Below are 288,358 nucleotides of genomic sequence, written 5' to 3'. Positions count from 1 at the left end.
AACACTTTAAAAGAGGTCTTTTACAGTGGATTTGTTCAATGTAATATGTCATTTGATTTCTTGACTGCTGCTTCTATGGGTGTTGACTGTGGATCCAAGTAAAATGAAATTCTTGACAATGAGGAAGGTCCACTGCCACCAGCAGTGAGCAGTCCCCCAATTTGAGATGACTTCAGGGAAGGACTAACCAGTGAGCAATGTATGCGTGGGCCTACAGCAAGCAAGGTACACATGGGCTTACACGGACCAAGGGACACACAGGCTTATAGTGAGCAAGGTACACACGTGCTTACAGTGAGCAAGGTACACATGGGCTTACTTGTGTTTACTTACTAATCTGTAGTGCACAATTTCACATCCTGATGTGGTGAAATCCATGTGAAATTTAGCATTAAAGATTAGTAACTAAACACAAGTAAGCCCATGCATACCTCGCTTACTGGGTCATCCGTCCTTGGGTGGCTTTTGGGGAAGTACTGCCTTCCAGGATATCCAAGTTTCAATTTGAGCTAGAAAGTGGAAAAAAAGAAGACAGTCCAAGAAAAGCTTGGAGATAAAAGAGATTTTGAGTATGACTTTCTTGGCATTCCAGAGGGCCCAGGGGGAAGAGGAAGTCAAAAGGAGGTGGGCAAACCTGTGGGGGATTAGGGTCAGAGTGTTGACTCGACAGTTATAGGCATCTTGTGGTAATTCAGTGGATTGCCACTGAAGGTCTGCCAGGTGGACCTTAAAACAGCTGAGGTCTTCTTAACACTTATTAGGAAACCAACCTAAAAAAATCCAAACCTGTTGCCATCGAGTCGATTCCGACTCATAGTGACCCTACAGGACAGAGTAGAACTGCCCCATAGAGTTTCCAAGGAGCAGCTGGTAGATTTGAACTGCCAACCTTCTGGTTAGCAGCCGTAGGTTTCAACCACTGGGCCACCAGATTTTCCTACTTGGGAACAGCACTCCAAAAATATCTGGCTTATTTTTCTTCTGAAGGAGTATGTTTTTTGATCAGCGTCATTCTGAATGGCAAACACTATTTACCAGCAGCTAACGTTGGTCTAAACACTCACTGAAGAGTATTTATTATTTGGACTTTACCTCCTGGAAGCACACAAGTGGCAGGAAGCAGGGTGTCGGGGTGGGGGGGAGATTTTGTTCACCGACGCATTGGTTTTTAACCTCAGGAGTTAAAAGAGCGTGTATCTCTGTTCCAGAGTACTGGCTTGGACAGCTGGAATTGTGGTGACAAGGAACGTATGCTAATACTTTTTCTTTTAACCAGAGCAAGGTAATCTGAGCCAACTAAAAAGCATTCTCTCCTCCCTGCTCACAACACTGAGGAATGTCAGAGGCCCTCAGGAGCCAGGATGCTTTCGGCAAAGTGGCCTGGGAAGCAGAAGGCTGTCTGTTGGTTTCACAGCTCTAAGCCTCTGAAAGGTCCATGTCTCCTTTCAGACTTTATCACTTAGACTCCAGACACAGAGACAAAATCACACTTGCATATGGTTAAGGCATCGAATCATCGCCATCAGTAGCAAAACTTGTCTCCGTTTTACGACGCAGGTACTGTAGTAAAGGATTTCAGACCAGAAAACAGTAGCTCTGGGCCTCTCTTCTGCTTCACTATCCTCCTTCAGGGGCCCTGGTGGCGCAGTGGTTAAGAGCTCGGCTGCTAACCGAAAGATTGACAGTTCAAATCCACCAGCTGCTCCTTGGATGCCCTTTGGGGCAGTTCTACTCTGTTGTATAGGGTCGCTATGAGTTGAAAGCCACTCAGTGGGCATTGTGTTGTTGTTCTTATTCTCCTTCAAATCTTGTCTGTCAGATGTTATTTAATACATCCAGGGTCTCTCTGGCTTATTTTAGGATGCGCCTTGTTTCATTTTGTTTTGTTTTTCCAAGCAAAGTTAAAATTGCATCTGCACATTTAGGTTCTTTTCCATTCTAATTTCATAGTTGCCAACCACCTCAGGGTAATGGTTTAATACAAACCTTGATGGGTATTATGGGTTGAATTGTGTCCCCCAAAAATATGTCTTGTAAATCTTAACCCTGTGGATGTAATTCCATTGGGAATAGGGTTTTCTTTGTTATGTTAATGAGCCATAGCAATGTTGGGTGTGTTTTAAACTAACCCCTTTTGAGATACAAGAAGAGCAGATGACGCAGAGAAGCAAGCAGACACGAGGAGAACACTAATGGAGGCAGGCTAGTTTACAAGGCCAGGAACTCTAAGGGCAGCTAGCTGAGACAAGGATTTCCCATCCATCTGCACCTCCCCCTACCACCACTCCAGACTCAACAGAGAGCCTTCCCCTAGTGCCGAACCTCTAGCCTCCTAAACTATGAGAAAATAAGTTGCTGTTTTCTAAAGGCACCCATTTGTGATTTCTGTTAAAGCAGCACTAAGAAACTAAGACACTGAGTATGATACTTGTGTATGTATTAAAAAAACAAACCTGTTGCCACTGAGTTGATCCTGATTCACAGCGAACCTATAGGACAGAGTAGAACTGTCCCATAGGGTTTCCAAGGAGTGCCTGGTGGATTTGAACTGTTGACCCTTTGGTTAGCAGCCGAGCTCTTAACCACTGCACCACGAGGGCTCCACTTAGTATATAGGTAACATATTAGTTGTTTATTATGAGCTAAACACATGTGTTATCTTATTTAAACATAACAATTTTATGAGGTAAGTAATAATACTGTCCCCATTTTAAGTTAAAACCACTGAAACACTGCAAACATGAGAAAACTTATAACCTCAGGATCGTATGATGAGTAAGTAGCAGAGCCAGGATTTGAACTTGAGTAATCAGATTCCAGAGTCCCTGGGTGGTGGTGCAAACAGTTAATGAGCTCAGCTGCTAAATGAAAGGTTAGAATCTACCCAAAGGAGCCTTGGAAGAAAGGTCTGGCAATCTACTTCCCAAAAAACTAGCCACTGAAAACCCTATGGAGCACAGTTCTACTCTGACACTAATGAGGTTGCCATGAGTCACAGTTGATCTGATGGCAATTGGTTTAGTTGGATTTCCAGAGCACACACATTCTTAGCTATGACGATATACTGCCTGGTACCGGTTTGGGTCCTACAGAATGAAGTTAATATGACAACTGACTGAAAGGAGTTCAAAGTCCAGGGTAGAATTAGATATTTCATGGTAACAGTATCTTCCTATCCCTTGACTCCAAAGTACACACTCACACACAAGAGTTTGAGTCGGTACCATAATAAATTAAACTAGCAATCTGCATTGATTTTTAAAGCATGCTTGTAGACTGAGAGGAACTCTTCTTGGCAAATAAATTCACAAGTTTCATGGAAAAAAGATTAGCATTACAAAAATAACTTTCCAAAAAAAAAAAAAAATTTTCCAAAGCCTTTTCCCATCTTAAAAGAGTAAGTAGCATCAGAAAACTCTGATAACCCGAAGTTGTGCATCAGTACAAGAGGCGGAAGGTATACGTTATAACTCATCCCACTTTGAAGTTAAGTTATTCTCGAAAAATGAATATTTCCATTTAAACTTCAATCTTTACGATCTAGAAAAGCAACTTTCATTTATTTATGGAATCAAAGTGGTCATAACTATCTTGGCAAAGGTCCGCTTTCCATTATAAGTAAACCCAAAAAATCCATTGCCATCTAGTCGATTTTGACCCATAGCAACCCTATAGGACAGAGTAGAACTGCCCCATATGGGTTTCAAGGAGCAGCTGGTGAATTCAAACTGCCAACCTTTTGGTTGGCAACGATAGCACTTAACCACTACGTTACCATGGTTTCCCCATTATAAGTATCATCCTTAAAAGGTATCATTATTTTCACAGAATAGATCATGTATGACATTGCTGCCCTGGCGGCTGCTCATGGGGCCTGAAAGGCCTGCATACAGGTGAGAGTACTATCCACTAAGCCACTGTCTTTGACATTCACACCTTATACCTTGAAGAAGAGGACACGTTTCTTCATTTTGCTTTGTTTGTTTTCTCACTGGAGGGGTCATTAACAATGTATGTGGATAGGTGTGTGGGTGAGAAGGTGCAGAGTTTTGTTTTGTGTAAAAAGGATTAGTAAAAGAAAAAGGAGAAAAATAACAGTAATACAATCTAGAATGCTATGTATCTAGACTCTACATTAAAATTATAAAGGATGTTTGTGTTAGTTTGTTTAAATGAGGGTAGAGAAAAAGAGACATAAAAGAAAAGAAAATCAATTCCTACCTTACCACGTATCTAGATTCTATATTAAATCTGGAAAAGGTGTTTTACTAGATCACATTATAATTTAGGTATTTGCCTCTTCAGGTCAAAACATGTTGCTTTCAGGACCTCAATAAACATAGTCGTCATCCCACAAATGTTATTTGATTCTTGATGTTCCTGAGAGTTAATGAAAGAGCTTCGAAAACTTCAAAGAATCAGTTTTTATCTATCTCTTCCCTTCCCCACACACAGTGGACAAATTTCTTAACTGAGGCAATTTAGATAATACAGCAACATGGCAAGGCCTTATAACCTTGAAGACACAGGAAGTAGTAAGTATAAAGGAAGAAATTGATGAAGTACAAAGCCATGACTTTGACAGATAAATTATTACATATATGAGACCACTCATGTCCTTGTGTGCAGCAGGGGAATTACTTCTCCGTCCCCATTTCCTACCCATGAGGCAACCTACCTAAGACAAAAGTCTGTCTTCTATTAGAGATAGTTGGTGGTGCATTTGAAAATAAAATTTTCACTGTTTTCAACTAAGACAACATGCGAACAAAAAGTCTTCCCAGAAGTCCATAATTTTCCTCTGCGTGACTTGCTTGAGGAAGCATCTGGATTTTGTGAACTGTAAGCCTCCAGAACGCCTTCATCAGGGCCAGGCCTCAATTATTTGAAGCCATAATGAAAAGTCAATCTAGCAGTAACATTTACTTGGTGACATGATTTTTTTATCAGAAGCTTTCCTAATTCTCCACTTAAAAAAAAAAACAAAAGTAAAAACGACAGGCATACCACTGGCCCTCCACAAGGATGCGAGAACTGTTAACTTCGTTCAGAAAAGAGAGAAGAACCAGGTTCCACAGCCAAGGTAGAATACCAAACACACAAGGTGACAATAACAACAACCATAAAGACAAAAATGAACAAAGCGTTTCCACCCAGGTTTGTTATCTGACCCATAGCAAGAGTCATTAGCTAAGAGCACAGAACAAACCTGTCCAGCGAAAGCAGAGGAAGAAGATATGATTTCAGGATTATCGTACTGGATTAAAACCAAAAGATTTTTAGAAAATGTACTCCTGGCACTGAATTTCTGTGTAATGTTAAGATCGCCACCACTTCAGTTACTTTTATATTATTTTCTTTACTTGGGAATAATTACTCCATTCTTCATGTGCATAGACGGCACTGTGAACAACCCCCCACAAGCCCAACCACCCCATCATATGCATAGATGGCACTGTGAACAACCCCCCACAAGCCTAACCACCCCAGACTAACCATGCTGATGACATTACAGGAGCCCACCCAAACCTCATAAGCAATTTACTTCTTCAGGCTGGTATGTTGCAGCTAGAGGATAAAGTATTGGCTTAATAGAGATAAAAGGTAGCACATACTGTTGGTCCAATTAACTCCATGTTCAAATCTTTTGAACCGCTTCACTGGAGATAATGATGATAAATACTTAGCACTTAGACTGTCTTGCTTTTTCCCACAGGTTCACAATCCCAGAAGTACTGCAGGATGGTTCCAGGAAGGTGTGACAATTCTACCATGGAACCCAAACTACTACATGGCAGTGTCAATGGAAAGCAGTGGGTCATGTGACCGCTTCCCTTTCTGGACCTTTATCTCCCACTTACTTCCTTATGGAAACCCTGGTGGCACAGTAGTTAAGAGCTACAGCCGCTAACCATAAAGTTCAGTAGTTCAAATCCACCAGGCGCTCCTTGGAAACCCTATGGGGCAGTTCTACTCTGTCCTATAGGGTCACTATGAGTCAGAATTGACTTGAAGGCGGTGGGTTTTTTTTTGGGGGGGGGGGGTACTTCCTTATAGACCCAAGAGGCAAAAAATAAAATAAAATAAATTGAGCTTCTACGAATTACAAATGACAGGACACTTTTTGCACATGATATACTATGCGGACTATCAAAAGACACAGGAGAGGAGATTCGGCGCCTTATTTCATCTATGGAAGCACAGCACATGGCTTAGAGCAAGGCTTTTTTAACTCTCTGAGGGGCAGGACCATATTTCTCTCAATCCATCATGGGCTGATATGTGGTACTACAGTCCATGACTCATATTCAGCTCATGTCACATGCAATTCCACACTACTTTGACAATACCTAAACCAGCCCATGCTTTATGCAATGAAACAAGACCACAGATCACACATTTACTCTCAATTTCTGTACTTATCTTGTCACAGACCAACGGTAAACAGTTCACAGACAGGCATCGGTTTAGAGTACAGAATCAACTGATTGCCCCACCTGAGTGTCCTCCGTTACTTACTAATGTGTGTGAAAGGAGCCCTGGCAGCCAGGGGCACATTATCCAATAGGCAAGGTAAGCACAGTGCTCACCTTGCTTACCAGATCATCTGTAGTGAACAATTTCACATTTTTTCACCACATCAAAGATTCTGCTTCTAGGTATGGCTGGCATTCATCTGTCACCCAACCCTACAGCACGTTCCTACAGAATCAAAGCCTCTTTTCAAATTTATAATCCCTGACGGGGTGGATGATCCAGTAAGCAAGGTATGCACAGGCTTACTCGTGCTTACTTACTAATCTGTAGTACACAATTTTGGTGAAACCTATGTGAAATTTTGCACTTCAGATTAGTACGTAAGCACAAGTAAACCCGTGCGTACCTTGCTTACTGGTTAATCTGCCCCCGGGTAAGCACGGTAAGCACTGTGCTTACCTTGCCTATTGGATAACCCATCCCTGCTGGTGGTGCAATGTTTAGGCACTCAGCTGCTAACGGAAAGGTCAGTAGGTTGAACCCACCAGCTGGTCCACAGGAGAAAAGACCCAGTGATCTGTTTCCATAAAGATTTCAGCCTAGAAAACCAAATGGGGCAGTTCTACTCTGTCCTACAGGGTTGCTATGATTTGAATTGATGCAACCACCCAGACAGCAAAAATGTGTGAACTTGGGCAACTTAATTTCTCTATGCCTCAGTTTTCTCGTCTGTAAAATAGTGACAAAAAACTCTTAACTCATAGGGTTGCTATGAGGTTTGAATGAGTTAACATAAGCAAAACGACTACACCCGTTAAAGCAATACTTAGCACAGAGTAACCACTATGTGTCAGATCCTATTTTTATTATGCCAGTAGCTTCCCAGCATTCTTTACTCTCTAGCCTCTTTGAAAGGCTCTGAGAGATATGGAAACCACTCTTCATTGTGGGTCTCTTGCTCATCACATTCCTTCCCTTTGGTCTCCTTTCAGGCCCTCATGCTTTTTTGCTCATTCCTTCTACCAGAAAAGCCCTCCTCAAGGTCTTTGCGAAACTAACTCATATTTCTTCAAGGCTCAGACAAAAGGCCACCTCTTCAAAATGTCCCTCTTTGACAACACTAACTAAATTCAGTCGCCCCTTTCATCATCTACTCCTGATCCTTGAGTACTTCCTTTATAACTCTGGTGAGAATTAGAAATCATTTTTTTACACATTGTCTATCTCTGTGGGTATCAAGACAGGACTTACGGTCTTCATTATTAAATCCCATATCCAGCGCAATAGCTGGCATATAGCAAATATTCAATAAATACTGTTGAATCAATTAAATAGATTTCTGTATTACTCTAAAATAAAGTTTGCTGATTTTCTTTTGACCTTTTTCCTTCTCATCTCCTTCATAAATTAATTTTCTGATTTAATCATTCATCCAACATTTAGTGGGTGACAAGCACATACCAGTACTTTTAGGTGGAAGGAGATGTAATGATACACCGGGTCACTACTTTCAAGAATCTGAGAGTAAAACAAGAACAAATAACCCTTATAAAATGTGATATGTGTTATATTATCTCTGTGAGTGTCTGAGTGTGTGTGTGTTACTGTGTGTGTGTGTGTGTATGTGTGTGACGCAGTGGAAAACAGAGAATTGCAAAAAGAATTTTATCATGGTGGATTCAAAGAAGGCTATACATCTGAGTTTGACCTTGAAAGAAAGTCTCTAGGTAGACAAGAGAAAGACGATACTCTGAGGGTAAGAGAGTTAAACCAGCAAGCCTGTTGCAAAGAAATTATAAAATAAAATGAGGAATCTTATCCCAAATCCCAATTAAGCTTATTTGGAAAATGAAGTATGTGTATTCCTATAGAAACACCTTTTTCTTTTAATTCTGATGCCATACCGAATGGTAAACAATGATCAGACCAGAAAGAAGTCATTTTAAGAGTCTCGATAAGATTCTGTCTTAGCAAAGACAATCTGCAACCAATTCAGATCTGCAACTAAGAGAATGTTTATCAGGACAAAACTTATCTCGTGTTAAAAATAGTCATCTGAACATATCTATTTGCATGTGTATTATCTTTACTTGTAACAGCTAATACCACTTGCTTAGCCAGTAAAGTATGGATAATACTTTACAGCTGTAGGTTGATACACTTTTCAAAACTTATCTCATCCACATTATCTCATTTCATCCTCACAATACCTCAGTGAGATAAACACAGGTATTTTTATCTGCATTTCACAGAGAAGACAGCTGATAGAGAAATGTTAAGGGACTCATTCAAGGCTGAAAAGCTAGTTAGCAACAGATTAGAGATCGACATCAGTAGTTTTCCACTATAGCACCTGGCCTTCTCCGGCAACCAACGTCCAATGAGAAGAATCAGAGCTGTTGAATGTTGAAGTCACGATATTTGGAATGGGTTCAGTATACAGCTGCTAAATAAAAATGCAGGTGACAGAAGATTCATTTTCCTTCTGATAACACCCTTGCTAAAAAACCAGACTTTAAATAACATAGGTTCCTAAATTGAAGACTACTATCACTTTTGAGAGCTAAGGTGGGCCTGTCCCAAGCTGTGGTATTTTCAATCACCTCATATGCATGCAAAAGCTGGACAATGAATAAGGAGGACTGAAGAAGAATCGATGCCTTTGAATTACGGTGTTGGCAAAGAATAATAAATATACCACGGACTGCCAGAAGAACGAATAGTTCTGTCTTCGAAAAAGTACAACCAGAGTGCTCCTAGGAAGCAGGGATGGTGAGACTTGAGACTTGATCTCTCTCTTGTACTTTGGAAGTGTTATCAGGAGGGGAGTGGAGAATCACTAGGAAAGTGAACACAGGTGAGTTGTGTAGGCAAAAGGGAACAAAGGGAAGATGACTTCGATAGGGAGGTAGAAGGCAAAACAACTCTTAGTTTTGCGTGGGGCAGCGGTGTTCAGCCTTGGCTTCCTAATAGTGTCACTAGGAAGCCTTTAGAAATCTCAGCCCAGACCAATTAAATCAGAACTTCTGGGGGGTGGAACCCAGTCTTCAGTAGTTTATAAAGCTCCCCAAATGATTCCAAAGTTCATGTATGTCTGACCACCACTGGTGCATTGAGGTCCTCTGGTTTGGGTAGGGCTCTCTTGCTGTAGCCAGGAGTTCATCATTACTGATAAAAATGGAGCCACTTAAAAGAAGCCCAGGAGGACTGATAAAGAGGCTGATCTTAGCAAACAGTATTAGGTTGAACAGATCGTGTCTTTTTAACTGCTCCTGGGAAACCTTTGGAATCACCGCCCTGCCACTACTTTATGTGGGTAGGCGTAGGGTCAATTGACATGGTGAGTGGAAGGCTGATTTCAAACTACCAGCAGCACAGAGTATAGAGATGGGGAGAACTGTACAGCAGCACACCATTACCCAGTATTTTTACCACGCAGATACAATACATGAAAATAAACCTCAAGAACAAGTGGTAAAATGCAGTAAAGGCATTATGAAGTGATAAATTTTGGATATTTATTACATTTGTCTTTTTAATGTAATTTATTTAATTGTAAGTTTTCATAATGAAATTTTAAATAATGACTGTTTAATTCCTGGAAATTAAAAAAAAAAAAGTCTCTAGCAAGCTGGTATGAGCTATCTGTACCACTGATACGTTCTTCAATTTAATAGATGTATTTTCATTATTAATCAACTCACATTTATGAAAAGGCTGTTTTATCTAGGTTTTGAATGACTCACAAAATTTTGGTATGTTGTTCTTTCTGACCTCTGCCATTTTGGATTGCTTGTTACACTCAGGATGTAGGAAAGTCAAAATAATCATAGTCCCCTGGCTCATACAATTTTCCTTTCCTGCAAGCCCATGGTGTCCCCAGCCCCTTAACCAACCACTCTCCCTCAGCTAACATGCACAGCTTCCTGGGTTTCTCTGCCTGCCTGCATTGTGTCTGATGCTGACCACTCAACCACAAGCAAAATTCTTAAAGCTTCCACACTCTGTAGGCAACATACAAACACACCATTTGATTTGCATCATTGCGCCTACAGCTCCTAACATTCCACTGTCATCTTTAATGCTAAAAAGGCTTTGATTACTTCTGAGAACACTACCCACCCCTACCCTACCCTTTGTAAACAGCAAAGCCTAGAATTTCATTTCCTGCAAACAGGCACTCAGAAACCAGCTAGATGAATATCAAAAGTGCATTCCTCTAAATGACAAGACGCCTTCCAAACAGATCCCTCAAGGCTCAATTACTTGCCACTTCTTTGCTTGGTTTCATATGTTAGCACTCCTTCTCAGTCTCCAGCACAAATCATAAGGACCTTAACCACTGATAACAGTCTGCAAACAAGGAAAGTGATCATTACCATTTCTTCAACCAACACCCAGGGTTTCCTTCCCACAAGGTCTTGGGGCCAAGTCTGACTCTTGTTTCCCCTTTACATCTCTGAGTTAATTGCTTCAATTTGTTCCATTTCCATTCACTTTCTTTTTATAAATTACAATTATTCATCACATATGTGCAGCCAGGAGGTTAGGGAGAATACCCAGCTGGTATTATCGAGAAGCCAGGCTTTCTTTTAAGGAAAGAAAAAATCCTCGGCGTGACCCAGTATTGTCCCCTCCCCTTTTTTTTTTTTTTTTGCCCAGTTTCATAAGCTGACTTCACCCAGAGTAATAGTTATGAGGATTCACTGGATTGCACATGACCAGTAGGTTCTGGAGGAAACCAACAGACGGAATTCAAGACCAACACAGAGGCACCATGACGTCACCCATGCAAAAAAAAAAAAAAAACCTTTGCCATTAAGTCCATCCCAACACACAGCAACCCTAAAGGACAGAGTAGAACTGCCCCATAATGTTTCCAAGGAGTAACTGGTAGATTCGAACTGCAGAGCTTTTAGTCAGCAGTCAAGCTCTTAACCACTGTGCCACCAGGGCTCCCCTTATAGGTGCTCTGATATGAGCAACCCATATGCTAATCCATAATATAAATCCCAAGCACTCCCTTTTATGGAATTAAAAATTCAGATAAAAGCTATGATGCGAGGAAGTGTGGGCCAGTGTTTTCAAATTTTTCCTGCTAGATCTCAAATTTTGTATCTAGGTTTGTTAAAGCATAAACATGAAATAAAAAAAGCTAGCACACTTTTTTAGCACACCTGAGCAGACGCTATATTCTAGGCACTGTTCTAAGGACTTCGTGTGCATTTTTCTCACTGAAACGTCCCAATTAAGCTATGAGTTAGGTTGTATTATCGTTTCCATTTTATAGGTGGGTAAACTTGAAAACAAACCTATTTTCTTTTCTGCAATGACAATTCCACATGGAGATGACACCTCAATTAATTGTATCTTTTTTCCCACCTCAGAACAAAGGTTTGCTTGGTCTTCCAGAGTCAGTTATTATTAAAGGAACTACAGTAAAATTAAGAGTGAGAAACAGAAAAGCAATATTTGGGCAATACTATAATTTAAAAAAAAAGTGGATTTTTTTTTTTTTTTTAATTGCTTCTCAGCTAAGAAACACATTGGGATTTTGGGCTCCAAACAAAGCTAGTTTTTTTTGTTGTTGTTTTCTTAGAGTAGTTTCTAACAGAAATTTCTGAAATATTCCTGTTTGATTATTCACTAGATAATAGTTGGGTCCATCAGAAGAGGAAATAATGAGACTTTAGCTAGCTTATCTCATTACAAACTAGATAAAATCAAGAATTACTAAGTTGTTTTTTGTTTTGTTTTGTTTTTAAACAACATACTTAATTCCTTTCTCTCCAAATGAAAGCAACGTTTTGGTAAACTCTTCTAATTTAACTCTTTGGTACATTTATATATGCAAAAAAAGAAAAAAAATTTTCTTTTTATGCATATATATGCATAAATGCATACTTACCAGTAATTACTGAAAGCTTAAATGTGCTTATGGCTTTTTCGCCCTTACTGAGTGATCTTTAGCTATGTTTATTATTCTGTGATCTAGAATAATTATCTTTGACTTTCTAGCACCTAATAGGCCACTGCTAAAAGAAAAAACAGTTAAATGAATCATTAAATTAATGGATAGAGGAATCTTTTCAAAGGAGATAAAGGTATGGAGTAATAATTCCCAAACAAAATCTCTTTCTACATGGAATTGTTTGAAACTCTGTCTCGTTCTCCAAGTGCTGGTTTAGTCAGGTTTGCGGGTTTATCTTTCACTCTCTTCAGGGTATCATCTCCCCCTTCATTCTGGAGCCTTTCTAAATGATTCAGGTCAAACGCGTACCTTCCTTGATCCAGCCATGACAAGTGTATCTGTGCCATTGTCCGCCTCCCTCTACCATTATTCACACAAACACACATTCATACACACTCTCGCATCCTCTCACCCACATTCACAGAAACAAATAATAACATCACTTTCATGTTTAATTATAATTATTTGTGCAGTTCCCTGAAAGCATGACACACATTTGCTCACTCAGTAAGGCATGTGTTTGTGCTCCCAACATTACTTTGCAGACAGATATGTAGATCCGATCTGGGAGAATATGCTTGCCTGGCCCATCAAGTACACAATTCTGTTTTATCCACACCAGGGATCGCTCCAATTAATTGGAAAAACCAATCAAATGTCCCTGTTTCCGTTTCAAAGATGAACTATGTAAACTTATAATCTTGTACCAGACTATCTCCTCCATGCCCCACTATCCAAAAAAGCCTACCAAACCTAGACTACTAAGTATGTTGAAAGGATTCTTAGGTTGGTTGACAAGAACACAGGTGTGAGTGAACAGATATGTCAGAGACAGTACTTCATGTACAAAATCTCCAGCATTTTCACAAGGAAATATAAGGATACAGCATCCTGGTAATGTTGACGAGGCTCACTGCTGGAGCTCTGAGCTAACAAAGGTAGCATAAAAACAAAACATGAAAATGGCATCAGCAATCATGATATTGACATTTTTATACCTCTCTTTTAAAATGTCAGCTCCTCCTGACAGCTGGATTCAGCCACTGGAGGTAAGAAATGTTTCTATTTGTGAATCCTTCTAGCCACTGCCACGTAGGAGGACTTCAAACAGCCCTCAGTAAACAGCATTCTCATCACTCCAGCCCAGACTGAATTCTAATCAAGGTCTTTTAAATGCCATTGAACAAATCTATATACTATGGATTGTTTCTTGTATGCCTCTGGCCAAATGCTATGCACTGGGTCGTTTATTATTTTCAGAAAACCAAAACAATCCACACTAATAGTATAAATTATAGCACATCTAGAAGCAGAGGCCAGGCATTCCTGGTGATTTAATAATAGAACTGAAAAAAGCTTTTAATTATTCCTCCTCTGGTGATTTATTAGACACTCTGAAGTGAGGAGTCACATGAGTGGAAGAGCAGGTTTACATCACTATTAACCAACAGAAAGGATCTGGGCTGAATATGCCTTAAAAGTCAAGCACTAAAATCTGAGGAACATGTATATTGAGTCCAAAAGAGAGCAAAAATACAGAAATTTAAAGTCCAACAAATCATCAAAAGCAATATATTCACCAGGAGACAGGAACGCCAAACAGGTTGTCTAACATGAAGATGGATGGCCAACGTGAAGATGGATGGCCAACGTGAAGATGGATGCCCAACGTGAAGAGCACTTTCTGAAAAATTGTTCACATAATGTTAATTTAAGACACCAGAGGCATGGTCAGTTATGACTATTCTCCAGACAGGTCCACCGACTTAACTAGACCCAAGTTAAACCAAAATTATGTCTAATCTACATTAATCTACATGTCTTCTCATGAGAGAAATCATCAGGAAGGGGAGAGAAGAACTCATAGACGACTTGGCTGTTTGCATTCTTGAAGGCTGTGGACATGTCAATTAGAGAGACTCATGAGAACCACCTCTCATAAGGCCTGTCCGTCCATCATCCCTGAATGTATGAAAGGAAAACCACAAAGGCATTTCTCTAAGCTATTTGTTAGAGAAACATAATTTTAGGCTTCAAGAAAACAACACCTGTAAAAAAAAAAAAGCCTATGACTACACTGTACCTTCAGATTAATTAAGTGAGAACCTTGGAGGTTTAGAATTAAAATTTCAGACAGAGCTGCTGTTTTACTGAGAAAAACTGATCTCTGCAATTCAGGGTTGGGACTGGAGAATGTGACCTAAATGGCTACCTTTAAACATCTTGACTGTCACCATTTTGAGACCTCTTTACCAGATAGAAAGAATTTCATCTACATTCATTTCCGGGTCTACTTCTCCATTCCTCGCCAGTTCCCTACACTTCTTTTTTCTTTCTTGCCATTCATCTCTGAAATCTGAAACACTTTTTCCACCAGTTACCCCTATATTCCCTCCTTCCTTGATGCTACCCAACCGTCATCAAGACAAGCAGAATGGAAGCTTCAACAGTTCCCTTGATTAACCCAACTTTATTTTCTTAATTTCTCTCTTCCCCATTCTCAACGTGTGTGTGTGTGTATGTGTGTGTGCATGCATGTGTGTGTGTGCATGCATGTGTGTGTGTTCTTTTTTCAAGCGTTGTGAACAGTAGTTTAAGAGTTTTACATCTAAACTACTGGAAACATTCATAAGATTAAAAAAAAAACAGTAAAAATTGGGAATATCACAGATTTAAGAAATCTAAAAACAGTTCTTAGAAGTATTTCCCTTTGTTCTATTTAAATTTAAAATGAAGGTTTCTTTTTTTTTCCTCTCCTTTTTTTTTAACAGTCCCTCCTGAACTCCCATTTTCCAGTACTAACAGGAAAGATAGCTCAGATTGAAACCTTTAGAATGCGTAAATTCATTCCACAAATGTTTACTGAGCACCTATTAAGTGCCAGGCAATGTATGAAGCACTGGAGATAGAGTGATGGCAAATTTGCTCCCCAGCCCTAACTCCAGTAAACACAGATCAACCTGCTGCGCTTGTAGCCTTCCACATCTCAGTGACGACAGTTCCATCATTCTGGGTGATCAGGTCATGCACCAATAGGATTTGCTTAGTACACATAGTGGTATTAGCTTTGCCCCAAGCAGGGGTACACAGACCTCAGTAGTCTTTTTCACGAAATGATACAATGTTAGACTAGTTTCTAACTTCTAATATCCTGCTAGTTCAGGCTAAAAGACAACTATTTTGAAAGAAAATCAAATAAATTGATGGTCACATAAGTACCCGAAATCCATATACAAAGAGACATTTTGCAATTCTCTGACTAACGCAGGGTTTAAACAACCTGTTATAGTTTCAGTGAGTTCCATGTGCAAAGTGGTCTCTGTGCCTAACAGAAAGATACAGCAATGATTCTCTAGCCATCAAAATGGAAATCTTGATCGTTCTTTTATGACCATTTGAACCTTCTGTCCTCAGTATTTCCTTTTCTTTATTGGCTTAGAACAGAGGAGGAAAGCATAATAAAATAAAGAGCACTATTGTCCTTCCTGATTAGCAATAATCTGCTTGGAGAGAAAGTACATTGCTGTCTTTATTTTTTCTCATTACATGAAAATATATGATTAAGTATGAGAGAATGTTCTGTTTGCCCCTTTTTAAAAATTAAGTTTATCTTTTCTTCGAAGATCTTCTACGTTCTTTCCGGGGAAAAATGAAAAATATAGGAAGTCAGAAAAAAAGAATGAGCGATTATATTTCCATCAGCAAATACAGCCATGTTTCTAAAAAAGGGTCTATCCTTTGAGTTTTTTATGTTTTTTTTGTTTGTTGATAAATAACATTTATGATGTTTTGCTGATTATAAAGGTCATACATGTCGATACAGACATTCTGGAAAATACAGAACTCTATAAAAGAAAATGAATCATCTATGATTCCACCATCACTACTACTATGTTGGCACACTCCTGCTCAGCATCATCTTCAATGTTCTCTGTCTTGTTTTCTCTCTCTCTTTGTCACAGACATATCCCAATCATTTTTTGGTCTTTAAATATTCTTCTAACACATAAGTTTTAGTAGCAATATGATATCTTGTCACAGATATATAAACTAAATGTTTGCAGATTATTAGAAATAGATAAAACAATTTTTCTGTTATAACGAATGCTGAGGAGTCCTTGTGGCACAGTGGCTAAAGCACTCAGGTACAAAATGAAAGGTCAGTGGTTCGAACCCACCAGCTGCTCTGTAGGAGAGTGATGTGACCATCAGTTTCCATAAAGATTATGGCCTCGGAAACCCTATCGGGCAGTTCTACTCTGTCCTGTAGGGTCACTGTGAGTCAGAATTGACTAGATGGCAATGGATTTGGTTTAGACTTTTGGTAATTAATGCTGGGATGAACAGCAATTTTTCTTAAAATTTACATTTCTAAATGTGTTAATGAAATAGAATACCACATCAAATTTTAAAAGCAAGTTGAAGACCACCTAAAATCTATCTATAAATAATTTTTCACAGAGAATATATACAAATTTGTAGTCTTTTTTTTTTTTTACCTTTTGATTTCATTTATTTCTTAAAATATCCTCATGTATAGTATTTCCCCCATTTTAGAAATCTGTGTTACCAATCTATAATTATTTTGATTACTTGACAAAGGATCAAAATGTTTTTCTAGTAGGAACTGACTTTCATTTTCAAAGTTGTAGATATAGAAACAATGGCAAAGAAGTCATCAAAAAGTGGCATAGCCCATGGGGCCTGGGGACCATAGTCTTGGAGGACATCTAGGTCAATTGGCATAACATAGTTCATAAAGAAAATGTTCTACATTCCACCACGATGGGTAGCATCTGGGGTCTTAAAAGCTTGTGAGTGACCATCTAAGATACATCTATTGGTTCCGTTCCATCTCGAGCAAAGGAGGATGAAGAAAACCGAAGATACAAGGAAAACATTAGCCCAAAGGACTTAAGGGCCACATGAACCAGAGCCTCCACCAACCCAAGAACAGAACTAGATGGTGCCTGGCTACCACCAACGACCACACTGACAAGGATCACAACAGAGAGTCCCAGACAGAGCAGGAGAAAAATGTAGAACAAAATTCAAATTCACATAAAAAGACCAGACTTACTGGTCTGACAGAGGCTACAGGAAACCCTAAAACTATTGCCCCCAGACACTCCGCTAGCCCAGAACTGAAACCATTCCCAAAGCCCATTTTTCCGACAAAGATTAGACCAGCCTATAAAACAAAAAAGAACACACGTGAGAAATGTGTTTCTTAGTTCGATCAAATACACAAGACTAAACCAGCAGGTCTTGTTCAAAAGCAGGACAAGAAGGCAGGAAGGCACAAGAACTGGATGAATAGGCACAGGGAACCTGTGGGGTTGCAACCAATATCACAAAACAATGCGTGCATAAAATTTTGAGTGAGAAATTAAAAACAAACATGAAGCAAAAAAAAAAAAAACAACAGTGGCCTAGCCTAGCCACAGCAAGAAGCATAAAAGAATGCAGAGAGATGAACCTAACTTTACTTGCTTCAAAGCAGTGCTTTGTTCTTGGGGTGTTTAAGGGACTTTTGGCCCCAGGGATTTCACATCCCCTCTAGTTCTTAATACAGTTGAGCGCAGAAGCACTGATTTGAAGGCACCCTTCATCAGTATCCTGAGTTTATATTTCTCAAATAGATCAACATAGACCTATGTGATTGGGCAGTGCTTGCATGGTACTGATAATAGAATTGTTAACTAACTAATCCTGTTTTTAAATGATTCTTATTTTAAAGAATATAAACCTGACATCCGTTACATTTCTACAAAGAGTAGTTTCTTCATCTGTCCCAAATTTACGTGCATACTACACCATGGAATATTCTTAAAACTGAAAGTGAGTTGGATCTTATTTCACATCCTCTTTTATAATCTGTGATTTTTTTTTTTTTTGCGCTGAAGCCAAATGTGAGGTTCCAACACAGTTGTCGGTAAACTGGTGAGAACCATGCCCAGTTCACAAGACAATGTCCAAGAACTGAAGAAAAACCTATGGAAATGAAGGGTTCAGGAGGTTTAGATACGAAGTATGGGGAACAAACAAGTGGGAAAGTTCACAGCTAAGTTTTTGCTCCATTCAGAAACAGAGGAAATAAAGTAGACAAAGTTGCGTCTATTTAAAGGCAATAAACATACCAACACAGGGAAGGACAGGAATGGCACAGAGAATGGGGTGTAGGTATAAGAAAGAAAGTATATCTCTTTGAAGATTATAGGCTAGGAGGGGAGAACAAAAAGATTCAATCCCCAAAATACTACGTCTTTTTATTTCATGTTTATTGCACTTAGGTGTAATATTTTCCCTACAACTTTAGCCTAGAATTATTTTCGAAAATTCAGATGTAAATTACTGTTTATAAGAAAGCATTGTTTTCTTTCTTCCCTTTGATATGGAGGGAAGGAATGACCCATCCTGACAGTATCTGGATTCTGAGAAAATGATCTATGGCACTAAATTCCGTACTTTGAATGCCAATTTCTTAAATTGTCAAAAAGAATATATATGATACATACCTCCCTGAAATCTTTTTGATATTCTTATTTTTTTAAAGGCAAAGCTTAAGGTTACATTTACATGTTATTGCTTTCTAAAGCCTTCCTCACAAATATTGCTCCCCTTAGGGGAATTTCCATTAGGCAGGCCCAAGGCCTTTTCCAAAATTTCTGTTTGAAAATTTTAACTTAGTGTGATAATTTCCAGACATATAAATAGGTGCTATTCGATGATCTTGATATTAACGGAAGTCGGGGTCAGATGCTAATACAAAATATCAAACATGATTTTATGTGATCTTCCTTTTCCCTCCTTCTTGCAAAGTCTATTTTCCTTAATTAGGTCTCATCTTTTCACTGAGCTCCTAGAAATGTAGAAAAAGGAGGACTGCATAGAGCCATCGGAATCCAAAGTCCACAAATTACCTTAGGCATCAGTGACCCCATGAACTCATTATACTGGTAAAACTTTGGAAGAAAGAATAGGTCAACAGTCCCAATACTTCAAGTTACAGGAAAATGGAATAAAGCATAAAAAGAATAGGCACCTGAAGCTTAAAAAGCCTGTGTACAGAGAAGTTTAATTTATTATTCTAATGACTGTCTCAGCATGACACTCTCCCTAGGAGATACGCGTCTATGCATCTTCTCAGGCGGCAGAGATTGGGCTATTCCTGAAGGACTCTCGTGGCTGTTTCCAAAGCATCTCTAGACGGAAAAATATAAAGGACGTGAAAAAGACTCAAGACTGATACTATCTGCAGTGTTTTGCTGCTAGCTGCCTTCACCAATGCTCGTAAGAGATGAAGCCAATCTGGGCCACCAAGCTCAAATCCAAATATTTTGGTTGTTTTCGCTAAATAGTTATTCATCTTTTGCTCCTGAAGCATAAGGAACTGTAGATAAGAAGCACTGTGTTTAGTGAAAAGTCTCTGTAATGCTCTGTCTTCTATAATTGGGATTGACAACAAATACCAGCAGGTCCCTAAAAATGTGCCTTTCTTATTTGATTTCACCCTTCCCCTAATCTTAATTCCTCTCATTAGGTTACTGCTAATGTTTCCACACAATGGTAAATGTTTGTGGACATGTATCCATAAATCTACTCATTTACATAATGTAAGTGTCCTAAGTGACTTGTTCTGCAGGCTTTGTTAGGTTATAGTGGGTCTGAGATTTTTTGATGTCAGTGTCTGTAGCTCTACCACGTATAACCCGGTCCCTCCTCCTCTCCCCGCCTCTCCTGAACATTTAGGTGATTTCCAACATGTCTGCAAGGGAAATTCTTGTACAGTCATCATTTTGGACATGTGCACATAATTCCCCGAAGTGGAAGTACTGAGCCGAGGATATATGAAATTTCAATTTTGATGGATGGTTCCAAATAGTTCTCTAAAACGTTTTTAAATTTAGACTTAGCCAACTATGACAGTAACCTTTTCTACCTATCCTTGACCACACTGGATGATAGATATTTTATATTTTTATCAATTGAATGGCAAAAAATAAAAGTTCTCACTGCTGTTTTTAATTTGAACTTAAGTTAATTTTTGTAGTAAAGTGTAAGTGTTTTCATGACATAATGCATCCTCCATCATTCTTTTTCCAGTCTGATGTTTCATAAAGCCCTGAGTTAGAGAACCTCTACAGGTATTGCAGGTATTGCATTCTATAGTAATCAGGGCTTGATGAATTCTTCTTGATTACTGCAGTAAAGATGATGCTGCCCAAAGTAGGTAAATTCAAGGAAGGAATATTTTGTTCCTATTTTTTTTTTTTTTTTTCCTGCTGCTATTCATAAAGTTTTCACTGGCTGATTCTTTTCAGAAGTAGACTGCCAGGTCCTTCTTTCTAGTCTGTCTTAGTTTGGAAGCTGAGCTGAAACTTGTCCTCCATGGGTGACCCTGCTGGTATCTGAATACCAGTGACATAGCTTCTAGCATCACAGCAACACACAAGCCCCCACAGTACAACAAGCTGACAGACACATGTCTTATTTCAGTTCAAATGTTATATATATAAAATATACTGTGCCCCATTCCTTCTCAATTATATAAGTATGTCTTCTCCAAGATTATAATAAGGTATTCCCAAGATTTAGGCCAGGTCTTGAGGAAGGCCAGCTTTAACCAAAACATCTTAGAGGCAAGGACATAAATCAGATTTGGACGCTAAAGGCACTTTCAGATGTTAAAGACAGACTTGTATCTAGGTAAGGCCAGCCTTGAAGACAGATGAGAGGGAGGGGGAGTCCCCACGTGGTCTGAAGTGTCAAAAGCAAGGGAACCACTTATTTACTTCTTTTCAGAAAATAGACTTGCTAAAAAATGTTGAGGATGGAATGTCATTCCAAATGGGACTCTATCCAAAGGGCTAAAGAACTGCAATACATTGAAGCTGCCTCTTGCCTGGGAATCAATTCTAAAACCAGATCAAGCTCAAGTATAGTAGATATTACATTTAAAGATACCTTAACCCATTTTTGCAGTACTCTATACATGGTTCAATCCAGAGGAGAAGCTACACAAGTTCAAAGTGTTACCTTACCCACTACTTTTCTCCTTTCTCAACTGGATATTTATATGCCACCACTCATGTATAAGACCTTACAAAGAATCTGCCTTTTTTTTTTTTTTTATAAATTCCCTAACCAAGTAACAGCCAACATTTCTGGAACACAATACCTCACTTGGTCCTCCCAGTAGCTTGATGCAATAGCGCTATTATTAACTCCATAGGGACTCTGTGGTCAGAAAAGAGGTATTAGGTCTCTGAGCACATGCACACATTCAGTGACAAATATGCATATCTTTTCCAGTGATTATTCACTAAATAAACTTCCAACCAACCAATCACAGAAATATATAAAAATTACCAACTTGGAAAAAGGTGACTCATTTAACAATTACAGTGGCCATGATATTTTCATATGAAAACTCAAAAACAATGGTCTGGACAATCTTGAATACTTATTTAAGAAAATGAAAATCACTAAGATCACATATTGGCTAGTCTTGACAAGTGAAAGGTTAACCAAACTCTCTGAAATTACGATACTAGTATTCCTCCGGTGAGTCTGTTGACTCAATAAATTGCCTTAAGAAAACATTCTCTTGCGCGATTACAATGATCTAATTACTGTACATCTGGGTGCTACCAAATCCACCACCAGGACAATAAAACAGAGTGAAAGTATTTTCCCATCACCACTTTACTGAGAGGGCTGTAAAACCACACCACACAGTAGTCATTCAACAGAAAGAGACAACGCAACCGAGGTGAGAAAAACTAATCACGTGAGACCTGCTTTTCAGGAATAATCGGGAAACACCCTTAAATGTCTGCGTTCAACAGACATTTTGCTTTGTGAATTCAACACGGGTTGTGCTTTGACAGCACTTCTTCTCTAAATGATGTATTTATGATGTAGCCAACTAGTAGGCCTTACAAACTTTACTAAAAAGAATGATGGTCCTGTAATTACCAAAATTCTAGAACAAGTGAAAATTAAGTTATGGTGATAGAAATCAGATCAATGGTTGCTTAGAACTGAAAGTAGTGAGTATTACCTGGAAGGGGAAATGTGGGAAACATCTGGATAAAACTGTTGTATATCTTAACTGGGTGGTGGTTGCATGGACGCAGACCTTCATCAAAAGTTATTAAACTGTACACTTAAGATTTGTGCTTCCTTTTGTAATTTTTCTTCAAAAGTTATTCCCATTATGATTTCTTTCGGGGGGAAAAATGGAATCATCAGACACTGAATGTTTTCTCTTTGATTTCAAAAACAAAGGAGCACATTTTGGAATCACTGGTATTTGGGACAACTCAATGTTGTTGTAACACTAAGTACGGTTTTTCTGGAATGTAACGAACATACAACCATGTTTCCTAATTAACAAGTGTCATAGAAGATGATGGGATTTTCTACCTTTTTTCCCCCACTGCTCAGATTTTCAGAGTTACCCTATTTGGCTAAAAGATGCTCCAAGGTAATAAAAATGGCCACTTCTCATAAAACTGGCCACTTGTCATAAAAATTCTAAAGTGTCTTGATGACAAATGTAAATGAGGCAACAGGCTAGATGAGGCATATGTTAGAGAACGATGGGGTTCTTTCTCTGCATTACTTTTTCTTAATCAGGCCTCATCTTTTCAAAGTTTATTACAAAGGCTGTTTGTCAGTGAGCCATGGGAAAATGGGAATCGTGAAGAAAACTTTTACTTTAATTCCATTAACAAAGAAAACAAGTTATGCATTCCCTATTACATGCACTGCGATGACACTGGGAATAGATACGCCAGCAAGATCGGCATGGCCCCTGATTCAGAGAACATGCCATCCAGCAGAGGTACTCACGTCATTAGGGTGAATCTAACAGAGCATGAAAAATGGATGAGACAGTGAGATAGTGCTATAGTGGTTAAAAGTGTGGGTTTTAGAACCAAATTACCTGGTTCCAGGCCTGGTTTACACTTATTAATTGTGTGACCCTGGAGAGTTTCTTCAGTGCCTTGCACCTCAATTTCCCATGTGAAAAGAGGATACAGGATCGATAAATAGTATCTATCTCATAAAGTTCCGTAAGGATTAAGTAAGTTAATACATGAAAGCTCTTAGAACGCAGCCTGGCAGAGCGAGTGCTTAAATAAGTCCTGGGGAGACACCTGGCCTACATGGGAAGGCACCATGGAAGAACTCTGGCATTGCTCAAATAAGCACTACCTGGGCAAGAGGACTTCCTCTTGGTCAGCATCCAGTATGCTAGGTACACGCCCCTTATGTTGCAAATGAATCCATCATGTTTGCAGAGCCTGCTTCTTTTAAGTATCATACATTTCTTCTTGTTTTAACTTCATGGAAGTCTCTGAAAACGTGCCTTACTACATACTTTGCTGATGGATGGGTGGGTGGATGGATGGATGGATGGATGGGTGGATGGGTGGATGGGTGGATGGGTGGATGGGTGGATGGGTGGATGGGTGGATGGGTGGACGGGTAGAATGATTAGATACATGATAGATGATAGATAGATAGATAGATGTAGATAGATAGACAGACAGATGATACTACTGTGTGTGCAAGGATATGATTGATAGTTCTATTTCACATCACATATGAACAAGAGCTTATCATGGAATGAATATTTATGATTATCAAATATTTGTAGAAGTTCACATACAAACATATATAAACACATACATACATACCTTACATACACACATATGTATGTGTGGTATGTATGTGTGTGTGTGCGTGGAAAGAGAGAATGCAAATGTTCAAATATATAGGCATTTCTAATTTTAGTTTGGATAAAAACATGAAGTAGAAAAATAAAACTTATAATAATAAATTGAAAGAAAGGTTTTAAGGAGTATTTCACTAGAACACTAAAAGCAACCAAATAATAAAATTAGAAACCAAAAACAAACAAATGAAAAGCCCTCTGACTTTTACTGTGACTGCAAGAACTTCTGGCAAAGCATCCAGACCTAATACTAATCAGTGTCAACTGACGTGATTTCAAAACATGTAGAGTCCACAGATGTAGAAAGAGCCTACTTCTAAAGGGCTCTTGGTTTATACCTAAAATAACTCTACATATGTTTAGCAACAAGATTTTCTTAGGAAAAAGTACTTAAGTATTAAAATATGAGCGCTGATCTCTTTTTCTGGTTTATAATTCCGTCTTACGGAAGTCCATACATTCGGTGGTAGAAACTTCCAAGCAATAATTAATTATGTTGTTTAAAAACATTATTGGCTGTTTTCAGTTTCTTAAGTTATGAATATTGGAATCCTGTTAGTAAAATCATCAAGTGAAAAATACATATCTCTATTTGATTTGCTACACAGAAATTGCATGATGAATAATTAAAACATTCCCACCAGGACTTCTGGTTTCAGATGGCAGAATGAAGGATGATCTCGAAATCTTCCTTCCCACAAACCTAATTAGAAGTAAGTAAAAGAACAGCAAAAACACCCAGCTGCAATCAAGCAAAGAAAGGAGCTGGAGGCCGTTTCAAAAAAATTAATGTTCCTGTGAATCTCTACTCCTTAATTTATGTCAAAATGGCAGAGTTCAAGTCCAATATTGATATTAAAATAACCCGTGATAATAGAAATACCTATTTTTAAAGCCAACATCATGGTTAATGATGAAACAGAAGAGGCATTCCCATTCTCATAAATTTTATACAACTCTGGAGGTGCTACAAAATGCAGTAAGAGACAGAAAATAGCCATAAAAATAAGATAGCAGGAGACATAAACATCATTGATCTTATATGATATGATTATGTGATTACGTCTGAGAAAAACCCAGGAATATCTAATTACAAACATACTCCACGCGCTAACATAATTCTATAAAGAAGTGATATACAAAATTATCATTAAAATGTAAAAAAATATATAAAGCAAGAGATCAACCAATTTTCAACATCAAGCAAAAAGTCTAAAATGCTAGGTATAAATATAAAATAAATACACATGACTTATGCGGCACAGGCACATATGTAATATTCTACTACACACGGATTGGAAACCCTGGTGGCGTAGTGGTTAAGTGTTACGGCTGCTAACCAAAGGGCTGGCAGTTCAAATCCACCAGGCACTCCTTGGAAACTCTATGGGGCAGTTCTACTCTGTCCTATAGGGTCACTATGAGTCAGCATCAACTTGACGGCACTGGGTTTGGTTTGTTTTTTTTTTTAACATGGATTATTTTAGTAAATTAATAGGTATACCAAGCATTAGAATAGGAAGACAATGATAGTATAAATAGGACAGATTGTTCAAAATTCATTCATAAGTACAATGTAGTCCTAATTAATACACCCACAAAATACAATGTTTATGTTTTTCTCAAAAAATGGACATAAGGACTTGCAGAAAATATTTCCAAGTGAAGATTAAAAAAGAGATTCTAGCTTTAACAAACCCTGTATCTAATTATAAAATTGTAATTATTAAAACTCTTTTTGTGGGAGAATTGATGCACAGTGAATGGAACAAAATAGAAGAATTCAGAAATATACCCAATATACAGGAAATTAAAACCTAGTTAAAACTGAATTTCAAATCAGTATTTTAAGAAGAATTACAAAATAATGTTGAGGTTATAGGTCCACCTGATTTAATTTTTTTAATTGCATATTATTTTAAAATCATACATATATGTATATATAAATTTATACATGTTATGTATATATACAAGAGCATGTGTATACATGTGTGTTTCCTTACATCAAAATGCAAAAAATTCTAGAAGAAAATATGGTCGAATTTATTCATAATCTTTGAGTAAGAGAGCTGTTTTAAGTAGGGCTCAAATCCTAAAAGTCTCAGAAGGAAAAAACAAGTTAGGTTTGACAAGGCAAATATTTAAAACTTCTACATGGTAAAAATGTCATAACTGAAATCAAAATGCAGAAAAGAAATTGGGGAATTACATAAAATTCTATGTTAGATATAGAGCTGATGCCTGTAACTTGCAAAGAATTTAAGCAAGTTAATAAAAAGACAAAGAGTCCAAAATAAAAGTCTGTAAAGGACAATCCGAGAAGATACACAAATTACAAATAAGCATATTTTAACGTCTTTCATAATGAAAGAAATGTGTAGCAAAACAATGAGACTGCATATTTCACAGATTGCAGTGAAAAAAATTTAGAAATTCAAAGATCATAACACTAGAGATGCTATGGTAAAACCCAGACTCAATTATACTAGTTAGGTTATAAATTTATGCGTCCTTTCTTAGAATCAGCCTGTAAATCTCTATCGATAATCTTTCTGCTATAGTAAGGAATATACCCTCAGTGTAACAATGAGGTAGAGCTGAAAGAGAAAAAAGCAAGGTGAAGAACTGAGAGAAGGAAGGAAGAAACCAAGTAAGCAAGCTGGTATATGCGTATCTGAAATGATATATTTATAAGCATGATATGTATGTATGAACCGGCAGGAACTATTAATAGATAGGCTTGGAAAGAAGGAACAGGACACAAGATAGATGATGTTCACTTTCCCTTTCATACTTTTCCATATAATTAAAAGTTTTTTATCATGCACATGGACTGTTGTTAGTTTTTATGTCAGAAGACTATCTGGGTAGTGGTTTACAGACTATTTTTTGTTTGTTTGTTTATTATATGTATCCCTATTTATTAAAAAGAAAACACGTTATTGATGCTATGTTTTAAATTATTTCTCCACATTATTAATCACCATGCCAGAGAAACTAAGTCACCCCAAATACACAATGTTGATTAAAGTCCATACTAAACCATCACCATAAGCTCTCTTTTAGGAAGGGAGAATCTTAATTCTAATGATTTTCACTGCCTCTGTACTATGTACTGCAGCACCTTGCACAGATAAGATATTCTGTACAAGTTGGTCAAATGAAGAACTATTAAGATTAAATTGAGTTTTCACTCCACACACAGCAAGTTGGTTGTATTTTACCTAAAGAATTTCATGTTCCATGTCCATGAATCCAGACCAAGAATTACTTGTAAATAAATCGGTAATCTATAAAAGAACTAATTCTACCTTAACTGATCACTCAATTTGTAAAAACAAAGCAAATAACCAACCCAACCAAAACCCACTGTTGTCGAATCCATTCCGACTCATAGCGGCCCCATAGGACAGAGTAGAATGCCCCATAGGGCTTCTAAGGAACACCTGGGGAATTCGAACTGCTGACCTTTTTGTTAGCAGCCATAGCTCTTAACCACTATGCCACCAGGGTTTCCAAATAACCAACAGTGTTAACTAAAGCAACAGTCATCCTTTAATTTTCAGTCATTCTTTTATAAAGACAATTTAAGAAAATCCATTACTTACAAAAATGTCCCAAATGAAAAGCTAAAACTGTAGGAATAAACAGGAATTCATTGAATAGATTCATAAAGAGACACAGAAATAAGAAGAAATTGAAAAGTTTATTAGAATTTAAATCATATATTTTTTTTACTTTATGTTAAATTGGATTTTTAACTGAGGCACTAAGATTAAATAGATAGCAGATACCAAAGAAAGGTGTAAGTCATGCCACACAATAGAGTTTGCATAATGTCAGAATAGGATGACACAGAACTGCCTAGGTGGCCTTAAACCTACATTGATCATTTAAAAAATGGTGGGAGCCACAAGAACAGAGATGGATAGAGAATTTATGAAAAAAATCTGTTAGGGGATCTTGTTCTTGGCTTCCCACTCAACTCAAGTCTAGAGAGAGGAGCTTCCAACAGGCCTTCAAAAGTTAATGTGTTTCCCCGAAATTAATACGGTATAATGTTCTGTGATCAGTTCCTCCAATTCAGGACTTGAGGGGCCCTGGTGGGATAGCGGTTAAGTGTTTGGCTGCTAACCTAAAGGTCAGCAGTTCGATCCACCAGCTGCTACTGGGAAACCTATGCGGAGTTCTACTGTGTCCCATAGGGTTGCTATGAGTTGGAATCAACTTGATAACAACGGGTCATGCAGTGCTTACAGAGGACAAAGTGAGCAGCTGATGAGTTGCTTTGGAGACAAAGTAAAATGATGTCACTGTATTGGGAACAGACCACTCTCTAGGAGTATGTTAAGGACAAAGATATGTGAAAAAGATGTTGGTTACAAAGCAGACAGAGAGCGTGAGAGAAACATAAGCTCTAGGCTGAAGCTTTTGTGTTTCCTGTCCGGGAGAACCACTGGGAAATTAATGAGACTCTTACAAAGATAACTTGCAGAGTGGACTTTCAGGAAGAATGAGACAGCTGGAGAAAATGTTATCAGCCATGTCATAGACATGCCTTCAAACATTTGCAGTGGCAGTCCCTGAAGAGCCTAAGAAAGTTCTCAGGAAAGAAGTTAGGACAGAGTATGGAAAGCCATCTGTCATGAATTGAATTATGTCCCCCCAAAAATGTGTGTATCAACTTGGTTAGGCCACGTTCTCAGTATTGTGTGGTGGTCCTCCATTTTATGTTGGGAGGATCAGGGAGGGTGGGGTTGTACCACCACCCTTACTCAGGTCACCTCCCTGAACCAATGTAAAGGGAGTTTCCCTGGGGTGTGTCCTGCACCACCTTTTCTCTCTCAAGAGATAATAGGAAAAGGAAGCAAGGAGAGAGTTGGGGACCTCATACCACCAAGAACCAGTGCCAGGAGTAGAGCGTGTCCTTTGGACCTGAGGTTCCTGCCCTAAGATGCCCTTAGACCAAGGGAAGACTGATGACAATGACCTTTCTTCAGAGCCAACAGAGAGCCTTCCCTTGGGGCCAGCACCCTGAATTTGGACTTCCAGCCTACTGGACTGTAAGAGAATAAACTTCTCTCTATTAAAGCCATCCACTTGTGGTATTTCTGTTATAGCAGCACTAGATGACTAAGACACCATCTTACACAGTGTAGTCAAGTAGGAACTTCCCTGTGTTCTTCAGCTCTCCCCTTCCTCCCTCTCTTTGATACTAGGGAATAAGTGGAGGGGTCAGAAATGAGAGGCTTCAGGCTAAGGATAAGAAGCCCTGATAGCCCAATGGTTAAGTACTCGGCTGCTAACCGAAAGGTCAGTGGTTCAAACCCACCAGCTGCTCCACAGGAGAAAAGAACTGGAGACCTGCTCCCATAAAAATTACAGCCTAGGAAACCCTATAGAGCAGTTCTACTCTGTGCTATAGGGTCAATCTCAGTCAGAATTGACTTGATGGCACACATCAACAACAAGGCTAAGTGGGGAAGAGAACTGCTGGGGGGGATTGACAGAAGCAACACCGTGCCCCCCTCGCTCCTTTCAAGAGTCCATTCTGCAGCAGACCAGAACTGAAAGAAGAGACACCATTTAATGTTAAACCACACTTTTATTGAAGATGGATTATTGGATGCAAACTGCACATTCTAATTTCTGAATTGAGATTCTATTTGCTACTTAAAGTTGATCATGGATCCTTGGAACCACTCTCAATTAACGAGGAAATCAGGGCTCAGAGGTTTAAGTTTTGTTTGTTTGTTTGTTTTATTATTTTTTGCCACTGCTGCCCAACTACTTAGTGAAAAGCTGAGATTATAAACCGCATTTCCGTCAGTGTACTGTACCCCTTTTTAAAAAACATAGAGTGATTTGATTTTTTTTTTTTTTAAGAAGTAGAATCAAGAATGAAAAGTTCCCATGGCCTTAGGTCCACCACAAATATGTGGCGCTATAATAAAGCCTGTGGATGAACTACATAAATTAACTTTCATTTTCTGGAGACAGTAAATGCAGTGTTTTGTTTGACTGTGTGCATCACGAACAATGTAGCATTTCATAGCATTCCTTTTATGCATAACCCCGCTTGCATATTATTAATATTTCCTGACTAGATTAAAAATCTTGGGAAGGATTTTGCCTGAAATGTTTTAGTTCAATAACCCCTTTGGGGAATTATTTTCAACCTTAATGAACTTAATTGACAAGGCAGCCAGGAGACTTGAGATGAGAGCAAAGCAGAATTCTGAGAAGAAAATAAGGTTCCCAACTTTATTTATGAAGAGACCCTAAAAGTGTATTGCCAGGAAGCACTGGCTTATAAAAACTCGTACGTTGTCTTTCCCTTCGTTGTCACTTTGTGTGTATTGTAAACCTTATTCAGTGCTGTTGTGTTCTTTCCCAAACTGTTTGGAATTGGTTATTATAATCACCAACCTACACTTTTTTTAAGGCCAGTATCATCTTGCATACTTCAGTGTTTTACATTGCTAGACATTTTTAGTGCACAAGGAACAGTTTGCATTCTCTCGTCCTCAAGAGTGGCTGTCGCAACAGGTTTTGTTTGGAAAAATAAACTGAATGTTTAATTAGGTCCCCACCCTGTATTTCTCTCAAAGTAAACCAAACTAGAGTTTTATTTCTATCCTCGCTCCTTTAGGACCTTGGTTCATGAACTTCAAGGGTAAAATCGTTGTCATAACCTGGGGAACTCAGCGGGATCCACATAACTTACTACTTCTGTGATCCGTCAAAACGCCCTTCTTTCCAAGAAGGCCATTTTCCTCCCATCATAAACACATACACACACACACACAAAAACACAGGCCTGCACACACACGGACACGTACACACACACTATAGATAATAACTTTATCAAGAATACATAAAACAGGCTATAGTTTAACAGGACTATGAGTGCATTTCATTTTTAAAAATAAATTAAAACAGAGAGATCCCTATGCCACCCTTACCCCCATCAATTTTAGTCTATATCCTTTATGCAATGAATGGAACCTATTTTTTAAATACCTTTAAAAATTATAGACCTAGAAAGGCACTTACTTACCCATAACTGTGGGTTACCTGAAAAACACTGACTTGCATTAAACTTGAAAGTGCTAGACAGTTAATTTGACTCTCTCTTAAAATTCTCTTAAGCAGTTTCAGTTATTATTTTAAGAAGAAAATGAAATAAATTGCAGGAATTAGAATGGGGTTTACGGCATCCACATTTTCGTCTCTCTCATCAGTCTCCAGAGCCTTCAGATTTTGCTCCTCAGCACCAAAGGAATTCCCAACATTCTTGGTGAAACTCCTCTTTCATTTAGCCAAAGGCACTAACTGAAATTCCCATCAGCAGACTTTACAGAACACAAAAAGAAGGAAAGCAGGAAGTCTGACAAGAACGTCTTTTTCATATTGCTTTTAGTTAGAAAGTTCCAGTCAACTGCTCTTGCGATGTTATATTTGTAAGTCAAAGGAGTTCTTTTATATTTTTCTTTGTGCACTATCTGCGCTAATACCACAATATGTAATTAGCTTTTACAGGAGCTAAGAGAATTTTAAAGTAAGTTGTGTATGCACAGAGGCCAGGAACTATGCCCTTCTAGTGTTCATTAGGAAACCTTCATGGCATAGTGGTTAAGAGCTATGGCTGCTAACCAAAAGGTCAGCAGTTCGAATCCACCAGGCGCTCCTTGGAAACCCTATGGGGCTGTTCTACTCTATCCTATATAGGGTCACTATAAGTCAGAATAGACTCAACAGCAAACGGTAATGTTCATTAATAATCTACCAACTTATTATTTCCTGATAATTCACGGGTTCTGAACCTCTAAGACTTGGTTAACTGCCTTCACTGGAATTCACAGGATATCAGAAATCATCAACAAAATAGCATGAACTGGAAGCAAACTATACATTGCTATCATTTTTGCAATACTCAAAAGCATTGTTTCGGCTGCCCCGGCACATGCAAAAAATACTGAGCAACTATTACGCGTGTCTGCTGGCGTTGTTCTGTGGGGCAGTTCTACTCTTTCCTATAGGGTCACTATGAGTTGGAATCAACTCGATGGCACTGGGTTTGGGTTTTTTTTTTTGGTTTTTGCTGGCGTTGCTGTATATTTGCATCGTCCCTACAGCAGCAGCAAGCAGGTAAATAAGTAGTTCTCTTAACTGAGAATTAATATATCAGCATCGGCCAACCCTGAGTGTGTGCAAATATTCTCTTTGTTTATTACAGCACTGTGCTAATCCGTTCCTTGAGCGTGACTGTATCCTCTAATCCCAATCAGCAACCCTGCAGAAAGGCCTGGGGTAAGAGATCCAGTGACTCACTGAGAAACCATTCATACCAAGTCAGCTTGGTACTTTTTAACTTTGCAGTATCCTTTCAATAAAAGAAGCATGACATTGTTTTAAGGTGTATCTTCACTTTTCCCATCACTATATCAAAAAGGTGGCTACTCCTAGCCACATGGACAATTTGGGGTATGATCAAGCTATTTTTCTAATCAGTTTGAAACAGTCCCTGACTCTGAATTAATCATTTTAATTGTGCTGTCAACATCTTTGTCAGGACTTCAATCAAACTTGTTTCCTTAACAGTCTCCTCTGGCCATAGACTATTAGCTGGGCCTTAACATATCAGATCCATGAATAAGCCTATTAACATGCTGTCTTAGTTATCTAGTGCTGCTAGAACAGAAATACCACCAGTGGATGGCTTTAACAAACAGAAGTTTATTCTTTCACAGTTTAGGAAGTTAGAAGCCCAAATTCAGGGTGCCAGCTCCCAGGGAAGGCTTTCTCTCTCTGTAAGCTCTGAGAGAAAGTCCTTGTCATCACTCTTTCCCTGGTTTAGGAGCTTCTCTGCACCAGGAACCCAGGTCCAAAGGATGCGTGTGTTCCTGGCTCTTCTTGCTTAGTGGTATGAAGTCCTTCTCCTCTCTGCTGGCTACTCTGTTTTGTATCTCAAATGAGATTGACTCAAGATACAACCTAATCTTGTAGCCTGTATTCTGCCTCATTAACATAGCTGTTTTTTATCCTGCCTCATTAACGTCATATAGGTTAGGATTTACAACTCATAAGATAATCACATCAGATCACAAAATGGTGGACAACCACACAATACTTGAATCATAGCCTAGAAAAGCTGACACATTTTGGGGGGCACAATTCAATGAATAACACATGCATCTTCATAGAGGCTTCTAGTAAGTTGCAGTAGAGCACAGTGTGCTTTACTTTGAATGAAAAAACCACATGCAACTCAAGTCAAAGGTACGGATGGGAGGAACCATCTCCAATGAAAGGACTTCTTACGGAGAAAGGCATTTTGTGTCTTTCAGAGGAATCCCCATGAAAGCAACAGGGAAAAACAAAATTTTGTGGAAGAATAGCTGAAAGCAAGAAAGAATGAGAGGAAAAAAAAAAACCATTACTTTTTCTTTTCCAAAATTGTTAGAATGTAGGTCTTCCTGTTACTAACTATTCCTCAGTCAAGAAAATTTAAATCTATAGCCTTTCTGTGACAGAAGTTGCTGTGGCCATGAGTTTTCAAGAAACAATTTATTCATTCTTGATCTTTCGGTTCCCTTCACAAGAACAATTTTAGACCAGTACATAAGGTAGAATTCGTTGAAAAAGGAATGCAAATGGCTGCCCTTTAGCTTATGAGATCATTTAAAATTATACAAGAAGTGTAGATGAATGAGGAGAATTTCGTCAATAGCTCACTTCCACTATAATTTAACAAGATGTCCTTGAAGGAAAATAGTGTAGCAGTCATTCCACTTCAGGGTCTTTAACAAGACAAATATGGCTGTCATCATTTAGTTGGCTAAATGGTGTCTGCAGGATGGTTGGAATTTGACATTTCATAACTACGAACGGTACAGCCTTTTGTGAAAAGACATCTTGTTGAGGCTGAAGTTCCCACAGGGAAATCCGCAGGTGCTGTACTAGGAGCTGGAGATGACAGTCACTGGGGGTATCTGTATTCTCTTTTTTATGGAGAATTTCCTTATGGAGAAATTACACCATCATCTATTTTATTAATTTCCTCTGTGATAAAATGTTGGAAAATTTAAAGGATCCTTTTCGGAAAGACAGACAAAGAAATAAGAACATGAAAACTATTGGTTTAAACCACTCCCAGAAAAGCAACAGCGAGCATCTCAATTCCCTACCCTCTGGTTTCCCGGCCACACACTGGTGAGCACGCACAACAGAGAAAAGTTACCTGTCTAATGGGTAGCCTTGTTGCACATAACAGCTAATTGATTTTGAACTGCATTTAAGACATTAGCCTCAACAAAGGGAATACCATTTATAGACACAAGACTCTTCATGAAACTAAAAATAGTAGCGATGATGGGGAACTTGCTCTCTCCCAGCAATTCCCAAAAGAAGATTCAGAACTGGAGAAGGGAAGCAGAACCAAGGACAATTTCAATTTGCCATTGTTTAGTTAAGGGAAATAGAAGTTTTTAGGAGACGATAGGAACCAACCTGTCACTATCGTGTACTAAAATTCTATAGAAAACTTTGGATTGTCACAGTATTCAAAAATTTTCAGCATTCCATGGTGTCTAGCACAGACCTGTCCCTATAGCATCCCTACAAAAATAATGGATAAATATTATAAGAAAAAGGCTTTCCTTTACAACTGAGAGGGCTTAGTGCCTTTGTTTTAATGGAAGGGAGGAAGGGAGCAAGGAAGGAAAGTAGGGAGGGAGAAAGGAAGGAAAGAAAGAAGGAAGGAAGGAAAGGAGGGAGGAAGGAAAGAAGAAAAGGAGGCAGGGAGGGAAGGAGGGAGGAAGGAAGGAAGAAAAGGAGGCAGGGAGGGAAGGAGGGAGGGAAGGAAGGAGGGAGGGAGGAAGGAAGGCAGGCAGGCAGGCAGGCAGGCAGGAAGGCAGGGTGGAAGGCAGGGTGGAAGGCAGGGTGGAAGGAAGGAAGGAAGGAAGGAAGGAAGGAAGGAAGGAAGGAAGGAAGGCAGGCAGGCAGGCAGGCAGGCAGGCAGGCAGGCAGGCAGGCAGGAAGGCAGGGTGGAAGGCAGGGTGGAAGGAAGGAAGGAAGGAAGGAAGGAAGGAAGGAAGGAAGGAAGGAAGGAAGGAAGGAAGGAAGGCAGGCAGGCAGGCAGGCAGGCAGGCAGGCAGGCAGGCAGGGTGGAAGGCAGGGTGGAAGGAAGGAAGGAAGGAAGGAAGGAAGGAAGGAAGGAAGGAAGGAAGGAAGGAAGGCAGGCAGGCAGGCAGGCAGGCAGGCAGGCAGGCAGGCAGGCAGGCAGGCAGGCAGGCAGGAAGGCAGGGTGGAAGGCAGGGTGGAAGGAAGGAAGGAAGGAAGGAAGGAAGGAAGGAAGGAAGGAAGGAAGGAAGGCAGGCAGGCAGGCAGGCAGGCAGGCAGGCAGGCAGGCAGGCAGGGTGGAAGGCAGGGTGGAAGGAAGGAAGGAAGGAAGGAAGGAAGGAAGGAAGGAAGGAAGGAAGGAAGGCAGGCAGGCAGGCAGGCAGGCAGGCAGGCAGGCAGGCAGGCAGGCAGGCAGGCAGGGCAGGCAGGAAGGGTGGAAGGAAGGCAGGCAGGCAGGCAGGCAGGGCAGGCAGGCAGGGCAGGCAGGCAGGCAGGCAGGGCAGGCAGGGCAGGCAGGCAGGCAGGCAGGCAGGGCAGGCAGGGCAGGCAGGGCAGGCAGGCAGGCAGGGCAGGCAGGCAGGCAGGCAGGCAGGAAGGCAGGCAGGAAGGCAGGAAGGAAGGCAGGCAGGCAGGGCAGGCAGGAAGGGTGGAAGGAAGGAAGGCAGGCAGGCAGGCAGGGCAGGCAGGCAGGCAGGCAGGCAGGCAGGGCAGGCAGGCAGGCAGGCAGGCAGGCAGGGCAGGCAGGGCAGGCAGGCAGACAGGCAGGCAGGCAGGCAGGGCAGGCAGGCAGGCAGGCAGGAAGGAAGGCAGGAAGGGTGGATTTCCACTGTCTGGGGTCAGTATAACCAGCCAACCAGTTGCTACTGAGTTGATTACAATTCACGGCAACCTCATGTGTGTCAGAGTAGAATTGTGCTTCACAGGGTTTCCAATGGCTGATTTTTTAGACGCAGATCACCGGGCCTTTCTTCCAAGGTGCCTCTGGGTGAACTCAAACCTCCAATCATTTGGTTAGCAAACAAGCTTATTAACCATTCACACCCCCGAGGGATTCCAGGCTGAATACAAGCAATAGTTGATACTTACGGAAGGCAATCTAGGTTCAGATTTCAGCTTTGCCACCTAACTGTAGACCTCTGGCAAGAACCGTAACACCACATCCCCTCCATCTGGTAATCGACGAAACAGGAACTCACTACTTTTGTCTGCAGTGCTGTTCTGAGGCGGTCATCACTGTGGTAAAGAACAAGCACAGCGGGACAAGCGGACCTGTGTAAACCCCACTGCACCATGTCGTATAGCACCGTGAGGAAGGGAAGAGGTAGCCTCAGTTCAAATCCTGGCTCCACCACTTATGAGCAGTGACCTCAGGGTCAAAGACAGCAGGGAAATTAAATTTATGCCACTGAGTCATTGTTTTTTAGGTGTTTTTGAGGGGCAGTGAGTCAGAACCAGCTTCCCTGTTGCTTCAGTTCACCAACATTCCTACCAAGAACTAGGTGGCATTCCTGCGGGCAACATTTCATCTGCCTTTGAAGTTAGAAGAACTGCTCTGTGGTTTGATACTACATACAAAAGAAAAGGTCTCTCATAAATAAATGGAAAATAGTAACCAGCCACTTAAACTAAAAAAAACCCAAAACCCAGTGCCGTCGAGTCGATTCCAACTCATAGAAACTATGAGATATTAATTAGATAACCAAAAAAAAAAAAAAATGCAAATTCATTGCTGTCAAGCCAATTCCAACTCATAGCAACCCTACAGGACAGAGTAGAACTGTCCCATAGGGTTCTCAAGGACTGGCTGGTGGATTTGAACTGCTGACCTTTTGGTTAGTAACTGAGCTCTTAACCCCTGTGGCACCAAAAAATTACAAGGATATGTAAAATAACTTTTCAAGGGGAAAAAGTTTATTTTGAAAGTTTCTAAAATTATTCATTAGGATTAAAATATTTAATTTTAAACCACATTGTTCTTCTTTGTCTATTAAGGCGGTTTATTTAGCTTTAGCAACATTATCAGTGTTGGTAGGACTAGACTTCAGTAGAAAATACATGGTTTTCTCAGGGAATTGGTTATGTCTTCAGGGAAAAGGAAGCCTTAATACAGCATCACTTCTGTGCACATTTATTTGTTATAAACCTTTCCCCAAAAGTAGTTCAATCAACCCAGAAATCATAACTTCCACTGGATTCATGGATTTTCTTAGGTTGTTTTAACATATCTTACTTGATTAGATGAAAAACATGGATATAAACATATTACCAAATCTAGTTTTATATAATATATATATACATGCACATAGACATATATACATATATATATATATATAGACACACACACACACATATATATAGACACAAACTCTGCACCATTTCAGAAATCATTCTTCTACTGAGTAGCAACTCTGTAAGAAACCAGTTGCACTGAAATTCTTTCCTAATAGGGCAAATTTTAAATGGCTTAAACCTATATAATATGCAATATTTGTCTGATTAGAATTTCAGTCTCCACTTTAACATGAGCCAGTAAATCCATTTTTTTTTTTTTTTCCATCGGTAAATTACTCCTATAAAAATTCTTGTCTGGACCTTCAACACTGCCTTTATTTTACACACTCAGAATTATAGAATTTTACAGGGAGAAGGGGCTGGGGGAATCCTCTCCAATTTGTCCTCGACTGTATGGACTATTTCCATAAGTTTGCAAAATTGTATGACTAAGTCACGATTTGCAGATTTTTAACTTACACTTACTTGACTACATTGTTGTTGTTGTTAGGTGCCACTGAGTTGGTTCCCACTCATAACGACCCTGTAAGACAGAGTAGAACTGCCCCTAGGGTTTCTAAGGAGCAGCTGGTGGATCTGAACTGCTGACCTTTTGGCTAGCAGCTGAGCTCTCAACCACTGGGCCACTAGGGCACCCCTGATCATATAGTTGGTCAAAATAGGCACAGAATATAAGGTGAAAGATGATCCTATATTTGGAAACCATGGAAATAGAATCTTCACTCACTTGATGGTATCCCAGGCACACAGCTAATTGACCTGTTGTGATTCTGTGATTGAAGAGCTAAGTTAGCTGTTTATTGTTCTGTGATACTCAGGGATGTATTTCAAAGCTGCTTTTTATTTTCAGTGATTCTTAACTTTCAAATACCTTATACAAATAAAAATAAGACAGAGGTATGGATAATGGAAAACAATGGGGAAGGCACTAGTAAACAAATTTTCAGCGTATTCCAAATTCAGAAAAGCACCCAGCTAAAATATGTATTCGAACCAATAAGAAATTCCCCGTTTTCTATCCATTTAAAATAAACTTATAAATTGGACTTTCTGACTGGTTAGTTCTTCAGTACACCTATGAGTGGTAGAGAGAACTAGGTCTCAAGTCCCTATGGGTGATCCACTACTTTAGTTTGGTGAGGAAGCCAAGTATCTATTTTCTGTTCATATTTGAAGTACCCATTCTTAAAATAACTCAGAATTCATCACAGTTTCTTCTCAATTTCTTTCACATTATTATTGAGAAAATTCCTCTCCCTATCGTGCCAGGAATTACTTTCTTACTTTCAGAAATCTCTGGCGTCACCAGCTACCCCAGTTGTGTCCCCAGGGATGTGATCTTACCAACACATGATGTTTTGTGAAGATTAAACAAGAGGCGTGAGGTTACACAGACAAGAGAAAATGTGCCTCTCTGGTTCTAATTCAATTAAAGAAGATCCAATTAGCAGTGTATGGCGCGGACCCTAAAATGAAGAGCTCAGTTCTACGTTCTCAGAATGAAAATGATGATGGTTTGCATGCCTGGTTGGAGGGTAATTGTTCTTTTAGATGGCAGGAGAAGGAAAATGATAGTAATTCTTCATGTGAATCAGGCAAAGCCTCTCATAAAGGATCATAAATGGTTGACAATAAGTGCATGCTGTTAGCTAAGAGCCGTAACATGACGAGAAGCCAGGTGGAGATGGCATTGGTCTAGGGGTAAGCGCCCAGCACTGGGGATCACTACTGCAATCATCTGTATCTGCTCTGCTAGTAAAGAGCTCAGCAAGCTGAGGCAAGCCACCTTACCTCCTTGAGCTTGCTGGTCAAATTAAACATTTGTTACCTGGCTGACTTCATGTAATAGAATAGGGGGAAAGAGAGATAAGGGAATAAAAATACACAGAAAAATTTTAAAATGTTTTGCTCATGACTGTAGGGGAGTACAAGGAAAGCATGCTTTTTGGAATTAATACAGATCCACGTTCAAAACTCTTAATGCCTGACAATGAATAACTTACTTAATATCCCTGGGTCTCTTTCTTCCTCTGAAAAGACGGTGATAACACCTACTTCATAAAGCTGCTGAGAATTACATCAGGAAACATATATATAATATTTTCATTCTTTAACATTTCTTAATATTATGCAACTATCATTATAAATTAATTGAATGTATTATATATGAAAGATTTCACAGCTTATTTCTTTACTTTATATATATATATATATATATATATATGTATAACAATGGAGCCCTGGTCGCACAGTAGTTAAGAGCTTGGCTGCTAACCAAAAGGTCGTCAGTTCAAATCCACCACCTGCTCCTTGGAAACTCTATGGGGCAGTTCACTATAAGCAGGTGTGAGTCGGAACCAACTTTGTGGCACATAACAATAACAATATATAACAGCATTTTATATATATGTAGGGAATTATTTTCATCTAACAAGTCAAAAGGATTGTTGACAGTGGTTAGCTATTCTTATTCACTGGAAAGGTTACATAGAGATCATGCCAAGGATATTTCACAGGTTGAAAACCAAAAAAAAAACAAAAAAAGTAAGAGTATCATTAAAAATTATTCAAATAAAGATAACCTTTTATCAATTCTAAAAAGGATTTATTTTATTCCACAATAAAAAAAAAATGTATTTTCTTAAAAGAGGAAATACAATGGGAATGGGTGATAGAAAACATGAAGTACATTTTATATGCTATCATTTCTGATAAACCACTGCAACACTGACATTGAGTATCTTGTAAATCCAAAAAAAAAAATAAATAAAACACAAAGCAAATAGAGTAAACTGAGGTATTTAACACCTTCCATAAACAGAACTGAATTTAGGTGAGTTTATGACAAGGTCAACTTTGCTTTTGATACAATGAGATCAAGCAACAGGCATTCTCTCTCCCCAGGGCACTTGATTTTTGAGCAGAAGGAGCTTGGGACTCACACTGTAAAGCATATGATGAAGAGGTACATGCCTAAGATTTTATGACATGTTCAACTTTCATTTTTTTTGGCTACTTGAGAAGGTTTTCCTCTGTTCTCAAAACAACTCTAGAGAGAATTTTTAAAATACGATGTCAGAATAAAACTTTACAAAATTGCACTCTGTCATTAGGTAGCACTCCAATGGTGATGCACGTTGGGCAGAAATGGGAGAAAACATCCTGAAAAAGCAATAAGGGAAGACAAAGCCAGCTTTGTTGACATGAGACCTGTGTACCCTGCTCCATACTTAGAAAGACATCACTCCTGGTTTAATACTCTGCGGTTACTATCTTGAAATTCTTGATAATTTTTAAAGAAGGGGTCTCAAATTTTATTTGAGGGTAGACATACCAAAAACAAACAAACAACAAAAAAAACCCAGCTACTGTCAGACATGATTCCCATGCACGGTGATCCTGTACGCGTCAAAGTAGAACTGTGTTCCACAGGATTTTCAAGGCTGTAAACGGGAAACACTGGTGGCATAGTGGTTAGGTACTGCAGCTGCTAACCAAAAGGTCAGCAGTTTGAATCCGCCAGGCGCAAGGTCCTTGGAAACTCTATGGGGCAGTTCTACTCTGCACTACAGGGTTGCTATGAGTCGGAATTGACTTGATGGCAGCGAGTTTGGTTTTTGGTTCGTAACCCTTCAGAAGCAAATTTCCAAGTCTTTCCTTTAAGGTGCTGCTGGATGGGTTCGAATTGCCAGCCTTTTGGTTAGTAGCTGAGTGCTTAACAATTTGTGCCAACTAGGGACTCCTAGAAGACATACGAATCTCTCCCTACATGACTTTGTCACTTGGAAAATACTACTTCGAGAGAATAAAATTTGTCAGTACAGACGTCAGCAAAAATTCAAGGCACGTGTATGTCAAAGGCCTCACCACTTTTTCCCTTGATGGTCATTCTCTTTGGTCCAAAGGACACTTCTGCTATCAGTTTCTTCCTACCTTACATCCAACAAAACGTGCCCTCATTCTACCCCATTATCAGACATCAGAACTCTGTACAATCTTGTATTTTTAAGTCAACTAGTTTCTGTGTTCACAAGGCATTTCAACTTCATGTCTTCCTTGAATCTCCTCCAAGTTTTCCTCTCTATTAAAAGAATTTCTGGTGTCTGCAATTTGTCAGGAACATATTATTTTAGATGTAGTTCTTGCTAGAACACTTGAGATTGTATTTGTTTGGCAACTGCTGACTTAATACAATTGGCCCCCTTACCATAGAGATGTGACTTTCCTTACAACGGCGTTCTGATCTTCTTTTTTTTAAAGTGATGAGGTCTATCCACTCCACAGTGCTGGTAGAGTGAAATATCAAGCTGTCGTGAAGTGTGTCTATCCCCTTGCTTAATAATCATGATTAATGACTTCTCTGCAATACTCTGCAACCATTTTTGGACAACAAAAGATCAGAAAGTCTCCATCTAGAAGGAACAGCAGCCACTTCCTAGAGTTCCCAGCAGTAGGTGAAGCACTGACAGAGACAACAACTGATTTCTTATCAGGCATACGCCAAAGCCCTTGCCCTCAAGATTCTTTTCATTTGCAAATGCCATTAATCTTGGTCTTTCTGCAGCCAGACAAGGATAATGAAGTGAATTTAGTGTCAGAGAAAAGGGAATTTAGGGCTAGAGCTTGAGGAATGAGGCTTTTCTACTTATTTCCAGAAGAATTATGGCGTGAACCCTGGAGAAGGCAGGCTTCCCCAGCTAAGGCATCCCGTTCCACTGCCCTGACCAGGAGAGACCATGGGCAGGGGTAAGAGGGCAACCCAAGAGACAGGAACGTTAAGTCTTCCAGCATTCTGTGGCTGACCTCTCAGTGGGGTCAGCCAACAAAGATGCCAATTAGTAGCAAGTGAGGAATGAGACAAACAGGAAAGGCAATCATTTGGAATTAGCCAAGAAAACACCCGCCAAGAATCTCATCAAAATTGATGATGCTGGGTCACTCACCCATAAAGGGGTGATGGAATTGGTTGTAAACCATATTACAAGGCTAGAATAATGGCTGATATCGTGAGTACTAAATAACTATTTATTTAAAAGGCATTAATTATGCAAAAACAAAACAAACAAAAACTCAAGCATTTATGTAATAAGAAAGGGAAGGAAGGAGAAATGGGGAGGGGAGAGGAAGGCAAGAAACCTAGACCAGTATACAGGCAGCCCCTGACTTACAAAGGAGTCGTTGGAACGGAACCCTGTTGTAAGTCAGGGATAAGTGTAATAGAAATCAACGGGTAAGTAGTTTTTAAACATTAGCTTGCATCAGAATTATCTGGAGAGCTTTTAAATCACAGACTGCTGAGCCCAAATCCCGGAGATTCTGATTCCATAAATCTGAGAAGGAGTTGGTTAGGTTGCATTTCTAACTCCTAGGTGATGTGGATGATGTTGCTGGCTCAGGGATCTAAACCTTTACAGAAGAGATTCTATTCTGTAGCTTACAAAGAACTTATTGTCGGGTGGAAGGCAAGCAATGACCCTTTTTTGTGTGTGCCTCAGCTGACATCAATCTGTAAAGTATGGAACCATTTTATTTGCCTTTATATAACTCACAGATGAAGTATAAAAAATACATTCTAAGCCTCATTTATGATATTTAAGATGCTGGGATTGATATTTTACAGCTTGCAAATAAAACAAATGCAAATCAAACATAAAATGGATGTGGAGCTTGTCCAGAGGAGCTTAAGGAAGGCTGATGATAGGGGGAGGAAAGAACACGGACCAGGGTGTAGGTTTTGTCCCCAGTTCCCTGCACCTTTAACTGGCTTTGGTTCTTGGGTCTGTCACTTGATACTGCTGAGCCTCAGTTTTCTCATCTCTAAAATGAGGAGGCCAGAATAGAAGACCTAAATCCCTCCTGGGTGACTTATTCTAATCCAGGTTGTCAGAGGATAAATGGAGCTGATTGGTTGTTTTTCAAACCACTTCCTCTCTTCTGAAACACAATTATGGGATACTGTCTTGTACCATAAACGTGATTTAGGAAGACCAATTTGCCAAACACCTCCCTTAACTCCACGTCCAGGGACACTTAGCACTGGTAGAGACAACTAGTGTTGTGAGGTTGTTTCCTATTTATGTCTTAGGTTTATAAGATGGTTTGCCCATTACTCTGGCCCTCAGCTCTCATATAACATTAGAACACACATGCAAATCTGAAACACAATTTTCCCTTCTACTTTCCTAAACCTTATGGATCACTTGAGCCACACAGTTACCACTTCTTGAGTCGATTCCGAATTGTAGCAACCCTATAGAACAGAATAGAACTGTTTCCACAGGATTTCCAAGGAGCGACTGGTGGATTCGAATTGCTAACCTTTTGGTTAGCAGCTGATCTCTTAAACACTGTGCCACCAGGGCTCCATTTCTCTAATAGGAGAAGTAGTTTTGATTGTTGGGAGAATTTTTAATATTTCACTTCAGGTATTCCTAGGATAATATGTTGATTTACTACAAATTAAACCTGTGATAGCTACGTATCCATTAATTTATAAACATCTTTATAAATGTCAACCAACTTGAAACTGGAGAATTTCTCTTCATCGTCTCCACAAAATAACAAAAAGGATAAGCTTCGGGGGTTAAGAACAACAAAGTTACTATATTCATTGTTGATCCAGGGTCAGTTTTATCATTTTAAACACATTACAATGAAGTTACATTGACAGAAAACCAAAAACCCAAACCATTGCTGTCAATTCTGACTCACAGCAACCCTAAAGGACAGAGTAGAACTGCCCCAAGGGGTTTCCAAGGAGCAGTTGGTAGATTCAAACTGCCCAACTTTTGGTTAGCAGCCAAACACTTGATCACTGCACCACCAGGGCTCCTATAATGATAGAGAACTTTTCAAAGCACAGCTTCAGGTTTTATAAAGCCTTATCCTTTAAAACATCAACTAGTATTAAAAGGCTAGGAAAAGGAAGAAAGTGTACAGAATTTGAGCATAATATTTTTAAATTATTTAAACATAGATTTGACCAAAAAGATCAATAAATTGCCATTTCTTCCTCTCAAAGGGGGAAATGATGGCAAAGGAAGAAAAGAACTGCCCCATAGGGTTTCCAATGAGCAGCTGCAGGATTCACACTGCTGACCTTTTGGTTAGCAGCCATAACACTGAACCACTGTACCACCAGGGCTCCCAGTCAATTACAGGAGTAATTATTGTCCTTAGAAGGACCCAGCTTTCCTAGAAGGTAATCCTTTGGTTCACTACTCTTCACTGCCATCCAGGATTGTTTGTGGATCAGGCTGTGTATCCACCTTAACTTCAGCTGGTGTTTTCCTTTGGATTAAACTACGGGAGAAAAGTCATTTTTAGCACGTGTCAGTAGACCTTTATTGAACGTTTCGCTTTGGATGGTTGTATTACGTGAAGGGTGGCTTGTGATAAGAGTAGTGACTTACTAACCAGCACGACTGCTGTATTGTATTTTGGATCAGAAAGTCATCCTTGAGCAAAGTACGCTGTACATGCATAGGAGAGTACAAAGGCTCTTAAGCCTGTGAAAATTAACGGACTGTCTCAAACTGTGGTTACCACACAAAACACAAAGAAAATGTCAAAATATTTTTTTCTTACTTGTTTGAGGACTATTTTTAGATGAGTTTTGAATAGAGAACAAATATTTGTGAAAGACGCCAAATTCATTCCAGATGGAGACATCTCTACGAAGTTAGGAGACGCGAAACCAGAGTTTTCTTTTGTTACAAAAAAAAAAAACAAAAACGGAAAGGCTGAACAGCTGAGAAATTAAGGTTTGCCAAATCCTGGTCTGTGGGCTCCATGAATATGTTTTCCTCCTTTTTTAATACAATTAGAACAGAGCTCCATTCAAAAGCGAAACTGAATTAAAACAAAATCAAAGGGATCAAGGGAGGGAGAGAAGAATACAAAGGAAGAGAGGAAGGGAAAAAAGACAGAAGAGGGAGGGAGAAAGGGAGGAAGGAATGAGGGAGGGGGAGGAAGGCAGGAGAAGACAGAGAGAGAAAGTGGGGTAGGGAGAGGAAGGTAGGGAGCAAGAGAGGCAAAAAGGGAGGAAGGAAAGCAGAGAAGGAAAGAGGGGAGAGAGGGAGAAACTTCACAAATACACTTTTTGGTCTCTTCCCTCTTCCTCCTTTGTTGAAGCCCTCCCACAGTTAAAACACCTCCCTGTTGAGCCCAGAGTTGGGTGGCTGTGTGTCTTTGGAATGCTCACACTTCAGACCTGACAGACGTTGTGCAGTGGGCAGTCCCAGAGTTACGAGTTTCTCCCACATACCAAATACATTAAGTAGCAGTGGAGTGCTTGGAAGGACTCTGGCACAGGGCCACTCTGTAACAGGAACTTGCTTGGCAAAGACCAGCTTTAAGCACATTTGCTGTATGCTTATTTGTAGCCATCTCTTTCCCTTTTAACCTGAAGAAACTAACATGGCAGGGCCAGTTCTCTGAGGATGTCCACCACTGGGCAAAACATGAATGCCAGACCATCTGGAATTTGCTCCATGGGCTCTGTCCACACTTCTGCTCGATGATTCTCCCATTGCTCGTGTCAACATGCATTACATTGGCCCGTACTGCATGCAATTCTCCTCTGAGCTGAGACTCTCTCTACCACACTGCAAGGAGGTACACATTGCCTGCTGTGTCACGAACCTGGCAAAATTCAATACGTTACGCTTTTGTAGGAAGAATAAAAACACCTACCACCCTGACAGTGTAATACAATCGTAGCAGTTAACCATTTAAAAAATGCCAAACATAACTGAGAAGCAGGCTTCATTTTACAGGATGTTAAGAACAAAAAAGGCAGGCCTGGAGTCGGAGGATAATGTCTACTATTAAAACATAAGTGATGAACGTTACAGAAAGAGTATTTGTCATCAAATAACGCTTCCATTGTAAAACAATTCCAACCTGTGCCTGAAAGATTCCAAATGCTGGTACGGCATTCAATTTGATACTGGAGTTTTATCATATTATTTCATGCAAAGAAGAATTATACACTCAATCTGTCTGACAGCTTTGCATAATAAGAACAGTTTCTGCATGACAAATATGGCGAGCTTATTAAGTTACCAATACACTGCCAAACTATATTGTCTCAAGGAGAGCAGACCCAAAATATTTTCAAATGATTTTTTAAAGGGCACTGCAGGAAAGCCTGGACAACCACATGCTCTAACTTTACTAAAAGCCACAGTCGCAGAATATTTACCTTCTATCTAATTAGAACAAAACATCAATGAGCTTCAGTTAGCCGGTATTTAGTCTGTCTCTGACTTTTATTTTTTGAGGGAGTTGAATATATTAGTTTTTGATGTCTCATCTGCTGTCTCACAATTGCAAAGCAACTATTATTAAACTGAATGGAAAAACAGAGCACCGTTTGTTTCTTAAAAAACATGGAGGCATATGAGTCTTTACAAACATTCTTGTGTGAAGGGAAAAACCAAACTATTAAATAACACAAGACCACTTGAATAAAGTACTTATCAACAACAAAAAGACCAAAAAAAAGAAAAGTTTTAAAAAAAGGGCAAAGGACTTGAATTGATACTTCACCACAGGAGATATATGAATAGGCAAGAAGGACATGAAAAGATGCCCAAAGTCCTTAGTCGTTAGGGGAATGCAAATCAAAACCACAATGAGCTGCCATTTCACCCTGATTGGGTGACTATTATCAGAAAAGGAAAAAAAACAAAAACTAGAACTAACAAGTATAGGCAAAGATACTAAGATAAGGAAACACTCACCCATTCGTGGAATTAAAAAATGGTGCAACCACTATGGAAAACAGTGTGGCAGTTCCTCAAAAAATTACATACAGAATTAGCACATGATGCAACAATTCCACTCCTAGGTATATACCCAAAAGAACTGAAAGCAGGGATTCAGATATTTGCATACCCATGTCCGTTGAAACACCACTATTCACAACAGCCAAAACATGGAAACAGCTTAAATGTCCATCGGTAGATAAATGGGTGAACAAAGCGTGGCATATACAGACAATGGAATATTATTCAGCCACAAAGAGAAAAGAAGTTCTCATATATGCTATGACATGGGTGAACACTGAAAACATAAGGCTGAGTGAAAAAGTTCAGCCACAAAAGGACAAATATTGTGTGACCTCACTTATCTGAAATACCCAGCATAGGCAAATACATAAAGACCAAAGTTCCTTAGTGGTTACCAGGGGCGAATGAGAGGGGGAAACAAAGAGGTATTGCTTAAGGGGTATTGCATTTCTGTTAAGGGTGATAAAAAAAATTTGGAAATGGACAGTGTTGATGGTTGTATAACATGGTGAATGTAATCGATGTCACTGAATTGTACACGTAAAAGTGGCTGAATTGATAAATGTTTTGTTATATATATTTCATGACAATAAAAATTTTTTAATATATAGTTCATAACATTAGGAATAAGAAGTAATTCAAACAGACCGGCTTCTTAATTCTTCATATTCTTGAAGATATCTTTACTCTCAATCTTGGAATAAACTAGAAACACTAAGTTATATTGGTATTGTAAATTCTATGGTTGTCAGCTACCTTCAGTTCAGCTCCCAACTCATGGTGACGCCACGCATAACAGAACATACTGCCACCCGGTCCCGCATCACCCCCATGACTGAATGCAGATTGTACCATTGTATTCCATAGGGTTTTCGTTGGCTGATTTTTGAAAGTAGGTCACCAGGCCTTTCTCCTGAGTCCATCTAAGTTTGGAAGCTACTCTAAACCCTGTTCAGCATCATAACAACATTGACAGGTGGGTAGTGGCTGTACATGACATGCACTGGCTGGGAATCAAACCCAGGTTTCTCACATGGAAGGCAAGAATTCTACCACTGAACCAGCACTTCCCCTAGCATTGCAAATAGGAATTGAGAAAAGCTTGGATAATGACCAGGTATAATAAAAACCAAAGGATAACACCACAACTATGGCTATATTATTAATATTATTATTAGCACCACTCTTTATAAAGCACGTAAGTGTCAGCTATTATGCTAAGCATCTTAAACATATTCGCTATTATATTCATTCTCACATCAACCCTCTAAGCAGAGTCCCATTGTACAAATGAGGAAAATCGAACTTAGAATTACACAACTTGCCTAAAAGTTGATGGGGTTAGATTCAAAGCCAGATCGCTCTCATTGCAGAAGCACTGAGCCCTTAACCATTCTGTTTGACTGTATTTCCTTGTTCTACTGTATCAAGGGGGGAAGTTTTCACACATAAACGAAAACTAAATAGGGTTGTCAGACTATCTTATAAAGAGCTGTCAGTTAGTTACATTAAAGACTATACTCCAGTCATACCAAAACACCAAAGACAACTCTGCCTTTCTCTGTTTATGCAACAACTATGCAAAGGAGACAGTTTACTCCCATGCATCAGGCTCTGTTGAATATTTCAAGACTCACCCACCATGATTACAAGGGGAAATTGTCAACTGAAGACAGAGGCTATTGCCAGATTGCCTTAAGTGTAGTTACATTATAAATTTAAAAGTTAAATTGTCCAATCGATTGAAAGTAGTTCTGTTTGATTTTCCCCCCACAACATGGTCTGGGGTTAAAGAAGGAGAATGGGTTTATGTAATAGATTTATTTATTTTTAATATATACTTTTTTTATGTGGTCCCCTGATTTCTTTAAGGCACTTTCCCAGGATGGAATATTACCAGTATTGACACGCCATAATAGCACCACTGTCTCTAATTAGGCAGAAAATCTCCAGAGAGCCCTGGATGTCAATGATCTCACCACTGGTGATAAGAATGCTGGGAAAATCATCTACCAGCTACTGGTATGCCATGAAAGATGCAGACAACTAATTTGAGGATGGACTAATTTATAGTTTCAGATTTTGCCAGAACCTTCTTCTCCAATTTCTTTCTGATATACGAGTGGCATATACATACATTGCAATACTTAGACTATACACTCATGTTGTTGTTATTGTTGTTGTTGTGTGTCGTTGAGTCAAATTCGAGTCATAGTGACCCTATCGGACAGGGTAGAACCTCCCCATAGGGTTTCCTGGTAAAGTGGTTACGAGATAGGGGTGCTAACCGAAAGGTCAGCAGTTGAATCCACCAGCTGCTCCTTGGAAACCCTATGGGGCAGGTCTACTCTGTCCTGTAGGGTCTCTATGAGTCAGAATTGACTTGACAGCAATGGGTTTGGTTTTGGCTTAATCTTTATGGGAGCAGATTGCCAGGTATTTTCTTCCTTGGAGTCTCTGGTAAGGTTCCAACCACTGACCTTTTAATTAGCAGCCCAGCAACTGACCATTGTGTCACCAGGACCCCTAGGTACTCACATATGTATACAAATCTAAGAAGATACCAACTGAATGGAAAAAAAAAAAAAAATTACAAGGTTACTGAGTAACAGGTTAGGTTTTCATGTCATTGAAATTTTTCAATATTTAAAAAAAAATAGCAGAGAAAATAATAACCAGCCAAATCATACACTAGTCTACAACAACGGTATGAAGTCATCCTAGAACAGTTTCATTATTTAATTATGCTTCGAATTCTCATTCCAAAGTCAGTCTGCTAATGATTGTAAGAACATGCAACATAAATACAATTTCCTTGTTTATTTTTCAATGTTATCAACTATGCATTTGGGGCAGGACTTAGGAAAACAGCTTCTTGTGCTCACAAGTAATGTGGACTTGCTGCCAAGTTCATCTGATCCTTATTTTTATTGATTCAAAATCAATTTGAAAAATAGTTTTGGGGCACCAACTGTGTTCAAGGCACTGTTAAAAAGAGAGCACATACCTTGGTGCTTCAAGTCGTTACTTAAAGAGTTTAAAAAGGAAGGAGGCATTGATAGCACAGTGAATGTGTTGTTCTAAATTTCAGTAGTAGCTTCTAGAACATTCATGACCAGGCAAGTTACCCTTAGTGTCCCCAGGCTAATATGACATTACCTTCAGGTCAACTTTCATTCTTGGAAAGAAATTTATTTCTAACATACAGTATATGCTTCCCAGTTAATATGACTAAAAAATTTGCTAGGGAGAGCAAGAATGAAAGGAAGAAAGAGAGAGACTCCTGGAACAGACCCACAGGAAAGAGCAAAGCAGGTGAGAAAATGCTCGTGGCTGGTCTCTATTGTTTTGCCCCCAAATATGTATGTATTTCTTCTTTCATACCTTGCCATTGGTCTTTGGTTATCATGATAATCTGTTTTTCCTTTGTCATGCTAATGAAGTCATACCAGTGTAGGGTAGATCTCAAACCTAATTACTTCTGAGACATAAAAAGTCCAGAATAGACACACATAAGGGAAGACAGAAGTCATGTATCTTCTACAAACCAAAGAACGCCAAGAGGGTCTAACGATAAGAAAGGAATCTACATGGCTTAGACCCTGATTTGGATTTTCAGCCTCCAGGACTGTGATAAAATAAATTTTTGTTTTTTAAGCCCACCCATTTGTGGTTTTTGTGTTACAGCAGTCCTAGGTAACTAAGATACAGGGCTGGTCCTAAACGAAAGCAAGGGAGCTGAGCTTTTATAAACACCAGGAGCTGAACTCCTGGCACCTCTGCTCTTGAGCAGTCCTGGGGTAGTCCTCCAAAGAAGTTCACAAGTGCTGGCCAGCAGAAGCAAAAAATAGAGAAGCTGTGAAGATGGAAGTACAGGAATGATATGAGGGTTGCAAGGAGATAATGGGTAGAGCACCAACAACGCATGGTGCACAGACTGATGAAAAACCGAAGACGATGTTTTTATCTACTCACCATCAGTTCTTTTCCTGGGACAGTGCCTGGACCACACCCTCCTAGGGCAGGTGCCAGACAATGCCCTTTTCCCCAACATCAGCACAAACATCCCAGGACAGCCCCTAAATCATTGCATTAATCTAACGGTGCACTTAGAACACACAGGAAGGAAAGAACACCACTGGCTGTGAAATTCATGTATCTGCAAAGTAATTTCATCCCAGTGGCACAAGCCATTCAATCCTCACCCTGGTGCTGCAGATTTAATAGCTTAATTTTCTATAGACTGACAACGTCCATCCTAACAAGTCCCTTGCAGAATGCCTCAGGACAAGGCTGCACGACACATCATATGGCGCTGTGTGGTTACATAATTATTCCCCCCTCTAGAAGGATTTCACAAGGTGGGCAGGGAGGAATGAGTTAGCAGGGGAAACTTAAGCACGACTTCAATATTTAGAGAACATAAGGTGTTATTATAGAATTAATAAGCAAGGCTAGCTCAGCAATAGGGAAGGCCGCCAAGGGAGGCCGTGGAGTTGCTATCGCTGGAGATAATGAAGGCTGAGAATAGATACCCACCCAGAATGGATTTTATGGACAGTGAAAATCTATCCCACTATTCTGGAAAAGGGGATGAGCTATGTGTTTTGCTGTAGGTCTCTTCCAGCTCAAATGATTTCATAAATTAGACAAAGCAGTTCAGTTTAATATTACTCATTAAATATTATTTATTCCAAACTATATCAGCACAGGACTGGTTGGATGCAGTAGCTCTTGAGTGACAAATATAACTGGAATTATAAACCAAGGTTAAAAAAAAAATGGAATTATAAACCAAGGTTAGCATCTATAAACAAACACCCACTCTGAAAACAGGGCAATGGGAATCCAGGAAGACAGATTTTTGTAGTGTGCAGAAATAGAGACCAAAATACCCTAGAGTAGTATATTTGAAACTCAGGTATGAGAGCAGTGGCACATGTTTGGGTTTGTGCTTTGTCCAAACACTCTCTGATATCTATGGTGTGGAAACATAGAGCTCCAAAGACCTAGGCTATTCTGGCAATAGAGCCCAGTGACTGTCATAGAATATGATGTTAATTTCACAAAGATTTGAAAAATGGCATAGGACAATTTTTTTCTAGAAGTTGGGGGAATGTATAAAATTGGAAAGCATGCTGTGAATGTGACAAGGGGTTCAAATTTTCCAGACTGAGCATGGCCTCTTGAGACAAGAAATAAAACTGCAAAATTACATTAGTCAAAAACCAACTCATCACTCAGATGCTGCATCTGTGGTTGCTTATATTTTATACCTAGCTCAGTGCATGGCACACTGAGACACTTATTTTTCAGACAGTGGTAAGTTTATCTAGTTAATGCTTCATAGTGGCCTATGGAGAAGGCACAGAATAAAAGATTGCTCTAAACTTTATCCAGTTTTCTATGATGCTATTCTGTGATTCAACCCTTAATAGATTATTTTCTTTGATTTCATCCTGGGCCTTTTAATGAATCCTCTCTTGGGGGAACCAATTCTATGGCTTTTGTTGTGTATCCATTGGACACATGCTAACTCTAGAACCTACTGGGATTTTTAAATTTTGGATTCTGATCTTCGAACAAGGAGCACAGGGGGCGTAGTGGTTAAGTGCTTGGCTGTGAACCAAAAGGTCCGCAATTCAAACTACCAGCCACTCTACAGGACAAAGACGTGGCAGTTTGCTTCCCTAAAGATTTACAGCCTTGGAAACCTAATGGGGCAGTTCTCTGTGCAGTTCTCTCATAGGGTCGCTATGAGTCTGAATTGACTTGACTGCAGTGGGTTTGGTGTTTTTTGGATCTTCGAACACCATAATCAATTACTGGAACCTCTCAACCACCTGCCTTTCCAAATTTTAATTACATCATGAGCTCTGGAGAGTTCTATATACATTTTAAAGTCCATATGCTTACCCTTATAACTGGTTTTGAAAATGTGGATGAGGCTATGTACTGAAACCAAAAAAGTTATCTTCAGAAAAGCTGGAGAACTTTTCACTGAATTACAGAAGAAAAAAGACATAATACGCTGTGGAATTAAAAAAAAAAAAACCCTTAGGCTACCTTATGTTATCTATATACTGACACTGAAAACTCACCGTAAATGTACTATTTAGAATAAAGAAACGATACTATTCGAATTTCATAAAATTGCAAAAATAATGAAATCATAACTATGTACACATTTGATAGGGATTTCCTAAACGATAAACTATAGCCAAAAATGAATAATTTTAGATCCAGACAGCCATTAGTTTATTCAAAAATGTTTACTCAGGGCCTATTACATGCAAAACATTATATTAGGAACTGCCAATACAATGGTGAGTTTAACACTGTTCTCACCTTTTGGGGGCTTTTGAGCTAGTTGGGAAGAAAGACTAATAAAATAATCATGTAAATAAATGTACAGTTGCAATTGTGACAAGTGCTAGAAAGTAAGCAGTGCTCTGAGTACCCCAACCTAGGAGGCAAGGCTTTCATGAGAGGTGCTGACCCAACCTAGGATGTGAGGCTTTCAGGAGGGGCATTGACCCAACTTAGGTGGTGAGGCTGTCATGATGGGCGTTGACCCAACTAGGAGGTGAGGCTTTCATGAGGGGTGTTGACCCAACCTAGGAGATGAGGCTTTTGTGAGGGGCGTTGACCCAACCTAGGAGGTGAGGCTTTTGTGAGGGGCGTTGACCCAAACTAGGAGGTAAGGCTTTTGTGAGGGGCGTTGACCCAACCTAGGAGGTGAGGCTTTCATGAAGGGCATTGACCCAACCTAGAAGGTGAGGCTTTTGTGAGGGGCGTTGACCCAACCTAGGAGGTAAGGCTTTTGTGAGGGGCGTTGACCCAACCTAGGAGGTGAGGCTTTCATGAGGGGTGTTGACCCAACCTAGGAGGTGAGGCTTTCATGAGGGCCATTAGCCCAACCTAGGGGGTGAGGGTTTCATGAGAACGAGAGACCTGAATTGAAATTAGAAGGATAAACAGAAGTTAATTAAGTGAAGAAAGGAGGGAACACTTTCTAGATCATTAAAATACTAAGCAACTCACCTGGAGGTTGGGGGAAAGGACTTTCAAATTCCAGAGTTCTTAAGTCATCTAACTACTGCAGTGAACCTGTGGAATGTGACAAAACAACTGTACTTCTGGGTGGTGGGGACAGGAGGATTTAAAAGATATTGGATAATACTGTTACAGATTGAATTTTGTCTTCCCAAAGATACACTGAAATCCTAACCTCTGCACCTGTGAATGTGACCATGCTTGGGGAAATAGGGTTTCCAGACATCATCTTTCCAGATATCATCAGTTACATTAACAAGGTCAAATGGCAGTAGAGTGGGTCCTTTTGAGTGGTGTCTTATAATAGGGGAGAACAGACGCAGTCACACACAGAGGTAAGACAGAAGTCCGGTGAAAATGCAGCTGCCAGCCAAGGAATGCCAATAAACGCCCAGGGCTACCAGAATCTAGGAAGAGGCATGGAACAGCCCCTCTCTCAAAGCCCTCTGAAGGAATCAACAAGGCTCATAACCTGATTTCTTTCAACTGTTAGCCTTGGGTAACATGGCTCATAACCTGATTTCTTTCAACTGTTAGCCTTGGGTAACATGGCTCATAACCTGATTTCTTTCAACTGTTAGCCTTGGGTAACATGGCTCATAACCTGATTTCTTTCAACTGTTAGCCTTCGGTGAGGAAATAAATAGCTTTTCTTTAAAGCCATCCATTTTGTGGTATTTTGCTATGGCAGCCACAGAAAACTAAGACAAATACTAAATATCTTTTTTAAATTTTTTTTTTAACTCTGCAAGGTTTAAAATGTTATTTCCGCTTATTCACGTTCACAAAAATATATATATATATATAATTTTTAACAGTCACCACCTGCCTTTAGCTATGTAGTGCTGCTATAACAGAAATACCACAAGTGGGTGGCTTTCACAAACAGAAATTTATTTTCTAACTATTTAGGAGTCCAGAAGTTTGAATTCAGGGTACTGACTCTGTGAGAAGGCTTTCTCTCTCTTGTGGCTCTTTTCAGCTTCTGTTCCTCAGTTCCTTGGCATCCATGTGGCCTGGCATCTATCTTCTCTTATCTCTGTTTGCTTCTCTGTGCCTAATCTGCTAGTTTTATATCTTGAAGGTGATTGGCTTAGAACACACCCTACACTGATATGGCCTTATTAACATATAAAGAAAGCCCTATTCCAAATGGGATTATATCTGTAAGTATACCTGTAACCTGTTGCTGTCAAGTCAATTTCAACTCATAGTGACCCTAAAGGACAGAGTAGAACTGCCCCATAGGGTTTCCAAGGAGCACCTGGTGGATTCGAACTGCCGACCTTTTGGTTAGCAGCTGTAGCTCTTAACCAGTACGCCACCAGGGTTTCCTCCACAAGGGGAGTTACAGGGGCTAGAATTTACAATTCATATTTTGGGGGGACACAATTCAATCCATGACACCATTGAACCATTCTCAATGTCCTTCCATTTCAACATTTCCTTCATAACCACTATTATATACTCCTTGTCTGAATACAAAATTTGCTTTTTTTCTTTTTTTTTAAATGTAATGAACAATGAGCAAAAAATGTTATAGTCCACTTAAACCATTTCAATGTGCTACATTGTTTAAATGGAGGTACATTCTGAAAATAGTTGAAGGGCAATGTACTCCACAGTACCATTAGCAAGATATACTAATGTTCTAATAGACTAGACCAGAGTTGGTCCCATCTAAGTGAACGCACTGCTAAATGGATGCCATTTTCTTCCTTTGGTCATAAAAAAAAAAAAAAAAAAAGGTAATAATAATTTATTGATAAAAGAAAAGAGAAAAAATCCAATCACTCAGATTCAGGACCCAGGATTGCTTTTTTTCATACTCTAAAACTTGTGTCCAACTCATAGTGGCCCTCTGGGACAGAGTAGAACCACCCCATAGGGTTCCCAAAGAGCAGCTGGTGGATTCAAACTGCCAACCTTTTGGTTAGCAGCCGAGCTCTTAACCACTGCACCACCAGGGCTCCTCCACTAGCGTTAACACTCCAAAATGATAAACAATATCTTTGGCACTGATTTTCATTAAGTAAAAAGGTATGAAGTTATGTATAAAGGCTAACTTTTATGCGAAGCTACAAAATGGGGAGCCTTATTCTTTGATAACATAAAAACATGATGACTTAAAGACCCCTTTGTGATAAGAGTAACTCCAACCCTTAAAGCCACCTAGTAATGTATCCTTGAAATCAAAAGGACTCCATATCATTGAAGAATTTACATTCCAAGATGAGGATTCACTCTACAGTGATAAAGTAATAATTATCAACAAAGGTACAAGTCCAATTTAGACAGGCTAGGCTACTAGGCTGTTATTCTTCCAGATTCTCACCAAAAGCCAAACCCATTGCCATTGAGCTGATTCCAACTCACAGTGACCCTGTAGGACAGAGTAGAACTGCCCCATAGGGTTTCCAAGAAGTGGCTGGTGGATTTGAACTGCTGACCCTTTAGTTAGCAGCCAAGATCTTAACCACTGTACCACCAGGGCTATAGTGATAATATAATGAAGTTACAAGAGAAGAAGGAGGGAAAGAAGTAGGAAAAGTAAACCTTTCTCTCCTCCACACAGAATTTTCAGATCTAATTCTAGGGAGAATATTCAGTTCTGTCCACGGCACAGAGGTAGCCTGAACTTCTACAAGGACATATGAACACAGAACTTCAAGGCACAAGGAAGCGGCAAGCTTTATTAAGGAATGGTTAACAAAAATGACTTAACACAATTACTACCAGCATATGCCTTAAACATCATCACAATAAACATAAACAGGAAGCAGAGAAGATAATCAAAGAGAACCTGGTAGAATACACGCAAAATTAAATCTTGTCCTCATGGCAAATAATGAAGAAACCAGAGAGTTTGCTTTCAACTTTCAACTGAATTGTTCTAAATTTTAAGGCATTTTTTTTCTCTCTCAAGACCTTCCTTAACATGAGCCCCACACCTTTAAAAACAAATAGGTATATATATACTTAAATGCACTCATATATAAAAAGGAGTCCATTAGTAAGATCGAAACATTATTCAATCCACCAATATTTACTAAGCACAAAACTATATACCAAACCCTGAGCTAAGCACAGGTGATACAAGAGTGAACAAGACCTTCATCTCTGATGTCAAGTACTCACTAGTTAGTAGGGAAGACACTGTATAAGCAAGTATCTAGAATACACCATAATAAATACATTTAAAATAGGAGTATATGTATGGAACTATGGAGACATAAATGAGACAGAAATTAATATTGAATGTTTGAGGGTCAGAGAATGCTACAGAGAGAAGGCTTGTTTATGTGGAGCTTCAAATGATTAAGAAGACATCTGAAAGATACAGAAAGTGGAGAAGGTCCTTCTTGGTATATACAAAGTGATTAGCAAAGCCAGGGAGATCTATTAGGGAATACACTTTGGGGAGAAAACAGGCATAGAATATCTATGCAAAGAACCCGCAGCTGGAGCTTCAGGCTGGGGCTGAATTGTATACCTTGCCCCAAGGAGTTTAGTCCACATTTATTGTGTAAACAGTAAAGACATACGGGGTACATTCAGACAGGAGTGACATGGTCCAAGCTGTATTGCAGAAAGATAACATTGGTGGCAATGAAGAGGTTAGATCAGCAATGAAAACCTGGAACTCAGAGTGACCTCTCAGGAGAAGAACTCTGTAAATCCCAGTGGTAGAAAATGAGGGTTTCATCTATGGCTATGTGCAAAGTTAATACAGCTTGGAAGAAAAGATGATTCAAGAGTAGAAGGAAATGGCACACTCCACAGTGCTCCCCAGGGGGTACAGAAAAAGGAATGAAATAAGGCTCCAGGGTTTCTATAGCACAGAAGAGGAATGAAGTAAAATTCAAGGGCGTTATAGCTCAAGCAGCCAGGTGATGGAATTTTGATGCCTTAAATAAGATAACGAAAGATTAAGTTGTATAAAATTACAGACATTCAGTAGCTTTTTGTCTATATAAATGACAATTTCACATGGTTCAAACCATAGACAACTACATACTAAGACTGAACCCATGAATTTAAACAAATATACCATTTATTTATATATTTGTTTGTTTATTCGTTTGTTCATTTATTCTTTTATTTAGCACTTAATGGTTCAGTAGTTTTCTTTCAACAGAATCTTACTCTGGTTGGGGGGTTTTACATTACCGTATTTGTTTGTAATAGATATTACATTAACATGCTTTAAAAATCTGATAAATACAAAAATATGTAACAGTGGAAACTCTCGTCCCACTATTCCTCAGCCCGTTGTCCCCTGATACCCATGGATAGTCTATTGTGTTTCCTATACAATTTTTTTTTCTGTATTTACAAATTTTTTTTTGTGCATTTACCAGCCCCAATTAAATCCAAAAATAGAATCTTATCCCCACCCTTTTCTTTCACAAAAAGAAGCGTATAATACCAATTATTCTGTACTTTTTTTTTTTTTACATGGGAAAACATCTTGAAGATATTTCCAAATCAATACATAGAGTGCTTCCTGATTCTTTTCTAAAGTTGCATACCCCTTAACCAAACCCATTGCCATTTAGTCAATTCAGACTCATAGTGACCCTATAGGACAGAGTAGAACTGTCCAGTAGGGTTTCCAAGAAGCAGCTGGTGGATTCGAACTGCTGACCAAGCTCTTAACCACTGTGCCACCAAAGTTCCACTGGCTCACCAGGGCTCCATTGTGTTATATGGGCCTGCTATAATAGGGTCGCTATGAGTTGGAATCGACTCGACGGCACTGGGTTTGGGTTATAGTTTATTCAACTTGTCCCCTGTTGGTAGCCATTTGGGTTGTCCCCTATCTTTTCTTATCACAAACAACACAGCAATTACCATCTACTTATGCCCTTTGATCTGTATGTAAATAGATTTGTAGGATAAATCCCCACAAGTTGGGATCTATTTTTCATAACAACAAAAATAAATAAAAGGAGAACAAAGATAATGTCAAAGACAGAGGTAAACACAGTCAGGGAGAAAACAAAAGAAATAATGAGAGAGAGGGAAGGAGGGAGGGAGGAAGGAAGTCAGGAGGAAAGAAAGAAAAGAAGGAAGGAATACTAGCAAAGGAAGAGAAAAAGGGGTAGGAGAACAGGGGAAAAAAGGAGAGAAGAAAAGATTTCAAAGAGAGGAAAGTTCTTGTCTTTTACGCAATATGAGGAGGGAGGTGGCTAAACTGTATGGGGGGTGGGAGGCTTCATGGAAAGGCACATGGGACCATCATGGGGCTGTAGAATGCTGAGAGGGCATAGCAAGGAAGTGACTCTTCCTGCCCAAGCAACCCTATCCACTATGGCAGCACAGAAAAATTAAATTCCAAGGCCAAAACACAGCACACAGAGGCAGCCATTTCAGAACTGATGACCCACGCAGGGCCATCCAGACTGAGGCCACGTATCTGGAAAAAGAGCCAGCTACATATAAATACCGGGCTCTTGAGGAAGACGTTAATAGTATTAGCCAAAGCTGAGCATAAGATACAAGCAGTTATGAGGCCCTAACTATAAGAAGGAGCCCTGTTGGTGCAATGGTTAAGCACTCAGCTGTTAACCAAAAGGTTGGCCGTTAAAACCTACCAGCAGCTCCATAGGAGAAAAGACCTGGCAATTTGCTCCCATAAAGATTTCTGCCTGTACTATGAGTTAGAATCTGGTCACTATGAATCAGAATCAACTCACTAGCCACACCAACAACTACAAGAAGTTCACAAAAGCATTGCAAACAGAAAGGGACAAAGAAGGAAAGAAGAACCTAGAGATCAGACCCAGACGCAGTGTCTCTCCTGAGCCACACTGACTGACAGTTCCAACTGGGTCCCTCATGATGAAAATGAAAGGTTGATGTCAGTGCTCATGACTTGCTTTATAGAATTTCACTTAAGCTTATTGCACAGTAAAACCTACATTATTCCCATTCCAGTGAGCTCCTTTGTCCTCTTCAAATATTTCAGGGTTAAAAATAAAAGCAAACAAACAAAAAATACTCTGGGCATTGTTAAAAATAGTGATTTAGCTTCCAGTATTTTCTTTTTTCTTGTGCACACAGAGCAGGAAAACCCAAGAAAACAGGCTCCGTTTCAGAACTCTGTTTGAACAAGGGTAATATCCAACTGGGTTCGCTATTTTACTCACTTCATTAGCAGTTTCCAAAAATCCCTGAAACAACATAATGCCTTAAAAAGCTTATTTTTTACCTGAAATGGTTGCTATGCATGCTTAGATGGAAATCATGGGGGAAATGATAAGAAAGGGTATGGATGAGGCTAAAAGGTATTAAATAGTTGATTTTTTTTAAATTTCATGTAGAACACTATTTAAGTGTATTATACATACACTTAAATATAGAATCATTATGAATCCAAATCGGCTGAGCCCACAACATACATATGTATATATGTGTGTGTGTATACACACACACACATATATAACATATATACATGCACAAATCTTGCATCTAAATTATCAGAAGAGGTACACATTTAAGAAGAAAAGGGAGGAAGAAACGAACCAAAGCAAAACAGCCATGTTATATGCGACCTCTGATTTCTGTCTCTCAGTCTGTGCCCGAGTTAAGCATGTTTGTAGGCCATGTAAAAATCAGAAAAACATACATAAAACAGAAGCGCTGAATCTCAGCTCTTTCCAATTTCCAGTTACCCCAACCACAAGTTTGCCAGATTATTAAAGGAAAACATTGCTCTGATCACACAGATTAGAGCTAATTGACGGCTCTGTTTTTACTGTGGTCGCTGTAAATAATTCCACAGTTATCACAAATTCCAATGTGTTTGCATGCCTATCATAAAAAAAGCAACTCTGTTAAAAAGCAAATGAAAGTACATTGCTATCTTTATTTAGAAAAAGAATTTATGTATAAGTTATATGTGTATTATCTTGACAATCACTGAGATATGTAAAAGTTTTGATATCAGGGCAGGACCTTCATGAGTGGTGTTCTGAGTCTCTGTCTTGCTTGACTTGCCCTGGGCATGAATAGCACCAACTTCTGTCAGATTCTGATAGATGAAGCTAGAAATCTCTGGTCTCCACGGCATGCTTGCTGGCACAGTGGTTAAGCTTTCTGCTGCTAACCAAAACGTTGGCAGTTCAAATCCACCAGCTGCTCCTTGAAAACCCTATAGGACGGTTCTACTTGTCCCTTGTCCCGTAGGACAGATATGAGTCGTAACTGACTCACAGCAAGAGGTTTGGTTGTTTTATAGCAATGCCAAGTCCAGTTCTTGGCACACGGTATGCCCTTAAATAACAATTATTAGACGAATGAATGACTTCTACAAGAAACATCAAAAACAATCTTCAAACAACAGGCTGCTCCGGAGTACTAAATAGCCCCACAAATTTTCCATAGTATTCATTTTTATTCATTCAACGTGCAAAGGGCACTACCCTATTTAACTTAAGTAGATAAAGAGATTGTAGCAATCATTTATAAACCCTTCATGTCTTGGAATTTCAGTACCTTCAAAAGACCATGAAAATAAACTCCAAGGAACCATCTGCAAATCCTTTGCTTATAGTGGGGTTTACTTATATGACATGTTTGCTGAAATAGGAAGACTAGTTGCGGGACTGTGACCATTTTTACCCCACAAATAAACATCATTAGCCTGACGACTGACTTGATCTAGATAGGTAGTTTAAGAGAACTGAAATCAAGAATGAAACCCTGGTGGCATAGTGGTTAAGAGCATGGCTGTTAACCAAAAGGTCAACAGCTCGAGTTCACCAGGTGCTCCTTGGAAACCCTATGGGGCAGTTCTACTCTGTCCTATAGGGTCGCTCTGAGTTGACTATGAGTCAGAATTGACTTGAACGCAATAGGTTTGGTTTTTTTGGTTGAAGTCAAGAACAGCAAGACTAAGATTATCTATTATGAAATGCACACCCTATATTCACCAGACCTATCTGAATATTAAAGGACAAACTTTTTAATAATATCTATAGAATACGGAGACTTATATTAGATGATATAGGTTCCAGAATATTACTGTATTTTGAAGCATCAAAAATGATTATAATTATAATTCATATATTTATATGTGTATACATACAAATTCTAAGATATATACGTATATAAACAATTTTTAATATATATATATTACACACATATATACAATTTCTGGGTAAATTAAAAGCAAAGAAACAGGTAACATTTTCACTAGATTATAAACCCTTTAATTTATCATATCCCTAGTGTCACACATGATGTTTGGCTCATGGTTGATATACAGAAAATGTTGACTGACTCACAGAAAGGAGGTAGGAAAGGAATGAAAGGGAAGGTAGGGAGGAAAGGAAGAAAAGAAGGTGAAGAGGCACTCTTCGCAGAGGGAAAGTCCTGTAGAAAGTTCTACAAAACATTAACCGCTGTGCCTGGCAAAATCCCTACTAATTCTTTCTTTTCTTCTAAATAATATTTTATTGTGTTTTCGGTGAAGTTTATACAGCAAATTAACATTATGACAATTTCTACACAAATTGTTCAGTGACATGAGTTACATTTTTCACAATGTGTCAACAGTCTCCTTAATTGCATTCTGGTTGTTCCATTTCCTGTATTCTGGTTTCCCTGCCCCCTTATCTTCTCATCTTTCCTTTGGAGTAATTGTTGACCTTTTGTTCTCATATAAATGGTTTTTTCTTTTTTTATCGTGCTCTGAACTCTTGGGTAGTATACTTTATTTTGTGTGCCAACCTGTTATTTCGCTAAAAGGTGACCCCAGGGAATAGTTTTGTTTCAAGGTTTAAAGGGTATCTCAGGATGATAGCTGCAGGAGTCCTCTAGTCTCTACTGGTTCAGTAAGTCTGGACTTTTTAAGAACGTGAGTTCTGTTCCACATTTTTCTCCCATCCTATCATAGTCCATCTATTGTAGCCCTAATCAGAAAGGTCAATAGGGATAGCCGGGAACCATCTAGTTCTGGTCTCAGGGTAGATGAGGCTGTGGCTCGTGTAGGCTATTAACCCTGCAGATAAGTTTCTTCTCTGAGACTTGGTTTCCTTCTTCCTCTTTTGCTTCTAATTAGTACATAAGAATAGTTGTATCTTAGATGGCTGCTTGCAAGCTTATAAGACCCCAGATGCTACTCACTCACTTCACTAGGATGTAAAACATGAACTTTGTGATGCCAATTGACTGAGTTGTACTGTTAATTATTTTTCCACTCATCAAGTTCCTAGATATTCTTCTCATTAAAGCCACTAATGGAATCCATTATAATATCTAATTTTGAAATATCAATAAGTAAAATAATACATTAAACATGTTTTTCCTCTTAAAAGGAAACAATTTAGAATCACTTAGTGTTTACTTAAGGAGTCTTGGCCACAATGGTTAAGAGCTCAGCTGGTAACCAGAAAAGGTTGGCAGTTGGAACTCACCCAGCACCTCTGTGGGAGAAAGACCTGGTGATCTGCTCCTATAAAGATTTACAGCCTAGAAAACCCTGCAGGGGAAGTTCTTTGCCACATGGGGTCGCTATGAGTCACAATCAACTTGATGGCACCTAATAACACAACTATTTACTGAATGAGCATGCACAGCAGTTAAAGGAACAGAAGTGAGTGTGCCCATGAGTCAGACACTCAGTAGGTGTAGCCCTCCGCTAAGTATCTCTAGCCAGCCTAGTGGCTTTGAGCATTACAAGTGTATGGAGTGCTTTCATTATTAGTCATGGTAGCTGACCGTGTCTATAACGGAGCTCTGGTTAAATGGCAGGAGGCATAAGGAACATCGGTGCTGACATACGATTTGCATTCATCTTACAAAGTACATCAAGATGAACCTAGTATTTGATAATCAACAGTAGAAGAAAAAATGTACGGCAATACATTTCTAATTTGGGTCTTCACTCATGGGGATAAAAATCTATACACACCAGCAATACGTAACAGGTGGAGAAAGCTCACAACCTGAAATTTGTCCCTTATCTCGTCATTTAGAAACAACTTATGAAAATAATAGAACTTAGCTCACAAAATACATTTCAATCTAGTATATATATATATATACACACACACACGTATATATATACACAGAAGATATTTATATATACAGGATATATTTATATATACACACATATACAGGATATATATAGACATATATATACATACATAATACATTTATATACATATATATATATACACATATACACAAGCCCTGTTGGTACAGTGGTTAAGAGCTCAGCTGCTATCCAGAAGGTCAGCAGTTCGAATTCACTAGCCACTCGTTGGAAACCCTATGGGGTAGTTCTGCTCTGTCCTATAGGGTCGCTATGAGTCAGAATCAAAACAGTGACCACAAGTAAATATGGTCAAATTATTGTATTTTCTTACAAACTTAACTTTGAGTAAATTAAAGGTGCATCATTTGTGAAATGAGAAATGGTAAAAATCTGTCACGTTACCTCGCTTTATTTTATATCTGGTAATAATGTCAAAATGATTTTTTTTTTTTTTTAATTCCTAAGGAATTTTCTAGGATTATATATTTCAATGAAATGGGTTACTACATCATAAAAGCTTTGATAAAACACTTATCTGGTACAAAACCATCAATGCAAGGCAATTTTTTGGAAGCTATTTAGATGTGAAAGAAGCCCTGGTGTCGCAGTGGTTGACATGTTTGGCTGCTAACCTAAACGTCGGTGGTTTGAACCCACCAGCTGCTCCACAGGAGAAAGATGTGGCGGTTGGCTTCTGTCAAGATTTACAGCCTTGGAAACTCTATGGGGCAGTTCTACTCTGTTCTATGGTGTCAATATGAGTCAGAATGGAGTTTACGGCAGTGGGTTTGGTTTGTAGTTTAGGGTGTAAATGAAATAAATAGCTGCAGGGATTTCATCTTCTTATTCCTGCCCATGACATGAGTAGGAGAGCCAAGAGTCATTTGGTACCTTCACAGAGTAAATACATGTTAACTCAATTTATTCCTCAAAGCACACTGGTTTTGCAGGACAGAGGAACAAAGCTCCCAAAATTTAGAACCACAAAGCACTGGAGTCATGGTTGAAATTCTGTCCTCTCTGGCTTCAAAGTCTATTCTTTGTGATATGTCACATTACATTTATTACCTTTTGTTGAGGAGTATTTTTATCTGGTATTTCAGTACCTCCTAATAGCCTTTTACTTTAAAAATAAAATTAGTTTTTTATTTCAACTCCTAGTTCATAACTAAAAATAATATCCTTTCTTCAGTGCATGTTTGATGACTTCAGTGTGCCTGAATAGCAAATCTACAATGTTACTAATAAATATCCACTGACCTCGAGTTAATTCCAACTAACAATGACCCTATAAGACAGAGTAGAACTGCCTCATAGGGTTTCCAAGGAACGGCTAGTGGATTCAAACTACTGACTTTTTGGTTAGTAGCTGAGCTCTTAACCACTGTGCCACCAGGGCCCCTACTAATAAATGCCTAACACAAAACAGAAAATATGCCTGCTAGTAAATTAGTCTTTTAAAAATGTTTTTCTGTCAGTGAATAAAATTCTCTTTGATCAACAATCTCCAAGTGATGTGGCATGTTTGTAAATTTTTCTCTGTGACGCCATAGAAGATAATTTAGTTTATTAAATAATGAACGGCTCCTCTCATCTTTGGAGAGATTATTTTCGTGAAATTCCTTCAGAATATTCTCAAAGATTTTGATAAAAATGATAGCTAAGAGTTAAAACAAGAAGAGGTATTCTGAACCTTGCAGAGAACTCTGAATTTACAAAGGCGCTCCAATTTTGTACAGCCTTCTGTTCCTTCCCATCTATAGCTCAACCATGGTCTAACCTGAGGGTGAAATTAACTCCTTGTTACCTAAAAATAACCCAGCAGCTTGTACAAAGGTGATCTAGATAGCCTATTTAATGAATACCTCACTGGGAAAACAAAAGCCATACCCATCTAGACGGAATGAGTCAGATGCCTCCTTTTACAGAGCAAAGACTGAAGCCCAGAGAGGTCAACTGATTTGAGCCCAACCTCAAAGATTGTTGCAGGGTACACCACCAGGCTTAAAACCTAGGGCTCCAGAATCTCAAAACTCATTCTTTCTTCTGTGCCACAGTGTGCCTGCCAAAATATCTGTGCAAGAGGTTCAAGAGGGCACGGTGTTCTGGGAAGAGGGTGCTCACTGACTATATCCCCAACAGCTTTGACATTTGCTGACATGGCCAACATAAATAAGAACAGATGCAGGCCATGGCTTGATCAGTGGTCTACATATTTGCAAGAAGACTTGGGAAGGCAAGAGCAAAGAATGGTGTATGGAAAACAACCAACCACATTTCAAAAACTAGATTTCCTATACACTCCACAAAGTTATTTACTTTCCTTATCTGAAAGATGGAGAAGAGAACAATATCAATAGATATGTTGTTGTTGTTGTCATTGTGTGCTGTGGAGTCACTGCCGACTCATAGCAATTTAACATGACAGTAAAACTGCCACATAGGGTTTATTACAGGAACAGATCGCTAGGTCTTTTCTCCTGCAGAGCTGCTGGTGGTCTGGAACCACTGACCTTTTGGTTAGTAGCTGAGTGCTTAACCATTGTACCACCAAGGCTCCTTTTCAAAAGACATAGTGACGAATAAGATAAGAATCATCTAAATGGTCTGGCATAGTGCCTGGCCCACAGCAGGTACTTGGCAAGTCGTATCACCCTATATGTCCCCCATGAAGGTATCTCTTCCCCCTATTCATATACAGGAAAGCTCATGTAAATAAAGAGAAAATAGCACACAAGAAATAGGCAGGCTAAGCAGGCTCCCAGAGCGTAAGAGGGGAAATACAACTCAAAGAGGATACAGAATTTTTATATATTCTCTTAGTAGCTGGTTTGTGAATTCCACTTAAGGAGAAGAGGCCTGTCTTTACCAGAAAATACCTAGGATTTGAATTTCAGACCCCAAGCCCATGGACATGCCCTGGGCTTGTGGTCTATGACATGGAGCTGGCCTGATGTCAGCATGCTACATAGCATGCGCAAAATGAATCCCGCCTTTAACCTATATCACCTTGTTCTAAGAATGGAGTCACTTTCACTAGCTTAACATCTCAACCTTTTGGAGTGTGGCTTCTGGCTTTATCCTTAGCCTCAACCTCTACCACCTACCCATTGTACAAGGCACACTGAAGTATTTGTCATTACTCAAACATCTGGTGCTGTTTTTCTTTCTCCTTGATGTTTTACAGGCTACAGTGATGCCTCGTTTCTTCTGTAACTAGTAGTCCTATTGTTCTTCAAAATTCAGTTGAAATATAAGTTCCTCCAGGTTATTCCCTGAATCTGATCTTCATGTTTCCCCCCACCATAATGTTTCCCTCATAGACTGTTCATGCTTCTATTGTAATACTGATAAAAATGATAATATAATCATTGATTTGCATATTTATGACTGTGGTAAGCCTCTCAAAGTTTAGGATGTTGTCTCATTCAACTTTGTATCTCCATCACGAAGCATGATACCCAGCCCACAGTTTGCACTCGACAAATGATGAATGTGTGAATGAATTAATAAAATCTCCAAAGAAAGGAAACAGTCCAGGATTTCCTACACCGGATGCGACTTTGGGCAAATCGCAGGCTCTATCTGACCTTCCAGAAGTGATCACTCAGAGCAAATTGTTAATCAGTGTTAGGGGACAACGTGCTTCATGGGAATGGGCTCTTGTTTTGATGAGTAAAAGTAATTTGGACCTTGCACTTTGAAGGCTTTAGAGAAGTGAGATCTGGGCCAGCTGCCACTTGAGAAAGTCTCTTCACTTTAGACATTGCATCTCATTCTTCCTGTTATTGTTTACAGTGCCCAGGGTAGGCCTTCTGCACGTTGTGAGTGATCACCTATCTAGACTTGCAACCAAGACCCAAGAGACCTCAGTCCTTACATTTCTAGTTCACATGATACTTGAGAGCCTTGTTCATAAACCTAAAAAATTAGCCAAATTAACATAGTGTTCTTTTAAGATGGACAGCTGAAAAATCCAAGCTTTCCTTGGAAGTAGGGTGAAGGAACCAAATTGTTATTAATGTCATAAATGCCTGGTTTGTCCATTTGCATAGACACAAACAGAAGAAGAAACAGGAAATTAACATTGAAGACTTGCAGGACAACAGAAGAGTGTTTAGCGTGATCCCAAAAGAGATAATTTGATTTTTCCAATTATGATCTTGTATGTCCCTACAAATCAGAACAGGAAAAGGAATTCTTGAAAAAAAAAATTAAGATGAAATAAGATATTGCATTCATAACTGGAATTCAACTATAAAAAGGTTAAAGCTGTCCTGTAAACTCCAGATAAAAGGCTCATAACTCATTTCCACTGGAGGGTAATAAGACGAGTTGTTCTTTCCATGAGCGGATGGAACAAGTATAGTCTTGTAAGGAGAAAACTAAGGGTAAATAAAAAAACTACTCCCACTACCTCTGGAAGGTGAACTACGCAGTTTAGATGATATATTACTATATATTTTTTCTTTTTATGCTTAGAAACGAGAAGTATTTCTTCTCAAATATTTAGTACTTAAAAATAGGCAATCCCTTTCGTATTTTACAATCTCTAACATTTGTTATTTATGCCTAGGTCTCTTTATTTTTATCTCTTTCTCTGTCACATTCTCACTCCTTCTGCATTACAGGTATTCATTGATTCTTGTCTTTTTCTATCCACTTAATAATAGCATATATGTATTTGCATCTGTGACTTCTGAATGGATGCAAATTCTTTACACATTCCTTAGCTCATCACATTAAGGACGGAATATGTAAGACTTTCATTCTTCAGACAATGTAAAGCTTTTAGGTTCCTGTAAAGCCTAAAACCAGAGAGACATACTGAAAAAAACTCAATGTGTTCTCCTAAAGAACACCCCAATCAGGACACGTAATGAACTATAAGGGGAAAAAGATAAAATAATCTCATTCAAAATACTGTTTGCTTTGTAATTGTATCATTGTTTAGATCTATCATAGCTTAGTTCACCTAAACTAAAAACAAATTAGCAACCCACATATATCATTCTAGACAGGAATAAATGCCATAGAATTCAATTTGGATAGGTTTTCTTTTAGATCTATCATATTTTGATTTGGCATGTTTTTCAAATATTAGACAGAATTTCTGTTTTGTTTCATTTTTTTCTGAACTCCTTTTATCCCTAAAAACATTTGACAAAGAGTGAATCTCAAAGAATAAACTAAATCTAGCACGTGAGCAAGGGAGCAACTTAAGCACAAAATTATACACCAAATTAGAATCTTAGATCTAAGTTCACAATAGCTATTAAATAATGCGGATCTGTGGTCAGAAAAATACAGCTTGTGAGTAGGCCAACTGTTTTTGTAAATCAAATTTTATTGGAACCCCCACTCGGTTAGGCCTTGTTTATGGCTCTTTCACATTTCAAGAGCAGACTGGGGTACAGTAGAGAATGTATGCACAGCAAGCCCAAAATATTCATTACCTGGCCTTTCACAGAAAAATTCGCTGACCCCTGGTGAAGAGGATATCAAAAAACCAAACCAAACCCATTGCCATTGAGTGGATGCTGATTATAGATCCGTGTAGAACTGCCCCAAAGGGTTTCCAAGGAGTGGCTGCTGGATTCAAACTCCCCACCTTTTGGTTAGCAGCCATGCTCTTAACCACTGCACCATCAGGGCTCCAAAAAGTGCTAAAACAGAAGTTCAGGCTAAATGACAAAATAATTCATAGAAAGACTACTTCCTGTTTACCAGGAAGATGCCATTTAGATGAGCCCTGAATGATGGGTGAGGGTTTTGACCAACAGAATCATTCAGAGTAGTAATCCCAGTGAAGAAAAGAGTCAGATCAAAGGTATACAAGCAAGATACATTGAAATATTTAGAAAATATCAGTTGGTACGGTTTGGTTGGGTAATGGGCTGTAGGAAGTAGATGGCAGTGACTGTGACATGTCTGGTGTCTTGCTGATTCACACCAGGACAGCCATGCTGGTTGTTTATGGTTGGTGTCTGTGGCCATGACACTTCTTCTGACCAGCTGTAACCAGTTCTCAAATATTCTGGATAGCATCTCTGGTGGTATAGGACTAGGCAACACTTTGCTCTGTTATACATAAGGTTGCCTTGAGTGGGAGCCAACTTGATGGCAACTAACGACAACAACAAAGTACATATCAACACTGATGAGGGGCAGCCAAGAGAGCATTTGGAGGAAAATGTACAGCCTTAATCAATTTATTATAAAACATGAAATAAAAGAAATAGCATTCATCTTAAGAAGCTAGAAAAAGAAAAACAATAAGCCTATGTGTTCCCATACATTGTTTATGGGAAGGCAATTGGTAGAGCTTTAGCAGTGATGGTGGCAAATGGCACGTTTAGGCTGATCTATAAAATTTTAAATGTTCTTTTGACTAAGCAATTCTACTTCTACAATTTGATTCCAATGGACATGCTTTTATTCATGTACCAAAAGGTAGAAACAAAATCGAAAACAATTTTAGTGTTCACTAAGAGGGACATCTTTAAATGCATAACAGAACACCCTGACTAAAATATTATGCAGCTGACAATAATAATTATATACATACATATCCTCTGACAACAAAGGGTATCCATAATTTGGTGGGAAAAATAAGTTGTTTAGTAATACCTATAGCCTAATCATAATTTTCTTAATATTTACGTAAAAGTGTAAGTGAATGTGTGCATGTACATAAATCAATAAGTCCGCGTATGTATGTGGGGAAGAGGGTTAGGAATGGAATGAGGATAAGGCTTAGAAGGATACACTAAACCATTAACGGCAGTTAAACTTCACATAGTGAATTTGGAGTGAGAAGCACTTTCATATTTTATTCTATTTATTTCTTATTTTATACTATTCAGCCAGCATATTATTCGCTAGTTAAATATGTAAATAACACTGCAAAGAACATCTCTGAACATCAATGGGGTATTAGATAAAATCTTATGACCATTTTTAGGGTTTTCATGTACACTGCCGCAAAGCTTTTCAATAGTCCAAATAGTGTCTAGTTTATATGTTTTCTTTTACGAGTTACGTTTTAAACAGAGGTAGAAGAAAGGGATGTGCGTTAAACCAGGGATGGCCATGCTCCTAGGCCTAAAAGCTTTAGGCTGTGAACATTTGAGCTCTGTATTTCTAGCTGTAGACATTTTAAATGTTTTCCAGTCATGAATTTCCCAAAGCCAAATTCAAATAGAAGATCCAATGCTCTTTTGGCATGTTTGCTACTGATGTCATATGCCAGCTCTGGCATCACCTTACCAATCAAAGACACATGCCTTTTGGTGGCACTTTAGGAAAGAGCAACTCTGATTCAGGAAGGCACAGTTTTAGTTACATGAAGTTAGATTTAAAATAAGTCCTCCAGATCATGAAACCCACTAAGAGATAAAACATTAATTCAAAGTCAAGGCCCCCTGACAAATCAATTCCCCGGTGTCAGTTCCCCAGCAGGCCCTGTACAAATCACATCTGGTTCCCTCCACCCCCACACACCTGAGGGCTGCGGAGGGGATCATCAGGCAGGCTTAGAATGCAATGCAAAATGCAGGGTACCTGCAAGTAACCCTGGGGCAGGGCTATGGCCTTCTGGCTCTTAACAACAACTTTATCTCCCAGATGTCTTTCCATAAAGCTCGATCTACACTGTAGGAGGAGAAAGCATGGATTCTGAAGCCACACTGATTGAATATGAATCTAAACCTGCTGCCTTCTAGCTGTGCGAACTTGGAAAAGTTACTTAAACCTTCTGTGCCTCAGTTTCCTCATCTGTAAAATGAGGATACTAATAAGATAATAAACTCTGCCATATCTTTAGAAAAGATATTCAATCTGTATGCTGAGCAAATAGTCTGAGAAGCTAGACTATATATATATATACGTATATATATATACGTATATATATATATGTATATATATATATATAGGATTGGAGGGAGACTCATTAACAACCTACACTTTGCAGATGACACAACCTTGCTTGCTGAAAGTGAAGAGGACTTGATAAAGATCAAAGACTACAGTCTTCAGTACAGATTACACTTCAACATAAAGAAAACAAAAATCCTCACAACTGGACCAATAAGCAAACACCATGATAAACGGAGAAAAGATTGAAGTTGTCAGGGATTTCATCTTACTTAGATCCACAACGAACACCCATGGAAGCAGCAGTCAAGAAATCAAACGACGCATTGCATTGGGCGAATCTGCTGCAAAAGACCTCTTTAAAGTGTTAAAAAGCAAAGACGCCACCTTGAAGACTAAGGTGTGCCTGACACAAGCCACAGTGTTTTCAATCGCCTCATATGCATGCGAAAGCTGGACAAGGAATAAGGAAGACGAAAGGAGAATTGACGGCTTTGAATTATGGTATTGGCGAAGAATACGGAATATACCACATACTGCCAGAAGAACAAACAAATCTGTCTGCCAGAATGCTCCTTAGAAGCAAGGATGGCAAGACTACATCTCACATACTTTGGACAGGTTATCAGGAGGGATCAGTCCCTGGAGAAGGACATCATGCTTGGTAAAGTAGAAGGTCAGTGAAGTCAGTGAAAAAGAAGAAGACCTTCAACAAGATGGATTGACATAGCGGTTGTAACAACGGGCTCAAGCATAAAAACGATTCTGAGATGGCACAGGACTGGCCAGTGTTTCATTCTGTTGTACACAGGGTCGCTACGAGTCAGAACTGAATCGACAGCACCCAACAACAACATCCACAAATGGGATTTAAATATTCGATCCCATAAAATGTAAGAATGCATTAATGTGGGGGCAATGAAATGACCACAGTTAGCTAGCTGGCTGAGAATTCACGGGATCCTGAAACCAATTGTCAAAATTTCTAAGGTACAGTGTCATGGTATTTTACCACAAGTGTGCTATGTGGGATGAATTAATACGCAAAATACGTAAATAAACCAAACCCAACCCACTGTTATTGAATCCATTATGATTCATGGCAACCTCGTGTGTTAAGGAGTGGATCTGCTCCACAGGGTTTTCTTGGCTATCATCTATACAGGAGTAGAATGACAGATCTTTCTTCTGTAGCACCACTGGGTGGATTCAAATCACCAACCTTTCAGTTAGTTGTTGAGAGCAAACCGTTTGTAATACCTAGTGATCCTAGAATACAGCTCGTTATAGAGTCGATGGTATATACAATGTAAGTTGTGGATGATACAAATGCTTAAGCTCTCAGCTGCTAACCGAAAGGTTGGCGACTTGAACCCACCTGGTGGCTCCATGCGAGGAAGACCTGGTGATCAGCAAACCTGGTAAAAATTAGTCAAGAAAACCCTATGGGGCAGTTCTACTCTGTCACATGGGGTTGCGATGAGTTGAAATCAGTTCCGTGCCACGTAACAGCAATATTATTATTATGACTGCTTCCATCACTACCATCGCAGCCATACTTCCGCTACCCCTACATCATGAAGAAGACGAAAACAAAGGAAAATAATTTGCCAGTGAAAAAGCAGTAAGAGGATAACAAGTAACAGCAAGGAGATTTCCACATATTGTTGAAGGGTAATCTCTCTAAGTCTACTGACTACCTCTTCGCTCATCCTGTACTTCCCTTTTGCCGAAACTGTCAACAAATAAACTCTGGGAGGGAACATGGCCAAGACTTGAGGCTGGCATTCAAGAGACACTCTGCAAAAGAGATTGGACGTCTGTCAAGCAGGGTGCCCATCTACAAACCCATCACCTGCTTGGCACATGCTGCTTGTTCTGGAGACCTGAGCTGTCCTTCCAGTGGGCTTCACACCATTTTCACAAAGCATGGCCAACCTGAAGTTTATGTACCATAAGCTACAGAATAGTATTCCTACGAGGAAGTTTTAGGATTCCTGTGGGCAAAAAGTACTGCTTTGTGGCAAGTGAATTTGAAAGATGGCGGCGATTCCCATAATCCTTATTAATGCCTCAACATTTAACTTGACAGTGTTGCAAGTAAATCATGTCACCACTGCCACCAGTAATCTGTACCTCAACCTTCCCTGTTCAAGGCAGGAGTTCCAGACTGGAATCTGGAAGAGCTGGCCATGCAGAGCATTCACACCCATGGTCATGGAAATGTGTCTTGGCAAATAGAGCTGCTGTGGAGTTAACTTCCTTTCTCTACTGGAGGCAAGAGTTTTCATAATACAATGGCACAAAGAGAAAGCCATCAGGGCTGCGGGCAGTGGGGCTTTTACGTGTTTCCTACCTCTTTCTTGTCACACATTAAACAAAAACAGATGTTTCAACAAAGAAATGAAACCAGAGTCACACTGCATTTGATTTGTGGGACCACCCTTACTTGAAATGCCAGCTCATCGTTCCAAGGTTTGAAAAATGATGTGCGTAACAAGTGAGATAAGAAAGGTGAACATTCCTTCAAAAAAGGAATTAATTATATGATCCATGGACTGCACAAAACACCTTCCAGCTTGGCACTGAGAAATGCAGCGACTTTGTCCTTAGGGGTTAGAGCAAGGGCGACCTCTATCATCCCTAGCCATGCCTCTGTCTTGAAAGGATGGGGTACATGAGAATGGCGCTGTGGGTGCAGTGAGGTTAAAGGGGAAAGCAGACCTGGACCTATAAGAGCAAGAAGAGGAGAGCAAGCAGACCAAAGGCCGGGAATCTTGGGATTACATAGAGCGTCCATGTTTCCAGGGAAATAGTGATTTGGCTAAAGGCCAACAGAGGGAATCACAGCGCATGCACATTTAATTTATGGGAGTTCAACTCTATGTATGTAAATATTCTAGTTGAGGGGAAAGAAAAAGAGAAGGGAGTGGAAGGGAAAAACAAGTGCAAAGAGAGAATGTAGGAGAGAGACAGAGATGAAAGGGGCAGAGACAGACAGACACTGAGACACAGTGAAAGAGACAGAAATAGAGATACAGACATACACACACATACAGAGAGACATAGTTTGGCAGAAAGAGTGGGAATGAGAAGGAATTCATGGTTTAAATGTCTGGTCACTTACAACTGCCATCATGATTTTTAACAGAGAGTACGCTCAGGACCTGAAAGAGGAATTTTTCTTCCCTTGGTCAGTCTTGGTTCCCTTATGACTATATAAGCAAATTTCTTGCCAAGTGAAAAGTAGTTCATTAAAAAAAAAAAAGAACATATAGTCTTCAAAAGTATAGCCCCTAAATACAAGCTGATTACATTAGAAAAAAATTATGAACCAAAATAACTAGCTGTATTGAATTTTTAAGGAGCCCTGGTAGTACAGTGGTTAAGTACTCAGCTGCTAACCAGAAGGACAGCAGTTCAAACCCACGAGGCAGAAAGATGAGTCTGCTTCCTTAAAGATTTATAGCCTTGGAAACCCTATGGGGGAAGTCCTACTCTGTCCTACAGGGTCACTATGAGTTGGAATCAACTTGATGGCAGTGGGTTTGGTTTTTGTTTTTTCAGTGTTGAATTTTAAATTCCCAATAATTGCCTTATAACTTAGAATGTAACCTCAGTGTTAGAATATAACCATAAATTATGTGACAAAAAAGTTTGGGAAATGGTGGGGTCATCAAATTTGAACATGTTTCTTAACTTCAGGAGAGGCCTGGTGACGCGGTGGTTGAGTAATACGGCTGCAAACCAAAAGGTCAGCAGTTCGAATCCACCAGCCACTCCTTAGAAACCCGACGGAGCAGCTCCATTCTGTCCTACAGGGTCACTGTGGGTCAGAATCGACTCAATGGCAACGAGTTTGATTTTTGGTTTTTCTTACCTTCAGACCTTCTCAGAACCTCTAATATACCAGTGGGCTTTGGGACATTTCACAATAGAGATGGACTACTCAGCATTTCCCAAACTTACTTTCTTTTTCCACCACTTTCTTTTTCACAGTACATGTCATAGGTCAAGTGCATTGTGAGACACACTCTGGGAATTTTTGATCCAATTCAAGCCCTCTCATTTGCAACTAGGGAAGCTGAGGCCCATCTAGCGGCACATACCTGGCAATCAAATGCTGCAAAATAGTGAATGGCAAGTGACTTAATGATTGACATGGACAGGCTCTGATTCTTTCCGATTCTTTCACCTCTAGATCACTAAAACAGCCAGTTCCCCTATTCTTGCCTTCTATTAGCCAGGTATACATAGACCATAATCAAGCAAATTTTCCTAAATGCAGATTTCATCACATTGTACCCATGCTTATTAATCTATAGCAACTTCAAATTTTCTACAACAGTAAATCCCAAATGTTTCCCAAGTATCTGAATTAATCCTCCACCCAGGAACATATGCCATATTTCCTCTTTGGATTCACAACCACTGGCGTAATATTAACTTCCTTTGGTGGTTTCCTATTGTGATAGGAAGACGATATCATGTAGAATATCAAGCACTTATGCCCCCATCCAGCCTGGCAGTCATTGCCCATCATGCTCAGATCTCATTCCAATTTCCTCCCCTCCTGTGTCCTTCCATCCTTGGGGCCTGCCTATGGGGCATGAAGCAGCCTGTGGAGACCCTTATCACATTCTTTAAACCCAGGCTGATGAGAGCCGGCCATTTCAGTTCAGAAGACTACAGAACGATATTCTCCTGCCAGGCTCTATAGAGGTAATAAAAGAAGCTAACAAACAAACCCACCTCGAATCTGTTTGCACATAAAAGATAATGTCTGGCTTTGCTTATTAGTTCTGTTTATCAACCAGTCCCATGCTCTGCAGCACTATTCACCTACAGAGTCAGAGGCGTGGTTTGAGAACAGCTTCAGGTTATTAAAATAACAACGTTAAGGAAACCCTTAACTCCCAGACCCACCAGTCACCCGTAAATATGCAGTGATATGCAGAAGGCATGAGAGCAGATGCAGAGAGCCATTTTGTAAATAGATTGGATTATTTAATAACATTACCTTACTGTGTAGGAAGGATTGCTTTAAAAAAAAAAAAAAAAAAAACTCTCTGAAATAGTTTCTTTGCTTCTTAATTGTCGTTTCTTTCTAGAGATCTTTTAGGAATGTTAACGTTAAATTTGTAAGTTTGAGGTGGCACGTGAAACCTTTTTTAAAGGTTTTTCTCAAAGTTTTGAAGAGCTGTTCGGCAGGATCGCGGATTATTTCTTTAACCTCTAACCTGACTTGCTGCCTTCAACCTCTCTCTTTGGCTAATCCATCCTAACTGATCCTGGAATAACTACCCCGAATCTTTGTCCATTATCATCCCATCTTAGAAAAAGGTTACCTACCATTATCTTCCAGAGAAAACTTATCAGTATGACCATGGCATGCAAGGTATTCCCTACTCCTGACCAAACTTCCTTTCTGTGTTTTATCATTCTGTTTTCCACCACTGTCCTATATCCCTCTCAAGGCATACCTTTCCAACTCCAGACCAAAAAAACCAAACCCAGTGCCATCAAGTCGATTCCGACTCATAGCGACCGTATAGGACAGAGTAGAACTGCCCCATAGAGTTTCCAAGGAGCGCCTGGTGGATTTGAACTGCTGACCCTTTGGTTAGCAGCCATAGCACTTAACCACTACGCCACCAGGGTTTTCTTCCAACTCCAGACCGCTTCATATAATCATACACAATTCTACACGTTCTTTAAAATCCATCTCAAGTGGCACAACCTTCATGAAGTTTCCACCATTGATTCCAGATGGATGTAATCTCTCAGCTCTGTTTCTGTACCTCCTATGAGACTAAATGTATCCTGTGTCATCCATCAGGAATGCATGTTCCTGTCTTAAATCTTTTCCTAAATTACATACTGGTGTCTTATTTAGCAATTTAAGGAGCCCTGGTGGCGAAACAAGTAAGCTCTCGGCTGCTAACCGAAAAATTGGAGGTTTGAACCCACCAAGCAGCTCCGTGGGAGAAAGACTTGGTGATCTGCTCCCATAAAGGGGAAAGTCCTAGGGGGCAGTTCTATTCTGTCACATGATGTTGCTATGAGTCAAAAATTGACTCGATGGCACCTAGCAACAGCAATAATGTAGTAATTTACCTCCCTTATTAATTCAGCGTTGGCTGGGACATGGTAGATGCTGAACAAATATTCGTAGAATGAAACTGTCCCTAAGTGAAGTGATACAAGTGAAGCAGCCACATCGCTAATGTAAACACTTCAAATCTCTATGACGAGCCAGTAACTCTAGGACCAGTTTTAACTCAGCATTTTTCAGTTTTAAGTATGCTTTCCAACTGTCAAGGCTATACCTTCCTGCAACTTGGAGGAAAAAAAAAAGCTTTTATACTACTTTACAGGTTTATATAATGCTAACGCACAAAAACTTGGGTTTTTCTCTATATTCTGTTGTTAGCTGCTGTCAGGCTGATTCTGACTTGTGGGACCCCCATGTGTGCAAAGCAGAACTTCTCCATAGGGTTTTCAAGGCTGTGATCTTTCAGAAGCAGATTGCCAGGCCTGTCTTCCGAGGCACCTCTTGGTGGGTTCCAACTGCCAGTCTTTCAGCTAGTAGTTGAGCACTTAACCATTGCACCACCCAGAGACTTCTTTCTCTGTATATAGGCTTAATTTTTTTTAAGAAGTGAAGAATCTAGTATATTTTTAGTTCATTTAACTCAAAAGCAAAGTGAGAGTTTTAAGTTTCTTGATTTATATAATTTACATTTTTATTCATTGATTGATTTAACAAAATATATTTAAAATGTAAAATCAAATATCTTATATCAAATCAACCAAAAGATGATTTATATGCAGTAAGCCCATTGCCATTGAGTCCATTCTGACTCATAGCGACCCCTCAGGACAGAGTAAAACTGCCCCCATAGAGTTTCCAAGGAGCAGCTGGTGGATTTGAACTGTCAACCTTTTGGTTAGCAGCCATAGCTCTTAACCACTGTGCCACCAGGGCTCCACAACAGCTATACAGTCAATAAAAATAGCTCTTGTTATTACTATTGCTAGCTACTGTTGAGTCAGCTCCCGACTCATGGCAACTCCATGCATGACAAAGTAAAACACTGCCCAGTCCTGCACGATTCCCATGATTGGTTACACACTGAACCATTGTGATCCATAGGGTTTCCATTGGCTGAATTTCGGGAGTAGATTGCCAGGTCTTTTTTCCTAGTTCATCTTAGTCTGGAAGCTCCACTGAAGCCTGTTCAGTATCATACCAACATGGCGGCCTCCACTGACAGATGGGTAGTGGTGGCATATGAGTTGCATTGGCTGAGAATCAAACCTGGGTCTCAAACATGGAAGGTGAGAATTCTACCACTGAACCACACTGCCCTCAGCTCTCATTCTGCAACCCTCAAATCATGGATGACTAAATAATTCATAAAGATTTTCATTTTCCCCATTGCTAAAATGAAACAACCTTTGGATTATTGTAGGAGCTCAGTAGTGCAGTGGTTAAAGTGCTCCGCTGTTAACCAAAAGATCGGCAGTTTGTACCCCCCAGCCGCTCTGCAGGAGAAAGATGTGGTAGTCTGCTTCCATAAGATTTACAGCCTTGGAAACCCTTTGGAGAAGTTCTACTCTGTCCTATAGGGTCACTATGAGTTGGAACGAACTCAACAGCAGTTGTAATATTATTCCACTTCCACAGGTTGCACGCCCTTCTTTATTTTCTCTTGAAATCCCACCACTCAGGATTGGCCACTTCCTACTGCTGAGTGCTCTAAATGAGGTTTCTCATCTGTCCTTCTCAGGTTTCAGCTTTGCACTGAAGGACATCCTGGTCCCGATGAAACACAAACAGGGCACTGCAATGAGTCCCCCCAACCCCTCCGGGTTTCCGTATTCCTTCCCAGCACAATCATGACCTCCAGAAAACCCCTCTCCAACAGAGACCACCACTTCCAGCCAGGCTAGCATGGGAAGGGCGCAGGATACGCTTTATAAATAGAGAATCACACGCCTACTCATGGCAACGCCAGCTGTAAATGAGTTACTCAAAATAGGACTAACACACATAATTGCTTATAAGCTATACAACAATATTTACATTACAGAAAGCCTGACCTCCCCCAAGCTTTCATTTACAATTTCTTTAGATAAAGCGCAATGGCATTGGTTACCTCTATAACCAGGTGTGGAAGCACCAATGCAGGTAGAGATGTTTGGTAAGAAGGGAGTGAACCCAGAGGGCAGGCTTTGTTCTAAGGCTGCCCGGGTTTGATGAATGTCATGGAAAGAGTGGCAGCGCAACTAGCAGCTATTTTAAACCAGGTCAACAAATTTAGCAGTGAACATATTTTTTTTTTTTTTTAAGCTTAAAGTTTCCTCTGAGGTGTGTCTTTTTTTTTCCTTCACTTAACAGATTAAATTAACAATGTGACTTTTTAAAGTTCAGCCAAGGATGCAAAGCCCTAGGCTGTGTGCTCTGAGGGCCACTCAATGAACAAGACTCCATGAAGGACAAGGGAAAGACAGGGCAGGACACAGTTTCATTTTCACCTCTGACATTATGTATCAGAGGAGGTAGGATGTGAGCAAGACAAGGAAGATGGGGCTGGAGCAGGAAGACCTGAAGAGGACTCCAAACAAAGGAGACAGCACGTGGAAAGCAAGCATACACTCCCTCACATAGAGGCTCAGCTTGGTCAACTGAAGGGAGTCTTCCGGGAAGGGCAACTCGGCATTCCTTGGAAGCAGCACAGGCTTCTTCCCCGTATTTACACGTATATCAGACAGCTCTTGTTCTGGCAGTAACGCAGGAAGAACAGAGGGAAGTGAGAGAAAATCTGGGGCTCTGCTGAACTTCCCCATTATACTAAATGGCAATTTGTCTTATTATTGTGCAACATTTATTAAACACTTACTCTGAACGAGTTAAGATTCCATGGTTGCAAGTGACAGTAACTGATTTTGGTCAACCAAAGAAACAAAAATCTGACTGATTAAAAATGAAAAAAAAAATCAAACCCATTGTCATTGAGTCGATTCGACTCATAGCGACCCTATAGGACAAAGCAGAACTGTCGCACAGGGTTTCCAAAGGGTGCCTGGTAGATTTGAACTTCAGACTTTTTGATCAGCAGCTGAACTCTTAGCCACTAAGCCACCAGGGTTTCCTGACTAACTACAGCAAAGGGAAATCTGAAGAACTAAGGCCCTGGAAACAAAGGAATCAGAGATACTCTGTGTAGCAAAGCTTAAGATGCTAATAGACAGTTTTTGGGTTTTTTTTTTTTTTTTTTTAACAAGATGTTAAAAATCAAGGAAGGAAGGGACAAGAAAAGTAGATGAATGGACACAAAGAACCCAGAGTAGAAAGGGAAAGGGGGAGAATACTGACACATTGCAGGGACTGCAACCAAAGTCACAAAAACAATTTGTGCATAAATTTTTGAATGAGAAATTAATTTGCACTGCAAACTTTCACCCAAAACAAGAAAATTTACAAAAACGGTAAAAATCAAGATACACCTTCTTAGGAAAGACCATGTGCTTTTTCTAGATCGGATGGAGTCCACCTCGTGTCCAGGTGCCCCAGCCCTTCATGGTGGTGGTATCAGGTGCTGTCGAGTTGATGCTGACTCATAGCGACCCTATGCACAATGGAAGAAAACACTGCCAGGGCCTGTGCCATCCTCACAATTGTTGCTATGCTTGAGCCCATTGTTGCAGCCACTGTGTCACTCCATCTTATAGAGGATCTTCCTCTTTTTTGATGACCCTGTACTTTACCAAGCATGATGGCCTTCTCCAGGGACTGATCCCTCCTGATAACCAAAGTATGTTAGACGTAGTCTCGTCATCCTTGCATCCAAGGAGCATTCTGGTTATACTTCTTCCAAGACAGATTTGTTTGTTCTTTTAACAGTCCATGGTATATTCAATATTATTTGCCAACACCACAATTCAAAGGCATCAATTCTTCTTCTTCTCTGGTCTTCCTTATTCATTGTCCAGCTTTTGCATGATGTGAGGCGACTAAAAACCTCATGTCTTGGGTCAGGTCCATCTTAGTCCTCAAGATGACGTCTTTGCTTTTCAACACTTTAAAGAGGTCTTTTGCAGTAGATTTGCCCAATGCAATGTGTCATTTGATTTCTGAACTGCTGCTTTCATAGGTGTTGATTGTGGATCCAAGTAAGATGAAATCCTTGACAACCTCAATCTTTTCTCCATTCATCATGATGTTACTTACTGGTCCAGTTGTGAGGATTTTTGTTTTCTTTATGTTGAGGTGTGATTCATACTGAAGGCTGTGGTCTTTGAGCTTCATCAGTAAGTGCTTGAAGTCCTCTTCACTTTCAGCAAGCAAGATTGTGTCATCTGCATAATGCAGGTTGTTTATGAGTCTTCTTCCAGTCCTGATGCTCTGTTCTTCTTCATACAGTTCAGCTTCTCATATTATTTGCTCAGCATACAGACTGAATAGGTATGGTGAAAGGACACAACCCTGACACACACCTTTCCTGGCTTTAAACCATGCAGTATCTTCTTGTTCTGTTCCGATCACTGCCTCTTGATCCGTGTACAGATTCCTCATGAGAACAATTAAGTGTTCTGGAATTTCCATTCTTTGCAATGTAATCCATAATTTGTTACGGTCCACACAGTCGAATGTCTTTGTATAGGCAATAAAACACAGATAATCATCTTTCTGGTATTGTCTGCTTTCAGCCAGGATCCATCCTACATCAGTAATGATATCCTACATCAGCAATGATATCTCTGGTTCCGTGTCCTCTTCTAAACCCGGCTTGAATTTCTGGCAGTTCCCTGTTGATACACTGCTGCAGCCACTTTTGAATGATCTTCAGCAAAATTTTGCTTGCATGTGATATTAATGATATTGTTTGATAATTTCCATATTTGGTTGGATCACCTCTCTTGGGAATAGGCATAACTATAGATCTCTTCCAGTCGGTTGGCCAGGTAGCTGTCTTCTGAATTTCTTGGCATAGATGAGTGGGCACTTCCAGCGCTGCATCTGTTTGTTGAAACTTCTCACTTGGTATTCTGTCAGTTCCCGGAGCCTTGTTTTTTGCCAATGCCTTCAGTACAGCTTGGACTTCCTCCTTCAGTACCATTGCTTCCTGATCATGTGCTACCTCTTGAAATGACTGAACATCAACCAATTGTTTTTGGTATAATGACTCTGTGTATTCCTTCCATCTTCTTTTGATGCTTCCTGTGTCATTTAATATTTTCCCTGTAGAACCCTTCAGTATTGCAGCTTGAGGCTTGAATTTTGTCTTTAGTTTGGCCCTTTATAAGTAATTGAATTAAACCATATTCAACGGGTGATTAGCTCCCCAATAAGAAAACTGGGGTGCAATTATGCAAACATGGGAGAGTGGATGCTAGACAAGCAAAATCAGATGTCCACACCATGCAATTTTCCGAACAGAGGTTTTCTAAAGGTCTACAGGAAGAGAAAGAAAAAGCCTTGTCAAACAACAAATGGGCCTGGCAGTGCGCACATGCACACACATGGCCATTGATTCTTCATATGTGTGCACATGAGCGGTTTCAGAAAAACTGATGAATGGTCCTTGGTCTGTTGAAGTTCATCTTCTTTTTGATTGCCTCTCCCTGTGGGGCCCACGGAGTTTAGTGGAACCCAAACTCTGGATCTCTACAATTTACTATTTTGATAACCTCCTTTAGAGGTTTCCAAAATGAAGAGCAAACTTTTCCTAAACAATTTTCTCTGGGAAAGTCACTACGCTTAAAGAGGATGTGGGTAATTCACTACAGGCGTCACCAATCCAATTATGGCAGAGTGAAAATCTGGAAACATCTCTAAGAATCAAAGACAGACAAGTTGTTTGATTTCATGATCAGGCAAACTGGTGATGCTGCCTAGAGCACTTTGAGGATCCTGAACCAGTGCCAGGCACAGATGTCAAGTATCATGTCTCTCTGGCTAGGAGTGGCGGGTGGGTGAAATTGGCCGATGTTTCTGAGGTAGATAAAACACCAAAACCAAATCCTTGGCCCTCAAGTTGATTCAGACTCATAACGATCCTAAAGGTCAGAGTAGAACTGTCCCATCAGGTTTCCAAGGTGCACCTGGTAGATTGGAACTGCCAACCTTTTGTTTCCCAGCTCTAGCTCTTAATCACTATGCCACCAGGATTTCCAAGGTACATAGGCTCTTTTTTTTTTTTTTTTTAAATCAAAGACAAAGTACTATCCTGGTATACCACCTGGCACAGGGGCTAGGAGAACAAAGCCAAATACAGATGCAAACCTGAGGGGCAGCTGGCTACTCACTCAACAAATATGGCTCAATGGTTAAGCACTTGGTTGCTAACCAAAAGGTCAGTGGTTCAAAGCCATCAGCATCTCCATGGAAGAAAAGACTTGGTGATCTGCTCCCATAAAGATTTCAGCCTAGGAAACCCTATAGGGCAGTTATATTCTGTCATATCAGGTGGCTATGAGTTGGAATCAACTGGACAGCACACACCAAGAAAGCTATGTGCCAGCCATTCTTCTGAGCTCTGGAGATACAGCAGAGAGCATGATGGACCGGATCCTTGCTCTCATAGAGTTCACATTTTAATTGAGAGAACAGAAAGTAAGTAAATAAGAAAACAAGTAATGAGAAAGGTTCCATGCATGGCGAAGAATCAAACCATCAAAATAGGGCCAAGCAATGGAGTTTGACTGGGGGCTTCTTTTAAACTGGGTAGCACCAAAGGCATTTAAGCTGGGATGTGGAAAATAAGAATCTAGTGCTGGTGGCACAGTGGTTAAGAGCTATGGCTGGTAACCAAAAGGTCAGCAGTTCAAATCCACCAGCTGCTCCTTGGAAACCCTATGGGGCAGTTCTACTGTGTTCTTCGTGGTCGCAGTGAGTCAGAATCAACTCAACGGCAATGGGTTGTTTGGTACATCGAGTTAAGGTTGGGTGGGCTGAGGAGACCTAAGCAGCAGGGACAGCTCTTGCCAAGGTTCTGGATGAAGCTGAAAAATCCTTGGCATGTTTGAGCAACAGAAAGACAGGCCATTGTGGCTGGAGTAGTAGAGGATGAGAGGCAGGGTGGTAGGAGATGAGGTGATAAGTTGGGCAGGGGCCAGGAAGGTGGCTGGTAATAGTGGTTTCTAAAGGACAAACACAGATAATGTTTCATGAAGTAGTCATTATGGATATACATTAGGATGCTAGAGAAGCCAAGAAGATAAAAAAGATGGATGGTGAAGTCAATAAAGAGCCATAATCTGGGAATTAGGATGAGTGCTGAGGGAAGGCTCAGGCCACTGGGCTGTGGCAGGGACTAGATTTCAATTACAAGGAGGAGGATGGATATGAACAATGCTGGGGAACCAGGACCCCACCATGAAACAGAGCACAAGGCATAAACAGGACAGACATATCAGGTGAAATAACTACATAACGAGTAGGGGGACCAAGGAAAAAGAACAGTTGTACCAAGACTCAGGGGCAGTATGGCTACCTAAAGGTGGCCTGTGGGGAATACAGGCATTGTCGGTATTCATGTTTGGGTTATCAGATTCCATACTGGAGCAGGTAATTTATTTCTGGGACCTTCCAAGTAGTGGAGAGAACTATAATAGCCTCTCACGTCAATCAAGATTGGGCAGGCCTAAGGTGACAGCTATCTGATACCAGTGGATCCAACTGTGAAAAGCTGGAGAAGGCAGAGGCAGGGCTGAGAAGGGCTGAGTCCAGATGTGTTCTCTCAGTGCTTTTAAATCCATCTCTGCTCAGAGTTTTACCACCTATCCCAAGTAAGAGTTTAATTTGAATATATTCATTCCATACGTGTAACTACCACTATGTAAGTACCTATCAATGTCACGTCCCAGGTAAATTACAGGCATTATTCCTAACCTCTGTAACGACTCTTTCAGAGAAGAACAAGCTGAAACCCCAAACAGGTAGCAAATGAACAAAATCAAGTTTTCACGATCACTTTCTTCCATTAGAACAGATCACACAGAAAAGCAAATAAATATTAAGTTTTCACTCTGAAAAGAAAAAGTTTCCCTATTCCCCTTAATTAATGGACATTTGAAGGTGTGGTTTGTTTTTATTCATGCACTAAGGGTACAATCCTTCCAGCCTTAGACTTGGTGCTCTGATATTTATTTTTCCCTCTGATATGCCCTTAAGAAGGTATTCATATCAACCAGCTTTGTACTTCGCACATTTTATCAAGTCATGTCATCCTGTGCTACAAAGGTTAAAAAGGGAGATTCAATGAAAGAAAAGTTTGCTTTTCATGGGAAACCGTACAGACAGGTGTTAAGCTATGCAATTCTTAAATGAAGCCAAGAAAAGGGCCTAGGGGCTAAGGTTTGATGGATTCTCACTCTATCATTAGCACCTGTACCCTGCGCTAAGCACCACACTTCAGACTAAGATCTCACAATAGTGAAGCACTCCACAACACTGTGGAATATTTCTCATCAGTGAACCTAGCTTTGGAATCATGTCAATTGCTAAATGGGAGAAATAATTAGACTCCAATGGAAGGTGATGGCCTCAACTGCACAATGAAAGGGCTGGCCTTGATTACTTCAAAGTTCCTTTCAGTTTTAGAAAATGCTCTGGCGTCCTGCTTCTGAGTGAATGGACTAATGAACAGCAGCAGGTAAAGTGCTCAGAAAAACAGATGAGTCTCTGTGGTAGCTTGGCCGTTGGCTGTCTAGAGGACTCACCAAGTGGCTATCTTAGTGTATTTATGGTGGTCCATGGTTTGTTCTCTCAGTCTTACAGATTCAGGAGTTGGACGTTTCAGCACACACTGAGATGAGCAGAATCCTGGAGATGGACTCCCTCTAAATCAGTTCACACAAGACTAATATATAAACCAGAAGGCCCATTTATCAATGCACAACAGGAGATACCCCTTTATGACCTGCATAGTCACATTTTGTAGAAATAACAGCATATGAAGGCTGCTGACAAATTGCAATTACAAGACATTGAAATGGACAGGTTGCAGCCTAATGAAGCATCCTGGCGGAGAAGCCCTTTCTATCGGATCTCAGGATTCAGAGCCCCTCTCCCTTGGACACGGCAGCACACTTCTACGCAATGTAGCCTTTCTGGATTTGCCAGTCCCTTCTGTGACATATTCCTTCTTCAGATGTCTTAAAAAAATCACTGATTAACTATGTAGATATTCAAATGAGCCTGGAATAAATATTGTTTTTCATCACGCACTAATAAAATCATTTAAAGTCTTAGAAGACAAAGTGATTTCTTGTTTTTCCCAGATCCAGAGGACAAATCAGTGTGATCCCTTTGACATCTCTTTCCAATCATATTAGGAAAGTCAGAAGGCAAGCCATAACAATTTTAATGATTTAAATTACAGGCCAATTATAATCTGCATAAATGGCTATATCCACCAGTTGCCATCGAATTAATTCTGACTAATGGTGACCCCATGTGTGTCAGAGTAGAACTGTGCTCTACCAGATTTTCAATGGCTGATTTTTTTTTTTAAGTAGATTGCTAGGCTTTTCTTCATATGGCCCTTTGGGTGGAATTAAACCTCCAACCTTTTGGTTATCAACCTAGCAAGTTAACCCATTTATATCACCAAGGGACCCCAAATGGCTACATGTTGTTGTTGTTGTTAGGTGCCATCGAGTCAGTTCTAACTCATAGCCACCCTATGTACAACAGAATGAAACACTGCCTGGTCCTGTGCCATCGGACTATATACTAAAAACCCATTGCCATCAAGTCAATTCCAATTCATAGCAACCCTATAGGATAGATTAGAACTGCCCCATAAAGTTTCCGAGGAATGGCTGGCGGATTTGAACCGCTGACCTTTTGGTAATCAGCCAAGCTCTTAACCACTCCGCCACCAGGGCTCCGGCTATATACTAGTACACACAAATAATCAAAAAGTGCCACCATCAATAAATTTCAACGGCGTACTTGGTGATGCAATTGGATGTGTCTTTGCGAAAAGAGGCTAATTGAAAATGAAAGTGGGCTTTTAAATCACATTTCCCAGACCAGGGCAGTTCAAGCTGTGGTTTGAAGCTCAGCAGTAAAGCATCACTTAGCAGATTATGAGAAGTGTAAATGCTCAGGCCCCACCCCGGACCTACAGAGTAGGAGCTCTTAGGAGGAAAGAAGCATAAATCCACATTTTAATAAGCTCTCCAGAAGATTCTTCTGTGTGCCAAAATTTGGGAACCAGCGCCCTAAAATACAACTCAAGAAAGAAATCTCGCATGAAACACCTAATAGGTCATGCAAACAAACCAACCAAACATTCAGATAAGCACACAAAAAATGAAACATATATAACTGTATTACTCTATTTTTTTTTTTTTTCAAAAATAGGTAGATACACAAAAGAATCATTGGAGCAAAATAGGAAGGGAATGGCAGGGACAATTTCATGTCAGGATAAAATTTAAAGCTGGAAAGGAATATTTCAGACTTTAGCCTGGGTTAAAAAAAAAAAATTTTTTTTTTTTTTTTTTTGGGTTAAGTTTCTGTTAAAGGAGCCCTGGTGGTACAAAGGTTAAGTGTTCGACTCCTAACCAAAAGGTCGGCAGTTTGAACCCACCAGCCACTCCATGAGAGAAAGATGTGGCAGTCTGCTTCCGTAAAGATTACAGACTTGGAAACCCTACAGAGCAGTTCTACTCTGTCCTATAGGGTTGCTATGTGTCGGAATTGACTTAATGGCAACGGGTTTAGTGTTGATTTTGGAAACCTTCTGCTAGAAAAGTTTTCTAAACTCTCTGAGGTTTATCACTTCAATACTCTTGCTATATAGTAATTCTCATGTTAACATTTCAAAGAGCCTGTCCATACTGAGGACAATCTTCTTAAACCATAACTAAAGAAACAGGTCACAGAACGGAAGGAGAATAAAGTTCTCTTCTCACAGTTCTCAGCTAATCTAATCCCCCTCTAGAATTATTGCTATAGCCACACTCGTTTGCTCATTCACACTCATTACTTCTAATGCGGCCCCACGTAGATGACACCTTCATCTCTATTGTCGGCACTGGGTTCAGACCACGGTTCAGCCCTCTTTGTCAACTTGCCTATGGCACATCCTCCTCTGGGAGTCCCAGTTTCACCTCAAAGTTAACGTTTAAACCTGGATCCTTTTTTTCTTTTCTTCAGCTAAGCTGTAAGGACCGTTTCCCTCATTTTACCATTATCTGTCACACTGATCTTTCTCTGGTCCCCTATTTTGTGCTTTCCTTTCTATGCAGATTTAGGTTTAGCCCGAATTACTAAACCACTTCCTAAATGACCTTTCTGCTCCACTCCATCTTGCAAAATATTAATAATCAATTTGAAGCACTCCTTTCTCACGTATGTTACCCCATTTTACTCAAATAACGTGCACCTTCTTATGTTTGTTTGCCAACCACACTCTCCCCACCCCATGAGGTATTTCTGTAAGTGTGCTCTACTGATTTTTTTCCAGCAACATATTTTTTAAAAAATTGGCATAGGAGCACTTATATAAACACCTCACGGCAGAAGGGCACAGTTGGCAAACAAACACAGAAAACGTGTGTTATGAGAGTAAAAATACGGTACTTCTATTTGAACTAAACAAGCTGCAATGGTTTCCTTCTACTAAATGCATCAAGATCTTGCTTGACCACCTATTAATTTGTTATTATTATTTTTTTAGAAATAACTTGTTTTTCACATGTTAATTGTAACAGTCATCAATTCATACTCGAACAAATTTTTAAAAGCCCTGTAACTACAAAAGCTCAAACAAAAACCTTCCATATGTCTTCCTAGGAACATATACACACAGACACAAGCACGTATATGTATACACATATACATATACATACACAGACAGATTTGGGTTAATATAACAGTTCTCTACTTTTTTTAACCTAACAATAAGGCGTTTTCTGCACTCAGTATACCCACATCCATTAATTGCAATGCTGTAATATAACAGTTTGTATAGGCATAGAATCATTTCTTTAATCTACTCCCTACTGATGGACATTTAGATTGCTCCCAATCTTTCCTAATAAAAAAAGTGCTGCAAGAAGCATTTTTGTGGACATATCCTCTAACCACTCAGCAGAAATTTCTAGAATAGGACTTGCTGTGTTACAGAATATACACATTTTTAAGCCCTGATACGTTTGTTCAGATTTGGATTCAAAATCCACCTACCCAGTAATATTCCCCTGAGTATAAGCAGTGTGCTGGAGTGGCTGTCTTCCAGTATCTCAACCAACCCTGATTTTTAGAAAATGTTTAACTCTTCAAAAGCGTCACAGGAGAAAATAATATCTCGTTGTTTTTGTTATCATTTCTTTATTAGAGACTCGTACTTTTAAGTCTTTTTTAACTATTTCTATTTCTTCATAAATTGTTGTACGTTTTATTCTTGGGTTCCCGCCCCCTTTACTTTTTCCTACTGAGTTGTAGGGGCTTATTGCATATCTAAGACGTCAAATAGTTGAGCCCTGGTGGTGCAGTGCTTAAGAGCTCAGTTGCTAACCAAAAGGTCAGCAGTTCAAAGCCACCAGCCGTTCCTTGAAAATCCTATGGGAGAGGACTGCTCTGTCCTATAGGATCCCTATGAGTTGGAATTGACTCAACAGTAATGAGTTTGGTTTTTTTTGTTGCAAACCTCTTTTATAAGTTTGTTTCTTTGCTTTTTCTTTTCATTATGGTGGCTTTCTCATACATAGTTATAAAGTTTTTCGTCAAAATATAAGATTTTTACATAAATAATAAAGAATTTTAAATCTGTAATTCTTCTCATTTGTGGTTTATGCCTTTGGAATGATGCTTATAAAACCACTCCCTGCATGAAGCTTAAACAAATATTCACCTTTTTACTGTTTTTACCTTTCAAGCCCTTTCTGTAATTGCTGAGCTCTGGCTGTTCAGTCTAGTCTCTCTTCAATTGATTCTCTGTTCTAGCTAAGCATGTTCCCTCATTGTCCTCCATTCCGACCTCATGTCTGCGTTGTGTTCGTATTCTTGTTCCAGCAGAATACCCTTCCTTACTTGACTTAACCAATCTTCCAAATACCCAAATCCTCCCCCACTTTAAGGCCAATTCCAGACTGTTCTTCCTCCTGGCGCTTCTTGTGCACATAGCCCAGCAGGAATACCCTTACTTCCTTGACTTAACCAGTGTTCCAAATATCCAAATCCTTCCCCCACTTTGAGGCCAACTGAACACTGTCCTTCCTTCTGACTCTTCTTGTCCGCATAGCCCTCACCCTTTCTCTTGACTTTAATCAATATCACAAACCAAAACAAAAACCAAACCCAGTTTCGTCGAGCCAACTCCGACTCATAGAGACCCTAGAGGACAGAGTAGAACTGCCCTATAGAGTTTCCAAGGAGCACCTGGCAGATTCAAACTGCCGACCCTTTGGTTAGCAGCTGTAGCACTTAACCACTACACCACCAGGGTTTCCATCAACATCACACAATCCAGAATTTAATTACTGTTCTTAGTTCCATGTACCATCTCAGACCCCTCAAATAAACTATCAGCTTTTGAAGGGCAAGAGTCCTGTTATAACCTTTTTCTGTGTCCCTGAAAACACCCCATAGAGGGCTGATCCAAAGGAAGAACTCCATAAACATGTACTGATTGGTATGTTTTCTTCCACTTTCTAAAATATAATAATAAATGTAGAATCATAACTATGGAATACAAAATGAACGGACACTCTACTAGGCTGAAAGATACTATAATTCAATATTGCACAAACACAGAATAAGCTTATTTATCGTGTGTTTTTTTTTTTTTGTGTGTGTGTGTGTGTGTGTGTGTGTGTGCATGTTTCCAGGCCAAACACATACAAAGGTGTAGAAGAAGGCAGTTGCACTCAGACACCCATTTTTTGTTAAGCCAACGTTGACTTGGGAGTAAGCATGTGAGTAAGCTGGAAGAAAACAAATGCTTTATAGGAAAAAATGCCAAATTACCTTGAGGAGAATTTCACCATAGCATTTTTTCCTAGCTTTACATGAGTACTGTAGGAATTGGAAGCGAAATATTATTTGGAATTAAAAGGAATAAATCAAACTATAGAGGAAGCACAGAGAAGTGTGGTACAGGTTTCACTAAACTTTCTTGATGTTAGGTGCCATCAAGTTAATTTTTGGCTCATTGCTACCCATGTTAACAGAGTAGAACTGCCCTGTAGGGTTTTCTAGGCTGTAATCTTTATGGGAGCAGATTGCCTGGTCTTTTCTCCTGTGGAGCTGCCAATCTTTCAGTGAGCAATAGAGGAGCTTAGCAGTTGCTTCACTAGGGCTCTTTTAAACTTTCCTAAAGCTTATAAAATCAATTAAAGGGTGTCTAGAGAGTGACACCATCCATTCTTCATTCAGGAGATATTGACTAGCATGGATGATGTCCAAGCTGATGCTGTAGATCTGAGAGCACTATGAACATGAAGCACACAAGGATTTTCTTCCCTGGGAGCTAATAGGATAGATACACTGAAGAGAGGAAATGGTTAACAGACAAAAAAAAAATCTACTGGTAAGAATCATTAAAGTAAGAACAATATTCATGTAGACACATCATTCAGTCAAATAACATTTTTAAAGCACTTACTCTGTGCCAGGGAAACCCTGGTGGCATAGTGGTTAAGAGTTTGGCTGCTAACCAAAAGGTTGGCAGTTGGAATCTACCAGGCGCTCCTTGGAAATCATATGGGACAGTTTTACCCTATCCCATACAGTTGTTATGAATTAAAATCGACTCAACAGCAATGGGTTTGGTATGTGCCAGGGTTAGAGGATCATAAAACCCACTGCCGTCGAGTCAATTCTGACTCATAGCGACCCTATAGGACAGAGTAGAACTGCCCCACAGGGTTTCCAAGGAGCACCTGGCAGATTTGAACTGCCAACCTCTTGGTTAACAGCCATAGCGCTTAACCACTACACTACCAGGGGATCATACAGCTTGTAGAAATTTAAGATGGCCCTTGGATTATGACCATGAAGAGCTTGGTGAGGGGAGCAAGGGTAGCTGGAGGAAGATTAACAAAAGGGTAAAATTAAAGTTTAGCAACGCTAAATGTGAGAAAGTTTGGAGGACATGTGAAAGCTCAATGCTAAGCTGGAAAAACTGAAACAAAATCAATTCCTCCATTCCCCAATGAATGGTCTAGAGAACCTTCTAGTTAAAACCCAGTAACACACCCACCGACAACAATTTTAAATATTGAGATTAAGCTCTAAATAAGCAAGAGCTGACATTCTATAAGCTGGCTGCAAAAAAACAAACAAACAAAAAAAAACACCCATTTTCCTCTCTAATTTAGTTACTTTCAGGGACAAAAGGAATCCTGAGAACTTAGATGAGGAAAGTATAACGACTGTGAAATATAGCGACATAAAACCCAGGCAACGTCCCAATATATTCATCCCAGACTGCAAGGTGACTTTTCTATGGAGCTCTGAGACAGACTTTCTTTGCTTTTCAAAAGCAAACAACAATTTAAAAAAAAATTCATGTAGAAAATATGAGAAATATTGAAAGCAAATCTCTCTGTGTGATTTCTGCGTAGCTGATTGCAGAGATGGATGCTAGGGAAACACAATGGAAGTGTAAAGAAACACTTCCAATGAACGGCATTGATCTGAGCCATCATAAGGATTCGTGCTCCATTATATTCGTATATCAAGTCAATTCTCGGGCCCTTCAGTCACCCTCTCCTTACTGTTATCACTAATAACAATCTCTTGGAGTTAATGGTTCTTATTTATATTTTATCACCTTCATAATATGTTAATACATTGGCATTCTTTGCAGAACCTTGAAGCATATTACTACTAGTCCAATATTGATCCTCACGACATTCTTATCAAATAGCTAAATATTCTGGTGATGGGAAGAAATGGCAGGAAGCTGAAATATACAAAGGTAAGGGGACCCAGGGGAAATGATATTGAAGTGAATTTTAGAATCAAGAAATCAAGTCTCTTGGTGCCCAGTTACCACCACATAGCAACTGCTCTGACGGGGATCACAATAGAGGGTCCCAGACCCACCACCCAGCAAACCCAGTTCTCTGGAGAAAAATGTAGAACAAAATACTAACTCATTAAAAAAAAAACAGACCAGACAAAGACTGGAGAAACCCCAAGAGTATGGCCCCCAGGCTTCCTTTTAACTCAGTACTGATGTCACTCCTGAGGTTCACCCTTCAGCCAAAGATTAGACAGGCCCATAAAACAAAATGAGACCAAAGGGGCACACCAGTCCAGGGGCAAGGACAAGAAGGCAGGAGGTGACAGGAAAACTGGTAATGGGGAACCCACGGTTGAGAAAGGGACAGTCTTGACATGTTGTGGGGTTGGCAACCAGTGTCACAAAATAATAGGTGTATTAATTGTTTAATGAGAAACTAATTAGCTCTGTAACTTCATCTAAAGTACAAAAAAAGAAAAAAATCGAATCTCCCTGAGCCATTTTTAGCATACTGGGAATCCTTTCATCTGAGCAAACTGCTGTTTTCATTTCTGCTTATTTAATTTCTTTCTCAGACTTTATTAAAATGTTTCTATTTGTACAAAATGTACACGTACTAAATATACGTGAAGTAAAAGCTGGCCATTTGAAACCACACAGAGGCTCCTAGGAAGACAGGCCTGGCGATCTACTTCCAAAAGGTCACAGCCTTGAGAACCCTACAGGGCTGTTCAACTGCACACATGGGGTCACCATGAGTCGGCAACAATTCTTTGGCAACTGACAACAGCAACAAATGTTACTGGTGTTTAAGCATGAGTAAAAGATGGTTATAGGCTCCCAGTTGTAAAAAGACAAAAATGCATATTTGTCTCCGTAGTATGTTGAACTAAACTCCCTGCCTCCACTTCATATACATCAAAGGAAAAAGAAATCAGTTTTCCATATTCTTTCTTAGGAAAACTTCATGAGTTTACAAAGAAGTACATAAGACTTGGCCGTTCAACTTTGGTAGGTGGGGTTAAGTTCTGTGTAATGTACATATGTGAAGTGAATTAAGTGTTTAGAAACACATGCGCTTGGTCTAAATTTACTCAGGAAGAAAAACAATTGCTGTTTTATGATCTACTGACTTCTAGGAAGATTTTAGGTAGTAAATACATCGATATAATATCCATGTAGTGTCTCCAGTAGGTAAACTTTCATTTGATTCTTTTCATTGCCATGTTCTGATCTTAATTAAAACTGATATTGAATGTGACAAAACAGGACAAGGAAAAAAAAAAAAGAAGAAATAAAATCAGATTTAGCTTAGGTTCACATGATTTATCAGAGTCAGTTTTTCCAGCTCAGTTGCTTTACTATGACATTTTCCCCTATGGTCAAGTAGCACCAAACAAGTTCAACAGATGGAGGCTATCACAAAGTACAGTTGTGCAGTATTTGTAAGATACTAACGCAAAAAGGAAAATTCCCATGTCCAAGCCTTTGGAAAAAAACATTTGCTCTAGGACAAAAATGTTTCAGTGGAACTCTAGTCTATCAGGAAGGTTTGGGCTCCTTTAAGTTGTCTCTGCCCATTGCTGCCCTTTCAACTTGGTAGCAAGCTGTCAAACTAAGGACATTGACTTGGAACATAGGAGCAGCCCACCTGAAATGGCTGAAATACAATGAAATGGTAGCATTGCTGGCCCCAAGCACCTGTTGGGATCCATGATGTTGTCACAAAGGAAATGAGGCATTCCTGCTTCTGCAAAGATGACGGTGCCCTTTCAGCATGAAACAGGAAGTTGACCTTCTCACCAAAAAAGCAGACCATAGCCCTCATCACCAAAACACTAAGGGGCAAGCCAATCATGCAGGACACAGAATCTTCAGGTTAGGACACCCAGCAGAGATGTCATTCCTTGTGAAATAAGAAACTCATCCAGGCATTTTTCAGTTGTTAAAAGAAGCAAACCTGCTTAGAAGGTCATTGATTCCACTTTCAGTATTTAAAGGAGTACCTCGAATATATATTATAGCATGACTCCCAGTGGCAAAACATTGTCAATAAAAATGTGGGTCCACCCATGGGGAACACTTGAATAAAATGTGGTACAAGCATACTAGGAACAATCACCTTGACAACACCAACAACAACAACAAAAATATCTCCAATGTCCTGGTGAGAATGCACAAAGTATCTATTTTATTTTATTTTTTAAAGTAGTACAATAATGTATTCAGTATGACGTCATATATCATCAGTATGATTGTATATTTGTAGAAGTATAGAGAAAGCTGTGGATAGACACACATCCAGCAATTAATACTGGCTATTTCAGCAAGTTCTTGACAGAATGGTGTGGTACGGTGTGTTAAGGGATTATCAGCCTTTTCATTATATATCTTGAATTTTTTCACTAGATTCAATGGGTATGAATTACTTTGTAAGAGAAAAAATTACTACATGTTGAGGAATCATGTACAGTGTATTTTCTACAAAATGCAATGAGAACCACAATGCAAAAGGAGAACATGATAGAGAGATGAAAAAAAAAATTGCAGAACAAACATAAGAGAGTCAGTATGACTTGGAAAAATCAAGAGACGTCCAAACCAAAAATACAGTTTGTTCTCTTAACCACAACTGAGTTACTGTTTTCAAATATTCCTTAGTGAGTAAGGCTTTGAAGTGTCTATCAGAATTCCATCTTATATCATCTATCATTACTTTAGACATGTTTTGGTCCCCGCTTACTTAATTGTATAGGGAAACTGTATTGTATAGGGGAACTTAGTTAACAGTATTGGGAATCTCTTTCTAAATCGTGGATTCTGTCATCCTCATATGATCCTTGAAACTGTCTTCTCAAAATTCTGACTTAAAAAACCCATTTGGGCACTGTTCTGGATAGGTATCTGGCATGGGTGGATGACATATGACTATTATACTCAAGATCCTTTGTCCTGAATAAGCAAAATAGACAAGAAGGTTCTTCTAACACTTCACTCACCTCCTACCTCTTTAAGCTAAGTTGACTTTTTGATGTGTCCCACTCTGCCAACCCATGAAAAGAAGCCACATACAGAAGCTGATATTCTTGGCAATTGCTCAGGAATTGCCTCTCCAACCCCTCCAAACCACTACCAGTTAGTGCTTCCCTACTGCTCACGCTCATTCCCAAGTTCCAAACATGGCTACTTAGGCTGTTTTAGAATCCATTTCTGCCCCTCCCTGAGTTGGCATGTGTCCCAACTCCCTCTCCAACACCTGGGAATGCAGCATTGTGGTGGTTTCTTTCTTTTTTTTTTTTTTCTCTCTCTCTTCTATTGCAGTTACTTAGATCACCTTCTGTTGTCATATTGAGTCCCATTACATGGGGATGTAACCCAACTCTAGTCAAAGCCCAAGGGTACCTAAATTAGTGGTCTACAATATGTTGCAGAGCGGAAAGGAGAGTTGAGGGATAGGGTTGAGGAAAATGGTTGGGGACAGGCAGCACGGGTCTGGATATGTAAAGAAAGATACTTCACTATTTCTGGGACACAGGCCTTCCTTTTGACGTAAAGCATCATAGAAGTGAAGAGGACACCAGGCAACTCTGGTTTTGAACAATCACTGCCTTCAACAACAGAGTAATACAAGAGACACATGAACGAGAGATATTCATTCTGAAAACTTATTACATGCTCATTTATGTCAGGTGCTATACTAGATAATGCAGGGACATGCAAAGATGACGACCACTTGGTCCAAGTCCTAACTCTAACACATATATGATCCTGAAGAGTAAAGGCATGTTCAAAAAACCTAAAAACAAATTCATAACTAAGAGAAAAAAGAAGTTGAAACCCAATCCCACTCTGCCTTGGAAAGGAATGGAAAAAACAAAAGACAATGGTTACACATAAGACAGGAGGAGACTGAGAAACTAGAAAGGAGGAAGCAGAAGTTTAGGATCAGAGGGCAAGGAAGCAAAATAGGAAAATCCATAGTAAAAAACTTGAAGATAAGAGTAAGGGGGTGCAAAGAAAAGGGCAAGGATAATAGAAGCTATGTAATACAGGAATAGAAGAACTTGATTCCCAGGAAGGACAACCTGGGACAAGCAGGGAGATGTAGAAAACACAATGTAAAAGCAAGGTTCCTGTAGACGGCCACCTTCAATAGAGTAAGGATGGAACAGTGAGTAAAATGAACTTGGCAGAAAAGATGGACTATGAATAATAAAAGCTCTCCTTTCTTGGACCCCTGTTGACTAGAACTTCTCAACAACCATGTGGGAATCTAGATACTCTTCCATCAGGCTCCATCCTTCTGATATGCTTGTGCTGAGAGCTCACAGATTGTAAGCATCATTGCACACAGATCCTCAATACACCTGCCCTTCGGGTCCCCAAGTGCCTTAGTGGTCCCAAATACAACAGCTCTCTGGTTAACAGTTTGCATTGTGTGATTCTCATGCCCATATGCATTTGCAGGTTTCTTAATTAATATAGTTCTTGTTGTTGTCATTTTCCCCTATTAAGACCAGATCCTTTCCGCACGGAATACCACCAGCATCAAGCACAATTTTTTTTTTTTTGAGCATATAAGGATTTTATGTATGAAAAATTTCCATGTTACATGTTACATTTGATTCCAAAGGTGCTTTCTGAAAAACAGTCCTGTTTCCAATCAAAGCTGTCAGTAAAGCTTTTATCCAGATCCTTCCTAAGACCTATTGATAGTAAGTCAAAACAACAAAGCAAGTTCTGAAAGTTACCGAATTCTGCAATATGTGCAAAACCAAAACAAAGCATCAAGTTGTCAGAATAAGCATTTTTTTTTTCAGAAGACATCAGAAGTCTCAACTACATGACCCCTATATATCAAGCCCTGTATTCAGTTTAAAGTTCTTCCCCAGTAGTTTTTGGTTTTTTCTGTTTGTAAACTACTTTTTCCTTGCCAGTCAAATCTTATCCTTGCGTTTGGAAAGGAAAATAGTGATCTTCCAAAAAATTTTCAAAGCAGATCAAATGTGGTACCCATAGCCTTTCTAGTTTCTGTTTCTTCTTTTATCCTTCTTGGTGCTTCTTACACATCGTTGATTAAAGTTGTAGACCTGGATCTTTTCATTGTTTTTCTACCATGCTAGTGACAGCCTCATCAGTAAAAGCTTTGAGGATCATTAGATTCACCACAGTATAAACAACTATTATGAAATTATTTTGGGAAAATTAGAATCAATCAATAAGATTCTGAAAAATGCTACCAAGAATAACACGCGAAAGAAAGGATACCCTAGAAACTATTGCCCTGAGATAATCTTTAAACCCAAAATATCCCCTGAAGTCTTCTTAAAACCAAACAATAGTTTAGCTTAACTAGTAAAGAATGTCTGCCTTGAGCATTATACTCTTTTAAAATCTATCTATATGGGGAACCTCAGGAGGCAATGAGTTCCCGTTAATGGAGGAGAAGCAACTCAGAGAAGGAGGGTGTGCATGGTTGTACAACTCAAAGAACGTAATCAATGACACTGCATTGTACATGTAGAAACAGATGAACTGGTGTATGTGCTGCTGCGTATATTCTCAACAACAACAAAAGCATAATTTTTTTTTAAAGTATATCTTTTACTTGCATAATACGCTGTAAGTATACCTCAGATCAATGGAAGGTACTACTCTTGAAAAAAGGTGAAAAATATTAGTCACCTACATTTTGGTGAGAGTGAACCATTTACCTACCAACTAGAAGCAAAAAAAAAAAAACTTAGACCTGGAAAGGGCAGATAAACTTCTCAAGACCATTCCATGTTTCTCTGTGATGATTTAGTCTCAAAGAAAATCAGAACAATTGGAATAACCCTTAAAATTTCTGGGAATGTGTGCATGTGTGATGTGTGAGAGATGGACCGATCAAAGCTGATTCATTGAATCTGCAGATGAAATTCGGTGAGATCTAAAAAGAGGGCTGGGGAGAAAAATTGAGTAATTTAGACAAAGAATCAAAGCCTAGAGTGATTAAAGGAGAACGCTTTCTCCAGGATTTGGGGAGGGAGTGAATTTTCAGGTCTAAAAGCTTTCATGGATCTGGAAAGAGAAAATCCTTTTTCCTGATTAATATGGGAAGATATGGCCATACTCTGAACCTGGGACTCTGATTTTCTTGTAATACTGGGATAAAGAATGAAAATGAAGGAAGCCATCATGCTTGGCTTAGGGCTGGAGAGGCAGCTTCTTCAGAGTGCTCAACCCCTAGTGACAGCAATGGCAGGTATGGTAGGAAGTGTGTATACTTGTAGAGACTTGTGCTCTGTAAAAGGCACTTGAATGCTCTAAGGCTGAGAGGAACTTCTGGGTAAAAAGAGAGGTTAACCTAGGTGAATAACCATGGAAACTTGGGTAAAGAAGGTGGCGGCAGATTTAGTACACGTAAAAATATCCATGACTTTATTCTGAGATGAAAGAATTTAGAAAGGTTATGCTATATAGTAAATATTGTGGTATTGATTTGCTTCTTGCCTGGATCCCTGAACTGGTGGCCCAGGGAAACACCTGTTATATTTAAGCCCTTTCTCTAGTAAACAATTCCACCAATTGTGCAATAAAATAATTCTGTGAACCTGGCACCCAGATCTGGAGCTCCCAGTGGCTCTCTCTGCCAAAGGTCAATCCAATGTGTCTGCTTTTGGGATTATTTTAGCCAACGAATGCTAATGACATTTTCTGATATACTGTGTTCTTCTATCTCGTGTTCCTCCCTGGAAATTTGGGATTACAGAAATGCAACAATTTCTTGAATACAAAAAGGCGACAATAACGGGAGGTGTAGCCAGCATTTGAGGGATCCACCAAAGTACCGGAGAGATAAGAAACTTTGAAAACTCCCAAGTTAAAACTAATAAACATTTCTTTGCCAACCTACAAAATGGAACATGGTCAACTTCATCAATTGTCCTACTTTGTCTTCTAATAATCTCTTCATACCTCAAAAAGATTTGTAGACTAGATTTTTTTCATTTTGTAAGAACAGCCCATATTCAAGATAATCTACTCACACTCAGAGAGTTCCAGCTGCAAAATTATAAAAGCTCTCTTAGTAATTTATTGCAAAGAAGTTATATTTTATGTGGGATATGGGCACGCTTTACTGTGTTTGTTGGGATGTGGGATGAGCCCTCCAAAATTAAGAGGACCTAGGAAAAACATGAAGGTTTTAAAATGACCCTGAACTTCTCCCATTGTTAAAGGAAGTCACTAATTAGGAGAAAAAATTCTTCCATGTTCATTGAGCTGTTCCCTCTGAATTTTTCCTTCTCTTTTTTTTTTTCAGTTTATCAACAAAGTTAAACACAACGAGATAGGAGCAAAAAACTTTCTATTTCTATGATGAAATGAGATGGTCCTAAACAGTGAAACAATGAAGCATAAAGGTGGCTCTTAACATTTTGGAATAAAGTGAAAAGTAAACATCATACTTTTCTTCCTTCCAGAATTTCCTGTCTATCTCAGATGAAAAATATAACATTCTTATTTATGAAGACGTGGTTTGAATTGTGTGTTCTGCAATGGACAAGAGACCTAGGGAAACAGAGCCAAAACCAAGGCTGATCTTGGAGCTGTCACAGGCCTTTGAGGGATTAACACAGAGTCAAAGAAAATAAAATGTGCTGTTCTCATCACTCGAGAAGAAATTTAACATCACAGGTATACCATATGTTTTTTTATGTGGTATCCAGGAAAACAATCTCTGAAGTTTTAAATAAATATGGAGATGAGATGGATTATCAGCAGTAATGTCACTAAAATCATCCCAAGCATGGCACACACTTCTCCAATTACTTCATTTACTCAAAACCACCGGGTAGTTGGAAAGTATATTTGGATGAATACTAACTTACCTTAGTTTTAAGTTATATTCAGGGTGTCACTGTTCAGTCTTAGTAGTTGATAATCAAAGCCCACGGAAGCAGAAGTCAAGAAATCAAACAACGTATTGCATTGCAAAAATTGGCTGAAAAAAGACCTCTTTCAAGTGTTAAAAGGCAAAGATGTCACTTTGTGAACCAAGGTGCACCTGACCCAAGCCATGGTATTTTTGATTGCCTCATCTGCATACAAAAGCTGGACAATGGATAAGGGAAGCCAAAGAAGAATTGATGCCTTTGAATTATGGTGTTAGTGAAGAATTTTGAATATACAATGGACTGCCAGAAGAACGAACGAATCTGTCTTGGAAGAAGTACAGCCAGAACGCTCCTTGGAAGCAAAGATGGCGTGATTTTGTCTAACATACTTTGGACATATTATCAGGAAGGATTGCTCCCTGAAAAAGGACGTTATGCTTGGTAAAGTAGAGGGTTAGCAAAAAAGAGGAAGACACTCAACAACATGGATTGACACAGTGGCTACAACCGTGGGCTCACACGTAGCAACAACTGTGAGGATGGTGCAGGGCCAAGCAGTGTTTGGTTTTGTTGTGCATAGGGTCACTATGAGTTGGAACCAACTCAACAACACTCTCAACATGAGAGTGTACCGACATCAACAATAGCTTCAACTGACTCAAATAAATAAGAAAAGCTTTTAAGATATCTTAACCAGTTCCAGAAAACCAGGTAGTTAGCATTCTATTTTTCATATTCCTTTTCATTCACGTGCCATCAATCAGCAGTACGACTATGTTAAATAGACAGCGGTACACTAGATTTTAAAACACAGAAGACTTCTAAAAAATCCTCATTAAATTTTACACATCATCTACATACAGCTTGAAAACTGTCAGCTAAGAATGAGAAAGCTAAAAGGTCATCTTCATCTAGCACATAAAGTACCCCAAAACTGAAACCTGCTGCTATCGAGTCGATTTCAGCTCATAGTGACCCTACAGGACAGAGGAGAACTTCCCCATAGGGTTTCCAAGGCTGCAATGCTTAAGGAAGTACACTGCCACAATTTTCTCCCAGGGAGCATCTGGTGGGTTCAAACCACCAACCTTGGGTTAGCAGTCAAGTGCCTAACCAATGTACTAGCAGGGCTCCTTACGTTAAGTGTAATATCTACCAATTTCTTAGCTGCACAATACGATTATGAGAAAGGTAATTCTAGAATAAGTGAAAACTTAATTCCTAAAATGATAACTACCAATTTTTAGAGTATTGCAAAATTTCTTCTTCTTCTATTATACCTAACTTTCCACAGAATAGGAAAGGACATTTCTAGAATTACCTTGACCCTGTATGTAGCCTTGTTTTTCTATTTGTTTCTCATTCATGAAACAAAATTCTAGGGAACAGCTTCAGGGGTCTATTCTCTTTCATTAATTGTTAACAGGAGGCTTTTGGGGGAAACAACAGGGTATCTGGCAAGAAAAAGTGGAAAACAGCATTTTCTTCTTTACATGTCCTGGAGAAGGTTTTATGTCTCTCCTACAATACCACATAGCATAGCAACTCTTGTATGCCTTTCCTATGTTTTAAAGGCTATTATTCAGGGTTTAAGAGATTTGCAGGCTTTGGAAACTCCAATTGAACTAGCATTTCATCTATAAATTGTTATTTCCATATTTACACTGGCTCCTATATTTATTCATGAAACAAGGGCTGTCAGTATCTTCACGTGGTAATCCTAGTTTCTGTCATTAGCTCCACTGGTTTAGCCAAACATGGGCATAACCATTCTGCTCTTACATACTTGTAGGGAGGACGTTAAATAAGGAAAAGTAAAGCATGGCACTGCCACGTTAAGTCTTTGGATGAGCTCTCGTTTCCCCCACTCAAAGGAGAAAACTTGAATGGCAACAACAAAGCCAACGATGATAATGATTAAATGACGTCTGTCATTCTGCTCCACCCTTGGGAGCTGCTCTCCACCCACTCCCAAGTGACGGATGTGTTTCTTACGATGCACTGGATTTAGACGTAGGGAAGGATGCAGACGGGGACATTTGTCAAATCACTAGAGAGTTGGCAAAGCAGCGTTTGACCTGCTGTGTAGAAAGCACTGGGTAACCGAACAAAAACTCATGAATGCTACAAAACCGAGGTCATCTTCCAATACCCCTAATATATCAAAGCTGGCTCATCTGTCACCAACCGGGAGTCAGGAATGTTAAACCTGGAAGGAACCTTAGAGAACCTGACCTAGAAACCAGGACACTGGCACACAAATCAGAGAACTTCCCCAAAGAAAAAGAGAAGTCCACATCTTATCTTTTATTACCCATACCCTCAAAATTGGAACATATATTAGACATTGATGTTCTGAATTACCAAAGCTTTACTATATGTCCGAATTTACATGGTGTCTCGTTCCTGACCAAACAAACCTGCGTGGAGTGCAAAAACAAATTGTTAATATGTGAGCCAATTCTCTGCTGCCATCAACTTGAAAGACAGAAAAATAAAAAATAAAAACGAATGAAATCCAACTCTCCTGCATTGACTTTTTCTTTGTTCCTTCTTAGAAATACTTTTTTAGTGTAGAAAATCTGAAATCTAATCACTAATAGCCAACTTTGTAGCCTTTTTCAAGGCCCTTGAAACAATCTCTTGTCAATATATCCTACCTTTTAGAGATCGTTTTCATGAACTAATACTCTTTTAAAAAACACCACAGTTAAAGCAACACCGAGAGAAGAGAAAGCTCTTTTCTGTAGCATCTCTGATAAGGAAATGGAAGTAAAACCAGTGCCGCCTGTGTAACTCGGAAATTTTAACAGTGGCAACAAAAGCTGAATATCATATTTTCAAATATCTTACAAAAGAAACCCACAGCCACCTATTTCTCCCACTGTAAGTTGCAGGTCCTTATTACCTAGCCCTCTTTTCTACAAGAATAAGTGACCTGTACCTTTCCTTACTACCGTTCCACAGGTAAAAGCGGCAGAAAACAAAGAGGAAGTTTGTCATTTCAAAAAAACAAATGAAAAATTGGCTTTTGCCTTTTGCCTTTTGACTTTGGGCTCCTGAGGAGTAATTTTTTATTTTTCCATGTGCATTAGTGTTCAACATACATGCAGTACCTATGCCTTTTCTAATAAAATGACATTTACGCTACATCTTTTTGGAAAAAATTGGTACTATGTGCCTGTGGCCATTTTTGGAAAGGATCTCTCTTTTAAGCACCTCAAAAATAGTTCAGTCTTTTCCCCACTCTGGCAACAGATAGCCACACATATCCTCAACACACGCATTAGACAGTTCTGCTCTTAGGCGCCCTTCAGCTCCATCTGCGCTCTTGCTGTGCAATGGCTATAGTATAAAAATGCCTATTTTCACATGCTTTTGATATTACTCTATTTAATCACATACAGCTGTGGCTTATGAGACTGTTACAAAACACAATTTTAATGTAGTACTCGAAGCCAATTCTGGATAAACATCAACCATTTTCTCTCAAAAAAAGTTCGACATGAAAAAAGTTTTTTTGTGAAGGAGAAGGCTGGTTGTCTTAGAGTTCGGTATGGGCATAGTTGTGACGGTGCCCTCTCTCTGCCAAAAAAGACTGATGATGTCAAAAAGGACCATGTAAAATCACATTCGTGCAAAAGGGAAGCTTTCTAGAATTCCTGGGGCCAGAAAGACCTGGAATGAACTCATATCCTCCCCTTCTTCTTCCTTGAGCCCCTCCCTGGGAATCACTTCCACCCCCCATCCCCAAATAGATTTTATGACTTTATGGAAATCATTCTGAGTTATAATCTTTTTCTTTTTCTCCAAAGTGAGAGAACGTAAAAGGAAAACGCTTAGAAAGATCCGTTAACAGAAATTTACACGGTGTTTCCCTCAGCTTTGGAATTCTTCTGGAAAAAATAACATGGGCTTCTACTTCCTTCAAGTAGGCACCACACTTAGTGTTGCTAAAATATGATTACTTTATTGAAAGAATGCAAAATATGCTTCAGAACTGTGTAACCATTCCACTGATAATAAAGACTGGAGAAAGTAAGAAAGAAAAAAATAAACTAAAAAGGGAGGGTGGCCCCTGGTGTCTATTTTCCTCTTATTTAAAACAAATTAAAGGTCTATACATTCAAAAATGAGACCCACAAGACTTATCATAGTTTCATGCTATCATATTACACCCCTCCGGAAGCAAAAGACATATTTTTGAGTTGTACCTAAAAATTCTCTTGCGGGAAGATTTTTAGAAAACCAGTTTTGTATGTTTCAGGCTTTCAAAGGAAAACAGAACTTGGGAGTTTTCAAGGCTGTTTTAAAACAGCTGGCAAGTCACCAACTCCAGCTATCAATGAGAATCTGAGTCAGGAAGTTCTAAGGAAATTCTAAACGCATTCCCTCCCTCCACAAGACTTCTTGCATTTTTACGTGTAAGAAGTGTGCTGAGGAGTTGATTTGTTTTGCTCTTGGAGGGCCCGTCTATTCCTGTCTTTAAGGATATGCTTTGCCCCTTGGGTTTTTTTTTTGTTTGTTTTGCCCCTTAGGAGCCTCTCTCTTTTCGCATCCTCCTCAGCCCCTGTTTTCAAGTGTTTGCGCTTTCTATGGCACAATCAACTGGGCCCCAGCTAGACTCTTAGAGATGGGCGGCAGTCCAGGCTGCAGATGGTTGGAAACTCAGTCTGAAATCAGAGTGCATTTGATAAACGACTCCTTACACCTGACCCCGACTTCACACCAGGCACTGAACACAATCTGAGAACCACCAGCCAGAGAAACCCTGTCAGAGTCCCATCGTTTGAACCCCTTTCTTCTAGACCTTCTGGGGAACCAGATGGCCAAAGAAGGGAATGCAGTAAATGTGTGTAAGAGCAATGTGGTTGGAAACTGTGCAGTGGATTGGTTAAAAGAGTAAACGGGTCAGAGTAAAATCACAGTAAACTGGTAAGAATGTGGCAAAGGAAGAAAGGACAAACTTCACTCTGTGTGCTTAAGTAAAGGCTTTAAGCTTTATGAAGATGACTAAAACTTTCCAAATATCACATCTGAGAGGGATAGCTATTTCTCAAGTGCAAAATGTCAACTCCGAAGGCTGTGACCATGTTTTATCCTTTTTGGCTTTCCTAGTTCAACTAATTTGTTTTTCCAAGAGCCACTGCCACCCCCTGTAAAGTACCTCAAGTTCGGGAAGACATTCACCTTGAGTCCCATAATGCAATAGTAATACGCTGTATTGAAAAGACTGTAACAAAATACTTGAAAAAAAATGTAAGCTGTAGCTCAAATATCATTATATATTTTATTCCTAAGTCAAATTAATTCTTTTTTTTGTTGTTCTCTCTCTCTAAAATTTGCTGGGTGTACTGGGTGGTCCTCCTAACACCAAATTTGCTTTGATAAAACTTTTTTTTTTTTTTTAGTTTTAATCCAGTCACGTCTCTTACTTAAATATTACGATACGCCACCAAGATTTTTCATTCCTCCAGAACCAAAAGCAATGTTTCTTCTTGAAAATGCTTTTTTTGGGAGAAAAAATAGGTGGAAAAGAAAGAAAATGATGAATTTTAAGATGTAAAATCTAGGAGCATGAGCACGCTGTAACAACTTGGCTACAAAGTCAAGTTTCAAGTGAGGCACCTTTTTCTTAGTTTCATCTTTTTTTTTTTTAACTTACATATACACTTTTCTAATTTGATCACTCATGTGAAGCACTTGGGAAGTTCTTCAAAGGGCAAGAAGCATAAATATATTGTCTTTTTTTTGAAGCAGCTAAGTTAAGAGATTGGATCTAAAAGACTGAAAACTTACAGCAACAGAGAAGGCAGGGAGGTGGTACAAGTTTCTCGAAAACTTTCATATGCATTCGAGGGAATAGAAAACATTTGCCTTTTTTAAAAAATTCTTATTTTCATTTTGTTTTATTCTAAGAAAATAGCAGCTGTATCTAACAATACTCATATTTAAGTAGAAAGAGAAAGCTCAGTACTTTGCATTTTTGGAATGAATGCAAAAATAACATTTTCAGTTCTTTAAAAGCTCATGAACATCTTCCCCCAAAATCTAATGTCAGAAAATAGCTTCTGTGGATTGGGGTGGGGGTTGGGGACTGGAAAACCTGAGTTTATACAACAATTTAAGCTATGCTATCACCAGAATATGATTTTTGTTTACCAACAATATGAATTCTTTATGTATCACACACACAAAAAAAGTATCAGCATCCTTTTAAATTGCTTGGATAAGTGGATAACAAGGCTTAAAAGGACACTGGATTTTCTGAGTTGCACCTAGCCTTACCCCATAAATATAAGCAGCATGTATTTCAAATTACTCTAAGTTACACTTGAGAAACAAGTATACAAAGCATCAAAGTGATACTGACACACCCCAGTGGTCTTCCCGTCACAGTAGGGCATTATGGTATTTCATTGCATATTATTAAACCTGTGAGAAAGTCCTCACATTTAAAACATGATGACATACTGACCCTTCATCCCATTCCCTCTGCACCCAAGTTTCAGAAAAGGGCACGTTTTCACAGCTTCAGCTTCCAGGAATGTTTTCAAATGTCTGTCATTTCAGAGTCGCCATAACAATATTCGACAACTTCACAGCACTGTCGAAATTTTACAGCATGATAATCGATATGAACTACCAGGACTACCGAGACAGCAGGTCTTATATGCCCTACCACCCTGATATCCGATTACCCAAATATCAGCTTAAGATGCCTAATGAGTCTAACTACTTTAAAGATGTCCCAGAAGTTGATGGCTTTGGCTCGCTTGAAAGTAACAAGATCCAGATGCTGCCTGTCTACACAGCACTAAACTATATAGGAGCCCAAGCAGATTAAAATATTGCTCTGTATATTTTCAGGCTCTCCTCTTTTCCCTCACCACATCACTCTTCCTCTTTACCCCGTAACACACACACACACACCTTTTCCACCAGTGTAACTCATCCCTGTGTCTTCAATACAATCCGCCCAGCATGTATTATCTCCTGCCAGTGAGAGGTTAAAAGAAATCTCAAGCAGAAAAGCAATTAGTTCATTCATATTGAGCTAAAGTTTCCTTTCCGAATCTACTCCACAGTAGAAAACAAGTACCAAACAGAAAGCGTGATGTTTGAAACATTTGGAAAAATTTAGCCAAATGAGTAAAAGGGATGGAATGTCCAATATTTTTCATCCAACCCTTGAGGTTATTGTTTTCGTTTCTTTTGGGGGATGAGAAATGACCATCAATTTCCCCCTTTTTAACTTGTCCTGGCTTTGCCATTTCCTGGAAGAATGGCAGGCAGCCTTCTCTACTCAATCCCCCAAAGAGTTAAAACTCAAGGTGCTGGTATGGGAGGGCTGGTCTATTTAGGCAGCAGCACAAACTAAATGCTCACAAAGGCAAAAAGCAATGTGAGACGACCTTGGAGGGGCAAGGCAGAACACCCAGCAACTGAAATAGAAAGAGAGGAAAAAAAAAATCCAACGGTCTTTAATATAACACTGAAAGTCTGCTGCTCGATCTGGTTTACAAACAGGCATTGTTTGATGAGACAGAATAAATGAGAGATAACTACAGCATGAATTACCAAACCTAATCATATCAACGACTCCCGGTGACAGCACAGATTCCTCTGGCATGCCTAGCTCACTTTCAGCATATTTATTTATTAAGAGGACAGCGGAGTCTGGCTAATATAATACAAAGTAATACCATCTATAAAGAAATACAATCCAGGCATTCGAAGGGGTCACTCTACCAACACCCCCCTCCCCCCACACAAAGTCCAACTGAATTGACAAATTGGAGCTATGATTTCACACCTGAGGGTCTTTCAATATCTTAACTGCAAGATGAAGTTCAGGGTTAGCACTGCCCACTGCTTAGTTTTGTGGGCTTGCCTCGGAGCCCCTAATGATCGTTTGAGCTCAGACACTGAAAGCCGAAAGTATTTAACCAATTCAAGGCCAATTACCATCAGTTACATTCCTGCCCTCTGCAAAACCCAGGCCTCCTCATGGCAGTGGACACAGAAAAATAAAGCCTCTAAAAGTAATATCTTTTGCAAAGCCTCTCAAGTGAGCTTCTAGCACCCTGATCATCATAAACAGAAAATAAAATACACAAGGCAAATAGAAAATAAAAATGCACCCAGACAAACTCTAAGAGACTTTGGCGAGCACCCCTATGGCTTCTCACACCCTTCTTTCACTCTATACTCAGCCATCAAAAGTTTGAGTCGCCCCCCCCACCCCCCTGGTAAGTCCTAGCCAGTGGGAAAAAAACCCTTAGAGAGCCACAAACAAAGAACAGCTCACCAGAAAAGCCCCTGAGATTGTATTCTCGTGCCTGATAATCACTGTTGTGATGTCCTTTCTAACAACCTTGCCTATCTGCAAAGGACTTTAGGGAGAGCAGGAACATTTATTTTCCCAAATAACAACAAAGGAACAGGAGCAAAAACTATTATCTCCCCTTAAAGAGAAAGCCACAATTCCGGGTTTGCTGCTTTCTTCCTCTATCCTCCTCTGCCTCATTAACTCCACTGGTATGTTACTAATTTCAAAGAGGCAGGGACAGGGGACCGAGGAGGGATGAAATGATAATTCACATGCCTATGTTTCCCATCCAACTGCAGACAGATGCCACACTGCCTGCCAGACTGTGGGGTGAGCCATACCTTGGTTTGGAGATAATGAGGATAGTAGTACGTGTACTGGGGGTACATTTGTGGCTGATCCAGGCGTTTGCCCATGTAGCTGGAATCTTTATCTCCGAGGCAGGGAACTGGATGACAGGGATAGTGCCCTAGGCCGAGCTTCCTCTTAAACCACTATTCCTGACAGTCCGGATGACTGATGAGGCTTCGTAGACTCCTCGTCTTCCACCACTCGCTAGTTCCAACACAGCAAGAATTTAAAAAAGAAAACGCACCAAAAAAGAAAGAAAAAAAGGTGGGGGTGGGATCAGTAGGGAAAAAAGAAACCCACACACAGACGTCCCAAATCTTCCTGGCTTCTCCCAGCTGCTGGGGTCCACTTGGGATGAAGCAGTTTGTTCTCTAACCAGGCTGCCTGGAGTGATGTCAATTGCCAGCGTTTGTAAAGGGAAAAAAAAATCAAAGTCCTTTTAGCACAACTCCGAATCCTTGCAGCTCAGCTTCCTGTCTCCCGTTTCTCTCTTTACCCACCTTAAAGAAAAAGAAAAAAAGAAGTAGGAAAAAAAAAAATGAAAGAAAGAGAAAGAATGAAAGGAAAGAAAAACAAAGAAAGAAAGAAAGAAAAAGAAAGGGGAAAAGGAAAAAGAAAAAAAAAAAAGGAAAAAAAAATCTTGCACAGCTTAGTTGCTGCTGTCTCCCTCCCAGAGTGACATGGTGTTCGGGGCTTCTCCTGTCCTTTCATTCACTTCCCCTCCTTCCAGCCGGTGGGTGGAACCGAGAGAGCCTCTCCAGGGAGCGGCGTACGCAGTCCAGAAGGCTGCAGTATTTCCTCCAAGAAAAAAAAAAAAAAAAAAGCCGCTTCAACCCCTGCTGCAAGCAAAGTTCCGATTCCCTCTGCTGGCTATCTCGAATAGCAAAGTGATTTTTGCAGCAAGGCTGCTGCCGCTGGAACTGAACCTGGGGAACTCGAATGCAGGCAGTGGATTATTCCCTAACCCTCGCTCCGTCTACCCCACACAAGAGCTGCCTTCCTTTCTTTTCTTGCCAAGTTCCAAGGTAAGCCACAAGGATGAACAAAACACAGAAGACTATGGGATGGAAGAGAGAAGGAAGAAAGGAAGGAGGAAAAAAAAAAAAAAAGGCAGAGAGACTAACCTTGCTGCTTAAAATGGAAAAAGAGTGTCCCGAATGCTTTCAAAACCTGTTCACACACTAAAGCTGCATGAATCCAAAGACCTGGCTTGGAAACTAACCTTTTACTTCCTGGAGGATATGAAGGATGCAAAGTATTGAAGAAATTTTAGAGTCTATTCCAGAACAACATTAACAAGCCATGCAGCATCAGTTAGCAAAGATCACCTTAGCATAGCAGAAATAATAATTCTTATCATTGCACTCATTTGTAAAAATCAAATGAAGTGACCTCCGTAGGCTTGTCAGCTTCTTTATAAATAAAATCACTAAGCTTCTCCCCATGTAAATCCCTTTATGATTCTTTTAATTCATGGGTATTTTAATCACTTTATTGGTATCATTTCAATATTAAAAAAAATAATAACTTGGCAGAGTTTTGTCCCCCACCAATAATAAGGAATAGTCTCACATGTCTATCAGCTGCTACATTGTAATACAAATTGTTTCAGAGAAAATATATTTCCTTAAAGGGTCCCTTTTCAAGGCGGGCAAAGCTAAAATTAGATGCGCCAGCTGTGTTTTGCTGTGAGTGTTCACGCATGCCCAAAGCGTGGGCAGACCAATATTGAGCTCCTTTCTACTTTGTCAAGTCGGCTCTGTTCTCCTGAAGAGAGAGTTGTCCTTTCAGATAAAAGTTCCTGGTACAAATCCTGGGTCCTTGTCAGTAAGAATGGAGAATTCTAGCCAACTGCACACACGGTGAAGGAGCGCTGGTGGTGCAGTGGTTAAGTGTTCAGCTGCTCACCCAAAGGCCAGTGGTTCAAACCCACCAGTAGCTCCGTGGGAGAAAGATGTGGCAGTCTGCTTCGTGAACATCACTGCCTTGGAAGCCCTATGGGGCAGTTCTGCTCTGTCCTGCAGGGTCACTATGAGTCAGAATGGACTGGACGGCACGCAAGGATGATGACTGATGACGTAACATGATGCCCATCCAAGTACATGTCCCATCCCCCCTGAGGCAACTCAGGGCAACTGGTTTCTGGAAGCTGTGTGAGTGTTACGTGTGTTCCATGGAGAAAGATGAGGGTGGTGGATAGTCGGATGTTTTACTGTTGACAAGAATAACAATCAGAAGGAAGGAAGGAGGGAGGGAGGGAGGGTGGAAGGGGAGGAATTAGGAGCCCCGACAATATTATAATTGGAAAAATTAAATCGACTCCAGTGAAGTTTTAAATTGTGTTTTTCTGGGCCTCAGTTGTCCCACCTGTAAAATGGAAATACTGCCAACTTACCCGGCTGACAGCAGTAAATGAATTCAGATACTAAAAATCACATTGAATCAAAATCCTTCAGTGACATCACATTGCTCAGACAATAAAGTCCTGACTCCTAGGAATAGTTTTCCAGACACCTGGTGGCCTGGCCCCTACTTCTTTCTCCAGTCTCAGATCTTGTACTCTGCCTTGCACATTCTATCCTTAAGTCACACTGAAGTGTTTTCAGACCTGAAACATGCTCTTTTGGGGCCCTCTGCCATTCCTTCTGTCCAAAGCACCCCCCCAACCCAACTTTCACCTTTTTTTTTTAAGTGTGGTAAAAAAAATATATACATAACGCAACATTCGCCAATTCAACATTTTTTACATGTATAATTCAGCGACACCAATTACCTTAATCATGGCCAACCTTCACCAGTATCCATTGCCAAATTTTCCATCACCGACAACACTCAGTGCTTCCTGAACATGACTGCCTTTCCCTTCCCTTCTATCTCTGGTAACCACTCATAAACTTTGGTCTCTATACCATTGCCTATTCTAGATTATTTCATGTAAGTGGGATCATACATTTGTCCTCTTGTGACTGACTTGTCTTACTCAGCAGACTGTTTTCAAGGTTCAGCCATGTTACAGGATGTATCAGGACTTTGCTTCTCTTTACGACAATATAATATTCCATTATATGAACATACCCCATTTTGTTTATCCATTCATCTGCTGATGGACATTTAGGTTGTTTCCACCTTTCAGCTATTGTGAAAAACGCTCCAAAGAACATTGGTGTATACGTGTTGGTTTGAGTCACTGCTTTCAAGTCTCTTGGGTACACATGTAGGCCTGGAGCCCTGATGGTGCAGTGGTTTTAAGAGCTCTGTTGCTAACCAAAAGATCGGCAGTTCAGATCCACCAGCCACTCCTTGAAAACCCTATGGGGTGGTTCTACTCTGTCCTGAAGGGTTGCTATGAGTCACTGTTGACTCAATGGCAGTGGGTTTTCGGGTACCCCCACCTCTTTTATGCTCCATCCCATTCTTCAGGTTTCAACATGGATATCATCTCCCTGAAGGTCCTAATAGAATGCTTATAACAGTGTATTTGCTTTTTCTTCTATGATGGTCTCCACCCTGAGAGATCAGGAAGCTACATTATTCTAATTTACCTTCCTATTTCCCAACACCAGCATGGAATCTGTTTCAAAATGGGTGCTTGGTCAATGCTTGAAGAATAAAACGTTTTAAACTTGATAATAATTCTAAGCCAACTCATATCTTTCTGTCAGTACATTTTAGAGCTTGCCACAGGTCAGCTGCTGTTTCAGGTACAGGGGATATAGTGATGCACAGAACAGAACGAGACCCTTCCCTCACGGATCATATATCATAGTGGGGGAGATAAACAAGGGGATAAACAAGTAAACACAATGTTAGGTGGTGTTTAGCACCATAAATATAAGCCTAGTAGAGACAAACAGAGTAGCAAGGATTCTACTTTAGTAGGATGGTTGGGAGATGCTCTTCGAGGAAGAAACCCAAGTGTCAAGGGCATGAACACGTCCTGGGCCCTGAGAGGGTACTTAGCATTTACAACCTTGGTTCTGACCCAGAATGCTTCAGTTCCAGTCCTCCCTCTGCTATGCCCTCATCTGTCAAATGTCATGGCTCGCTTCATAGTTAAACAACTATCCCGATGCTCCTGGAAGAGATAGGAAGAATGTCTCATTTACAAATGAAAGACCAAATAAATAACTGCTCAACCCAAGCTTTAGTTCACTTACATGTAAAGTTCTCAGCATGTGTTGGTGCTATCAGCAACTTCTACGCAAATTGCCACTTTCCGAAATGCTATTCTATTTCATTGGCTTATTGTTATGTTCTGGGCACCAACTGTCATTAGCTTAACACTCATTGCACATTTAAAGCTTCACTGAAATAATGCAGAGAGGGCTTACCACTTTTGAGGATTGCAAAGCCTCTGTTTTTATTTATTTTATTTTTCCCTCAGAGATACCAGGATCTTTCACGGCAATTCGAAAGTCAAGATACTCATGTCAGAAATAGCTTTTATATCATTCCTGCACTCTTGGAGCAATAGTGCTGCCCATTTAAATGATCAAGTTAAGGTAGGAGGTCACTGGTGTAAGGCACGCTTTAAATCAAAAGCCAGCTGTGTCCCATTTACCAACTAGCCACTAAATTTTGCTCAAATCCAATGCATCAAAGGGTATGGATTCTTACAGATTCACATGAATCACAGTCCGGACTGGAGAGGCACTCGGTTAAGACAAGCTCTTGGCTAACGGGACAGAGACAGTGGTCCAGGTATGCCATCCAGTTGTGGGGGAGTGACAGTTCTGATATAAGGGCCAAACTGTATAGAGGTGGAGATTTTCTTCTGGTCTGCCCTTGACCTATCCACTCAGAGAATAGCTGGGTCCTCTTTTTTGGTAGTTTATATTTTAAACTATACTTAATCAAAAGAAAGGCCCTTGGATGGTGCAAGCAGTTTGTGATTGGCTACTAACCATAAAGGTCAGCAGTTCAAACCCACCCATTGGCTCCATGGAAAAAAGGCCTGGTGATCTGCTGTCATAAAGATTATAAACCTATCACACGGGGTGGCAATGAGTAGGAATTCACTCCACCGCAACAGACAACAGTAGTTAAAAGGAAAAGAAAACAGTAGATATATAAACAGAAAACATAACTCCACCTTCAAAAGCTAATATTCTATCTTCAAGAAGGACATCCATGACCATGAATAAAGTCAAAAACAAACAAATGGACAAAGCATCTTCCACCTTCTTTGTTCAAATCTGTGGAATCCCTAAAGTAACAGTTTGCCAAAGGGGTTAAACATAAAAGTTGTTTGTAATAAAATTTTTTTTTACCAGTACAAGGTGGTAGATCACAAATTTCAGCATTAAGGTAGTGTTATAGCTGTCTTTTCTCCTAGTAAATTCTTACTACTGGTTCAGGCAAACACTTGAGACAAATTTGGAGAAAGAGAGACAAGTGATGTCAGAATGTGTGTTCCAAAAGTAAACTGTAATTGGATGTTAAAAATTTCATGTAGATAAAGACAGTAAAATTGGACCTTTGGAAGAAAATCTTAAGCCTCAGGACAAAAGTATAATAAAAGAATATAATCTGATACAGTTAATCAAGTAGAAAAGCAAAAATAATTTCAAACAAGGAACACTTTTAACTCCAACAAAATCTCATTGAGCACCTACTGTGTGCCTAGATAACTAAGGATACCAGTATAAATATCGCTGATTTGTCCTCAAATAGATTTAAAAACTCAGTATTTACCAAACTAGTCATTCAGTAAAGACTTTCATCCTGTTTCCTATACCTGAGTACCAACAAAAACCCAAACCAACCCCATTGCCATCGAGTTGATTCCGACTCATAGTGACCCTCCAGGACATAGTAGAACTGCCCCATAGGGTTTCCAAGAAGCGGCTGGTGGATTCAAACTGACAACGTTTTGGGTAGTAGTCACACCCTTAACCACTGTGCCACCAGGGCTTCACCAACTGAAACAGCAGTTAGTAAATAATTTTAACTTCCCCCCACCCCAGGAATGTATACTTTAAAATAATTATCAGAAATAATATACAGGAAATCTCATGTTGATTTTGCTTCTATTATCTTTGCAGAAAATATATACATTATATTCTCTATGTATACATTTTTCATAACACCTCATATTTCTGGTAGGCCTATGTAGTTGTCCTCTATCACTAGGATTACAAAGACTCCTGCTTCCCCATTCTGTCAAAAGTAGGCATGGCCACATGACATGCTGTGATCAATAAAATCTAAAGCAAGAGTGGCATGTGTAAAATTTTTTAACTTCTGATGTTTAATTCTCTGGCCCATTCTTCTCTGGTGGAAGCATGAGGTGATGTGGAGAAGCCATAAAAGGCAGAATCTTGGAAGGCTGCAGACAGCTATCTTGGTTAGCTGCCTGGACCAGCCATTGACTTATCATGAGTGAGAAATAAACCTTTGTAACACTAAACTATTGAGATTTGATAACTGTTACCACATCCACCAAACAAATATTACTTAGCCTTCCCTACTCGAGGGTTTAATACAATATTACTAATAGTTCGACTATTGTTATTATATTTGTTGGCTTCTTTGTTTGAGTATATCTCCATCACTATCCAAGCTCCATAAAGGCAGATAATTTATCTGTCATGTTCACGGATATATGCCCAACATCTAGAACAATCATTAGGATTTAATATACACATAATAAATGTCTGTTAAATCAATGAATGAATAAACTGTTCCATCTAAAATCACCTCATTTATTTACCAGTGGTCAATATGCTAGACTTTCGGAAAGAATAGAAAGGGAAATGAGACATATACCCAAAAGGTAAAAAACCGCATTGCCATCAAGTCGATTCCAACTCATAGTGACCCTATAGGATGGAGTAGAACTGCCTTATAGAGTTTCCAAGGAATACCTGGTGGATTTGAACTGCTGACCTTTTGGTTAGCAGCTGTAGCTCTAAACCACTATGCCACCAGGGTTTCCTAAAAGGTAAAAAGTATGTTAAACTTTCTGGGAGAAAAGCTAGTAAAGTAATGAGCATTCAGTGAGAGGAAAGGTTTTTCTGCATTGACTATTGGGTATAGGTGCTGGAGTACGGGGCCAACCAGTAAAAAAAGAAAGACAGTGGTGGAGGAAATTAACTAAAATATAGGTAGCCTACTACCATGTATCTGTCAGTTTGTCATACTGTGGGGGGCTTCAGTGTTGCTGTGATGCTGGAAGCTGTGCCACCGGTATTCAGATACCAGCAGGGTCACCTATGGAGGAGCTGAGCTTCCAGACTAAGATAGACTAGGAAGAAGGACCCTGCAGTCTACTTTCAGCTGAGCTTCCAGACTAAGATAGACTAGGAAGAAGGACCCTGCAGTCTACTTCTGAAAAGCATTACCCAGTGAAAACCTTACAAATAGCAGCGGAACACTGTCTGATATAGTGCCGGAAGGTGAGCCCCCCAGGTTGGAAGGCACTCAAAAGATGACTGGGGAAGAGCTGCCTCCTCAAGGCAGAGTCAACCTTAATGACATGGGAGGAGTAAAGTTTTTGGGACCTTCATTAACTGATGTGGCACAACTTAAAATGAGAAGAAACAGCTGCAAACATCATTAAAAATTGAGACCTGGAATGTAGAAAGTATGAATCTAGGAAAATTGGAAATCATCAAAAGTGAAATGGAATGCGTAAACATCAATATCCTAGGCATTAGTGAGCTGAAATGGACTGATATTGGCCATTTTGATTCGGACAATCATATAGCCTACTATGCTGGGAACAACTTGAAGAGGGTTGGTGTTGCATTCATCATCAAAAAGAACATTTCAAGATCTATCCTGAAGTACAATGCTGTCAGTGACAGGATAATATCCATACGCCTATTTTTTTTTTTTTTTATAAGGAAGACCAGTTAATACAACTATTATTCAAATTTACACAACAACATCTTTGGCACTAGGGCCAAAGATGAAGAAATAGAAGATTTTTATCAGCTGCTACAGTCTGAAACTGATTGAATATGCAATCAAGGGGCATTACTGGTCATTGGAATGTGAAAGTTAGAAACAAAGAAGAAGGATCAGTAGTTGGAAAATATGACCTTGGTTATAGAAACAATGCCGGAGATCGAATGATAGAATTCTGTAAGACCAATAACTTCTTCATTGCAAATACCTTCTTTCACCAACATAAATGGCGACTATACACATGGACCTCACCAGATGGAACACACAGAAATCAAATTGACTACATCGGTGGAAAGAAACAATGGAAAAGCTCAATATCATCACTCAGAACAAGGCCAGCGGTTGACTGTGGAACAGATCATCAACTTCTCATTTGCAAGTTCAAGCTGAAACTGAGGAAAATCAGAGCAAGTCCATGAAACCCAAAATATGACTTTGAGTATATCCCACTCGAATTTAGAGAACATCTGAAGAATAGATTTGACGCACTAAGCACTAGCAACCGAAGACCAGACGAGTTGTGGAATGACATCAAGGACATCATCCATGAAGAAAGCAAGAGGTCATTTAAAAGACAGGAAAGAAAGAAAAGATCAAAATAGCTGGCAGAGGAGACTCTGAAACTTGCTCTTGAACTTTGAGCGGCTAAAGCAAAAGGAAGAATTGATGAAGAACCGAACAGAAGATTTCAAAGGGCAGTTCTAGAAGACAAAGTATTATAATGACATGTGCAAAGGGCTCCAGATGGAAAACCAAAAGGGAAGAACATGCTCAGCATTTCTCAAGCTGAAAGAACTGAAGAAAAAATTCAAGCCTCGAGTTGCAATAGCAAAGGATTCTATGGGAAAAATATTAAACGACACAGGAAGAATGAAAAGAAGATGGAAGGAATACACAGAGTCATTATGCCCAAAGAATTAGTCGATGTTCAACCATTTCAAGAGGTGGCATATGATCGGAAACCGATGGTACTGAAGGAAGAAGTCCAAGTTGCTCTGAAGGCATTGGCAAAAACAAAATTCCTGGAATTGATGGAATATCAATTGAGATGTTTCAACAAACGGATGCAGCGCTGGAGGTGCTCACTCGTCTATGCCAAGAAATATGGAAGACAGCTTCCTGGCTAACTGACTGGAAGAGATCTATATTTATGGCTATTCCCAAGAAAGGTGATCCAACTGAATGTGGAAATTATAGAACAATATCATTAATACCACAAGCAAGCAAAATTTTGCTGAAAATCATTCAAAAATGGCTGCAGCAGTATATCAACAGGGAACTGCCAGAAATTCAGGCTGGTTTCAGAAGAGGATGTGGAACCAGGGATATCACTGCTAATGTCAGATGGATCCTGGCTGAAAGCAGAGAATACCAGAAGGATGTTTACCTGTGTTTTATTGACTATGCAAAGGCATTCGACTGTGTGGATCATAACAAGTTATGGATAACATTGCAAAGAATGGGAATTCCAGAACACTTAATTGTGCTCATGAGGAATCTTTACATAGATCAAGAGGCAGTTGTTCGGACAGAACAAGGGGATACTGATTGGTTTAAAGTCAGGAAAGGTATGCATCAGGGTTGTATTCTTTCACCATACCTATTCAATCTATATGCTGAGCAAATAATACGAGAGGTTGGACTATATGAAGAAGAACGGGGCATCAGGATTGGAGGAAGGCTCATTAACAACCTGCGTTATGCAGATGACACAACCTTGCTTACTGAAAGTGAGGAGGACTTGAAGCACTTACTAATGAAGATCAAAGACCACAGCCTTCAGTATGGATTGCACCCCAACATAAAGAAAACAAAAATCCTCACAACTGGACCAAGGAGCACCATCATGATAAATGGAGAAAAGATTGAAGTTGTCAAGGATTTCGTTTTACTTAGATCCACAATTAACAGCCATGGAAGCAGCAGTCAAGAAATCAAAAGGCGCATCGCACTGGTAAATCTCCTGCAAAAGACCTCTTTAAAGTGTTGAAGAGCAAAGATTCACTTTGAAGACTAAGGTGCGCCTGATCCAAGCCATGTATTTTCAATCACATCATATGCATGTGAAAGCTGGACAATGGGAAGACTGAAGAAGAACTGATCCCTTTGAATTGTGGTGTTGGCGAAGAATATTGAATATACATACCATGAACTGCCAAGAGAATGAACAAATCTGTCTTAGAAGAAGTACAACCAGAATGCTTAGAAGGAAGAATGGCGAGATTACGTCTTACATACTTTGGACATGGTGTCAGGAGGGATCAGTCCCTGGAGAAGGACATTGTGCTTGGCAAAGTACAGGGTCGGCAGAAAAGAGGAAGACCCTCAACGAGGTGGATTGACACAGTGGCTGCAACAATGAGCTCAAGCATAACAATGATTGTAACGATGGTGCAGGACCGGGTAGTGTTTCGTTCTGTTGTGCGTAGGGTCGCTATGAGTCAGAACCAACTGGACGGCACCTAACAACAACAACACTACATTCTAGACAATGTACTAAACTAGTTAACCAGCTGCCATTGAGTTGATTCTGACTCATAGTGATTCTAACTCCTGGCGATTCCATGTGCGTCAGAGCAGAACTGTGCTCCACAGGCTTTTCAGTGGCTGATTCTTCAGAAGTAAATCACCAGGCATTTCTCTTGAGGTTCCTCTGGGTAGCTTTTAACCTCCGACCTTTAGGTTAGCTGCCAAGCACAGTAACCATTTCCATCACACAGGGATTCCAGACACTGAACTAGAAGATTATAAATGTTTTCTTCGTTAAAACTCACCAGCACTTGGGACGTGAATATGGTTTTTCATACTTTACAGTTGATAATACTAAGTGAGAGATATTAAGATGATACTAAGTATGTTATCCAAGTTCACCCATTTATATATTGGTAGAAGAATATTCCTGATTCAGGTCTGTATGGACCCAAATTCAGGCTTTTTCCTCAGCATCATTTGTTAGGGGTCTTAAATGCTTTATTACAAAATTGGATGAGACTATGCTTTGTGTTTGAAATTAAAAAGTCATAGTATAAATAAAAGCCCTGAATATCATATTTTTTTCACAAATAACACACGCATGTAAACAACACGCCTGCACATGTAATGATTACAAATATAATGCATGGAAGGGACGTGCAATGCGCAAAAAGCATTTAACATGTGTTATTTGTGCAAAAAGACGGCAAATTAGTTTTTTCGTCAAAGAGAACATGGTATGGAACATAGAGAAAACTGGAGAGAATAAGCATACTCTTCTATCATATAGCCTAACTCTATTTGCATGACAGGTTACTGAAATGAAAGAAAATACGGGGTAGCTATGGCAGTTGAGAGCGATGGGCATTCTTACACATCCTGAGTAAATGCCTATGCTTTCTAATAGAGTTTAAAAAAAATGCATAGTCCTAAAAATCGTCATCCTTTTTTACCTAAGAGTTTCAGTTCTAGGAATTGACCTTAAACAGATGATCAGATTAGCATTTTAAGATGAAATAATTGGAGAAAATGAAATGTCCAATGCTAGCAGGCGGGTCAAATAAATCATAGCATAGACTATAATTCGACCACTAAGATGATGCTTAGAAAACATTTTAAGAATAAGCAAAACACTTCCATTGAATAGCTAATGGAAAAAAAAAAAATCAGAGTACAACGTTGTATATGCAGTGTATTTCTCACTATGAAATAAGCGCAGAGAGAGAATAGAAGAACGACACCAAAACGTCAATAGTGAAATTTTTCTTCTGTGGTGGAATTACTAGTGCTTTTACTTTACAATAAATTTTGGCATTTACCAATTTGTCTTAAAATAAGCATGTATTGCATTATTTAAAATCAATCATATTTTTTAAAGTCTGCTATGTTGCATTTTATATTACATCATAAGTGCGTAAGTGCAGTTTTTATGATTAGCAGAGAGGAAATTTTAAGAAGGTGATAACGTCAAAATAAATTAAATGCGTAACCCTACTTGTTATCAAGCATCAATTCATGACAAGTGTCTTTAAAGTCTGGGAGCATTAACTCTACTTCAAAATAATGTCAAAACTCTCATTTAAGACTGAAAGAAAATTTTCTCTTTTAATGAAAACAACAAGGCTACCCATAACAAAAAAAAAAAACAAAACATGAAGCATGCTTTTACAAGGATTAAAATAAGCACTGATAATTATCAACAACCTTTTTGTTTACATCAACTAATTCTGCCTTCATACTTCCAAGTTTCTCACTAAATTTATTTTTAAAACTGTTTATGCATCTCTGTTGGCTCGTTTACAAGTTGCTACGTTCTTGTTAGGTGTGGTCACATTGGTTCTAACTCATAGCGACCCCACGTAGGACAGAATGAAACGCTGTCCAGCCTTGTGCCATCTCACAATCGTTATGCCTGAGCCCATTTTTCAGCCACCATGTATTATAGGGATAGGATTTCTTTTTCAGTCTATCACTAAATTTCCATACAAAAAAATTCCACTATTCGGCTGTCCATTGAGCCAATTGTCTGGATGCAGCTGGCAGAGTCCAGCCGCCCTTCTCACAAGCTTTGTGGCTCAAACAGTTAACTTGCTCAGCTGCTAACTATAAGGTTGAAGGTTCAAGTCCACCCTGAGGCACCTTGGAAGAAAAACTTGGCCATCTACTTCTGAAAAGTCAGTCACTGAAAACACTAGGGACCACAGTTCTACTCTGACACACAAGGGGTCTCCCTTGGTCAAAATCGATTTGGGCCCCCAGTGAACCAGCACACTGGATACAAACGGAAAGTCTCAAAGGAGCGAAAGGTGAGCACCTGCTTTGACACACAGGAAACACTTTTTTCTGAAAGGAATAGCATCCCTTTTTAATGACATCTGCCTTCCAACTGCCAATAGCTATACAATTTGGGTCCATGTGGCTAGATTTGATGTGGCTGGGCTGCTGTTTCCCCTCAGAAAAAATCCAGAGCGGCAGAAGCACAGGCTGAAAGGCTCTTCATTAGAGTGTCCAGATAAAATACAGAATACCCAGCTAAATTTGAATTTCAGACAAATGATGAACGCATTTTCAGTATAAGCATGTCCCAAATATTGCATATGGTATGATCTGTGCAATATTTGGGATATACTTATAATAAAAAAAAAATTCATTGCTGGAAATTCAAATTTTCTTGGGCATGCTGCATTTTTCTTTGCTAGACCTGGTAACCTTACTGCTAACTGATGCACTGAGACAGCTTACAGGCCTTTCAGAGAGCACAGAAGGTTTGCCAGAGTCCATATGTAATGATAACTGGCACTGGTTAACATTCTCAAACCTCTTTACACTCTCACTGGGCGTCACGGGCTGAACTGTGTCCCCCCAAAATATGTGTCAACTTGGCTAGTCCATGATTCCCAGTATTATGTGACTGTCCACCATTTTGTCCTCTGATATGGTTTTCCTATATGCTGTAAATCCTACTCTATGATGTTAATGAGGTGGAAGTAGCAGCAGTTATGTTAATGAGGCAGGACTCAATCTATTAAGATTAGAATGTATTTTAAACCAGTCCCTTTTGAGATATAAAAGAGAGAAGCAAAGAGAGAGACATGGGGACCTCATACCACCAAAAAACAAGAGCCAGGACAACAGCAAGCCTTTGGACCTGGGGTGCCTGAGCTGAGAAGCTCCTCCACCTGGGAGGACTGATGACAAGGGCCTTCTCCCAGACCTACAGAGAGAGAAAGCCTTCCCCTGGAGCTGGTGCCCTGAATTCTGACTTCTAGCCTCCTAGACTGTGAGAGAATAAATGTGTTTGTTAATGCCGTCTGCTCATGGCATTTCTGTTTTATAGCAGTACTGGATAACTAAGACACTGGGTAAACCAAAGATGTCCCAACATCAAGTCATCCTTAAGAGACTTAAACCACAGTTGTGTACCGGGTATGAATCCATAGGGTGTTCTAGAAGCTTCATTTTTTGCTGCATTTCAAAACTGGTGTTTTTCTCTTTAGCATGAGGGAAAATTTTAATTTTTACTGAAATTGTTATTCAGCACAATAAATAAAGTGCCTGTCAAGAGTGACAGATACTGAGGGTCCTGTCCCTGACAGCAGCAAGGTCCAATACAGGGGGGCCAGACAAAGGTGCAAAACACAAGAGAACAAGAAATATAAAAAAAGAATTAGGGCAGTGGCACTCAAAGTGGAGTCCACAGAGGGGGAGCTGCTGGAGGTCAAACTCTGTGTGTCCAGAACCAGCTGGTACAGGGATGGAGAGTGTAAGTATCTAGCAACTTTACAACAGTTTGTCAGAAGAATTTTGTGTCTTTTTGTCTCTAAGTAATAAAAGTTTGGGCTCGTATTTGTGTGTCTGCATTTTTTTATTTTTCTAGTAATTTTTACTTTATTTTTACAAAATATCAGTTGGAGTCAATTATTAGGGAAAAAAAAAAGCAAACACTGTCCTTTCACCACAAAAAATTTGAGAAGTGCTACTCTAGAAGATGAAAAGTTGTCTTATTTCCCTTCATTTCCGTTTGTACACTTCTAGTGGTAAAAACATGCATGGGTTTATTTTCTGATTGCAGTACCAAGAGTCATTAAAACCACATGAGCTACGAAGTAAAAACTTAATTCCCTTCATTTGCTTTTCTTGTTTTCTAAACACACTTTTTTTTTTTTTTTTTTTTGTCTCTACTCTGTGCCGCCTTCCTGACCCCAAGGAAGACATTTCAGAGCACCAAACCCAAAGTCTAAAGATGTGGGTGGGGCTTCCTAGCTGCGAGTGACTGACTTTGGTCAGGTGGATTCCCAGTTGGGGTCTCAGTTACTTCCTTTGTAAAATGCAGGCCTTATTAGATCATTGAAGGTCATTTCAATACCAATATTCTACTTTGTTAGGACGCAATTGTTCTTAAAGTAAGATGAGACTGGTGTCTTTTTGCCACGGAGTACATTGAAAGCCCCCAGAGGGCGGAGGCAAGGCCCACACCCACTGAAAGCATGAAAGTAACACACTTGAACCAGGGACTCTGTGTGACTCCCAGCCATTCTCACCAGCTGTACACTGGCTGGGAGGCCCAATTCCAAAAATAGCCCCACAAATTATGATTTGCCTTCTAGAAATTACATCTCCACGAATGGCACTAAACCGGGGCTGTATAGTCAGCCTGACACATTTGCCAGGGCCTGGAAAACAGTTCAATGGTTGCCAGTGTAGGTGCACCACCCAGCCCACTGGGCCGGTGGTGGAGGAGGGGGTTCCGTATTCTGAACGTTGCTACTTATTATGCAGTCGGGAAACACACTCATTCATTTTTCTTTAAAGAAGTTTATGGCCGAAGGTAACAGGAGGAACTTAAATGTACTGTTTACTGAGACTCATAAATGCTAAGAACACAGACAAATAATTGTCACTGAGAGATTTGTTCTCACAGTGTAGAATCTTCAATTTTTGCAATTTAACTACTAAAAGTTTACCCGCCTCAAGGAGGATTATTTAGTAGGAAATAAAACTGGGCGCCTATTTCATTCCCTGCTCTGACAACTTTCCTCCTTTCAGAAAATCAGCTTCCACCTAAAAGGTGCCGAAGGTAGCTTGTTATACAGGGCTAGTAAATCTCAGAGGTAATTAGTACCAGCTAAACCTCTAAATAATAATGCCAACTTCTGAACATTTGTAGAGCTCTGGGTCAACATGAACTAATATGGTCTCTACATTCCTCTGGGGGAGGAGAACTTTGTTACTCACACATTATCAAGAAAGAAACCAAAAACACAGATGTTAAGAAATCCGTCCAGACTAATTGGTAAGAGGGTAACAAAGCACTCTCTCTCCAGGTAAGAGTAAGTGTTTACACCTCTTCAGAGTTAAAACCAGCGTCCACTTAGGGCTCGGATGGGCCATTGGTTGGACTGAGCCCCATTTTGGAGATTTCTTGGCACAGTACAGTAGAGAAATCTGGGCAAAGCCCCTGGGACTTTGTGACCCATGGTCTCCCACCTTCCCTGCCATAGTGACAGGTAAGTGGTAATTAAAGGTATTATACCTGTGCTGGGGGTGACAGAGATGCTACAAAGTGACGCAGCATGGAGGTGGCTTCCTGCAGCTTCTTCCCACCCACTGTAAGCAGCTGCATTAAATCTGACAGTCCACCGTGTCTCACCTACTCCAGCCTTAGCCATTCTCTCACATTCCCCAGCATGCTGCATTTTGGCAAGCAAGGAGAGCTAAAAGTGAATCACCTCAACAAAGGAAAAAAAAAAAATTAAGTGCTGGATAAGACTCCCTACATGCTTATTTCTCTTCCTTTATCTCTACATCCCACTGGGAAAAAGAAGTCAGAGCTTTCCAGGATGACCTACGTAACAGCGAACATCGCCAGGCAGTGGGGTATGGAGAAGACTCCCTGGTGCTTTCCTTTGGGGTGTGGCTGTGTGAACCCCAGGCAAAGCCCATCTCCCAGAGAGCAGCAGTTGGAAAATGAGGCATCTGGCCTCTTCGATATCTCTTCCTCAGGCTGGAACAGCTAAGTTCTTAGTCCATGAGAGAGAGAACATTATTGAAGGGAACTTTGGGAAGGTAGTCTGGTTGCCCAGCGCAAGGGACTTCCCCAAGCCATGATCTGAGATGCATTGTTTTCTTGCCTCTCTCTGAGTGTAGGACACTTGTGCCAGTGTCTGGTTTATACTGGTGTGGAGACTAACATAGAATCTTCTGTCCCTCTCTAAAAGGCACCTTTGCAGGAGAAACAGACCCAGGTTACCAGGGGCAGGGGAAAAGGCAGGGGATTCCTGGCTCAAAAACAGACCCGCGGGTTCTATGGTTCTACCGTGAAACTGCCAGACAGTAGCTGTAGAAGCCTGATGTACGCCACCAGATTTTTTTTTTCCCCCTCCGCAAATTCTAAAAATTAGTTTATTTTCTTGGTAAAGAAACATTGCTGTGTCAAGGCCCCTAGAAAAATTGCATGGGGCCATTCCATAAGCTAGTAATAGAAGGATCTATCCATTATAACCAGCGATAAATGTATTGGCTTCAATACATTTGGTTTGGGAAATCTCTTTTTGTCAGTTCTGGTATAACCAATTGTCCATTATGCCATGTCTTTGCTAAGAGAAGCTGATGTGGAAATATTTAACCTCCCCATCCGTAAACATTGCTTTTCTCCCAGAGCAGGAAGGCCTGAGCTTCTCAAGGCCTTCATGTTATTTATTTTCCAGTGAAGGGATATGATTTTTATGCCAGCTATAGCTTCCCTTTAGTTTTGTTATTTTTGAGTGCTTGCCTTTTGAATGACTCTTAGAACTAAGATCCTGACCACTTGCCCTCATTAAATTTCTGGTGATAACTTTTCCCCAGCAGATGGGAAGGGCCTCCTGATACACCCCTGGTCTAATTTCAATTTGGGTAATTGCGTTCTGTCAACTTGAAATTTCCCCCGCCAGTTTCATCTGCCTGGGATATGGTTCCTTATTCTTGTCCTGAACTGCCTGGTATGCCTTTGGAGACCGGGGAACAGCTGGGTGCTTTCTACCCTAGAAGTGGCTGTATTTAGTGGCAGGTGTAAGCACTTTCTTCTGCCAAATAGAAATTCTAACCTAGGAATAAGCTTCGTGGATGCTTTTTATTTTGCAATGAACATAAATAACAACTAGAAAATAAGGTGGATAGAAGTATGCAAAGCAGAAATATGAAAATACACGTTCACTAAAACTAGTCTTTGCACTCCATAAATCGTAAAGTGCTTCTAGATTTAAATTTTGAGAAAAAGGATAAATACTTGACATGAAGCAGGCGGCCATTATCCTTCCAAAAGAATTTGTGTATACATACACACACACACATATATATGTATATATACATATACATGTATACACATACGTGTATGCATACATACACACACATAAATATTTATGTACAGTTATGTACGTAAGAGAGTGTGTGTGTGTCATGTGTTCCAGCTCTTAACATTATCTAGAGAGTCTTCCTTGATCTTAAATCCTCAATCAGAAACAGGGATGGCTCTCCCCACAAAACCGCATTAGGGATACCATTCAAGCAGGTAACATATTTAATTGAAATGAACTTATTATCTCCTGTGCCAAACTGGAATCTTAAAAGGTATCCTATCCATTTCTGAATGCCCAGCACTTAGGAATGTAATAGATACTCAACAAATAAATTAAAATACGGACTATATAGGCCAAGCCTAATTAGTCTCAAGCCCTGAGCCTAAAAATGCTATTTCTAAGGGCTGCGAGTGAAGTTTTTTTTTTTTTTTTTTGAGACACATACAGTCTCTGGACAAAACCCCAGGACTTCTGGCGGCTCACATCACATCCCCTCAGCAACCTCTGAAGGATTCACAGCTTTAAAGGGCAATCCATGCAAGCACAGATCTGTCTTGCATAGAACGGCCCACCTCAAGCAAGTTCCACAGAGCTTTTCTCTTTCTGCACAGGACCTTCTCCCACAGTGCTGCCAGAGGTGGCGCCACTGGTGTGCCAACCAGCCTGCGAGCGTGAGGTTATCGCACCCAGGCACACTAAGCCAGTGGTGGGCAGAAGCTGGTAGAGAAATGTTTCTGCCTCCTAGCCTTCGGGCAGGCAATTCTGGAAGTCCGTCTGGCTCTTCTCAGGAAGTCTTGATGAGACTGAGCCCCGTTAACCAGCAGTGACCTTCATAACACCATTACGTTGAATTTTCCTCCTTCTTTGGCTCATTCTCTCCACTCCCTCACTCCTGCTTCAGGAAACCACCCACAGAACAAACTGCCTGCACCCGAGTCCTTGCCTCAGACTCCGCTTTTGGAGGAACCCAAGCTCTGACAACATGGAACATCACCACACTGACAGTCAAATCAGTGGCCTGTTCATATAAACGTAGGCCTGATCCTCCATCACCCCATTTTCCTTCCCCCATCATGCACCAGATAAGCAATATACCAAGGGCACCCCGCCCCCATCTGTCAGTACAGACTGACAAAGTATATGCTGTTTATAACAGGAAATTGTGAGGAAAAATACGACTGTGCCTTGGTGGACTCTGAAACATTAAATATTTTAGCTCCAAATACTGTATCTTACCAATCACTCAGGAGTCATTCCCAGATTCTCCTAACTAGTGAAAAAGTCCAGATTCTGCCTCATTTTAGTCCCCATAAATTAGCTTGGAGGCCCCAAGCCTCTGCATGACTCAAGCTGACTTGAATCCTAATTTGTACTATACAGCAATTTTGGCAAGGCCATCTGCAAAGCTTAAGTCTCACGCTGCCTTGGCCCTTGGGGTGGAAAAAAGATTTATGTGATAGAATGCATCACCACCATCCCTGTCAAGCACAGGTCATCGTGGATAGTGCCATGACCTAGGAGTAGGGCCAGAGTCCGCCATGTTATACTGACATGGTTCCTGAAATTAAAGGCAAGATGCCACAGAAGAGGGCCAGCCTAGCCTTGAGGTGACATCCTCACACTCACTGCAGGGCTAACCTGTTGGCTCCATGAGATAGAGAAATGCAGAGGACTGCACAGACTGCAAAGAATGTTCATTCTAAACCACTAGAGTCTGGACCGCTGAGTTACACGAAGTATTCAAATCGAGGCCAGGGATGGATTGAAACAAATGTGGATTGACAGTTCTAGTGCCTCTCAGTTCCATGGGAAGAACTCCAAGACTTAAAAAGTTATATTAGGGAAGGCATGTGGGACATTCTTCATTTATTTATTTGCAAAATTAATAACTTTTCACTTGACTATAAAAGCGTTACATTTTCACTGTAAAATGTTGAAATGCAAAGTCATACAAAAACAAACACCAAAATTCAACATGTGATCCCATCACCCAGAGGTAATTGCTATTATTATTTAGTCTATTTGCTTTTGTTTTTTTTTCGTTGTTTGTTTCCCCCATGAATATATGAACATATTTCTCTCTCTCTGTTCCTCTTTCTCTCTTTCCATATATATGAAATCCAGATAAAATCTTTATTTATATTTCTCTTTCACACACATATGGGAGTCCCTGGTGGTTCAAATGGTTAACATGCTAAAAGGCTGGAGTTTCGATTCCACCCAGAGGTGCACTGGAAGTAAGGCACAGCAATCTACCTTTGAAAAATCAGCCATTGGAAATCCTTTGGAGCAAAGTTCTACTCTGACACACATGTGGTTGCCATGAGTCAGAATCAACTCCATGGCAAACAGTTTATGTATATATGCCTTTGTATGTGTTTTTGGGTTTTTCCCTCATTGGTGTAGATTCTGGAACTCCTTTCTGCAGCAAGAGACAAGTACCTCTGAGCAGATGATGTGCCAAGGTAACTGTTGATACCAGCACTCCTAGTGACAAGACGGTTGCAATAATTTCAGCCAGGATATCTTCATCCACCAAAATCTGGAGGTAGCTACCTTTTCCTCCTATATCTTTAAAAGTTTTAAGACACCTTTACCAGAAGCCTCCCGCCCCACAGCAGAGTTCCCTTCATGTTTCATTGGACATAATCGGTCACCTTCAATTTTCTAAGCCAATCACTATAGAGAGAATTATCATGATTGGCTAAGACAACACAAAACCCACCTTCTGAGCCGGGGAGACAAAAATCACTTTCTCACAGCATATGGCTGCAGATTGTTCTTTAATTTCATATGTTATATGAAGAAAGGAGCATGAACTGTAGGCTAAAATCAGAGCTCACGAGGCAAGAAAAAGGAGGAATTAAAAAAGAATTCATTTGAGTAAGAAAAACATCATTGTCTCCAAAATCAAACAAACTTATTTTGTAACCCTCCCATCTACTTTATCACACTTTTTCCTGATAACACTGCCCTCCTTAATTCAAAACCTAGACACTTATTCTGAATCTAATTTTTCAAGAAGTTAACTGAAAATCAACATTACAGTAATATTCAGCTTAAAGTCTTGCCTTTCCTTGGGAGAGTTTCTATCCTAAAAGGGAACTCTGGAAGACATAAACATCTTCAAGCTCTACACAAATGAAGCAATAATGGTGGAATGGCAGGCAATGGGGAATTCAAAATCCAGTATGATCTGACCATCTCCCACCTCATCTCCTACTATGCTCCTCATGATCCGACTACCTATCTCCTACCATGCTCCTCTTAGTCACTGTTACAGCCACACTGGGCTTCTTCCTGTCCCTCCAGCAGTCCAGACTACTCTCACCTTAGAGCCTTTACACGTTTTCCTTCCTAAGTCTGAAACAAGCTTTCTTCACATAACATATCACTTATTTCCTCACTTCTCATAGGATCTCTGCTCAAATGCCACCTTATTAAAGAGGTTTTTCCTGGCCATTGTATAAAACATAACCCCTTCACTACAAACTTCATCTCCTTACCCCCACTTTACACTACTTTATGGCACTTAGAACTACCGGACATAGTATGTACTTGTTTATTGTCTGTGTCCTACACAGAGAGTGAATCTCACGGGACTAGTGTCTATGCTTTGTTCACTGTTGGTTCCCTGGAGCCTAGAACAGTGCCTGGTGTGTTATTGGGATTCAATAAACATGTGGAGAATGAATTGAAGAATGGGTAAATATTCTGGCAACGGGAAACTTAGATGACCCTCTTCATCTTGCTTAAACTAGACCACAACAAAAGTCAAATGGAGCCTAGTCATGTATAGAGAACTTTATAATAATCAGTGATCCCCACAGTTAAGTCTGTATTTTTCTTCTTTCATCTAATTTTCTCTAGGTAAGGTACAGCACATTCCAGCTCTGCTATGTATGTTGAAAGCTGGTCAGCCCCTATTTTTCCTAAAAAGAAGTAAAAGGCAAATCCTAACGTAGAGTAGTAAGTGAGACATATCATACAATATACAATGCTCTCTGATTACAAAATAAGTTTCAATACTGGTAAAAATGTATTTTGCATGTCAGAAATACTCATACAAACATATCTCAAAGCCAGGAGCAAACAAGGTAACATAATTATTCAAAAGTAACCTGACAAGTAAACTTAGAATGGCTTAGGGTTTCCATTGAACATTGCACTTGAGCTATTAAAAAAAAAAAAAGTTTTGGAGACTTCCAGACAAAACAGTGATATGAGCGACTGTACATAATTGCCAACAGAAAATATGAAAAAACTTGCACTAGAAAAGGACACACTAGGAACGACACACATGAACCAGAAAGCAGGAGTGATTTCTGTTAGTCAATATACCAAATTGAAAGGAAGACAAACAGATCACAAGGGCAGGCATGTGAGGGAGCAACCTATCCGGGATCTCAATGAAAGAATTTCCAGCATAACCTGGTAGCACCCACTGTCTGTGCAGGGACGGTAGTGGGAGATGCATATCTGGTCCACCACTATCATTGGAGACCATCAATGGCCTGCCCAGGCCTACATTAGGTGAGAATAGGCTGGTCAACATAGGAGGAGGATTAGGGTTACATCTAGCTTAAAACAGGGCACCTTGCTGGACAAAGAACAGTTCTCTGGCCACCTGGCTCTTTGCCTCTTCCCTAAACTCAGAGAATAAACACTTTCGGGTAAATCTCCTAAATTCCAATAGTTCTGAGGTAGTATGGTAAAAGCAAGGCAAATGCAAACAAACATTTGTCTTCTTGAAAGACTTCTCTAGGCTGCCACCCACTCATGACAGGACCTGTCCCAATTCTGTGTATTCGGGATGTCTGATTTGTGGAATGCTATATAACTTCATTTTAAAAATCATATTCTCAAATAATATGTAAGAATACAGAATATCCTCATTTCGTGATACATAAGTTACATCAAGTGAAAAAATGCATACACTAGCAGGTGGTATAGAATTACAACCTCAAAATATTTTGTATACATAAACACACACATAGAAATTCATACAACTGTATTAGACACATATAATCCACATTAACAGTGCCAAAAACTTGAAGTCATTTTTATCCTTTCTTTCCATTCCTTCTTTTTATTTCATGTGCTACATGCCAAGAAATTTAATTGGCCCTTTATTCAAAATATATCCAAAATCTAAAGACTACCCAACACTGCTATGATCCTGGTCTGAGTCACCATCGTTTTTTCACCTAAATCATGGCATTAGCTTCAAAATACGTCTCCTGGATTCCATTCTTGCCTACTTCCATGTCCACAGTCTATTCTTCTAAAAAGCTGTCAGATCATGTCATTTGTTTCTTTACTCAAAACTCACCGCACACATCTCTCAGCTACTTCTCAGACTTTATCTCCAGCTAATCTCCCTGTAAATCACTCTCATCCAGCCACGCCTGACTCCTTGCTAGTCCTCAAGCATCCCAATCATTCTTACTGGCTGTTTTCACTGCCTAGAACACTCTCCATTTAAGTAGCCCTACCTTCAAGTCTTTAATGTCACCTTCTCAAGCAACCCTACACCCCCTCCTTCCTGTTACACAGCCCCAGGGGATGAGATTCTCATAAAACATACTCTGAATGGTGCGCTATGAAATTGGGTGCAATGTAAAGACCTCACTTTATTTTTTATAGCTCTTATCACCTTCCAGGAGCCCTGGTGGCACAGTGGTTAAGAGCTCAACTGTTAACCAAAAGGTCTACAGTTCGAATCCACCAGCCACTCCTTGAAAACACTATGATGCAGTTCCACTCTGTCCTAGAGGGTCACGCTGAGTTGGAATTGACTGGACAGGAATCTTTTGTGTGTGTGTGTGTGTGTGTGTGTGTGTGTGTTATCACCTTCTAATACACTATGCGTTGATGATGTTGTTAGGTACCATGCAATCAGTTCCAACTCATAGTGACCCTATGTACAACAGAACGAAACACTGCCTGGTCCTATGCCATCCTCACAATCATTGCTATGTTGGGACCCATTGTTGCAGCCATTGTCTCATTCCATCATATTGAGAGTCTTCCTCTTTTTCACTGACCCTCTACTAAGCATGATGTCCTTCTCCAGGGACTGGTTAATAACACCTCTAAAGTATGTAAGATGAAGTCTCACCATCCTTACTATAAGGAGCATTCTGGCTGTACTTCTTCCAAGACAGATTTATTCATTCTTCTGACAGTCCATGGTATATTCAGTATTCTTCGCCAACATCATAATTCAAAGGCATCGATTCTTCTGCAGTCTTCCTTAATCACTGTCCAGCTTTCACATGCATATGAGGCAACTGAAAATACCATGGCTTGGATCAGGTGCCCCTTAGTCCTTAAAGTGACATTTTTGCTTTTGAACACTTTAAAGTGGTCTTTGCAGATTTGCCCAATGCAATACGTCATTTGAGTTCTTGACTGCTGCTTTCATTGGCATTGATTGTGGATCCAAGTAAAATGAAATCTTTGACAGCTTCAATCTCTTCTCCGTTTATCATGATCTTGCTTATTGGTCCAGTTGTGAGGATTTTTGTTTTCTTTAATGTTGAGGTATAATCCATACTGAAGGTTGTAGTCATTGGTCTTCATCAGTAAGTACTTCAAGTTCTCTTCACTTTCAGCAAGCAAGGTAGTGTCGCCTGTATATTACAGACTATTAATGAATCTTCCTCCAATCCCAACGCCCCATTCTTCTTCATACAGTCCAGCTTCTCAGATTATTTGCTCAGCATACAGATTGAACAAGTATGGTGAAAGGATATAACCCTGAAGCATACCTCTCCTGATTTTAAACCAAAAATTTCCCTATTAGTTTTAAAATCATAAAAACATACAAAGGGAACAAATGTATAACACTACTCATTTCACTGCTCTTACAATGTAGTTGTTAAGCCTTCGGCTGGTAACCAAAAGACCGGCAGCTTGAACTCACCACCAGCTCTGGGGGAGAAAGACGTGGCAGTCCAATTCCGTAAAGATTTACAGCCTTGGAAACCTTATGGGGCAGTTCTACTCTGTCCTACAGGGTCTCTATAAGTCAGAATCAACTCAAGGGCAGTGGGTTTAGTTTTTTGGTTTTAGTTTTTATTCTTAGCCTGGAAAATAAATCTCTTCTCTTTTCAAACTAAAGAATAACTAAAGAAGAATATCTGTTTGACTTATTGTTGAATTGAACCCTCCCAAAAGGTACCTAAGCTCTGCAGTAGTTTCCATGAGTTTTCCCACTCTCCCAGATTTCGTGTAGTTTCTGATCAATCACAGTGGTGGGAGATGACCCAATTTCATAACATCTGAAGCTATTCAATTTTTCTATGATACAATTCCATCATGGGCCAAATCGAATGGTCCAGCAGAGAGATGCTCTCACATTCTCTTAAAAAGCTTTTCCTTTTGGCTTTCTCTTGAGATATTGCTTCTTAGGCGGGAGAAAAATTGAAGCTTATATCTAAAGACAAAACTATGTAATGAAAACTTTTTCTGTTACCCAGCTTCCTACCCCCACACAAGGGAGAAACAATTCTGAAGAACTGGACCTCCAGCTCTAAAAAAAAACTAAGGATTGCAAAATGACTTGAATCCTATCAGTAGTTTGCTTTTATGCATTTTTATCTGCTTAGGCATCAAGCCAATGGGGAATTTTGATGATTTAGAGAGTATGTTTACAGTCGACTCTCTGATAACGGCAGATAAAACCAAACCAACAAACAAACACACTAAATGAGATTCATTTTCTTTGCAACTCTCAACCTTACTTAACATCACAGAAACTTCTTTTTTAATAACTCAAAACCAAGCAAAGTCACACCAGTCATAGAGAAGAAAATGAGTTTGGTCAACAGAGATTTGGGACCCACCTTTAATCCTTTAATAATGTATCTCTTGCTATTATTTTGTTATCTGGCAATTTAACCAAAGACATCATTTTGTCCTCAGCAGGTGCAGTAGTAATTTTTATGCTACCATCTGTGGACAGCTTTATATAATTTATATAGTTTTTCATTTTGGTAATAGCAACTAGCTGGCTAAGGCAATAAGCACTTTTTAACATAGACTAAATAAAGAAATCTCTCGTATTTCAATTAACTAACTGAACCAAATCATAACGAGTATAGCTGTTTCATTTCATTTGGCTGCTGCTCAAAGAATGTTCACTGGGGGAAAAAATGTTTCCTTGTTAATACTTATAATGTTCACAATAATATTATAATTAATGTTATAATGTTCACACTAACGTTTGAGAATTAGGAAAACACCAGTTTATAATGGAATGGCCCATTTTCCCAACTCAGAAATATTGATTTCATCCAGCTGATGCTGTGTTCTTGGCTTTTTACCTCTTGAAATTTGACAGGTGCCAGGGAAACAATAGGTGGAAATTTGAAGATGGTAGAGCATTTTTTTTTTTTTTTTAGAGCATACAAGACTAAGCATAATTTGGCCCTATTTATTTAAAAATCTTTGAAAATTATAAATAGTCTCACTGGTTTCGTGCTTTATACTGGAGATTTTAGAAATATGAAAAAAAAAGATTATTTCCAATGATGCATGTACAGTAATAGTTATGTTAAACTACTGATAAATGTAATTAATAATCTCTTCTCAGATATAAAGCATAATATATCCAATGATCATGTGAGACAACCAAATATTGTTCAAATATAAGTCACAGAAAGTATATACAGATTCTATCAAAAATCTCTCCCTGTGATTTACATAGACGTGCATGTAATTCCTACAAACACTTGTTTACTGTATTATTTTTAAAGCATGCAATAATCATTGTACATGACACATTGTAGAATTAATTTCAAAGAGGTTAACTTGATTAATAATCTAAATCTTGTATAGTTCTAAATATAAAATTCTTCCTACTTGTCATTTTGCTGTCAATATTTATAAATTTCCAAATTCCATGCACACATTTTAGTTAATTAATTTATGTTTTTGTATTTTCAGCATCTCTGAAAACAAGTTATATCATTTAGTGGACAATACGGAAGTACTATATATTAACAGAAAAAAATTTTTTTTTCCTAGTAGAACATAAAATAACATGTCTTGCATTTAGAGCTTCTTAAATTCAATGAAATACAGACATAGATATTGTTTCCCTGGGTCATTGACTAGATTGGTTTATGGCATTCACACTTGCCTGAAAGCTGGTCAAACATACATAAGTATAGGTAGACTGGTCCAGGAAAGAGCAATGAAGGGCCCAAGCAACAGATGGAAGCACTTGGCAAAAAGTGAGCTCTCAACAAACGAGAGCTATTATTACCTTATTTCATAGGAGAGGCATTGGTTGTTCAGTGGAAGAATTCTTGCCTTCCATGTGGGAGACCATGGTTTCGTTCCTGATCAATACATTACTATGCAACCACTATAGGGTCGCTATGAGTTGGGATCCACTCAATGGAATTTTTTTTTTTTTTTTTACCATCCATCTGCCAGTAGAGATTTGTATCTTCCTGCAATGCTGAACAGGCTTCAAGGAGCTTCCAGACTAAGACAGAGCAGGAAAAAAGAAGTTGTGATCTATTTCCAAAAATCCGTCAATGAAAACCTTATGGATCACAATGGTCATATCTATAACCCATCATGGGCACAGGACCAGACAGAGCTTTGGTCCCTTGTGCACAGAGTAGCCATGAGTAAGGGTCAACTGGACTACAGCAAACAGCAACAAGCTTCGTATATATATATGTGAAAGGAAGATAAGAGGGACAGATAAGGGAAAGGAAAATATATATAACATTTTAGGTATGTGTAGCAAATACTGTTTCTGTCCTTCCCAGATCTACTTTACCAAGCCTGCATCTCCATCTCTTTCTTTGGAGGTTTACCTTTAGACTGCAGGAGCCACCTCACCCAGAGATGCCTGGTAGGTTACGCCACCACCATGCCAGGAAGGTGTCTCAAGACCAGTGACCAAGAGATATAAAACCCAGCCCTGCTGCCTAAAAGCAGGCAAACCTCATGCACCAGAGGCCCCTCCACTCCAAGTGGGATTGGGCTGAAGCTAGTTTCCCTTTTTTTTTTCATTGTACTTTAGAGAAAGGTTTACAGAAAAAACTAGCTTCTCATTAAACAGTTAATACATATGTTGTTTTACGAAATTGGTTAACTACCATGACATGTCAGTACTCTCCCTTTTTGACATTGGGTCCCCCACTACTAGTCTTCCTGGCCTCTCCTACCTTCTAGGCTTTGCCCCAGGGCTGGTGTGCCCCTTTAGTCTCATTTTGTCTATAGGTCTGTCTAAAGCTAGTTTCTGAAACCACACCTTTGCCTAACTCTTAAACCATTGTGGTACTCTGCCGCCCTCACTGACATACAGGTTTCTCCTGAAAGCACTCCCTCCATAAATCAATTCCACAAAGAGTACCCATCTCTGGTTTTGCTTGTAGGTGGTCTTACCTAAGACACTATGTTTCCTCAGGTTTCAGCTGGGTGTAGTATTAAAGTTTTCAACAGTTTCTACAAGGTTTTGGGTCAGCATAATCATGTCAAGACAACAACCAGGTGAAGCTCAGGGAGCCATACCTATGTGTTTAAATGTTTGCCCTCAGGGTCTCAGAAGAGAAATAGACATGTAAATAGACAATTACAAATTGATAAAATGCACATATGTATATAAAAGGTATAAAAATACAGTAGAAAGAGTGAACAATTAACACCGCCTGTGAAATTCACTGGAAGCTTCATTGAGGAGAAGAGATTCGAGTTGAATCATTCAACTGCCCACAATTCTGCAAGTGGTTTGGTGTACAGGGCACAAGGTAAATATGAAGATGTATACAGACATACTTCATTTTATTGCACTTTGCAGCTTTTGCATTTTTTTACAAATTGAAAGTTTGCGGCAACCCTGCATCAAGCAAGTTCATCGGCACCCCATTTTTTCCAATAGCATGTGCTCACTTCATGTCTCTGTGTCACGTTTTGGTAATTCTTGCAGTATTTCAAACTTTTTCATTATTATTATATCTGTTATGGTGATCTGTGATCACTGACCGTTGATGTTACTATTGTAATTGTTTTGGGGTACCACGAACCTTGCCCATATAAGATGGTGAACTTTATCAATAAGTGTCATGTACGTTCTGATTGCTCTGCCAACCATTTCCCTGTCTCTCTCCCTCTCCTCAGGCCTCCTTATTCCCTGAGACACAACAGTACTGAAATTAGGCCAATTAATAACCCTACAACAGACTCTAAGTGTCCAAGGGAAAGGAAGAGTTACACATCCCTCACTTTAAATCAAAAGCTAGAAATAATTAAGCTTAGTGAAGAAGGCATGTCAAAAGCTGGGAAGGGCTGAAAGCTAGGCCTTTTGTACCAGTTAGTCAAGCTGTGAATGCAAAGGAAAAGTTCTTGAAGGAAATTAAAAGTGTTACTCCAGTGAACACATGAATGATAAGAAAGCAAAACAGCTTTATTTCTAATGTAGAGGAAATTTTATGGTCTGGACAGAAGATCAAACCAGCCACAATATTCCCTTAAGCCAAAGCCTAATCCAGAGCAAGAGCACAACTTTTTTCAATTCTATGAAGGCTGAGAGAGTTGAGGAAGCTACAGAAGAAAAGTTTGAAGCTAGCATAGATTGGCTCATGAGGTTTAAGGGAAGAAGCTGTCTTCATAACATAAAAGTGCAAGTTGTAGTAGCCAGTGCTGATGTAGAAGCTGCAGCAACTTATCCAGAAGATAATTGATGAAGGTTGACTACACTAGAAAAAGATTTCCAGTTTAGACGGAACAGCCTTATATTGGAAGAAGATGCCATCTAGGACTTTCGTAGCTAGAGAGGAGGAGTCAATGCCTGGCCTGAAAGCTTCAAAGGACAGGCTGACTCTCTTGTTAGGAGCAAATGTGGCTGGTGACTAAGTTGAAACCAACGCTCATTTACCATACCAAATATCCTAAGACCCTTAAGAATTACGTTAAATCTACTCTGCCTCTACTCTGCCTGTGCTCTATAAATGGAACAACAAAGCCTGGATGACAGCACATCTGTTTACAACGTTGTTTACTGACTATTTTCAGCCCACTGTTGAGACCTACTGCTCAAAGATTCCTTTCAAAATATTACTGTTCATTGACAATGCACTTTGTCACCCAAGGTCTCTGATGGAGATATACAGGAGATTAATGTTATTTACATGTCTGTCTACTAACAGAACATCCATTCTGCAGCCATGGATCAAGGAGTAATTTCAACTTTCAAGTCTTACTTAAGAAATACATTTCGTAAGGCTGTTGCTGTCATAGACAGTGATTCCTCTGATGAATCTGGGCAAAGTATATTGAAAACCTTCTGGAAATGATTCGCCACTCTAGACGCCATTAAGAACATCTCTGATTCATGGGAGGAGGTCAAAATATCAATGGTAACAGGAGTTTGGAAGAAGTTGATTCCAGCCCTCATGGATGACTTTGAAAGTTTCAAGGCTTCAGTGGAGGAAGTAACTGCAGATGTGGTAGAAATAGCAAGAGCACTGGAATTAGAAGTGGAGCCTGAAGATGTGACTGAGTGGTTGCAATCTCATGATAAAACTTTAATGGATGAAGAGTTGCTTCTTATGGATGAGCAAAGAAATAGGATCTACTCTAAGTGAAGATGCTGTGAACATTGTTGAAATGACAACAAAGGATTTAGAATATTATATAAACTTAGTTGAGAAAGCAGCAACAGAGTTTGAGAGGAATGACTTCAATTTTGAAAGAAGTTCTATGTGGGTAAAATGCTATCAAACAGCATTGCATACTACAGAGAAATCTTTCTTGAAAGGAAGGGTAAATTGATGTGGCAAACTTCATTGTTGTCTGATTTTAAGAAATTACAAAAATCACTTCAATCTTCAGCAACCACCAACCTGGCCGGTCAGATGCCATTAACATTGAAGCAACACCCTACTCCAGCAAAAAAATTTGACTCACTGGAGGCTCAAATGATGGCACCCATGTTTTGGCAATAAAGAATTTATTAATTTAGGTATGTACATTGTTTTCTAAGGGACAGTGCTATTTCACACTTAATAGACTACAGTATAGTGTAAACATAACTTTTGTATGCACTGGGAAACCAAAATATTTGTGTGACTTGCATTACTGCAGTGGTCTGGAAATGAACTTGCAATATCACTGAGGTATGGCTGTATATACAGTGTGCCCCTCTACATATGGAGCCCTGGTGGTGTAGTAGTTAAGATCTCGGCAGCTAATCAAAAGGTCAGCAGTGCAAATCTACCAGCCACTCCTTGGAAACCCTATGGGGCAGTTCTACTTTGTATTGTAGGGTCACTGTGAGTTGGAATCAACTCAACGGCAATGGGTTTGGTTTTTGGTTTTCTCTATATATGCACTGTGTTGTTGTTGTTAATCTTTATGGAAGCAGATGGCCAGTTCTTTCTCCCACGGAGCTGCTGAGTAAGTTAAAACTGCCAACCTTTCAGTTAGCAGTCAAGCACTTAAATCTTTGTACCACTAGGGTTCCTTCTCTGCATACACACTTACACACATAATTACTGTTTATGACCAGTTACATAATGGAGAACCAGTAAAACATGCCCTGTATCTTTCACTTAGTAGGTAAGCAGGCATATATCTAGATCCTCTAAGACATTTGGAAGAAGATAGGAAATATAAAACCCCATGTGAAAAAGGCAAGGATAAATTACTGAGGAAGTGATGGACTTACTCTTCCATCAGGCCCTATTATCAACAGAGGGGTCCCTCTGTGAAGACAAGGCTATGTGTCCCTCTCACTGGGGCAAATACTTCTGAATCTCTGGCTGTGTACAGCCATCTTCATGCAGTTGATATTTTGCATCTTTTATTTGTATTAAAGGGACACATATGTTTTTAATTTCTTTGTAAACCTCTCTTACACTATTGACAAGCACATAGCAATCTATTACAATATCCCAGGGAAGAAGTGATCAGGATAAGACAATGATCTAAAGGAGAAGGAAGAGATTAACATTGAGAGATTGAGCTGGTAAATATATATATACACACACATATACATATACGTATACGTATACATATACATGGAAAAAAAAAAAAAAAGGAGAGCCAAAAACAGGAGGAAAATATGGAAACTGTGGCTAACTGCCTCCATGAACAATTGCCTCCTTTGCCATGAGTCCAGAGCACCTGGATGGTGTCAGGCTACCATTACTGAACATTTTGATCAAAGATTCTATGGAAGAATCCTGATCATGAGGGGAAAAGTGAAGAACAGAATTTCATATTCTGATGGCCTTCAGACTTTCTGGAGCCAAGGGGGTTGGATGAATCCCCTGAAACTATTGCCCTGAGGTAATCTTTAAACCTTAAAGCAAAAATATCCCCTGAAGCCTTCTTAAAACCATACAATAGCTTAGCTTAACTAGTAAAAAAATGTCTGCCTTGAGCATTCTGCTTCCTTAAGAACTATCTGTATGGGATCAAAGAGATAACAGCAACACAAAAGATTAGACAGGGACCTTAGGGGGCAGCAAGCTTATGTTAATAACGGGGGAGGGACCCAGAAAAGGAGGGTGAGAATGGTTACACAACTGCGAGAGTATAATTAATGTCATTACGTTGTACCTGTAAAAACTGTTGAATTGGTGCATACTTTGCTGTGTAAGGAAACTCTGGTGGCATAGTTGTTAAGAACTATGGCTGCTAACCAAAAGATCGGCAGTTTGAATCCACTAGGTGCTCCTTGGAAACTCTGTGGGGCAGTTCTACTCTCTCCTATAGGGTCACTGTGAGTCAGAATCAACTCAACAGCAATGAGTTTGGTTTGGTTTTTTGCCGCGTATATTCTCAACAACAAAATAAAACTTAAATACACCTTGGCTATCATTTGAAGGTAAGGTAAGAAAAAAAGGTAAGAAGTAAGAAAAATAGGTAAGAAGAAGATATTAAATACCTATTTATGCCACTTTTAAAAACACTTATGCTTAGAAATGCTACAGTGTTAGCACACTCGAGCAATATTAAATAGCCTGATATTATTAAACCACAAAAGTGCCTCAGTTCACAAAACTCAATTCAAGAGGGGCAGATAAGGAAAAGGGAAATAGGGACATACATAAAAGCTATCTACCTAAACCATAAAACTAAGATATGAGCATTAGGCTAGATCTATAAGGTAAGAAAACAAGCAAATAAAAAAGGCACTATTTCTTCTATTACAAGATTTTATCATTAGAACACAGGAGCACGGCTGCCGTCAGGAACCACCACAGCTCAACAGCATGGCTGCTGATGAGGCCACTGTATCATCAGAGTTGCCACAGTAGATTCATGCCCTAGGCATTGGTTTGGCATCGTCTTAGGCATTCAAGGATACAGTCCCTGCTCCTAAGAACTAGCAGTCATCTGTGAATTTTATCTTCCCGTTAGAGAGGGGGCAGGGAAGCAAAGACCTGCTCTGCCTTTGATCACAGGGATGTGTGTCTGGCAAAGATACAAACCTGGATGTCAAATGACAGTAGACTCTGCTCATAACTGGCCCAGATCCCCTCTGATTTGATCAGAGCTGATACACACCATCCCCCAGATCATGTGAGCACCATCTGCTAAGGGCCACAGTCACCCCTCCCTGGATAATTGCTTTCTACCTCACTCTCAAGGGAGAAATACATGGTAGTACAGCTTATGCTCCAGAGTTCTCTGTGGGCCAGGGCGAGGCTAGTCTTTACCTGAGAGCACATCCTTACTTGATTCTTTCCCATTCTGCGTCCCTCACTTCCTTTAAGGTGTTTGTTTGTTGTTTCTTTCCTGAAAAGCGCCATAAATCAAAAAGCCAAAAACCAAACCCATTGCCGTCAAGTCGATTCCGTCTCCTAGCTACCGTTTAGGACAGAGTAGAACTGCCCCCATAGAGTTTCCAAGGAGTGCCTGGTGGATTTGAACTGCTGATCTTTTGGTTAGCAGCTGTAGCGCTTAACCACTACACCACCAGGGTTTCCTGCAATAAATCACAGTCACCTAAGTCCCTATCTCGGGATCTGCTTCTAGGAAACCTAGGATCTAAGACTAAAGGGTGAGACACAATATAGCCATTTCCCAATAGAAACTCACGACTGAGACTGTTAGCAAGAAAAGAGAACGCTGCTCAGTGATAACATTCACAATCCTAACGATACTGACAGAAAAAGGGATGCTTGTATTTTATTAGGTCTGAATTTAATGTGATGGCCCAACAGAGATGAGAATGTAGTAATTATCTGTGACAAGTACAACATCACACCAACAAGGCAGACTAACAATGACATGTGTTTTCTTTTGAAACTGTATTGGCAGTAATGTAAGAGTTGTTACACATCGTTATATTTGTATGTTACTAAGCATGTGACCTTGAGAAAAAGTTACTTACGTCGTCTCTCTGTTCCTCAGTTTCCCTATCAGAAAAACGAGTTTAAGGATGTCCACTTCCTATAATCATCATGAATATTAAATGAGAGACTCAAGTAAAGCAATTAGCATACCACTTGGCTCTCTCTAAATATTAATTTCCTTCCATTTTCCTACCTTATCACCATCAATTAATATGTCTGTTTAAAGTACTAGCTGCATTGTACTTTAATCAACACTAAGATTTAATCTAAGTTTATTCTTTTATCATTGCTCAAGGTGACGTGATTAGTAAGAGTGACTATTCCTCAGCCTTCTGCAAACAAAAGATGAAGAACTGATGAGAATAATTCAGTTATTGTAGACATTCATGGTTTTAGTGTGCTAATTTTCTTCTAGAGAGTAGCCTGTATGTATTTCTGAAGCCCTATCACAAGATGCCTCCTACCCATAACAAGGGGTGGTCACCTGACTCAATAGCACCAAGCAGATTCATTTCCTGGAAAATGTGTCTTGAGCAGAATGACCTCAGTATGGAAGACGGTTGATGATTCTTCATCATAAGGAGTCCAAACAGGTAACACACTCAACTGCTAATGGAAAGATTGGCAGTTTGAGTCCACCAGAGGTACCTTGGAAGAAAAGCCTGGCAATCTACTTCCAGAAAATCAGCCACTGAAAACCGTATGGATCACAGTTCTACTCTGACATACATGGGATCGTCATGAATCGGGACCAACTTAAAGGCAACTTTTTTTTTTTTTATTTTGCTTTGTTTTCTTCGTCATAACAGTGATGTCCTAAAAATAGCCCTTGGTAGTTCCACCTCCCTTGATGTCCTGAATTTAGCTCTTCTTTGAGAGGAATTTGATTGTCCAATCCACATATTTCAATAAGTACCTTTGGCGCTTATAGCCAGAGTTAGTTTCTCTTGCCTGTCAATAATGGGCTCTACATATGACTCTTAAATAAAATATTCAGTAATTAAAAAAAAAAATAAACTCTTAAAATTAGACATTTGTCTTCCCATTGTAAAGTAGAATGGCATAAGAAAAGAGCATTCTTAATTTTATTTGAAGGGATTTATATCACAATTATTTATAAAAATGCTTGTCTGATGTACTGGATCACTTGCCAGTTCTGAAGTCAACATATTACACATCTTAATTTTTTTTTTTTTTTTTTTTAAAACACTAGCAATACATTACACATGTTAAAAAATTTCAGGGACCATTTTTGCCACTTTCATATTTAAGTGTTTGATAGCATAAGTCCTTGTTCAAACCAAAAATAAATATACCACAGACAATAGTGTCCCTACCGTTTAAAGCTTGGAAACGTAATTATTAATGAGATTGCCTAATCATAACAAAGTCATGATAGGACATAAGAATATGTCCCAGAACTTCGGACTACAAATGAATTCCTTTGAAACTAACAATGTATTATTCCACAGGGTGTGGGCTTGTATTTGTTATTAAATCTGCCAAACAGGAATTAAGATGGCAGCAGGAGATGCTATGTAGTAACAGGACAATTCTCAGTTAAGAAGAGCATCCTGTTCAGACATGCCCTCCATCCATCCCACCCATGACACCAACATGCTATTCCACCCCTGGACTACATATAAGTTTGCTTAGACTAGACAGGCAAAGAGGAGACCAGGGCCTCAATGGAAAACTCAGCATAGTAACTGAGGAAAGTTCCTGACCCAGGAAAATGTAGAAGGCCCATGGTATTCTAGAGACCAAGTGCAGGTTCCTAAAGTGCTGTGATAATCCCAACATATCTTACCTTGTTTTAAACAATTAAGTACTCTCTTCTCCACATCCGGTCCCTCACATCACTCTGTCTCTCTCAGAGACGCTGCCTCAGGTCAAGTCCATTCCATTGTAAACTCATTCATTCATTGAACAAATATTTATGACTTGGTTGCTATGTGCAAAGCTCCCTCATAGACTCAAGGAATACAAGGGTGAACAAAACTGACAAAATCCCTGCTTTTATATTTGGAGGTTAGAATGGACAACAGCAGGTAAATAAATAACCTAACTGAATAATTTCACACAGTGATTAGCACTAGATGAAAATAAGTGAATTGGATGAAGGGACTGGTTTGGTGGGGAAAGAGGATAGTCAAATTTACTTTTGATGGTCAGGGAGTGCCTCTGAGGCGAGGTGACCTTCTCATCCTATGAGAGTGTCAAAGAACTGTAGAAACTGACTTAAATTTTATGGGAGGAGCAGAGGCCAACAAAACCCATTCACATTGCACTGGTTGTTTTGTCCATGTGTCCCAGCGATCTAGAATAACCAAAAACAAGCCAGCTGGTGTTGAGTCAACTCTGACTCATGGCGGCCCCACGCGTTTCAAAGTAGAACTGTGCTCCATAGGGTTTTCAATGGCTGGTTTTTTTTCTTCAGAAATAGGTCACCAGGCCTTTCTTCTGAGGCACCTCTAGGTGGACTCAAACCTCCAACCTTTCGCTTGTTGACTGTTAGCTGCACCCAGGGACTTCACAAACACAGGATATTTTAGCTTAAAAAAAAAAAAAAAAAGAAGCTCCAATCTTGAATGCCATACATTTTGTCCCATGCTTTGCCTTATACTTTGTGAACATAAAAGATAAAATGACTTGGCTACTTGAATGCTTTGTCCCTCGAGAAGAAATCATTCTCTCCCCCTCTGCTTTGGCATACTGATGACTCATTAATCCAGCAAAACAAAGGATTAATTAATCTCCGTGGTTCAATGAAGAATAAATTAGCACAGTTCAAAATGGGCCTGATCCAATATTACAAATTGGCGGAAATGTTCCACCCGCTCTTTCTCCATTCCCTTCTCCAAACCGCATCTCCAGAGAATGACTTCCAAGGCTGAATTTCGTTTGTATGGTATTTCCTATTCTGGCTCCTTCCTTGGAATTCAGTCCCTTGAAGATACTCACTGCTTTTCCCCAACTCCACTTGAACTATTTCCAAACACAGGCACAGCACTTTATTTTTTTTAAGTGCTTTAGACACATCGCTTATCCGAAATAACATTTTCCTATGTAGAAAACAAATTTAATAACCAGCTTTTCAAAGGTGAACGTAATAGAGAGGACATGTACATTCAAGCATTTACGAAATTGTCCGAGGATTTCCCCCGGTACACGAGAAGGGCTCGTACGTATAGTATTCAGTTTGGATGCCTCTTTAAACGAAAAAATATGTGTACAGTGCAGCCTCTGAGCATCATCAGATTAAAAAAAATATTGTGTTTTCTGAACTCTTTTTTGTTGTTGTTGTTCTAAATTGAGTTTTTTAGAGCTATAAAAAAAATCCAATGCCAAATTCCCAGAAACCATTAAGGGTTAGGAATCTCATTCACTTGTAAAGAAAGTATTGTAATTTGAAACGTCAATACCTAGGATATGATAGCCCCCCTCAGTGCTTCTCCCTGTGTTTGCTGTAACTACATCAGTTCGAAGGAATTATGCATCTAGATTTGGCCTCTGGAATCCTGGCCAAAATTCCTATAAAGACGGAGCTTATCTTTAGTGTAAGATATTCTAAGACAAGAATTTTGTTTCCTGTTTCTCCTTTTGAGGTGAGATGATAAATATTTTTTCGGCTGTGAGTTTTAACATGAAAAAGGAAAAACTAACTCTTTTCTGTGGAGATTTTTTAAAAAATCGTCTACTATATCCTGGCCACTCAATATTTAGGCAACATGGTATAACACAGTAGGGAAATTACATGGTGTGTCCGGGCTATGCAGTGTGGTTGAAAAAGTTCAAGACTGGGAGTTCATATATAGAGTATCCAAACCCAAGACTGCCTCCTCCCAACTTGTGTGCAGAACCCAGATCAACCCTATTGCTGTCAAATTGATTCCAACTTACAGTGACTCTATAGGACAGAGTAGAACTGCCCCATAGGGTTTCTAAGACTGCATTCTTTACGGAAGCAGACTGCCACATCTTTCTCTCACTGAGCAGCTGGTGAGTTTCAATCACCAACCTTTCGGTTAGCAGCTGAGCGCTTAATGACCGTGCCACTATACTTAGGTAAATCCCTTCACCTCCCTGGAGGCAGCCTCCTCACCTACAGAATAAGGGGTTTGTACCAGGTGAACTTTAAAGTCATTTCCAACTGTAGCATGAATTCAGTAATTCAGCTGACCACTCCTGGTGGCACAGTTAAAATGACACTGGCTTTGGGTCCTGTATTTAGAAACCAGATAGTTTTTGGCAAGATGATACTTTTTAGGTACAATGGAACCTGAGCAAGGCAAGTGGAAATGCTGCTGTTACTGGCAGAACCTCTTATGGTTTTCCACAGAAGAGGCCCCAGACCATGGCCATGGTCACAGTCGCAGAGACCCAGAGGCTGATATTCTCTTAGAAGAATTCTTGAGGGAGAACAATGCTTTATTAAAAGGCACCTACAGACCTGGGATTAGAACCTGTGCTGAGTGCGGACTCGGCCAGACTTCTGTAAACCTCAATCTCCACATCTGTAAAATGGGCACTGGAAACGATTTCTCTCTCCTTGGATTTTTGCAAAGGTTAAATGAAATCATGGTTGAAAAGCACTTGGCATAAAATCTTTTATTATGTTTAGCAGTTCTATATAACTCTCGCTGACCTTCAGACAGAAAAGAATCTGCTTTTTTTTTTTAAACCCTATGTCTTAGAAACACTAAATCAATCCAACAGCAAGTCAAAAGGATTTCTCAATAGGTAACCATTTACTCCCTGAAAGTTCAAGTCAAGTGTTTTCCTGTATCAGAACAAGCAAAACAAGGGTAATAAGGCTCCGTGGCTTCTTTCAGCTCAGCATCCTTGTGAGTGTGATTAGAGCCAGGCTCCATAAATCTGACAGCCTTTTGCAAACTCAATCGGGAGAGTTTATGCTTGTTTACGCACTGTGGATTCTGGGGCACTGTTTAGGACACAAACAACTTACACATACAGCAGCTCTTAAATTTAGAAACCATTCCGAGACTCGCAGAACACCAAAAACAACTTCAATATACAGGTTCCACGCCTGGAATACACGCGAACCTTGTGTTTGCCATTGGTCATGCTGGGCAGGCAAACCTCAGCTTTCTGATCTAATCAACTTCGGAATGACTCTGAGGCCAGCAGCTGTGTCAGAGCAATTGGAAAAATAGATTCAGCACAAAGGGGAAGACCCATCTCTCTAGAACTTCTCCCTCTGGTATGTCTGCTCAGCTTCAATGGAATGTATAAATATTTCATTCACTGTTTTGTACTACAGCCCTCCCGTGATTTATACGTCCAACCCATCACTTTTAAAAGTACATTAATGTCCTGTTTTAATGGTGTCTCCTCTTAACCGCCCGCCTCTCTATGCAACGGGCTTAAGGGGATTGAAAGCCTAAGAAGAATCCGTGTCTGTTCTGCATAACATCACGGGCTACCAAAATATCAACTCATTTATTTTCATTTTGTGGAAGTGTACCTTCCCTCGGGAGAGCTGCTATCAAGGCTGTGCTCTGCCTTGTGCTTTCTTTCATATATGATATTTGAGAGGCATGAGAGTAGTGTCAGGAAAAAGTGGCACTGGAAGGTATGAGACACTGCGCTCGCTGTTTGCTCTGGCATGTGAAGGAGTGGAGGGAGAAGGGGAGGAAAGGTGTGGCAGAGGAAGGACAGAAGACGAGAGTCGGTGTGAAACTGCTAGGAGGAGCTGGGGGTCCACACATCTGGTTAGCCAGCCCCTTCGCCATCTTGTGGTTGCGGCAGTGGCTTCAAGGCTATGGAGCTGAAAGGATCAATGTGGCCTCCTCTAAATGCTGATTTCTGTCTTTGCAGATTATAGGAAAAAAGCAAAAAATCCTGAGTTCAAGTGCTTAAACATTATTTATTTTTTTTTTTTACCATGATGCTCATTTGGTGATACACAATCTCAAGTGGTGGCCACACTTACAAATTAGAGACATGTGGACCAGGATACGACAAGATAGCCTCCAAGTTAGGAAACGTAAGATAAAAAAATTGGAGTCACATTTCCAAATAATATGAAAAATTAACCTTCAGAGACCTTTTCAGGTCCAAATTTAAAACAATGGGTTCAATTGTTCACCTGGAAAAAAGCATAATAAATACATGACATTCCCTTAGTTTTCAGTCTTTTGGAATTTTCTCAGGTGTTTTCGGCCTCCTAAGTATAAGCACAGCTGGCAGTGATGAAGAACGAATGCTTCAGAATAAATTTGTATTCTTCTCCTACCATCAAAGGTTCCTGTGCAGGTAAGTCCCTGGTCAGGTGCACTCACAGCCATCCCTTGCTGCTCCCAATCCCCCATTAGAGAAGTGATTCGCTATGCAGCCTCATTTCCTGTCTCTGTTGAGAGCTGCTTGGGTTCCACGGCTAAGACCAGAGAGCACGGAGTAGGAAAAAGTCATTTTCACCTCCTTCATGCCTTCGGAGCCTTCGCCGTCAGCAAGAAGCTTCTCCATAGTTTCAGCTTCTACCAGGGGACGTGGTCTGGAGCTCCAGTACAATAATTTTTTCCATTTGCCCTCCAGCCTAGGGTTGATGGGGGCTTTTCGCTATTGATAGCCCCTCAGTTGCACATGGTGCCCTGTTTGGCTTCCCGGCTCTTTGATCACCTGTATAACCAATTCTCTGCACCAAGTTCCTTTTGTCTAAATAATTAACAAGGATTCTATGTGTCTCCTTGGACCCTGACTGATACAACTCCAAGTTAATCTATACTAGTTGCTATCCAGTGGATCCTGACTCATGGTAACCCCACGTGTGTCAGAGTAGAACTGTGCTCCACAGGTTTTCAATAGCTGATTTCTGGGAAGCAGATCATCAGATCTTTCTTCCAAGGTGCCTCTGGGTGGACTTGATCCTCCAGCCTTTCAGTGAGCAGCTGAGCACTAAACTGCTTTTGCAACCCAGGGACTCCTCCACGGTAATCAATAAACTATTCATTCTTTCTTTAATTGATTCAACATTTACTAAGCACCTACACATAGCAGGGACCATTTGTGTTGCTAGAGACACCGCTGTAAATAAGACAAACAGTACCTCTGTTCTTGAGGAATGTCACCAGATGGGGGAAGACAGGTAATAAACAAAAGTGTAAAGTGACTGACAGCGATAGGAAGAATGTAGGAAATGAGTTAGGTGATGTGAGCATGAGAGACGTAGCACTACTTTAGACTGGGGAATCAGGGAAAGCCTGACTGAGAAGTTGCCATTTGAGCTGAGATATGAAGGACACGGAGGGACCAGTTACGTGAAGAAGAGGAGAAGGCGTATTCAGGCAGAGACAGAAACTCCACCGGGGGTGAGTTCAGTTGTTAAGAAACAGGAGGAAGAAAAAGCTCAGAGGAGAAGGCAGAGGTCAGGGCTGGAGGTGGGAGCCTGATAACGGAGGTGAGGAGCATGGACTTTATTCTTCTAAGTGTGATAGAAATCACTGAAGAATTTTAAGCATAAGAAGGGGTGCATGACGTAATTTACAGTTTCAGAAGATTTCTTTGGCTGCTTTTTGGAGAACGGATTAATAAGAGGGCAGGAGTAGAAGGTGGAAGATGAGTCATCGATTCTTGCCAGTTGGCTGTGATGGTGGTGACTGGGCTACGAAGGTAATGGCAGAGAGGCAGGCAGTTTAACAGAAGTCAGACATGTGTTGAAGGTAGAGGAGACGGGATTGTTGATAGATGTAATGCCAGAGTAAGGGTAAGAAATAATGAAGATAACTGTGATTTTTGGTTGAGCCATTAGACGAATACATAAGTGAAAAATCATTCTAGGCCACATTTCACGGCAAACTTTATTTGGCAGAATCACTACATAAGTGAGGTTGTGTCTGTCTTAGCACATCAGGAAGCACATGTTATTATTTGGATCCAGTTATAGGTGATGTTAAATTTGATCACTTGGTTAAGATGGTGGCATTTGATTTTAACCAAGACAATGCTTAAGAGCCTTTGCCAGCTGTCATCATCCTTAACCAACACTTTAGAGACATTTCTATTTACCATTAAAACATGAGAGTAGTCACTGCACAGAATATACATAGGAAATGCCCACTGCCTTTAAAAACATTATACTTACGGCAGATAGCTTACTAGAAATAGAGGGAAAGGAATAGCATTGATAGTGAAAGAAGGAAACACGCATATCATTCATCTTAAACAGGCAACTGTAGCTAGTTTCCATTGGCAATGACTCTTGGGAGAGAAGCCAGAACATAGTATGAGTATAGAATAACATGCAGATCAATATTTAAATGATCACATAAAGTGTTTTCTTCCCTGCATATTGCTGATCATTTGCTTGAAATAAGTACCACCAGCTAATACAGAGGAAAGGAAACTCCTACGCATTGAGCAAATATTTCATGCCAGACCATATGCTAGATATCCTTGTACTGGTTTTCTCAAGTAATTCTCAAAAATACCATGTTTCTTCAGACAGAGTAATGGAGGCTCAGAAAAGTTCTATGAGCTTCACTAACTCTCAGAGACAATAGGTGCCATTTTGACTCTACATCTGTGTCATTCTAAAATCCAGGTACTTTCCAGCCATGTTGTGCTGCTTTCTAGAACCTAATCTTCAGTGACAAGTTTTCAAGTCAGCACACTTTTCCTTGATTATCAGCATGAAAGGGAATGGGAACACATTAAGAAATTGAGAATACACAACCACTTTGTTTTCCTCCCATCCTTTGAGGAAAGAAGGGGCAAGAAGTATTTCTTCCTCTTTCCTTTCAACTCTAATACACACTGAAAATAATAAGTAATCAGTGACAAATGGAAATGCAATACTCTGTGTAAAGAAAGCCTTAATGTAAATTAAGTAATTTAATAAGTTCAAGTACCCCCTCTTTTTTTTTTTTTAATTTTCATAGCCCGTTCTGTAAGATTCCTTCCTATAACACTTAACCTTCATGGAAGCCATTCTTGAAGGCAGGTTGGTATTTTTAAACATCTTTTTTTTTTTAATGGCTTAGTATACTTAAATCCAAATATGGACCGATTTCCTAGTGAAACTGTCTGTAGAAAATTGGTCCATACAATTGAGGGTAATGGAAAAATTGGCAGGGATAGTAGGTAAACATTCTTCCCAAATATCACAATTGAACTATAGGCCAATTACAGTTCAGGGTAATAGTATCCATTGAGTGTTCTACGTAAAAGTCTTGAGAGGGAAGAGAATTAAATAAGGCATGGCTCCTATCCTTGAGTGGTTTATAATCTATTTAGTCCTTAACTTTTTGATCTGAGAAAAAAATAGCCAGAAATATTTTAACACATTTATTTTCAGCACTTTATGTTGGGACTAAAAATTCCCTCAATTTGTCATGTAATGCAATTTCATCAATCATTCTCAACTTTCTTAGGAACTATGTCTTTAAAAAAAGAAATCTTTAAAGCAAGTGGACAAAGTGGAAGTCTTGGAATACAGAAACAGGACAAATAAATTATTATCTTAGTGCAATCAAGTTTTTTTGTTCTTTTTTTTAGTCAGCTCCTAACAACTTAGAAATATTACGACTGCACAATTAATGCAATATCAATACCAGTTTTACGGAACAAAAAAAAATGACCCTCACACTTGGAGTTCCCTGACCTTTCAGTTTGAGGACATTGTCTGCTTTTCAGTCCTTTGATTTTGCTGATTTTGACTCTTTATCTTCCTGAAAGCACTAAGATCAGGCAATAGACAAAGCATTTATAAAATCTTTAATATTCAATTTTAAATCACAGGAATGTTCCCTCAAGGATCTCCAAGTCTTCAAAACACTGGCTTTCCAGTAATCAGAATATCATCACGTTTGATAAGTAAAATGCCAGGGGTTTTGATATTCAAGAGGAATGAAACTTAGAAATGCAGACTATTTGAATAAAGCCTCCCAGAGTGACACAGTAGAACACCAGAGTGATTGGGAGCAGGAAAAAGAGAGAAGAAGACAGATGTACTCCTGAATCCCCTTCATTCTGGACCTTAAATTACTGGGATTCCACTCCTCCTAATCCCTTATAAACATTATGACTCATCAGCAAATGAATAAGTACAAGAGCATTGAATGGAAATCCATCAAAATCGGGTAAGATATTTGGGTCCTGGTTCGGCTCTGCAACTATCTAGCTCTATGAACTTGGAGGAAACTGTGGTGACGTAGTGGTTAAGAGCTACGGCTGCTAACCAAAAGGTCAGCAGTTTGAATCCACTAGGTGCTCCTTGGAAACCCTATGGGGTAGTTCTAGTCTGTCCTATAGGGTCGCTATGAGTTGGCATTTACTCAATGGCAATGCGTTCGGTTTTATGAAAATTCTCAGATAATCGACATGTCTCTCTCAGTCAGAGGACTGGACTAACCCCTTTCCAGTTCTAAAGTTTTAGAGTTCCATGACTTAAAGTTTACAGAATTGGCTTTCTAGTAACCCACTGCACAAGGTACTGGGTATAGAGCATCTTTATGAACTAGAGAGAATTTGAGATGATCTGATACAGCTTTATAATTTTCAAAATGATATCTAGGTTTTTTTTCCATGTTTTTTTTTTTTTTATCAGATACATGTACATGCATGCATGTATGAATACATTGTATGGAAAACAGTAAAATCCTCACATCTCCCACCCTGAAATACAGTTAATTTGGAATTCACACTATTGGTGATAGATTTTTTGAAGCCTAAAACTCCCAGCCATCTGACTGAGCTAGTTTACCCTAAGCATCTCATTAAGCTCTCATAATATGAACAAACATTTCACGGGTTTGAATTTTTGGTCCCCATTCATAGTGCTATGCTGGGATTTTACTAATCCTTCTGAATGTGTGTGTGTGTGTGTGTGTGTGTGTGTGTGTATTTATCTCAGCTATTACAAAGTCAAAGAGGGCTGCTTCCTTTCTTGTTGTGGTTTACAATGGGTGCTCTATTTAAGTGTGAAAAGATTTCAAACTTGAGTGGAAGGGTCAGGAGACAGGCTGCTATTTCAAAGATTCCGGTGGACCTGCTGGATACCTCTGGATCCTTTCTTCTACAGAAAAATTTCCCGATCAATTGTTATACAGCTGCAGGACACTACCCAGACAGTCCTAAGAGGGCTGTCATTAAAAATCCATGAAGAAAAGAAGCATATTGGGAGGGTCCGAGTAAATTCTAACCCCTAACTATTGGAAATTTTCACAAATTCAATATAAACAGGCTCTCTAAAACAGTTCTACATCCCAGTTTCTTTCTCAGCATTTTTACAGGCAAGATTTCTTTCTTCTCCTCAGCTGAACAAGAAAGAACAAAAGTAGATTCCCCAAAGGAGGAATCATTCGTACTAAGTTTCTTTATGTAGGTCACCTCTGATGTGTTTCTGGTTGCTTCTCGGCTGCTAAATTTCCCATGTCAAGCTTTCATTTCTGATGGCTCTGCACATAAAGTATACCGCTTTCAAATAGAATAATTATCTAAATTCCCTGTTTGAATGTTGAAGGATGCTGTATGTTTGACTCATGCTCAATGGAATGTTGGCAGTTACCAGCATGATACGAAATGACAGAATATTTTACTTGGAGGTATTGCTGTGTGTGCACATAGTAATATGTTAAATAAAAAAAAAAAATCTCATTAAGCAAGTGTCTATGTAATTGAAAGAGAGAGTCCTTGGGTAGTACAAATGGTTAACGTGCTCAGTTGCTAACTGAAAGGATGGAAGTTCGAGTCCACCCAGAGGCACCTCTGAAGAAAACCCTGATGATCTACTTCTAAAAAATCAGCCATCGAAAACCCTATGGAGCACATTTCTACCCTGACACACGTGGGCGAGTCAGAAGTGATTCGATGGCAACTGGGTGGCATAGTGGTTAAGTGTTCGGCTGCTAACCAAAACATCGGCAGTTCAAATCCACCAGGCTCTCCTTGGAAACTCTATGGGGCAGTTCTACTCTGTCCTCTAGGTTTGCTTTAAGTCAGAATTGACTCTACGTCAACAAGTTTGTTTTTTTTTTCTTTTTTACTTTTTTTTTTGGTATACTGAAATAGATTATAAATGTAAGACCTTTGTTGTTACTACATCCCATATGCCAGACCAGTTTTCCTAACCCTTTTCCCTTCTCCACAATTCAGCCCCATAAATATGTCTTGGGCCTATCTTCACCTCTCCTTTCGAACCGTCATTGTCTTAGTTCAAGCCTTTGGCCAATCATTACCCCCTCTTAATCCATCCATCCCCTACTCTTCCTCCAGGCATTTCCAGAACTAGGGCTCGTCAACTCAATTCTGCTTAAGAGCCTTCTCCCATTCCTCACAGCTTATCAGATAACGAACCATACAACCTAAAAAGGTATACAAAATCTCTCATATTCTGTCACCAATTTATGTTTTCAACCTCATTCATATGTTTGTTCATTTAATCATTCAATTATGGAATAAAAATGCCCCATAAGATGTAATCTTTACAAGGGTCTGGATTCTGTTTATTTTGTTCATGAATGTTTACAAAGAACAATCTTAAGTGTGGTTCATCGTAACTTGAATATGTCCTAAGTCGGGGACAACTTGTAATTCCATTATTTCATGAGGTTATTCATTGCAGCACTGGTCGAAATAGCAAAAAGAAAAAAAAAAAGTCTATAGAAGTAGTCATTGGTTCAGTTATTTATGCTACATCCATTTACCAGACTACTATGCGACCATCAAAAACTATAATGTAGTTGTATTTACTGACATAGAAAGATGTTTCCAAATATTTTAAAGTGAAAAATCAGGCCATAAGACAAATATGTGTGTGCATACACATAAAAAAATATATTCATAAATACACATTCTGAAAGAGGATAATGATTTTATACGAGAAAGAGCAATTAAGGATTTTAAACTTTCTTATATACATATTCTACTTTAATGACTAAAAACTACTTGTATATATTAACCTCTCAACTTTAATTGATGATCTGCATAAGAAATAGTCATATAAAGGTTCCCTATCTTCTGTAAAATTAATCGTTGCTGTGGAGATGATTCCAACTTATGGCGATCCCACATGTGCCTGAGTGAAACTGTGCTCCAGCAGGGAAAAAAGGAATAAATACATAAATCTCTGCCATGGGTTCCCAACACCAAAAAGGAAAACGGCTATCCTTGAAATTCCAAACACACAACATCTATATTTTCCAAACAAGGACATGCACAGGTTGAAAATTAGCTACATTTTTTTAAGGAGAAAACAAAGGATTCTTCAGTAGTAATTCAGATAAAACCTTCTTTCAAGATGCTGGTATGTGATTAGATAATGAGAATTAGTGATTTATTCAAGTTGCACTATGAAAAAGCTATCAATTTGTAGCCTTTGGAACGTGTTTTTTTTTTTTTTTTTTTAATTTCGACACCCTTGAAGACTAATTTTGGCATGAGCCAGAGTTCTGAATTACAGTGAATGGTCCACAAACAGTAGTCCAAGATCAGCACTTTGGAGGTAAGGAAGCTGAAGTATGTACATTAAACAGGAAATGTCCTTAGCCATGAAAGAACAAGTTGGTCCAAGTCTTCCATTACCTCTGTGGAGATCGTTCACTGCATAACAAACACGTTGTGGCTAAAACCCAGTCCACATTCTGCTCACAAAGCCAGGTGCTCTGGAATGAGTCCGAGACATCTTAGAGGAAGGGGTCCCTTCATAGCAACACCTTAGGGCTAAACAGGTTAAGCCCAGCATGACTTCAGAAGGTGTCACGCATATAGACTGCTGTGAGAACATCACCCCTGAAGGTCTGCTAAGCAGTGGTCCTACTCATTTTTCTAAATTGCATGTCAACAAATTCTCTAATTAGCTGCTTTCCCAAAAAGGGTGGTGATTTTTAATTCTCACAATGGTGTCACACATGCTAACCGTGGCTCTGGTTCCACCCAATACGGGGGCATGCAAATTGACTCTATCTGTTATTTATAACACAAGGTAGCCCACAGCCAGGTACAGAAAATGAAAAATGGGAACTAAGATGAGGGTTTGCCAATGTTATAGGGGCAAATGAAAGTGGTCTCTGCACCCCACTCTAACAAAACTCTATGAGGTTATGTCACTGTAACAACAAATAAAAGCTGAAGATAATTCCAGACGTTTTAGCCATCTACTTTTTCTCAGACTAGAAAAAAAAGACTAGAAGCCATGAAAATGAAAAATTCAACCGCAACAATTCCCTGCCTCTACGTACTGATTCTCCTCCAGAATCTGCCTGCTTTGGGTGTCTTTCTAGTGCTTTCAGTTAGTTGTATTTTATATTTTGTCCAGAGTTGGTAGCTGTGATAAGTTACACGTGGAAGTGTTGGTCTACTAGGAGCCCTGGTGGCGCAGTGGTTATGTTCGGCTGCTAACCAAAAGGCCAGCAGTTTAAATCCACCAGCTGCTCCTTGGAAACTCTATGGGGCAGTAATACTATGTCCTATAGGGTCGCTATGAGTTGGAACCAACTCGATGGCAATGGTTTTTTTTTTTTTTTGGTCCCATACCGGGAGCCCAACTCATCACTAGCTTTACTTTTATCAAATGTGTTCACAGGTCACCAGTTTGCCCCAGAAGTGTTGAGCATACATAATGTGACTGTGTACTACAGGGTTCCTTGTATATTCCACACTTAAGCTTTTGTCCTGGCATACCGTTCAATTTAGCATTTGTAGTGAACGAAAGTATTCTGGCTTGGACAATAAAAATATATGTATGTATGTATATATATAGTCACTCTATAGACCTAAGATCTATTAGCAAGAAAATTGTATCTTCCAGAAGACAAATCGAAAATAAGAAGGGCTCATGAGATAGCAAGAAATTTTTGCTTCCATACCTATCTACCTTTTATCCAAGGAGAGAGCATTATACGCTTGAAGACACCCTGGGGACAGTAACCTATTTCTATGTTAATTATAATAATACTCTGCCTAAGCACTCTTTTGTTGAAATTTAATCCCATTTTCTCTCGTATTGTACTTTGTATAAATTGATAGTGTGTTCCTTTCTTCCTTAAAATTGGCCTTTATATACTTGAAGAGAATTAGGAAATCACCTCTTAGCTGTATCTTCCAGACTGAGTAACCCCAATTCCTCTTTCTCCAGTCATAAGTAGTACTTTACCTCACTTTAATCATTTGATTTGCCTTCCTTCACTCTGAACAGCATTTCAAATCGATTTTTGAACACAGACACCCAAGCCTATGACCCAGCAATTCCACTCACATGCAAATAACCAAAAGAAATGAGTGCTATGTTCTTACAGAAACTTGTGACAAGAATGCTCATAGCAACTTTAACACAAGTATCCGCAAAAGAAAAATGGGTAATCAAATTGTAAGATATTCGGATAACGGACAGAAAACCCAAAAAACCAAACCCACTGCCATCAAGTCGATTCCAACTCACAGTGACCCTATAAGACAGAGTAGAATTGCCTCATAGAGTTTCCAAGGACTGCCTGGTGGATTTGAACTGCTGTCCTTTTGGTTAGCGGTCATAGCTCTTAACCACTATCCCACCAGGGTTTCTAACAATGGACAGAGGCTATGAAAATGGAAGAAGAAGAAAAAAGAAAAACTAATGCTAAATGAAAAAATGCATGGATGAATCTCCATCTCATGTTGATTAAAAGAAGCCAGATATCAAAGAATGCATTTATGATTCTATTTATATGAAGCTTAATATCAGAGAAAACTAATGTATGGTGATAGAAATTTAAACATTTGGTTACCACTGAGTGTGTATGTATGTATGTGTCTGTACATGGCAAGGGACAGGGGTGCTCTTGACTGAAAAAGGCAAGAAAGAACTTCTTAGGGAGATAAAAGTATTCCATATCTTGATGTGAGTAGTGGTAGCATCATGTTGTATATTTAAGAATTCTGTATTTCCCCAAATGAAATATAAGTATGCATATGAATATGTGCATATATATATATATACACACACATATGATATAACTGCATGCGTGTGTATGTGTGTGTGTATAAATTAAGGTAAATGTTTGCTTTGCAAATAAATCCCTCAGTGATAAGCCTCCAAATTAACTCTGCAGCGTCTTATCTTTCTGGCTGATTTTTATACAGCAGAATAGACTGACTTCCTAACAGGACAGACAAATACTCAAGGGACTCTTGTGATAACAGGGACTGTTTTACAGCAGATACATGAAAACACCAGCAAGACACCTCAAAGTAGGAAAATCCATCTAAAAAGAGAATGCTGCTCACTGATGCTTCAAATCATGTCTATAAGTGACAAAGAAGTTTAAAAAAAAAAAAATTTCAACAATCAAATGTGTCTACTTGAATGAGTGCAGTATCACTGGGTCCTTGACCAAAAATGTTATGTTGTAGGAGTTGCTATAACCATAGAAAAAAAGATCACAGGCTCTGAGGTGGGATGGACATGGAAGTGTGGCAATCTCATACCAATCTCTACCTAGCTATATGGCCCTGTGTGATGGTGTTGACCTCCGAGGTGTTCAGTTGCTTCCTTGGGAAAATGGGATTGCATCACGACATTTTGTGAGGATCAAGTGAGATAACATACATGAAACGCTTAGTAAAATGCTGGCAGAGAGAAGAAAAATCAGTAAAACCTTGGAATTTTCATTTTTATAAATTCTATGAAAGGAACGGAGCGTTAATTATCTCTTATCAATTCCACAAGGCTTTTTTGGAAAATCATGGATTCCACGAAGAGCTAGTATTATAGCTCAAGCACTACACGATGCTGGTTAGAACAGAGCTCTGACCAGACTATGGGATTTGATGGGAACTCACAGGAGTCAGTCAGTTTCACTTTGGTCCATGGTAAATGGCCAAACCCTTAGCTCCGGGCAATCCTCTGTTAATTCTAGTATCTGGCCACAAGTGAGAACAGATGTGAGCAAATAAAAAGACCACTGCAAACCTGTCTACCAATACCAGAGAAATAATTCAAGTTATGACCTGCTTACCATGGGTCAGTTACATCACCAGGCATAAAGAACAGGAAAAAATGTGCCCAGGAAAAATGCAGCAGACTGTAGAACTGGCTGCTGGGAAAGGTTTGACAGGCAAGGAAATAGCTCAGGACTGTATTTGGATTGCCCAACTGAGCTGTTCTTTTATATTTAAGCATTTGGCCAGTGACCAGTAAGAGAGCTCCTTGTAATTGCTGATAGCACGGAATTCGTTTGCATAGTTTTCCATCTGGTGGAGACAGTATAAATGCGCTTTATATCCTGCATGTGTCTGTGACAGACAGGAATAACTGGAGAAAACAGGTATATCTACTGGGCAGCTACTATATCTTCCAACAAGTCCACTGATTTCTACCCATTGCCTTTGTCCCCTGACATATAGACCTCTTGTCCTTTTTCCAAGACATTTAACTGACCTTCTAAGGAAGATTATGAAATTTATTTCTAAGTTTTTTGAGGTGACATTTTCTAATCAAAATGTTTTCATGGAGCATCCACTTGGGGCCTTCTATAACATTCTTTTTATAAAATATTAGACTTAAGAATTCCTTTGAGAAAAAAAAGCATTGGGTCTAAGAAAGTTTAGAAAATGATGTATACACTATTTACAGTATCTACCTTCATCCATATCCTTCCATAATGACAGGATTCAGTCCAATGGCTTTAAATATTATGTAGATGAGTTCTGAATTTTTAATCTCCAGCTCAGACCTGTCTCCCAGATTGGCTAAAATGATGATGACAACTATGATGATAATAGCTGAAAATACTGAGTGCTTATCATATTTGAGGCTCCTTATATATATCAACTCATCTAATAATTTTAAGAACCCCATGAGGTATGAGGAGCACTGGTGGCTCAGTGGTTAAGAGCTTGACTGCTAACCATAAGGTTGGCAGTTTGAATCTACCAGCCATTCCTTGGAAACTCTATGGGGCAGTTCTACTTTATCTTATAGGGTGGCTATGAGTCAGAATTGACTCGATGGCAACAAGTTTTTGTTGTTTTTGGTTTATGAGGTACATACAATTATTATCATCATTTTAAAGCTGGCAATTGGAAGCACAAAGAAGTAAAGTAGCACTTCCAGTAAGATTTAGAGGTGAGATTTGAACCCAGGCAGGTTGGCTCAAGATTTCATGTTCTGAACCACTATGCTGCAATGCCTCTCCTATATACCCAGGTTCTTGATAACTCCATTCAGATGCCTAATTGACATCCCCATTTAAACATGACTAAAACTAAACTACTGACTTTTTCCCCGAAACTTGTTCCACCACCAGTCCTCACCGTTACTGGAGTATATGGTAACTCCATCCTTCCAGTCACTCAGGTCATAGATTTTTCACATTTCTCTTTCTTTCACACAGCACATTCAATAGATCAAGAAATTATGCCCTGTCTATCTTCAAAATGACCCAATAACTGGCCATTTCTCATTGCCTCTGCCGCTACCCCTTTGTACTGAGCTACATTCCTCTCTGCCTGCACTGCTACATTGACCTCAAAATAATCTCCCTTATTTCCACCATTGCTTCCATAAAATCTATTCTCTAAACAGCAGTCAGAGAAGCCTTCCCAAAAAAGTTAGATTATCTTACTTTTCTGTCTAAAACCTCTACTGCCTTCCCATTTCATTTATAGAAAACCCAACGTATTTCCATGCTGTTTTCCCAACATGCCAGGCATGCTCCTGCCTCAGTGCCTTTGCACTGGCAGTTTTCTTTGCCTGGAAAGTTTTTCCCTTATATTCTCATGACTAATTTCCTTAAACCTCCAAGTCTTGATCAAGTGTCATATTCTCTATGAGGCCTAACCTCATTTGGGATATTTAAATTCACATCCTTCTTAACTCCATCCTTGGCCAATTCCCTTATCCTAGTCTACTTTTTCTTTTTTCTGTAGCAGTTATCACTTTTTAATTTACCACATAGTGTATTTACTATGTTTTAGTATCTGTTTCCTGCTATTATAATGTAAATTCCATGAAGGCAGAAATCTTTGTTTTCTCTACTGCTACATTTCAGACCCCTAGAATAATGCCCAATTTCCTAGACTATGACTATTAGATGTTCCGAGAACTCCTCTATTAAGAATCTGTGTATTTTATTTTATTTTTTGCTTAAACTAAAATTCTCAGAATTACTGATCACAGACCCTCTTTTCTGCACAAAATTCCTGTTAAAATAGCACATCATTAGTGGCTCAAGGAAAGGAGTTTGGGGATAAATGTTGAGGAGGATACAGGAAAAGCATATGTAAAATTTATTGACAGCTTTCCAGGGACAGCCAGACTCACCAGGGATATTGGTATTCAAAAAAATTAATGTAAAAACAAGAAAAGCAAAACCATAATGAAATAATTAAAAGTTACTAGTCAGAAAACACTGATGGGAAAAAATCATGAAAGAGCTAAATAAATGGGAAAACATACCATGTTCATGGATTATGAATCAACATTTTAAAAATGCTATTTAATCCCAAATTGATCTGTAGGTCAACACAAACCCATTGCTGTCGAGTCAATTCCAACTCATACTGACCCTAGAAGACAGAGTAGAACTGCCTCACAGGATTTCCAAGGAGCAGCTGGTAGATTCAAACTCCCAACCTTTGGGCTAGCAGCCATAGCTCTTAGCTACTGCACCACTAGGCCCAAAAAAAAAAAGGCCCAAGTTTAGTTAAAATCCTCCCAGCGATTTTTTTAAAATAGAAATTGACAAACTGATCCTAAAATGTATGTGGAAATGCAACAGAACCAGAAAACACAAATTCTGAAAAAGAACAAACTTAGATGACTTGTGCTACCTGATTTTAAAACTTACTATAAAGTTGCAACTATCAAGACAATACACTATAAAAGAAAAAACACAGATTATTGCATAATAGACAGTCTAGGAATAGATCCACACATATATATTCAATTGATTTTTTATTAAGGTGCAAAGGCAAATGAATACAAAAAGGAGTTAAAGGAAATAGTGCTGGAATAGTTGGATATATGCATGCAGAAAATGAACCTTAACCATTAACTTCCACCCTATCCAAAATTTAACTCCAAATGTAAAACCTAAATCTACAAAGTTTCTACAGGAAAACATAGAAGATATCCTTTGATAAAAATATCTTAGTTACAACATCAAAACTATGACCCATAAAATAAAAAAACTGGAAATTGTTCTTCCTCAAAACTAAGTACTTCTATTTTTTAAAAGATGCAAATAGGAGAATGAAAAAACAAGTAACAGACTGGGAGAAAATATTTACAAATCATATATCTAGTAAAAGAGTTATATTCAGAATGTATAAAGCATTCTAAAAATTTGACAATAAATAAATAAACAACCTAATAAAAATGGGCAAAGAATTTAAACAATTTTAGTCATTAGGGAAACACTAGTTAAAAAAAAAAAAACAAACCCACAATATAAAACCATTACATGTCTGTTACAGGATCAAAAAAAAAGAAGAAAAACAAGTGACAGTGCCAATTACTGGTGACAATGCAGAGCACCTGGAACTCTTATAGGCTGCTGGTAGAGCCAAAAATGGTATGGCTACTCTGGAAAATATTTTAGAGGCTTCTTGTAAAGTTAAATACACTCTTAACCATATGATCCAGCACCCTCCACTCCTAGATATTTACCCAAGGGAAATAAAAAATTATTTTCCTACAAAAGCCAGTAAGAACATGTACAGCAGCTTATTGGTAACTGCCAAAAACTGGAAAGAACTCAAATGCTCCTCAACTGGAAAATAAATGACACCGTGATATATCCATGCAATGGAATATTAGTCAACAATAAAAAGGGATGAGCTAATGATACATGCAACAACATGGTCTATAAGTGGATAAATTTCAAACACATTATAGTAAATTAAATACACAGATTCAAAGTTCTATATACTGTATGATTTCATTTATATGCTACAGGCAAAACTATAGGGATTAAAAAAAAAAATTCAGGTTGCCAGGGACTAGACTTAGAAGAGGAGTTGAATATAAAGTGGCATGAAAAATTTTGAGGGGTGGTGCTTATAAAACCGTGTGCATTTGTTAAAACTCGCAAAACTCCATTAAGAGGACATAATCATAATAAAAATTTACACACTCAATGACAGAGTTCCAAAATACATAAAATAAACTCTAACAGAATTAAAAAGAGAAATAGACGGTTCTACAATAATAGCAGGAGACTTTAACACATCACTTTTGATGATGGACAGAACTAGAAAGAAACTCAACAAAGAAAGATATAGAAGATCTAAAGAACACAACCGATCAACTCAACCTCATAGACAGAACACACCACCAATAGCAAAACAGTACACATACTTTTCCAATGCACATAGGTCATTCTCCAGAATAGAAAATATATTACACCACAGAGCAAGCCTCGATAAATTCAAAAACATCAGAATAACAGAAAGCATTGTCTCTGATCATAATGCTATAAAAATAGAAATCAATAACAGAAAAAACAAGGAAAAATTAGATACATGGAAACTGAATAACATCTTACTTAAAAACTATTATAATAGGAGGAATTTAAAATGAAACTAAAACATTCTTAAAATCAAATGAGAATGAAAACAAAACATACCAAAACCTTTGGGACACAGCAAAAGCAGTGCTTACAGGAGAACTGACAGCAATAAATGCACACATCAAAAAAAGAAGGGCCAAAATCAATACCTTAATCTGACAACTCAAACAAACAGAAAAGGAGCAGCAAAAGAAGACCACAGTTACCAGAAGAAAGAAAATAATAAAGATCAGAGCAGAAATAAATGAAGCTGAAAACAGAAAAACAATAGAAAGAATCAACAAGACTGAACTTGGTTCTTTGAGAGGATCAGTAAAACTGACAAACCACTGGCCAAACTGAAAAAGGAAAAAAATGAGAAGATGCAAGTAAACAAAATAAGAAATAAGATAAGCAACATTACAAAAGAACCAACTGAAATAAAAAAGATCATAACAGATTGTGAAAAACTGTACTCAAATTTGAAATCCTAGAAAAATGGACAAATTTCTAGAAACACACTACCCACATAAACTAACACAAATAGAGATAGAAAGTTTGAAAAGACCCATAACAAAACAAGAAATTGAAGATATTACTTAAAAAAAAAAAAAAATTCCAAAGATTCCAAGAAAAAAAAAAGCCCTGGCCCAGAAAATTCTACCAAACATTCACAAACATTCAAAGAAGAGTTGACACCAATTCTACACAAACTATTGTAGAACATAGAAAAGAAAGGAATATTCCCTAATTCATTCTATGAAGCCAGCATAACTTTGATAACAAAGTCAGGCAAAGACAACACTAAAAAAAGAAAATTACAGACCAATATCCCTAATGAACACATGTGCAAAAATTCTCAACAGAATTCAACACCATATCAAAAAAATAATACATCATAATCAAGCGAGATTCATACCAGAGATGCAAGGATGGTTCAACATTAAAAAATCCCCATATAATCAACATAATTCACCAAATAAATAAAACAAAACAATCACATGATCATCTCGACCATCACAAAAAAGGCATTTGATAAAATCCAACATCCTGTCCTGATAAAAACTCTCAGCAAAATAAGAATAGAAGGGAAATTCCTCAACATAATTAAGGCATATATGCAATACCAACAGCCAACATTCTCAAGGAAGAAAAATTGAGAGCATTCCCCTTGAGAATGGGAACGAGACAAAGATGCCCTTTATCATCACTCTTATTCAATATTCATTGGCAGTCCTAGCTAGAGCAATAAGGCAAGAAAGGGAAATAAAGGTATCCAAATTGGAAAAGAAGAAGCGAAACTATTCTTATTCATAGATGACATGATCCTATACATACAAAAGCCCAGAGACTCCACAAGAAAGTTACTGGAATTAACAGAAGCCTTTGGCAAAGTGTCAGGGTACAAGATTAACACAGGAAAATCAGCTGGGTTCCTCTAACAAGAAGAACTCTGAAAAGGAAATCAAGAAAACAATACCATTTATAATAGCCCCCAAAATAACGAAATATCTAGGAATAAACCTAATCAGGGACATAAAAGACTTATACAAGAAAAACTATAAAACATTACTGCAAGAAACTAGAAGACTCTACATAAATGGAAAAATATGTTCCATGCTCATGGATTGAAAGACTTTGCATTGTGAAAATGTCAATACTACCAAAAGTGATCTATAAAACAAAGCAATCCAGATCCAAATCCCGACAACATTCTTTAATGAAATGGAAAAACTAATCTCCAACTTTACGTGGGCAGGAAGGAGGTCCCGAATAGCTAAAGCAATATGGAAAAAGAAGAAGAAATTAGGAGGCCTCACACTTCCTGGCCTCCAAACTTAGTATATACAGCCATGGTAATCGAAACAGCCTGGTACTGGTTCAATGCCCGACACACAGACCAATGGTATAGATTTGAGAACCCAGAAGTAAATCCATCCATCTGTGGACAGCTGATCTTCGACAAAAGGTCAATGTCCATTCAATGGGGAAGAAACAGTCTCTAAAAAATGGTGCTGGCAAAACTGGATATCCATATGCAGAAAAATGAAACAGGAACCATACCTTACACCAAGTGCAAAAATGAATTCAAAATGGATCAAAGACCTAAACGTTAAAGCTAAAACTATAAAATTTCTGGAAGATAACACGGGGTTAAAACTACAGGATTTGATTTTCGGCATAAATAGCCTAGCAAACACAACTACAAATACACAAACGACAGAAGATAAATTAGATAACTGGAACCCCCTAAGAATTAAATACTTATGCTCATCAAAAGACTTTACCAAGACAGTAAAAAGATAGCCTATAGTCTGGGAAAAACTATTTGGCAATTACATATCTGGTAAACATCTAATCTCTAAAATATGTAGAAAACTTCAACAACTCTACAACAAAAAGATAAACAATCCAATCAAAAAATGGGCAAAGAACATGAACTTCAGCAATGAGGACATTCAGGCAGCCAACAAACACATGAAATGATGCCCACGATCATTAGCCATTAGAAAGATGCAAATCAAAACTACAATGTCATACCATCTCACCTCTGCAAAAATAGCAATGATGGAAAAAACAGAAAACAACAAATGATAGTGAGGTTGTGGGGGGACTGGAACTTATACACTACTGGTGGGAATGTAAAATGGTACACCCACTATGGAAAACAGTATAGCACACCCTCAAAAAGCTAGAAATAGAAATACATTATGATCCAGCAATCTTCTTCCTAGGTATATGTCCTAGAGATAAAAGAGCAGTGACATGAATATACATATGCACACCACTAAACGAAAAATTTCTTTTATAAGGATCAGTACAAAGCCTGTTCCTGTGAGGCGGAAGTTAAATACATCCCAAATGTCTGACTTTTCCAAGCTGCTGTACCACTCCATCATCTCTAACATCAACTACTCCCTCTCACCTCAGTACTCTCCCTCTTGTCTTTAGGTTCCTTAATTCTCTGCAACATCTCACAGAGCTCATGGACCATATTTAGGGAATGGTTTACGAGGTTTTAGAGGCTGGCAAGTCCCAAATGTGTGGGTTTTAGAGGCTGGCAAGTCCCAAATGCATGGGTCAGGCGTAGACTTCTCCCTGGCCCTCAGTCACTCCCCCAAAGGCACTCAGTTTTCTCGTTCCATGGGCCAGGACGCCCGCTGCACCATCTTCTGCCAGTCTCTGCTGCCAGTTTCTGCTGCAGTCTCTCCTTCTTTGGTGGTGGTGGGCTCTCCTCTTTGCTCTGGAACTGGCTCTTTTTTAAGGCAAAACTGACTAACCTTCTTGGTAGGCCACAATTACCCTATCACACAATCACCCGGGTGGGAGCTCCAAGACAATGGCTATAAAAGGCCACACACAAAAGTAATTAATCCACCACAACACCTATGCTCATTGCAGCATTATTTACAATAGCAAAAAAGATGGAAACCACATAAGTGTCCACCAATGGATAAATGGATAAATAAACTGTGGTACATACATACAATAGAACACTACGCAACTAAAAAGAATTAATGAGGAGTCTGCAAAACATCTCAACATGGATGAATCTGGAGGACATTATATTAAGCGAAATAAGTCAGTCACAAAAAGACAAATACATGGTCCAACTATTATAAAAAGTCAAGGATAGATATATACACAGAAAGCAAAGTTCTTTGATGGTTACCAGGAATGGAAGCGAAAAGGAGGGTGAATCACTTTCTAGATAGCAGCCACTTGTTACTTTTGGTGATGAGAAAAGCAATCCCAAGTAGGGTGAAGTCAGCACAACTTGACCAAAGTAAATAAGACATTAAGAAGTACAGGAGAAAAAGGGACTATTTCGGTTAATGCTATAACATATACAATTTTGCAACAATAAAAACAACCAAAAAATATGTATGTAGTTACCTAGATAGATATGATGCATACATGTGTACAAGAAGGCATGTGTGAATAAATGCACATGGATGGATAGGTGTATCTGTAGGCATATGTATATACATGTTTGTGTGTGCTGCATGTTGTTGTTGTTGTTGTTGTTGTTAGGTGCCATCCAGTTGGCTCCAACTCATAGCAACCTCATATACAACAGAACGAAACACCAGTCCAGTGCCAGCCTCACAATAGCTGTTACGCTTGAGCCCACTGTTGCAGCCATCTCATTGAGAGTCTTCTCTTTTTCGCTGACCCTCCACTTGGTATACACGAGTAAGGACTTACAGTGTTGCATCCGTTTACTGAAACATCTCAATTGATATTATGTCAATTCCTGGAGCTTTGTTTTTCACCAATGCCTTCGGAGCAGCTTGGACTTCTTCCTTTAATGCCATCAGTCCTTAATCATATGCTACCTTCTGAAATGGTTGAAGGTCAAGCAATTCTTTTTGGTACAATGACCATGTATACTTCTTCCATTTTCTTTTGATGCTTCCTGCGTCATTCAATATTTTGCCCATAGAATCCTTCAATATTGCAACACAAGGCTTGAATTTTTTCTACAGTTCTTTCAGCTTAAGAAATGCTGACAGTGTTCTTCTCTTTTGGTTTTCTAACTCTAAGTCTTTGCATATTTCATTGTAATACTTTACTTTGTCTTCTAGAGCTGCCCGTTGAAATCTTCTGTTCAGCTCTATTGCTTCATCATGTCTTTCTTTCACTTTAGCTACTCTACATTCAAGAGCAACTTTCAGAGTCTCTCTGATGTCTCTTTTGGTCTTTCCTTGCGTTCCTGTCTTTTTAATGACCTCTTGCTTTCTTCATGTATGACTGATGTCCTTGATGTCATTCCACAACTTGTCCGGTCTTCGGTCATTAGTGTTCAATGTGTCAAATCTATTCTTGAGATGGTCTCTAAATTTAAGTGGGATATACTGAAGGTTATATTTTGGCTCTAATGGACTTGTTCTAATTTTCTTCAGCTTCAACTTGAACCTGCATGTGAGCAATTGATGGTCTGTTCCAGAGTCAGTCCCTGGTTTTGTTCTGACTGATGATATTGAGCTTGCTCATCATTTTTTTCTGCAGATGTAGTCAATTTGATTTCTGTGTATTTTACCTGACAAGGTCCACATGTATTGTTGCCATTTATGTTGTTGAAAAAAGGTATTGGCAATGAAGTCATTGGTCTTTCAAAATTCTATCATCTGATCTCTGGCATCATTTCTATCACCAAGGCCGTATTTTCCAACTACTGTTCCTTCTTTGTTTCAACTTTCAATCATCTGTAATTTTCAATGCTGCATATATAGCCACATATATAGCAAACCACATAGGGAGCACAGTTTTGGAGGCTTCTTAGACATATCCAAACAACTTGTGTAAATGGTTTACTGGGTTAAAAGGCTTGGGTCCATAGTCTCGGGGGATACCTCAATTAGCATAACATAGTTCACAAAGACAATGTTCTACATCCTAGTTTGATGAATAGTATCTGGGGTCTTAATAGCTTGCAGGAGGCAATATAAGATACTAGTATTTGTCTCTACCGGCATGGAGCAGAAGGAAATCAGAGGCTCAAAGGAGAAACCAGTCCACCAGACTAAATAGCTGACATGAACCACAGCCTCTCTTAACCAGAAACCAGAACTAGATGGTTATTGGCTACCACTACTGACTACTCTGACCAGGGACACAATAGAAGGTCCTGGATAGAATGGTAGGCAAATGTAGAATAAAACTCAAATTCCTAAAAAATGTCAGGCCTACTAGATGGATAGAGACTAAAGCAATCCCTGAGACTATTGCCCTAGGATACCCTGTGAACTTGGAATTGAAACTATTTCTGCAGGTCACCTTTCATCTGATAGTAGATTGGCTGATAAACAATTTCACTGGTAATCAATATGCTCCCTTAAAAAATTATCTATATGAGACCAAACAGTCAACATTTACCCAAAAGCAAAGAAGAAAAGGCAAGGAGGGGAAGGGAAGCTAGATTAATGGAAACAGAAAAAGGGAATGAAAATAAGAATGTTGACACACTGTAAAAATTGTAAACAATGGCATGGAACAATTTGTATAACAATTGTTAAAGGGGAACTTAATTTGCTGTGTAAACTGTCACCTAAAACACAATAAAATATTATCTGAAAAAATTTTTAAAAGAACTCACAGAACTATACTATATACAGTAAATTTTACTTTATATAAATGACACCTTAATAAAAAAAAAAACTGAAATAAAGTATTAGCTATTTTTTCATTCTTAGCTTTTCCATGAATTTGTTCAAACCTAGGAATGCAACAAATATACTAGAAAAATTATTTCCCTAAACACAGAAGCAGGGCTTTTAAAATAACTCGAGTAATTCTAAAAGTAAAATGAAGGAAACTGATGCTAGGGAATTTGGAAAGATGAAAAAAAATGATACAAAAGTAAACTATAGTAAGAACTAGACCTTGAAAAAGCCACATAAAATATGAAGGCAAAGGCCCATTACAAATAATTTTTTTTGAACCTTGTGCATTTCTTTGGATAATTCAAAAAAAGGGCTCTGTTCTTTAATTCATGCACACACACACACTAATAGATAATAAATTAACATCTGTAAACCCTGTGGTTGAAATATGTTATCACTGTATAAATGCTACAGAGTTGCATGCTGGTTTTGAAACTGGACAAAGTAGAGTAACAGAAGTACAGTGTAGAAGATAAGGGTAACGGAGAGAAATACTGTGTGTTAGACAAGAACTATCTGATCATGCTCTTTCCCTTATCTGGACCTTTCTCTGGCACCTTGCACCCCACACCTCATTATCTACAGGACCCCTGCAAACAGAGGTGAATCGCCAAGGATAAAGGACAACACATTCTTAAATACAGAAAGGAAACTCTGTGTAATCAAAAAGCTTCCTCTCTGCTGGTAAGGTGGCCATTACTCTGCAATTCTCTCCTACTTTTATTAGATTTCTCAAGTCATTTGTGAGTATAGATTATTCAGAATTTTTTTTAAGAATAATGCATAAAGGGCTATACTCTGTGTACAATAAATGTGACTCAGACATAAATAAAAACCAAGATCCAAGAATATATTTGCTTCTCATATTAGGAGATCAGGATGCGATATTTTATAGAGTCAAGAATTCACTCGAAAAGGAAAAAGAATGTTGGAGAAAAAAAAAATCAAAGTGTTCTCCTTTCTAAGCCACATTATTTGTAATGATCTTAAAAGAGTCTTGCATATTGTGTCACCGTGAAGACTGAAATAACAATTTGCTATAAGTTCTCTATTTAAAGGAAAAAAACCTGGATGATTTTCAATTCACATTCAATTGATGGAAAATTTTCATAAATACATTTTGGAATATTTTTCTTCCAAACTTTTACTTGAAGATGTTTCCAACACAGCATCACCCTTCGCTCTGATCAAGCAAAGTGCAAATTCCCCCATGAAATGCCACTGTGTTGGTTAGCACCAGCACAGATGGTAGACATTTTACATCCCTGATAGTGGTTGAAGCCCTCTGTCCCACACATATTGGACCTACCCACTGAATCTCCTTAAATTGCTACTCTGTGAAGACAATTAAAAAATACGAGGTTTTCATACCTAGTTCCAATCAAATGTTTTCATGAAAAAAGCACAATTTAGACATTCATCTGTCATTTGCTAATTAATTCATTCAACTAATACTTATTGAGCCCCTAACAATTTCTTCCAGGCACCGTTCTAGGAACTACAGCAAATGAAACATAGGCCGTGCTCTCTAACAGGGAAGACTGAAAATAAAGAACAAAACAAACACACAAAACTTTAAAAAAATCAATGGGGAAGATATATGTCCACTGGAAAGATTAGAGCAACAAATGGTGGCCAAATTTAAGTTCTTTTTGGTTTGGTTTTGGGTTTACCCAGGTACAGCAAAAGAGTTTTATTTGTCACATTGCCAGTAAAAGACAGGAACAGCTAACCAAAGACATTCTGCTTACACTTCCCATGCTCACTGTTGAATTCAAATGAGATTCAAATGTGCTGACCTGTCGCATAGCTTGCAACAAATCACTCTGAATTATTTTAATCTTTCATCCAAGGCTACTAAAAATTCTGCTCTCTTCTGTGCCTCACATTCATATAGATAACAAATTAGATGATTTCCACCCTGTTACCTAATTTTGTTGTTTGGATTCAGCTTTGCATATTTGTTCTTCCACCCACCCCCCACCCCCCAACTACTCTTCAGTAAACAAGAGAACACCTAGCAAAACAACTTGCTGTCAGAGAATCATACTCTTATTGCGTTAGAAAAATAGAATTACAAGAGGGTTGAATAACCAAAATGAATCAATACACACCCTAGTTCCAGCAACATCAAATGACCTAGATGGGTTCACCCTTTTCCACCTTCACTATGTCCAATTCCACAACCCAACCTCATCAAAGATGGGAGGTGAAAGGAAGGGAATCATGCCTTCTTTAAATCAGATACCTAATTTGTGGCAGCTTCGGAAAGCTATCACAGAAATGCTCAATTTGACCAGGTCAGATTTCATTGGGCTGGTACTTTCATCACTCTCAAAGCTAGTTCAACATGTTTGCAATAGAAATCAGGAAAACAAAAATGAACTGCCCAGGCGGCTTGTCAGATTAAAAAAGGGGATTGATTTTATACCTTTGAAATAAGCAGCTGGCTTGAAGGCTATCTTTTCTATTCTCTCTGTTTAAAGAATCTTGTACTTTTTCAACAGAAAGAGACATGCTAGGTAGGATAAATGTATAAAACAATTCTACTTATGGTGATGACAGTGGCTAACATTTATTGAGTGTTAACTATGTGCTAGGGATGGTTCTCAATAATTTGCATTCATGACCTTAATACTGAAAACTACCATAACAGCATATTCTTCCTGTTGACCTATTAGATTGCTCTTATCCAACAAAACCTTCTACTTTCTCCCAATCTATTGTTTTCTTCACTTCATTTCTTATTCAGGGATAAACCCAGCGAAACAAATTCTACACTCTAGTAGGTGAGCTCCACTGAAGTCCCACAGCAGGGTGGCTGGAAACTGTGAAGCTATAATTACCAAACTAGAATGGGCTCATAGTGTTGGCTGGTAATCACGCTCCATTTTTTTTTTTTTTTTTTGGTCCAACTCAATTTCTCACGGTCTGCAGCAATGGGTGTTTTCCAAGATCCAACTCCTGGCCCTTCTACTCTTCTCTTCTCAATCGCAGAAGGTGGTCCTGCCTTCTACTTTAGTGTAAATAGTTGAAGCCGTTGTGTGGAAATGCCGGCCGTAGCTCCTTTCTACCAGGACTTCCCTTTTCTTTGACCCTCATGATCCCTCTTGTTAGGAGAAAAGGCCACCTTTCCGACTATCTAAGCCCAATAAATACCATTATTTCTTCCTCACTTTCTATCATCTTCGTCTTCAGTAATCTTTACGTTTTTCTTTCTCCTGTATATCCAAACAGCTCTTTTCAACCAGATCGTGCCTACCAATGTTTCCCCATGCTCAAGTCTCCCCCACTTTGAAAAAGTCCCTTCACCTATTGTCCCAAGCTCTTTACATTCTCAATTTCATGTCACAGAGAAACATTTTGAAATAGTTGCCCCCACATAGTATGTGCATACCTTCAGTCATACTGGATTCTAACCCCATCTTAATTGAAACAGATCTAGCTGGGACACTGAGTTAGGTTAAACTATCTAGTTTACAGAGGTAAGAGTGTGAAGTTGAATTCGAGCCCCTATCGGTTTGATTTTAGAACCTAATATCTTAACCAATAAGTAAGACAATGTCAAAAACAAACAAAGAAAAACACCTACATCTATCCAAATCACAGAAGCATTAGCCATTTGCCCTAGCAATTTCAGTCTTGAATATTTACGCTATAGGTATACTTGCGTACCTGCAAAAATTGCGTATGTACAAGATTAGTCCTTGTTAATAGTAAATGTTTGGCAATAAATAAGATGCCCATAAATAGAGGACATAAACAAACAGATTGTTACATGATGTTACAAGGATAAAATGAAATACTATGCAGTTGTATAAAAGAATTATAGAAGCTTTCTTATCATTAATATAGAAAGATGTTCGAGATATACTGTTAAGTTATAAAAAAAAGTAAGCTGAAAGTATACAGTTTTGTATAAAAATGAGGGAAAATGAGAGTATTTATTTCTATCTTTTTTTTTTTTTTTTTACCATAAAGGGCATGTGTACATACAAACAACCAAAGTGATTGCCTGAGGTTGGTGGGTGTTGGAAACTGGAAAGACAGAGGAAACGGGTAAAAGTGTGACTGATTACAGTGCACATTTACATACTGTTTGATTTTTAACCATGCTATGGGATTGTGATAAATATTCAGAAATTAAGTTTTCAATGTTGCCTTATAGATTTACTATGATGAACTTATAAATTTAAAAAATATTGAGACATTATTAATATTATGGTTTGATTTACATGTTTGCTCAACCACACCACTCCCTATAACTTTTCCAACAGCTTCCTCTTCAAATCAAAATAAAACCCAACTCCTTATCAAAGCCTACATGGCTATACCTGGAAAGAAATTTATCAAAAAAAATTCAAGAATTTCTCCAGAATTGACAACATGATTTCCCCCAGTTGAAAGGGCTTACTGAGTTCTTAGGAAAATTGATGAAAAAAACACTCACATCTGGTCAGATTTTTGTAGAATTTCATGTCACATATACAGCATTGAAGGATTCCTGGTGACACGGTGGTTAACACACGCAGCTGCTAAACAAAAGGCCAGCGATTTTAACTCACCAGCCGCTCCATGGGAGAAAAATGTGCAGTCTGCTCCCAAAAAGATTACAGCCTTGGAAACCCTACAGGGCAGTTCTACCCTGTTCTGTGGAGTCACTAGGAGTTGAAATCCACATGACAACAGTGGGTTTTTGACAGCCATCTGATTTCTGAACATCAACTTTTAAAGCTAAGACTCAGTGGAGAAATGCATTCCACACTGTAAGAAAAAAGTATTTCCAACCAAACCATCAATCAAATGTGAACCAAGAATAAAGATGTGCACGGGACTTCAAAATTAACCTCCCACATACACCTTATTAGGAAGTTATTGTAAGATATACACCACTAAAATGAGGGATTGGGCAAGTAAAAGGAAAGTCAGCAGGGCCAGAAGGCAGAGGATTCAACACCCAAGAGGGAGAAAGGGAATTCCCAAGACAAGTGAGGAGGGAAAACCCAGGAAGCCATCTCTGTAGAAGGTCTAGAGAGCTACCATCGAGACTAGAAACAGGAAAACTCAGCAAAAACAACAAAAGTAAGGTTTTTTTTTTTTTAACTTCAAAACCCAAAAAACATCTGTTGCCATCAATTCGATTCCAGCTCACAGCAACCCTATAGGACAGAGTAGAACTGCCCCATAGGGTTTCCAAGGAAACCTTTGTGTTTCAGGCAACACAAAAAATTATACAAAAAAAGGTGTAATTTAATATAAAAAAAAGTCTCAACTATGCTATACCAATATCAACACTGAACAATCATCTAAGTAAATAGTAAGATATAACTATAGTGAGAGATGTATGATAAGAAAAAGGAGTCCCTGGTGGCTCAGTGGTTAAGTGCTGATTCTGCCATCTGACACGTTGGTAGTTCAAACCCATGTGCCGCCTCCATGGGAGAAAGACCTAGTGATCTGCTCCCGTAAAGACTACAGCCTAGAAAACTTATGAGGCAGTTCTCCTCTGTCACGTGGAGTCAAAATCTGCCACATTATACGAGTTGAAACTACTGGACGGCACCTAAAAACAATAATGATAGAGAAGGATGTGTATGTGTGTGTAAGAAAAAGAGTTAAAGCTTCAGCTTTTATAATGGGAACATAGTAGATAATATCTAAAATAGAAATATCAAGAACCAGAGGTATAGGCACGTTACTGAGAACTACGGAGATGAATAGTCAAGGAAACCACGAGGAGTTCCAAGTAGTTGCCCCTGGGGAGCAGAAAGCAAGGGAAGAGCAGCGGACAGCTATTTTTCCTGGTTTTCCTTTTAGAAATATTAGATTAACTATGTGGAAAACTATAATAAAAATTGAAAGAAGGAAATGAAAAAAAAGAAGTCCTTAACATCTGAGCTTGAAGTAAAAAATATTAGTCAATAACTAAGTCTCTGTAATAGTTGTGGAGAGAGAAAAGACAAATTCAAAGACCTTACCTCTTTGGCATCCTGAGAATGATACAAAATTAGTAAAGTATCTGCTAAGACGTACAATTAACACTCTTCAGAGAAAAAGATCAAGAGTTTATCCATTCTTCATAGCAGTTTTCCAATTCATCTTTCATCCCTAGACAGGTGCTTCCACTAAAATTAACAGTAGCTATTGGATTGTAAGCAAAGGATAATATATTCCTCTGTAAGCCAGGCAGTACTTAGTAAAAATAGCGTGGGAAGAACATTTCATCAAGTACTAAGGAATTACTGCTGAATTAAAAGTAATTCTTAATAGTCACGTAACGTTACTAAAAATGAAATAACATTAAAGAGATCATTTTGCAGCATTTTTACTGCCTGTAAGCAGTAAAATGAGACTTTCGAAAATTTCTAAGTTCACAAGCATTGCTACTAAACTTAAACTTGAGTTTCCCTGGTAGTACATACTACCATTATTTTACTTGTGCAAACAGTATTAGTGATTAGCGCAATTTTATGAGAAAATTTTATTTAAATATCTATAAACTCAAAATTTTAGATTCAATATTACAGTATTACAATTTTTTTTTAATTACTAACTTACCTTCTCTCTGAGATATTATGGGTTTTTTGTTTGTTTCATTTTGGTGCACAGTTCACCATAACCAAAACAAAACCTACTGCCGTTGAGTCAATTCTGACTCATAGCAACCCCATAGGACAACGTAGGACTGCCCCATAGGGTTTCCCAAGAGCTGCTGGTGGATTCAAACTGTCAGCCTTTAAGTTAGCAGCTGAGCTTTTAACCACTGCACAGCAAGGCTCTAAGAGTTCACTATAATGGAGGCCTATTTCTTTTTTAATGAAATCATTTTTTTTTAATTTAAAAACATTTACCAAAATTTTTAATTTAGGAAAATATGGAAAAATTAAAGGAAAAAAAATTACTAATGATCTTTCTTCGGCTGCTGTATGTAAACACTGATGCCACATATTGAAATGGTAGGACTTCTATGAGCAAAATTTCCTAAGACACATTTTGGAGCGGGCTTCCCTGACAATGCGGACAAGCAGGATTACAAGGAAGAAAAAACTTTGCTGTATTAAGCCACTGAGATTTCAGGGATATTTTGTCACTATAGTAAAGCTCAATTTGCACTGGGAAAATCTGATGCAAAAGATCTCTTTAAGCTGTTAAAAAGCAGAGTTATAACTTTGAGGACTAAGTTTTGCTTGACCGAAGACATGGATTTTCAATCATCTCATATGCACGTGAAAGCTGGACAATGAATAAGAAAGACCAAAGAAGAATTGATGCCTTTGAATTATGGTGTTGGTGAAGAATATTGAATATACATACCGTGGACTGCTAGAGAACAAACAAATCCGTCTTAGAAGAAGTACAGCCAGAATGCTCCTTCGAAGCAAGAGTAGTGAGACTTTCTCGTACTTTGGACATCATGCCTGGTAAAGTAGAGGGTCAGTGAAAAGAGGAAGACCCTGAATGAGATGGATTGACACAGTGGCTGCAACAGTGGGCTCAAGCATAGCAAAGATTATGAGGATGGCGATGGACTGGCTAATGTTTAGGTCACTATGAGTTGGAACCAACTCAGTGGCACCTAATAACAACAGCATAGTAAAACCCAACTTATCCTAATATTCCTCCAACATTAACACTGCCAACCCCTCCAAAAAGGGTAAGAATGAGGGAGGGGCCATGGAAGGAAGGAGATAGGGAAGGAGAAAGAAAGAAAGGAAGTTCTTCTGGAGGCTCGATAAAGCTTGTCTGAAAGAAAAAAAGAAAGGAAGGAAGGGAAAGAGGGAGAAAGGGAGGGAGAGAAGGGAGGGAGGAAGGAAAAATAAATTATTTTGGATTCTCAATAAAGCCTGTCTGGATCCATCTATTCTATAAGGTTACGTCTTGATGATAACTTGACAAGGTTCCATGTGTTAAAGCATGAGGAAGCTTAGGTAAAGACTGTCCTAGACCTACTGCTTAAAAAATAAAAAAATCCTCTGAGAGAATGTGGCAGACTCTATAAAACTTACCAATAATGAAAATAATAAGAGTTAATAATGGTTAAGAACTTTTTTTATACCGGATCCAGTTCTATGCATTTTGTACATGTTAACTTATTTAATTTACCCCACAATTCTATCAGGTGGTTACTAACATTCTCTTTCTTTTTTCCAAACCAAAACCTACTGCTGTCGAGTAGATTCCGACTCATAGTGACCCTACAGGACAGAGTAGAACTGCCCATAGAGTTTCCAAGGAGCGCCTAGTGGATTTGAACTGCCGACCTCTTGGTTAGCAGCCATAGCACTTAACCACTACGCCACCAGGGTTTCCCTTTCTTTTTTAGGGATGAGAAGATTGGGACACTGAGTAGTATAGAGCTCGGCCAAGTTCACATAGCTAGTAACAGAGCTGGAATTTGTCTAAGAAGGCTGACTTCAGAGAATGTGTTCTTATCAACCTGGCTACATTGCCTTGTCAATGTCTGGAAGAATTCACCTCTTCATATGAGAAAACGACACACTGATGTGGTTAACTATAAAACACATATAGATATAAACTGGTAACCAGTTGCCATCAAGTTGATTACAACTCATGGGGAACCCATGTGTGTCAGAGTAGAACTGTGCTCCAGAGGGTTTTCAATGGCTGATTTTTTGGAAGTTGACTGTCATGCCCTCTTCTGAGGCACCCCTGGTAGACACAAACCTCCAACCTTTGTGCTTAGTAACCAAGTGAATGAACTGTTTATACCACCCATGGACTCCAGGTATACCCAAAAAACAACCCAGTGCTGTCGAGTATACTTATAGTATATAGGCATTTTCCAGAAGAACCAATTCCATTTTTTCAAGTTTAGACTTCCTTATGTTTCCCTCCACAACAGATTGGTTTCTGGAGGGAAAGCAGTGAATGGCAGAAGCTGAATAAGATGAAAGGAAAGTAAGGAAGCTTTGCCCCTCCTATGATGTCACCTTCCTTTTTGAGACACAGAAAAGCATAGAGGTTAAAAGCAAGGGGAGCTTAAAGGTATGAATTTGATTTCTAGATGCTACTGGGCAACTTTTTCATAAATGAGGAAACTGAGGCTCTATGATTAAGTCTTGGTTCCTTCATTTGTAAAATAGGAATTATGAAACCTACCTCAGAAACTTACTGAAATGTAAAAACCAAGGTATCGTGGAAAACGGTCTTAACGGTGACTGCCAACCCAAAAGATGGTGAATATATGTTATTTTTCAGGACATCTGTAATTGCTAGTAAGGTACAATCTAACTAAAGTGCCTTGGCAAAAGGCAATTTATTGGCTTCTATGACTATGGCTTCAAGCCAGGGCTTCCAACCAATTCATTTGGTTCAAACCCCTGCTGAAAATCTGCATTGCCAACAAGTTCCCACTGAGAATTTACATTTCCATCCCAGATATTCTGAATCAGAATCTACAGTTTAACAAGACCCCAGGTGATTCTTAGGTATAACTTCCTGGGAACTCCTTAGAAATACAAATTCTTAGCAAGGAACTTGTTAGAAATGCCAGTTCTCACCAGGGGTTTGAACTGGACAGAACCAGTTCAAAGCCCTGCTTTAAGCAGTGGCTGAAACAAAGTCATCATGGTCTGGTCTCTCACTACCCTTCAGCTCTGCTTCCTTCAGAAGTACCTGCATTTTCAGGCTGGCTCGACCCTCATGGAGGCAAGACGTCTGCCAAAGGCTCCCGGACTGTATTCTACTTCATCACCCACTACAGAAGCAAAGGAGATGCCCCACTTGCCAGGTGCTCAGGAAGTCCTGGAAATATCACTCACTGAGTCTGACTGGTTCTGTTTGTATGGTGTGCCTATTTCTGAATCGATGGTCATATGATGTGTGGTGCTGAGATTGACTGGCCAAGCCTAGATGAGAACAAGGACTGGTAAAATTCTACCTTAAACACCAAAAAAAAAAAAAACCAAACCCAGTGCCATCGAGTCGATTCCAATTCATAGTGACCCTATATACACACACTAAAATAAGTGAAGGTTGCCCAAAGCGGGGGCATTTAAAGAAAAGGAACGGGTGCTCCATAAAAAGAGCAGTAAATATCACCAAAAGTAAACATTTACCTTACAATAATTCATAAACGAGGGGGACATTATAGAACTATTCAAATTCTTCCTGTGAAGATGAACTGATGCCAACAGGTTAGGCCTCAAGATAGGACTGAGGCAACACTAAGATTTCCCAAAATGCTAAGAGTATGAATAGTAACAGTTGGTAATCATATGATTTATAGTAATGTTATTTTATAATATGAAAAATACTTCATTTTGACCAGGTTAAATAAGCTAAGCATTTTAGGAGTAAATATACCTACTTCTACTTTTTTTTTTCCTTTTCTTATGTATAAAAATCATTGGGATGCACACACACACATAGATGCATACACACACACACACACACACACGGAGGCCTGGTGGCAAAGTGGTTAAGAACTTGGCTTCTAACCAACAGTCAGCAGTTCAAATCCACCAGCCGCTCATTGGAAACTCTATAGGCCAGTTCTACTCTGTCCTATAGGGTTGCTATGAGTTGGAATCAACTCAATGGCAATGGGTTTTTTACACACACACACACACACACACACATATAAAAGTGTTGCTGTTGATTCGATTCCAACTCATGGCAACACCACGTGTTACAGAGCAGAACCGGGCTCCATAGGTTTTTCTTGGTTGTAATCTTTATGAAAGCAGAGTGCAGGCCTTTCTTTTGCCACTGGGTGGGTTTGAACCACCAACCTTTCAATTAGCAGTTGACAGAAAACCCTCTGTTCCACTTAGAGACATACACATATGTATAGGATGCAACATTTTATCCCAGCTAAATGTCAGGACCCTTAGATAATCTGGGACTAGTGTTACTCTTGCTTTATAACAAGATTTTCTTAATTCTTAAAAACTGCCTTCCTCCTAACCATACTTTAATGAACCAAGAATGTGCAGAAGAGCCAATAATTCACAAGGCTGCAAAGGGCTTTTAGGGTGGTTGAACGCAACATGACAAAATATTTTCGACACATATATTCTATTACTTTTTTGTGTTGGATATTAGAAAGCTTCAAAATTAAGAACAGTGATGAATAAAGATGATATTAGTTTCCAAATTTACGTTGGCCAAGGTTTGGTGAACTATGGCCAGTGAGCCAAATGTGGTCCACCAGCTGTTTTTATAAACAAAGTATTATTGTAACGTAGTCACATCCATTTATTTATGCATTGTCTATGACTGCTTTTGGAAACTCTGGTAGCATAGTGGTTAAGTGCTACAGCTGCTAACCAAAAGGTCGGCAGTTCGAATCAACCAGGTGCTCCTTGGAAACCCTATGGGGCAGTTCTACTCCATCCTATAGGGTCACCATGAGTCAGAATCGACTCGACGGCAACGAGTTTGGTTTTTGGTTTTTTATGACTGCTTTTGCACTACACGGCAGTGGGTTTTTTGCACTACAACAGCAGAATAGAGTAGATGCAGCAGAGATCATAAGCTCACAAGCCTAAAATATTTTCTATCTGGCCCTTTATAAAAACTTTTGCACACCCTTATGTCAACGATATAGGCAAACAATACCTATGACTCGAAGAAGTTCTGGTAGTACAGTGGTTAAAGCACTTGGCTGCTAACTGAAAGGACAGCAGTTCAAACCCACTATTCGCTCTGTGGGGAAAAGATGTGCACGCCTGCATCTGTAAAGGTTAAAGCCTTGGAGACCTTGTGGTGCAGCTCTATTCTGTCCTATAGGGTCACTATGAGTTGGAATTGACTTGACGGGAGCGGGTTTGGTTTTCTGGTTTATATATATATAACTAAAGAAGAAAATGTCTAACCCTGTAATATAGAAAAGCCAGATTCACCTTTTCCTGACTTGATGTTACAACAGCTGTCCCTTCAGGCAACCAATGGTATCTGTGTTTTTAAATGATAATTGTTTTTGTTGTTAAATTATGAGATGTACATTGTTATTTTAAAACTGTGCAGAAGCTTTTCTGGGTCCTGGAGTAATTTGTAATCTAGCAGCAAAAATACATGCTCCTGAACTTACATCATCCTGAGACCAGAAGAACTAGATTGTGCCCGGCCACAACCGATGACTGCCCTGACAGGGAGCACAACGGAGAACCCCTGAGGGAGCAGGAGATCAGTGGGATGCAGACCCCAAATTCTCATAAAAAGACCAGACTTAATGGTCTGACTGAGACTAGAGGAATCCCAATGGTCATGGTCCCCAAACCTTCTGTTGGCCCAGGACAGGAACCATTCCTGAAGACAACTCATCAGACATGGAAGGGACTGGACAATGGGTTGGAGAAAGATGCTGATGAAGAGTGAGCTACTTGTATCAGGTGGACGCTTGAGACTGTGTTGGCATCTCCTGTCTGGAGGGGAGATGGGAGGGTAGAGAGGGTTAGAAACGGGCAAAATTGTCATGAAAGGAGAGACTGGAAGGGCTGACTCATTAGAGGAAGAGTAAGTGGGAGTATGGAGTAAGGTGTATATAAGCTTATATGTGACAGACGGACTTGATTTGTAAACGTTCACTTAAAGCTCAATAAAAATTATTAAAAAAAAAAAAGAACTACTTTAGGTGAAGGGAAAGACAATACACAATACAGGAGAGGTCAGCACAGCTGGACTAAAACAAAAGCAAAGAAGTTTCCTGAAAAAACTGAATGCTTCGAAGGCCAATGTAGCAGAGGCAGGGGTTTGGGGACCATGATTTCAGGGGACATCTAAGTCAATTGGCATAATAAAATCTATTAAGAAAATATTCTGCATCCCACTTTGAAGAGTGGCATCTGGGGTCTTAAATGCTATCAAGCCGCCATCTAAGATTATCAATTTGTCTTAAGCCACCTCGATCAAAGGAGCATGAAGAACACCAAGGACACAAGGTGATTATGAGCCCAAGAGACAGAAAGGGCCACATGAACCAGTGACTACATCATCCTGAGACCAGAAGAGCTAGATGGTGCCTGGCTACAACCGATGACTGCCCTGACAGGGAACACAACAGAGAACCCCTGAGGGAGCAGGAGAGCAGTGGGACGCAGACCCCAAATTCTCATAAAAAGACCAGACTTAATGGTCTGACTGAGACTGGAAGGATCCCAGTGGTCATGGCCCCCAGACTTTCTGTTGCCCCAGGACAGGAACCATTCCCGAAGCCAACTCTTCAGACATGGATTGGACTGGACAATGGGCTGGAGAGGGATGCTGGTGAGGAGTGAGCTTCTTGGATCAGGTGGACACTTGAGACTATGTCGGCATCTCCTGCCTGGAAGGGAGATGAGAGGGTGGAGGGGGTTAGAAGCTGGTGAAATGGACACAAAAAAAGAGAGTGTGGAGGGAGAGAGCGGGCTGTCTCATTAGGGGGAGAGTAACTGGGAGTATGTAGCAAGGTGTATATAAGTTTTCATGTGAGAGACTGACTTGATTTGTAAACTTTCACTTAAAGCACAATAAAAATTATATATATTAAAAAAAAATACATGGTCCTGAAACAATAAAGTGATATTTGTGGACAGAATGCCAGGAAACACCAACAGGATATTCTTTGTGAATATTCATGAGCACATTTACCTGGCCTTCAAGACTGCCATGCTTGGTTGCTAATATACTTGTGTCTGCATGGTAAGGTGTGTGTGTGTCTGTGTCTGTGTGTCTGTGTACATGTGTTGGAAAGGTTGCGGGAAGAAGGCAGAAGCAATTCTGAGCCAATCTTTCACAAAATAATTAAATATGCAAAGCTCGAACTGTTGCCCTCCTACCTCCTTTTTATGAGCCCTGACTGTAAGTCACCACATTCCTCAAGCTATTGTGGGCATCTTTGAACCCTAACTGTAGCAACTTCTTCTGATCTTTTGTACTCACTGTCTTCATTCATGTAATTTCCCCCCTTTTCTCCTAGAGCTTTTCCATCAGCGCACTAGCATGCTATGTTAACTCCCTCCACTGTTAACTCCCTACTCCACTGCAACTGTGCTTTTTAGATCACTGAAGACCCCATGGAGCTGTGGTTGCACAGTGGTTAAGAGCTCTGCTACTAACAAAAAGGTCGGCAGTTCGAATCCATCAGCCACCCTTCAGAAACCCTATGGGACAATTCTACTCTGCCATGTAGGGTCACTACGAGTCAGAATCAACTTGACAGCAATGGGTTTGGTTTTTTTGGTTTAAAGATCCCCCATTGCAAAATCCTGCATTCTGTTCTCAATTCTTGTTTTACTTGACTTTTCAGCAAAGCTTAGGAATGTCTATCAACACCTTCAGCAAAACTTAGGAATGTCTATCAATACCTTCTTCTTAAACACTTTCTGCTCCTGGCTTCTGGAATACTAACCTCTTCTGGTTTTCTTCCTAGCTACCTGGACATTCCTTCTCAATCACTCTGACTGGTTCAACCTTGTTTCTCTAATCTCTAAACATTACTGCGACCCTAGGTTTATTCACCAGACCAGGTCTCTTTTTTTACACTTACTTTTTAGGTATGCTTATCCACTCTTGTTATTTAAAATACTATCGTTATACTGATTTACTGAGTAACCCCTGCACTGGTTATTAGCTTTCACCTGATGTGGGAAACAGTATACCTTCATTGTCTTGCCTCAGGGCTATGTCAGTTCTCCTTTCATTTGTCATAATCTAGTCAACCAGGATCTTGTTTATCTGCACATTCCGTAGATAACCACACTGATTCACCACGCTGATGAAATTGTATTGATTGGACCTGGTGAACAGGAAATAGCATGAAGCCTGAATGCCTTACAAGGACACATGAAAGTCAGAGGGTAAAAGAACACATACACTCAAACACAGTTCAGAGGCCCACGACCTCTACGAAGTTTCTACGACTCCAATGATCTGGGGTAAGTTCAGATACTTCCTCCAAAGTGAAAGACAAACTGTGGCAACTTGCATTTTGTGGAATTAAGAAAGAGGCATAGTGTTAGTTTGGTCTCTGGATTTTAGAGGCAAAATATATGACATTTGAGTGTGTTCCTCTGAATCATAAACCCAGAACCGAATTGTGTAAAGAGTAACCTTAAAGCCACTGATTTTGAGTGGGGTCCAAAGTAATATAAGATTCTGCTGCAGGTCTAGGTTGCAATGATAACTGCTCTGACATTTGGGCTTTATGACCCTGCAGATCCGATGGAACTTAAAGTATTTATGGTGAATAGAAAAGGATCCCTGGCGGTGAAGTGGTTAAGCATTTAGGTGCTAACTGAAGGCTGGCAGTTGGAAGCCACCAGCAGCTCCATGGGAGAAAGATGTGGCAGTCTGCTTGCATAAAGATTACAGCCTTGGAAACTCTATGGGGCAGTTCTACTTTGTCCTACAGGGTCACTGTGAGTTGGGTTTGGACTCGATGGCAATGGTTGGAATGGGTGGCAAACAGGGGTATTTCGTAGACCTGCTAGTGAACCTCAATAGGGCAATCACAGAGTAGACCTGTAACATTTTGGATCAAAGCCTATCCAATTCTCTTTATGAGAAATAGATTATGAGAAATAGCTCCCAGATTTCTACTGGACTCTTGATTGTGGGCCATTAAGTAACCATGTATTCTGAGCTGCCTACCATGTTATTTGACCTAGTAATCCAGAAAGTTGGGCATAGGCACCAACAATCTACCAAATAGATATGAGAAATAAGGAATTTACTTGGAGTAGACCCTGAAGGCAGAAGTAAGTTGTCTGATCACGTGACTCGTGCAGCATCTACTCCTGATGCATTGCTGCCTCTCCCTCAGTATGAGCTTAAGGCTGCATGTGAAGTTCTTATGAACGGTTTTATCAAGCAGAGAAACCTGGAGTTGGTTTATAGCATGGTACGCATCACTACTCCAGTCAAGAGAAGTCCTAAAAGACAGAAATGAAGAGAAAACATCCTGCCAGATGGAACTTTGAGCAGTATATTCTGTTGTCCCTTTCTCAAGATTCTGAGATTACCATAGGGTCTATGCTGATTCATGGGAAGTGGATAACAGTGTGGCTAAATGGTCAGGGATTTGTAAGGAACACAATTGGAACATTTGTGACAAGGTAGCCTGAGGAGAAGGTATGTGGATGGATTTCTCAGGATGGGCAAAGGTAAAGACATTTTTGTGCCATATGAATTATAACCAAATGCCATCCACTACAGAGGAGGTTTTCAATAATCGAGAGAACAAGAAGGCACACTCAGTGGATGTCAGTCAGCCTCTTTCTCTAAACATCCCAGTGCTTGTGAAATGTGTTCATTCATCTCTTATTTCCCATTTCAACTTGGTAGATTGCTGCTGCCAATGCTCAGCCTTCCGCATTTGTAGGTCAGATAACATGGTAGGCAGCTCAGGATGCAGGGTCACTTGATGGCCCACAGTCAAGTGTAGAATATCTGTGAGAGCCCAAGGCAGCAGGGATTGAGGGTATGCACGTGTTCAAAAGCATGAACTTCCCTCACCAAAGCCGATCAGGTTGTCACCATTGCTAACCTGCAAACTTTAGAGACCAAAGCAGAGCCCCTATGTGACATTAATTCCAGGGGACCAATCAGCCACCTGGTTTCAAGCCAACTACACTTGGCCCATCTATCACCAAGGGAGCAGTGCTTTGTCTTCACAGGCGTAAACACCTATTCTAGATACTCAGTGCATGTTGGCCCTTCTGCCAGCATCATCAGCAAAAACCCCAGAAATGGATCCATGCCCTGGAATTCACTGGTGTTACCATGCATGCCATTGCCCAGAAGCGTCTGGTCCAACAGAACAGTGAATGGGCTACTGAAGACTCTAGGATGTGGTGTATGTTAGCCTGTGAGCAAGGGATCAATATACAACGCTGTTTCTGCCATAAGCGAAGTACTCTGGTGAAAGTGATACCTCTCAATATTACAACTAATAGAGCACTTATAGAACTTTTTTGCTTTTGAGCGCTGCTAATTTAGTTGTCTTAGTTTCCAGGGGAAAAATAATTCAATCAGGTGACACAACGCCATTCCACTGAATTGGAAGCTGACATCATCACTTGGTCATTTGGGGCTCTTTTTTCCTACTGGAGAATTGGGGAGATAAGGTAATTAACATAAATTAATGTACAGGTTGAGGAATTTATCCGACTTGCCAAGAGGAAATCAGGTTGCTGTTATGCAATGGGTCCAGGGAGGAATACGTCTGGAACCCAGGAGATTCTCTGAGATACCTCTTGCTATTTTTATGTCCAATAGCATAACTTATTGGAAAGCTACAGGAAAATAGCAAGACATGAACACTGAGAATTCAAGTCTTTCGGGATTTTCACTAATGAAGGCTTAATTTAACCCACCAGGTGAAGAGCTGGCTGATGGTGTACTCAAATCAAACTCGTGGTAGAGTTGATGCCGATTCATAGCAATCCTATAGGACAGAGGAGAACTGCCCCATAGGGTTTCTAAGGAGCAGCTGGAGAACTCGAATTGCCGACCTTTTAGTTAGCAGCTGACAGGTTAACCACTGTGCCACTAGGGCGCTGGATAATAGTACACGGAATATGAAATGGATAATGGCAGGAGAGAGTTATAAATATCAACAGCAATCTCATGGCCAATTATGGAAATGAGGACTATAATAGATATTCACATTGCCTTTCTTATCATCTTGTTTATTAATAACACTTTATTTTCTCTCCCTCCTTTCCTCTATTATATAATGATCTTTAAGTTAGAGAATATTCAGGTGAGATTGCAAATAAATTAGAGCAGGAATAAATAATCACGCATAGACAAAAATGACTGTTGAGCTTGTCTCTTCCTTCTTGAGGAAAAGACAGAGTGTCTTTGTTACTTAAAGAATAGGAGAAAACATGCTAAAAATCGTCCAACAGCTCCCTATCTCACTTGGAATATAACGCAGAGGCTCTACCTTCGTTTACAAGTCTTTACAACACCTGTTCACCAGAAACATTTCAGGCTTATCTTTCACCACTCTCCCTCATGCTTGCTCTGTTCCATTCCCACTCGTCTCCTTAATATTCCTGGAACACCACAGCCTGCTCCTGACTCAGGCCCATTGCACTTGCTGTGACCACTGCTTCGCTCACTCCCCATTGCAATCAGATCTCTGTCCAAATGTCACCTCATTGGAGAGCCTTTCCCAGACTACCCTATCTAAAACTGCCCTTGTCATTTCTCTATAGCTTTTACTCTCCCATGTTTTTCTTCTCAGCATATAACAAGACATGGCTGACCCACTTTTTATTAATTCATTTATTTCTTTGTTGTTCTTTTCCCCTACCCACCATATTTTCACCCACCATATAAGATCTACAAAGGCAGATGTTATTTTTGTTCACTGCTGTATTCCCACTGCCCAAGGCAACGTCTAAGGAGCCCTGGTGGCACAATGGTTAAGTGCTTGGCTGCTAACCGAAAGGTTGGTAGTTCCATGGGAGAAGAGATCTAGGGATCTGCTTCTGTAAACTTTACAGTCTAGGAAACCCTATGGGGTGGATTTACTCTGTCATACAGGGTCACCATGAGTCATAATTGACTTGACAGCACACAACAACAACAACAAAGATACAATGTCTGAAAAGGATCCTGGTGATGCAAACACTTAAGCGCTTGGCTACTCACAGAAAGGTGGGCAGTTTGAACTCACTCAGTGGCTCCGTGGGAGAAAGATCAGACGATCTGCTTCAATGAAGATCACAGCCAAGAAAACCCTATGGGGCAGCTCTACTCTGTCACACAAAGTACCTCTAAGTCGAAATTGACTCCACGGCACCCAACAACAACAACGTCTGGTATACAATAACGGAATCAGTATACTACTAAATACCCCAGAATACCTTTTTATCTAATGCTACCCATCCACCCTATGCTCACTTTTGAAGCAATTAAAGGATTCACTGTTGCCATATGTTTCACTCCTCAATATGTTTGACCTTGTTAAATGAGCATAATCTCAATTACAGCTCTGGCTTCATCAGTTAATATATGACATACAACTCTAAAGTCAATGCCCCTCCCACAGTGCCAACTTCATCCCTTGACGAGATTTGTCTGCCCTTTTCAGAGTATTTACTTGCCAATTCTTGTATCACAATCCAATGAGAAGGAATGAACAATTATTGTTCCATTAATATGAAAAGGCCAAGGTCTTCCTCTCAACATCAAGTTCTCAGCCTCTAGCCTGTGTTTTTCCTCACTCAGAAAACATATGGCAGCCCGCACTTCTGTTTCTGACTTGAGCAAAACCACAGGTTAACTCCATGTTACAGACCTAGCTGGTGCTTGTGGGCACTGTAGGCACAACTGTTCTCTTGTAATGTCATCGTAGACACAAAAGATGCCCATATGTCCTTCAATAACCCATCCTAATGATGTCACATGTCCATGTTCTGCAGAGATATGGGAATAAAAATATAGAGAGACAAAATGAGGATGGATTTATTATATATGATTACCCTCTATGTTCAGAGAAGGAATAGTTCTTGAAAGAATTTGAAGATAGATATGAAAGATGAGTTCACACACTTCAGCACAGATTGCCGGTTGTCCTCAATATCTGTTCTCTTTTTACTTAGTATCACAAATTAATTAGGACACGAACATCAAGGTAATAACTTGATTTATCAGTCTCTCTTTGTAAAAATGCATCACCATGTGACTAAGTACTAGCCAATGGATATGAAATGAGATGTGATGTGTCAATTTCTGATTAGTTCTTGGGACTTTTATACACAATGGGAATACATTCATAACTTATACCAATTCAACAATTTCTTCATGTACGATGCAGTGACACTGATTACATTCTTTGAGTCGTGCAACCATTCCCATCTGAATTTTTCCTTCCCATTAACATAAACTCACTGTTCCCTGAGCTTCCTACCTAATCTTTCAGTTGCTGTTGTCAATTTGATCCCATATACATAGATCTTAAAAGTGCATAATGCTCAAGGCAGACATTATTTACTACTTAAGCTAAAATATTGTTTGGTTTTAAGAAGACTTCAGGGTATATTTCTGGTTTAAGATTAAAAGATAATCTCAGGACAACTGTTTCAAGGACTCGGGGGTTCCTCTGGTCATAATTTTTTAAGATTGCTATTATTTTGGGTCTCTCTTACAACTTCCAATCTGGTATCTAATACATGTAGAATATTTTGACAGACTTTAGTTGCCACTCAATGCCCATCTCCTGTGGAATAAACATAATCTTTAGGGCCACAAGCTTGAGTCAATCTGTCTGGGTTTGAATCCTGTTGTTGTTAGTATCAATAGCAATCCTTTGGTTGTTCTCCACTCATAGTGACCCCATGTGATATAGTAGAACTGCCCCACAAGGGTTTTCTTGGCTGTAATATTTATGGGAGCAGATCACCAGGTCTTTTACCCTCGAAGCCATGGGGTGAGTTCAACCCACCAACCTTTCAGTTAGCAGCCAAGCTCTTAACCGTTTGTACCACTAGGGCTCTTTTTTGAATCTGAGTTCCCCATTTATTAGCTATGGAACCTTGGTCAAGTGACTTTACGTGTCTGTGCAGTCAGTTAAATCAGGACATTACTAGCAATACCAGATAGGCTTGCTGCTAAATGTGATGAGCTATTATCCTTGACATGCTTAGAACAGAACCTGGCATATAGTAAGCACTCATGAGCATTACCCAGTTTTATTTATTTAGAAATGACCCAAGGCCATTCATTCATTCAGCAAAGTTTTCATTGTCTCAGTAAAGCTTTCTTTGTGTCATAAAAGTTTATTCTCTCAACAGCTGGTATGACAATTCTTGCTTGGGGGAGAGCTGCCTTTGCTGAGAAAAGTTTCTGATAAGCCCAGGTGGACTAAGTGAAGTCTGTTAGGGCATGAGTATAGGCTGTTGCCAAAAGTTTCAAAAAGGAGGTCTGATTACTCTGAAGAGAGCCAGAAGAGAGATTTCTTTGTTACCACGGGTGCTAAAAGAAACAAAAGCAAGAGGGGGCAAGTCAGGGAGATAGTGGAAAGCTGTGTGACATTCCTTATCCTCTTCCTGGGATCATGAACTACTCAGTAAACTTACTCAAGGTCAGAGAAGCTTAGCATGATGGAACATTTTTGAGGATATCAATGACAGTTGATGTTTCCTTTCTATTTGTCAGAGGGTGAAACAGAACCTGTGCAAACAGGAGCACAGTTGAAGATGAAAGTAACCTTGAGGATATAAAAAAACCTTAGAAATTCATTAAAAGAAGTAATCATGGGTAGGTCTTGAGGTCATCTTAGTGCTGGAAGTCAACTTCAGCTATATCTCTGCTTGCACATATCCACCCCTTTCCCAGAGAAGTTCACCACATTCTTCCTGTTTTTCCATTTTACCGTGTTCGTAACTCTCTTTATTGGCTTAATATTATGTTACATTGAGCGTTGCTACCTTTCTTCTTACTGGAATGTGAGTTCCTAGTGGTAGAAATTGTGTTTTACTTATCTCTATACTCCTAAAAAAAAAAAAAAAAAAAAAAAATTTTTTTTTTTCTATACTCCTACATCTTATAAATAACTTAAGTTCTTGTTGGACGAATGAGATCAAGTAATGTCCTGATTCCCACTCATACTGTCTTAAAAGTGATGGTGTGAAGAGGAGATGGGATAAATAAACAGAAGAGAGTGGTGTGTACAGCCATCTATGACGGGTGATGATATTGAAAGAGAGAAAAACTGCAATTATTCTCTCATGTGCCTATTATGATGGCCATGATAACTGGTCTAATGTATTATATTCTGCCAACCAAAACCGTCAAGGGATAGTCATTTTTTCAGGGAGCCCTGGTGGTGCAAGAGTTGAGCACTTGGCTTCTAACCAAAAGACCGGCCATTAGAACTCACCCAGTGGTTCCACTGAAGAAAGATTTCGTGATGTGCTCTCATAAAGATTATAGCCTAGAAACTCTACGAAGTAGTTCCACTTTGCCACGCAGGGCTGCTATGAGTCAGAATCAACTCAATGGCACCCAAAAACAACAACAACAGTAACAGCTTTTCAAAGGCAGTCTTAGTTTGGTACAAAGGCCAAAAAACGTATTCAAAATATCTACTGTTCATGTAGTTATGCCATCTTTCATTGTACTAATCAATAGAAGAACATTAAAAATCTTAGAATCCCAATGAGGGGGCATCCTTCGTTTCGATGCTATGTCATCCACTATAGACTATGAGCTTCCTTCGACTTCCATCATCTTTCCAGGCTCTTTAGATTTATTTAGTTTTTGTTTTTTTAGATCAGTTTTTTAAAGTTTTTTTTTTTTTTTTAATCTTGCTTTTTTTCTTTTTTTAATACAGGAACATATGCTAGTTATTTGGGAGCAGGGAGAGTGGCGGGAGACATTCATGGGAAAACTTTAAAGGATGCGTAGTGATGAGAACACCAACCCTTCAGCAATATTGACAACATGGCCTTATTCCAAGGGAATGGGATTTGGAGATTGGAGAGTCTGGTTTATGTTTATATTTCCTCCTTTATAGTGATTCCGTGTAATTATATGCAGATTAACCCATTAGTTTACATGTGGGTGGCTGGATTTTCACAAGAAAACAACAGGAAATACAAATATAAAAGAATTTCAGGGCTGTGAGTAGTCCTATGAATGAAACTATTTCTTTTGACTTGCTGTTCCCCTGTCCCTGCCAGCTCCATGTGGAACCAATGGAGACTGTTAATTCAATAATTGTTAAATGCATTAAACATGATTTTTCTCATTATTCTCATTTTGAAGAATAAAGTTTTTTTTCTTGAGTTTTAATATACTTTCACACAGGGAGTCCATTTGGAGCTTTTGATCTTAAAATCTGATAGAATTCATCTGTGGCAAACTAAATGCAAATAAAATCCAACCCAACTTGGAAAGGACAGTATGTGTGGCTTATGAGCAGCTTATGGTGGAAAAAAGAAAGACCCAGTGTATTATGCACAGAAAAATCTCATTACTTTCTATTGATGGATGGTGTTTCATGGCAAAGCTGTTTTGCTCCTTAACAAAATGAGCCAAAGTACTGAAAATCCAAAATTTTAAGGTGGTAGGGAAAAAGACTTAGCTGAGTGCACAGTAAACACATGGAATATTTAGGTAGACTTCTTAAGTACAAGAAATACCACCCAAAGGATGAAGGAGGTTGACAAAGCTGCATGAAGAACAAAGACACCCAATCATTTAGCATATATTGATTTAGTTTTAATCTGCAGCATGGCTTTTCATTGATACCATCTCGTTCACCACTGCCCCTGAATTACAGCCCTTCTAAAGTTGGCTTTAAAATTCTTATTGATCCCATAGACCCTGCCCCAATCACATTTCAGCTACATTTGGAATCTTTAAAAATTTGCAAGGTATTTCAGGGACAGTGAACTGGCTTCTGAAACCATGAATAAGACTCAAACATGTACACCAAGGTTCACTACAGCAGTATTTGCAAAAGCCAAAAGGTGGACATGACCCACATGTCCATCAACAAATGAATGGGCACACAGTGTATATACACACACAGACCCCACTACACATTATTCCACCATTAAAAGGAATTAAGTTCTAATACCTGCTACAACATGGATGGGTCTTTAAAACCTCGTGCTAATTGAACGAAGCCAGACACAAAAGGACAAATATTGCATAATCCCGTTTCTATGAAATACACAGACGAATGCAAAGAGACAGAAAGTAGACTAGTGGTGACCAAAAGCTGAGGGGAGCAGGGAGCGGAGGATTATTGCTTAATGAGTATAGAGTTTCTCTTAGGGATGATGAAAAATTTTGGAAACCACACAGTGGTGATGGTTGCACAACTTTGTAAGTGTGATTAATGTCACTGAACTGCGTAACTTGAGTGGTTAAAATGGCAAAATTTATGTTGCATGTACTTTACCACAACAGAAAGATAATAATAATAAAGCATGAATAGTGGTATCTAACGCAGCGAAAAGGATCCACCCCAGGCAGGATTGGAGGGAACATGTTGTAAAAGCAAGAAGAAGAACTAGCCCAGGTCATGGCCAAAGAACATCTGAAAAAGCAATGACACAAAGGATAAAAGAGTTTGAGCAAGAGCCGTATACAAAAGGCGAATTCTTTGTTTGCTTTGCTGACTTTAGTAGATAAACTGTTACCAAAGTAGAAATGCTAATTCATTTATTTGTGAAGCCACACTTTTTTTTTCCTTTTTAAAACAGCTCTGTAGTTCTAGCAATGCCAAAACCCAAAGGATTACATTGTAGTGTAGGATCTTAATCTGATGAGTTGCTTTTGAGGCTTAATTATATTTGTCCAACAGTAGTTTAAAGAATTGGCCCAGGACTTTTGCAATATTCTTATTAATGATGGGCTTAGACTTGCTTTTCCTGTGCATCCAAATTCTTCTCACGACCCAGTGTATTAGTGAAAAGCAGAACATCTGGTGTTCGACTGTACTATTTATCCAGTTTCATGATACTGGTTCAGTTTCTAGTTTTTAAACCTAGATTTCCTCATTTGTAAAGCGGTGATAACAACTTCTATCTCATGGGTAATCATGTATAATTGCTGTTACTGTTGTGTGGCCCATAAACTCAATTCCCACTCATAGGGACCCTACATAACAGAGTAGACTGCCCCATAGGGTTCCCTAGGCTATAATCTTTACAGGAACAGATCCCCAGATCTTTTTCCCTGGGGAGTTGCAGGTGGGTTCAACCTCTGACCTTCTGGCTAGCAGTTGAGTATTTAACCATGCACAACTAGGGCTCATTTAACTGTTTACTACTACTAGTAGTGTTAGTACTACTACTATTATCATAACGCTCCTTTCAGACACGATGTACCCAAGGAGAGAATGTTCCCCTTTGAGACTATGCAGTATAAAGATGAGATCTGTTCAAAGGCCATGCCTCAGAAGACAGGACTATTCCCACAAAAAACTATGGACTAATATTTACTGAATCCCTTTCCCCCAAATCCTGGGTCACCGAAAGTAAGCCACTTAAGCCTTCTGTTTCTTAGTATCTGTGACGTTTGGGAACACAGCACCAGGTACTTCATGGTATTGTTCTGATAACTATGAAGTAACAGCTTTAAATGGTTTAGACAATACCAAGTACTTATGCCAGACTGATAGTGACCTAGAAACATATTCAGCAATTATAAATAAAAAAATTATTTAAATCTTTTTCGCCACACTGCTAAAGATCTTCAGATTATAGCCTACTTATTTTGATTAATTTTATTATCTGTATCTAAATGTGATAAACAGGTAAAATAATATGCCTTTAAACCTTATGCCAACACTATACTATATTTTAATGTGTTTTTCCTTAAACTCATCTGGCTTTCTTAAGGCTCTTTGGGAATTATTCCCATCATGAGAACATAAATTCTAATGTGTGCTAATAATAGATACAATTGTGTGTTTTTTTTTCGAGTACACAAATTTAAAAAACATTTTTTAAGGCATAAAAATAATTTTCTTTAAGTATGATTTTCAAGAAAAGCTAACACCTACTCTTTAACCATCAAAAATAAAGAACTCCAGGAGAGCCAAAAGGAAATCCATTTTTCAGCCTCAAACAAGGGAGAAACCATCTGTGAGAAATCATAAAACAAACGCACTGAGAGTTTATATCAATATACACATGGGAAGGACGTTATTTACCCTGTGGAGGAAAAGCCCTCCTTATAGTTAATCACATGAATTTCACGGGCAAGTAGACTCCTAGACCATTTTTATATTAAAACACACACGTACACACCTACAGTTTTCATCTTAAAGAAATACACTCAAAAAAAAAAAAAGGCAGAAGAAGAAAGAAATGCATTCAATTCAATGTCAATTAAACTCCTCAAAATGAGCCAAGCTCAGAAACCTGTTATCTCTATCCAGTAATGGTCAGGATTTAAACTCTGGAAGAGAGTGCTAGAAAATGATTTATTCACATCTTTTCAATTCTTTCTCTCTTGCAATCTTGTTGGCTAAAGAAGAATATGCAAAGCACCGCGTGAGAAGACACTGTGGGGTGTGTAATTATTTTGTTTTAATCCAATAACAAATATATATATATATAGGTAGCCCCTGACTTATAACAGGGCTCTGTTCTGGGAGCTTTGTCTTAAGTCAGCTATGACGTGAAGTCAAAAACCGCATTTTTTTTAAAGTTTTCATTAATTATTGCCTTTTATTATCAAACAAAAAAATTTTTTTTTTTTTTATTATCAGTATCTTTAGAAATCTTTAGAAATCTGGTCTTTATTTGTCTTTTGCGGGTTGGAAACATTACATATAAACTTACAGATATATTTTAAGATTGTATGTAGAACATATTACCAATGATAAGATGTACACACACATACACATATACACACACAAAACACAGACCGTCCTAAGTGCAGGTTGTCGTAACTTGAATTCGTCATTAGGTCGGGGGGCTATTTTTCTAATAGAGAGATTTGGGTGTCTGAGAATTACTCAAATACCAAAAAAGTTCCACATTCAAGTACAACTTGAGGCTAGTCTACCTTGAACACACCCAAAGGTGTTCACGCCTGAGAGTAATAATCACCATTAGAACTCTATTCTATGGCGTGAGGTTCAAAGATTGCTTCCTTAGAAGGTCACATATTGTGTCCCTGTGAAATACTATACTTGTTGTAGAAAAAGAAAATGAGAGAAGACTTCCTGAAAAGCAATTGCAAAGAGGATTTGAAATAATATGCTATATTTTGAAGACAAAGGGGCCGAATTTATAATTAATAAGTACTTAAACTGAAGTTTTCACATTCAATGTTTTCATAATCAACATTTCAATCTATGGTGTTAGCTTAAATAGGAGTTTTGCTACCACAGTAGGGGCAGAAATGGGTCTCTAACTTTAAAAATTATGAGGTTTAGCTGGAAGGTAGAATTGAAAGATTTCTCTAAACAATTTAATGAATAAAAAAAAAAAAAATTCTCTCAAAGTCATACCCCACAATAGGAGTCACCTGTCTTGTATTAATAGGCTAAGAGGAAAATGGAAAGACAGAGGCACAGAAGAAATTCTACATTTTTTGGAGTTTTTATTAAACATGGGCTAAATGTATTTCAAGAATTCTAATGGTCTGTGCCATAAGAATCTGCATAAATGAATTCTACATCCGTGGTTTACACTGCATTCAGCAAAATGTGTTACGTGCTGAGATAAGTCTATCAAATGTATTCCTTCTTTGCATTTAAAACTTTCCGCCATCAGAATAACTTCATGTTTCTCACCAGTCTTTATGAATACTTTAATATTCAGTTCCATTGTGCAAATGAAAAGCCAGGATTCTTATTTGGTTACATGCAAGAAGCATAATAAACTTTTATTTGAAAAAACATGACTTCTAAACTTCCCTTCCTCGTGCACTGCTGGCTCCCGATGAATAGCTGACATTCTCCCACACCTTGTTCATCATCTGCAGACGTGAACTTTCTGCATCTACGTTAACAGCTGGAAAAGTTACACAAACTATCCCAGAAAACGCCTCATTTTTTTACTCGACACCTAGGCAGCAGGTACCTATTGAACACCTCCTGTGTAAAGGTGCTGCACCAATGCTGGGGAGATGGGGGGGTCAACCAACTGACCCAGTGGCCCCTGACCTATCAGAGTGTATAGAACATGGGGTGGAGGGAATATCTGAGGGTGTTGTAGTGGACAGCCTGTGAAATCTAATGTATCCTCTGCCATTTACACTAAGTTTATCCTTGGCATTCCCAAAATGCATGAACACTTTACTGGCTACAGACTTTGGGGCAGTTGTTTAAAAAAAAAAAAAAAATCCTTAAAATTGAAAATTTTGTGTTTTATAAGGTGAATGCCCAGAAAAGTCACACTGGCTTTCAGGGTTTTTTTGTTTGTTTGCTTGCTTGCTGAATTAATATATTCACGTTTTTATTTTCATACGGTTTTGGGTAACTGACTAAATTTTACCTTCGAGATTAGAACAAGGAAGGAAAGTGTGTGTTATGCATGTGTTCCCTGCTCCCTCCCTACCAAAACAGGCATCAGTAATCAATCACAGCTCCCATTCTTGACGAGCCTGGATGTGCTCTTGTAATTCTTTTCAACACAGCACTTTAAGCAGCTGCTATCAATTGGCTAGCTGAAGAGGAGAAATCATCTTTGCTATGTCTTACCAGAAAGTTCCTTGAGGACATCACTAACATTTCCCCCACATGGCTCAGAGTATTACATTGCTTATACTGGATAGCCACACTACGATAGAATCTTAAGACCATAAGGCATGGAACTTGGAGAGAGACATAAAAACTAATTTAATCCAATTCTCTCATGTTGTAGATGAATTTAGGTCCGGAGAGCTTGATGATGCATGAAAAAAATACATCTTTGCACTTGCTGTTTTGTCTGTTTTTAATGACTGCCTTCCCCCACACTTGGCTAACTCTTACTTTCTAAGACTCCACTGAAGTGTACTTTTTTCTGTAAAGTCATCCTTGATTATAAAGCTAAGGCAGCCATCCCATATTTAACGCTTCTGTGGCACTTGCCACATACTTTGCTTTACCTTTTCTTGCAATTCTAATGATCTGTATGTATCTCCTACTTCTTTAAACTATCAGCTTCTGGAGTGATTACATCTTATTTCTTTCTGCATCCCAAACACTTAGGCCAACACGTGGTACACAGCAGACGCTCAATAGATACTTGTCAAAAGAATGAATAAATGGGTGAATATATAAGCCATTCTCAATTTAGAAACAACCTGTGTTTTAAAAGAATATCAAAAGTACTTTGTAATTCAAAACACATTTTCCACAGAAACAAATTTATACAAGTTTGTGAAATAGTATGTTGTATACCCACAAACAGGTAGCAGTGTTGCCATGCAGAGGAAGGAGGGTAGGATCAGGAAGGACTTCCTGGAAGAAGTGATGCTTCCACTAAGTTCAAAACTAAGGGAACTTTAAATGACCTTCTTCATCCTTTGCAATGGGAGCACAAAGTTACCCAGGAAAATGGAAAACTCATCAAGTCCAAAGAAATATTAAGGATCCATTCTCCTGGAAGTAGAAAACAGCAGAATGAGCAAGAAAGGAGGAGAGAGGGTAGAGATGGTAGAGGAGGAATGACAATTGTTGAATGATGTAGGAATTCAGGAATTAATCTACGAATCTATACCCACTTAATAAAAAAAAAAAAATGCTTCCTTGATCCTAGGAAGGTGATAGGAAAAGCTTTTGATGAAACCAAATAAGGAACAATTTAGGAGATAGGAGAGTCTAGGTGTGATGGAAAGCCTGGGGAAGAAAGAGATTCTACAATGAGAATGAGAGGAACTTAGTAGTTGGGGGGCTAGAATGAATCAAAAAAGTCTGATTCTAATAATGCAAATTTTTTTATTAATATAGCAATGCATGCTTACTAATTGTTCTCATCAATGTTATCATACTTTACAGAGAAGAAAACCAAGTACAGAACTACAAATGATTTTTCCAGTATCACAGAACTAATAAATGGCAGAGTCAGGACTCAAATTTGGGTTTTCTGACCCTAAATTCTCTGCCTGTTGCATAATGTCATCTTACAAGAGACAACAGGAAAGGAGGATGGGAAAGAGGAGATGGCTGGAATGTCAGTGTATATGACCTGGTCTAAAGGTCTTTAGATATTTTCCTAAAAAAACATTACTTGACTTCTTCTACCCACTATGAAGTATGTGTATCTGTTCAATGACCCCTGAAAACAAATACAGAGTTCTACCTGTCTTAAGAGAGAAAAATGTATTTTTTTTTAATCTATCGAAGCTTTGAATCTTTCGTATTAGTACGAGGAAGAACAGAAGGAAGACTTCCTATGCTGAGGTTTACATATTACGTAACAATTTCAAGGTTTTACCAACCAGGTTGCCAGGGTAGATACTTTCCACATACCGTTCTCTGGTAATCCTACATCATCCGTGGAAAATAAAGCAATGGACTGCTCTCTCATGTAACTTGTCTCATGTTGAATTACTTTTGTATCCTGGAGTTCAAGAGTGAGCTCGTACCTGTCTTCCTTAGGCAGACAAAGGATGTCATGAGTAAAAGGCACAATGAAAGGAAAGGGAAGATATTGAGAGAAAAATCAGTTGATAGCGTTAGGCAGGGATTCCATGCTAGCTTTCAGCATTAATTGGCTGAATATTTCCACAAGTCTAGATTTTCAAAGAAAACAGACTGATGGTAGTTTAATCTATTAATCTATGCTTCAGAATAAATTCAAAATTAAACAGCTACACTGAAGGAAACTTAGACACCAGGGAAGAGGAGATGGGAATGATGGCAGGGCTACTTTCAACAAATATAAACCCTGAAAACAACAGACCAGATGAGGGTAAAAGAGGAATGCTTTGGATATTCCTATGAGTTGAATTTGGAGTAAGGTTGCTATACATTTTAGGAGAGAGGAGTATTGGCGAGTAGTATTTCTGTATGAAATGATTTAGATTGTTTCACAATTTTCCTTCCGTCACAATAATCTCATCGTTGACAATGATAAATACGACTGAAATTCTTAATGTGAGAGTGAAGCATGTTCCCTGTAGAAGATTCAAAAAATGAAAAAAAAAAAATTGAAATCTCTTGTTAAGTATACAATGGCTTAGGAAGAGTCTCACTGGTTTTGAGTCATTAGAAATGTTAAGATAGATGTGCAAAAGTGTGCATATCCTTTTGTATCATCTTATGTGTGGAATCAAAAACAAGTTCCCGATGTTGACAAAGAACTGTGGTAAAAGTACGGTGGCATCATGGTGAAAAGCAAGGGACTTGGAGTCAAACAACCAAAAACCAAACCCACTGTTGTTGAGTCAATTCCGACTCATGCTTGGACTGACTCAGGTGTAAGCCTGATTCTGCTTCTTCATCAGCTGCGTGACCTTGGACAAGGTAGTTGAACTCTCTCAGTCTCCATTTTGTCATCTCTAAAAGGAGGAAGAGTAATACCCACCTCTCAGATTTGCTGAAAAGATAAAATAAGGTAATGCACCCAAATGCTTAGGGAAAAGCCCTTTACACAGCATCTGTGAAGACCCTCTGGACCTGCACAATGTGGCCCCAGCTTCCTCGGCTGCCCATCCATCTTACTTCCAGACTCAGTCAATAAACTCCAGCCAGACTTAGACTCGCCTTCTTTCTGTCCTCTGAGACAATGAAATCTGTTCTGACTTTGTCTAGAAAACTTCTCTGTAGGCTTTTGTTCAGTTGACTCCTTCTGCACATTCAGGTCTCAGATAATATCATCTCAACAGTGTCTCCTTTTCTGATCATGTTACTTAAAGGATCTCTCGGCCCTTTACTGGTCATCCCTGTACCCCATTACCCTATATTGTTTTCTTTACCGAACTCATGACTACATTCAATTCTTATTTATGTGTGTGTTTACACATTCATTGCCCCCACTCCTTGTTTCCCATAACCCTATCTCTATTGTTTTCTTTACTGCATTCATCATTAAATGCAATTCTTATTTATGTGTTTTTTGACATGTTTACTATCTACCTTGCTATACCAGAATGGAAGGTCATATACAAATAGGAACCTCTACTGTTGCAGCATACATTGCAAACACCAGCTTCATCCAACTTGTCTCTGATTTTCCTAGAAACATGGTTGTACCACATTTCCCAGCCTTCCTTGCAGTCAGCATGACCACAAATGAGATGTAGGTGGAAGAGATGCGTGGCCCTTGAAAATGCCCAATCCACAAAGACTTCCCAATTGCTATCATCCACGCATCCTTTGCAGGTTGGATGCAGGAGATCCTGGGAATGACTCCAAGGCCCTAGGGGATTGGACAGTCACAGGTAGACTGTAACTAAGACCGAAATCACTGTGTGGAAAACCTCTGAAGCCCTGATTCACCTTCATGTGAGTTAAAAATAAGCTTCTATTTTGTATAGCTCCTGAATTTTAAAAATAATTTATTGAGGTTAAATTTGCATAACATAAAATTAACTATCTTAAAGTGAACAATTCAGGGACATTTAGTACATTTGCAATGTTGTGTCAATATAGCCTCTATCTAGTTCAAATCATTTCTATCACTCCAAAGTAAATCTCTTTACCCATTAAGCAGTTTCTCGCTGCTACTACGTGAAATCTGGGGAACTGTTACAGCAGCCAGCTGTATGAATAGCCAAACAAATACACTACAGGCCCTAGAAAACTGACTGGCACATAGTAGGTCCTCTATAAGCAGGCAACAAGTATTGGTTAAATAAGCAATGTCTTTGAATTAATGTTATTATGTACCCACAATACATGAAGTCTTTGTCCCTAAACTATGCCCTTTCAAAGTCGGTCAAAAAGTCATTATCGTTCTGCCGTAAGGAATTCCATCCCGATGATACTCGACGACCTCCAAGATACATACAATGCCTGAGGTTGAGGAAAATCATCTTTTGAGTTTCAAGGTTTAGTGAATATTAACATAAAAAAGAAAATCAAAGAAATTTTGGTGTACAGTATGACTCATTACCTACACTGACATTTCCTGTTTGGGATCATTAAGGGAATGCAAAGGACTCATAACAACCTAAATGAATCGTGCCATAAATGTTAACTGCCACTGATAGCAGTGTTGAACATCATCAATTCCAGTGTAACACCGTTCCAGGATATGCTATGGTACCTGAGGATAAAAGCAAAGCCAATGACGGCTCCAAAAGGACGTCCATTAAATATGTTCCCCCAACTGAGGGTACATTTTTATTCACATTCCTCATTAAAGATCTTTGTCAACAAATGTTCTATCTATTTAAAGAAGTTACATCTCCTGAAGCAGTTGTCCCATAAAATAACTTCATAAGCATTTTAATTATTAAGTTCCAAAGTGACAATTACTAGCCTTTCCGTTTACTAACCTTTTCAAATGAGCCCGATGGCCAAATAGGTGACCACGTGAAGTCAGTCACAATTTTCCGTAGTCCTTGATAACAAACATATTTCGGGAGATTTAAGAAAACATCAATGAGTCATTGATAAACTCATCAGCTCTATATTATAGGCAAGCTATTAATAAAAATGGGATTAATAAAAAAGACCAGCTGGTCAAAAAAAATTTTTTTTTTAATGTTCTACAAGAGTGCTTTGGAGTAGACTCATTGAGTCATGTACTATCCCTCTTTTTTATCCTTTGCTGCAGGTGCCTTTGAGGATGTTTATTACTTATGGCGCCAAGCGAACTAAAAGAATTAGAGTAACGGCTATCGTTGCAGTGTTCACCTCTGCCAGACTATGTACAGGCACTCAGGATGCTTGGAATTGCTGAGTTGGCTCCAACATCCCTGCACGGTATCGCTGCCTATCATACTGGCGTTTGAACCTTTCAGATGTGATCGATCATTAAGCTTTAGAGTAGTCTTTTTCATGTGCCACTGTAGAAATGAAAAAAGCAAGCACTAAGGCTTTATATTTTAAGAAATATTTTACAAATATGGGAAAGTATAAAACATATATGCAAATATCTGTATCCATTCTTCCCACTTCAGAAACAGAACATTACAAAGAGAGTTGAAGCACCTGGGTACCCTCCCAATTGCTGCCTCTTATTCTGAATCTTGCAATTTTCCTTGCTTTTTCTTTATGCTTTTACTACATTCTGTCATTAACATTTTAAAATATTTTCATTGAAAGCTTGTTCTCTGGGATCTGGCTTAGAATCTTGAATAGTGTCAATTTAAGATCCTGTGCAGTGAGAAATAGATAATCGCTTTGTTGTTTTGTTTTGTTTTTTTAATTGTGCTTTAATTTGAGATTTGTTTATTTAGAAATATCTTACCAACATGTAAGGGATCACCCAGGGTACCATTTGTGAAAGTGTTTTGAAAACCTACTGTTATTTTTTTTCACCCTATTTTAAAACATCAAAAATTTCAGGCAACGAACCCACACAGCCTGTTTTAGCTCTGTTAGGTTGGTGACTTTTTAATTTAAGTAAAAATACCTTCAAAAACACCAATTTGCAAGTTGTATGAATTTGATTCAATTGCTTTTATAATGAAATACAACACAGTAAAATGGCAAATGTCTTTAAGATTCATGGCTCTATATTTTCACTCTTTACTTTCATTCAAGGAAAAAGCTAAAGTCTTGAAGAACTTTAAATGGTTGATAAATATTTGAAAAGATAGTGATAAGAGAAATGAAAATTAAAGCAATAGAATACCAGATTAACAAAAATCTACTTGACTAATTAGCCAGTGTAGACTAGAGTGCGGCGAAGTGGGTGCCCTCGTCAGCACTGGTGGGAAGGCAAGGTAGAAGCTACCATAAAGATCTGAAACCAAGCTACCATAAAGATCTGAAACCAAGGTATCATACCAATTTCACTTCTCAGGAACAATCCTGAAGATACAGTCTCACAAATATGTATGGATAAACACACACATATACACATACTTACACCTTTACACCTTTATGTGTGTATGTATATGTGAATTATATATGTGTGAACATATATACAACATATGTTACGTAATATGTTATGTGAACATATATATTCATTCTAACATGAGAATAAAGAATAATTTGGAGACCACTTAAATGCTCATTAAAAGGAAAATATCTAAATGCTTCATTATAAAGCAATATTATTATGTATTACACGATAGACTCCATATTTTTAACAAGATGTTCATGGTTCCCTTTGAGTGAAGAAATGGGAGTTCCAGAATAGTAATAATACTGGGCTTCCATCTTTGTTAAGTCTTATTTCCAACTCACCAGATTTTTTACAGGGATAGCACTGCATTTGCTCTAAAGAAATTCCTGGATAATCTTTTCTGGGATAGAATCTGAGGTCCTAAGGGGGCCTGAGTAAAGACATCATTGTTCTACCCCAGGGAACGTCTTGGGTCTGATAGAGAGTGCAGAGAAAGAGAGAAGAGACAAGGAGACAGAGCACAGTAGATGACGCAACTGTGACTGAATGTGTGAGCTCTCTTAGCCACCCCTCAAATTCCCAATACAATAATCACAAAGACTTGCTGAGGGTGGATTTCTTATGGAAACAAAAAGTTCAGGTTATCCTAAAAAGGAACAGGGGAGGGTAAAGACACAGCTGTCACCTGCCTGGGGTAAAGAAGAATCGCTCAGAAAACATAAACACTAACCATGAAAAAAAAAAGAGAAGGCTGATTAATCTTACTACATTCAAATTAAGAACATTGTTCATCCAAAGACAACACAAAGAATGAAATATAGGGGATAAACTGAGAGTAGGTATTTGCTATATACATAACTGACAAAAGATGATTATCCACTTTTATAAAGAAACCTTATACATCATCAGAGAAAAAGACAAATAGCCCAGAAGAAAAATTAAGAAAAGACACTGCAAGCATTTCACACAGAGAAAATAGGAAAGGCTTATGCTCAATCATTAGTTGTAGTACAGTCACATCGGGCATTGGCTACATACTGTGAACACAGCACCCCCTACATCCCAACTATTCCGCTCCTTGGTAGCATATATACCAGGAGACAGAAATGAGGCAGAATTGCCCATAATACTAAAAATACTAAACAGCCCACGTGTCCATCAAAAATAAAAGGGATACATCGCTTGTGGTATATTTATACTATGAAATATATCCAGGAGTGAAATCGAATGAACTACACCTAACCACTTCATGGAAACCCTGGTGGTGTAGGGGTTAAGTGCTGTGGCTGCTAACCAAAAGGTCAGCAGTTCAAATCCGCCAGCTGCTCCTTGGAAACTCTACGGAGCAGTTCTACTCTGTCCCATAGGGTCGCTATGAGTCAGAAGTGACTCGACAGCAGTGGGTTTGGTTTTGGTTTAACCACTTCATAGGAGTTCCTGGGTGACACATACGGTTAAGCGCTCACTGAGCTGAAAGGTTGGTGGTTTGAAACCACCCAGAGACTCTTTGGAAGACAGCTTGGCAATCTGTTTCAGAAAGGTCAGAACCTTGAAAAGTCTATGGAGAAATTCTACTCTGCACACATGTGGTCACCATGAGTCAGAATCATCTCCATGTCAACTAACCACAACAATAATCACATCACAATGGATGGCTCTATAAAATATAGCACTGAGCAAAACAGAACAAAAAAAATGCAAAATTACTTATAAAACCCACCAACAACCACCCACTGCCATCGAGTCGATTCGGACTCATAGCGACCCTATAGGACAGAGTAGAACTGCCCAATATATAGTACATTTATATAAATTCACAACTTGACAGTATTATGTTTAGGTACCTATATGTGACAAAACTATGAAGATAGGGAAGGAAATGCTTATACAAAATTCCGGATTGTGGTTACCTCCAGGGACTAGGAAGGGGATGCAGCAAAGAAGAACAATCTGGGAGCAAGTCTGTTTATGCGTACCTCAAAACCTCATGGGACTTGGTTCCTTGATTTGGAGGTTTAGGGTCATGGTTTCAAGGAACATCGCAGTTAATTGGTCTAATAATGTGTTTAAACCAAACTCACTGCCATCAATTTGATTCTGAGTCATAGCTACCCCATACGGTTCTCAAGGCTGTAACTCTCTATGGAAGCAGACTGCCACATCTTTCTCCCGTAGAGCCACTGGTGGTTTCAAACTGCTGACCTTTCCATTAGCAGTCCACCGCTTTAGCTCCTAATAATGTGTTTAGTGCTTCTGTTTTACCTCCTAGTTTTCTGTGTAGTGCCTGGGGTCTTAAAAGCTTGAAAAGGGCCTTCCAAGGTAAAATGATTGGCCTCTATTCGCCTGGAGCAACAGAGGAAGAAGGAGAGTCAGCAATATGAGGAGAAAATGGAATGTGTGGCTAATTACCTCCATGAACAATTGCCTTCTTTGCCATGGGACCAGAAGAACTGGATGGTGCCCAGCTACCATTACTGAATATTTCAATCAAAGAGTCTATAGAAGAATCCTGATCAAAAGGGGGAAATGTATAGAACAGAATTTTAAATTCTCATGGAATTCATACGTTATGGAAGGCTGGATGAACCCCTGAACTCTTGCCCTGATATAATCTTTAAATCTTAAACTTTAAGCCAAAAATATCCCCTGAAGTCTTCATAAAACCAAATAATAGCTTAAGTAGTAAAGGATGTCTGCCTTAAGTATTGTGCTCTTTTAAGATCAATGTATATGGGATCAAATTAACGCAAAAGTTTAGATAGGAAACTTAGGGAGCAGTGAGTTTATGTTAATGGGGGAGGAATAACTCAAAAAAGGAGGGTGAGAATGGTTGCACAACTCAAAGAATGTAATCGGCATCACTGAATTGTACACGTAGAAATGGTTGAATTGGTGTATGTCTTGCTGTGTATATTCTCAACAACCACAACAAACTTCTTAAAAAAGTATTGATAATGTTCTGTTGTGGAAACTAGTTGTTAGATTTAGAGGTACATGTTTTGTTATATTTTTGTTATTATTTCCTCTATTATCAATATTTAGACACAAATCTAAGTTTAAAAGACTATTAAAGGAGAATGATATCCACAACCTCAAAATGTCTGGAAGCATAAGCAACTGTTCTCCATAGCAAGGGAGGGAGAAAGTAGGACTTCTCACTTTAACTTTAATGTATATTTGAAAAGTTTGAACGTTTGTCCCAAAAGAATCTGCATTAGTTTTGCAAATTAAAAAAAACAATTTTAAAATAAACCAAAGGCCTGACCCAGGCTTAATAAGTGTTCATATGTGAATGATTTCTGAGGCTCCAATGAGCTTAGCTGGTAAGCTGATGATGTCCAAATTCACTGTATGATGGCTACTCAGAAAGCTTGGCCTTAAGAGACAGTATTCAATGTTTCCTTCGGAGAAGCGACTGATACAAGGGGATCCTAGTAGAACCATCATTGTTTTTAAACTTGAATTATTAATTATTTTCAAAAGGGACACATGGCAATGTAAGCGTGTATACCGCTGTTCCTTTCAAACACTCAAGTTAACGATATTGTGTTTAGGAGGCTTCACACACATAGATGTTTGTTGCTGTTGTTAGCTGCTGTCCAGTTGACTTCAATTCATGGCAACCCGCACGTACAACGAAATAACTCATTGCCCAGTCCTGCGTCACCTTCATTATCATTGGTGTGTCCAAGTTCATTGTTGTGGTCGCTGTGTATTTTGAGTGCCTTTCAACCTAGGGCTTATGCAATATTGTACAATATTCTGTTGTGATCCTTAGGGTTTTCAATGGATAATTTTCAGAAGTAGTTTGCCAGGTATTTCCATCTAGTCTGTCTTAGTGTAGAAGCTCCACTGAAACCTGTCCACCATGGGTGACCCTGCTGGTATTTGAAATACTGGTGACATAGCTTCCAGCATCATAACAGCACGTACACCACCACAGTATGACCAACAGATAGATGGATGCTAAGACAGAGATAAAGATAACATAAAAACCCAATAATTTATATATGCCCTAGCATTTAGAGCAGCAATTATCATAAACCAAAACTTTTTCATTGCACGTCTTTTTGTTAATAGTGCTGCTACTTTCTCCCCCAACCTCCCACCCCCATCTTTAAATTCTCCTTGTGTTTCAGATTCCTCCTTATAAAGGTAACTAATCTCACCCAATGGTCATAACAAATTTTTACCAGATGCCATGCTCCCAAGTAAAGTCTCTGAAAATAGTTAACTTCTATAATGTGATAGTTTCCTGATGATTTTAGAATTTACTGTTTAATGTAATGCTTTATTGCATTAATCAATTTTAATGTTCATTTTTAAAAATTACCATGATAGGAAATTTTTAAAAAAATCAAAGTGCAACACTGAGAGCCTTTGAAGTTAGAGTAGAGCAACAAGAGAGATCGCATCCTAGAGCTCCAAGAACAGCTCATGAAATCCAAGCTCCTGCCACAGGAGGTATGGATCAAGGTTGGCTGGATGGCTGAATCCATTCTTCAGAACATATGTTTTGGATATTCAGAATTAAGTAGTATCCAGTCATGCATTACCGAGCTGGAGTAAGGAACTATTAAAAGAAAGGAAAAAGCATGGGAAAGGAGACCACTACCAATGAAAACTAAACAAATGGCATGGAATACAAGAGACAAAACCCCAGTCTTCAAAATTGTGTGGAAAAATCAAGATAAGGAGGGAGAGGTAGATCAGGATTCTCCATTTTATCTGGAAAACAATGCCTGTGAGATGAAACCCAATGAAACAAATGGCATTTAGAATTTTGGCCTCACTAAAAATGACCAATCTGGACCTAGTCATGATGACTTCTAGGTCTTGGTCTACTGAAGCATGGATATTCAATGTCTGATGAAGGAGAAAGGTTAACATTCTCAGGCACACACTAATAAGTCTTCATGGACCTGAGTCATGGGGTCTTAATGAAGACTCAACCCTAGAAGTTCAAAGTGAAGCCTCTAAGCCTTCTCTGTACCCAAATTCAACTTGATTTCTTTACTATTTTAATACAAATTCTGTCTACAAAGTGTTCTATAAGGGATAAACTCTGTGTCAAACAGCTTTACATGTATAATTTCATCAAATTCTTACAAAGACCTCAAGAAGAAGGTTATTACTTTTGTATTTTATAGAGTAATAGACTGAGAGGTTCAATGACTTTGCCCAAGGTCACACAGCTGGTAAGAGATAAACCTGGGATATGAACTCAGGTCAGTATGACTCCAGAGTCCCAATACTTAAACATTAATGTTGTAATTTCCTCAAGCTACAGTGTTTCAAGAGCCCACATTTAGCATTTAAGAACCATTGTTTTAGACTCTTCTGTTATCATCTATTGGAGCCCTGGTGATACAGTGGTTAAGATGTAAGGCTGCTAACCAAAAGGTCAGCAATTCAAATTCACCAGCTGCTCTTTGGAAACCCTATGAAACAGTTCTACTCTGTCCTATAGGATCATTATGAGTTGGAATGACTTGATGGCAATAGGTTTGGTTTTTGGGTTATTATCTATTACCAGTCTGTTAATAGTCTCTTTCTCACTAGCTTTTAAGCAATTTGGAGATATGGACGTTAGTATATTTCACCATTCTCACACCTACCAGTGTGGCCATACAGCACAGTGTCCAGCACATAGCATGTACTTGTTGAATAGAAGACATAACCTCATTCAAAGCTTCAGACAGTTTAGGAGTCATGGTTGAGACCCAGCTGCTCTAGAAAAGATGTACAAATACTAGACAACAGAAAAGACGTAGTCAGGAAGTAAGCACACTTCAGTGAAACAAGCCGTGCCACGGACAGATTATGGAAAAGAAGCGGAAATGTTAAGGGCAGCAAGACCAGGAGCAGACGGTTTGAGCTAAGTACGTATGAGCATATGAGTGGAGACAACCAGCCACTGACGTGATTTAAGGTTGGTTCTATATATTGTGATATAGCAGGAATTAACATTTAATGTGCGATTTTAAAACTGTTCCAAGAAACAATCTTTCAGGGAGGCACCACAAGTCATGCTGAGATAGGCAAAATAGCACAGGACTGAGCACCTGGAGCAGATACTATCAATTGTCTTTCTAACAGTAATCCCCCCTTCTCAATGCTAATAAAACTTGTTGCTGTCCAGTCCATCCTGACTCATGGCAACCCTATAAGACAGAGTAGAACTGCCGCCATAGGGTTTCCAAGGAGCGGCTAGTGGATTTGAACTGCCAACCTTTTGGTTAGCAGCCAAGCTCTTAACTGCTGTGCCACCAGGGCTCCTCCCATGCTAACAGAACCCTTAATTTGTTTAGGTAACAATACGCCCAACCCCAAGGAATAAATTCTGATTGGATTAAACCAGCGTTTTCCAGTCTTCAACATGCATACAAATAGTCTGTGGATACTGTTAAAATGTTGATTCTGATTCATGGGTCTAAACTGAAATGTTTCTAACAAGGTCCCAGGTGATGCTGATACCTGTGTTCAAGAGACCAGATGTGAGTTGCAAGGCTCTAAACCAGTCTTTCATAACTGTGATTACACAGTAGAACCACGAGTGGATTCTTTTATTAGTCTTTGTTTAAGCTTGGGATTCTTCATTGTTGTTGTTTTAGATCCCCAAATGATCTTAAAGTACATCTGGGGTTGAGAACAATAGGTTTAGCGTATTTTTGGCAATTCTATTTTCTTTTTCCCGTTATTGATCTAGGGTTGATTATGTAAACCAGTTCTTATCAATCAGATATAAGGGAAGGCTACCAGGGTGAATCTGGGAAGGTTTCTCCTCCTCAATAAGACAGGGTGGTGCAAAGTAAAAAATCAGCTGCCCTGTTCCTTTCTTCCTGGGGCACTATTGTATTCAAAAGAAATGTTTATAATTGTGGGCTTCATCTTGAGCCAAGGAAAGCTGACATCACCAATACGACAAAGATGGCGGAGAGGGAAGATAGAAAGAACCTGTGTCCTTGATGACATTGATTAGCTGCTATACCAACCTTGGAAATATCTATTGTTCCAGTTGCTACTGCTGAGTAACTATCTAAGGTTTAGTGGCTTAAAACTACAAATATTTGACTACATTCACAGTTTCTGAAGGTTGGGAATTTGGACAGGACATAATGATTGTCCTTGCTCTTTCATGTCTGGGGCTTTACATGGAAAGATACAAACATCAGGAAATGGCTCAAACTAGAGGCTGGAATCATCTGAAGACTTCTTCACTCATATGTCCAGCACCTAGGACGAGAAGACTCAAAGGCTAGGCTCAGCTGAGACAACTGACTAACACACATGGCCTCTCCATGGGGCTTGGGCTTCCTTACAAAATGGTGAACCCGGAAAAGAAGCATCTGGAGAGCATTCAGCAACTAAGCTTTTCAAGAGAACCAGATAGAAGCTACTTGATCTTTTCTGACCTAGATCCAGAAGTCATGGAACAGCACTTCTACCACATTCCACCCTGCAGCAGCGAATCAAAAAGGCCAGCCTAGGTTCACAGAGAAGGCATATAGAGTCTACTTCTTGGTGGGGGATGGCAATGTCACATTGCAGTAAAGCATATGGGATAAGTGGTATTGTTATAGCCATCTTTGCAAATATAAATGTTCACCTCTACATGCAGAGACTAAGAGAATTAATATGCAGCTATCTTTTTGAATCCATTGTCAGTTGTATATTCTGTTGCAAGCAGCAAAGGAATCCTAATGATTTATTTCCCTACTAATGAAGTTGGGGTAGGGAAATAAATACTTACGTTAGATATTAAGTATTGTAGAATGTTTCCTTGGAGGAAGGAGTGACAGCTTTACACATGGGGTAATATGAAAGACAAGAGTGCTAAGATGTTTAATCTCTTGGCCTTTGGAGAAGCTGTACAGCCAGAGTTCCAGAATAGACTCTCTTTACTGTGAGCAGCACCCATGATGTGGAACCAAAAAAAAAAAAAAAACTTTAAGAAAAATTATCATTGGCTAGTTGTTTTCAAGCTCTCTGTTCACATACCCCAAGAAGAATTTTTAAAAATTACATACTCCATTTCCCATTTTTGCATTATCTAATATTTTCATTATAAATCTCAATATATGCAAAGAATGTTAAGTTCCAGATTACATAGTAGTAACACTGTTCTTCACCCTTTCTGTGTGTGTCTGTGTGTGTGTGGTTGTGGATGGATGGATGGATGGATGGATGGATGGATGGATGGATGGATGGATGGATGGATGGATGGATGGATGGATGGGTGGGTGGGTGGGTGTGTGGGTGGGTGGATGGGTGGATGGGTGGGTGGGTAGATGGGTGGATGTGTGGATGGGTGGACAGACAGCTAGAAAAGACTGAAAGTGCTATTGGTTTATGGTGCCTGGTTAATCATCACATGAGAAATCACCTTTGTTGGTGCCCCCTTGGGATTTTTTACACCCTGTAGTAATGGGCCAAAGTAAGAGTTATGTGCAAGGAATATGTATGCCTTTTGTGAAGAGCTATGACAGGAAGAACGTACAATATATCTTCCAAACCTGAATACTTTTGAGAGTGAAATTGATACTGTTAATAACTATGCTAGGAAATAAGCATAATCCAGGCAAGCTGGGTTCTATGATGACCCTAGCCTTTGGAATACTGGTAAGTTATCAGGCAAATCAGTTCACAATTAGAACTCAGGGAAGCTGAAGAGCTGGTCATTATTTCTCTGAACACTGTCCATTTTCTGTACAAAGTTGTTCATAGCCACGAGAATGGGCACAGATCAATTATTAAGCTAGTATTCAGGCACACTGGTCACTAAAGTATTGAAGCACTTCCACACTTGTTAGTAAACAGAACAACAATAACTGGGATAGCCAGTAAAAAATAATACTAATAATTTAAATGCCACCACCATTGTTTCATTTCGGAAACCACAGACACATAAGCCGTGATTCCAAGACATCTATCTAGCTTGGGTATTCGATATCAGAGCTAGGGGATCTCTTACAGAGGACTTGCTATTCATTTCTAAAGTAGGTGGGTAGGCTCGAAGCATAAAAATCCTTATGCAGGAGAAAGAAAATTGGCAAACTCTTCCAATCTCCTCTACAGATCTCCAGAAGAAATACTTGCCTTTGCCCATGGGGAATAGTAGGGTCTGGGCTCCCATGCATTTATAAAGTTACTGTGTCAAGCAAATGCCCTTATTGTGGGGTGATGTCCCCTCTGGGAATTTTGGAGAACTCTTGTTTTATTTCAAAACTTCTGGTGGGGGGGAGGTGTCTCCGCAGTTTATAAACAAGTTTCTAGAGAGGGAAGAATCTCCTGGAAACCTACTCAATGACTAAAAAAGAGCACTCTAGCAAGACAATGCTATGTCTTCACCTTTTCCACTGCAAATGGTTTATGGAAAGGGGAATCTAGTGACAGGCTGCCCATTCTTCCTTCCCTACTTGTCTGTTCTTCTTGTGAAGGACAGACAGGACATTAGCAGAAACGTCCACTACCTCTGGGCAGTGTGAACCTCTGAGAACACTCTTATTGCATTTTTTAATTTTCTTTCCCTCTTCTTTTCTTTACCCCTTTCTGCCTTGTGTCCCGTATTAACTAGGCTCCCTCCACCTGGTCAATGTCTCATGGTGTTGGCACCAGCTGTCTCCTGATTTGTCTTAAAAGTGGGGTACAAAGTCATCTTGTGCTTCCTCACTAGAGAAACAGGAAAAAATGTCCAGGCTCCTGGCCTCAGCAGCTAGAATCAGATAAATCCCACCTACATTTTATCATGCCCCCTGCCCCTTCCCCTCTCCTCTCTTCTCCATCTCCCTGGCATCACTCAAATGATAACATCATTTCCAGCATGGGAAGAGAAAAGGTGACAAGCTAGGAGCAGGCGTAGAGAGAGTAGAAAGCTAGTATGAGGGGCAGTACAATGAACTTCCTCCTCTTGAACTTACTGTAATGGACTGAATTGTATCCCCCTAAAATACGCATCAACTTGATTAGTCCATGTGTGGTTGTCCTCCATTTTTTGATTTTCCTATGTGTTATACATCATAATATCTGCCTGTGGCTAAAAAAAGATTAGGGTGGGATGTAACACCCTTGCTCAGGCCACATCCCTGATCCAATGTAAAGGGAGTTTCCCTGGGGTGTAGCCTGCACCACCTTTTATCCCTCAAGAGATAAAAACGGAAAGGGAAGCAAGTAGAGAGTTGGGGACCTCATACCACCAAGAAAGCAGTGCGAGGAGCAGAGCACATCCTTTGGACCTGAGGTTCCTACACTGAGATGCTCCCAGACCAAGGGACAACCGATGACAAGGACCTCCCTCCAGATCTGACAGAGAGAGAAAGCCTTCCTCCGGAGCCGGTGCCCTGAATTCGGACTTCTAGCCTACTGGACTACAAGAAAATAAACTTCCCTTTGTTAAAACCATCCACTTGTACTTTTGTTAAAGCAGCAGTAGATGACTAAGACACTTACTATGACCCTCAGTCACTAAAAAAACAGTTGCCATTGTGTCAACTCCAATTCATGGCAACCCTATGTTTATCCGAGTAGAACTGTGCTACGCAGAGTTTTCAATGGCTTATTTTGCAGAAGTAGATTGCTAGACCTTTCTTCCGTGGTGTCTCTGGGTGGACTTGAACCATCAATATTTTGGTTAGCAGCTGAGTGCATTAACCGTCTGTACCATCCAAGGATTTCTCAGCCACTTAACAACTACCAATTTAATAGGAAATGGTTGGCAAATTTGACATAGTTCCCTATGTCAAGTCATGATGCAGACAGGGGTATCACTTAGCTGGAGAGAGAAGTGTCAAAAAATCACACCAACACACTATGCAGTGTGCTATCTAGAAACTGTTAGAACGATTTTATAAAGAAAATGTGCTACATAATATTACTAGGTAAGAAATTTCCATTATACATCATTTAGCCTCCTCAGTCAATAAAAGAGAGTATGAGATATTTAATATCTGACCTATATACTCAGGTATAACACTTTTTTTAATATGACTTTTTGCTGTTTCATATTCTAAGTTAAAGAGGCCACCTGAGGTGTATGGAAAACCTTGCTTCTTCATTTAGTAGTGCAGTGAGTTAAACAACAATTGTTGTTAGGTGCCGTCAAATCGGTTCCAACTCATAGCTAACCTATGCACAACAGAAAAAAACACTGCCCAGTCCTGCACCATCCTCACAATCATTGTTATGCTTGAGTCCACTGTTACAGCCTCTGTGTCAATCCATCTCCTTGAGGGTCTTCTTCTTTTTTGCTGACCCTCTACTTTACCAATAATGATATCCTTCTCCAGGGACTAGTCCCTCCTGATAACATGTGCAAAGTATGTGAGACATAGTCTCACCATTCTTGCTTCTAAGGAGCATTCTGGCTATACTTCTTCCAAGACAGATTTGTTCATTCTTTTAGCCAAAAAAAAACCCCAAAACTCATTGCCATTGAGTTGATTCCAACTCATAGCAACCCTATAGGACAGAGTAGAACTGCTCCATAGGGTTTCCAAGGAGCACCTAGTGGATTCCAACTGCTGACCTTTTGGTTAGCAGCCATAGCTCTCAGCCACTACACCACCAGGGTTTCCATTCTTTTGGCAGTCCATGGAATGTACATTCAATATTCTTCACCAACACCATAATTCAAAGGCATCAATTCTTCTTCAGTCTTCCTAAATTCATTGTCCAGCTTTAGCATGCCTATGAAGCACACGAAAACAGCAGGTTAGGTGAACCTTAGTCTTCGTGGTGACATCTTTGCTTTTTAACACTTTAAAGAGGTCTCTTGTAGCGGATAAACATCGGTAGACCTTTAATAACTTGTCTTCTCATGTTTTTATAGATATGTGTTGAATTGTTACCAAAAGGATAGTTACCATCTACCTCATTTTAGAAGTGAAAAAGAAAAAAAAAATGGTTTTGGAGAAATCAGACCTGAGTGAGTGAGTTTCCATAATTCTGAATTGCCAGGAGGTATCTATTTTAGTCCACCATCAGTGCAGGAAACCCTTTCACATTCTTTCTCTCAGTGAGATAAGCCTCATTGACTTCAGGACCTGTAAGTGTTACCTTACATGGCAGTAGGAACTTTGCAGATATGATTAAATCCAGGAGATGATCCTGGATTATCCAGGTGGGCCTTAAATGTAATCATGAATGTCCTTATAACATGGAAGCAGATGCAGGGTAGGCTACAGACAGAGGAATAGATCATGTGAAGATAGGGCAGAGTAGGATTTGAAGATACTATGCTGTTGGGATTCAAGATGGCGGAAGGGGCCATAAGCCAAGAAATGCGGCTCTAGATGCTGAAAAAAATGAGGAAACCGACTCTCCCCTTGAACGTCTGGAGGGAATACAGACTGGCTGACACCTTGCTTTCGGCCCAGTGAAACCTGTTTTGGACTTCTGACCTCCAGAACTGTAGGAGAATAAATGTATGTTGCTTTAAACAGCCAAGTTTGTGGTCATTTGTTATAGCAGCCAGAGGAAACTAATACAGTGATGTACAAAAGGGCTCTGAAAAAAACCTGATTTGGCCAGGTAGAGGCTTAACTGTATTCTGAAGTTTTCACAAAGTTGTCAAGTTCAAGGAGCACCAGTGGCACAGTGGTTAAGCATTTGGCTGCTAATCAAAAGGTCAGCAGTACGAATCCATCAACTTCTCAGAAATCCCATGAGGCAGTTCTACTCTCTCCTATAGGATCGCTATGAGTCAGAATCAATTTGACAGCAACGGGTTTGGTTCAGTTTTTTATCAAGTTCAAGTTAACTAACAGATACTTGTAATGTATTGGGATTCCTTAGCAGCCTGGGAATGGAGGCAAAGGGGGGTCCTTTAAGTCACATCTCCTCCCTATACAAATACCACCTTGGCTGACTCCCTGTAATCCCAGGAAATGAGTTAAAGAGCTGAAAACCTTCAATCAAAAGTAGTCACTGGGAGAAAAGGGCCCAGGCTCATGAGGCAGGCAGCGCTTTTCTAGCTTCATTAAAGGCTACTAAATTATATGACTCCAGAAAATCACTGGGCATCTCTGCAGACAAGAATTCCGTTTCTGTGGTTTTAACCACAAAACCTCTGAGAACCTAACAGTGCATGGTGACCACAGACCACTCTCATATCTTGGAACTCCAAATACTTCCACAGTACTTTGAGGGGCAGGAGGGATGCAAGTAAAAATCATGAACTAGGCAACGTTTTTGGTTGCTGTCATCCTAACTCGCCTCTCAAGTCTCCCTAGACTGACACTCTGGCTTGTTTTCAGATGATATAATTCTTTTTACAAAGCTGCCGTAGAGCTAAATGAACACTGATCTTGGAGTCAAGAACTTGCCCTCATCTCATGAGGTACGGAAAGAAATATGAAAGAGAAGAAAAGTTGAAATGTTGAAATAATAGAAGAAGGCAAATCAGAAGTGCAACACGGTAGGTATTTTCTAAGCATCTTCCCTTTTTTTCTTCTATTTCCCATATTTGATTTGCTTTACTCGCAGGTGACAAATGAAAGCATCAGTTGCTGGGTATCGAAGCACCTAAAGCCATTGCTGCCGAGTCGATTCTGACTCATAGCGATCCTACAGGACAGAGTAGAACTGCCCCATAGCGCTTCCAAGGAGCAGCTGGTGGACTTGAACTGTCGACCTTTTGGTTAGCAGCCCAACACGTAACCACTGCACCACGAGGCCTCCTCTGAAGCCCAAAAGGGGCTAACCATTCTGTAATTAACCCAATGGTTTCTAAGACAAGACAGCATCTATTTCGCATCCTTACCCTTAGACCTTAGATCACATATGTTAGAAACCAACACTTCTCTGAGAAGTAACATGCATATCTAAATCAGTGAAATTACAAAGAGTTCTATCTTGGGTGCAATCATGGAATTGTCCTCAGCGTGTAAATAAAGACAGAGAGTCATCGTCAAGGGAGCAATACAATAAAATGAATAAGATCACTGTAGGTGAGACAGCCAGCGTTTGGATCTCAGGCTCCCCTGCTAGCTGTGTAACCTGGGGCAAGTCCTTAATTTTTCTGAGCTTTATTACACCAATCTCTAAAATGATGATAATAATAGTACCTACCTCCTAGGGCTACTGTGAAAATAAAGAAGATAAATAATGCACGTAAAGGTGCTCAGTGCAGCGCTTAGAAATATTAAGTGCTCAATAAACGTCAGCTACTTTTAGATGACCTTGAAGCCAATAAGGATATAAACTGTAACACTTCATTAAGTGTAATTTGTCATTGGCTGGCTTGACAAATAATGACTTGAAGGAAAAAGCTAATGAGACAGTTTTGATATGGAATTGTTTACAAAAGAAAAGTTTGTCTCTTTCTATTATTATGAAAACAAGTTGCAGCAAGCAGCTCAAAGGATATACAAGGAAGAGTCTTCCTCTCACTGCAGAATTTTAATTCCACTATTCAGAACTACACACACACACAGGTACTTTCTCTTATTTGCTTGAAGGTCATCTGAAAGTAGCTGACATTTATTGAGCACTCAACATCTCTCAGCCCTGTACTAAGACCAGTGGAAGTATGTATGTGTGGGTAATATCCTCTTAAGATGACTTCCTGCCTTCTTCCTTGATCCTCTACCAGAAATTCTCCACCCAGTAGCCACAGTGATTCCTAAATAGATTTAAATTATGTCATATCATTTACTTGCTTAAAATACTCCAATGGCTTTCCATCACGCTTAAATAAGATCCAGAAGCCTGACTTTGGATTACAAAGCTCTACGTGTTCTGGCCCCAGCCTTTCTTTCTGGCTTCATCTCAGTCCATTCTCCCCCAACTAAGCTCCAGGCACACGAGCTTTCTTCCTGTCCTGTACACATCTGTGCTCATCCTGCCTTAAGTCCTCCATGCTGTTTCCTCTCCTTCTTGCAATGCTCTTCCTCCTTAACTCTGCATGATTGGATCCTCTCTTCTTTCAAATCTCAGATAAAACCTGGGCTCAGAGGTGAGTACTGGGCTGACCACATACTCTCAAGTAGCCACCTAGTCATGCTCTGTCACCTCAACCTATTTTAAGTTTCTGCAAAGCATTGACAGCTACTGTATATTTTTCTTGTTTGCTTGCTTCTTTTACTTACTGATACGCATATTTATGTAACTACTCTCTTCTCCATTATTTAGAACGGAAGTTCCTTGAAAGCAGAGAATTGGTCTTATTTATTCCTATGCCTCTTTCCTCTAGAAGAATGCTGGAACAGAGTAAGTGCTTACAATCAATGCTTCATAAACGTTTGATGTAAGGATAAAGAAAGGATAGGTGGATGAAAATTGATGTAAAGATGGGTGGATGAAAATGAATGATGGTTATTTAGGTTCTTTTGCAAGTCATTTCAGAAATCTTGTTTTAAACCGTCCTGGTGCATACACCCCTGTACACGTCCAGTTAAATTCCAAAAAGTTTAATTAGTGAGTCAAAAGGTATGTGCAATTTAAATTTTAATAGCTATTCCAAATTGCCTTTTAACAAAGTTATACTCATTTACATTTTGAGTGGATTCCTTGAATCTTCTTTTAAGTGACTCTATGGCATGATATTTGAGACACATTCTCTCAATTTAGGAGCGCCAGACATATATAATTTCATAACCTTCAAATGCAAACAAGACAGCCCAAATTCAGAGGTCCACATGGGCCTTCTAAAAGGCTGAAGAATTTACGTCTACGCTTACTGACCAGTTGTAGGAGTTACTATTAGTGGCACACAAGTTGCCTAAGGGAGGTCTCTTACTACCTTGTGCTTGGATTTTCAGCAATAAGTAGAGCTCATTCTATGTAATATTCATGACGAACTGTTCAAAATGTAATTTGCCATAACACAAAAAGCTTCGTTTTTGAGGACTGGGTTGAAACACGGAAAAACATACTGATGGAAACAGGTGCTGTCTTCTAAAAGGTCCTCAAATTTCATGAGTTCATGTCTCCTCTACTGAAGGTTTATTTCTTTCACCATTCAAGTCATCTGTGCCAACACCCTCAGAGTCCTTTATAGTAGGAATCTGTTGATAAATTTATATCTATATATCTTCACCTGTATTACTCTATCAACAAGGCCACCCATAAAGTTGGGGACATTCAGGTTTCAGTGCCTACTCTGTGCCATTTTGAAAGCCACCCTTTGCCGGAGAAAACTCAACAAATTAAATTCACAAGGAAGAAGCCACAGTCATAAAACCAGAGACACACATACATCAGTTGCCATACCAACACCATTCCAAAAATTCTACCAACCTACATCCTCTTGAAATAACTTCAAATGAAACATCAATTTTCAGCAAAAATCATTCAGACATATGTCATTTAAGCACTTAACACATTCTCCATTGCTCATTTCTTTTACTCAAGAGCAGCGTACTCTTGCCTTAGGAGAGTCATAGCATTGCAAAAACAGCCCAATTAATGGAAAGCTACTTCCTCCGCATTCAGAAGAGACTAATAAAGTCATGCAATTTGCTAAACGCAGGAAAGTAGAGTACTTACAGCTGGGTGTCCAGTACAGTAGGTGTAGCTGGCATGGGACTGGTAGTGCAAGCTTGCTCTTGGGAAGGAATATGTATTCCAAGCCGGTTGGCTGCTATTCCACTGGGAGCTGAAGCCAGGGCTCATGGTCACTCGTGACTTACTAGGTGGATAGGCTCTCACTGTGGAGCTAGACTATCAAGAAGAAAGAAATGCAATGTAAAGACAGCTCTGCATAAGACCCAAGCCAGCTATCACAGCATATACAATCACAGCACAGGGCTCAGCTGGTAAAGGGAAATGGCTGGTGTCGTAAGAGGACACGCTAAATACTGTTCTGACTAGGAAAGGACAGAGTAGAACTGCCCCCATAAAGTTTCCAAGGAGCAACTAGTGGATTTCAACTGCCAACTTTTGATTAGCAATCCTAGCCCTTAACCACTGTGCCACCAGGATAAAAGTGTTTTCTCACTATTAGAATTTCAATAGATAAAAAGCACAAAGGCTAAATGAAATTGATCTTATTGAAAACACTTTTTTTTTTCTTTTACTAGTTGCAATATGCAACTTCGTCCTTCAGAAATGAGGTATGTTTCAATGGTAACAGTAAAGGTGACATTTTCAATTACATAAATGTCCTTTCATCCAGCATTCATTGTAGAAATTCACCATTAGCTTCATCTGAATGCAGTAAACACAAATCTTAGTTTATGAGGGTTGGATTGAGGCACAGACTGATGCCTGACTCTAAATGGTCTTCAAATTCCATGAACCTATTTCTCTTTCGCAGAAGAGACCAGCAGAAGTCTGGAGACATTCCAACATGTCACCGTTCCACAGCAAAATGGTGAAGCCTTTGAAATCAGCATTTACCCCCAACCTACCCTACCATTGTAATTAAAAATAGGTCAGTAGAGGAGTAGGAAAATATCAGTCAATTTGTCAAATGTCAAACATATCTGGGTATTCATAACTGCATATAGGGTAAAATTAGCTGAAAACAAAACTCACTTGTATCTTCTGTCCTGCCTTGTCCTCAGACGGCCATGGCATATAAAGCACATAATAGCTTCTTTTCAGAGAGTGCTTTCTGTCATGAAATTGCAATAGCCACTTACCCAAGTAGCAGAGTAACTTTCACAATAAATTCTGTTTATAAATCTATGGGCACACGCCAACTTAATCACTGGGAAAATGTGCTAATCTCATGGCCATTATTTTCAGGAAACCCAGTGGGGAAGAAATTTTTACCCCAGATCGTGTTTCCCGTTGGGTTAGATTCTGATACCACTAGACACTTAGAAGGACAGTTTTCTGAAGTCAAGTTTGGGCATCCTGGGGTCACTAAATGAAAGTAAGAACTTCAACAATTCAAACACACGAGGCAGAGCCAACTCTCTTACAATTGCCTCAAAGTGTTTGGAAAAGGGAAAGAAAATTGAAATCTGTGTTTTGGTGGTAGTTACCAACCTAAAATATTTAACTCCAAAATGGGAAGAATGCAGCCTTGTTAAAGTAGCAAATTTATCTGGCTGCCTGTTTTCCCTCACCCCCATTGCTATCATCTCCGTAACCAAGCATGCTACCCAACTGTTCAAGAGTTTAAAGAGATGTGCTGATGTGGTAATAAAAAGGTCATTATTACTGCCTATCTCCCCAGGACAAACACGAGCTGGAGAAGTAGCTGTGGACTTTTATAAAAATAGGACATTTGGGTGGTTTTAAGTACTGAAGCTCTGTATTTACATAATGACTTCTGTTTTTTTGTACCATGCACGCAATCACTTCAAAAACTAAATGAATCCACCACAAATCTTACCTTTGGCCCTGGAAGTGTCTTGGTTTCCTCTCTATGTCTATGGTTATTAAAATCAATCTCTCTTACCAACTCAGTGAACTCTGTAAGTAACTACTTCAAGACAAGGCCTTGAAGTCAACATGGTTAGTCAGCCCTTATCTAACGTCACATTGAGATAAGCTTAGATGCCTTAAAATTCTTGGAAAAGCAGGTATGGTATTCATAAGTAAGCTTGTAAATACCCTTACCTCATAGTTTAATTATCACCCCAAGTGGCATCAGTGTCTCCTTTGTGATTTATTCATGGTGGTCTCCCCCCGAAAATCCCATTCTCTTCCTCTTCTGCAATGCTCGCGCTCAAATTTGACCTCCTCCTTGGGCCCATTCCTGATGCTTCTGGCTTATGCTGACCCCTTGCCTTCCTACTCTCAGGTAGCCCTCACGGTGATCCCCAAACTTTTCCATGTGATTATAGCGTTTTGTACTGTTCTCTGTATATGTAAATCACAGCTCTCCAACCAAGCTGAACCTGCTGAAGTCAAGATCATGTATTACCTTCTTCCACAGTTCTAAGGAGTCTTCACCTTCTTTGACCTTGGAAACCTCTAGTATTGTTTATCCCCACTTATTGAAATTGTCTTTCCCTTTGACACTATGATCCTTCTCACTAGTTCCCTCCTGTATCACCTACTAGCTTCTCTTTTTCTTTTTTTCTCCATAGTCGTGGGTGACTCACAGATATAATTTAACAGTCCAAACTCTCTCAATCCCAGCCCTAAATCTTAAAATATCTTCTGGTTATAGATGCATAACTATCACCATAAGGGGAACCAAAGTTGAAATTACCATGCATAAAATTAAATGAATTAGTTGTCTTACTCTAAAGTTTTACCTCCCTCATAATTTATGTTTGTTAATCTTATAATCATATTTCTAAGCCAACTGCACTGAAGCCTTAGAACAACTTTGACTCATTTATCTTTTCCCCAACTTTTATTACAAGTGTCACCAAATTCTATTGAATCTTTTTAATAGCTCTTGACTTCATGTTTTCTTTTTTTCCTCCATTACTAATATCCATTTTTAGGATTTTATTAGTTTATGTCAGGGCCACTGAAACCGCATGGAAACTTTCTACCTTAAGCCTTAATTGACCCTGAACAATGACTTCAGGTTAATTAAAAAAAAAAACAAAACAAAACATTGCTGTAGAGTTGATTCCAACTGATAGCAACTCTACAGGATGGAATAAAACTGCCCCGTAGGGTTTCCAACGAGCAGCTGGGAGATTTAAACTGCCAACCTTTTGGTTAGCAGCCAAGCTCTTATCACTGTACCAACAGGGTTCCAACTTTAGGTTAGCCTTTCTAAAAACCTCCAAGACAAAGGTCAAACTTCTTAGTCTCTCATTTAAGATTTTCTCAAATTTTATCCTAGCCAACATTGCAAGGCTTATATTTTGTTCCTTTCCATAGAATCTCGAGCTTCAGGTACATTGTTGCTTGAAATATGGCAAGTATGTCTATATCATTGCCACAACCCATCAATTCCTAGAATATTCTCCCCCCCTCAAATCATATTTCAACGACTCTGCCAGACTCCACCTTTTCTGGAAAACCTGTTCCAACAGCCCCAACCACCAGACCATAGAGATTTTTCCTTCTACTTGGAAATGACATTACTGATTTTCTTCCATGTTCATCAATTCCTTTCATTTGCGTGGCCATCCAGGAAATCATTTTCATAACTTCACTAGCATAACTCATATGCTGATCAAAATTCTTAATTTGTCCTTCACACACAACTCTTATCTTCCAACCCACATCTTTTGGGATAGATGCCTCAGGTTGTGATCACAATACAAGAACGTGAGTATAAGTAGTTCATTTTTGAAGTGATCCCGGGGTAATCAGCAGGTGAATGGTAAATGTGACAGAGAAAGGAAGAAAAGTGGTCCAGTACATTTTCATTACTGAATAAGTTATTACTATAGACAACTCAATTATTGAGTTGAGGCTCATTTCCAATGGGGTACTCTGGGAGATTGTATAGATGTCTCAGAGTTATTCTAACCAAAGTGCAAGGAATGTGGGATATTTGTCCTCCAATTTCTATCCATCATTGGCTGAGGGCTGCCCTGGGGGCATTAATTCCTTGGCACTTCTGCCTGGCACGTAGGCCAAAAGAAAGGTCTCAAGTAGAGAGTCCCGAAACACCATTGGTACGCCCTGGGAAACTAAGTGCCAAGAACGTAGGGGCAGAGCAACGAGAGCATCTGCCACTGCTGGCATTATTCCTTGAATATCTTTGCATCTCCCATAGGATCCCAGACATTCATATTTTCCTTTTGAGTGATTGAGAAGAGAAACTCAAAAATATTGGTCAAATTGACTTGACTATAGTACCATTAAAGGCTCAAAAAGACAACTCACAAAAGAACATACTGGGATGGCCAGTAAGCATGTGAAAAAGATCTGAAAATCATTAGTCCTTACGGAAAAATAAATTTAGCTACAATAAAATAGCATTCCACACCTACAAGAACGGATAAAATTAAAAAAGACTAACAATACTAAGTATTGGTGAGATTTGAGGACCTGAAACCTCCACGCATTTCTGCTGGCAGGGTGAAATCGTACAACTACTTCAGAGAACTGTTTGGTAATTTCTTATAAAACTAAACATACTTTTACCTTATGACCCAGCAATTCTTCCCCTATTTTCCCAAAAGAACTGAAAAAATATATGTACACAAAAGAACTTTTACAGGAATGTGCCTACCAGCCATGTTCATAAAAGCCCCCAAATTGGAAATTATTCAAATGTCCATCAATAGAAGAAAGGATAAAAGAAATGAAGTATATACATATTATGACTTGCTAATCAGAAATAAAAAAGGACAAACTTCTGATACGTTTAACAAATGAGTGAATCTCAAAAATATGCGAAGTGAAAGAAGACAGGCAAAAAAGAATAGGTATGTCTGATTCCAGAGCCCTGGAGGCACAGTGGTTAATAGATAGGCTGCTAACCAAAAGGTCATCAGTTCAAATCCACCAGCTACTCCTTGAGAACCCTATGGGGCAGTTCTGCTCTGTCCTATGGGGTCGCCATGAGTTGAGATTGACTCAGCACCAATGGGTTTGGAGGTATGATTTCACTCACTGGAACCCAGAAAGAGGAAAACCACAATAGTACTAGAAATCAGAAAGTGGTTGCTGGGCAAGGTGAGAGGCATTCATTACAAAGGGGAATCAGGTAATTTTCTGGGATGATAGAAATGCTTGTTATCTCATTTTGAGTGGTCATTACCCAAATGGACTCATTTGCCAAAACACATCAAAGTGAACACTGAAGATCTGAGCATTTTACTATGTCTTAATTGTATCTCAATCAAAGAAAACTACGCTGCATTGTAAAAGACTGACTCTGAACTTTCCATGGTAACAAAGGATAGAGATGGCTAAGGAAACTGAAACCCAATGGTCCAAAAATTTTAATTTTCTAGACCCCATAATTGGCTAATCTAAGTTTCACTGCCTTTTCCCTCCCTGGCGCGCACCCTGTGAGAACAACGCCAGAGAGCACCTAACAGGCAAAAGGCAGGCAGCCAGAGAGGAGAGCAGAGTCTGGATAAAAAGCCCCTGAATAACCAAAAGCTGGCAGCATTATCCAGTATCCGCCAGCAGATCAGGGGTCAGGGCTGCTGGAGCAAGAAAAATGGAGCACAGTACAAAAGCCCTCTTACACGCTTCCAGAAATTACAAAGCTCCAGGGAACACTTGCTGATTTCTCTACTCAGTCGGCATTAGCAAACAAAAGGAATATAAAAGGAGGAGCAGGAGGAAACTTCAACTGAAAAAAAGAAAGAAAGAAAGAAATGAGGGAGAAGGGAATAATCAACCCAGTAAGATTACTACACGCAATGGAATGAGTGCTACAGGGGGCTGATGTTATAGCTAACACATACATGCAACTTACGACCTGTCAGACACTGGTCTAATTGCTTTATATCTAGGCTCGATTAACTCGTATATGTGTCATAACAATACAATATTATGAGGCAGTGACTATTACTGTCTGCATTTTATAGGGAGAATATTGAGGCACAAAGAAATGAGGTAAGTTAACCATGTAACGTTACATCGATACTAAGTAACTGAGTTGGAATTCAAACTCAGGCAGGTGACTGCAGGAACTGTTTCAACTACTCTACTTTCTCTGTCTTAATTGGGTCCTTCCTAAAGCAGATTCTCAAAATATAAGAGAAAAGGAACAGAGAGAGTAGGACAGAAAAGGAAGAAAAACCAGTGTAAATGTGCGTTACTGAGATCTATGCCATGAGGTATAAGGCTCTGGATTCTGCTGGGACCTCTGAGAACGTTCAAAATGGCTCTCAGAATTGTCCACTGAAAGGTGGGAGAGTGGGGAGTTTGTCAAGTAGCTTTGTTCTGTTCCTCACTGGGTAAGGGTTTCCCTTAAAAGGACTACCGCCTCCATCACAGTCACAGCTGAAATCAGAGAGAAGCCAGAGATGGGGAGGGGGAACCTGATGCCGCCGCCAAGACGCAGCTGCTACAACCACCTCTCTGAGACTAATGAGTGCAATGATGATAATCGTAACAGCAATGGCAACTGCACACTTGCTGCTATATGTCTCTCATGCACTGTCTCTCTGTATTCTCAGAATAATTCTAGTGACATAGGTGCTATTAATTACCTTTTACTGCCAAAGGAGATGAGACTTACAGAGGTTAGGCAACTTGCCTAAGGAAACACAGCTAGTAAGGATTCAGGGCTAAGATTATGAATTCAGAGATGACAAAATTTGAATTGATTATTTTATTAGCAACTTACCATCGCCAAAGAATAAAATTTAGGACTAAACCACATGGTCTACTCTGAAAGAGACGAAAACAGACACTATGACAGGTATGTGTTAATGTAAACAGAAACAAAGTTGATGATCTAAAAAGGGCTTAAGATCGTTTGAGATGGAGGTATGAGAACAACTCTTTCATAAAATATCATCTCTCCCTGTTGGTAATATCTTTAACGTTACAGTTAACCCACGTTTAATTATCAGTGATGACACGATAGCCAATTCACGCTGCCTACACCTGTCACCTTCAAAAGGTGCTCAGTCTCCATCAGTGAATTCTTCCTTGGCAGGAAGAAATTGCGAGATAATTCTAGAAATACAGTTTAAAAATTTACTTTAAGGTTATTCCAATGGCAACCTAACAATACCGCAAAAGTTATTCTTTATTTTTTGCAAAAGTTACTCTGAGAGAGAATGTATGTCTTTGTAATAAATAATATTAAAATCTATGGAATATGCTGAGGTACTAACAAGCAAGGCTGACTCTACTTTGAGGAGGCAGCTCTTCCCCAGTCATCTTTTGAGTGCCTTCCAACCTGGGGGGCTCATCTTCCAGCACTATATCAGGCAATGTTCCGCTGCTATTTGTAAGGCTTTCACTGGCTAATGGTTTTCAGAAGTAGACTGCCAGGTCCTTCTTCCTAGTCTGTCTTAGTCTAGAAGCTCAGCTGAAACCTGTCCTCCATGGGTGAGCCTGCTGGTATCTGGATACCGGTGGCATGGCTTCCAGCATCACAGCAACACACAAGCTCCCACAGGCAAGCAAAATTTTGCTGAAGATCATTCAAAAACAGCTGCAGCAGTATATCAACAGGGAACTGCCAGAAATTCAGGCTGGTTTCAGAAGCGGACGTGGAACCAGGGATATCATTGCTGATGTCAGATGGATCCTGGCTGAAAGCAGAGAATACCAGAAGGATGTTTACCTGTGTTTTATTGACTATGCAAAGGCATTTCACTGTGTGGATCATAACAAACTATAGATAACATTTCGAAGAATGGGAATTCCGGAACGCTTAATTGTGCTCTTGAGGAACCTTTACAAAGATCGAGAGGCAGTTGTTCGGACAGAACAAGGGGATACTGATTGGTTTAAAGTCAGGAAAGGTGTGCGTCAGGGTTGTATTCTTGCACCATACCTATTTTATCTGTATGTTGAACAAATAATCCGAGAAGCTGGACTATATGAAGAAGAATGGGGCATCAGGATTGGAGGAAGACTCATTAACAACCTGCATTATGCAGATGGCACAACCTTGTTTGCTGAAAGTGAAGAGGACTTGAAGCACTTACTAATGAAGATCAAAGACCACAGCCTTCAGTATGGATGACACCTCAACAGAAAGAAAACAAAAATCCTCACAACTGGACCAATGAGCAACATCATGATAAACGGAGAAAAGATTGAAGTTGTCAAGGATTTCATTTTACTTGGATCCACAATCAACAGCCATGGAAGCAGCAGTCAAGAAATCAAAAGACGCGTTGCATTGGGCAAATCTGCTGCAAAGGACCTCTTCAAAGTGTTGAAGAGCAAAGATGTCACCCTGAAGACTAAGGTGTGCCTGACCCAAGCCATGCTATTTTCAATCACATCATATGCACGTGAAAGTTGGACAATGAATAAGGAAGACCGAAGAAGAGTTGACGCCTTTGAATTGTGGTGTTGGTGAAGAATATTGAATATACCATGGACTGCCAAAAGAACGAACAAATCTGTCTTAGAAGAAGTGTGGCCAGAATGCTCCTTAGAGGCAAGGATGGTGAGACTGCGCATTACATACTTTGGACACGTTGTCGGGGGGATCAGTCCCTGGAGAAGGACATCATGCTTGGCAGAGAACAGGGTCAGCAGAAAAGAGGAAGACCCTCAGTGAGGTGGATTGACACAGTGGCTGCAACAACGAGCTCAAGCATAACAATGATTGTAAGGATGGCGCAGGATCAGGCAGCATTTCGTTCTGTTGTGCGTAGGGTCACTATGAGTTGGAACTGACTCAACAGCACCTAGTAACAACAACAAGAAGTAACAAGCAAAACCAAAACCCACCACTGTGGAGCTGAATTCTGATTCACAGCGACCCTGTAGGAGGACCAAGTAAAACTGCCCATAGGGCTTCCAAGATTGTAAATCTTTATGGTAGCAGATTGCCACACCTTTCTCCTACAGAGCGGCTGATGGGTTTAAACCACCAGCCTTTTGGTTAGCAGCCAAGTGCTTTAACCACTGAGCCACCAGGGCTCCTACAGAGCAAAGTCCTATAATTATTGCAATAGGATCCCAGCTAGCCTACCCACAGCTCCTGCTGAAGCATACCTCTACATTCATTGTTGTCGCCAGCTGTCACTGAGTCACTCCCTACTCATGGTGACCCCATGCACAACAGAATGAAACGCTGCCCGGTCCTGTACCATTCCTATAATCATTTGCAGATTGGAGAGTTGTGATCTTTAAGGTTTTCATGGGCTGATTTTCGGAAGTAGATTGCCAGGCCTTTCTTTCTAGTCCCTTTTAGTCTGGAAGCTCTCCTGAAACCTTCTCAGCATCATAGCAACCCACAAGCCTCCAGTGACAGACAGGTGATGGCTGTGCGTGGGATGCATTAGGTAGGAATCACACCTGGTTCTCCCACATGGAGGGTAAGAATTCTACCACTGAACCATCACTGCCCCCATATCCCTATACACCCGCTGCCCTCAAGTTGCTTCCAGCTCATGGCAACCCCAAACGTGTCAGAGCAGAATTGCATTCCATAAGGTTTTCAATGGCTATAATCTTAGGAAAGTAGATTGCCAAGATTTTCTTCCATGGCACCACTGGGTGTATTGGAACTTTTGGGTTAGTAACCTACTGCAAGCCATTTGTACCAGCCAGGGACCTTCATATTCCTATATAAAACTCAAAACCCATTGTCGAGTCAAATCTGACTCATATTGACCCTACAGACGTGGTTGTTTCAGGTGACTTCCCCAGCTTGATTCTGACTCTGAGCCAACCTGACTCAATCAGATGACTTCTCTCGGAAATATGGAATAGCCATTCTATGAATCATAAGTCTCCATTAGGTACCTGAACTAAGAAGAGACATAAGGGAAGATCTGGGGGTTGTTTATGTGAGTGGAGAAACAAATATCTGGCAGAAGAGGAGGGAAAGTAAGCAAGGTGGGGGAGAGAGGGAGAAAGAGATACTAACAGAAAGAAGAGACGATCTTTTTCAAAGGATATGGAAGGAAAACTTCAGTTCTGGATGCCTTTTTAGTTTTTTTGGCTCCAGTTTCTTGCAACACCTGAGTGCACTCCTGATTCTGAATTCCGTAAGATATTCCTGTATCTACTCAATTCCTCCTTCCTGCTTAAGTGATCTTGAGTAGAAATGGCAATGAAATGGCCATTGACAAGGCAGTTAAAGGTGCAGATATGCACAGATTTGAGATACCAGGTGGCTCAGATGGAGAGAGAAACCAGGGATTGTCTCCTTCCCAGAGACCTGATAGCACAGCGGTTAAGAGATAACGTCTCTTAACCAAAAGGTCGGCAGTTGGAATCCAACAGCCAGCCATTCCTTAGAAACCTTATGGGGCAGTTCTACTCTGTACTATAGGGTCGCTATGAGTCAGACTCGATGGTTTTTTGGGTCTGGTTCCCATAACGCCTGTAACATGTGTCAAAGGAGTTCCGTGGCTTTTTTTTTTTTTTTTTTACCAGTGACTCCCCTTTGCCTTCATTCATTTGAGCAGATTTCTTCTCCAAACAACCCAATGGCCCATATGACAATCTCATTTGCAGTTACATTTTGGACACGGGCATGCATTCCCTTTGTTCATGAACCTTCACTTCCTCCTGTAAAATGTATTTATTGCCCTCCTACCTTGACTTTTAAATCAGCATTTCCAGTTGACCCAGAACTCTGAACCTCTTACACATTAGGGATTCAGAGATCCGTCGCTTAATATATGAAAGTTGCCTCAGTTCTAAACCAAGAATTATATAACTCAAGATAAAAAGCATTCTGCAAACTTTATATACATAAATAATAGCACTGTGGGACAAGCCGAATTAGTTTAAGACATTACAAGGTACATCTGCGGAAGGCCAACCAGCCTGCTGCTAAATATTCTGTGTTCAAAAATATGTGTCTAGGTTCTACTCCTAAAAACACAGCATTGCAAAGGGCGTACACAGCTACGTTTTGTGTTATTCTTTTTTCCCTGTTAGTTTTATTTTTAGGGGCAATGATTACTTATATTGTGATATGGGGGAATTAGAAAATATTTATACACACATATAAATGCACGCACAAACATATATGCACATACATGCATATATACATGCATACTTGCATACATACACACTCCTACATATATTTTTTAAGTACCCACAATGGACTGACTTTTTGGTGAACAAATGTCAACATGAGGTTCACAGAAAGGCTAAATGACTTCCTGTGTGTGTTTATTTCCCCTACTACCAAAGAAAAAAAAGAGGAAGTCCAAAAAGAACAGTTTCTACCCAACAACTCTCAAAGTTTCAATAGGTTTTTCAAAGCTCCCTCCCCACCCCCTGCCCCAAGCAAAGGATTCCCGCTGTGTGGTTTCTAAAAGATTTCACTTACAAGGGGCTGAATAGAGCCTGAATGGACAACAAAACCCACACCAAACCTCTCTTTGCCCCATGTGTGGGACAAGTGGTTACTTTGTTCATTTACAAAGGCCTGAGAGAGACACACACACTGACCCTATGGTATAAGAAGCTTCTTTCAAATAAATCTTTTTAAAATGAATCTAAATCATGACACTCAAAAGGAAGGAGGCTCCACAATGAAATGGGTAGAAACTTTTAAGCTGTTCTCACCCCCCATCACCCTGGAGGAACAGAAAACGTTGTCTTCTCTTCTTTGACAGATTATCTTTTATAACCTTCCTCAAAGAAGAGTCTCTTGCCTTGTCTCAGCAGATCTGCCTCTCTGAGGAAAAAGAGGCTTTTTTTTGTTGTTGTTGTTATTGTTGCTCTCTTAACATAGGGGTTGTCTTTATTTTTCCAACATGGCTTTTTCAGTGACTTGTAAACATAAAACACGTAAGTGCTTTGCTCATCGGGATCCCTTTTTACAAAATAATCATAAAACCTGGTGCTTTCTGGCACTTGATGGCTATCGTTGACCTTCAAAACTTCAAAGGGTGGAATGTCACAGAACATTCAGTATGCTCCAGCAGACATATTTTCTGCCCTTGCCAGCCAGGCCAGTGCTCTCACAGCTCCCTATGAAGAACACCCCAAGGCTGATAAGGCTGTACCAGGTGACACTACCCCATTTGTATCTTCCTGGACTAGACAGGCATTTCGCCCACCCTGACTGGACTACTCTCTCCTAGAAATTGGGAACTGCTATTTATTTTATTTATTTATTTTCTTACTTAATGACCAAGGCACCCTGGTGGCTGGTAACTGAAAGGTTAACACTTCTAACCCACCAGCCACTCTGCAGGAAAAAAATGTGGTAATCTACTTCCATAGAGATTACGGCCTTGGAGACCCTATGGGGCAGTTTTACTCTGCCTGTAGGGTCGCTGTGAGTCACAACTGACTTGAGAGCAATGGGGTATACTTAGTGACTAAGGAGCCCTGGTGGCGCAGCAGTTAAGCACTCAGCTGCTAACCGAAAGATTGGTGGTTCTAATCAACTCAGCAACTCTGTAGGAGAAGGACCTAGCAATCTGCTTCTGTAAAGATTACAGCCTAGAAAATCCTATGGGGCAGTTGTACTCTGTCACATGGGGTTGCTACGAGTCGAAATTGACTGGTTGGCACCTAACAACAACAACACTTAGTGACGAGTAAATCTCTATTCGGATTAAAAAAAGAAGAATTTTCCCACTACTTGGCACTAATTATTACAATAATAGGGCTTTGGAGATTGGAAAGGGGGGTTGTGGCATCCATGCGAATAGAGAGGAAATTTCCAATTATCTCACTTTCACATCCGCTTCTGGAGAACTGTTCAGATACTTATGATGGGAATGCAAATAACACCTAAGCATAGATTTTGACTCTGCCTCTTTCTCCTTCTGTCATCTTGAGCAAGTCACTACATAATTCTGTACTCTTACCTCAGCTGAAAACATAGGCAGCCTGGGTTATTTTGAAGGTTACAATGAGATGAGGTATTCAAGAGTGTCTGGCACAGAGGTGATACTCCATAAAGACACAACGAAGAAAGAGAAACAGCAGGAACAACTGGTTGAGAGCACAGGCTGTAGGGCTGACTGACATGATCAAAGTTGGGTTCTGATACCCACCCCAGGTTTATAAAATCTGGGGTAAAGTCCCTTTGGTAAAGGCCTTCCATGTGCCTCAGTTTCCTCATCTGTAAAGTTGGACAAATAAGAGAACCTACTTCCTAAGACTGTCACTGGAATGACATAGGTTAATGAAACATTTAATAGAGGGTTTTACACTCTTGGAAAACCCTGGTGGTGCAGTGGTTAAGAGCTACGGCTACTAACCAAAAGGTCAGCAGTTTGAATCCACCAGGCACTCCTCGGAAACTGAATGGGGCAGTTCTACTCTGTCCTATAGGGTCGCTATGAGTCAGAATCGACTCGACAACAACGGGTTTTGGATTTTTTTTTTTTTGGTCTTACACTCTTTAAAAAAAAACCACTCTTTAGATATTATTATTATTGAATTAAAATGTTACTACTTATTTTTGACTTTTAAAACAGGACACACATAACCATACATGGGAACTAGAATTTCTCTAAGTCTTCTTCCCTTCTCTTTCCCTTTCTCCTTCCCTCCTTTGATCCTTTCTTTCTTCATCCCTTCCTTCTTGCATTCCTTCCATCTTTCCTTCCTTCTTACATCCTTCTCTTTCCCCCTAAATGGAAAAAAAAAAAAAAAACCCAGCAATAGGTAATTTCTTCACATCTGAGTAATTGATTCTAATCCTTATTTTCTTTTTCCATTCTAAAAATCGCTTTACAGCTGATTCCTGGCTCAGTGCACATTCAATGAGCCCAAGCACACTACTGTTTGTGCATCAGTGTGCCGGAAGTTAAAGTCACAGAGAACATCCCTGTAGGACAGCCCCACAGCCCCAGAGCGACTGTGACTGGAAGGGCTGATTCCCCGAAAATAAATTAGCCTATAAAAACAACACCAAGATAAATGGAACAAGATTCTTATATGTCTTTTAATAGTGTAGCGTCAAGAGGTGAGCCAGTTTATCTGTTTTAAGAGAAATTTAAATGCTAGACTCAAGTAAAGCTGGGGCAGAAATTAATAATCTTTTTATCCCCACAACCAGACACCATGTCTAGTACACAGTAGGTACTCCATATGAGTCATCCATCAATTTATTAAATGTTAATTTAATGAGGGCCTACAGTGGGCCAATATGGTTTATAGGCAGGGACAATAACCATGGGAATGAAAGACACAGACCCTGCTTTCATACGGATTAATAAGTCCCAAGGAAGGCAGTGTTTTGAATAAACAACAAAAAAAATAGTGATATAATTATTTTAAAGGGGAAGAACTCAGTGAAATGAGAATAGATAGCAGGGGCACCGGGGAAGGAGCCTGCAAGGGAGGATTTATGTACTGCTGGGTGTAACCCAAAAGAAGTGATATGTATAATAGGACCTCGAAGAGGAGAGTATGGAAATACACTCACTCCTCACTTATTGACTATCTCCTTATGTGACATTTCACATTTATGACAATAGCAAAAAATCTACTATTCAATTATTTTGCATATTAATAACGTACGTCTGGCAGTAATGAACACCAAGGTCCAAGGAGTAACACTGGCTATGATGATTAAGGTTATGTTCTCAACATAGCTGGACCATTATTCAAAGTGGTTTGGCAGTTATGTAATGATATAATTTGGAGTTACATAATGATGTAATTTGGCAGTTATGTAATGATGTAGTCATCCTCCATCTTGTGATTTGGTGTTATCGTCCTCCATTTTCACATGCCACTGATTTTTGCATAACGACCTGGCCTTTGGAACATAACCATGTTGATAAGTGAGGAGTGGGGGTACTGGAAGAATGGCCCTGATTGTGTGAAGTCCCAGAGGCAAGAGATAATGGGGTTAATGTGTGAACTTCAGTTAAGTCAAGGCTTAAAAGGGAGGAAGGGTGAAATATGAGCATGAAAAGGCAGGGAGAGCACAAGTCCAGAAAAGTTTTACTGGTTTAAATTTTAGCCCAAGGGCTAGGAGAAAACAGTGAAATAATTAACCAGGTGAGTGACATAGCTGGACTGTCATTTAGCAATAATGACTCTGGAAGCCCTCTGGAAAACAGATGGGGAAAGGCCCAGGTCAACGGATGGGGGTCTCCTTAGAATGATCATTCAGTGGTGCAGACAAGAGGTGGTTTGGTCTGAATCAGGATTAGTTCAAGTGGACGCATCGGAGATACATTTAAGAGAAGGTGTCATTAGGACTTGCTGGAATGGGAAGAAGGGAAGGCATGAGGAATCAAGGATGACTCCAGGGTGGCAGACGATGGCATTCACTGATACGGGGATATCTTAGTTACCTAATGCTGCCGTATCAGAAATACCACAAGGGGGTGGCTTTACAGAACAAAAATGTATTTTCTCCCAGTTCTGAAGGCTGAAAGTCCAAATCGGGCCCTCAGCTGTGTGGATTCCTTCCTTGCAAAGACTCCAGCATTCTTTGGTTCCTTGGAGTTCCTTGGCTTGTAGACAGTCCTCACATGGCATCTGTCTTCCCCCACGTGTGTGTGCCTCTGTGTCTCATCTGCTCTTTTTATAACTTAAAAGTAATTAGATTTAGGTCACACGCAACATGGGTATGTCCTCATTAGAGTGACAAACAACCCTATTTTCAAACAGGATCACATCCACAGGTACAGGGGTTAGGATTCCAACACATATTTTGGGGAAAAAAATTCAATCCATAACAAGGAAGCGAAGAAAGGTGATCATGATTGGGAGGTAACATTCAATTTTGAACACAATTGACATTGAAACGTCCATGTATCTACCAAGTAGAATTTTGTGGATCTGGAGTTCAGCAGAAAGCTCTTAGCTGGAACTTTAAAAGTCATCAGTAACTAAAAATATTCAAATGAGCTGGGTTGAGAAGGCAGAAAACTCAAGGCTATCACCAAAGTTAATAGTATAAGCTTAAGGTGATGAGCTACTTCAGCTGGGCCCAGTATGCAAAAAATTAATTCCCATAGGCCAAAGACATAAGAATTGGCTTATTAGTGGAAAACTTTATAAAATTACTGTTTCCATGCCGCAAAGTATGGCAAAGTACTAGGAATAACTTGTCTTTAGCCTCAAGCTCATTCTAATACCAGTACCACTTATTGAGTTCCTACTTCAAAGGGCACAATCTGGCGTTTTCATTCTAAAGCAAACAATGTACGCTCTACCAGCCATGAAAATTATCACAGACTGCAAAACAGGACTGTTGTCAGAGAACTCAGGCAGAGCAACAAATGAATCCTGATAAAAAATGGTAATCATCATCCTCACTGCTATCCTACCTACCACAAAACATCAGTCACAATGACCCTCCAATGTATCTTCTCCAAGAAACCCTGTCAAGAGCTATGCCTCCTCAACATTAACACTACAAAATTTGATTATGCATTTGTGACACATCAGCTAATTAAATAACAGGTATTTTTCATCAACTTACTCCACTATATGCAAGGCACTAGGGTAGGCCCTGTCATATACACAAGGAAGTGAAAGGTTCTTCTGAGCAAACTTTCATGTACCAGTAGGTACTTGTACTAAGTTTTAAAGAGATCGGGCTGATCAAGGGGGGAAAAGAAATTCTCTCTCTCTCTCTCTCTATATATATGTGTGTGTATATGACCATGAGATAGCAGCGTTGCAGAACAAGCTATTTACTGAGGCCAACGCATTGATAGACACATGTGGGGGTGATCGCCCACAGAAGGAGGTCTTCTAGAGGCAAGAGGCACAAGAAGCCTGCCAGGGGAAGAGGGCCTGGAAGCTCCAATGGAAAAGAAGGGACTGGGGAAAGTTTTCACACACCGTTGCTGAGGTCTTCCTGTACAAGGTGGGAAGTCTTTGAGTCAGAGAGCCCCAAAGGCAGCAGCTCCTTAGGATCCTTTTAACTATAGGATCTAGGGAGAGCAGATGTTGAGTACAGTTTTGCAGAGTATGTACAGAAGGCAGGCTCTAAGTGGCTAAAAAAATCCACTTATTTTTAAAATAACTGGATGTGTACAAATTTGAGTGTGGTGCTGGTAGGCTTCTTTGGGTTAACAGTCCTCAGCTTGCCATGAAGAAGTAAACAACTTGAAGAAGTAAACATACAGAGGCCATTTTTGACTTACTTATATGACAAAACCAAACACATTGCTGTCAATTCTGACTCACAGTGACCCTAAAAGACAGAGTAGAAGTGTCCCATAGGGTTTCCAAGGAGTGGCTGGTAGATTCAAACTGCCAACTTTTTGGTTAGCAGCCATAGCTCTTAAACACTGCACCACCAGGGCTCCACTTACATGACCCTTAAACCCATTCCCGTTGAGTGGATTTTGACTCATATCAGCCCTAGAGAACAGAGTAGAACTGCCCCATAGGGTCTCCAAGGAACGGCTGATGGATTCAAACTGCCGGCCTTTTGGTTAGCAACCATAGCTCTTAACCACTGCATCACCAGGGCTCCACTCGTGGCCGTGGAGTCGATTCCGACTCATAGTGACCTTGTAGGATACAACAGAACTGCCCTATAGGGTTTCCAAGGAACAGTTGGTGGATTCAAACTGCTGACCTTTTGGTTAGCAGCCATAGCTCTTAACCACTATGCCACCAGCGTTTCCACTTATATGACAGTACTCAGTAAATATTAAAATAAAAAACAAAAAAACTGCTTCTCACTTCATTATCAAAATTATACTAAATTTCAAATGTATTACTGAAATATGAGCTGTTCTGTGAAATCGTACCCATTTTCTAGCCTTTCAGTAGTTATTAATTCTGCATTCTTATTTATTACCATATCACTCTGAAATTTGGATCACTTGTTTTTCACTGTAAATCTAAGTGCAAAAATATTAGAAAGTGTTTATACATACATATAGGTCTTCCACTATGATACATACACACATATAAACACACACATATGTATTCTATAATCTTCTAGACCAGGAGCTGGCAAACTTTTTCTGCAAAGGGTTAGAAAAATATATTTTAGGCCTCGTGGGCCATTTGGTCTCAGTAGCAAATATACAACTCTGCCATTATAGGGCAAAGGCAGTTATAGAAAAATCTGTAAAACAGTGGACGTGGCTGTGTTCCAATAAAACTTTATTTACAAAAAGAGGTGGCGGGCTAGATTTGGTTCGTGGTAGTTTGCCAAATCCTGGTCTAGACTGCCAACTTTTAAATTTATTATTGCACTTTCCTCCACCACTACCATAATGCTTTGAAATAGAAGGCGCTGAAAGAAAAGGCTTTGAATCAATTTGTAAATTTCTTTATCTTTCTGCAGAAAACAACTGATTTTGAAATTCAGAAAAAAAAAAGATTTCCAAGATGGTAGCTCTGTGAAAGAGGATGAATAGCAGTATTAATGAAAGTGATCGGGAAGAAGGATGATGTTTTAGTGGAAACGTTAACATACAGATCTGTGTTTTGGGCCATATATCTACAAGATATCCAGGTGGAAATGTCCTACAGAAACAAACATGAATGCATCTAAACATAAAGTTATAGAATTGTAGGTTAGAGAAGCCTATTTTTGATAATGGACAGAAAAAAAAAAAGCAAAACAACAGAAATTATTTTAGAAGACTATGTCCCCAAGGAAGCAATCCAAAGGGGGGAAAAAAAAAGATCAGAAAGCTAAGAACAAAGACCTTGGGTCATCTATACAGAGAAGTAAACTTTCAAGTATGAGGCAAAGAAGAAAGTTGGTTACTCAATACGAACAGGTGAATCCTATTTGAAGGGCATCACAAAAATTAAGTGTAAGCTCATCTTCACAAGTGTTTGGCAACTGTATCTCATTCTACAGTCCTAAACAAAGAATAAGAACTTCCTAGGTTTTTTGGGTTCTTTTTCTTCAGTGCTTCCCTAATCCAGTTAGTTCTAGAGATACAACATTTGCAAACATGGGAAATGTGGTGTAAAGGGTTTAGGTGTATATATGTAAATTCATATACATGTGTAAAAATAGACAATATACTACATGTGTATACATAGGAGCCCTGGTCACGCAGTGGTTAAGAGCTTGCATGCTAACCATAAGTTAATGGTTTAAACCCACCAGCTCTCCTTGGGAGAAAGATGTGATGGTCAGCTTTTACAAGGATTACAGCCTTTGGAAAACCCTGTAGGGCAGTTCCACTCTGTCCTATAAGGTCACTAGGAGTCAGAATCATAGCTATGGATAATGATGATTTTTTTTTTCATCTCATCTCTTCCTTTAGATATGATCCAGTGAGACTTTGCTCAGCAGTCTATGTAGCTTCCAGCTTCCAGGAAATAAAGGAAACTTGAGTGGGCTTTTAGAAGAGAGTATTATAAATAAAATAATTCAATAAATTTACAATAGAAGCACAGTTTATATGTGCGTGTGTGTGTGCGTATATATATACACATATATATATATGGAAACCCTGGTGGCAGAGTGGTTAAGAGCTACAACTGCTAACCAGAAGGTCAGCAGTTCAAATCCACCAGGCACTCCTTGGAAACTCTGTGGGGCAGTTCCACTCTGTCCTATAGGGTTGCTATAAGTCAGAATCAACTCGACAGCAATGGGTTTGTTTCTTTTTGGTTTTTATGTGTATGTGTATACATATATATATGTATGTATATGTGTGTGTGCATATATATGTATACATAGCTGCTATCTGTAATGGGACAGGAAAGATAACAGAGAAGCCATCACGGTTGCTCCTTTGGTGATGTTCTGGGTTAACTGGTTGAGTAATCACAGTTTTCTAGTTCTTAGACCGTTCACCTACCTACTCTCACCAGGTATCTGGCCTGAAGGGTATTCAACCTCTGCAAGCCAACGGAAGACAAGTCAATGAAAATGTGCTTCTAGCACCTCGGCCTTGAGGTTGCAGGTATTAACATGAGGGATGACTAGAGCATAAATGTGGGGCTTTAGAGTGGGAATCTGCTTCAAAAACCAACTAGTAACCGTTTGGATGTAGGGATAAATCTGACAGTGGAGTTCCTGCGATGCCTCAGTCATTGCACACGTAGCAGATGGTGTCTCCATCAGCAAGCAGTGAATTTGGCAGAAAAGAAACTAAGAGAAAAGGCAATTGTCAGATCCTGGGCAAGGATTGAGACATCCAGGTAAAAAAAAAAAAAAAAAAAAAAATCCATGTAAAGTGTCTGAGAAATGCCTAGAAATTCATCGCATTACTTTTAAAGTTGCTGTGTGAGTAAGGAAGATGGATGGGGATTATCCGCACCTCTAGAGTCAGAGAACTGCCAATTTCGCAAAAAAGCTTACCAAGTTACATATCAGTAACCCTTTCTGGCAGAAGCTTTGTCTGCTAAATTGATTTTGAATTTTTTTCCTTTGTTCTTTTTCCTTAGGATGTCTAAGTAAATACAGCAGAGTGGGTTTTGCAGTTGTAAGAGGAAATATATGTGGCCCAATTAAAGAAGCTAATCTTGCATTTCCTGTCACATCGGAAATCTCAACTTTGCACAATCTAATCCATAAATTAAAAAAAAAAAAATCAAAGAATGCACAGTAAATCATGGTTAAGATTAGGCTGGGCATGCAAGTTTGTTTGTATAAGTTGAAACTGAAACAGTCTTTAAAAAGCACCATATATTTAGTCTGACTCAAAATATTACTGTTGTTGTTAAGTGCTGTCGAGCTGGTTCCAACTCACAGCAACACTATGAACAACCGAATGAAACCTCGCCCAGTCCTGTGCCATCCTCACAATTGTTGCTATTATTTAAGGCCGTTGTTGCAGCCACTGTGTCAATCCATCTTGCTGAGGGTCTTCCTCTTTTTTTGATGATCCTCAAGCACGATGTCCTTCCCCAAGGACTGCTCCCTCCTGATAACATGTCCAAAGTATGTGAGATAAATTCTCGCCATCTTTGCTTCTAAGAAGCATTCTGGCTGTCCAAGAAAAGCAGACAGATTTGGCAGTCCATGGTATATTCACTATTCTTCGCCAGCACCATAAACATCATTAAAAAAAAAAAAAAAGCCCACTACCATCAAGTTGATTCCAACTTATAGTGACTCCATTGAGTTTCCAAGGCTGTAAATCTCTACAGAAGCAGAAGCAGACTGCCACATTTTTTCCCTGGTGAGCCACTGCTGGTTTCAAACCACCAACCTTTTGGTTAGCAGTCCATTGCTTTAACCATTGTTTCACCAAACCAAAACCAAACCAAACCTGTTGCCCTTGAGTCAATTCTGACTCATAGCAACCATATAGGACAGAATAGAACTACCCCATAGAGTTTCCAAGGAGCACCTGGTGGATTTGAACTGTTGACCTGTTGGTTAGCAGCCATAGCTCTTAACCACTATGCCACGGCTCCTTAAAACATCACTAAGTAGGGGGAACATTGTAAGTGTGTATATGTATGTGTGTGTGTGAGTTTTGACATTTTTATTTCCTCTAAAAGCTTCACCACAGGAAAATAAAGTTTTTGTTAATTGTTTCTAAGCATTGAATACGGCTTATAAACTTCCTCGCCTCCTACCCCCACCCCATTACCGGATTCAACAACAACTGCAGACCTCAGCGTTCCCAGGCTATGAACCAGTAATATAAGTTTAGTTTTCACATAATATTTTTTAAAATGCATCTCAATACCCTTTATAAAAATCTTTTTTTTTTTTTTTAATAGAATCAGGATTTAAGCTGTGAGTTTACATAAAGAAGCAATAGTTTGGAGTAAAGCCAATATTCTCATGATGGCCTTCAAGGTCCTACCTGATCTGAAACTTCCATGATGATCTTTTTTATTCCCATTCTTCCTGTCAATCACTCTTTGCAGCCACAGGGGCCTCCTTGCTGTCTTATACACACACTCAGAATACTCATACCTTGGGGACTTGACACTTGTTCACTTCCTTCATCCTGGGGCACTCTTCCGCCAGAAATCTCCTAGCTGTGTTCAAATGTCACTTGCCAGATCAGCTGCTCCTCATCATCATACATAAAATGCCACTTATCCCCCTCTTTTAACATCAATTCCCTGATCCTGTACGGTAAGGACCCCTCTAGGATGGCCCCCAGGATCCCAACCCTTGGTTTACACACCCTGCATAATCCCTAGGATGGTTATATGGCACAGTAGCTATTAAGAAAGGAAGGTTATCTGGGTGGGCCTGACCTAACCACATGACTTCCTTAAATCTGGATCTAAAAGTCTGAGATACAGGGAGTCAGAGCTTCAAAGCAGCAGAGATTATTCTCCTGCAGAGATATCCTCCTGCAGCTCTGGAAGGAGCAACTGCCATGTTGTAGAGAGGGCCACATAGCATGGAATGGTGGGTGGGTCTAGGAGCTGAGAGCAACCCCTGGTCAACAGCCAGTAGAAAATAGGAACTAAAGATCTACCTTTGCAAGGAATTGAATTCTGTTAGACCTAACCACATGACTTCCTTAAATCTGGATCTAAAAGTCTGAGATACAGGGAGTCAGAGCTTCAAAGCAGCAGAGATTATTCTCCTGCAGAGATATCCTCCTGCAGCTCTGGAAGGAGCAACTGCCATGTTGTAGAGAGGGCCACATAGCATGGAATGGTGGGTGGGTCTAGGAGCTGAGAGCAACCCCTGGTCAACAGCCAGTAGAAAATAGGAACTAAAGATCTACCTTTGCAAGGAATTGAATTCTGTTAACAACCTGAATATGCTTAGAAGATCCCAAGCCTCAGATGAGATGGCAGCCCTGGCCAACTCCTTCATTTCAGCCCTGTGAGATCCTGAGCAAAGAATCCGATTATTCCTTGCTGGACTCCTAACCCACAGAACCTCTTAGCTAATAAATGTGTATCATTATAAGCTGCTAAATTTGGAAGTCGTTTGTTACACAGCGATATAGAAACTAACATATTCTGCTTTAATTTTTCTCTAAAGCACTTATCTCTACCTGGCATATATTTGCTTATTTTTTAATCTGTCTCCCTCCACTAGAATGAGGAGCCCTGGTAGCTCAGTGGTTAAGAGCTACGGCTGCTAACCAAGGTCAGCTCTTCGAATCCACCAGCCGCTTTCTGGAAACCCTATGGGGAAGTTCTACTCTGTCCTACAGGGTGGCTGTGAGTCAGAATTGACTCAAGGGCAATGGCTTTTTTTTTTACTTTTCATTAGAATGTAAGCCCCAGAAAGGCAGGGGTTTTATCTGTTTTGTTCACTATGGTATTTCTACCTCCTAAAACAGTGTCTGCAACCTAGCGGGCTCTCCTTGAACATTTATCAAAAGAGGAAGGAAACTTTGCATTTGAAGACGGCGGTGACATGCTTCAAAAAGACAGGGCAAAAAGGATAGCGAGAATGGTTGCACAACTTGAAGAATGTGATCGTCCCTGAACTGGACGTGTAGAAATTGTTGAGATGGAGTGTGTTTTGTTATGCATATTTTCACCACAATTAAAAGAGAAAAACACAGGCAAGGATCCCTCATGACTAGTGATATGCGGGAAAAAATGGGAGAACCTGATTCCAGGGTTGGCTACTGTCCCGCTACATTTGTCAGCATCTAGCCTCCTCTTCCACCGTCCTTGGAGACAAACTGAAGCAGCACACACTTCCCAGCAGTGAGACTGACCTCTAGCTCTAGAGCAGGTGCTGGTGGACAGATGCTGCCTTCAGCGAGACACTTGCAGGAAATCTCGAGAACAAAACGGACTCCCAACCATAAATCACTAAGTTTGTTTTTCAAGCAAGCAGCTTCAGTGATTGACATAAAACTCAAGACATAGAAGAATCTACATCCAAAGAATCAATGTTGATATAGCACTCAAGGCTAAACCCAATGAAATGGGAGAAAAGATAGGTATTTCATATTAACAAGGGAACCCTTCACTGAAAAGATGGACCCTTAGACAACTTAAGCGCACAGTATAACTAAAATGAATTTTATATAGCAAAAGAAGAGAAATGCAAGGGAAGACAAATGTATGGCTATAGGAAATTTTAACTTATTTTCCTAAAAAAACTGACAGGTTGAATAAGCAAAGAAAAAAAATAGCAATTCTATAGAGGATTTGAATATAATAATTACGGGGCTGGATACACCGAGAGACATTCACACACACTGACAATCCTCTGTGCTCCACAAAGGGAATGTACATTCCGTGGCAGGTTGTGCTTGTCGCCTAGCCATCAGCCATCCCTTCCTTCCTTCTTCTAATCAGAGCAGTTTCATTTGCAGCAATATGTGAAGTTGCAATATCACCACCATTGGTCTAAACCAGTGATGGCATCTCTTACCCCTTTGCTGGACACTCAGGTTCCCACCCCACATTGCAGTTGGTATAGGCATGTGACCCAGTTCTGGTCAACAAGATGCAACAGGAAGTATGTTGAAGGGCACTGGGCTTCCTGATAAATGAAAGGAAAGCTATTTTGTCCTAGCTCTTTTTTTTCTCTTGTTCCTGCTTTTCAACACAGTATGAACAGATGTGTAGAGCTGAGTCAGTCAAAAAGCATGAGGGAAAAAGCTGACATATGAGGAGGGTTGAGAAAGATGAAAAGAACTGGGGTCCTTGGATGATACTGTTGAGCCACTGACCAAGTCCTGGCAATACCTACCTTCAGTCATCCTGTAAGTGAAATAAAAAATGTCTGTATTGTTAAAGCCACTGTTAACGGAATAAGGTTCTTGCCTCTCACTGGTCAAGAATGAGCAGGTAAGGCATGTAGTTTTCCACACGAGCAAAGCTTTATTGAAGAGGCTTGCAAGCGGAGATGAGGAGGGCCTAGAGCAATGCACACCCTCATCTCACAGAACAAAAGACGGGCCTGAGTTGTTAAGTTCTTGGGTGGGAAAAGATTCACGTTTATTCATAGACACAGGTAGGGCTATGTTAACTCAGGTGCCGGTGCAGCAGCTTTCCAACATGGCTCCTGTCATGGAGGCCTCTGGGATTCATAGCAGGACTTATGGGGTATCAAACCTGCGCAGTTTCCCGCTCCCCGGGTGTGATTCCCTGGCTGGGGCTGTAGCCCCTCACTGCCCCTGGTGGAAGGTCACACAGCGGTCACAGGTGAATGTTCTGCGCATGTCCCTGGGCTTGGTCTTCTCCAACTGTTCCTGAAAGGCAATTTTAAAGAAGTTTGCGGGCTATTTTTAGATACCCTGCCCCATTGTTCTGGGAAATGGCTTTGTTTCTGCACCCTGGCCCATTTCTTGTTATTTTGTTTGCAGATTTGGGGGCCCTTTTGTTTCCACACTCAAACCCCTATTACCTCTCTCTGATAGTATAGTCTATTTCTCTTTTATTTGTTTCTCCTCTAACCACACTAGTCTCTTCGCTGTTTCTCAAACAGGCACCTTCTGATCTCAGGGCCTCTGGTCCCTGTCTTACCACTGTTAGAAGGGTTTTCCTTACTTCAAGCCAAATGCCTCTCGTTATACAGACTAAGGAAGAGAGTCAGACAAATCTGTACTGACTGATATGGAAAAATCTCTACGGTATATTGTTAACTGTTAAAAGCAAGGTTCAAAATTATCTATATATGCATATATATTTCATAAAAAACATTTATGAGTAGATATCTAAATCAATGCTTAGAAATTGATCTGAAAACACAAATACCACACTGAGAGCTGATTCAAGCAGCATCTGAAGGGGTGGATCAAGTTGGAGATAAAGGCAAAAATGGAGATCTATTCACGTAATTATAATTTTACAGCTAAAAGTAAATAATTTAAAATGAATAAATGGTGAAGAAGCAAAATACGCATTTTTTTTTTTTTTTGGTTGTCATTGTTTTCAAAGTCCAAAAGTTCATCAAATGTCCATAAACATGGAATAAATCATATAATGGTCATAAATTGAGAATAAGTCATTAACACAGAATGTTTTTAGTATGATTCCTATTTAAAGTGTGTTGGGGTTGGCGTTATAGGCATATATGGTATATTCATAGATCTTCAACTATCCTGTGCAAAATAGATGTATTCGTACTAAACAGAAAAAGACACTGGGAAATGCATGTCCTAACCATTTAGAGATATATGGGAAACAGATGCTTCCCCACACAAAAGGATTTATCTCTCCACAGATGTTGCTATGGAAGGTCTTACGTTGCCCTGTTGTTGTGACGCGTACGTTGTGAAAGAGAAGTACAGCATCGCTTTAATCCATAAAGACTCTCCCACAAATGGCAGTTCATAATACTTTCCAGAATCCACCACCAAAGAGAGCAGATGGCAATGGTACAAATTACAGAAAATTGCTAAGACATCATAAGTTGAACGCATTAGAACATTTATTTACAATATTAATAATGGAGCTAGAACGACATTAACAAAGAGAAATGGATATGTTTAAAAACGAGATTCCAATGAGACAGCAAGTCAGATAACGTAATCAGCAAAGCTAGACAACAACTTTGGGAAAACATAAGAAATTCTGGTTTATAAAGGAAAAAATGTGAGCTTTGTACCCCAGTACCATAGGGTCACCATGAGTGGGAATCGAGTCGATGGCAACGAGTTTGTTTTTTGTTTTGTTTTGTTTTGTTTTTATTGAGGGCTTGACATTTATTGAATAGTCATTACACACTTGCTATGTGCCAAAGATTGTGCTGAGTATTTTAAATTCAAAGATGAAATGCTACGAGCCTTCCTTTCATGGAACCTCATGGAAACGCCATCTAGTTCCTACAACCAAATAACAGTAGAGTATAATGAAAAGAACATTAGAGAAACAAGCAAGGTGGAGGAACTGGCCCTGATAGGAATTTGCTGTTTGCCTTAGCTGGGGGGGGTAGGGTGGGGAGCAATCAGGCATGTTTAGGAAATTGAGATAACTCCAGCCTTACTGAAGCAAAGGTGAGATGGAGGCATCACAAGGCCGGATGCTAGAGGGTGGCTGGAGCCAAGTCCGAAGGGCTGAGATTGCTAATGAAAAGTGCTTGTCTTGTGTCCTCAAACAATTGGAGGCAGATGACCTGGCAAGACTTGCCTTTTGGATGTTCTAGACTTCCATGCTCCTCTGGCATTGGTGGAGTAGAAGAACTGAGGAGGGGCAAGGTAGAGACAGAGAGACCAGTAAAGAACATATTGCAATAGTCTAAGCAAGCAATGACGGCTTGAATTAACGCATACATTAAAAGTTCAACAAACATGAGACTAAAAGAACCTGAGAGATATTTCTACTGTGTTCATTTTTTTTTAAATAATTTTTATTGTGCTTTAAGTGAAAGTTTACAAATCAAGTCAGTCTGTCACATATAAGCTTATATACACCTTACTCCATACTCCCACTTACCTTCCCCCTAATGAGTCAGCCCGCTCCCTCCTTCCAGTTTCCTTTGCCAGTTTCTAACCCTCTCTACCTTCCTATCTCCCCTCCAGACAGGAGATGCCAACACAGTCTCAAGTGTCCACCTGATACAAGTAGCTCACTCTTCATCAGCATCTCTCTCCAACCCATTGTCCAGTCCCTTCTATGTCTGATGAGTTGTCTTCGGGAATGGTTCCTGTCCTGGGCCAACAGAAGGTTTGGGGACCATGACCACCGGGATTCTTCTAGTCTCAGTCAGACCATTAAGTCTGGTCTTTTTATGAGAATTTGGGGTCTGCGTCCCACTGTTCTCCTGCTCCCTCAGGGGTTCTCTGTTGTGCTCCCTGTCAGGGCAGTCGTCGGTTGTGGCCGGGCACCATCTAGTTCTTCTGGTCTCAGGATGATGTAAGTCTCTGGTTCATGTGGCCCTTTCTGTCTCTTGGGCTCATATCTACTGTGTTCATTTTTAATTAAGGAAAGAAGATGGAAGGAAGCAGAGAAGAAAGGAAGGAAGGAAGTCACGAAGAAAGGGAAACAAGCTCATCTTTGGCATAGCATTTCCAAGGTTAATGAAGGGTTAAGATTTGGGATTGCACCTTATCTACAGGTGCCCCCATCCCCAACTTTGCACAATACACACCATCTTCTTCCCTGGTTTCCATGTTCTTTTAAAACTTTTCCTTGATTACTATCTCTCCTAGAAACTTTCCCTTTCTTCTCTTTAGCAATCTTATTTCTGTATCAGTGGCTGCATTTGTTTCCTTGGGCTGCTATAATAAATTACCACAAACTATTTGGCTTAAGACAACACACATTTATTATATCACAGTTCTGCAGGCTAGATGTCCAAACTCAGGGTGTCAGCAGGGCCATTCTCTCTCCAAACGCTTTAGAGGAAGATTTGTTCTCTGTCCCAGCTTCCGGCAGTCCTGGGTATTCCGTGGCTTGGTGGCAGCATTAGCTCCAATCTCTGCCTCTGTCTTCACATGGCCTTCTTCCCTTTGTGCACACTTCTTTCTGTGCCTCTTCCCTTCTTTTTATAACAACATCAGTCCAATGTGATTAGGGCCCACTCCTCCCTAGTACGAGTACATATTAATTTAACTAATTATATCTGCAAACACCATACTTCCGAATAAAGTTACAGACACAGGACTGGGGTTTAGAACTTCAACACATCTTGAGGGACACAAGTAACCCCCCAACAGTGATCCACTTAAAATTCTCCTCTTCTATCAACTCTTCCCACCTTCACAATGACCTGTCTTCTGATGACAGCAACAGGCATTCTTGATTATATGATGCATTTTATTTTTTCTAGCTGTTTTACATGTTTCCATTATATAATTAAGCTGTGCTTCCTAGATATCAGGGATGTGCAATATTTTGAAGGCATTTCAGTGCCCAGCAAAGTGTTGAGCCCAGCAACACATCAAATTTAAGAGCAGTAAGGAGCCCTGGTGGTACAACGGTAAACCACTGGGCTGCTAACGTCAGCGTTAGAACCCGGCCAGTTGCTGTGCAGGAGAAAGAGCTGGCAATCTGCCTCCATTAAGATTATAGCCAGGAAAACCCTATGAGGCAGTTCTACTCTGTCACAGGGGGGTCACTCTGAGCGAGAGTCGACTCGACGGCATACAACAATAACAACAACATAAAGCCACCTTATAAAAATCTCCCCCATTACAAGTGAGGAAACTCTTATTTAGAAATATTAAGGGCATTGCTCGAGATGATGCTGTTAGAGAAGGACCTAAGGGTAGAACCTTGGAATTTATTCACTCAATGAGCATTTTTTGAGAGCATACTGTGTATGAAACTGTTATTGCATTTTTTTTTTTTTATATTTAAAAGGCATAAGAAGATCATTTGGACTTTTAAGCCAGGTTGTGCTGATGATAGATTCTCATTTCGTCAGAAAGGTTAGCAGATGAATTTTGCAGCAGAGGCTGCTCGTCCATTAGGCAAACTTGAGTCTCCTGGGCTCTGTCAAGCTCCACAGGGAAGGTTGAACTGAAGATGTACGAGATACCCTACCTGAAAATTCCATCTCTATACTAACGACTGAGAGCAGACCCCTGCTAGACCTAGCAAAGGAAAGATGGATTCTGCCCATTTTATAAAAATGGCTGTGACCCAATTCAAGGAAAGCTCCCAAATGAGGAAAACAAAGGGTATGCTATGAATCCGAAACCACTCAAAGGAAACGCTCTATCTCTCCTGAAAGCAACAGTTAAACTAATTGCAAAGAACTTCAGGTCTTGCACTCAAATTAAATATTCATAGAACTCCATTTACGTGCTGCATTTAGAAGTTAAGAGACTTTAAAAACCCTTCTGCGTTCCCAGTAGTCAGCTAATCCATTAGAAATGTGATATCCACTCTAACCCACGGTAACAGAGTGCCAGCCCAGGCGGCCAGCTGAGCTTGGGAGCATTTTCAAGAGCTGCAGGCAGGGGCTTGAGGATGCTAAGTCATTCTGGCAGGAAACCTCTGTCCCTTCTTGCCTGTGAGGTTTATCACCAAGCAGTTAAGTGAAAGAGAAGACTATGCTAACAGGGACCACATAAAGGCAGAGGGCAATGTTTGATACTGATGAAGGCATTATTTTTGTATTTGATAAAAACCTCGCTGCCATAGAGTCAATTCCAACTCATAACAACCCTATAGGACAGAGTAGAGCTGCCCCATGGTGTTTCTAAGGAGCTGCTGGTGGATTTGAAGTGCCAATCTTTTGGTTAGCAGCTGTAGCCACCAAGTCTCCTTGTATTTGACGGTAACAATTCATAAGTAGCCTGGGAAGAAAAAAAAAGGTCTAGTACTCAAGGAATTTAACCATTGCTTGAAGTTGAACTTGCTTATAAATGTGTTTACACAAAGATAACTGGCTGCCATACAGATAGGTGGTTTCTTTCTTGACTATTAGCTAGTCCGAATTTTTTTAGAATAAGGATTCAGAAACTATAGTCCAGAGGCCACATTCTGCCCGCCACCTGTTTTTATAAATAAAGGTTTATTGGAGCACAGCCACAGCCACTCATTTAGTATTATTTATAATAAAGGCAGAGTAGCTGTCACGGAGACCCTGTGGCCCACACAGTTGAAAATGTTTACTATTGGGCCCTTTACAGCAAAAGTTTGCTGACCCCAGGTTTAGGAAGATATCGAGGTTATATGCAAAGTTTAAATTCATACTTGAACCAAGCCCTATGTGGCCCCACGGTACTGAAACATATTAATTAGATATACACACATCCATGCACACGTACCAGTAATCCCCAGGTTACGAACGTCCAACTTACATACAAACCTGTAGTTACAAACCAAGCTCCATAAAGCCTATTAAAAATTCGAGGAACGTACAATGGTTTGTAATGACAAACGGGAGGTACTTTGTAATGCACATCAAACCATTACTATCGTTGTCACTGTATTATATCAACGACATTTTAGTGTACCCAGAAGTGTTTCTTTAATGCATAGAAAGGTACACTATATACTATATAAGAAGACAAACACTTGACTGACTAACGTTAGATGCCAACCACACCTAACTGTCCCAACTTACGTACAAATTCAATTTGGGAATGGGACTACTTGTAATCTGGAGACTGCCTCTGTATGCTGTGTGTCTGTGCGTGTGTGCGCACTCGTGTGTGTATACACTCACTGCCATTGAGTTGATTCTGACTCATAGCAACCCTGTAGGACAGAGTACAATTGCCCCATAGGGTTTCCAAGGCTTTGGAAGCAGACTGCCACACCTTTCTCCAGTGTAGCAGCTGGTGGGTTCAAACTGCCAACCTTTTGGTTAACAGCCAAGTGCTTAATAACTGTGCCACTAGGGCTCCTTATACATAGTATTAACCAAAAACCAGTTGCCATCGAGTCAATTCCGACACATAGTGATCCCATAGAACAGAGCAGAACTGCCCCATACGGTTTCCAAGGAGTGGCCGGTAGATTCCAACTGCCGACCTTTTTGGTCAGCAGCCAAGCTCTTAACCATTGCGCCACCAGGGCTCTGTTTACATAGTATTAGGAAGGTGAAATTGATGACTTAAGATGGAAAAGAATCCAAAATTCAGCAAAATAGAGTTTTTGTACAACCTGCTTTGTATAAAAAGACACAATCGGAAGAAGGTATTTCAGCAGTGTAATGGAACCATTCCTGAGTAACAGCGTTTCTGAGCCTCTCTCCCTGAATTTCTTGCCATTCGTCAGCATTTTCTGAACTTATTAGTAGAAACCACGTTTTTACTCTCATGATTCCTTCCACCCAAAAGAGGTGAGGAAAAACAATTCTTGGTGACAGAAGACATTATTTGGGTTAAATCTGTTTGTTATATACCAGATGGGTTGGAAAGCTTGATGGAAACAATCCTTCATAACCTCTCACTAGCCTCTGAGTGCTTTATTATTTATTCAGAGTAAGTCTTCCATGGCACATGAGAAATACATATGTTGCTTCATTTATTATTTATCTGACATTTTGTTAGCAACTAGAGTTGGAGACCAGCTCAGAGCATAACTTCTTAAGAAAAGACCAGGAAAGGGGACCAGAAAACTCAGACCTGCTTGATCACTGGGCATGTAACTCTCACGGGTGTTTTTCAACTCAGATAAGATGAGATAGAAACAAATAGGAAAACTGGGAATCACTGTACATATGGAATTTTCTTGCATGGCAGAATGAAAAGGGACAGGAGTGACTGGGTAAGCCAACCCCACCCTCTGCAGGCAAAAAGGAAGTGTTCACGGTAACAAAAGAATATTTGGTCTTTTACACTTCTAGATAGCTAACTGCTTAGATAATCTGACAAGAACAACTTCAGTCATCTCGTGGACAGTGGGAATAGGACTTTTTATTAATAGTAAACTTACTGAACTAGATGCCACTTTTCTTTAAATATAAACAGATATCCTACAGTCCACTGATCTTAAGATCCCATATCACATTTCTCAGCTTGACTCAGTTTAACATTTATTAAGCTCATAAGAGCCCTGGTAGTGGAGCGGTTGGGTGCTCAGCTGCTAACTGAAAGATCAGCGGTTTGAACCTACCAGCCATTCCTTAAGAAACAGATGCGGCAACCTGCTTCCGTACAGACGATGACCTTGGAAACTCTAGGGCAGCTCTACTCTGTCCAATAAGATTGCTATGAGTTGGAATCCACAGGATAGCAATGTGTTTGTTTTGTTTTCTTTTTTGCTATATATTAGGCATACAATTAACAAGCTATGGTGTAAAGACGAATAAGACACAGAACTTGCCCTTGATAAGTTCATAGCTGAATAATAATAAAAAAAAAAATTCAAAGCTGAGGGAAAAACAGACATTCTAGATTATTGAATATATATTTCTCAGATCACTTCAAAATAATATATTAAGCGCTAAGAAAAGGCTTATAAATTATAATCTTGTCTTTAATAATTTTCTTCACTAACTAGAAAGAAGGTATACAAAACAAAGATATACATCAAAACAATGCTTTTAGCTATTCTTTGTTCTCCGCACGAGCAAGACCAGAAACTCTAAATGTTAGATAACCCCGTTCCTGCCAAGTCCATTCCGATTCATAGTGATTCTATTGGACGGAGCAGAACTGCCCCATCAGGTTTCCAAGGAGCGGTTGGTGGATTTGAACTGCTGATGTCTGGTTAATAGCTGAGGCTCTTAACCACTGTACCACCAGGGCTCCAAATGTTAGACGGATGATAGATAGATGACAGATAGACAGATGACAGATAGACAGACAGATGCCATCAATTTGACTTGGATTCATGGCGAGCTTATATACAACAGAACATTGCCCAGTTACAATCCTCTAGTGTTTAATTCCTCCTGACAACTTGCCCAAAGCAAATGAGGTGGACTGTATTCTGTTGTGAGGCATAAAGTTTTCATTGGCTGATTTTTGGAAGCAGATGGTCAGATTTCTCTTCCTAGTCTGCCTGAGTCTGGAAGATTTGCTAAGACCTGTCCACCATGGCTGACCCTGCTAGTATTTGAAATACTGGTGACCCAGCTTCCAGGATCAGAACAACACATAAGCCACTACAATATGACAAGCTGACAGATGGGTGGTGGCTCCAAATGCTAAAAGGAACAAATATTCACTCATGAGCATAACTTTCAAGAAAAGATGACTCTCCCTTGACCTATTTTCCTAGAAGGTCTAATGGATTAAAGGCTCCTAAAGGACAGGGATTTTGGGGGAAAGGACACGGACAAAATGTTATATATCTCTGCACTTCCCACAGCACCTTACACAAATGGTGAATGAACAAAGGAGACACCCAAGGTCCCAAAGTGAATTAACAAGGGAAATGAGGGTCCCCTTCTGAGAACTCAAGACTTTTCAATGTATTATCCTTAGGGCTCATCCTGGCGCTTTAGAAGACTAACCAGATCCAAACCACGGTGTCCTGTGCCCACATATCTGAACACTCATGCCCATGAAGCAGCTCTGTTTCATCTTGCTTGGCCTCCCATGTGGAAAGAAGAAACCCTCTCCACGCTGCTGCCACTGAAGCCTGCAAAGAGCCAGGAGCTGCTTGCCACAGGGTCATTCCAGCATCTGGCCCAAGGGAAGGCACTGGATTTCAGTTCCTTGCATCTTCTCTCTCTAAAGGTCAGTGTTGTCTTTTCCTTAGCTTGCTTTAATGAGATAGGGACACTGTATGTTTAGTAATACCTTAGTTTTTTCGTTTTCTTTTCTTTCTCCCTTCCCTTTCTTTCCTTCTCTCCCTCTCTCTCTGTTGCCTTTTCTTGATTTTGATGTGTGTGCACATGTGCACATTCCTGTGGAAAAAAAAAACCAGCTACTGCTCAGTGGATTTATTTTTAAGCAGATAGTTCTCTTAGTCTTTTCATCTGAAAAATGGGGTAAAATTGAAAAGTGAAGATAATCAGGAGAGGAAAAGAGTAAAATTTTAAAATATAAACAAAGCCCATCTAAATGTTACTTAGGCTGTTGTTAAGATGGCAGACATTTGATAATTTTTTTAAATTATGCTAAAGGACATTCTTACAGGAAACTCAGGCACCTGCATTGCTGACAAGGCTCTCCTTTAGCATACTTTTTAAAAAATCTACAATCCCTCCAAGCTCATAGTTCACAGATTTAATTTCATAACCTGCTCCTTCTACTCCACATTTAAAATTTTTTTTTAGTTCTCTGAATCTCTTTCAGTGGAAAATAAAGATGTGGACTCAAGGATCGAGGGTGAAAAGTTCATCACTGAAAATACCTCATCTGTCACTGCTCTTACTGTGCTTGGAGATTGATTTTCTTCAATCTGAAAAAGAATTTGCTTTATGAAAAGACTGAATTATATTTATTTATTTATCCTCACCCAAATAAAGTGTTCACTTACAAAAATCGCACTTTTAGGTTACTCAGCAGCCTCCCCCCAATTTTTTTTTCCCCATATTTCACACCACTGGACATTGAATCTGAGTCTAAAGTGTATTACTCTATCATTTAGTGACTACATTTAGAAGTTATTTCACCTAAACTATCCTTGCTTCAAGCTCTGCCCTGTGACTAGGAAAAGCTGGGGCCTTATGAACAATATGAATTTTATAATAATGAAATTAGCTCTACCAAACATGAATTTATTTTAAAATAATGTATTAATAATCTGAGCAGCAAGCTCATAACTAAAAGGCTGTATTTTGGAGCCTATGCCCAGATGAATGAATTGGGCACACCGTAAGAGCAGTGAAAGCTCAAATTGTGAAGTCTGCAGGCAAGAAAAGGCAACCTGGCAAAGACCTAACCAAGGAGATGCACAGCAGAGCTGCAAGCCAAGTGATTTTCAACCAACATTGAATTTGCCTTCAAGGGACAAATGACAATGTCCAGAGATATTTGTGGTGTCCCAGCTTGGAGTAGTAGTGCTACTGGCATCTAGTTGGTAGAGGCCAGGGATGCTGCTAAACACCCTACAATGCACAGGAGAGCCCCCCCACACCAAAGAATAATCTGTCTAAAAAGGTCAATAGTGTCGAGCCTGAGAAAGCTTGCGCTAAATCCATGAGCCATGATCTTTTGGAAGCTGCCAAACCCTATCTTTCAAAACACGTGTCTTCTAAACATACCGTGTGGCATGTTCACCATTTATATGGAAGTAAACAAAAATTAAAATTTATTTTTAGTATTTCTGCAACATCCCTTAATATAACTGAAGGTACCACCGGGTGTTGCAAAACTAGTACTGTGGATTGGTGACCCTAGCTCGGAGCTGACCCAGTTAAATGGAGACACTTTGGCACTTCTCAAAGAATTTGGAAGGGTAGGATTTTATTTCTCATTTTACTGCCAGCTCGTCAAAAGCCTTAAAAAATTCAAGTTTAGAATATACAAGATCCCAATCACTTAAAAACAGAAACGCTATATAGTTTTTCACCTCTAAGCAGAGAAAGAGCATTTTAGAGGAGAAAAAAAGTTATTTGATTTTTGATCTTATCTTGTTGGGGAATTTTTCATGTCCAAAAGTCAGGGGTTGAAGTGACATATTAGGTTAACAAAGTGCTACTTAGTTTTAGCCTCATAAAGTACACCTACTTCTCACTTATTGACCATCTTGTTATCTGAAGTTTGGCATTTATGACAATAGAAAAAATCCACTATCCAACTATTTTGTGCATTAACGATATACATCTGGCAGTTAACAAACACTGAGGTACGAGCTGAGAGTAAAGTTGGCCGTGATGGTTAAGGTTATGTGTCACCTTGGCTGGACCATGATTCTCAGTGGTTTGGCAGTTATGTAATGATGTAGTCATCTTCCATTTTGTGATCTGATGCAGTCATCCTCCATCTTCACATAACGGCAATTTCCGTATAATGACTTGGGGCTTTGGAACCTAACCATGTCGATAAGTGAGGAGCGGGTGCATCAAGGGAAGCAAAAGATCAGCAAACCGTATGTCAGGTATCTACTGCAGAACCACTCAGGTTCCTTAAGATGTTAATGTGCCCTATGACTCTCCAGTGAGAGTTCATATCCCAGAGAGTCTCCTAAATTAATTTCACTAAAGAATCCTTCATTTGGTTGCATTTTATGGATCTGGAGTTCAGAGAGCATATGTGGAAAGCACTGCAATGGTAATTTTGGCCTCCTCTCAACAGATAGTCCCTCCATGTGGAATAAAAGCAGTGGCCTTAGCTAGCTTATCTGACTGATCTATTAGCTAGCTTGTCTCTCATTTAACAGGACCAAGTCAAGCCTGTGGAAATGCAGTTCATCAGCTTGTTCTAATGGATATGGATTGTCCTTTCACTCTTTAAGAGCCTAAACTCTTCCAGAACCAAGTGGTCACATTCTATAGAATACAAAGCACAGTACACGCCTCTGAGCAAGTGAGTTTCCTATTTTCCTTCTTGTTTAAAGAAACTTTCCCAGTGTATTGCTTATTATATACTGAAAGGCGTGAAGCCACAGAAAGCACAAGGAAATATGTTATCTTAACTTTCAAAACAGCACTGTTTTTCCAAAATCAAAAAATTCAGCGAGGTGAGGTTTACATAAACACATGCATAGGAAAGTATAAATATAGGTACAATAATAATACAGACTTTCAGTGTTCAAAAAGGAGTAATTCATTTTTTTTAAAAGGATTTTCATTGACCAGGATGGATTTTACGTCACATGTTAAGCCACAGAACAAAAGATATGCATTTTCAGTTACAGGGAAGGATTTATTCTGGTTCGTTCCATTCTTTTCTCTAGATCTTCTTCTCAAGAGTAAGCATTTATTAGACTGTTGTTCACATTGAGAAGTTAGGTCTGTGGAAATAATTGCTCCGTGTTAGCGCTGAACCAATAACTTGCTTTATTTAATACAAAATTCTTATTGACTGAGTGAAGCAGACATATATAGGAGTATAGCTTTGTTATACTGGGCTGCATCTTTTTTTTTTTTTTTTTTTTTTAATAGCAGAAGGGTTTCTATCTTAACCTGGCTGCAAAAATTAAAAGTTGCCTACACATCTTGGGTAAACCTAAAAGTAGGAAAAGCAAAAAAATTATATTCAATTTAACTAAAATGTTTTCCTTTGGTCAAAATACAAAAGTATTGAGATAAGAGCAAACAGAGAATCCCTTCTTTCAAAGAGATTACTGTCACGGATTGAATCGTGTCCCCCCAAAGTATCTGTCAGTTTGGCTAGGTCATGATTCTCTTGTATGATTGTCTATGATTTTATCTTCTGACGTGATTTCCCTAAGTGTTGTAAATCCTATCGCTATGATGCAATACAATGGATTAGTGGCAGTTATACTGATGAGGTCTACAAGATTAGATAGTGTCTTAAGCCAACCCCTTTTGAGAGAGAAGCGAGCAGAGAGACATGGGGACCTCATACCCCCCAAGAAAGCAGTGCCAGGAGCAGAGCACGTCCTTTGGACCTGAGGTTTGTGTGCTGAGATGCTCCCAGACCAAGGGAAGGCTGATGACAAGGACCTTCCTCCAGAGCTGACAGAGAGAGAAAGCCTTCTCCTGGAGCCGATGCCCTGAATTTGGACTTGTAGCCTCCTAGACTGTGAGAGAATAAAGTTCTCTTTGTTAAAGCCATCCACTTGTAGTATTTCTGTCATAGCAGCCCTAGATGACTAAGACAATTACTTATATTTTTCCTTTTTACCAAGTATGAAATTATCTCCATTTTAAGTAATCTCTTTGTCTCTTCCTCCCTTGTTATTCATTCAGTCACTCAATCAACATAATCTGAACGTTTGCCAAACATTCTTATTAGGAGGAATGTAATAGACTAGGTTTCTCTAAAATGATGCCAGAAAGGACACTGGAAAACAGTGATAATTGGTCTGATTTGTAAAATATTATGCCAGTAAATAAGTGTGAGAGAGATCAAAGTAATCCAAGAGACATATTACAGCCTAACAAATGCTTTCAATATCGTATTAAAATTATTCTTTTCATTTAGCTCAGTAGTCAATAGCCTATAGCCCGTGGACCAAATCTAGCCCACCATTTGTTCTGACATGGCCTACAAGCTAAGAATGGTTTTTACAGTTATAAATGGTTAGACAAAAATCAAGATAATATTTGTGACATATAAAAATTATATAAACTCATATTTCAGTGTCCAAAAATAAAATTTCATGGAAACACAGCCATGCCCATTTGTTCATATGTTCTCTATGGTTATTTTGCAATCATAGCAGAGTTAAGTAGTTGCAATAAAGACTATATCCAGTACTACCCGGCCCTTTAAAGATTTATCAACCACTGATGTAGCGTGGCTGAGAAAAGTATTATGTGTAGACATTGTAGATTCAAGCTCTGTGCTTTTAAAAACAATAAGAGGGTTTTCTATTCGTCTATCAACATATAAAATAGGCAGGAAAAAGACATGCTATATTTAAATCCACATACAAGTATTTGAAGAAGGAATAAAGGAATCACCATAATCTATAATTTTATAGTGTGATTCTGAGGTATAAGAATGAAAATATACCAAGAATTATTAGGTAATTCTTCTACTCAGGTCAGTACTGCCTTGATCCTACTAAAATACTAAGTCTGATTTATATGAAGAGTTTAGAAAAAATTAAGAGAAAGGCAGGAAGCTAGAAACTAAGATAGATGGAAAAGGATAAAGGGGATCAGGATAATTTAGTGAAGAGAGAAGAAAGCCCCGGCATGATTTACTAGCGGGATTTCAGGCACCAAGAAGGCAAGGCAGAGACAATGACTTTGAACTATAGTTGAAGCCACTGAGCTTAGGCTTTAGGAGACTTTTCTGACAAAGTGTGTTATTAATCATGGAACTGCGCTATCTAGAAAGACAATTGGTTCTTCAAGTCTGGAGGTCCTGGAAAACAAACAACAGCAACAAAAAGACACCTATCCACTATCATTTAAAGGAAAATTGATTTACGCAAAAAAAAGAAAAAAAATTTGTATCAAGTGACTTCTCTGGAACTTAGCCTTCTGATGATACAAAGTCTATTTCTGCAAAAGTGAAAATGCTAGCAACTTCCACTACTAAGTTGGAGAAGGAAGTCAGAAAGGACTGGCACACACAGGAAGACCAGCGCATCTGCCAGTTGACACCATAAAATGGGGTAGGGAGTGGGTTGGGGGACACAAACCTCCCTGAATATCTTCGCTATGTAACTTCTCAACAACTCAGATCATGATTCTTCCTGTCAAAAGTGGAGCTTTCCAAGCAGGACTAATATTTTTGGTCTTGATTTGTACTGATCAACAAGCATATGTCTGTAAGGATTAAATTAATTAGAGAAGATTTGCTGGATAATGTTCAAAGACAATAAAATTCCTCAAGGTTTATAGGACATACAACTAGGAGCATAAAATAGTACACCTTGGGGGAGGATTAAAAGGAACTAATTTTGTACCCAAAGGACTGTCAGTTTTTATCCTTATGCAAAAGGAGAACTTTGCTTCAACTCGCATTCAATTGGAAAACCAGGTTCATTCTGACAGTGTTGGGAAATAAGTCTTGGAAAGATAAACTTGGAAAAATAAGGAATGCATGAAAAAGCCTGAAGTCTAAAAGAAAAATCATTGTCCCATATGATTTCCAAGGAGCAGCCAGTGGATTTGAACCGCCGACCTTTTGGATAGCAGCCATAGATGGCCATAGCCCTTAACCACCATGCCACCAGAGCTCCAAAGAAGTAAATCATCTTTTTATTATGATTTTGAAGTGTCTAAGAGTAAGTAGGAGCCCTGGTGGCTCAGTGGTTGAGAGCTTGGCTGCTAACCAGAAGGTCAGCAGTTCAAATCTACCAGCTGCTCCTTGGGAACCCTAGGGGGCAGTCCTACTATGTCCTATAGGGTCGCTATGAGTCAGAATCAACTCCACGGTACTTAGCAACAACAATAACAAAGATAAGTAAGTGGTTAATTTACATTTTTTTATTAAAAGAATACAATTTTAAGAAAATGGTTTGCCTTAATTAAACGGTAGGAGGAATTTTCAGATGAAGAGGGCTGTTAAATTTTGAGTAGATTATTTTCAAAGATGTGGCATCTTTTAAAATAGGATTATTTTCAACGGAAATAGATGCATGCAAGTACAGTTCTTCCATATCGGGCAAGAGGCAGAGAGACAATTTCACAAGATTCCTTCCAATCCCAGACAATCTGATGAGTAGGTCGACCAGATGGCTCCCTGTGCTCTGTGATTTAAAGGTTATCTAAAGGACAACTTGGCTGAAGCCTACTCCCTCAAATTCCTGACCCTTCACCATTAGGATCAGTCAGGGAGGCACCTGAAAATTTGCATTTCTGGTGTAGCTCACAGTGCTCTTCCCAGAGACTTCACCTTGAGAACCACTAGTTAAAAGACATCTCTTTTTTCGTTGCACACAAAATAGAGGAAAAACACCAAAAACCCAACTGTCTAAACCATCTCCTCATCTGCCACCCCTAAACATGAAATTTTTACATCGCGCTTAATTGGTACTTTCTGTAAGACTTATATCTAATTAGTCACTTACTATGCAATCAAGTTTAGTCATGGCCCTTTCTATTAAAAGAAAACATAAAGCAAGCATTTTTTCTAAGCCCTGAGAAACTTGGAGCCCTGGTGGAGCAGTGGTTAAGAGCTCAGGCTGCCAACCAAGCAGTCCGCAGTTCAAATCTACCAGCTGCTCCTTGGAAATCCTACGGGGCAGTTCTACTCTGTCCTGTAGAATCTGTCCTATAGAATCGCTCTCAGTTGGAATCAACTCAACAGCAATGGATCTGTTTGTTTTTTGGTTTGAGAAACATTACAGGAAGGGGAATACCCATTTGGGTAAGGACTAAAATCTAAGACTTCACCTAGGCTTCCCTGTTTATTCCAGTTTCACAGATTCAACAAGAAAACAAACACACAAGCAAATCCAGCTATTTCAAATCCCAACTGGGATTTCAGAGCCTTCTGAGGGCAATGCAAAGGAAAGCAGAGATGTAATGATACAAGCAACTAAGAGGCCCAATCTCAGAGACTATAACCTTGAAAATGCGAAATGCAAGGGACTCATCAAGACCTTAAACACACCAAAATATTTATGCCAATGTCTCCCTATTTCAAATGTTATTTTCTGCAGGGTTCAGACGTTACAAATTCATCCTAGGCTAACAATGATTTACGCTGGTGTAGTTAAACCTGTACAAAGTACTATCTCTAAGACTGATGAATGTACCCAGTCAATATTTTAGGGCCAGCTAGGAAGCATCAAGAAAGGTGTACATCAGGGTGGCACCTTTTCACCATACTTATTCAATCTGTATACTGAGCAAATAATTCCAGAAGCTGGACTATATGAAGAAGAACTGGGCATCAGGATTGGAGGAAGACTCATCAACCACCTGAGTTATGCAGATGACACAACCTTGCTTGCTGAAAGTGAAGAGGACTTGGAGCACTTACTGATGAAGATCAAAGACCACAGCCGTCAGTATGGATTATACCTTAGCAAAAAATTCTCACAACTGGATCAATACATAGCATAATGATAAGGGAGAAAAGATAGACTTTGTGAAGGATTTCGTTTTACTTGGATCCACAATCAACACCCATGGAAGCAGCAGCCAAGAAATCAAAGGATGCATTGCATTGGGCAAATCCACTGCAAAAGACCTCTTGAAAGTGTTAAAAAGCAAAGATGTAATTTGAGGACTAAGGTGCCCCTGACCCAAGCCATGGTGTTTTCAATTGCTTCACATGCATTCGAAAGCTGGACAGTGAATAAAGAAGACCCAAGAAGAACTGATGCCTTTGAATTACGGTGTTGGTGAAGAATATTGAATATACCAGGGACTGCCAGAAGAACAAACAAATCTGTCTAGGAAGAACTATAACCAGAATGCTCCTTAGAAGCAAGGATGGCGAGACTTCATCTCACATACCTTGGACATGTTATCAGGAGGGACCAGTCCCTGGAGAAGGACATCATGCTGGGTAAAGTAGAGGGTGAGTGAGAAAGAGGAAGACCCTCAACGAGAGGAATTGACACAGTGGCTGCAACAATGGGCTCACGCATAACAACGATAGTGAGGAGCACACAGGACCAGGCAGTGTTTCGTTCTCTTGCACACAGGGTCCCTATAAGTCGGAACAGACTCAACGGCACCTAACAACACAACAACAGCAAGCATACTTTTACAGAAAAGATATATTCAGAAAGTTGAATCATTTTAAATGCAGTAAGGGTCTTTGCAAGTCAAAGTGGACTGAAAAAGAATCATTTAATTGAGTGCTGCATTTTTTTGAAGTTAAATTATTTGACTCCTGATGTAACAGTTAATGCATTTTAGGTTTGATGTAGCAAACTTGGTATATGCGAAACTGAGACACAACAATTTTATATGTGCTCATTGCTGAAAGAACCCTTACTTACATGAAAGTTGCCTCCATATTGTTATATCACTTGAAGTAAAATAGGAAGGGAGGGAGGTAGATAGATAGATATGCATATATAAGGACCTCTGGTGGCACAGTGGTTAAGAGCTCGGCAGCTAACCAAAAGGTCAGCGGTTCGAATCCACCAGCTGTTCCTTGGAAGCCCTACGCCCTATAGGATCACTATGAGTCAGAGTTGACTTGACAGCAATGGGTTTGGGGTTTTTTTTGTGGTGGTGCAAGAGTTAAGTCTTCACCTGCTAAAGAAAAAGTTGACAGTTCTAACCTACCAACCTCACTGTGAGAAAAGACCTGGTGAGGCGTTCTCAAAAAGGTAAGAGCCTATGAAACTCTATGGGGCACTTCTACTCTTTCCTATAGGGTCCCTACAAATTGGAATCTATTCAACGGCACACAGCAATGACATATATATATGTGTGTGTATATTTTTTTTATATATATTATATATGTATATATGTGCATATATATATATGTATTTCTGTCTTTAAATGGGAGCTACCCTGGGATAGTTCTGTGAATCTTTCATGATCAAATGCTGGGAAGCTCATGAATACACACTAAACTTAAAGTTGTAAAAAGTGTACAATATCTACAGTGCTCCACATGTACGACCAACTAGTTGTCATTCAATGGATTTTACCCAACTATAATTTTTTTATAAGGGAATGGGACCCTTGGTAGCACAGCGGTTAAGAGCCTGGCTGCTAACTAAAAGGTCAGCACTTTGAATCCACCAGCTGCTCCTTGAAAACTGTATGGGGCAGTTCTACTCTGTCCCACAGGGTTGCTATGATTTGGAATTGAATCGATGGCAATTTTTTCATTTTTAAATAAGAGAACGGGGAATTTTAGGATTTAAATGAATTATCCAGACATTTTCAAAGCATCTAACGTCAAGTTCTTGTAGGCTCATGGGTATTAATACCTTGTGGCAAAAATGCTACAGAGCACATTTTTAAAATATATTTAAATTGTTACACTTTCCAAAAGTCTTCTTCATTACCAGGAACTGTTAAAAGTCCTAACTTGGCCCCCTTTCCTTAAATTTTATTACCTTATACCACATCCTTTTCAAAAGCTTGTGAACTCATAGATGTTTAATAACTCTGCAGACTGGAGCATGGAACATCTTACATAACGTGAAAGCAGACTGGCAGATAGTAACACATGTCCCTCTTGTGAAACGCAGTTGCGTTTAGAGTTCCATCTGTTCCCACACTTGGAAAGTCTGGGGTTTTCTCAAAACCACCACAAGAAATTCGTGTGTTGTACCAACAGAATGCAGATATTTACGAGGGTAGGGCCAAAAAGTAATTTAAAAATAAATTCCCCTGCTTATGACCAAGAAATTTCAAAACAGTAATAAATATAACCGGCCCCTCATATAGTGTCACTCCTTATTTTTTCAGCTGCATCATTTATCTTATAAAAACAGAGTAATAAGTAAATAACCAGTTTCCCTTACCTGTTAGGATATTTTCAAGACTTTGCCCTTGGAAAATGTAGATTTCTCTTTAGTTCCCTGGCCAAACTTGTTTCAATTACTGTCTTGCAATTTTTTGCAAGAAAACAGTGCAAGGCAAACATCAGCAATCTAAAATCAAACAAGGTTTCCTCCTTGATAAAAAATATGTTAGTTTGGAGCGACTCACAGAGATTCCAGACAGCTCCAATCTGGCTCTCTTCCAGGAGTGAAGCCTGTGGTACAGGGAAGAAACCTTTTGCTGTCTTTCAGATGTGTGCTCTGTCTACCCCTACTGTCTGCAGCTTGAAACAGAAGTGGCAGCCAATAAAGGCCTGTCTTTGGGGCACTGGTGGAAAACATCTTTGCTAAACATTATGTGCTATCGACAGAGAACATCCTGCATTTATTGGGGGATTGGGTTTTTGAAATTGTGTGAATTAACCTAGAAGATGTCAGGTTAGATACTAAAGAGTTAATGAGACTTATAGGGTGCTCTTTGTCAGAATTGCTATGCAAAGTTATTACATTAGTGTAGGAGATCCAGAGTTTCTTTTTGGATCTAATTTATATACTTTCCCCAGAGGATTCTTGGGTGTGGGTCAGGGGCTACTCTAGCAGTTTCTTTTGTATAAGTTGTATCTGTTAGGGCCCAGCTAAAAGCTCCTACATAGGCAATTTGGTTAGCTTCCCCGTATATGCAGTAAACTGACCAAAGAAGGAGACACTAGTGCTTCTACTTGCTGTTGTTATGTGCTGTTCAGTCGATTCCAACTCACAGTGACCCCATGTAATAGAGCAGAACTTCCCCATAGGGCTTCCTACGCTGTAATCTTTATGGGAGCAGATTGCCAGGTTGCCATGGTGCATATGGGTGGGTTAGAACTATCAACCTTTCAGTTAGCAGTCGAGCATATAACCATTATACTACCAGGTCTCCTTGGTGCTTCTACTACACACCGTAAATAGCACTCTGGGAATAAAATACATTCAATGCTTGGTAAGAGGGAGTGTGCACATAATCTATTCTGAAGCACAAAGAAGGTGATAAGAGCAACATGAAGTAGGGGACTTCGCATGATTTTGCTTGTGCAGTTTCTAAAGATTGGTTCAAATGCCACAAAAGGCTGACCAGGCTGAACAGAAGAAACAGTCCTTCAAGTGCCAACAATATAGAAGCTGAGTGTATCGGAAGCCCCTGAGTTAGCAGGTAGTTTAAAGAAGAAATAGACACTGCAGCTGCCATGTAGGGCTAGCCCAGAATAGGGCATGGGGATCCAACAGGCACTGGGCCCAAGTGAGGGACCAATGGAAACGGAAGAGCCAAGACCCAGTGGTGGCAGAACAACGAAGGCAATGGGACAGGAATCACACAAGAAGTAGGGAAAAGCCAGAATCATCTTGGGGTCTGGGAATGGATTGATGTCAGAGACAAAACAAGATGGAATGCAAGCAAAAAGCAAAGTTAGAAACCAGGCAAGGGGCATCGCTATTACCTTGGGATGTCAAGAAATCAAATGCTCAGACATTGATCACAAACTCAGAGGATTGCAAGGCCAGGCTGGTAAATTAATGGCAGGAATTCAGTGGTGGAAAGTTACACAACAGGGAAGGGCTGGACCTGTGGACAACCCTAGACAGAGGGGGTCTCATTCAATTTTTAAAGACGCATGACACCACATTCTGGAAGCTGAGTTTACCTATCATATTACCTTCCAGCCATAAGCACTGTACCAAGCAAATAAGGAGGCTCATGCTAAGGACAAGGTCTGGTCGAGTGGGATTACCTGCCTTGAAGATCAAGCCAAGAAAAATCTTACAACAGATCAGGACTTTCATTTATTAGCTGAGAATGGAGCTGTAGAAAATAAGGCATTGAAAACCAAATACAAATTCTTCTGTATTTGATGTGGGCTCTAATTATTTTCTGACAATTTATTGAGTTCTGCTTAAGAGCTCTCAATAAACAACAAGGAAATGCCAAGATGAACCATACACCATTGCAAAGTATGCATTGGCTTCAGAAGGTAGAAAGTTGTTGGGGGATTGGAAAGTTTAAGTTTAGACAAAAGGAAGGGGATATGGGAAAGGAACAAGTTAAGAAAATAATAACATTAAAAGAGGAAGTCAAATATTAAGACAACAGTCACATTAGAGGTAAAATCATAATATTCAGCACAGAGAATCATGAAAAAACAATGGGAATGGGTGTTGACATTCATGGAGTAATGCAGTGTGTGGAAGGTACCACTCTGTGGTTAAGTGAGGGTCTTGGGTGTCAGACGCCTGCATTGGAAATCCTGTCGCTAGTTCTGTGGCCTCACCCTCAGTAGTTAATCCCCATCTATGTAAAATGGGAGTGGTAATGAGAATAGTTACAGTCTCACCAGGGAATTACAAGGAATGGAAAAGGATCCGCAGAGGACTCAGAATCTGGGCTGGCAAGTGGTAAGTACCAATGTGCTGCATACTTTACAAATATTATTTTATCCAATCCTATAAATACATTTCTAGGAATTCCAGAACACTTAATTGTGCGCATGAGGAACCTTTACATGGATCAAGAGGCAGTTGTTCGGACAGAACAAGGGGAGGCTGATTGGTTTAAAGTCAGGAAAGGTGTGCATCAGGGTTGTATTCTTTCACCATACCTATTCAATCCGTATGATGAGCAAATAATCCAAGAAGCCAGACTATATGAAGAAGAACGGGGCATAAGGATTGGAGGAAGACTCATTAACAACCTGCATTATGCAAATGACACAACCTTGTTTGCTGAAAGTGAAGAGGACTTGAAGCACTTACTTATGAAGATCGAAGACCACAGCCCTCAGTCTGGATTGCACCTCAACATAAAGAAAACAAAAATCCTCACAAATGGACCAATGAGTAATAACGTGATAAATGGAGAAAAGATTGAAGTTGTCAAGGATTTCATTTTCCTTGGATCCACAATCAACAGCCATGGAAGCAGCAGTCAAGAAATCAAAAGACACGTTGCATTGGGTAAATTTGCTGCAAAGGACCTCTTTAAAGTGTTGAAGAGCAAAGATGTCACCTTGAAGACTAAGGTGCGCCTGACCCAAGCCATGGTATTTTCAATCGCATCACATGCATGTGAAAGCTGGACAATGAATAAGGAAGACCAAAGAAGAATTGATGCCTTTGAATTGTGGTGTTGGCAAAGAATATTGAATATACCATGGACTGCCAGAAGAACGAATAAATCTGTCTTGGAAGAAGTACAACCAGAATGCTCCTTAGAAGCAAGGATGGCAAGACTGCCTCTTACATACTTTGGACATGTTGTCAGGAGGGATCAGTCCTTGGAGAAGGACATCATGCTTGGCAAAGTACAGGGTCAGCGGAAAAGAGGAAGACCCTCAGTGAGGTGGATTGACACAGTGGCTGCAACAATGGGCTCAAGCATAACAACGATTGTAAGGATGGCGCAGGACCGGGCAGCGTTTCGTTCTGTTGTATATAGGGTCACTATGAGTCGGAACCGACTCAACGGCACCTAACAACAACAACAACAGATAACCATTATTATTCCCAGATTACATTTTAAAGATGAGGCACTGAGGCATACGTTCCCTCTGTGACTTCCCAAGGAGCACAGAGCCAGGAGATGGCAGAATTGGAGTTGGAGTCGCACCCTCTATCACAGCACAGCCAGTTCACGGGGTGATGGGCAGTGCCTCATTCCAGAAGCCCATCTGGCAACAGTCTCTATATTGGAGTTTCTCTTCCTAACAGTTTGTTTTTTTTTTTTTTTCTTGAATATTTCTTACCTCCAGAAATTGACCCTTTACCAGGACTGTGAAAATGTGTCAGATTACACCCAACCGAGGTAGGAATTAGAAGATAGGAAAGAGCTTTTCTCATGAATATGCAAATAAGATTTCAATGATACCTACATATTTAAAACACACATTAAGAGGAAATGCGAGCCTCTGTCAGAGAGGAAAGGATGCTGGGATGTAAGTTTATGGAACCCATCACATTAACACCTGTGAAATAATTATACCCACAGCACCTTAATATTTCTAGCCTACATGTGAGCGCTCCAAGCCATGCATTTGTATAAAAGCACACAAAAAAACATTTAAACAAAGGAAGAAGGTCATGGAAACAGCTTTTTTTCAATAACTAAGAGAGGCTAAGCTTTGGATTTGCTTTTGTAGACAAACTGACTGGCCATAATCCCAATACCACATCTGGAAATCCCAAATTCTGGTGTGAAAGCATTATAGATTATGGACAGGGCCTCTGGAAAAATCTCACGCCAGGGAGGACTGTGGATTCTCGACCATTCATGCCGAGCTTGGAAGTTACTGTCCCATTAAAGTTTCCAAGGCCTTTTAAGGCACCCTGAGGGTAGTTGCTGCCCAGAGCCTTGGGAGTCAGGAGTACTTCAGAAAAGGAACATTTATAGAGAGAGAAGCAGAAAGTGAATATATGGTGGGGGTGGGGGAGCGCAGCAAGGAAAGGGACTATATAAAGTTGTGTGGGGGTAAACTTGAAAAGGCTACATCAAAACAGGAAGGAGAGAGAATGAGAGAAACAGAGACGCAAGAGAGGCAGGTGGAAAATAAAAGCATACAGCTGGGAGACAGGAAAGCAAAGGAGGAAAACTATGGACGATGGAATCAGATTTCACGCAGTGGAGTTTTCTTGATGAACGTGGACAACACACTTTCTAGAAAAAATTCTCCACACCTCCTCTTCTAAGGTGGAAAGTAAAACAAGGATGGAAGAGAGAGAAGGGGAGAAAAAAAGAGAAAGGCCTAAGAAAATGAACTTTTTAAGACTTCTACCTACCTACTCATTTAATTTAGGGTACATTCCCATCTACCCAGTACAGAGGAAATCAACAAAGACACCGGAGACTTGCACTGCCACAGTTTATCCAAAGAGTTCAAAGCAATCCACAAATAATTCAAACGTCTCTTGTGAATATCTGCTCAGGCTGCAATATCTAAACCCGACGCTGTTAAGTCGATCTTGGCTCATGGCGACTCCATGCATGTCAGAGTATAACCGTTCCCATAGGGTTTTCAGTGGCTGATTTTTCAGAAGTAAATTGCCAGACCTTTCTTCCAAGGTGCCTCTGGGAGGACTCAAACCTCCAACCTTTCAGTTTGTAGCCAAGCTTGTTAACCATTTGCACCACCCAAGGATCCCTGCAAGACCTAAAGCATGATATAAATGGAAAAGCAAGGACAGAGAAGAAGAGGGCAAAAATTTGTATTTCAAATAGCACTTGGCTTTCACCTTTATCCCTTCCCTAAAACAACACAAAAGGAACACCCTGAAAATATCTGTGGCACTGGGCAGGAATTCTCCAGGGGGTCCATATTCTCTATCCCTCTTTCTCTCCTGCTTCATCCCAAGAATACATTGACCAATGGTTTCTACTCAAACCAGAGGCTAAGAAAACCAAACCAGTTTCCAACAAGTCAGTTCCGACACATGATGACCCCATGTGTGGCAGAAGAGAACTGTGCGCCACAGGGTTTTCAGTGGCTAATGTTTTGGAAGTAGATCACCAGGGTTTTCTTTTGCAATGCCTCTGGGTAGCGGGCTTGAACCACCAACCTCTGTCTTAGTACTGAGTGTGTTAACTGTTTGCACACTCAGAGACTCTAAGGCTAAGGAAACCCATCCCAATTGCTGTCAAGTCGATTCTGACTCATAGCGACCCTATGGGACAGAGTAGAACTGTCCCATAGGGTTTCCAAGGAGCACTAGTGGATTCGAACTGCCAACCTTTTGGTTAGCAGCCATAGCACTTAACTACTACGTCACCAGGCTAATGGAAGTAGGAAGGAAACAGTCTTACAACTCAGTTGTCAATGATTACCTCTACCGTCTTCAAGCAAGAGCTCCCTAACTGCGAATTGGATGCTGGAACTGTTTCCAGAGAAGTTTCCTGGTGGCTGTACAGTAAGGAGTTGTGCTGTTCTTGCCCTCTCCCTCAGACTTCACAGTCTGCCTATTTGTGACATGAGCAACTGCTGCGATAAAAGCAGTGGGAAAATCAGTCTGCAGCGAGTGGATTGGAGCTGGCAGTTATATGTGTCGCTTTTATCCTGAAGGAAAAGACTACAGAGAAAGATACAAAAGATTTATTGTACACTGAAACCAGATGATCCTGCCTTTCAAAAAGAAAAAGCCCAACAAACTCAAGTTTCTCTCTTCTCAGAAGGTTTTATTTTGATGAAATGGAGAGATTCTTCCATATTCCCACATGTTTGGCTTACATATATATTTAAAAAAGAACAGTATGCCTGAAAGGAGAGGGCTTTCTGCTAAGGTCCTCTTGCTTAAAAGACACAAAAAGATGTCCTCAAGTCCAAAGAGGTGCTGTGTTGACCTCCAGCACATTCTAGCTTAATAGTTCTCAAACTCTGTTGAATAGCATGAAACTCAATTTTAAGTTTCATCATGGGAACTATGAAGAAGAAGGGACCTAGCCATTACCTCACATTCCATGAAAAATAAACTACCGAACCAACTGTATGTATTAGCTACCTCCATCTTAGTTGAAAATTACAGAAAATCCTAAATCAAACTTACTGAGGCTGAAAAAGAGAAATTATCGCCTTTTGTCTAGCTTCAGGTACAGCTTGATCCAGGTTATCAAGGGAGTGACAGGAGCTGATTTTTCTCTCTCCATCCCTCAACTCAGCTCTCTTCAGGCCATGTCCACATTGGCTTCTCTCTCGGCAACCTAACCATGGCAAAATGACTAACGGCAATTCGAGCTTTCACCCTTATACTCCTATATCCAGTGAAAAAAGAGCAAGGTCTCATCAAAAGCCCCATAAAATACCAGGTTTCACCTTGATTGAATTGACTTGGGTCATGTGCTCACTCCTGAACCGATCACTGAGATTAGGGAAGTCCTGGTCACTAAATGGGCTGGCCTAAATTACAGGTTCCCTTCTCAGAGGTCCACTCAAACCTCATGGACTGAAAACTCGAACGACTTGCAGATGGAAATTATGATGATGTTACCCAAGGGAGGTTAGGTGGAATCTGTGCAGACAAAACAAAGGACACATAAAACAAAGGACACATACTAAAGCATAATACAGGTAGTCCCCAACTTACGATAGGGTTCCCTTCCAACCACTGTGTCGTAAGTCAGTGCGTAATACAGGTAGTCCCCAACTTACGACAGGGTTCCCTTCCAACAACTGTGTCGTAAGTCAGTTCTGACGTTAAGTAAATTTTCTTTTTAGTTTTCATTACTATTGTCTTTTACTATCAGTGTCTTTACAAATACGGCAGTGTTTTGAATAGTAAATCATAAAATTGAACATCCAGGAGTGAACATCTGAGAATGATAACATCAGCAAATTACATGCTGCAACATTTTATGTAGTACATACCACTAATGCTAAGGATGGTCATAAGTGTAGTTCTTAGTAACTCGAATACATCATAAGTCGGGGACTATCTAGGGAATATTTCAGAGATTTACTGGATGGAGCAAGCTCTTTGAAACTGGTGACTAACCTAACGGTTGGCAGCTTAAACCCACCCAGTGGCACTACAGAAGAAAGGCCTTGTGATTTGCTTCCATAAAGATTATGGGCAAGAAAACCCTATGGAGCAGTTCTATTCTGCCATACAAGGGATCATCATGAGACATAATCAAGTTGTTAGCAACAGGAAACAAAGAACGCTGGTATGTGGGTGCTGTTCATCATTTCGGGAGGAAGAGGTAGCAGTATGTCTCCATAAAGGTTACAGCCCTGGAAACAAGGCAGCTCTATGGGGCAGTTCTGCTCTGTCCTACAGGTCGCTATGAGTCAGAATTGACTCATCGGCAGTGGGTTTGGTTTGGTCTTTTTATTCATCATTTTTTTTGTTGACTGTTTATTAGTGCCTAAAGGCAAATAAGTGGCAACAGGCTCCAAAGGGTTTTTAAAAAGTTATGAGATAAAATACATAATTGATAAAATTCAATTTTTTGTAGATTTATCTTAGAGAAATCTGCTATTATTTTCTTTTATGAGCTGAACACTTCCATCCAGTTCGTTAAACATTAAGCATAAATGTTACTCAACAGCTTAATGCCTACGATACCAGCGTATTGATACACTGCCCTTCTTCAACCAGGTGGGCCAACAGCCAATGAAACAGAAGTCCAAGATGGTGTCACTATTTACGCTCCTCGACTCAGTCCTTAGTAGTGACCAGCTATGGAGCTATTATGATGTGCCAGATGCTGAACCAAACACTTCTCAACAGAAAACCGCCAACCCTCATACAAAGAGCCTTGTCCACAGTTACACAGCAAGTATGAGGTGGAGTCACATTCTGAACCAAAATTTGTCAAACATGCCCTTGAGTGATCAATTGCGGAATATACATGTGCCTTTTCAGGTCCATTCCTTTTTTCATAGTGCTCATGTGGAAGTTCCTTCAAATTCCCATGTATCAATAGTCCAACTAGCACTGTATATCAAAATCTTACTCACTAAAAACTTACTTTAATATATTGATAAGCTTCTGGAAGATAATTTGGCAATATAAATCAAAAGTCTTACATATAAGTATAACCTTTAACCAAGCAATCCCATTTGTTGGAAATGATCTTAAGAAAATAAGGATAGATACATAGAGATATCCATATATTCATAGACAAATCTGTCTCTCTATATATCTATATACACAGGTACAGAACTGGATACACATAGACACATATACACACAAAATATATATGTACATACATGATGCATGCATATATATACACATACATCTATCCACATATGCGTACATAAGTGTCTTAGATATCTACTGCTGCTATAACAGAAATACCGCAAGTGGATGGCTTTAACAAAGAGAAGTTTATTTCCTTACAGTAAAATAGGCTGAAAGTCCAAATTCAGGGTGTTACCTCGATGGGAAGGCTTTTTCTCTCTGTCGGCTCTAGAGGAAGATCCTTGTCCTCAATCTTCCCCTGGTTGAGGAGCTTCCCAGGTGGATTCTGAATGGAGGCCCCTCGGCCCTGGGCTTCAGCTCCACCTTTCAGACCCACTGGGACAGCAACTCCGCTTCCTCAGCTTTAGGTGTCCTATTCTCCTAGTTCCTCTGAGTGGGGACTCCACCCTCAGAAACACCAGGGTCTATGGCTCCACTCTTTGAAGCCCTTGAGGTCACAGCCATACCTTTTGAGACTAAGGCAGTTCGGCTTCTTGTGTTTCTTGTCTCTTCAGCTTCTGCTTCCCTGTTTCGCGGCCTCTCAGCCCTCAGGCCTCACGCCCACATCAGCCCTGCTGGGGCCAGTGTTCTAAAGCTCAGTAGCTCCACTGATAAGTGCCCAGAGGCACCCCACTCCACCAGAAAGCCTCCTGCGCACAGGCACTCAGCTCTCTCACTCAATAGGTCGGCTCCAGCCCTGTCTGGCACTGGTCTCCTGATTCTGTCACTGCTGGTACTCTGTTGCTGCTGCTTCTCTGCTGCTGTAGGTTCTCTGCTGCTGGTCCTCTGCTGCTGTTGCTCCTCTATCCATTCACAGTTTCAAAACCACTTTGACATTTTAGGTATCTGTTAGAGTAGCACCCCACTCCCGGTACCTAATTTCGTCTTAGTTATCCAGTGTTGCTATAACAGACATACCACAAGTGGATTGCTTTAACAAAGAGAAGTTTATTTCCTCACAGTAAAGTAGGCTAAAAGTCCAAATTCAGGATGTCAGCTAAAGGGGCAGGCTTTCTCTCTGTGTTGGCTCTGGAGGAAGGTCCTTGCCTTTCCCTGTTGAGCTTCTCAGGTGCAGGGACCCCGGGTCCAAAGGATGTGCTCTGCTCCTGGTGCTGCTTTCTTGGTGGTATGAGGTCCTCCTGTCTCTCTGTTCGCTTCTGTCTTTGTATCTCAAGAGATTGCCTCAAGATATGATTTGATCTTGTAGGTTGAGTCCTGCCTCACTAACACAACTGTGGCCCATCCTCCCTCATTAACATCATAGAAGCAGGATTTACAACATATAAGAAAATCACACAATACCAGGAATAGTGGCCCAGCCCAACTGATACACACATTTTTCGGGGGACATAATTCAATCCATGACAATATGTATATATCTGTATGTGTATATGTATATACATGTATATATGTATGTTGTTGTTTTTAAATGCCACCAAGTTGGTTCTGAATGATAGTGACCCTATGTACAACAGAACGAAACAATGCCCAGTCCTGCGCCATCCTCACAATCATTGCTATGTTTAAGCCCATTGTGGCAGCCACTGTGTCATTCCACCTCATTGAGGGTCTTCCTCTTTTGCACTGACCCTCTACCAAGCATGATGTTGTTCTCCTGGGACTGATCCCTCCTGACAACATGTCCAAAGTATGTAAGATACAGTCTCACCATCCTTGCTTCTAAGGAGCATTCTGGTTGAACTTCCTCCAAGACAGGTTTGTTTTGGCAGTCCACGGTATAGTCAATATTCTTCGCCAACACATAATCCAAAGGCATCAATTCTTCTTTGGTCTTCCTTATTTTATCAGACAATGTTCCACTGCTATGCATAAGGTTTTCACTAGCCAGTTGTTTTAGAAGTAGACTACCAGGTCATTCTTCCTAGTCTGTCTTAGTCCGGAAGCTCAACTGAAACCTGTCCACCATGAGTGACCCTAATGATATTTGAAATATCAGTGGCATAGCTTCCAGCATCACAGCAACACATAAGCCACCAAATGACAACAAACTAACAGACAAGTGGTGGTTGCATATGTGTGTGTGTATGCATATACGTATACATGTATATATATGTATATATATGTATATATACACACACACTCATATATATACATGCTGTTGTTAGATGCCATTGAATCGATTCTGATGCATGGCGACTCCACGTGTGCAGAGTACAACTGCTCCACAGGGTTTTCAAGGCTGTAACCTTTCAGAAGCAAATCGCCAGGCCTGTTTTCCATGGCACCTGTAGGTGTGTTCAAACTGCCAACCTTGCAGCTAGCAGTTGTGTGCTCAGCCGTTTGCACCACCCAAGGAGAGTATGCATTTATATATACATATGTGTGTGTATAAATGTATATATGTGTACGCATATATATATACGTATTCATGTAACATTAATTTTAGTAGTGAAAAACACTGAAAACATCCTAAGTATCTTAAATGTTCTATGGTAGTATATTCATTGAATAATGTATAGTATATCCATTTAATGGAATGATATATAATAGTTAAAAATAACATCAAAGGAGAATATTTAATAACATGTTTAACATTCACAGTGTAGGTTATAAAAACAGTATATACGGGTGGAAGATGTGTTAATTGGCCCTTCCAGAGCTATTCATGACTTTTCTCTATCTTGGTCTCTGCCCCAGGAAACTGGCCTGTATAGACTACTCCATGGGCCATCCTGACCTGTGTCTTCCAGTTGTGTTTGGCCAGTGGAAAGCCCCAACAGGAGATCTGAGTCAAGGGGAAGAAAAAGCGATCTGAGTATTCCCTTGGTTCTCTACCTTTGAGGTTGTTTGGGCTGACTGAATCCCTTGAATGAACGTCTTTGCTTTTCTCAAGTTCCTGTTTCTCTACCATCCCTGCTTCCAGGTTCCAAGTAAGCATACCCTCCTCTCATCCCTTCATCAATATCCTAGAGTTGATAATAGCTCCTTTACTAGCTCTAGGTTACTCCCCACTCCTGTGGCTCCACTACATTTAACTCACAAGTATGTAATTAGAGTATCCCATCTGTTTCTAATCAGGAGCCTGTCTGATACAATACAAATACATACACATGTATGCAAAAGGGGGAGGGGAACAAAAACAATATACAGTGAAAAAACCAACAATGGACCTCTCACTAGGTGGTGGGATTCTGAGGAATTTTGATTTTTCTCCTTATGCTTTTCTGTATTTTGTGGAATCAATATATAATACTTTCAGAATTTGAAAAAAAGTTCAGGTATTATTATCCTGCAAATCTTAACATGATGATTGTCAATTCTTCAGTAAATCTTCTCCTGATAACACACCCTCTAAACTTGTCACTCTCTAAACCAAATTCTTCCATCACTTATTGTCTAAGCTATTTATATGACACTTAACTTCCTGGTGATGGAGCTAATTTTCAATGAGTATGTATTCATTTTATATCAGCCTTGTTCAGCAGGGGATTTAAGATAGCATAATTTATACATAGAACTTATTTGTATTATTATTTTTGAAATTAAAATCTTGGAGGACAAAGCCCATGCTTTCACTTTCTGCTATCTATATCCCCCACTGTACCTATTACACAGTAGGCGATCGATAAACATGGGTGGAATAAATGAAATCTATACAAGAGGTTTAAAATCTCATTTCTCTCATTTCAACTTCCTTTCTATCAACTCTCCTCTATAAGCAATAAAAATGAATTATTTGAATTCAATTTCTCTACAGATCCATCTTCTAGTGAAAGTGCAAATCAGGAATGAAATAGGTGGAGACAAGTGGTCTGAGGGACAGGGGTGGGGAAGCAGAGGGTTGGGAAAAGCCAGTAAGAAAGCACAGTTAATGAGTTCTTGGATTATTAAGAGGTGGCTAAGTTTTAAGACTGAACTGTTTCACTAATAATAAATCTTCAGACTTTAGTTTTGGATTTCTAAAATCTACCGTTAAGGGAAGAAGTCTGAATAACAGTAGACTAATTGGGTCATAATTATTCATTGTGGAACAGAACATGGGTAGACCAGTGTCAGCCTTACAGCAGATCAAACTGGGACCTGATTCCTCAAAGCACCATACTTTACTTGATATTTCTATTTTCACAACCTACTAATATAAATAGAGGCAGTCGGTCTAATTAGTCATTTGCATACTCACCAACTTAATCTTCTAAATTCAACTTCAGCAACCATTGAACAATATACTCCTGAGAGAGTAAAATAATATCCTCAGTGCCTATAGGGGTAGCTGGCTAAAGTGAAAAAAAAAAAAAATCCCTGAATTCTCCATCATTCTGGAGCTACTTTTGCTGTGGTCTCCATTTCTGAAAATCCTAGTCCCTATGAATGTGCTCCTTCTTCCCGGGTGGTTGCAAGTAAACAGGAAACAAGCATTGACACAAGATGTCACATGGTTGAAAACACAAACCTGGCGTCAGAAGCCACTCCACTCAAGCCACCAGAAGAAGGAGCTCTGCTGTCTCTAGTTTCAGGGATTCTGAAGAATGCTGCCAGTAGGACAGGGGGACACACAGCACCTAATTTATTTTCATTGACTTTGACTATGAAGGTGGAAAGGACAACTTGTCTGCAACATCTCCCAGAAGTTCTAGACCTTTCCCTCACATGATAATTTATTTTATTACAATCCAATATCACACACTCCTATGATCTTGGATTGCTTCCCAAATGGCAGGTTGTTGGGACTCCTAAGACAGCATTATCAACAGGAAGGAGCCCCAGGACCCGTGACTAGAGTAAAACATGTCTAGACACAGCTAATCGTTCTGGTTCATTTTCTTGAGATTTAGTGGTTCCCATATTATCTTGTTCTCCTGAATTCACGGATTTAGAGAAACTATTTTATTCCCACTAACTGAATACATGTTGAATACATATTGCATTGGGCAAATCTGTCAAAAAAGACCTCTTTCAAGTGTTAAAAACAAAGATGTCATTCCGAGGACTAAGGCGCACCTGACCCAAGCCATGGTATTTTTCATCGCCTCATATGCATGCGAAAGTTGGGCAATGCAATGAATAAGGAAGATCAAAGAAGAATTGATGCCTTTGAATTACTGATGAAGAATATTGAATATACAATGGACTGCCTAAAGAATGAATAAATCTGTCTTGGAAGAAGTACAGCCAACAGTACTCCTTGGAAGCCAGGACGGCGAGGCTTTGTCTCATACTTTGGACATGTTTTCAGGAGGGACTGGTTCCTGGAGAAGAATATCCTGCTTGGTGGAGAATAGCGAAAAAGAGGAAGACCCTCAAGAAGATGGATTGACCCAGTGGCTGCAACAATGGGCTCAAGCATAACAATGATTGTGAGGATGACACAGGACTGGGCAGTGATCTGTTATGTTGTACATAGGTACCTAAGAACAACAACAACTGAATACATGACGCATTATATGTATCTCCCTCTGCAAATAATTTTACCAAATGCATTCTCTGAACCCAACTCTTAGCTGACAAATTCCTGTACTAATACATTAAGTTTTCTTCCTAACCATTTGTATGCATCACTACCATTTGTCTGTTCTTTTCCCAAGTTAGTGATTCCCCAAGATACGTAATTTTTCTCTGCTCCCTCAGACAGGCAAAGCCCTCAAGTTTTTCATTATCAAAATTTGCACTCAGAATCTAATCAACTAACTTAAATTGAAGGATAAATGAGTAAGTGATTTGTGTAAACAATGAAAAAAGGTCCCACCTTTCCAGATTTTTCCATTTTAAAATACAAATACCCCCCACTTTTCGAAAATTCACTTTACGCCACTTTGCTTTTACGAAAGACCTACGTTAGCACCTGTTTTCGCTAACAGAAAGAAATCCGAAGAGGATTTTTGCTTTTACAAAAAAAAGTCAAAAAGCAGAAATAGCCTTCAGTGTTTGTTTTGCAGGAAGCCATTGAAGAGGCAGTGCGCACCGGAACGGGCTGCGTATTTATCACATTATCCCTAGTTTTACTACATGTCAGTGTTATTTTAGGTTTTATGTGTTATTTGGTAGCTTATTTTGGGGGGTCTGGGAATGCTGAAAATATTTTCTCATGTAAATTAATGGTGAGTGCTTCTTCGCTTTACACCATTTCTGCTTACGAAAAGTTTCATAGGCATGCTGTACTTTCGGATAGTGGGGGAAACCTGTAGATAAAGTTCAAGATAAACGAACAAATCTCTAAAGGTAGATTTCAGGCAACAGTGGCAGTGGTGAGCTGCTCGGGGTGGGATGAGGGAGGCTGATGTTTTTAGGGGATACCTTCACGGAGTTGTCCCAACCAGGGCGCACAGATTCTCATAGTCACTGTTGGCCTTGCTTCTTGTCAGCCTGCCTTGCATAAGAGTAAGAGCAATCACAATACATTAATAACTTTTCCTGCTGTTAAGGAGCCCTGGTGACACCGTGGTTAAAGTTATCAACTGCTAACCGAAAGGTCGGTGGTTTGAAACCACCAGCTGCTCTGCGGGAGAAAGATGTGGGCAGTCTGCTTCCATGGAGATCGACAGCCTTGGAAACCCTATGGGGCAGTTCTTCTCTTTCCTGTAGGGTCGCTATGAGTGGGAATTGACTTGACAGCAGTGGTTTTTTTTTGTTTGTTTTGGCTTTTACTACTATTGCTCATAGTACCATTTATTAAATGTCCTTTCTCTTCAAAGAGTTGTGTGTAAATTTATAATAGTTTTATCTCATACTCAAGACAACCCTATTAACTTGCCTGAGTTATTCTCATTTTATGGTGAAGATACATAACTTGGTCAAAATTGCCCAGCTAATAAAAAAAAAAAAAAAAAAAAAAAAAAAAAAAAAATTTTTTTTTTTTTTAATAAATGATAGGGTTGGAATTTCAAGTCAGGGTTGCAGGATTCAAAAACTCATGCTCTTAACCAAGTGGTCTGCTATCTGACGATGACAAATACTTTAAACTTTTAAGCTAATTATTATAAACTCATTCTTGTCTTCCAAAATCCTTCTTTGTTTTTCTGGGTACTCTCTGATCAATATCAAGAGGATCAGGTGATTAACCGCACTGGAACATCTCAAGTTCTTCAGGCCCTCCACTGCTAAGTCACTGACTTATACACCTAACACGAAGCGTACTTGAGGTAGAAATTTCCATCAATGTTTCTTTCCCAGCCCTCCGAACTGCTGAAAAAATAACATCGAAGGAGGAACTTAAAGTTTGCATTCACACCAACTTTATTTCTCATCAAAGAAAAGAAAATCCATGGGATATTATTTTGTACCTGTCCTAAGTTGATGATGCTATGGAAAGATGAACGCTCCCCAACAATACGGACGATGATATAAACGGATAAACCTTTTAGAAAGAGCAATTTGACAATATGACCTAGAATTCCACTTCTTAGGATTTATCTTAAGCAAATAATAAGAGGCATACCCACTAATTCATATGTGAGGATGTCTTGTCTTTCTATTAGAAAAAAAAGTAAAAATAACCTAAATGTATAATAATAGGACGCAGCTGAATAAGTTACAGTACTTTCGTATAACAGAGTAATAGACAGTAATTGGAAATTTTTCTAATAATATTTAATAAAAATTGCTGGCAATAGAATAGTAAGTGGAAAAACACAAAATCATATGATTCAAATACATTTAAGGTTCTTAGAATAAAAGATATTACACAAAAAGATTCACTGTAGTAGTTAAGTAGTTAAGCAATGAGATTATGGATAATATGCTGGTGCTTTTTTTCGTTATACACTTTTTAATTTCCCCAAATTTTCCAACAGATAAATATTACCTACAGTTAGAAGAAAAATAATTTCTAATATAGTGCTCAAAGTAGAGCTTTTGGTTATATGTAATCAGAACGATTAGGTCTTCCTTTAATTTTCACCAATTTCTAACTGCCATAAGGTTAGAAATTTCAGATTTTGTTCATTTGAACAGATCGTCTACGTTATAATGTACAGTCCTGATAGCGCAATTCTGGCATCTATTGAGTCGCACCAAACTCCCCCACTCATTGTTAGCTTTTAACTTCCAGGTACATGAAAAGTAATGTAAATAAACCATCCAAACAGACAGCAAGCCAATTCTATAAGCTTGGGATGCATAACGTGAATGACTGATTGCAAGTTTTCACAGATGCCCTTTTGTTGCAAGTTCCATCTTCTAAAATGCAGTGGGCTGATTAAATGGTGTGGAATAGTGACCAGCTTGTGGCTGAGATTCTCAAAAATTGCTGGTAAAAATGCTGGGAAGAGAAAACTATGGGAGATAGGGATATACTATTATATGATAAAGCATTTACTTTATATCCGCTTTGTTGTATAAAGTATTTTACAAAGTATGTGCCAAGAATTTGGTATTGTTCCAAGGAGAGAAGGTACAAAACAGGAATTCAAGCCTAGGTCAGTCAGGAATCATCAAGTGTGATATAAAAAAAAAAAAATCAAACCCACTGCTGTCGAGTTGATTTCGACTCATAGGAACCCTATAGGACAGAGTAGAACTGCCCCATAGAATTTCCAAAGAGCACCTGGGTGGATCTGAACTGCCAGACTCTTGGTTAGCAGCTGTAGCACTTAACCACTATGCCACCAGGACTTCCAAGTGTGATATAGGCCCCGTGAATTAAAGTAGTCTCTCAAAAATCAAAATATGTCTACTTCCATATCTGCCAGTAGTCAAAAGTGATATTAAGTCATAATCAGATGGTAGAGTATCCACCCATGAGATGATAGAGATACATTCACTTGTTCACTGAGTCGTTCATTCATTTAAGACTTTACTGAGCAGCTGCTACGTGTGTGTTCCATAGGAAATATGAATCAAAGTTTTAAATCCATCTCTGTGTTATAATAAACAATGTATGTCTTGCTCCTTCTGTTCAGAGTCTCTTGAGGTGCTTTTTAAAAATGAGATTGCTGAACTCTACTGTAAACCCATGGAATCAGAACTTCTAGGGTTAGGGCCAAGAAATCAGAATTGTTACCAAGCTCCCTGGGTGATCCCTATGACCATTAATTTTTGAAAATAGTTAATTCTGTCTTTAGAGAGACGGGACTTGTATATGACACATGTTAAATGACAAAGCAAAATTTTAAAAAGTTGATAAAATAGCCAAGAAGCAGATTTATGGTTGTTAGAAAAAGTGTAACAGTCAAAGATATCAGTAAAGTGACCACATTGATTTTATTTTTCAATTATATTTGAGTACATTAGTGCATTTTTTGACTAAATGCAAAATGTTACCCATCAGTCAATCCACAGAGTCATGAATTATTAATCTTTCTATAAATGAGCATTAGATTTGCAAAGATCAATGGCTGAATCTGAACATAAGTAAAATAAAAGTGTTCATTCAAGTTAGTATGAAGGGTTATTATGTGGCACAATTTCTGGAGCTACAATTTTTGAAGCCATGGGAAGGAGAATGGCTTTTCCAGAAAATGAAGTAGATGATGTTATAATTAATTTCTGGGGAGAGAGCCTCCAGGCTCTGAAAAAGCAAGTAATCAATATTTAGTTTGGAAAAGTAAGAAGAGCTATCATTTTTTGAGAATTTATGGTGTGACAAGCAGTATGCTAAGAACCTTATTAAATTATCTCAATTGTCTACCAAGTCTAAGAGTTAGATAATATCACTGTATTATTCCCATTTGAAAGATGAGAAAACCAAGGTACATTAAAAAAAAAAAAAAAAGGTACATGGAGGTTGAATATTTTTTCAGGACACAGATTAATAATTCAGAGCTTGTGCACGTTATTCTTTAAAGGCTGAAGAATGGGTCGATAAGGAATAAAACTCCACAACAAAAATTTCACAGCTTAGTAAATTAGCAAAGAACAACTAGGAGATCAAAAGTCACACTGAGCCAGGCACAATATCCAAGGCTTTTAATTGTACACTACATCCAGGATCCTGGAATCACAGAGAAAAAGAGGATTTTAAAGTCATCTTGGCAAATTCCTTCCGATACAGGTGAGGAAACCAAGGCCCTGGGAGCCGAAGTGAGAAGTAACAGAGGTAAACTCTGAATCCAGATATTCAAATTCACCTATGAAGTAGCTTCCCACCTCACTACCCACCTCATGGAACCTAGAATCCTGCTTCCATTCAATGTCTCTTGGATGGAATTTATGAAGTCAGGATGATGGGAAAGTAGATTAGATTTCCAGTTGCATACATTATTTTTCCACTATAGAACAATTTTGGGAAACATCTGAAATGGCAAGTACATAAAAGGACATGTTTATTTGCCTTTTCTTTAGGGGCTCAGGCTCTGTCCCCGCCTTCTTCTCTACTCCAGACTCTCACATATGTGAATCTTCATCATCACTGCCATCATCATTTTCATGTTTCAAGACTGATAATTCAACCTCTTGAACTCTTTCTGCATTCTCCAACCCCTCCTATCGTTGGGAGTACCATACCTGTCTCCCCAGCTCATCAACGCTACTTTCAAACTCTAAGAACTTGGACCATTGACTTAATTTTCTGAGCCTACCTTCTCATTTGTAAGAATGGGCATAATAATGTCCACCCTATAGGGTTGTTGTGAGAATTAAACCTAGATAAGATACAGACTTCATTGATTAGAACAACACGTGTTCAAAAATCTGACTTTTCTTTGTCTCCTTGGTCTGGATGTTCAGTTTAATATCCACCGTATTCCGCTGCAGTCCACATTCAGCTGCCATCATTTCTCCCCATTTGCCCTTTTCCTTTATTCAGAAAATCTCTCACTGCTTCTTTGGTTTTGATTTGCTAAATTTCACCTTGGAGCATTTTCCTAGTTCCCTGAGTCTTTAAAGAGGAAAAGAGAGGGAGGGAGACAGAAAAAGCAAGAGTGAACAATTTGGCTGTCAATGGGTTTTTCTCATTTTTCCTCTTTTATTTCATCCTGTCTCATTCAATTTTTGCCTAAGGTATACACGCTTTACTCTGTTCTCGTGATACACATTGCTATCTGAAGTGCCTGTTGAGCACAGAGAGTGCTTTTTCACTGACAATCTACAGAGACATCTGTCAGGATAACTGACTTGAGTCTTGTTGTTGACAGGAGTTGGTGTGAGATTGTCATCCAGAGAATACCCTCCCAAAAAGGATTGTTTTTCAGGAACTTACTTTTTTTTTTTTTTTTACATAGCTCAGCTCCATGGAAATGGCTAAATTTCCCAAGCCCTTTCTTTCTTAAAATAATCAGTTCCTCAAACCCCTGGAATAGAAATCATTTTAAAATTCACACTGTTGAGCTGTAAAGGATGAAAGAAAGATCTTAGGACTTGCAGAGAGAGAGAAACGTGCAAAAAGGCAGGGGTAGGTCCTGGAACCTGATATAAAAGAGATAAATTTACAGAAGTACAAGAGTGCGGAGTCAGGGGCCCAGGTTTAAAAATAAATTTCATCCTCTATAAAATAATTCCTGCTCCAAGTGCAGACCTGCAAGTTCCTTTACTCAACTGTGAGCTTCTGATATCATGCAGACACAACTTACGTTCAGCCCTTGAACTCATAATTCTAGGCAGAATTTCAGCAAGGAATATGGTTCTAAATAGCAACTGCAGGACACTAAATGTTGTCGTCAACCTTAGAAAGCTGCCTCCTTAGGATATGAATAGCCACCCAAAACCCTTTTTCATTTACACATCATTCCCAACATACCCTAGAATCCTAACATCAGAGCGGAGTCAATCAGAGAGAAAATATTATTCAAGGTTGCATTAGAGCCTTTTTAATGATATGTATATAAATATTCATTGAAACCCGATGAACCCTCTTGGCAGACCTACTGAAAACCTGATTGTCCCAGACCTGCAGCTGGCCTGGAGACCGTGGGAAGCCAGGTCAGGGAGGCACGCCTTCCTTCCTGTTTGCCAGCTCTGTCTGCAGCTGAGCGGGACAGGAGGGCTTTGAAGGGAGATCTGTGGTGGGAAGGGTGACTTGGCAGCCCCTCGAAGGTCAGGTGCACAAATGTAGCTAAAAATGTTCCTCTTCTGTCTGTATTGTCATCTGTTTCACGAATGCTCAGATTTGGGACAAAGCTCAGTAACTTTTCTTTTTCTTATTTAGTTAATTTATTTGCTATTTAGTGGACACCTATTGGGTAAAAGAGACGGGGTGGGTAAGGACCATAACCTCACATAGT

Source organism: Loxodonta africana, chromosome 27 (genome assembly GCF_030014295.1).
Source record: "Loxodonta africana isolate mLoxAfr1 chromosome 27, mLoxAfr1.hap2, whole genome shotgun sequence".
Taxonomy (NCBI): domain Eukaryota; kingdom Metazoa; phylum Chordata; class Mammalia; order Proboscidea; family Elephantidae; genus Loxodonta; species Loxodonta africana.
The sequence above is the reverse complement of the archived record's forward strand: the minus strand, read 5'-3'. Positions refer to the sequence as shown.